The sequence below is a fragment of the Lycorma delicatula genome, chromosome 1 (assembly GCF_047948215.1).
Source record: "Lycorma delicatula isolate Av1 chromosome 1, ASM4794821v1, whole genome shotgun sequence".
Lineage (NCBI taxonomy): Eukaryota > Metazoa > Arthropoda > Insecta > Hemiptera > Fulgoridae > Lycorma > Lycorma delicatula.
In genome coordinates, this window is record NC_134455.1 from 104302803 (window position 1) to 104591160 (window position 288358).

The 288358-nt window shown below is 30.6% G+C and overlaps 1 protein-coding gene and 1 long non-coding RNA gene across 11 annotated transcripts; one reads left to right on the forward strand and one right to left on the reverse strand.

The window, feature by feature from the left end:
* Positions 1-46971: 46971 nt before the first annotated feature.
* On the reverse strand, positions 46972-173229 carry LOC142320636 (neuropeptide CCHamide-2 receptor-like). Of its 9 annotated transcripts, none has more exons than XM_075358706.1 (3): positions 173178-173229; positions 171317-171380; positions 46972-48305 (listed from the first exon to the last, which is right to left on the reverse strand). In XM_075358706.1, the coding sequence occupies exon 3, from the start codon at positions 48299-48301 to the stop codon at positions 47195-47197; it is 1107 nt and encodes a 368-aa protein (XP_075214821.1). In that variant the 5' UTR covers positions 48302-48305; positions 171317-171380; positions 173178-173229; the 3' UTR covers positions 46972-47194. The 9 variants fall into 9 exon arrangements, with proteins under 9 accessions (XP_075214821.1, XP_075214837.1, XP_075214829.1 ...); XM_075358722.1 differs by having other exon boundaries at positions 173182-173213; XM_075358714.1 differs by lacking the exons at positions 171317-171380; positions 173178-173229 and adding exons at positions 120943-121245; positions 136315-136385.
* Positions 173230-219314: 46085 nt separating this feature from the next.
* LOC142318154 (uncharacterized) lies at positions 219315-225522 on the forward strand. Of its 2 annotated transcripts, none has more exons than XR_012754833.1 (3): positions 219315-219480; positions 221572-221741; positions 224916-225522. It is a non-coding gene; the product is annotated as an uncharacterized LOC142318154 (long non-coding RNA). The 2 variants fall into 2 exon arrangements; XR_012754834.1 differs by lacking the exon at positions 224916-225522 and adding an exon at positions 222729-223225.
* The last annotated feature ends 62836 nt before the right edge of the window (positions 225523-288358 follow it).

Consider the following 288358-nt stretch of genomic DNA (forward strand, 5'->3'; position numbering starts at 1 on the left):
AGGCGGGGAGTCCCGTTAGAGTCGCAAGGACACGCCCCTGGACTGTCATGCTTGACGGCAGATCCGATCCAGGGGAGTAAGGGGAATAAGGTTAATATATCATATAAAAATAATATTAAAAAGAAAAATATGATTTATAAATGATGTTCTTTATTAATTCACCAGCGTTAGGCGGTGAGAGGTAAATTAATCATAATATATAAATGCGAAAATTTGAGCCGGTTCTGTCCGTTTTCAACAGCATCATGCGAGAGCCAAATAACCAATTTCTTTCAAATTTTCATGATACATTCACGTTATCTCAGGGAAGGTTTTAAAGCAACCTATCGAGATCCCAGCCCCCGTGAGGGTAAAGTTGTGAATCTTTCCTCATCGATGACGACCTAATACAATTTTTTATTTCGTTTTTCCACTTAAAAAATAATGGAATATGCGTTTTATAACAAATCCGATTTTCAGCTCTCTATCTTGACCCCTCCCCGATTTATAGGTATTCCAGCGAAATGGAAAGGATAATCAAAAAGATATATTCTACACAGGAGTTGCAGCTAGATGGGAAGGGCGATCAAAGCGAGCCCTGACCAATTAGTTTATTTATAAATTTAGAATCTCAATGGAATAAATACATATATAGAAATTAATAATGAAATATATAGAAATTAATGAATACCGATCTCCGTGATGGAGTGGTAGCGTATCGCTACCTTTCATCCGGAGGTCCCGGGTTCGAATCCCAGACAGGAATGATATTTTTCATACGCTACAAAATTACATTTCCATATACCACGGAAATACTTCAAGCTTATAGGGCGAAATTATCAAGCAAAGAAAAAAATTACCATAAAAAAGTGTCATAATATCATAACCAGCGGTAGTAGAATTTAAAACTATCATTTATTTGCTAACGAAATGCATTTTAAAAAGCGTGATGATATTTATAAATAAATCTTTTGTATCATATTTTTTAAATATAAATATATGCAACAGATAACGATGTTACTTTTGTACCGTCATTATTATTCTTAAATAATTTTTTATTTTTTTTTAATAATATTAAAAGTAAAGATTTTTTGAAAGGATTAGTTTGTTAAAAAATTATACGGTTTTAGAGACTGTTGTCAATTATCTTAACTGCATCATTTAAAAACAATATTATATAATACTAACTACTCTTAAAATTATTAAATATAAAAATAGTGTATTGCTAAAATCAAAAACTGGCGGAATTAAGCAAATATGTAATCAAAGTATATTAGTTTATAGTAATAATTAAAATACAACAATTTTTTACTTTATTTTGGTGACATTAATGCCATTTTGTATGATATAAAGAGAAAGTAGTTACATGAGAATTAATGTAGATTTAACTTTGTCATTAATTTTAATGATCAGGTAGAAAGTAAGACCAGAGGACGTTCAATCACAGTTTTATGTTTTTACGCACGTGCTAACAATCGAAATTTTTTTTTGAATCATTGATTTTGCCCCTTAATATTTTGTATCATGGACTTCACAATTAAATAATAATTAGGTGTAGGATAGTTTTCTTTAAACAGTTTACTGTCTTTACTCTTTCAGAGATGAGAATTCTCCCAAATAAATCTCTCATTTCTCCAGATATTACAAAATTTTGCTAAATTAGAGACTATTTCTCTTAAAGTCTAATCGTTTTATAATTTTATTTTACTATATCCGGTGCTGCATTAACCGGCTTGCGCATTGAGTAGTAAAATGTTGTCTTTGGAGTATTGATACAAAAAGCCCCCCTTATAAAATCCCACATTTTCCACTGGTAAGTAATTTTTATTTTTAGTTGACACAGACCTTATTGAGATGCTTGAATTCAATCATTTCCTTTTGTTATATATATATATATATATATATTACATAAAACCAAACAGAAATTTTTTAATTATTAAAAATAAATTCATATTTATAATTATTCTAAGTTTCTATTAATATTAAAAATATTCAATGAATTTAAATTCAAATTACGTATCACTTTACAAAAAAATTAAACAGAAAACTACCACGGTTTCTTGTTGCTCAAAAACAATGCTAGATAATACTCTAGGACTTTCCGCTTCATTATATTTCTGATTTTCTGATTCTAACATATCTATGTAATGCGACATTACACCACCAGACTGTTACCTTCAAACAGCTGAAGTAGTAATACAAACACATAATACATATTTGTATTACTACAAATTAATTCAGAAATTGTCTACGTAAATTATTCATACTTTATTTCATAGTTAAATTTTATACAATTTTTATGTACAATATGAATATGTCTTACAAGATTAGCTGGGCTAATTAAATATTTATACACAGACTATAGAAAATAAATATACATTAATTAGAGGGGACAACAATTCATTTGAATTAATCGCAGCACACTTACAGGTAAATATGCTACAAGCGTATATCTCCCTCTTTATTTAATCTATGAAAATATTCACACTGAATACCACGTATCAACTATACTACATTTAATATTCATATTAAATACAATTATTTATTCTAAATAAATATTTTAAATATATTATAATTATATTTATGAAAATTATTTAAGAAAAAGATTATAATAATAATTGTTAAAATAAAATGTAGTTAGGCGTATAAAAATTACGAGTAATATTTTCCTTAATTTTGCTACTGAAGTAAAAATATAATTTAATCCTTTGTGTTAGGAAAGCTATTGATAAAAAACAATGCTTCATAGATGTTTTCATTTTATAAATATCTAATATTCTACTAGGTTGGAAATCATGTAAATTCCCTTCTGTTATAGGGTTAAACGGAGTCGAATTTATAATTTTATTTATAAAAATTGTTTATTAAAAGTATTTAATAAAACTTTTTAAGAAAAAAAAAATTGAATTATTTGTTTGAAACAAAATATAATTTTTCAAAAACTATAAAAAACGAACTACGATAATATATTTTAACAAGGTTAAATTAGCAATCCTTAACAAAAATATATAAGAATGAACTGCTGAACAGTTTGCAACACTTATTTTACTCAAAATATGAGATATGTACCGTTGGTGGTGTTATCAAACCACAAATTTAATATATTTATATTCTGTTGTTTATTTAAATATTATTTATTGCTATCTTTTTTTTTATAAATTTGAGAATAGATTTATAGAATAAATAGTTAAAAAATAAATTTAAATTGCTTAAAGAGCCTTTTAACTATTTTACACTTCGGTTTATTACCAACAGTTAGTGATAAATGTCAATATTTACTACTGTGTTGCGGTAAAAGTTGTACTTGGAGGTTTCTGTTGGCTTTCTGACTTGATCAGGCACGTTTCAACATGTTTGTTTGTCACATTCATTCTCAATGTATTTTATTTCACAAAGGCACAGTTTCTATCTGTCCGTGTACGGGTGTACGTACCGTCTTTGAGTCATTCTTTTATTAATGCTATGTTTGGTATATATTTGGTTTTTACTTATTGAGTAAGTCACTCAATAAGTAAAAGCTTTAATGGACTTTTAGAAGAATCGGTGGATAATTAAAAGGAGAATAAATTTTATTTAACAAAATAAAAATATAGCTAGTAATTTGTTAGTGAAGTAAAAACGGAAAAAATTGTGACATATATGTAAACGAGCAATGCGCTATAGGTATCTGAAGCGTTTTGATATTCTCAATATTGGTGGTAAAGAAAACTCATAGCACGTAATTATATAACGTAATAATTAATAATTATATAATAATAATAATTAATTAATTAACAATTGAACAATTTGATTAATTAATTATTATTTAGCGTAATCAATTAGCATAATTATATAGCTCATAGCACGTTGTTTCTGTGGGAAGAAGAGATCCTTTAGTACGTTTGTTTTGATGAGCTATTTACTGTAATATAGGAGAATTATATTGCTATTGGTTATGGAAGGAAAACCAGAAAATAATGTGGAACTAAATATCAAATATAAAAACGTAGCCGCTTAATTGATTGCTATTTATTTAAACTTATGTGAGTCATGTCAAAAAAAAAGTTAAAAAAGGGAATTGTGAAATCTACATTACATAACAAAATTAATTCTAGTTGTCAAATCGATTTAATCAACATGCAAACCAATGTAGATAATCGGTCAAAATTTATAACGCTGCACGAGGACCATTTAACTAAAGTGTTTATTTTATTAGTATTTCAACAAAAAATACTTAGGAAGTGGCTGTTATATTATTTGGATATTTTTACTACTTTTGGCGCACCTAATACTCTTCGTTCCGATAAAGAATGAGACTTCTGTACTGAAGTTATAAAAAGTTTATCTAACGTGCGGAAAAATATTAAAACACTGCGCTGAAAACAAAAAAAAAAAAACAATCGCAAGGATCTGTCAAACGTGCCAACTAGAATATTGAAAACATGTTGGCTACTTTTTTCCTGTTTAGCCTCCGGGAATCACCATCAGGTATTACTTCAGAGGATGAATGAGGATGATGTATGACTGTAAGTGAACACTTTAGTATTGTATAGTCTCAGATCGACCATTTCTGAGATATTTGGTCAATTGAAACCCAGCACCAAAAAACACCGGTATCCAAGATCTAGTATTCAAATCCGTATAAAATTACTAGAATTTGAAAAAGGCAGTTACGTTGGCAGCTTGGATGGAAATAAGTCAAACTTCTTGGGGGTCTGAAAGATTGAAATTTATGCAAGAAATTAAAAATAGGTCTAACCATGAGGGAATTAAATATTCATCGTATGAAGCGATGTTTAGAATGCTAGTAAAAATGTGTATTGCGAATCTAGTTATATTACGTATTTTAATGCTCAAATTAAACACCGAAGAATATTTTTAAGAACTGTTAAATACTAAAATACTGTGATAGGAATCTAGAAGATAGCGAAAAAACCTAAATAATGAATGTCGTACGAAGTTCGTTACAACATAGTTCAAGTAGAATGGAAATACAAGTTAAATCTTCAGTAACAGATGAACCTGAAATAGTTTAACAGCCTGAAACGAGTGATGGAACAGTTACAAAAAGCAGGAATGATACAATGAACCACTTTCAAAAGAAAGCCGTTGAACGGCTTCAAAAACAAGTAGTAAAAATGACATCTCTTGTCAAAGTGTCAGTTGTAGGCCGGGCAAATGTGGACTTAAATCAATCATAGCTTCATAGTGAATACTGAAAAAGATTAATTTTATTTACTTGGTATTACAGTTGGCTACCTGCCATCTTCATACATAAAAAACCAGTTCATGCTGTGTACACAGAATTTTATTAGCATTGCAGAAGCAGAAAACGAATAAGATACTCTTCGATAATTCATTAATAAATTACTAGTTTATTTAGTTCGAGGACAAGAATGTCATAACAGTTAACCCTTGCTGCAACAAGTAATTTTTTCAGTTTTTATTTTAAAATAACAAACATTGTTTCAATTAATTATTGGAATAAAAAAACAGTAAAAAATGTTTAAATATTCTTTTTTAACAAAATAGTTAAAATCGTTTTTAATTTTTTTTTGTAAGTAAACTTATTCCATTTTATAAATTTTAATATCTTTTTTATGTAAGAAACATGTTAGTAGTTTTTCCATTAATTCATTTTGCATCATCTCTGAATAAAAATTATCTCAGAAACAAGTACTATTGAAATGCGTTATTTTTTTTGTCATTTCTTCATGCGTTTCTGAAAATGATTATTAAAAAAAAAAAAATATTAACTATAAATTTCTTTAAAATTAAAAATATTACAGTTTTATGGAACGCATTTGTAAATGTTAACCTTTTACAAAATCTGTTGGTAAAAATCCGAAGTAGAAATATTTAAAAAATATGTTTGTATGCTTCATAAAATAGTAAATGTTAGGATATACCAGTTAATTTTAACATTTACCCTACTTCGCACTTTTGCAATACCATACATAAAAAAATTCGTGCTGGAATTCTTACAGCACGGGTTGATAAATTGGTAATTGTCTACATATGTGTACATTTTTATTTACCTTCACTTGTGCATAGCTAAAGTTTTAGTTTCAGTTTTAAAGATTACGAATGTAATCTATGTTAATCTATAATGTAATCAATGCTAAAAGATTACCTGTAATTGATTTTACTAGATAATTGCTCCTGATAATTGATACACATATGATGCATGTCATGCTTCTTTTTAAATGTAATTATTTCACCCATTAATCATATATTGTGCAGAATTTATGAATTTTGATTTGGTAGCCAAATGGTGGATGTAATAATGTAATAAACAATTCATCGTGCTGGCTGAGAAAAATCTCAACATCAAATGCAAGTTCTTGGCTGTATAAAATTTAGTGATGGAGTACATTTCCTACCAATTTGTGATTTTATTTTTCCCTGCGAAGTCAATGTATGTACAACATAAATGTGTGTATAAAGTGTTTAAAATTTTGTAATAAGTGTTTGTGACTGTATTGAAGTGAACGTTTTAATAAAAATACCATGCAGTTGCATTAACCAATGCATCCATTTTGCTATATTTGTGGTGAAGTAACATTAAAACCTCAGAGGAGAAATATAACTTAAATAAAAATGATAAAAAAAGTGATAAAAAAAAAATCATATGATCTTTATCCTGGATATAAAGTAGGTGATCAGGACAAGTCCTTGGCTCCTCATAATTGTTGCAGTTCATTTTTAACACTGTTGAGTAGTTGGTTGTGTAAATCTCATCATATGAGATTTGCAATTACAATGGTTTGAAAGTTTCTAATTCCAGTACTACCAAAAGCATGGGCGTTAGGCTAAGATGAAGCTGTTGATATTGAGGATTGTGTAGATTTATCAGTTTATGAACAAAGGAGAGACGCAGACTTTTTAGAACATACAAATACTGAACTGAACCACACGTAATTAATTAGAATTAAATGATCTCGTTCATATTCAAAATTTATCCAAGAATCAAGCAGAAATTCTCACATCATTACGGAAAGCATTGAATCTTTTACAATAAAATATTGAAATAAGTATTTTCCCTGACAGGCAGTGTGAATTTAAATGGTCCTTCTTCCAATATATGGGATTAATTTACTGTAATGATGTGGAATCTTTACTTGAAGCAATGGGATATATACACCTTCTGATGTATGGCATCTTTTTATAGGCTCCACGAAGTAGTTTGAAAGCAGTCCTTTTTGTTAGAATTCCATCAATCCTTTAGCTCATGCAGCTCACATGAAGAAGTCATATGAAAATATGAAATTTGTGTAGGATATGATTCAGGATGAGAAACATTTGCGGTATATTTGTGGAGACCTGAAAGTGATAGCACTTTTATTTAGTTACAACTTGGATATAAAACACATTTTTGCTTCTTGTGTGAGTGGGAGACCAGAGATAGGAAGAATCATTATGTTAAAACAGAGCGGCCCAAAAGAATAACATTGACTGTAGGAGAGAAGAAAGTTGTGAGTCTAGTACTAGTACAACCTGAAAACGTTTACCTTCCATCATTACACATTAAGCTTCGTTTAATGAAAAATGTTGTTAAAGCAGTGGAAATTATTGGAACTAGATTTCACTTTTTAAAAATCCAGTTCCCTAATATAAATGATGATAAGATGATGGAAGTTATATTTTATTGGACCGCAAATAAGAAAACTAATGAATGATGTGGAAATCTTTTAGAGTGGTTGTAAACAACTTCCTTAGAAATCACAAAGTTACAAAGAACTTATAACCGAACTTCTTAAAGACCATAAAGCACTAGGATGTATTAGATCATTAAAGATCCACTTCTTAAATTTTCGTCACAATTTTTTCTCCACAAATCTTGGAGCTGTGAGTGATAAACATAGAGAACGCTTTCACCATGTCCAAGCTCTCTTCAGATTTCTTTCTTCTTCAGTTCTTGTGTTTCAGTCCTTTTCAAAATCCATAAGAATCATTTTAAGCATTTAGAAAATGCATTATATTATTGTTATTCTACACTCAAAATGTCTTTTCTTACAAGAAAAAATGATAATTAAAAAAAAAAGCTAAGCCTGATAGAAAGAAACCACTTAAATACTTAAATATTTGAAATAAATATCAAAAATATTAAAAGATTCAGCTTTTAACATTCTTGTATCGAAGCAAAAAATAGAATTTTGCTGTCCAGTGTAATTGGATATTTACTGTTATTAGAGGAAACGCGAAACACAACACTGGTTGCCATTTGTATTCATGTGATTTATATTTATCACATTATTTACTTATAGTCAAACGAATGATTAAATAAATAAATTTACTATAAAAAAAGAGTTAACGTATCATAACTTTTGATCAAAGAAAATGTAACCACTAACCTATCAATGTACGTAGAATATTTTGTTAATGTTGAGCAGTTTCTTTTTGACGTGATTTAATCTTGTTAGAATACTCTATTTTGACCGAAATATAAGTTACATTTGCAAATACCAAGACGGTAAGAAATTATCTACTTCATCATCTTGGTGGTCAAAAGGAAGCGTTGCCTTAAAAAGAAATTATTTAAAGTTTACAAGCACAGGGAAAAATGAGGATAAACAGTACATTGTACAACGAGCATATAATGATAGCCATTAATGCACAAGGGCGAAGTAAGTTACTAAACGAGCCTTGGCGAGTGTCGTAAACTTTTTCAATAAAGATTGATGGCCATTATAAAGAGTTGCATACCATTTTTTATTCTACGGCAAAAATTACATATTGGGATTTTTTATTTAGATTAATGATAGAATACATTGCGTATGGAATAGATTTTTTTAAATTAAAAAAAAAAAATACATTTCTGTCGCATTACGTTTTTAGTCATAAGTTCTGTCTTTTCTTTAATATCAATCGTTGTAAAAGACATTTCTTTTTCAGAATCCAACATAAGTGAACGAATAAACAGTGTAATATAGAAACTTAATTACCTTTTGGTGTACTTTCAAATTGATCTTTGCTTGCAACTTACTAAATCGGATTAAAATCAAAGTAAAAAAAGAAAAAAAAAACAGTTGATACATTAAAAAATAGCCGTAGAAAAAAAACATAACGATATAAGATATAAATGAATTTAAATCAGTTAATTTATTTAATATATATTTGCTGCTTATGTCTAACACTCAGGAAAAGTTGGTTTAACTGTATTATATTGCATTAATTTCTACACGCCCAACTAATAAAAACATCAAATTACAAGTAAATATACATAAAATTCCAAGTATAAAGTAACATACACATGATTAAAAAATATTTGAGCATTATCACAATCAATATTTTTAAGTTATGCTATAATATTCTGTGTATTTGTGTAGCTTTAACATTAAAGGAATGCATTTTCCATGATACTGGATTTCATATTATACCATTAAGAAGGATATGTTGCGACGGACATTTGTGGGTATTTATTATTATTATGATTTATTTCATATTTTATTAACAATAAAATATACAAAAGTGTATCCATACTTACGAAATTATTACCATAATTTTTACACATGTATTTGTGTAAATAGTTTAGACAACAATAGGTAGGAGACAGTATTTTTAAAATTATTCTGGTTAAAAATGTTTGTATCAGTTATAAAATATCGTATTACAAATTTATAAAAACTAAAAGTTAATCGTTTTTTTTTTATTATTTTTCTTATTTTTAAACGTATAAAAATATATAAAGCACATAAAATAAACATATAAATGAGGCAAATAATTAGTATAATCTTTTCTGCATAACTTACAAAAGAAAATTTTAATTTATATAGAAAAATTATATTTTCAAGTGTTAAAAATTAATTTAATACAAAACAGCTAACGAGTTGCTTGATAGTAACCTGCCATAATACAAAAATATTACGACCCATTTACATGTTCTCGTAAAAAATAAAGTAATTAGTAAGTATAATTTTACTCAGAAACTTTTAATTCCTTAGAAATAGAAAATTGGTTAAAAAACTCTTGTTTTATTTCTTGAAATAAACTGATGAAATCAAACTCCAAACCTTTACACCTAATATGCAAGAATCATTTTCCTATCGCTACAAACAGTAAGACATTATTTTTAATTATATTTATTTTGACGTTACAGATTGATCCCTACTCTTTATTGAACCTTTATTTTGAGCTCTACATGTCTTTTTAAAGGAAGACAAGATGAAAGAAAGTAAAATGAAACAATTGCCAGACCGTTACTAAAATCGAACCTGAAACCGATTCTTAATATTTTAGGATGAAATTATTTTAAAAATAACTTATATAACATTTTTTATTGCAATCTATTCAAAATTCAAAGAATAAAATGACATAATAATATGAAAGTAATAGCTAAATAAGGTAAATAACGATCAGTACTATCCTCTTAATTGATGAAAATTTAATTGAAATTTTTATTCATCAAAGAAATTAACAGTTCATGACTCATGGCATATTAAAAAATGATCAAGAAAAACAAGAATAAGTGAACAGGAACAAAAAAGAACACATCATCGAAATCGGTCCATCAGATCCAAAATATAAACACGTTTTGGCATCCAGCATTATGTTACTATCAATAAGGTAGAGACCAAAAGAATTTGAGTGATTTTATAGTCGTTGATCATATTCATGCATCTCCTACTTAATTGTACGGACCTTTATATCTTGGGTGTGAACTTATACCATCGAATGCTCAACATTTTTCTTATGAGTTTGTTTTGGTATCTCTCAAAAATGTTTAAAAGGCTTGAAGCTCTCCATAGTTGGAATTCATAAGTCCGAACAGGATTCAGAATCGACTTTAACAGAGTTAGTTTACCTGTCACGGGCGATATAGTTTCTGTCAAAGTAACTAATACATACTTTTAAATTTGATATAAGTTTGCGTTCGCTTGAATAAAATATACTTCCGGAATAGCACCAGAAGATCTAGATAGATTTCAAAGTATTTAACACCATCATATTTTTATTAAATACAAAGTAAGCAGAAAGTCATTTCTAAATAAAATCGCTGAGTTACAAAGGCTGGATCATTATCGACTACTACGATAACGAAGTTAGCGGCAGAAGTAAAAATAGTTGTCATACAGATAGAGGTAAATCAGGTGAGCACACTTAGAGTTGGTTCGACTGCGGTCACCTGTGGAAAATTTGGTCTGAAATTCATTGAAGACTTTTATCATGATACGGGAACAGTGCTTTATTAAACGTGTTTTTCGTAGATTGAGAGGCTTAAAAGTGGCCAGACTGGTATGAAATATAAATTGTAGAAAAAAAAACTTTTAAATAAAAAACTTTTATGTAAAAAATAAAATAAAATAAATTGTAGAACGAATATGGTAGACCTTATTGATGGCCTGACGTAAATTAAGGAACATAGTAAAATAATTATTTTCCTTTTTAAATACAACGTAGATAATATGCACGATAACTAATAATTTGTCAATAATCTGATTCATGACAGAATACCAACAATTTATTTTTGCAAATAAACACGTAAAAAAAATGTAATTTTTTGATTAATAATTAAATTATGTATTATGCAATAATATTCTTAGTCATAGAACCTTTTGTAAGGTAGTAGAAGTGAGTCAATCTTACTGTACACATCCCTTATAAATACATCCCTTTTAAGCACAAGATCGATTTTTGCAATAGCAGTCAATAACCAAAAAATTACACATTTAAAACATTTAAATGTTATTAATATCATTGATCACAATTCAATAACGTTTACGAGCGCTCTTAAAATACCACAAGTAATCAACATGTTAGATAACAATAGCTGCATTGGAACATAAAGTAAAATAATTGATTTTAAAGGCTTTACCAAGAAATATAGTAAATGTTTGACGATTTAATTTAATGGTATATATCTGTATGTATGTGTGAATATCCATATATATATATATATATATATATATATATATATATATATATATATCTGCGTAGGTTAAATAGGAATGTCTATCGTAATGCTTTTGGCCTTATATTTCAGAATTCAAAAACCGATTTTCATCAAATTTGGCTCAAATGTTTCTATAAATGGGGCATTGATCACTTATTAAGTTTTTTCAAAGTGTGATAAGAGGGTGGGGGAAATGGCAAAAATACCAATTTCTATTTTTTCTAGAGGCATTTTAGAGAAAACTTTATTAAAACAAATTTGTTACGTTGAATCCATATAAAAGTAATTATTTTTTCAAAAATTCACCACTTCCTAAAAGTTGTAATAAATTCTTTTTGTTATTTTTTTCTACCTACCATCGGTTAAAATATTTTTTAAACATTTCTTGAAAGTTTATATTACATATGTAATGATATTAAGAAATATCTACAATTCTTTTTAAATTATTCATTTCGTACCTCAACTGCAGAAAATTTTTTTTCTCTGATTTTGGCCTTTGTTGAAGTGGGTGTGAGATTTAGTGAAAAAATTATTAAGAAAATTTTTTAAGCCTTTTTTAGAAAAACTTTTCTTGAAATTTATTCCCCGTCTCTAAAAATATGTATTTTTTTGGTTTTTTGGCTCTACTTTAATTTTTATTAGTAAAACAATTATTATCTTTTTTATATTTTTCTTCATCACCTAAAGTGCTTTTAAAATTAAAATAGCATTCTGTATAAAGGCGTGTGCGAGGCTATTATGCTATACGCGGCGCCTGTTGGGAGATAGGCTAAAATATAAAATTTATCGGGACATTATTAAGGGCTCAACGCCTAATATTGTTAACGGTAACGGTGGTTACCGTACTACTTCACGGGAGGTAGTCTTGGTGATTGTAGGCGTGAAACCGATAGACTTGGTTGCGTCTGAGAAGCAGCAGCGGTATATTCCTAAGAAGTCCGGTGAGTTGACTTCGGATAAAGTTCGAGAAATTGAACAACATGTCAATGCCTTGTGGCAGGCTAGATTGGTTGAGACAGATGGTGGGCGCTATATGCATGATCTCTCTCCAAATGTTTTTAGTTTTTTCTTGGGTACATTCTAATAAATATGTGACGCAATTTCTTTCTGGCCATGGTGCATTTAGGGACAGACTGCAGAAATTTGGCCCGGTAAATTGTGGAATGTGTCTTCACTGTTGACAGTTGGACGACACCTACCATGTCCTTTATGAGTGCTCGAAGTACGAGTTAATTCGTACGGAGACCATCTGTTGGCTTGATCTTACAGGGTTGGCGTTGGATCTCCGTGTAAACTGGAGGAGCCAGGCGAATGGGCAATAGTATACTGAATGGAGAGTTTTATATCGTTACTTAGCAAAGAAAAGGATTGCTGAGGGGATCTAGAACTCTGCTTTAGTTTTTTGTATTCTATTTTTGTTGATGTTTTGTTGTGTTTCTTGTCCTTTGTTTTGATTTTTTTTCAATGTTTTTTTTCCCTTTCCAATGCAGGAGCAACTCTACTTAACCGATCTGCCTGCACAACAGGGGTGCCCGCAATTCATGGCCAACCCAATCCAACCGACATGCTGTCAAGATATGCGACAAAGTCAAATGAGAAAGCAACTCCAAATATTACGTATCCGAATTTTCAGACGAAAATCATTTTTGAAAACGGATGGTCCTAGATCTCTGAAAAAAAGTCTTGCAGTCTTGCTTAAGACTCGGTGAGTTGTGTGAAATTGTTTTGAGTTAATTAAATAGTAGTACACCGATGGGAATATCAGTCGTGGCATTCGCAACGGTGGCATCCTGACTGAGGCGGACTGGAATATGTCAAAAGCCGATATTTCAAAGATGACCTCCGGTAAAGCCCAAAGTGATCGGAACGGATGGGGTGGCGGAGGGTGTCTTCCCCTACGGGAATGTGGTACCGATACCACAGACAGGATATGGCACCGATACTTGGGCACCCAAATATTTTTTTAATTTTAGAAAAATTTAGTTTATTTTTTTTTTGTGAATATTAGCAGTATATTAGCAGAGCCTTTTTTCAATAATGACTTTTTAAGTCATATGATCTTTATTTTATTTTACAATTTCGTAGAATTTTTTACGATTTTATTTTTATACAACTTTGTTTCACTTTTTTTAGTTTACTACTTTTTTTTCCATATCTGTAGTATTTTGGGAGATTTAGCAGTAAAAAAGCTGTGCAAGCTATGTCTTGACCGTCGTAGTCGGGAAAGCCATTGAGTACACAACCAAAGTTTATATAAAAACTGAATATGTGCGTATATATATATATATATATATATATATATATATATATGTGTGTGTGTGTAAACGGAAACAATTATATTTTAGAAACGTAATTTCGTGACAATAAAAAATTATAATATTATTTAAAACCATATTAAAATTTTTTCACCTCCAAAGGAAACAAAATAAAATTTTAACAATGTGAGTTGATTGAATTAAAAAACTGAGAATTTGCATTAGATTTTACTCCTCTTCTTATTCAAAAAAAAAAGAAAAAAGTAATTATATCATTTATTATAATAACTTGAATGTTCATTTCTGAATAAATAGTAACTTCCTATATTACGTTTGTATTTAGTTGAAAACATTCAATTAAAACAAAAGTTTAAATTTAATAATGGGTTGAAAAAAACATCCAACTGTTCAGTACTACAGAGGAAATAATTAAATTTAAAAAAAAAACCGTGTAGGTCATCTGAAGGTAATCTATTTTTATTTTTTTAATAAAAGAAATGTTTATGGAAAAAATTTATAATGGAAGTCTGGAATATGAGTGCATCAACAATATAAATAAATTTAACAATCAAAATGCATATTAGCATTAAAAATTCACCTCAAAAGAACAGTGAATTATATCAATCTATCAAAAAATAATTGAAGAAAATACACAATAGAGAAGGTAGAAATACTATTCGAAAAAAGAATATAAGAAAAATATTTTTTATTACTATACACATTATTTTTTTAAAGAATGTAAGAGAAAATCAAGACTTCTATTTATATAACGCAAGTGCAGTTTTATTGAAAGGAAAAATCTATTATAGTATCTTCAACAATCATTCTGTCTTATGTATGGGAAAAATCAGTAAAAAAAAATCCGCTGTTCTTAAAACGTTTTTTAACCTGTTGAATATTTGACAATTATTCTTAATAAAAGTTAATTGCTATAAAAAAAAAAAAATAGTTTAATTTTATGTAATAAATAAACAATACGCTCTTTTAAAATTTATAATATACTCTTTATTATAATTTATGCATATAACAACTTATAAGTATACTGAAATTTAATCAGAAAATTTGATTTTGTTTGATTAAATTCAAGGTTTAGTTATTTTTGACAACTGATAGTTATACTTTACAATCAGAATAATATTTACTAATTTTATACAATTAACTGATTATTAATTACATTTTTCACGTTTTAAATGTTTTCATTTCTTTTAATTTTTTAGATATTCGAATATTAGGTATTTGTTTGTAATAGAACTGTTTTGTTCTTCTGGTCTATTGATCATTAATTAATAAGTGTTTTTTACGTATTCCATGGAAAGCAACTTTCCCTTTGGCCAGTATTTATGTATGTTTAACTCATTGAATTTTATATTTACAACCAAAAACAACTATTAATGATCAAATGGTTATTAAGGAAAATACTAATATTTTAATTGAGGAAATATTGTTATTTATGAATAATTTTTTGCAGGTACTGGAAGACTTGAAAAGAGCAGACAGATTTCATTACTATTAACCAAAAGATACCAGTCTGTATACATATTCACCCTTTTAAAAAAAATGAACAATGATTTAGCTACTACCAGTAAAACTGTAACGGACATATTATATATTCAGTTAATTAAAGCAGTTACCTGCGCAGTATTCAGTTCTCTTACTCTATTGCAATGTCTGTAGCAGTCAGTAAAAAGTACAATTATTTATCAAAAAAAGTCTACGTATGCATTAGTTGCTAATCGTGGAACGGCCTACCACACGGTTTTTTCCATTGCAACGTGTGCAGGCTATTTTCCTTCAACTACTCTCACATTCCATATCAAGCACACTCTAGTGTCGTTTCAGCCGGTGTTGAAATTGTAATCCTTAAATAATTATAAATATTACAAAAATAAATAAATAAATAAAAGGAAAGAAAAAAGTAAATTCTTAGTTTCCCTTAAGATATTTCAACGTAACCGCCATAAACTATAATTTTTAAGAAGCTTTAATTTTTAATATAGTATTAAATTTATTTTTGATTAAACCTCGCTAGTGAATGATTACTTATTTTTTAATTAGATAGACATGCGGATATCCGTTATTTAAAAAAAAAAACAAAAAAAAAAAACAGTTAGTTATTTTTGCATAAGAAAATTAATGTTTTGTATATATGTCATTATTTATAAATTTGGTAGCTTCTGAGTTCATAATTCCCTAGATATTCAGTTTTTATTTCTGAAGTGTGTGTGTGTGTGTGTGTGTGTGTGTGTGTGTGTGTGTGTGTGTGTGGTGTGTGTGTGTGCGTGTGTATACATAATACATATACATATATTATAAATAATTATATATATAAAAAAACGCTGAAATTTTGTCTGTTTGTTCTCGTATCAAGTGAGAACCAACAAACCGATTGCTTTCAAATTATATATGGTATGAGTATGCAAAATGGAATGATCCCTTAAAATCCAGCCAGTAATAAACGTGAATCTTTTGAATGTAAGGAAAAATTTTTAGAATATGTAAAAGTTTTTCTAAGGAAAAAATAATTAAAAATTTATTAAAGCAAGTTGAGAAGACTAGAACAAAAGAACTATTATTTATGAGGTAGATTGAATATTTTATCTTCAGTAATGTCTTTGTAATCGAATCTTGTTTTCCATCTTATTTCAGACGTGATCGTTTTACGAATAAGGATTATTTTATTAAAATCGATCGTATAAAATATGGCAAGAATTACAGAAGTAGATAAATATACCGAGAATAATAAATAACATTTTATTTCTTATTTACTAATGTTGTTGTTTAATATTCCATTTACAATTTTATTTTCAACAGACGTTCAATTTTTTATTTCTCTTTTAAGTATAAAACTCAATTAAAAGCAAAAATTTATAGTGGAAAACTATATGTGAAATGAAAAAAAAGGATAAGTTAATTGTAATTGGCATAACTCTTAATACTTTTTTTAGAAAAACGGAATAAAAGAAGACTGCTGCGTGAAAAATAGGAAGAAATTGTAGGAAAAAGTAAACTATTACTTCATTAAAAAACCCATCCTACTAAATCTATAATTAACTCTATCTACCCCTATTTAATTCTTTCTTTCGATTATTTTCCCTAAGTTTTCGTTATCGATCAGGAAATATCCTGTCATTTTAAAAGCATGTTTATAAAAAATTATGAATTAAAAATTCTTAAAATTTTTGTAAATATATAATTTCAATGATTATAAATGAATCTGAAGTCTACATCACCAAAATTCTTTCCGGATATTACGATGAACCTATTAATGCATCAGTGTAATGTTAGTTTCAATTTTTATATGTTAGTATTTTAAGGCATTGTAAAAATTATATCAACTGGTAGCCATAACAAGATAGAATGTGTGCAATTGGAATTCTTCGATTGTAATGAATGATAATAGAGTTTGAATTTGAGAAAAAAATATAATAAAGAGGTGTAAAAAATATATGAATTAAAAAAAAAGTGAACTAGGAAAACGAAGAAATTACAAAAGGGAATATTACTTGTTTCAAAGTTAAAGAATGTTAGTCGGGAGTGGCTCAGGCTAGCCGAGTTGTGGAATTAAAAGGAGTAAAATGACTACCATATTGTAGGAAACAAAAAAGATTATTTATATAAAAAATATTAATATTTAAAGCAATTTTTGTTATGTGCACAATCTTTATAAAAAATCTTTATTATAAAAAAATGTTCTAATTGAATTCTTATTAGTTATAGAGGAGTTGTTATTGTTCTAGAGGAGTATCCTCTAGATATAGAGGTTATCCTTATTAGTTATAGATTAAGAGCCTTTTAAAGGATATTTCAATTTTTATAATCGCGGCAGTTAGGGGGTGCTTAACAATTAGCGAGGTAAAAGGACTGAAAATTCTTAGAAATATTTTTTTTTTTCAAGTGGAACACTTTTTAAAAAAATGATTGTTCAAATATTGAAATTCTTGCATATTTAATAGCTTAGGGAAAGTAGTGGCTGTTTAGGAACATGGGGTTTTCATGAGGTGGACCCATTTCAAGAAAGAACAACTTCGAAGAAGGACTTTCAATTTTTTTTAACTGGTAGCTACTAACCTAAAAGTTCTTGGGAGAGCAAGTTGGTCTGAACATTTGGACACAATTATTTTTAAAATTCTACCTGACGATAAAACGCATAATGATAAAGTTAAATTCTGTAAAATGTTTTGTTTACTGAGGGAACTAGGAACCTAATCTTAAACGCTGTACGCATTATAATCTTTCTGATGATAACATACATTTTGAAAAGAAAATGTTATAATGTCGCAATATTTAAATTTTTTCAATGTTGTTCAGGAAAGGAAGTGATGTTCAGAGTAAAAGTAGTTGTATGCTTTTGGATAGTATAATTCAGATTCCTTGGATTGATTGATGTGAGACGTTTGATTTTCTAAGAATCAAGATCTAAATTTTAGCTATGTGTTAGTAATAATCATATTATCATGAAGGGGATATCAAAAAGAACGAAATTAGGGTTGTTGGGTGAAAGAGGTTGATACAATTACTATCTAGCCTACACTACTCGGAAGAGGCAGGATGTAAAGCTGTGTAGAAATTATTATTGGATCAATAGTTTTTGAAGTTACCAAGCGCAAACAAGCAAATTTAGAAATAATCTGCTTGTATATAACAGCTTGCAATCATATAGATATGTATTTTAAACTTAATAAATATTTTGGTTCTATATTTCGAAATTTAATTAATTCGCCCCATAGAGAAAAGTAGTAAATTCTTCTTTCTCTTCTAGAATATCGTAACAATCCTTTTTTATTTCCTTGGTTCATTTTAATAATATTTTCAAAGTTTTTCTTATGAAAATTCAAATAAATTAGATCAAAATTTAAATAATTATAGTATTGTTTATTTGTTAAATCATTGAAATTTCAATATTATTATTCCAGTATTTTCATTACATAAATTCTCTTTTTTAGAACACTATCAGTTTAATTTGAAACGGATACTTATTAAAATTTCTTATTTCCGTCAGAAATCGTCTGCACATCTTTTTTTTTTTTGTATTTGTCCAATGTTTCGATAATAATTACAGCAATTCAACTTATTCTTTTCATTTAAAATTTCATCTCCTTGTTTCCTTTGTTATGAATATCTGTGTATGCGAATTTCTTCGTAAATCAGAGGTTAATACACTATAATTGAGTTTTTGACAATCAACAAGTGTTTTAAAACAATTGAAAGTAATTTTTGTTATTATTTTAATTTTTGCTTATTCAGGAAAATGTTCAGTTTTTAATGGTATACATCTTCACTCATCATTCTAAGTCTCATATTCAGAGTTTACTAACTGATTTATTTACTTGATTCGAATAAGTAAATAATTTATTTTATTTTACAAGACTAAAGTAGAAAAAATCTTGTCATATTTGATCAGCTCTCCTATAAACTTTTATTAATTTACTACGATCCTTGTAATTATGGTTAATAACAATGCAATGTTAAAGTGTTAACTTTTATTAAATAAACTCTCTTTTTAATAAACACCTTTTTAAATAAGTACTTAATTCTTTAATATTCTCTTTGTTGGAAAATATATTCTCTGAATTGAAATTTGTTAGTAGTATAAAAATACGAGTAAGTTATTTGTACCAAATTGATGGTGGGAAAACACGAGTATTTCAATCGTTTGAGGAATTGAAATTGTTTGAGGAATCAAATATTTCTCTAAAAATAAATTGTAGAATTATATTTAAACAGAAATTTCTCTGCACAATGACTATTTAATGACACAATGATTATTTTACGCAGAGAAATGTATACTTCTAATCTCTATACGCATACCAATGATGATTACTTATATCCTAATGCTGAGTTTGTGGTACTATGCACTTTGAACAGTTTCAACTGAGTTATGCTTAGCTAAAGCTGGGCTTAACATGCATAAAGTTTCACAACATGTACGGCTGAATGGATATGTGACTGTTGTCATTGCATATCTACAATACACAAACGTTTGTCGAGAACAGCAGACCAACTGAAATGCTTAAGTTACTTTTACATTCAAATACAAATTCACATTCAAATTCAAGGTACTTAATATTTTAGATGAAATAAGTAAAACATTTAAATGTTTTCTACTACACATAAAAGTAATTAAGTTAAAAAAAAAAACATAATTACTAATAAACAGATTTCCTTAAATGGACCTGGATTTTAATACCGAAGTACATTTATCAGGAAGGTTAATAAATTTGAATCTTAATTATTTGAATTTAAATCTTTCTTTTTTTTGAGAAATCTAATTTTACAATCGGTCGACAAATGGATTGCGACCATTAGTAAAATGTTTGGCTCGGAATAAAGTGTCGGAAAACTATCCAAAATTAGCCCACCTTAAATATTAGAGTAATAATATTCATCAACTCTCATGACACAAACGAAGAAATTATTTAACAAAAACAAAGATAACAGATAAATAATAAAGACACAAAACATTAAGGTCATCCAAGTAAAGTCGAAAATATTAAAATCAGAAAATATAAAATAAAAACAATATTCACAAAACTTTAAAGACACCAAATTCTCAGCAGAGAATCAGACCGCCGACTCAGAGTCAACCACATGCTTCAACCTATTCCAAATTCCAACATAGACTCTTAAAGTTTAAACTAACTATCTTTAAAATAATACACTGTATAATCCCACGAGTCATGCACTCCAATGGTCATCAAAGCCTTCCAAGATCAGCGAGGTCTTATATATGTATTCTCAAACGTCTTACTTCCTCACCATTGTCAAGTACTGAATCTACTTGACAATGGTGGACAGACATGTGAATCATCTGAATGATTCACATGTTTCTCCATCTTTGATGTCTAGTCCCTACTGCTCCTCCGTATATTCTTACGATTACGTGGCATTCCAAGATACCCGTGTATCTCATGTTCCTAGCGAACCATGAAACTCCTGATACAATCCTGAGTACCAGTTTTGAAACAGATGGAGGATCTCAAGGTTAATATTATAAGGTGAGTCTCCCATACTTATTCATCAATACCTCCACATTGGTTTCAGTAAGACGATATACAGTAACAATCTGTTCGTCAACGACAGATTAGACCGTCTACCAAAGAGCCAGTACATTTGTGGAAGTTTAGGATTCAGTTGTCTCCTCTTTTCTTTGAGGTGATCCTTCTAGGTCAATTGATCATCTAGATAAAAACTCTAGGTAGATTACTATGACCGCGTCAGGGATGTTATCCAGTTGAACCGGAGTGCAATAACACCTTTTCATGGTAAATATCACTTTCACCATCCATTTACGCAGCCATTCGTTGATAAAGTTGAGTGCAGCCTGCAGTTTGCCCGAGACAAGGTAGGCCTGACTATGTACCGCTTATACCACTGTGTCGTCTGCTAATGCTGGAACTGTGACCTCTTCTCTACTGGTAAGGTCTGCAGTCTATATCAAATATAGAATCGGACGTAAAACAGAATCATGTACAACTCCTGATAAAATGGTCGATGTAGACAGACAATTCCTGGATATATTTGATTCGAGAAATCACCCATCTAGGTAACTATATAACACAAGATCGACCGGTTGAGGTAGGCTTGACTTCAGTTTGAAAAGGAGAGAGGGTAGCTGACCTTTTTCGAATGCTTGCTAAACGCCTAGGAAGGCTGCCGAACTGTAATGCTTTCTTTCTAGGTTCCCACTGATCACGCTAACAATTCTTCATGCCTGCTCGATGGACGAGTGGCCACCTCTGAATCCAAACGTGATCAAGGTTAATGTTATTCTTCTCTAAGACTGGCCATAATCTTTTGAAGAATAGCCTTTCAAAGACGTTTGAATGGATAGGAAGCAACCTTATATTCCTGTGAAAGACATGTGATACTGTTAGATTTAAACAAATTTTTTTCTTTTTTTTCTTTTTGGTAAGTTAGTAATAATGTAAAAATTATTAGGAAATTTGTATATTTTAATTTTCATGTTTAGCTGAAATTTAGGTGGAAAGATTTCGCATTTGAAAAATACGATTAAACTGAGAGCAGAGACCAATTGAGCAACTAAGCGGAGACCTGAAGTAAATGAAAATAGAAGTAGTAAAAATTGATCCTGCAAATCTAATTATTAGATGAATCAATCTACATACTATAAGTCCTGGCCGAGCAGTATTTATGTAAAAAATATAATTATCACGTTAAAGGAGGTGTATAATGCAAAAGTGATTGTTACGTTGTAAATTTCATTACGAATTAATCATAGAAAGGGAAAATATTATGTAAGAAGAGTAGAATATGTTGTACAACTTTATTGTTCGAAATTTATAAAAGACATCTCGTAAAAAGAAGATAGTAACATTAGTCATCGGAATACAGAGAAAATACTAAAGATTAAGCGGTCCGTCGGAAAAGCCCGGAGTCAAGGAGATTCTGAGAAGAATCGGAATGGAAAGAGGTTTAATAAATGTCATCAAGATAAGGAAAAAGAAGTAATTATGGTCTACCCACGATATTTTTATAAGGGTTTTATGTAAATCCTGAGAGGAAGATCAAAATTTTGGATGATATGTAAGAATATGGGAATTGTAAAACATAGAAAAGCTTAAGATAGATTATTAAGAAGAAACAGCTATAACTGCTGAAGAGGAATATCAAACAATAATTTCTCTTTATCACTCTAAAAATTCCTTACCTTAGTATATAATTAATGGATTCCTAAATTTTGGGGAGGTGCACTTGTAGAATTTCTCATATCGAGACCTAGCTGTACTTATTAAAATGTTGGCAAAATGTTGATCCGTTGATCATTATTTGGATTTTAATTAACAACTTAATATTTCAGGGTAGAGTAAAATATTAGTATTTGCGATATCGGAATGTAATGTATTTAGCTCGATTCCAGGCCTAAATAATCACATTTTAAGGCTAACGGCTTCTTCGTTACTGTTACTTGGCCACCATTATTTTGTTGGGTTTCCTTATTAATATCTTATTTTGTCCAGGCATAAGAAGTACTTATATGTAAACCAACTATTCGAACAAGTTACCCAGCTCATTATTGGCTCTGATAAACAAACCTATAAACAGTAACTGGAAACTATTATCATACTAGAGTCTGTTAATTAAAAATACTGCAAGAGACATGTTGTTATGTAACCTAACAATAAGTTTAGCCTCGTCAACTAATGAAGTGGCATTAGAATTTTTACGCTATTTTATATTTCCACTACTGTTATCATAATTGATTTAAGTGGTATTTTCTGCCTTCCATTCAACTACTTTAAGCATTTTGAGTGCTAAAAGTATTTTGAGAATGAACATATTCCGAAACGCGTCAATTAAAAATGTTAGAGTGACAATGCTAGGAAAGGCAAAAAAATAACCTTCAAATCAATTAACATTAGAAATTTATTAATATTGCATGCAATAAAGTAGTAACTTTACTACTTTATTTTAATTATTTTTTCCCACTTTCTTAGAAAAGATGCCTGAAAAGCTCATTAACAACACGTTAATTTCCTTCATATTTTTATTTAATTTTCAAGAAATTTTTGCTCAATATGGATAAAAATTGTACCTGAAAAAAACATTAGCTCTGTTAGCAATATATATACATAATTTAACCTCATTTTCTCTCGCAAGACTTAATTTTTTATATAAATAATAATATAAAAGCGATTAAATCAATGTAACGACGATGCGGAAAGCAGCAGTACGTAATTGCCATTCAAACACTAAATCATCGTGTTATTGTGAAATGTTTCTTAAAAAAATATAAGATAAATAAAACAAAACTTTCTATTATATTTCATGATTTTGTTATCCATCACGGTCACCGGTAAACAACAGACAATATTATGGTCTTTAAGATTATCCGAATAAAATTTATAATAAAGGCTATGATTTTACTAAAATTTAAACTTTACAATTATACATGGTACTTTTTATTATGTCAATGGTTGAAGGTTAATTGAAAAACTGTGATATAAGTAAAAATACTTTTATAATAATAATAATATAAAAAAACGCAGTGATATCCAGAAAGATTACAATGAAATTGTAAACCGTACGGTAAGAGTCTCGCAGATGTCATTTCTTCCGCTCAAAAATTTAACAAAATGATAATGATAACAAAAAAGTTTAAGAGTACATTTCAGTTTTCAAAATCTGTTATTAATTTAGAATTTTGTTAAAAAAAAGTAAATGTTAAATATATATAATAGACAATAGATATGCAATAATAGATAATAAAAAATGTTTAGGAGTTCCATATAACAAGCTAAAAATAGAAAAATTTGTTACAAAACACTTACCAGCCAGATTTAATTTATTAAATAAACTCATATAATTAGCAGGGGTAGTATAAAGTTATTACCACAATTTTGGTTAAATTTGACAATTATAAATTTGCTGTCACAAATTTATCATATTTTAGCGTTTATTCGTTGTTTAGTCGAGATCTGGGACCACGAAACCAGAGAACGATCGACCGCAAGGCTTATCCCTCTGGTCAGACCGTGTACAGAGTGGCGGCTTGAAGACGTAGAGTACTACGTAACACAGTTTTTAATGGGTCACGGGTACTTCCGCGCTTATCTCTATGCCATAGGGAAACCGCCGTCTCCCGGCTGACTATTGCCTCGATGTACGGGACAACGCCGAGCACATTTTTTTCAAATGTGCTCGGTGGGCAGCAGATCGAGGGACTCTAGAGGCTGATCTCAGAGCACTGAGTCCCCACAACGTGGTTGCGGTGATGCTTCGTAACCTGAGCAGCTGGACCAAGAAGGGGGACCTGGATACTTATGAGCCAGGTGAAAATTAAGTAGCGGCCTTCTTAGGCTAGGATAGGAAGACTCGGCCTAAAGTAATGTGTTAAACGGTTCTGGGTAGGAAGGTCAAAATATTCCTGATAGAAAGGGGGATGGTTTTAGTAGGTAGTCTTCTGATAGTTAGTCTTTTTGATTTAAACAATTAAATCAGTGTAACAATGATTTGTGAAAGCAGCAGCACACGAATTATTTTGATTATTATTATTGTTATACATATATTATAATACGACAAAATAGTGATATTGATGATGACAATAATTATAGTAAGCAGTTTTATAAACACAGAACGGAAATGGTATTGGCATTTTTCACACGCTACAAAAGTCATTTATCATACCTCTTGTAACTCTGTTGCCGTAAGTCTGTTGTTAATATATAAATAAATAAATTATATTATTATTTCATTGATTAAGGTAAAGAAATTTTATTACAATTTGAACACTACAATTTTATCGCTTAATTCAAGTCATTGGTGGCTGAAAACCTTTTATATAAATAGTAAAATAAAAATAAAAAGTTTTTACTTAAGCTCTAATTTTTTCAGAAAAAATATTGAACAAAACTTAAGAAAATATTTATTCACTCATATAATAAAATGTTATTACCATTCTTAAAATTGTAATTAATATAATTTCTCTAAAGTACTCATTTCTGTTGAAATTTTACGGAAACATGATTAAAATTAACTACTTCATAATTAAAATAAAATACTAGATTAAATAATTAAGCGGTTAAGTTTACAAAAAAGATATTTTTCCTTTCAATAATAATACGTATTCAGTTTATGAAGTTATTATTTTTCTTTAATACAATTTTCAACTTCTAGTGTCGCAATACTTATTTTTTAGATTTTCTAGCTAAAATATAATAAATATAAAAGAAAATGTTATACTTCAGAAGTTTTCTTTCTTTTTAAAGATATCTAAAATAAAGACAATATGATTAAATGGCAAAATATTAAACAAGTTATATTTATTTTCCTTATTATAATAAACTAAGAGATAAGTTAATTACGTGTAATTAAGTTATTAGTTTCAAGTATTGATACATTTTAATTTTATTTAATTTCATCTTTTTAATGTATTTATTAATCCGTAACCTTTATTCAGTTACGTAATTTTTAATGGTAAATTCTGACGCTCTCGGCCAAATCTAAAATACATTAGAAAATTATTAGTTCTCCTTAAACATTTTTTAATGTATAGCAATTTATACTTATTTTTTCTGTAATTTTGTTGTACCAATTATTATTTTTATTAACTAATACTAATAAATGAACTAACTATTTATTTTTATAATATAAAATTCGATTCAAGAGAAATATCTATAGGCGGATATCCACTAAACTAGTGGATATTTTGAGAAAAAAAAACAGAAAATGAGAACAAACTAGTTTAACAAACTTAAGGAGATATCAAATTTGAAGATGAAGAGAATAGGAATAATTACAGAGATATGATAAAAAGAATAAAGGAGCATCAGGTTGAACAGAAGACATCAAATCCGAATTAAAAGTAGAGTGAAGAATCAAAGAAAGTACATATATTTAGAATGGAAAAATATTGGGAAGAAAGGGAAAAGAATAACATCATAAAAAGAAATCTTTATTATAAGATTCTGCGTGGTATTATGAGACAAGAGCAAATTCAGAATAAATACGTGAATAACTTTAATAATTAGTATTGCATTCAGATGAAATTAAATTTAAATAAATATATTTATTAATCTTCTCAATTTTAATACATTTATTAAAATTGAAAAAACATCATATTTCAATTTTCTTGCAACAACAAAGGTATCTCAAGAATCCTAAAAAATCTACTTCCTTTTACTGTCAGTATGGTGATTAAAATGGGAAATTAAATGTACCCTACCGTTTTAAATTACCCCTATTATTAAGGGGAGAATCACTGTTTAATTTACCATTCATGCGTTCTGAGGAATATATGTTGTTACTTATTACAGAAATTCTTTTAATTTTTTTGTGATTATATTATTTGGTGTGTTAAAACTAGGAGTGTATTTATTTATTTCAATTGGTTAAATTAGACTAACTCATAAATTTAAGTTTATATCAGACATAAAAATTTTAGACTTTTCAATTTTGGAAATTAACAAAAAAAAAACAATTTGATATACAAAGTATATCAAACTGTTTTGTATATCATACTGCTGATGTACAAAGTGAACAAAAAGTAGGTGAACAGTAAATAATTGCTTTTGAGATTTTGCATATTTACAATGCAATTCAATCTTGAAAAAAAAATTGTTACATTTGCAATTATATTTTCTCGTATATAATAATTCAATACAAAGGCACTGAAACTATCAATGCAGGTGCTCAAACTGCTGTCTGTCATAATTTACGCAGCTTTAAAGGCTACCTACCTTTCACGCTTTGTCAAACATATTTGCACAAGTATATTCGTGTATTAATTTCTTGAAATATATTTCTGATGTGTTTTCGATCATAAACTTTGTCGTTGAGTATTACCCAAAAGAAAAAAATCTATTGGAGTTGTGTTGGCCAATCAATTGGGCTTTTCGACCAAACTGTTTTTCAGAAAATGTTTCATCGAAATACCCACGGACATCTCTGAAATAATGTGGAAGGTCCCCATCTTGTTGGAAATAAAGGTGGGAATTAGGCCGTTGTTGTAACTGTAGAACAATTCGATTCCTTAGAATTTGAGATACTTATCGCCTGTATCTGTACCATAATAAAAGAATTAAAACACTAGAATCTAAAATACCACCCTAAAAAGTGACACTAGGCTGGTTTAGTTGTTCCTGCAATGGTAAATGCAATTTTCTTCATACCAGTAAAGACTATTATGTTTGTCAATATGACCGGATAATTTGAAAGAAGCATCATCGGTCCACATAAATGTTATCTTACTGGATTTTATCTAATGTTATTCTTTAAAAAAATTCTAATTTCGTTTAAAATAATTAAATTCAAATAAATTTTGTTATAAAATTTAATATAATATAATATAACCAGCATAGGTGTAACGAACATAAATGTTATAATATAATCATGACACAAACCCTATTCCACCTTCCGTCTACCTAATTTTGGTTTACTCTGTATCCTTATAGCACCAAATATGTAAGACTTTTTTTAATTGTAAACGTAGGAAGTAAATTGTACACAGACTGGAAGTATTGATTCTTGATATGCTTTGGAAAGTAGGAAATAGTGAAGATTGATTTGAGTATGATCGCCGATGCCTTGCGTTATTCTACTGTTTTACCAATCCCATTCGATAACGTGAATGAAATTATTATAGTCCTATTACTAGATGTGTGTCTGTACTTAAATCGGGTAGAAAATGTTAAAGAAGATAGTTTGGGAGTACTACGGCCAGATTCTCACTCTTGTGACGTTCGCAAGTCATTTTTGCACCCATCGAATTATGTCATGAATTCTATTTGTATAGGTATATCTTTAATTTTTAGCTTTCGCAATATCAATTCTGTGGTGGTTAATCATGCACAATAGTAAAGCATGTAGATGCAAAATAAATGTACTCAACTTAGTCAATGATGGTAATAATATTAAAAATAAATTCATGTTGGCGGTAGACGATATTATAACACCTTGTAATATCTAGTAGTGTTGTAGTCTTTGAGTTAACGGTTTTTATATTGAGATCTAGAAAGAAGTTATAGAGGTTGCTAAGGAGTCGTAATTTATTATTAATTATGGTTATATAAGCAGTCAATTCACGTTATTACCATAGTGTAATTATATACTGAATTATCGATTCGAAAGAAATATTAGATAAGACTATCTTCCCAGTATGTGGTTTCAGTAAGCCAGATTAAATTATTTAGAAATGGTAAATAAAACTGCTTCATTTATTCCTACATCAATTCATACTGAAACGTATTAAAGTAAGCTACTTATCTGTCAGGATTCAACCACACACGCCAAACCGAGGTGATTCTACAAAATGCAGTGGTTTAGTTACATCATAATCTTTTCAAGCATTATTTAAGATCAGTTTGAACGCGATGAAGTAAAGTGGGATACGATGTTATTAACTGTCATGCTGAAGTTCAATGCGTTAAGGAAATCAATTCAGTTTTAAGTCGTTTTTTAATGACGAAAATACGATTTTCAAAGTAGAAACCGAATAAGACTTATTTCTTCTATCTATCTGCAGGAAATGTAAGAATATATTAGCTACAAGAAATCTTGTTTTGAATTAAATAAATTTTTCTTCGCTAGTTGCATAGGAAGTAAAACGAGCAGTTTGTTTTTTATTAAATACTTTTGGTTAATCAGAAATACAATTCCATATATTGTAGATACCATGCTGAATTGATAAAGTAAAAAATTTGATTTTAAGAATATATCGCTTATCCTATGCTTACAAGGAACTCCTCTCTAAAGGCCAGGCAAGTTTAATATTAACAATTATTAATGCTTTCGACAAAATTCGCCAAATCTGTTTAATAACCATGAAGAATTGGTCATGTATGTGCAGAAGTGAAGAAAAATTAAATTCAATCATACATCCCAGCATTATCTTAAATATCTACTTTTCTTTTTGATAATTGTGTAATTGGTGTCTTCTACCATATTTTGATATTATAGATGTATATTTATGTAATATTTGTAATTCCATCTTCCAACTCCATCAGTAATCATGAGTAACTTTTGTAGCGACCATATTACCTGGACTCGCCTTTTTAGGTTATTCAGGAAGATTTTATCAAAAAAATTAAAAATTATGTATATGAGACTCTTGTTCGAGTCTCATATACTGGTCTATGAGTGAGTTTGCCAATATCTAGGTAAATACGACCTTCTTATTTTCCGAACTAACTCTTATAATTCAGATATTCTGAGATAAAAATTGTACAAAAGTCATATAGTCCATTGGTCGGAGAAACCGTAGTTTGACTGAGATTTCTATTTACTTTTAGATAATTACTATGTACACAGAGCCGCTCTCGCATATGATATCTGAAAAAATAGAATTCCATACTATTTTCCGACTTCTGTCTTAAATATGTAATAAAATAGAAAACAAAATTGAGTAGCAGAATACTTCTAAATTTGGTACGTTAATACGATCCTAGTATTAAAGCTTGGTTAAGAAAGGTTTTACGTTCCTGCTAAAGCATTATCACTCTTATAATTTTTGTGCAAACTAAGTGTGTAAATGTAAGGTTGGAGGTGATATTTTCAGATGAAATTATAATGAAAAATGTGAATAGGAATTATGGAAAATACCCGTATGTTTAATAGAATTTATTACAAAAATAACATTTAAAATAAATTTGAAAATCTTACTTTACTACTCTTCATATTAATAAATTTGAAAGTAATTTAATTCAAAGATATAATTTAAAAGAAACTTAAATTGAATCTCTAAAATTACAACAAAAATAAAATGTTTTAATCTACACTAAAAACATTAAAATGCAAACAAAAATTGCATAATATTGTGAAGAAAAAACATATATTGATTCTAAAGGATGCTGATTTTAAATGTAACTAAAACAAAAAATTTTTTAATGACTATTAAATTATTTTGTAACTGCTGTACGTGGCTTAATTAAACCAGTAAAAGGTTTCTTATAATTGATATAGAATTTATGATGATTTATTTGGACTTCTGAGCAAGAAACTCCAGCCATAAAGAATCATATCCGAATTTCTGTTTCTTCGCCTTTCACTAAAAATATTTAAAAACTTTTTTAATTCCTTGTATAAAATGTAAATTGGTATGATGTATTTCCTGTATCATATTATATATAAATAATTATGACATCCATTATGTAGTTTTCATATTGAAATCAATCAGAAATAATTATTGAAAATAATAAAAGAATAAATTTTATTCGTATTATAATATTTTCCATTAAAATAACGACATATACCCACTAAATAATATACTATAATATAATATAGATCAGCTGTTTTCGTGATGGAAGACCTGTTTACTGAGTGCTCTTGTGATAATTGTAATTTTCATTAGATAAAATATAGTGTTGATAAAAATAAATAAAAATATATTTTTTCTTTATTGTTTTTAATTATGAGACTTTCTCAACATCAACTTGTAAAGGTAACCAATATCACCTACTGTTCGACATTGTTTGGATCAATTGCTAACTGTTCCTAGTAAGAACAGGGATAAGACATGAAAATACTAGTACACATATGAAAATGCTAGTTTACGGAATAACAGAAAGTGAGGACTTCTTATGTCTTCAAGTAGAGATACTAGAAAAACCACAGGTCGTAAAGTAATTATGGATGATTCTCGGCGGTATAAGGGACATCTCGGGAATGAGGGTGATGCGGACATCGAAGATTCGCAAACAGATAACCTACCATGGCAGACTTTACCGATACTAGGTACATTAAAGGTGTCTCAAACTGAACTTACTAATGATTTACCATTGTCTAATCAGTATGAACACCTACCGATGGAAGAGAGTAGAAAATTAATGAGAAGAGAAATATTAAGCCCCTGCCAATAGTTCTCTACGGTATCATTGATGTAATAAAATTTTATGAATTAACAGAAACAGTTGTGAGTAAATCCAACTATAGTGTACGAGTAATTAATAACAAATAGTTCTGAATAGTATCAAAGGACATCAATGTTTAAAAAAGTGTTATCATAAGGGTGAGCGAAACCTAATAAAACAAATGTTTTCGAGAACAGATGATAGAGTATTACTGATATTACTTAAAAATATGCATTAATCAATTTCAATCGACGTGATCAAGGAAGATATAAGTCAAGGGCACAAGGTTCGAAGCTTAGTTAATGCTCGCCATGGTAATGATGGAACCGTTACCAACTTTCTTTCTTAAGTAGTATCGCAGAAAAACAACAAGAGGATATTCTGTTTAAAGTACGATGCCAACAGTAGTGTTATCTTTGAAACATCCAGGAGAGAATATTCAGGAACAGCTCAACGTATACGTTACCAAAAATATGGACACTAAAATAACAATTGAATGCGATTATACCGTTGCATTAAATACACTGGATTGAATCCATAGAATAGCATTTTGTTCAGAGAAAGATAGAAGTACCCCGGCTAGTTGTGTGCTATTCCGTTTGGACCATTCCACAAACTCTAAAAGAGTGAAGGGTGTACGAAGGAATCGTAGAAAGAAAGGAAAATCAGAAGATAAATTATCTAGCGAAAATTGCTCTTTATGGAGGGGTGTTGAGTACGTAGGACCTCTTAGATCTAGTACGTAAATCTCTTGATCTAGGTAATCCTAATTTTCCCTCTCTGAGTCGGAAGCAGCTGGAAATTTGAATTTTCATTCCAAAAATCTTCCCTGGTCGTATGTTGAGGTAGTGGAGCATTACAACTACGGTGATTCGTTGATACCGGAGATAAATTTTAGAAGCTGACATTCAACATTACATTTTTGGTACAACAGATAGGGAACCTGATAAGCTTGTTCAAGAGAGTAATTGCTAAAATTTTTTAATGACAATGTATTTGAGATGTGCAACGTGGAATATCAATAGGTTTATGATTCGACGAGAAGAATTGAAGACAGTATCTATACTAAAACTGTTAGAGGTAATCCTTATTCTTGAAACACCTTTTACTGATCGTATTATTTGAATCTTGGAGGATACTCATTGTACACGACTACCCATTCAGATGATAGAACTCATGGAATACGGCTGTTCTGATCAAAAATATATTAAGACATAATCAGCATCCACCATTCAGGACTAACTACATTCAAGCGACCTCAGTTGAGCTACTGGATTGGCTTGGGCCTATCAGGCTGTCGGAATTCTACTCTCCCCTTCTTCATGTGGTCCCGGATGAAGAGTTTTCTGAATTCATCGATACACCAGATTCCCGCTTTATTGCGGAAGGTGACTGGAACACAAAATATTTACTCTGGAGTTCTCTACTTACAATAGCTTGTGAAGAGGCCTTAAAATCTTTATAGAAAAAATACAACTCAACGTATCCTTTGGGTTACAACCACTTATTGGCCATCAGATTCCACAAAAGTACCTGAATTTTTAGAATTTTACATAATCTTGGGAGTTTCTTGCTTTTACACTGATGTAAAGAATAATTAGGATTTTGCCAACCGACCACTTATCACATCTCTTAATCGTTAGTACAATAGTTATAAGAAAGAAGAAATCCCCAGTTTTCCATAATCATAGAACTGATTGGGTGTCTTAACAAAACAGGACAGAAGTAAAGTGCGCAATTGATATCGATGATGCAACCCAACGTCTGATCTCAATACTGTAGGAGAAAGCATGGCGGTCGATATCAGAGGAGAGACATGAGGAAGGCACAGATTACCCTAGAGAAATGAAGGACCTTATTACCATTAAAAGAATGCTTAGGAGAAGATGGTGATACTATAGGAGGCCTGAGGATAGAACGCTTTGAAAAGAGCTGCTCGCAGGTTGAAGAGGCTACTAAAGTCTATCAAAAGTGAGGAGTTTAGGGCTTAAGTTGAAAAAATCTTTCTCCTTTTACTAAAGATGATTATTCGCTTTGAAAAGTCAAACAAAATGTTCAACAACCTCCACTCTCGTTTCCACCTTTAAGAAAATCAAATAGATGGGCTCGTTTTGACAGCCAAAAGACGGAGTTGTTTGCTGCGCATCTCAGTAAGATTTTTTCAGCCACATTTGTTAAGTGAAGCTGATCGATGAATTCTTTATTAATTAAGTGATTAAGAATCGATGAATTCTTTATTAGTCCGGTTCCTCAGTGTCTCCTTATAAGGTCCTTTTTTATCTACATAGATATCGAACGAATTCAGGAAAATGGAGTATTTCAAAAGGCCTCCAGTATTTGACTTAATTACACACAAGATGCTACATGTAACCTATCCTGTATATAATTCAATTTTTAATCCCAAGTATTTCCCGTTGGAATGAAAAGTACAGCAGATAAAGTGGTCTTAAAATCGGGTAAACCTATGAACGATATGCCTTCGTACAACCTATAAGCTTATTGCCTATTCTCCCCAAGTTCTTACGCTCAATGATCTTAGAAAGAATAGATATAATCTTTCTTCGAAGACTATGGCTTATTTTAGTAAGGAATGTGTCATTAACGAAACCAGTTTGACTTCCGAAGTGGTCATTAAACTATTGAACAAACGCATAAAATTATTAATGTTGTCAACAGGTGTATGGAAAGGAAGGAGTACTATTCAGGGACATTTTTGGATGTGCAGCAGAACTTTGAAAAAGTCGGTTGCCGGTCTACTTTACAACATTATACATTTTTGTTAATATTTCCAAAATATATTAAAAATAAAATTTGTTGGGTTATATATCTAATATTACCTTCAAAATAAATAAAAAAATACATTTTTTATAATATATAAGACGGTATGAATAGATTATATTTATGTTATAGTAGATTAGATAAGTATTTATCTAAATTATTAATTTTTTTTAATATATATATATATATATATATATATATATGTATGAGGAATTTCATTACATAACATAATAAAAAAGAATTAAAAGCTGTTTATTCAAAATAACATCAACATTTGCCAACAATCACGTACAGAAAAATTATAAATCTTGCAACGCTGACAAAACCCTTAGTATTCTAAATGCCATAATAACATTAAATGAATCAATCGATCATCTAAGAACAAAATACAATAAACTTATCGATTTTATTATTTGTTTTTTTAGGAGGCCAATTTCATGCAGTTTTTACTCTCGTATTAATAATAATTATATGTATATGTATACAATATTACATTATATTTATGTATACAATTATATGTATATATATACAATATTTAGAATTTAAATATTTAAAATATTTGATGAGTTATTGATTTCTCTTACTATTGTTTATTTAATTAAAAATTTGGCTTTTGTCCAACGTGTAACAAGTTTTGTAATGTGCACTTAACGCATGAATGAATTTTACTGTCGAATTTATATTGTGTGGGGAGCTTACCTAAAAGTTTTCGACAGTTTATAGGAAACTCCTAGTGGTTAATGGCTTTTCAGACTTTGTAAAGACAAAATAACCAAGCCAACTACTACATTTGATGATAGGATGAAATGTACTTACAAGATATTACGGGGACTTGTTATTAGTTTTTTGCTTATTTTAAGTTAACACTGATTAACACAAATTTATTTGTTTATTTATTTTTAATTTTTTTGAGAATGATGCGTGGTATGTAATACATTTTTCCTAAAAATGGATTTTACGTGAGAAATTCAAGAATTTTTCACAAAATTCCTGTGAAATTGACTAACCTGAATAATATAAGAAAAAGTAAATCCGATTGAAAAATTGAATAATGATTTTATAAAATAAATAGGGTTGGTTAACAACATTAAAAATATATATATATCAGAAAGATATAATTTCTTAGAAGCTTAAAATCACTAAATAAATAAAACAACATAGTTGGTTTTTTATAATCCAGATAATATTTTAATAACTTGAAATAGGCTACCTGAACATGCTACGGTATTATTAAAGAATAAATGATAGATTTAGAAAATCAATATTTTTTTCAGAACAATTACTTATTTAAAAAATTATAATTATTAACAAACATTTAAATGCTGTGATATAGGCTTTATTTCTTGCTAATGTTATATAGGTAGCCTAAACGAATCAATCAATAAGTGCCGATTGAAAATGTATGAAGTTTGAAAAATGGCAGCGTGTTTATTAAACTAAAGATTATTGTCAAGTAGCATCGGCTTCAAAAATTCTAAATCCATTGAATAATATAGTAACTTGCTTGATATAATAACAAGCTTATCTATGTAATACCAATTTATTATGATACTTAGTGATAAATCCTTCCAGTACAGCGTTTTTAAATGTGAAGGAATTAAACTAAAACTTTAGTAAAACTTTTCTGAAAAAAATATTAATCGGTGTTGTATCGGTGAGGGGGAAAGGTGTTCTCTCTTCTTTCCATTGTACTTCTGTATCTCTGAAAATGTATCTACGTTTTAAGTAGTTGGCGAGGTAATATTTTAAAGGTGAAACAAGATTTTAGGATTATAATTGTTCTATCATTTAAAGATTTGCTAAGAAATGTAAAGGTTTCTCTTGTTTAAATTTATTTTATTTGTTCTGTTATTTCATACAAGTGGGCTAACCTAAAGTGAAATAATTTTCTTAGGTAATATGTTGTTTTTTTAAAAAAAGGTTAGATAATTTTTACAGCAGCTCATGAAATAAAGAGTTTACAGATTACACATTCAAATATTCCAGTAATACATCTGTGTTGTGGTAATACACGGGGGTACATATAAAAATAAACTAATTGCAAAAATGTTTTATTTATTACAATTTTTGCATTAATAATAACGAATTTTTTGATTTGCAACCGAAGACATTGTATATAAAATTTAATAACAAAAGTTTTTTATCTTTCGATCTTTTCTCTAAAATAAACAATAAATGGTTATCGAGTTATCAACGGAAATAAGAGAAAAATGGATATTTTTGTGATTTTTTTTACTTTTTGATATAATTCTAAGAACACCTTTTTTCAACTGGCGGATAACTAAACAATAATCACTTCTGATAATGATATTCGGGACGTATGAAAGCAAAAATTAGCTATCATATAGAAAAATTCCAAATATGCCAATTTTATAACAGATATCGTCTAGACTATATTAATAATTTTATATATATATATATATAATTTTATATATATATATATATATATATATATATATATATATATATATATATATATATATATATATATATATATATATATATATATATATATATATATATATATATATATATATATATACTGAAAATATATCTCACCTAAATAGCCTGAAATATTTCTTTTATTTAGAGATTAACCTCTGAATTACTTGAATGAAGAAAACATCGAAAGTAAATTGATACAAGTACGAAGAATTTTCATTTATAAAATAAATTGCGTGTTATCAACTTACTTGTATATCTAGGATGAAATTGAATTTTCTAGAAGAAGAAATTCTAGAAATTGTTTCTTGAGTTGTGTACTTCCAAAATATGGAATTAGGAAAGAAAGAAAAGCAAAGCTTTAAGATTTTTCAGAATCCTGTTAGAAAAAAGAAACTGATAAATGAAGATATCTTAAGAATAATAATAAAAACAAAAAAATTATATAAGTTCTATTAAATAGATAAAATTGATTAGTGCGACATAATTAAAACATCCTTGTTAAATTAATTTAATAATAAAGATTTAATTAAACTGTACAGTCATAGACAAGGAAAAACTGGACAGGTTTAAAAACTAATGATTTTCTACATATTTTTACTACATACCCAACGTAGCTGGGTATATAGTAAATATACCCAAAAGTTGAGGTAAGTGCAAAACAGAAAGGAATTACTATCATCAGTATCATGCCAATTACAAACGGATAAACCAACAAATTATAGGATTTTCTAAATTATTACGGGCAATGTATGGAGTTTTATTATGATGTTTAAAAAAAATTTAAACTAAGAAACTTTTAAATAATTTATGAATTCTTCTGAAATTATTGAACACTATAAAAGTAAAATGTTTTAGAAAATTTCGTTAATTCATTGTTTACATTCTAGTTTGTTATCTATAACCTGTAAACGTCTGGATACCGTTGAGCACACCATCTACCAGTACCAGTGGTGGGATGTGGTCAGACAGGATGTCGGGTTAAGCTGGCTTTCTCCAGAAGAAACAGTTTCATACATGTTAACAGGAAGAACGGAACGGGACAAGGTAGTACACCTAGCAACTAGTATCCTGAAAACTAAAGCTAGAGAAGCTAGAAAATGGGATAGAGCCTCATTCAGGACTCAGATCAGTAAGAGGACTGAAGATCACCAGCAAGGAATCAGAGTTCCATACAAAAGACCTGAGGCTCAGGCGAAGAAAGTGACTTGAAGGTGAAGGGGCGAAGTACAGCCCCCTATGGAGCCGTCGTGCGTCTGCACTTGTGCGGATGGGCGATGGTGATGAAGCACGGGGACTCTGGACCCCTGGACCCTAAAAGCAACTCCTGGGCCCGCGCAATGCTTAAACTGCAGAAACGACTTCGGAGGAGGAGAAAAGGTGAGATATGAGTTTTAGTCGATAGGGTGCGGGTACAGATATGCTCTTAATTACATCTAGTCGAACCCTAGGGAGTCCGACACTCCCCTATTTATGGAGGGTGCGTAAATGGGATTTCTCAGACTCTATAACAAAAAAAAACAAAAAACTGTAAACGTCTAGAGAATCTGTTTCCCTAGAAAAAAAAATTAAACTGGCTAGCTAGTTTTTTAATGGTAAGTGAGCAGATTTAAATAATTGTTCTCGGGTTTGATTATTTCATTCATTTTATACTCGTTAAAATAGTACAAAATAATGTTTGGTTATAAAATAAAATAACAATAAACGCATTCCAGAAATTGTTTCAATAAAATCTGTATTTATTGAATCCGTAATGGGATATACTTTCCTAAAAATGTACCTTATTTACCTTACGATTTACAGTGTAAATTCACAGAATAATATATGATATGGCTGTATTATTTCAACGACTATCTTTTGTAACTTAAATGTTTTGATAATAATTTAAAACAGGACGACAATTAATTTGTTGAATTACTTAGTAGCTCGGGACTAAAAACAGATCTTCCTGGATGTCATTCGTTATTTAGATGAGTTATCTTTAATTAATTAATAGATTGAATGAAGTATAATTGTAGTAAATATTATTTTATAATAAACGTGATTTAGTATTATTGAGATAGAATGAAAAATAATATTTTTTTCTGCTAGTTTGATTTTTTCCATTACTGTTACAAGTAAAAAATTTTACAAACACTACACGTACCCTTTTTCCAAACTCAGATCTTAATACAAACTGATAAACCTTTAAATCTTTATATAAGCAAAACACGTATATTACTATAGATTTTTTATCTTTTCCATTGATTGCAACATTTTCTAATACGATAGTGCAAGATCACAGTTATGTTGAAATTCTTGAAAGTATGCATCAACAATCCAATATGAAAACGTCAACGGGTGTTATTTAAATTTTTCCTTTTTCATTTTATCCTAATTCAATTCAGCTGGTTTATATTTTATGAAAGTCTGTTTTATGTGTGATTGTAAACTGCACAGATTTTCAAAAATCTAATACGCAAACCAGTGATTTCAAATTATGTTAACTGCTCTGGCAAGGAATGGTAAAATATTTTTCATTTAGACTGTGCTAACAAAATGTACTTAATTTTATTAGTTTTTAATATTATTATTCCAATATACCATTCTATGTATTGTATATAAAAATATTTATTTATTTGAAAATACATTTTTTTCATCATAAACATAAAAGCAAAATGTTTCGTATTATTAAGACAGAAATTAATTAAAAAAATAATTCCCGCCAACAAATAAAATGGAGTCGACAGTAGAATTTCTAAGTAGAATTTTGCATTGTTTGGAGTCTCAGATTAAATTTTAGTATATAATCAATGAATATTATTAAAATGATATTGCAAATCAAATAATTTCCTTCAGTGCAGTTTAAAAGGTAAATTAGCTATTCCTTAAAGTTTTACCACTAACCAGTGCAATTCATTAAACCCAGTTTTGTTGCATTAATTTAAATTTAATTTCGTTACATTTTACAATACTAATATTTTATAAATAATTACACGTTCTGTAAATTAATGAGTAGCCATGAATTCTACAGTATCTTTTATTCATTTAAAGTGGGAGTGTTATGAATTATGATTTTACAGAATGAGAGGCGCTCGTACGAAAGGAATCTAGAGATGGCAACTGCATAGGTGAACGAATTGCACGGTACAATGTATTTACTACACATTTTATATTATTTTAGAAATAGCTGCTTATTTTCAGAAAATATTCGTTATGTTTGTTTCTTCTATTTACAATTCATGGTCTTTCATAAGAAAAATAAATTTAGATTTCGAACAGAAATTTACAAAACGAAAAAATAAGCTTTTTAGTTAGCTGATAGGTAGTATATATGGATTGAGTGTTTACGTTAACTACACATAATACGAAAATAATAAGTTATAACTTGACTCATATTCTGATTTACTTGAACTGAAGATAAAGTACATCTAATTCTAGCCTTTTTTTAAGAGGGAGGGAGGTAAAAAGTACGTGATACAATAAAGCTTGTTTAAAATTAACTAGAAGTTTGGCAATTTCATTTTATTTTGTGTTTAGTTGCAGCCATATAATTTATGCCAGCCCCATTCCTTGTAGTACATTTTGGTACTTTAAACATAATTGATAGAAAACATAGACCAGGCAACTATTACAACTCTAAACAAATCAAGTTAGACACAAATGAATGTTTACGCCTCCAACAGCTTTAAATAAAATTTCATATTAATACTTGGAAAGCGTATTAAATGAATATTTTATCCTTTTTAAAACTATTGTTTTAATTGAGAAAATATGGTAAAAAGTGTGATAACTAGATTGAAAATTATTTGAGATCCTTATTTATTTTAAAGATTATATTAACTTTAGAAAAGTCAGTTTTTGTATTTTCTAAATAAGACATTGGAAGGGAAAGTTATTCCTTAAATACTATAATTATAATTTATAAATTTTCTTAAAATTTACTACAATATTAGATAAATATATTATCTGATTTTGTACCATATAACTATGAACTAACTTTTCTATTAATATTACATTGTATTCAACTTGATAATTGTTTAACAGTTAATTGAGGAAATATAAATAAAAAATTATATTAAAAATTTTTAAAAACCCACGACGAAAAAACGTTAAAAAAACGTGAAATAATTAAATAACTTTATTTTTATCTTATAACCCTTTGTGACATGTGATGTTTTTAATATTATAAAATTTAAGACTTTGACTGACCGTCGTATGTAAACCGTAGACTGCATACATAAGCTTTAGTTATCATTATAGTCAAGCACGACGGTTAATCAAAATCTTAAATTTTATTGTCTTAAAACAATATCACAATTACAAAGGATTATAAGGTAAAAATACAGTTATTTAATTACTTCCCTTTTTTAATATTTTTTCGTCGCAGGTTTTTTACATTCTTAATTTAAATTTCATTTATTACTTTTTAAAGATTTGTAGGCCTGCACCCAACAGCGGGACGTTTATAGGCTGATTACGATAATGAAAGTTTAGTTTACTTGATTAGCGCAAATTATTTAATAATCCATACAAAAATGTAGCCTTGCTGGAGTTAGAACAACTTGGAAACATTTAAAAGCCGTTTTGAAGAAACAAATCTACTGCAGCGCCTCCAGGCAGCTTATAACCATAAAATTAATTAAATAACCTACTCTGAGGTGAAACTTATGTAATGAAAAAACCGCATAAAAATCGGCTCAGCCGTTTTATAGAAACACATCTACTGCAGCGCCCTCTGGTCGCCTATAACTGTAAAACATGTCTAAGAACCTGCTACGAAGTGATACCTATGTAATGCAATAAACCACATCGAAATCGGTCCAGCAGGTTTTGAGGAAAATGATAACAGAGATGCACACATACACACATTTTTTGTTGTGCGTTACAAAAATGAGTGATAATAATTATCAGCAACGTTGTGCAATTAAGTTTTGTGTTAAAGTCGGTGAGAATACTACTGAAACATTTAAAAATTGAAGAGGGCGTATAGAGATGACACTTTGTCATCAGCCCAAGTTTTAGGTGGTTTAAAGCATTTGCAGATAGCCGGGAGTCAGTTGTGGACGATCCACGATCTGGAAGACCGTTAACGTCAAAAAGGGACGTCAATGTTAAGCGAATAAGAGACTTGATACGGAACGACTGTCGATTAACTGTCAAAATGATTGCAGAACAATTGAATTTTAACCGTAATCAGTCTACCAAATTTTGACAAACGAATTAGATATGAAAAAATGTTTTACAAAATTGGTTCCAAAAAACCTCACTGTTGAACAGATAAACAACACGGTGGAAGTGTGCCGTGATCTTCTAGGGCGAATTGAAATTGATTTAGATTCTCTAAAAATTTTATTACTGGTGATGATTCTTGGATATTAGAGTACGACCCAGAAACAAAACGCCAGCAAGGAGTGGCACACTTCAAACTCAACACGACCCAAAAAAAGTAAAAATCAGCAAATCAAAAACCAAAACCATGCTAAATTGTTTCTTCAATAGTAATGTTATTGTCCATAAGGAGATTTTGCCTGTAGGACAGACTGTAAATCAATATGTTTACCAAGAAATTTTTGAAAAACTGTGGAAAAGAGCTGCCCGCGTGAGACCAGCCATCAAAGATAACTGGATGCTGCATCAAGACAATGCACCTTGTCACACTGCATTCTCAATTAATGAGTTTTTGGAAAAGGAAAACATTCCTGTAGTTTTTTAACCACCTTATTCACCTCACTTGAGTCCCTGCGATCTTTTTCTTTTCCGGACGTTAAAAAACATCTCAAAGAACACCATTTTAGAACAGTAGAAAACATAAAAAAATTGTAATCGACCATCTGAAGGATATTCCGCTTTCTGAGTTCCAACACTGCTATGAAGAGTGGGAAAACCATTTGAAGCGTAGCGTGGCTTCCCAAAAGAACTATTAGAACGTGATAGAATCCGTGGATAGAAAATAAAAAGTTTTTCTGAACCAGTCTCATTACTTTATTTACAGACCTTGTATAATGTCTAATTTTATACAATGCCGGTAAAATAACCTAGATTGAACGATTATAAATTATACTTTTCCTAAAAATTACCGATTATTTTATGCAATACGTAGGTATTATATGCAATGGCTAGGTTTTGGACTATGCCAGTAACATAAATTAATTAAAAAATATTACAATACACTCAAATTGAATAAATGTAGTACATCAATCTGGTTGTTGAATTACAATCATTTTCTAATCACAATTATTTTTATGTTAATACAATTTATTTCCACCTACAATTTTGTTGTTAGGTTCTCAAACCTATTCTGTTATCAAATCATTCTGTTAATATAACTAAATACAGTTGCTTCGCCCAGTGAAAATAGATATGATGCTCCTATGATAACAATTAATTAATAACATTTTTTTAACCTCTGGGACTACCGTTAGGTATTGCTTCCGAGGATGATATGAATGAAAGTTTTCTAGCGTGTGAAAATGCAATGCCTGACTGGGAATCGAACCCGGGACCTCCGGATGAAAATTTTAATAAAAATTTAATTATTAATAACTATACTACTGCGGAGTCAATAGAACATTTATGTTTAACAACGGAAAAAATTCTATAGATATTTCCACTGTTATAGTTTTCATAGTAGAGTGATTGTGTTTGATTAGTAATCTAACGAAAACTTTGTATTAAGTTAAACTTTATGTAGTACTACTTAATTAATTCATGATGTCTATTCTACGCGCTCATAAATCAAAAATGTTAGCGGTTTGTTGTTATATATTTTATTAAGAGAAGCTAATTATTTTATTTAAAATTAATTTTTATGGTATATATTCTAATTACTTCACTTCGTATTTTAAAATGGTACTCTGATGGTCTTCCTTAGTTACTGTTGGGAAATAGCCTTTGGATATTTACCACTCCTGATTAAAATTATTGTAAAGCAAATTACATATTGATATGATTAAAATAACTACTCAGAGGTTTCATTAATGTTAAAGCCAACAGGTTCTATTGTCAATATCATTTTGTTGATGATAATAGTGTTAAAAAATATATTTTCCTGTCTACTGTTTAACTGGAAAGGCAAATGAAACGTACTTAAAAAAAATATTTTTTATTAATTTGAGTTTATATAATTTTTTTTTTTTGAAGGGGTAATAATTGTGTTTTTAAATCATAATATACGTTTATAGCATAGTATACCATTTCAGTATGTAGTGATGTTAAAAAAATACTTTGAAATAAAGTAAACAGAGGTTTACTTTATTTATTTATTTATTATAGAGATAAAAAAAGAATTCATTTTAGTAAATATTTTATTTTAATCGATTTTCAATTTGTGTATAATAAATATATGAAGGAAAACAGAAGAAAATTGAGATCGGTTCCAAAAAGAGAAAATTATCATATAAAATTTCCTACTTTAATTTTTAGAATTTTTAATTAAATTGTTAAGATTCAGGGAGTTAAATTCAATATAAAAATTTTATTATCTTTAAATTGCTGTTCGAATAGTAAAAAATAAAATTGAATACCATTTCGTAATTGAACCCAAAAAAAGATAAAATTGGAATAAGTATAAATTACCTGCTGTTTATTGGTTTGTGTTATGATGGTAAAAGTATCTTTTTATATTATATGATTCAGAGCAACTGTCTTATCTTCTCTTATGAAAATATCAGGACATACAGATGTAATTTTTGGAGCGAATATTTTTAAGTGAGTTAATATGGAGATTTCCTTTTTTTTAAAAAGTCTTCTACTTCTGTAACTAAGCATACTTTACATTTTACTTTTAGGTTGATTTATTTCTTTAACAACTTACAGCTATTTCTAAAATCGTATATCTTTCATATTATATAATACTCATAATAGTATATCTCTTAATTAAAGGAATGGTATTACAGTATGTAACGTAAAATAACATATCTCATCCCATTTTACTACACTACATCGAACCCATGGTACTTGTCTTATTGTACAGGAATCAAACAAAATATTTACTTCATGTTTGCGTAAGTACGAGTATATTCAGGAAGTATTCACTTTTATATTAAAAACAAGGAAAATAAAAAAAAATTAAATAAAGTCTAAATTATGATCTCAAAAAAATTTAACCGTAATTTTAACCTATGATAGAGGTTGCAACTTGTTGCAACGAATACCGAATAACATTATTCTTTAGGTTGATTCATTATGTAGCAGTTAATATTATTTTTATTTACTGTACTTCACCCCTATGTAAAGATTATTTTCGAGAGAAAAACTTATTACTATAATACATTGGATGAGAAATATTGTAAATAATTCTCAATAAATCAGATAAAAATGTTGTGTGGAAATAATTTCTATTACTCCGAACCGAATATTAAACAAATATTAATAATATTAACTTATTACTTAAGAGCGCAACTTATTGCGATTTAAAATTCGTAACTAATTGGTGGATGGCTATCATCTTTACCATTTATATATATTTATCACCAATAACAACGATCGTAAAACAATCTAAAGCTAAAATAATTACATTTCTTTCCTATACTTTATCCTATTATTGGCTCTGTACACATAGACCCATGTACAACGGGAAAATATTAAAGAGAATCTAATTTGCTGTCATTAATATTTTAATCTTACATCGGGTAAACTTTAATTTTTCTTTAATAAACAGAATCCCTTCCACCGTTATATCAACTCAACACGCTTTTACCATTACATATCCCATTCGTTAATAGAGTGATAAAATAGTAGTATATAACACTACTCAAACTTTTAAAGGCATGGGCAACAAATCACGTTATTCTCAACAACAGATTACAATTTGTCAGAGAGTAAATCTTCTCTTATTCTTGAATTGTAAGAGGAAATTTAAGCTGCATTAAAGATTTTTTTAACATCTTAAATTTTCTTTAATGTATGATAAAAACATCTTAAAAACACTAATCTTTTAGAAAATGTACTAAATTTTAACAATTTAACTGTTTTTATTGAGATTCTGGATCATCATTATATAATTATTAAGTATATTCATAATTACCTCTTCAATGGTCTACCCACACTTTTCTTCCCACTTGATTTATAAATAATTACTTGCCTAACCCGTCTATCATTATCCAGTCTAGGTATATGTTGAAGACAATTCTCCTTGTAACCTTATAATGCACAATTCGTTCATTAAGAGAGAATATATCTAATTCTCTTCTATTATCGTTCTTAAATCGCTCCCATAAAGAACAAACTTTTACTGATCTATAAAATCGCATCTCCTCTGCTGCCTTTACTTTTGACTTAGTCCTCACGCGATCATCCTATTTCTCACTTCGATATTATCAAAGAACTGCCATAACTTTATATCACTTCGGCATTGTATCTATTTCCATTTTTTTGCGAATGGATCTTCTTTCTGTCCCACTTATATTTTTATTCAAGCTTACAAGAAATAGTTGTATTGCAAAAAGTAATTGTTGCTTTATTTCATTAATAAATATAGTAGATATAATTCCGCTATCAATGAAATAAAGTAAAAAATTAAATGTATTTATACATAAAAGAATAGTTCAAATATTGTGATCTGTACACAAAGTGTTACACTGAAAATATTTACTTAAAAATTCATACTGGTTGAGGAAGATAAACTGGATGGATCTTTAAGTTGCAGTGGATTTTTCTATTAGATTTTTATAATAATTACTTCATACTGAAATTTTAGTGTTTGTGTCAAGTCATTTATCAGGTTATGTAGAATCATAAAAGTGTTCAAAGCTATTTGGAATCCTGATTTTATCATTTAATCCTGAGTTTTATAGGAAAAGGTTCAAGAGAAATTTTGCCACACCCAATTTTAATTGTTGTGTGGTTTCATTTTTTTTTCTCTTATGCAGCAGCTGTCCATTAGGAATAGAAAAAAATGATTTTATAACAATTTTTCACGTAACTTGTAGAATTTTTCTCTTCTAAGGGCATCTTATAGAGGATAAAAAAGGGTAATGCCATCATAATCAGCTTACGTAGTTTGTTTAAATATTGGTTCACATAATGGTTTTAATACCAATTAAAAACTAACTAATCTGGCACAATGAATTACTCGTTATTATAAACTAAGTTTGAATTACTTCATTACTATATCTTCTGTAGTTAAAAAATAAGTTTCCCTAATAAAATATATTTCTCGTCATGCTTCCGTAGTTGAAAAGCTTGATGGTCTCTTTCTTATAATTCGTTAAAAGTATATTATATTTAAATTTAATATACAGGAAAAAGGACTTTATTCAACTAATACTGTTTGCTAAAAGCTATAATATTCAACCTGGGTTAAAAATAAATACCATTCATAAAACCCTTATCCACAAAAACAACCACATGTATAATAATATTCTGTATTTTATTGTTAAATTTTCATTAGCTTTTGGTCATATAATACATTTTTAAAATCATATTTTTTTATAGGAACTAGTTATTTGCCTCATATTATGATAATAGATAGAAAAATAATTTACATTAAAATACTACAAATCATAAATAATAGGTACAAAATTACCGATTATAAAGCAAATAAATATCTACTCGCTTTCACATTTTACGCATCTAATAAACCGTCAAGTCTTTTCAGCATGACTGATCGTATAGTGACTAGTAATTACGGAATTATGACGTCGACATGTCGAACTATTCATATGAACTAAAGTCATATCGTTTAACTGACTAGATTGTTTAATACAGCAGAATAAATATCTGTTGAAGTGTTTACGAAAAGCTTTACTCACGCAGTACAACGCGATAGGATTAATACATGAATTAATGAAAGTTAAACAAAAACCTACAATGCGAAATGCATTCCAGTATTCGTCAAATTCGTCTCGAGAATGAGGATAAAAATGGAACCACAACATAAATATATGCATGGGAAGAAAACATATTATGAATACGATGACGAAAGCGAGAACAACCTTTGCTACTTTCTTACGAGCTTGAACTTGATTCGATTGACCTTGTTGTTCACCCGGCATATTCCGAGTAGTAAGCACAAGATGGCGTGCCATCAGCACATAAAATCCTCCTATAATACATAGCGGTACGGCATAATAGGCAAGAAACTTAAATAATACTATAGTTTTTGCATAAGATGTTCCAAATTCATCTGGAAAAGGAGTACAATATTCTATAGTTCCGTTATTAGTCAGCGTGGTAGAATGAACTTTAGAAAATATTGCAGCCGGTAACGCCAGAAGTAAAGAAAATACCCAGATCGCAAGAGCTGTGACAATGGTAAGAGGTTTTGTGACGTGTCGGCGAATAGGATTTACAATCGCGCAATAACGTTCTGCGCTTAAAGCAGTAAGTGTGAATACTGAAACTCCAATGGATATATCTTTTGAAGCTTCTTGTAATCTACATATTAATTCACCCCAGGGCCACGATTCTATCGTATAAACCAAAGATGTGAACGGTACACACGTTACGATTACCAACAGATCACCGAGGGCGAGGCTGAGGATGTAAGTATTCGGCACATTTCGCATGGTTCTGTGCCTTGCAAATATCAATACTAGCGTACCATTACCTAATGCACCGACCAGGAATATGAGTGCAAATAAAACAGGAACAATATATGTTTCTGGTCGTTGGGAATACGGTACATATCCATCATCTGTATAATTTTTATATGTTGTGCCATCCTCAAGAGCTCCGTATTCATTATCCATATTCCTGGAACAGAAAATAAACACAATTATTTCTTTAATTTATGAAAAATCCATAAAATGAAAGTATTACGAGGCTCGGCTGATAAAATCTTTTACACTAGCATGATACACGGAGACAAAAGGTACTATCGAGTTGGCCGTAACAGCACATATTAGCTAAAGTCCCTATCTACAAACTTGCGATAATGCGTTGAAATCAGTTTACCCGTTTGTTTTCAGTAACAGTTAAAATGGAGTCGAGTACGGCCAATATGTCAACACGGTTAAAACAGCGCACAGTGATTGAATTTTTAACAGCAGAAAATGTGAATCCTGCAAATATGTCTCATCGTTTAAAAAGCTGTTTACGGTAGTGAAACTGTTGGTAGGCAGGAGTTGAAATTTTGCAAATGTAAGGTTCGTAAAGCAATAATTGAAGCCACACGTCTCAGCGGACGACCAGTTTTTTGCGACTCACGAGAAACATCGAAAGGAGGTGGACGATTTGCTTCAAAGTGACCGGCAAATCACCCAGAAACGCATCGCTATTCAGTTAGGTATATCTAAAGAATAAATAGGCCATATTATCGAACATTTGAGTTATCGTAAAATATGTGCACGATGGGTACTGCGCAAATTCTCTGATGGCTCTCCGCAAGCTGAAGTTTGAGCCTATTCCGCATCCGCCATATTCGCCGGATTTTGACTTCCACTTCTTCCCTCATCTCAAGATGGATATCAAAGATAATTATACTACCGACGATGAAGTGAAAGAAGCTGTGGCCACTTGGATCCGAGAAAACCCGCCATAATGTTTCAGTGACGGAATGCAGAAACTTGACACACGTTGGGAAAAGTGTATCAGTGTAAACGGGGATTATATTGAAAAATAAATACTGCATTTTGTAGCTAAGGTATTGCACATTTATTCATTTTTTATTTCATTCCAATATCTCTTTTCATTCCCATGAGTGCACACATATGAATTTGCACATATGTGCAAAATTTATCAGCTGAGCCTCGCATTAGTGTTATGGAAATAAATAACTAATTTGTTTATAGACGTTAATCATTTGCAAAAGTGTCTACTATTTATAGAAATACACAAAGAAAAGTTCTGTATTTTTTTTTACTTATCTCCAACGTAGAAATTAAGGCAACAGTGTATTGGTGAAAACCAAAAACTACCATATGTATGAGTGGAGATCGTGCTACTAAAGCCTAAATAAAGTCTTTTCACATTCATTTGAACTTTAAAATCTTGCTAAGAATACATAATTTTCTAATAAAATAATACAACTAAAATAATTTATGAATTACAGTCCTATTATATTATTGGAGTAATACATAAAACACTGTTCAACTTAATAAGAGATATATTCTCAATTATATGGAACAAAAAACGAAAGGAAAAATTCAGCATTAAACAACGGAATTGCCAATGGTGTACTAATACGTACCAGAATTATTATTAAAACTGTTGAAAAAAAATTGTATCTGTGGTTAGATGCTATGTATATGTACAGAAATGAATACTTCTGTAACTGTGTTTACTTTTGTAAAATTACCTTAAATATTAATTATCACATAAATAAATCTAATTAAGTTATTTTCCTCTACAGTACCATTTTATGATAAATTCTACTGTTATGAACGTGATATAACGATAATAATTTATATAAGCACAACTGTTAATTACATTTTAATCATCTACATGTTTGTGTTGATAGATGATAGGCTTTACAAATGCGTGGAATAATTTATGGAAAATAACATTAAATATGTTTTCCTTAAATACAAAGAAAACTCTCAAGAGAGTCAGCTACTCTAGGATTAGGAAAACTGAGTGAAATATAAAGCAAAAGGCAGCAGTCAGGAAAATGTTAAAGAGGATTAGGAAAATGAATGGGAGGAAACAAAATAAGCGAAAGAAAATCTAGGTATTATCTAAAAGATGGAAATTATAGAAAACATACAAACGATTTAACGATAAAATTAACGTGATTAAATAAACGCAACAGAGAATAAAAATTAACTCAAGATACTCTTAGTTGTTGCAATGCCACTGTTAGTAAAGAAAAGCAATTTATATTTATAAAAGAAACTTTTCCTCATATTTTTTTAACTAGTAGTTTTCAGTTCTATGCTCATCAGTAATTAATTATCTATATCCAAACTTATGGGATAGAGTATTTTTACCTAATTTTATTTTTACTCTAACTTTACTACCGTTAGTTTAAAAAAAACATCGAAAGCTTAAGAGCTTGTACGTTTTAATAACCCAAAAATTTTATTCTCAGCTCTATTGTAAAACAATCATAGAAATAAAACTTACGGTGATTTTAAGTAAATCATTCTTTTAGCTGTAAATAGGTAAACAAGAGTATTTTAATTAGACGAGTACTAGTCTGGTAATTTAAATACAAATCTGATCTTATATTCACTGACTTGTTTACGATCAAATAATGGTGCTTTCAAGAATCTACAAACAATTCTTAAGATCGTGTTGCTTTACGTATAAATATATATTTTAAATATTCTTTTCTCTTATTATTATCATCTGATTTCAAAGTATGATAAGATCGATAAGTGCAGCTTATCGATCTTGAATAATTTAAAAATAATATTAAATGGTATGCTGGATGACAAATTTTGACTAATTAAATATTAAATGTTATAGACCTAAAAAAACATTCCAAAACCATGAAGTCATCAACGTAAAAATTTAAAACAGTAAAATGAAAAAAAAGAGTTTTTTGAAACCTGAAACTTAGTTTTAGTATTTTCTTAATGGAATAGAAAACTTTAAGGTTTATGACTTTGTGGAAATTGGACACCAGATCTGGAAGTAAAGTGCTGAATAAAAAACCCTCATAAAGTTTTTATGAAGTTTAAAAGAGTTCTTACATGAAGATGTAAATCTTAGATTCCCGTTCTACCCTATAAAATTTTGTATGTATCTAATACTTCGTACGAAAAAAAATCTTGCATTTAAAAATACTCTAAAATAAATACGATCAAAAATATTAAATGGTAAAATTTGTTTTATTACTTAATATCTTCATAATAAGGATTTACAAGGAGAAAGAGTTCTGCAGTCAGTGGATAATATTTTCTACTTATTTTCAGGGATAAATTCAGGAATTATTATCAACTCATTACATATTTCAAATAAAAAATTAAATTATATACATGTAATTTAAAATTATAAACAAACTTTACCATTAAATTTTAAAGAAAATATAATCTAAAATCTTAATAAGAGCGATTTCATAGCGGTTATAACCCTAAGTAAAATAACAATGTGGACGAGTGCGGTAAGCGTACCTTCTCACGATAAACCTTAATAATAATTAAAAACAGAATAATGAATGTATCAAATGGGAAAATTAAAATTATTACAGCAGGGTAACCAGTGTCTTCCATAAACAAAAATGTACAATCATCTGGAAATAAATAAAATTTAGCCAGAATGGTTTCATTCCAAATAGAAAAGTAAAATTGAAGAACACTAAAATAGGACCAACTATATACATATCGTCACCAATGGATAGTAGTCATTAGTAGAAAGATTACATAAATATGGATTTGCATTGGGTAGTTGGAAACTGAAAGAAGAAAGTGTATGACGTGGGTGGAGAACTAAAACGCCATTGATGAAAAAAATATATTTTTTTTCTGGAATAAGAATTTCATACAAGGATCCATACGGTGAAATGGTAAGGAAATATGCAATGGTATTGAGAAACTAGAAAAGAAACGGTAGTACGATATGATGTAGAGAAACGTGAAGTATATTACGTAGGATAAATGGAAAAGGAATGGTAAAATGAGAAAAATTGAGAATAAGGGTGGTAAAATGTTACACGCGAAGAAAGAAGTAAGAGAAAAATAGAAGGAATTCGTGGAAGACCTGATTATGAATGAGAGAAACCTGAACAATTAAACATAGAAAAGGAATGGGAGATAACTGAAGAGAACAAAGAACCATCGATATTAAAATGTGAAGGATAGAAATCAGTTAAATAAATGAAGAATAAAAAATCGACTTATGTGGATAAACCTCCCATAGAATTGTGTAACTACTAAATGCATTATGTATTTCACCGACTTTGTTCATACTTTATATTGAAGATACGATAAAGAATATATTTGAGGAAAGAGAAGAAGGAATAATTTTAGGAGCACGAAAAATAAGATGCTAAGAATTGGTGATGATATGATAATTCTAGCTGATATCAGACGCACTTCAAAGATTATTATTAGCCCTGTAGGAATGAATGAAAGAGTATCAAATGAAGATAAATATAGGAAAAACTAGCACTTGAAACAAACAAAAGAGAGGATTTAGGTAAAGTAAAAGAAGAATAGAAAAAAAAAAATTACAAATATTTAGGGACTGTGATGACAGAGAACTGAAAGAGTGCAATAAAATAAAATGAAAAAATAGTGAAGGCAAAAGAAGTCTTCAGTGTAAAGAGGAAATTATTAATTACTAATTCGTCAAAAAATGCTACGTATGGAGCATCCTCTTATATGGATGTGAAACATGGAAGATGAGGAAGAGGGATAGAATTGAGGCTTTTGAGATGTGCATATACAAAAACATGGGGAAAGTAAGATGGATAGATAAAGTAAAAAATGAGGTGATAATGAATAGGATTAAAAAAGAAACGCAATTTGACGGGAAGTAAAAAAAAGAAGGACAATTTTATGATACGTGGTTAGAAGTGGAATCTTGTTAACTGCTTTGGAAGGCTCAGTGGAAGAAGAAAGAAAGTGAAGATGAAGAAGGATGAAGCTAATAAAAAAGGTAAAAATTGGAAACTACAAGGGAACAAAAGAGAAGGCTTGGAACAGAAACAGATTGAGTCAGCGGTTTCAAAAATATTAAACTTTAATTATTTTTGTAATAGAAAACAATATGGAATTATCAATATAACTACACATCTGTACATCAGTTTTCTTTGTCATATATGTAATAAAAAAATAAACGACAATCAATAATTTATAATTGATTGATTTAATTACAAATAATTTTTATTTCAGTATTTTTTTTTGTTATTGGTATGATTTAAAATAATATATAATTTATAAAACAAAATCAAATTAGATAAATCAAAAATAAGAATAAGTAAATAATATATTAGTAACATAAATATATATTTACTTTCTTTATGAGTAGTTTATTTATTTCAAATACAACTATATAAAACAATTAACACACGGATATTTTAATAAATTAATAATAAATTATTATGAAAAAAACCTTGAGAGATTGTTATAAAACTCGCATAGAATTTTTGTGAAACTGAAATCTAATTTTCAATGATAAAACTGAAAAATATTTTGACGAACAAAAGCGTACTTTTTTATTGATTTAGATAATCATTTTAAACATAAAATAAATTAATACAAAATTTTGTAGATTGGTTGGTTAAATCAGAAAAAAATGATTAAAAAAACGATAAAAAATGAAAAACATAGTTAAAAATAATATGAATCAAATCCCATTATTTCAAGTTTATTGACAACTCCTTATTTAAAAAATACGTTTTTGGATAACCTTTTCTTGTAACATGGCGGTTATTGCTTAAAAGTAACTTTTTAAAATTTATCTATTATGAATGAATTTTATTAACGTTTTTTCAACTGAGAAATACAGTATAATTTTTAAAAACTTTTTTCTTCAAATTTTACTATCAAAACAGGGCTTCCCCGTCGTTCACAGTTTTTTATTAATTTTTTTTTTTTAACTGATGGTAAATTCACCGCAGAAGCTTACAAAGAAGCATATTCTTGGAAATGTGAAAATGGAAATTTGTAACGTATGAAAATTGCCGTGCCTGACTGGGATTCAAACATAGGACCTCTGAATGAAAGGTCGAGGCACGATCATTCCTATTTACCCATTAGAAAAAAAAATCTTATCAAAAAACCTACTTGACTAAAAATGACAGATTATAGAATTTCAAGCTAATTCAAAGACAATTTTAAAAATTCAATCGCAGCTCCGACAACCATTTTCTGGTACTAGATTTTGTAATCTACTCGATGGAAGATGCATAAGAGAAGAATTTCATGTAACAAACTGAAGTGACCCATAAAATTTAGAATATTATAGAAGCAAGATGTGGGCTAATCAATTTTAATTTTAAGCCGTTGGTCAGGAATATAAATGTGCACTATTCCTATGTAATACAGAAGAGCAAGAGGGTATTTTTTATTTTGTTGCTCGATGCCCTGTCCTTGCGTAGGGGAGTTGCTAGCTAGAGTAAATTGAACTGTCACGTGATTTATTTATAGAACTTTTGAACGGAAAAGACTGGAATAAGCTGGTAAACTATTGTAGAGATGCGTGGCATTATAGATGGGAACTAGTTGGGGAATTCAATTTATTAACTGCTTAGAACTTCAACTTAAAATGATTTTAATATTATGTATGGCAGTGGAACAATATTTCTCGTTTTTAGTTTTAATATCAATATTTATGTTTCATATTTCTTTCTATCTGAGTTTCAGTTATTTTAAGTAAAGGAAGACAAACTTAAATTTATTGAAGGTATTATTGTTGAATGAAGTAAAAGTAAATGTAATTCGTAAATTGTCAAACAGAAAATATAATTTCTTTGCAGTTTTTCTAATTTTGTCAAATTTAGTTTATTTTATTGTTTTTAAAATTCAGTTGTGTTATTTATAATATGAGTAAATTTGATCTATTTTGCATTAAAGGAAATCTTTTATTTCTCGAAGATAATTATAGTAAGATAATATTACCAGTAATAATTTTAATGTTATATCTGTGTATCAATAACATTTTATCTCTGTTTATAATTCTATTAATATTACTAAGCAGTGTTTTTCTATCATAGTTAATATTATTTTATGTTACAGTAATATCCCAAATTTTTATCTGACGTTTTTTATATTAACCTGTAAAGTGTGTACTTATTATTTGTTGTGAATTATATAAGAAATTATTTGTTGTAAGTAATGTATTTTATAACGAAATATTGATAAATCAGTAATGTTGTTATTATTAATTTAAAACTAGATAACTTATAAATGATGAAAACTATATAAATTATTATTATTTTTATTATATTCTCTACTTAAAAGATGAATATTATATTTTATATCAGGCAAAAAAAAAAGTATTTAGTATCTGCTTGAATAAAATTTTACCGATTGTACTGAAAGCGAATAATACTTTAAGCAGAAAATGAAATATTGTTATATTCGCTGATTACACAAAAGAGATTATCAGGAATCTAAAATATAATAATGAACAACTAGTTATCGTATCCCAGAAAGAATGAAAAATACCATTTACAAAAAAAAAAAGGCTAATAGAACAAACGACCAGTTTACGTACAGATGAATTGCTCTCAAAGGGTATATGAACAGAACGAGAGAAGAGGGTTTGAGTAAGCGTTTGGTAAGGGGGATAAACTTAAGTATAGGCACGCCTTTCTAAAAACATGACTTAGTATCTACATACCGATACCTTCTTTATCAATATTAATTTTATAGATTGCAAAACACAATTAATTTTCTTTAACAATTAATAGTTGCCTTCAACGATGGTAAATAATTTATAACAATATGCAAATCATTAATAAATCAAAAATATTGCACCGGTAATACGAGGATCCTGATTATAAGGGAACTTTTAAGTTTAGATAATCGGTAATATGAAATAATTATTCGTGGAAATATGAAACAATAAGAAAAACAAATTATTAAAAATATTACTTAACAGTTAAAAAAAGCGCATTGAAATTTTGTAGAACTTGTATTGCTGCTAAAACATCTATAACTTGTCTTAAACCATCTAACCTGTTTGTAATATAATACGAGTATTCAAGGGAAAATTTTTCTCAAGACTTGATCATCCAGTAATATCTTAATATGACACTCGAGTTTTAATTTAATCCATCGGAGAAAAAATATGGATCAAAGAAGGGCATCTGAGTGTTATACTGTGACTTTAAATTGTCTTAATTATAGTTTAATTACATCATCCTGTTATTACAACTTTAATTCCATCCTGCTAAGGATAATTAATAAATATGTAGTTGTATTAACTTCATTTTTAACTCAAACCATAAATATTTTTCAAGGTTTTAAAATTTTATTATATTGTATAAATAATTAAATTTTTATTTTAAACTCTATATTTACATGAAGTAGATTACATCTTTAGAAAATAAATCATAAATATTAAATTATAAGATAAAAACTGATCTTTTACAGTCAATATTAATTATTTAAATGCAAACATATAAAATAAAATTTAAGGTAAATTAATTTATCAAACATGGTACGGCTGATATGTTAAATAAATATTTTATAAATTAATATAATCCACCTTACCAGCACGTTGATATGTACTCTAGATCTTTCGGCTTACTTGGAAGCCATCATCAGGAGTTAAAATTAATGCATTTAAAGTCAAAAGGTAAAATAATTAATTTAACTATAGTTAAAATTTAAAAACAGTAATTAGGTATTATATTATTTAATGTGTCTTTACGATATAATTCTAATTTTATAAGGTAAATACCCTCCTCTATGAATCATGAGACCTTGCCGTTGGTGAGGGGGATTGAATACTCAGTGATACAGAGTAGCTGGACTGAAGGTGCAACCTTATCGGAGAGGTATCTGTTGAGAGCCAGACTAAGGAATGATTCCTGAAAGAGGGCAGCAGCTCTTTCAGTAGTTGTTAGGGGCGTGAGTCAGGACGACTTAAACGGCCATATCAACATCACTCATTTCTCTGAGTACTGCGCAGCTGAAAGCAATGGAAAACTACAGCTGCTTTTTTCCAAGAAAATGTAGCTCTCTGCATTTTCAAATAGCAATGATGGAGGCGCCTTCCTTGGTAAAATATTCCGGAGGTAAACTAGTCCCCCGTTCGGATCTCCGGGTGGGGACTACTAAGGAGGGGGTCACCAGAAAATTAAAAAATAATATTCTACGAGTCGGAGCGTGGAATGTTAGAAGTTTAAAAAAGGTTGGTAGGCTGGAAAATTTAAAAAGAGAAATGGATAGGATAAATGTGGATGTAGTAGGAATTAGTGAGGTTCGGTGGGAAGAGGAAGGCGACTTTTGGTCAGGTGATTTTAGAGTAATAAACTCAGCTTCAAATAATGGGCAGGCAGGAGTAGGTTTCATAATGAACAAGAAGATAGAGAAGAGAGTAGAATATTTCAAAACGCATAGCAATAGAATCATTGTAATAAGGATAAAATCAAAACCTAAACCGACAACGATTGTTAACGTCTATGTGCCTACAAGCGCCCATGATGATGATGAGGTAGAGTGTGTATACGAAGAGATTGATGAAGTAATTAAACACGTAAAAAGATATGAAAATTTAATAATAGTTGGAGATTGGAATGCAAGCATTGGAAAGGGCAAGGAAGGAAATATAGTAGGTGAATACGGGCTGGGCAAAAGGAATGAAAGAGGGGACAGACTTATAGAGTTTTGCACAAAGTATAATTTAGTAATTGCTAACACCCAATTTAAAAATCATAATAGAAGAATATACACTTGGAAAAAGCCAGGCGGTACTGCAAGGTATCAGATAGATTATATCATGGTTAAGCAAAGATTTAGGAATCAACTCGTTGACTGCAAAACTAACCCTGGAGCAGACATTGATAGCGAACATAATTTGGTGATAATGAAATGTAAATTGGGATTTAAAAACCTGAAGAAAAGGTGTCAGATGAATCGGTGGAATTTAGAGAAGCTTGAGGAAGAGGAGGTAAAGAAGATTTTTGAGGAGGACATCGCAAGAGGTCTGAGAAAAAGATAAGGTAGAAAATGTAGACGAAGAATTGGAGAATGTTAAAAAGGAGAAACAATAGGAGAAAAGGAGGGAGAAACAATACTGAGATCTGAATTTAAGAGAGCATTAAAAGATTTGAATAGCAGAAAGGCAGAAAGGCTCCTGGAATAGACGGAATACCTGTAGAATTACTGCGATGTGCAGGTGAGGAAGCGATTGATAGATTATACAAGCTGGTATGCAATATTTATGAAAAAGGGGAAGTTTCGTCAGACTTCAAAAAAAGTATTATAGTCATGATACCAAAGAAAGCAGGGGCAGATAAATGTGAAGAGTAGAGAACAATTAGTTTAACTAGTCATGCATCAAAAATCTTAACTAGAATTCTATACAGAAGAATTGAGAGAAGAGTGGAAGAAGTGCTAGGAGAAGACCAATTTAGTTTCAGGAAAAGTATAGGGACAAGGGAAGCAATTTTAGGCCTCAGATTAATAGTAAAAGGAAGATTAAAGAAAAACAAACCAACATACTTGGCATTTATAGACCTAGAAAAGGCATTCGATAACGTAGACTGGAATAAAATGTTCAGCATTTTAAAAAAATTAGGGTTGAAATACAGAGATAGAAGAACAATTGATAACATGTACAGGAACCAAACAGCAACAGTAATAATCGAAGAACATAAGAAAGAAGCCGTAATAAGAAAGGGAGTCCGACAAGGATGTTCCCTATCCCCGTTACTTTTTAATCTTTACATGGAACTAGCAGTTAATGATGTTAAAGAACAATTTATATTCGGAGTAACAGTACAAGGTGAAAAGATAAAGATGCTACGATTTGCTGATGATATAGTAATTCTAGCCGAGAGTAAAAAGGATTTAGAAGAAACAATGAACAGCATAGATGAAGTCCTACGCAAGAACTATCGCATGAAAGTAAACAAGAAGAAAACAAAAGTAATGAAATGTAGTAGAAATAACAAAGATGGACCACTGAATGTGAAAATAGGAGGAGAAAAGATTATGGAGGTAGAAGAATTTTGTTATTTGGGAAGTAGAATTACCGAAGATGAACGAAGCAGGAGCGATATAAAATGCCGAATAGCACAAGCGAAACGAGCCTTCAGTAAAATATAATTTGTTTACATAAAAAATTAATTTAAATGTCAGGAAAAAATTTTTGAAAGTATATGTTTGGAGTGTCGCGTTATATGGAAGTGAAGCTTGGACAATCGGAGTATCTGAGAAGAAAAGATTAGAAGCTTTTGTGTTATATAAGAAATGTGGTGCTATAGGAGAATGTTAAAAATCAGATGGGTGGATAAAGTGACAAATGAAGAGGTATTGCGGCAAATAGATGAAGAAAGAAGCATTTGGAAAAATATAGTTAAAAGAAGAGACAGACTTATAGGCCACATTCTAAGGCATCCTGGAATAGTCGCTTTAATATTGGAAGGACAGGTAGAAGGAAAAAATTGTGTAGGCAGGCCACGTTTGGAATATGTAAAACAAATTGTTAGGGATGTAGGATGTAGGGGGTATACTGAAATGAAACGACTAGTACTAGATAGGGAATCTTGGAGAGCTGCATCAAACCAGTCAAATGACTGAAGCCAAAAAAAAGGTAAATACATTAAACATTAAAGATGACTACAAAATATTTCACCATCCAAAGATCGATCTTGAAAAATAATTTTAGTATATTCTCTTAAAGTACACGTCAAACTCGGTACAGATAAATATTGTTTTTTTTTGTTTTTTTTTTAAGATTAGTATTATTTAAAAATTTAGCAACACAAATTGCTGTACTTTTTATGTAGAAAAATCTTTTAATTAAAGATTTTCAAGATATCCTATAATCTTTTAGGAATTTATTAAAAATGGCAACGCAATCAATATTATGTAACCCTTTTCTTGTAAGCCGACGTTTTGTGTTGAGTTATACAAAAATTGTTACGTTGTTTGGTTTAGTAACGATATTGATATTTTTTAAGATCGCACAAGTATATAATATTAACACAAACATTAGTTTGAAAATAAAACTGTTTAATTATCGGTGTAAAGTGTTCATAAGTATGGGTGACGAATAAATGATCTGACTGCATTTTTTCAATATCGTGAAAATTAATTTTGGCTTTTTGATGGAGTTCAAGGAGATGGCAATAAAGTATACATAAACATAACAAATAATTAATAATGGGGCCGAGGTTAGCGTTTTTTTCCTTTTTAAGGAGTTTCAAAGCAAAATAATGCGGTTTATTTTGTTACAATCGATATCAAATTGATCATCCAAATGAATTTGTCTTCTAATGAAACACAAAGAAATTTCATTGCATGGTGACATAAATACTATCTTTAAGAGAAATTTTATCCGCACTACCATCATTTTTACCTCTACCTGAGAAGCACAATGCAACTGTTTTAATATATTGAAAGTTATATAACTTTAGTTTATCCATTGAATAATTTTTATTCACTACTTAATTTTTATTCAACTACTTCTTTAAAGTCGGTGAGATATGACGTTAACCAATCATTAGAGTCTCTCTATAAAAAAGTCCACTAAATTTTTCATCAGTGATAAATGGAATTAAATCGAATGGTTTACTGAGATCTCAAAAAATTGAAAATGGAATCTTTTTTTTATCTATGCAGTTTAAAATACGGAATTCCAAAATAATGGGAAATGATTGTGTCAGTAGACATTTTATTCCTAAAACCATGTTGAAAATTTATTAATATACTTTTATGGTTTATATAATTTTCAAGAAATGTTACGAGTAAAATATATTCATAAATTTTCAAATACTTTAGAAAACACGGAAAATAATGAAATCAGCCTATAATTTTTTTTCATTAAATTGTAAATTTTTTTAAGAGGAGGAATTAAAACCGGAAGTTTTAAGAAAGCTGAAAAATACTCCGTTACAGAAATATTCGATAATTAAGTTTTTAAGAAGAATAATAACAACATAAATCTACGATTTAATTAAAAATACTGGCAGGAATTTCAAAAATTCTCACTAAATATTTACTCTTTACTTTTTGAAGTTTAATTTACTGGATATCAATAGAAACAAAAATACCGATTTATCAATAAAACCATTCAAAGTGAACGTCGTTGTTTGAGGTGGATCAATATTGTTGTTTGAAATGCTCCGAATGATATTATTAAATTCCTCTTCTACCTGAATAGAGCGTTGAAAATTGAGTCCTTTTGTATTTTTGGTGAAGTTATCTAGTTTTATTTCCAAAACCGTCTACTAGTTTTAAATTTATTGTTTATTTTAAGTAGATTATAATAAAACAATCTTTTTTTAGCAGTATGAATAACTTCAGCTTAAATTTGTTTGTCACTTTTCAATAAATTCCGAAGTTGTAAGGTAAATAATATTTTTAAATTTCAGTGCGATTTTTTAAATGTAGATTTAAATTCGTTAAAACACTTTTCTATTAGCTCTTATTTTCTATTACTTTCTTTTTAACTGGCAGGGTCCTTACTCAGGTCTGTTATACCAGTCTTGTTACAATATAATATACCTTCTCAAACTCATTTGAACCTTAAAATAACTTTCTATATATCTAAAGAGATTAATTTCCGAATTGATTTTGTGGTACTTTTGCTCCTTTGGATGGTTATTCTATTATGTTTCTATCCCTTAATGTTTTATAAAAATAATTTAACAGTTCCTTAAAAGTTTCTCTGATTTCGATTTATTATTTTTATATTTTTGTTAATATTACGAATTAGGATACGATCACAATGCTAGACTTGGTATTGTCAACTTAACGGCAGTATTTTATATCTCACAAAACAAAATCTGATCTAGTGTAATTACAAATGTTAGTTATGCCGAAATGTTTTAAAATATAGAGATTTGTTTTTATTTTAATAAATACAAACAACTCAATTTTGTAATTCCAACCCAATGTGATTTTGGCATGCAGAAGAATATTAGAATTTTTTTTTTCTTTAATGTGTGAACGTTAGCAAATCACTGATTTCTTGAATTTAAATTTGGAAATTTTGTAATTAGTGATAAGTTTTCAACACAACTCAAGTTATTAATACTACTGTTAATTATAAGTAATTACAACTCTGTTAAAGAAGAGAGATTAATTAACGTTTCTGCTGCTGATATGTTGGTTTTGTGCTCATGCTCTTATATTCGTATCGCTTTTTGAACTGACTTTCCACATTAATGTTATAATTAGAATAGAATCCATTTCCACTTTGATATTTATTGTGATTAAGGGATCGACTTTGCAAATTTGTGTTTTTAAGTAGTTTATCATTGAAAATATAACACCACTGTTTTTCTGGAGTGAAAATTATTGAATCAGCCCAAATAAATAACTAACCTATTCTGAAATAGTTTAATACATTTTAATAAAAAGTTCTCTTTAATCCAATATAAAATTTATAAAGATTTATCAAAATTATCAATTTAGTAAAATGTTTTTAATAACACAAATATTCATTCGGATTTTATATTAGTTTTTCACTGTTGAATTAGTAAATACCAAATTGATTCAAATTTAATATTAATTTATGGAACCTAAAATAATGAATTTTAATTTTAACACAAAAAAGTTATTAATTTCTTTCGTATAAGTTAGCAAGAGAAAAAAAAGAATGTTTTAAGATAAAAGATGTTACACTAATTATATATGTGTGGTAGAATTTAGAGCTAGTGTGGACTGTATTTTTTTTTGATGAGATGATAGATGATGAAATGAAGCAACGCTATGTTCTTGAATCGTTGTATTTAATTTCTTTACACCCTTGACGTTTTAATTGAATTACAGTAGTTACATTAAACTTAAGAATGTATGATAATTTAGTCATAATTGAACTTGAACATTATCAAGAAACTGTGAGTCCCCCTTGGACTGAAGTGAAAACACGACCGCACTGTGCGGGATCCTGACGTAGAATATAACTAACACTAATTGTCCATCCGGATGAAATGAAAAATGCGACCGCACTCGGCAGGATTCTAACGTAGATTACTAGTACGAGCCTCACCTTCCGGTTAGCGCTAGCACTCACTAGATCGCAGCACCGGTCAGCTCGACGTGGAACGGAACAGTATGTAAAGAGTGCCCCATGAAGAAATGGAGAAACCTCCAGAGAACGTTCTACTGGTGATGATAATGAAAAAATTTCATATAACCAGATCTGGAAACGCTTTATTTTCGAGTTATAGTTACTGAAAGATTTCACCCGGATTTCAGTATTAATAAAAAGAAGCCCTTGTGACCCAAATTAAGGAGAAGGTTGGTGATTTCTTACGTAATTTAAGTGGGGAAAGAGGATAAAACAGGTCCTACAATTGTAATTTCAATAATTTTTATAATATTTGACGTAAAACACAAAACTCGGGTCAAAACAAAATCTGACATAAAAAAAAGTTTTTTTTTAGCTTTGTAGTACTACAGATTTTTTCTAAGTTTTATTTACTAATGAAGCCTCTTTTATGAGAAAGGGAGTCTTGAGTTCAAAAAGTAATCATTTATGGAGCAAAAACTGCACATGGTACTATGGAAACTATTATCTAACGCAGATTTCACATTAATGTTTGATGTAGCATTATGTATGACAAAATTCTGGGACCATGGTTTTCATGAAAATCATACACGAGATATATACGTTCATTTCATGAAAAATAGTTTCCCGGCTTTTTTGGAGGATTTACCTTTACATACAAGATTGCAAATGATTTTTGTAAACGATGTTGCAACGAAACGTTTATTTAGTAGCTAGAAATCACTTAAATGCTAATTTCTTAAACTGGGTTGGACGTAGTGGACTAATCGATTGGCAATCCCGATTACTTAATTTAACGCCAATAGATTACATCATTTGGGACCATATGAAAACGATAGTATATAAAAAAAATTTATACTAAAGAAGAGTTACGCATTAAAAATATGAAATACTATTAAATTTATTCGAAACGATCCTGAGATGATACGGAATGCCACCGGAAATATTTTACGTCCGACAGAGTGCTGGGTGTTTCATTTTAACTTCGGGGGTCCCCCATGCCATCATGGGGGACCCTCGAAGTTTGACGAAGGGAGCGAGGCAAAGGGTATGCGCCAGGCATGCCTTGAGCCGGGTAGGTCAGGACCGAGAAGGGCAGCATCCTCGCTGAGGGATTCTTCGGCCCTTCTGAACAGGTGGTCGAATTGCTTCTATGACCCAAGGGAGACCACGATGGGTTAAGTCTTACAGGACAATTTATAGGGGGATAGTCAACTGCCACGGCATCCTGCGGCAACTGATGTAATGCTTAATGGCATTTGCGGTTGCCTGGGGGTTCTTAAAACTATATAAGGAAGTAAAAAGAAAATGGGAGGCCGCTTTTGTTCATTTATATTTCTGTATTTCATTTGTTTTTTTTTAATTTTTAATATCAGGGCTCTTTACACCCTGTAAGTGTTTAAAGTGTTATTATATGTGCTTACCTATATGCTTTGTGTTGTTTTTTAGTGTTTTTAAATAAAATGTAAGGGTCCTTTTCATCCTTACATATGACATACCTGATGGTGATTTGAACCCCCTTTTAAAGAATGTGACGAGGGCTAAAGACCTTAGAAGTCGATGCCCGTATAACACAAAAAAAATTAAAATAAAATAATGGCAGAACATAACGCACAATTTTTGTTTTATAAATTTTGTTTTGTGAAGTTCAACACTCAGGCGGAATTATTCACCCTGCTATATTATAATGCATATATATTTTGATATAATAACCTGTAAATGTTGATGAAATCAAATAAATATTTTACTTATTTTTATATTCCATAAACTATTTATTTCACTATTTTTCTTAAAATATTTCCTTTTCTATATTCGAACTCCCCTTTTCTACACTACTACTGCTTAGGTTCTGTTTTTATTAAATGATTAAAGTTATTTAAAGATTCACGTATTCTCGTCGACGTCAGAACTTGAAGCTTTTAATTAAGGATTTAAAGTTTGTCTTAAATAGATTAGCATATGCATAACTGTTAATGTAAAAAAAAATTAAAGCAATGATTGTAAATCAGTTCAATTTGTATGAACAAGTGTGTTTGATGGTCTGTGATTTTTAATGAAAAGGACGATAAAATTTTGAAAACTTTTTTGAAAAGGACGATGAAAACTTTTTAATTTATTATCATATCCTACATATTTGTGATGAAGTTTATAAATGCTGACGGGCATTTATAAAATTCATCACATAACCTATTAAGGAATCCTTTTTCAATATACGAACCTAAATTTGAATCTTTTCCTAATAAATTTAACATTATTAGTTTTAAAGTCATCTTCTACGAATTCTGTATCGAGTTTGTATCTCGTGTTTTCAATGTAGCAATAAAATTACCATAAAAATGGAAAGTTTTTGTGCGCTAGTTATTATAAATCACTAAGCGTGCATTTAAGCAAAATTTTAGGTTAATTTTATTAAATTCAAACGATAAAAAGTGTTTAGAACATATATTTCTGTATATTTTTATTTGTAGAATGCATTTGTAAACATTTTCGGAATTGTTCTTATTCACATAGATCTAGACTTTGCATTATAAGAGAATTGTTGAAATTCTCTAAGTGTAAGAAAAGATTGCTAAAAAAAATATAATTAGATTATTTGTTTCACGGAAATTTTTATCCTTCTACCTGATTGTATTTCTATCAAGATTTAGTTAGTTAGAGAAAAATATAAATTATTAACAGACCCGGCGATTATAATAATAAGATTAAATATGACACTAGATTACATTTAATCTATTTATAAAATTTACCAGAATTATAATTTATTTTATTATTACAGAACCAGAGTAGATTTCTTTGTAAGTAATCTTACTGCAAAATTTGACGTCTTTATGATAGTAAAAATGATTTAATAATAAAATAATCAAATGTTTCTAAAAATGAGTTAAAAATGTAAAAACAAAATACAAAATTTTATATCAGGATAGAACTAATAATTTTCAGGCAGACACTTCTAAAGTAAATAAATGCTAGTTAAACTTATACAAGAGCAGCAGTTATTTTTAACATAGTTAAACGATGACGAAATGTAAGTTAAATTTTCAGAAATTAAGAGAAAACTGAGAATATGATGTGACATACAATTAGATCAACACATATTGATGTGAAATTTTAATTTCAACAAATTATAGGTACAACTTTGAAGGTACTGCAAAATAGATTGGAATGAAAAGAAAAATTAATAAATCAAAGAAAAGTAAAGTGTTGTTAAGTCTGCAGGTAGAGACGTAGTTAAATATAAAACAGTAATTAGAAAACCATGGATATTGCGAGATATATTAAAAATGATTGGAAATCATCATAGAAACAGTAAAAAAGTAAAAGATGGCGTCATGAAATTATGTAAGCTCTTTAGAAATATGATTAATATAAGTATAGATTGGAAAATTGATTTAGTGAAATAGAGAAAATTTAGGGATCAATAAGAAAGTTTTTACCGGGAAAAACAAAGATTTTAAATTATTATCAGCAATGCAAAAAGGCCACTGTTAGCGAAACTAGAACTAATACTTCTCACTCTTTCTCAATACTTCTCACTCTTTTCTCACCCTCCTCACCTCCTAGGCATCACCTCGCGTCTATGTTCTCATCAAACGAGGATTTAAAGGAACGAAAACTAATCAAGATATAAACAATTAAGATAGTAGAACTAGTTGATATACCTTTAGAATTACCGGATGTTTAGTAGATGCTGCACTGAATTGGCTTCATAACTCTTTGTGTAAAAAGTACAGGAGATTGGAAGAGTCCCTCAGATTAAAAAAAAAAAAAGTGTAATGTTGCAATGCTGAAGAAAATAGGAATAATAAATATGAGAACAGTCGTATTATAAATTTAATATAGTGCATCAAAGTACAAATTTGTATGGTTTAAATCTATACTGAAATTTAAAATTGTAGGTAAACAGTTTGGTTTCAGATAGTATTATCAGAAAAAGAGGCGTCATACTGTTTTCTGAGAGCCAGTATGACTAATCTGAATATTAAGTTTAGTTTGAACTAATAAAAGCCTTAAGAAGTATGTCACTTACATGACATTTGTAAATGGTGAATTCATTTCATAACAAAGGGCAGTAAAATGTGCAAAGTTTTAACGTAAACTGGACGTAAGTATATGAAATTATATTTGTTGATAAAATATCTGAAACGGGCATCAATTGTAATTGAACAAAAAAGACAAGCTATAATTCACTGGTTCAGAAAGCTGTGAAAGAAAAATATAATTTGAGTCTGTTATATTTGAAAAGTAGATAAAAGAACCAATATCGGAGAAAAATAAGAAATGACAATAAATTCTATAAACATAGATAACAAATTAAAAACGTGAATATTCGGTAATGGGATTGTTCTGGTAGATTCTAAAAATGAGTTAGAAAAAATGCTAAGAATGTTTACTATTAGGAATGACATTTTAGAAGGGTATTTAGCAAAAACATTATATACATATCTGAAAGACTTTATTTTCATCCCCAAGAAAATATTTTGTAGGAATAGTTTTATTGTTTCATGCGTAATTGTTTCATTCTGCGTATGACCCGATAAAAATAAACTAACTAAAAAATAAAATAATTGCAAAAATTATGAAAGTCCCTTTAAACAAATATTGCTTAGTTATGGCACTCAACAATTATTATTCATTATCATGGTGAATCAGTGCTGAACTTATAGGTAGGCATTAATGTTATTTCTGACAAAAAAACGAACTGTTGGTTAAAAAAAGAAAAGTTTGTACAAACTTTGGGAAAAAACCAGGTTAAATAATTAATCCGTTCATGTTCATTACTCATTTTCCTATAAAATTTCTAAACTGCTCAATTTTTGAGTTAAAAAATAAGTTTCATTTTAATATTTTTCTCAACATTGTGACTGCAGGCTGCAGGATGTTTGCTTGACACCAGCGAATAACATATAACATTTTAACACAAAATTTAACAGTCTTATGACCCCTTTATTCTGCCTTTTAATATTACATTATTTTCATATGAATAATATTTGATTTTTGAAATTATTCGATGTTAGCAGTTTGCTGGGCAAATGATCTCTTTACAACAAACGGCCAACAGTTTATTCACTTTATCTGTTTTCGTTAACTTAACGTTCGTTAGAGAGAGTGCTCTGTTTGGTGATTCAACGTGTTTGGTATGCTGTATTACTATTGGAAAAAAAAATAGCAGTTTGTTCTGAAATGAAACAACTGTTGGTATTTTTTTTTTTTTTTTGATAAACAACAGTTTAGTCAAACTGTCTGACATTTTCCGACACATTATTACTGAATCGATGCAAGGATATAAAACTTGTAATACGTACCCATTTGATTACTTGTAATAGACCAAGATTATTTATATTTCGGTTATATATTTGATGAATTGGGAATAATGTGTAATAATAAAGTGTACGTTAACTTGTTAAGTACTTATCTCATTCAACCCAATCATTATTTTACTCATTTTATTTCATAAACATAAATCTCGTACAACATTTAAGTTTATTTCATAAGATCTTAAACATTAACTAATTCCACAAATTAACTTCTAACTTCAGGTATAGTTTTATTATTATCATGTATTGTTATGTAGAAAGTTATTATGACAGAAGGCAAATAATTCACCGTATAAAGAACAAATGAAAGGCAGTTCATTTTATAATGAATGGGATTGAGTGTACGGTTAAATTACGTGTAAGAATTGATGCACACTTTGTGTTAATGTAAACATAATTTAGTTGTAACAAATGCTCAGAGCTTAGTAAGGTATCAATAACGTGTTGTTTGATAATTTGATATCTAGTTTTATTGTATTCCATATTTTAGATAATACATTAAATTCCATTCTTAATAGGATTTATTCGTGAATGTTAAATGCATAATGTATTTAACATGAACAACCAATTCTTCAGAAATAATAACTTTTTTATGATATTCTTAGTTAAATGATTAAATACTACATATGTATAATTAAATTTTTAAATGTGATTGAAATTTCATGTTTCATATCAAGGGGTATTTCATAAATACTCTTTGATGTATAACTTGTATTCTTACAATCGACACAATTATTACTGTTACAAAATTTATGGCAACATATTTATATTTTGTACCCTTATTTTATATACGAGTACATATTTTTACAGATTTACAACATGTTATCATAGGCAGAAGATTGTCTTTTGATGATTTATATCTACTCGTATACATTTGCAGTATAATTATTACAACTAACTGATACAATGAAACAGTGAAAATGCGTTCAAGAAAGAGAAAAAATTCATATAACCTAAATGTTACTTTGTATAATTATTCGTTTTAGTGAAATCAGTAACGTAAACTATTTCCTATAAAAAATGAGGTTTTATTTGTTTGAATTATGGTTTGTTAATAATTTATTAATGTAAATCTTTAAATAATAAAATTTTACTAAAGTAAACGTTATACCTTTTAATAACCTTAAGTGGGGTACAATATTTAAAATTGTTTAAAGCCATTTAAGTTGGTGTTTTCAGAGAGAACTCTACATTTAACGTAAGAGCAAATATTTGGTATTCCTCTTATGCACAGTACTATCTGTTTTCTTAGTTCAATTTCTGGGTCATAATAATATAATACAGAAGTGAATTTAAACATTGAGTTTGTATGTTTATATAAATCAAACATAAATATGGTTTGAGATTATATTTAAATCACTTTAAGTAAATTTATAACTACTAACGTTGATTTCGAATAATAATTTTATTATTATGAATTCCATTGGAGTATTACTAATAAGTTTGCAAAATTATATCAGTATAGAAATATTACAACAAGTTATTTCGACATCATTGCACAGACAATTTTAAAATAAATGTAGTTCATAAAATATCTAATTAAGTAATAAATATCAAACCAAGAAAAAAATATAGTTTTAACACATTGCTTCCGTTCGGTACACTGGTGCGCCGATGTATCGCGTAATGATTAGATTTCTGTAATATAAATAAAACTGTTTAAAACAAAACTATACTGACATCAAAAAAGGTAAGACACTACATTTCTATTATCAAAATCTGTTATTATTTTAACTTTTTTTAATAGATATACATTGATAGAAAACAAACAATTTTCAAGCGTTCCATATAAGCAAAAAAATAAAAATAAAATAAAAATAAAAATTTGTTACAAAACTCTTACCGGCCCGATTTCATTTGTTAAACAACGAATAATCATAAGAATTGTATTGTTTCTGTAAATGTGATATGTTTTACATATAAATGAAATCAGGCCGGTAAGAGTTTTGTATCAAATTTTTCTTATTATATGGAACGCTTAAACATTGTTTATTATTTGTTATTGTATATCTATCTTCTATTACATTTATTTAACTTTCTTTTTTTTTTAAAGAAAATTCTAAATTAATAACAGATTTTGTAAACAGAAATGTAGTGTCTTACCTTTTTAGATATCAGCATCGTTTTGTTTTAAACAATTTTATTTGTATTACAGCCATTTTTGTTTTTTGAGCGGAAGAAATGATATCTGATAGAATTTTACCGTACAATTCACAATTTCATTGCAACTGTTTTGGATATCACTTCGTTTTGTTAGATTATTCTTTTATTTTTATTATGAATTACTGATTGTTATGTTATGGATTTGTTATTAAAATTTATTACCTTAGAACAAACAAATTGATATTCACGGCCACTTTGTTGTTGTTGTTGATAGTCATATCATTCATTTCATACCATATTTTTCCTTTTTTAATAAAACAGGTATAATGACCATTACAAATCGAAAATCCGTGATGTAATATTGCACTTATTGCTTTGTAAATGTAACCCTCGATTTTTATCGTTAAATTCAATTTTACCAATCGAATTTATTTCTGTTTTTATTTATTATTATTATTAAAAAAATTGTTTCATCTTAATTATTTTCATTTACATAACAGCACTTGCTATTAAAACAAGCTGTAGTATATTTTATTTAAAATTTTATTATTTCAAGTTCATTTTCATTTTTTGTACGCTACCTAGTTCTTGATAGTACTGCTATCTAGCTGCGCGATTCGTGAAGTCGCCGTAAAAAAATAATAAAATGACATATGCAAGTCCCGCAGATCATAAAATGGAAAAAAATAACGTTGTCTTACAAAATTCGAGGTATTTTTAGAAAGTATTCTTTATTACTAATCTAACTGAACTAAAATATAATTTTTTTACGCTTGTTTTTTTTTTCCCATTTTCATTTCACTATTAGGTTAGGTCATGTTTGGAACTTCCCCGACGGTGAGTCTTATTCTTTAAGACTCTGGGGTTTGGCGTCCCCACGGGCCTAGCCTCTGCAGCTTTTCTTCCCACTACACACTAAGCTACAGAATACGTTTCAATATTAACATATACTACACCAAGAACACTACAGGAATTACAACATATACATTTACTCAACTACACAACAACATCCAACACAATTTTTTCTTTCGTTTACACTCAATGGTGTTGCGACATCTTACGAAACGAAACCGTAACCTAAGGTGGGAACTATCGTGCCGATGGGTGAATGGCTCTACGTAGTGAGTCTCGAACGATGTCCTCTGAGCACCAGAGCAAACCCAGTTGTATTTAGCTTTAGCTACAGTACGCGCGCGCTCTGCTGGAGTGGTCTATTATATCGCCGGTTCTCGTGGGATCAAAATTTTAGTTCCTATAGCAAATTCTATGATGGTTGGTGGTCCATCTGAAAAACCACCAACTTCAGTCTAGTGAAAAGGCCTCGGTCAGCTTCGTCTGACGAGGATAATTTTGCTACAGCGGACGAAGATGGTGTCAGGTGTAAAAATGTTCGCTTTGTTGTTATTAGGAATAATCAGGAAGGTGGCTCCCTTCACCTTTCCTGATTAACAAATGCATCATAGGATGTATTGGTTCTCCGAGGAACATTAGAAAATTACGTGATGGAACAATTCTGGTTGAAACATGTAACGATGAACAGAGTCGCTCCCTGTTAGATCTGACCAATATGGGCGGCATAATCGTAAGTACGACATGCCACAGGACCCTAAATACCAGGAGTAAATTTTTGTCGTGACATTCTGGAAATGCATTTAAATGAAATTACTGAAGAACTTCGTACTCAAGGTGTTGTAGAAGTGAAACGAATAATGAAATGGCAGAACGGAACAGAAGAACCGACACCGTCCCTTATACTGACGTTCAGTCTTCCGGTTCCTCCAGAGAAGTTTAAAATGGGTTACCTCTCTGTTCGGGTACGCCCATTCATACCCAGCCCACGGCGGTGTTTCCAGTGCCAAAGATATGGTCACACTACAACATCTTGCTCGAGGACGGAGATCTGTGCTGGATGTGTTACCGAAGGTCACAATGACACTAACTGCGAGGAAAGTGAAAAATGTGCGAACTACAGTGGTTCACATTCAGCCCGCTCCCGAGATTGCCCAACCTTTAAGGAAGAAAAGTCAATTCTCAAGATCAGTTCTGAGCAGAAACTATCTTTCCCGGCTGCACGCAGGGAATATAGGAAGATAGTTAACTCACGGAACCTTGTAAAACCAGTTGTGTCTTTCGCCACCGCTGCGTCAAAGCAAACTCCTTCGAATGTTCATAATCAACAATTTGGATCCTGTGATGAACTTAAGAAACTCATTCAGATGCTTTCTGATCAAGTTACTTCGCTTACAGCCACTATTTCAGGGCTGACAAAGATGAGTAAAAAGTCCTGCGTCGCAATAACTGAATCCAACAGTGTGGTCCATACAAAGGTTCCTGCTCCTAAAGTACTACCGGTACGGGCAGAGGCTACTACAGCTGGCAGTAAGCCAACTAACAAGATCCCCACAAAGGGAACCCACATAACCACCCCCTCTGGGATGTCAATAGCGACATCCCGTTCTCATAAGTCTCCTCCACCATCACCCCATATACTGGAGGATATTGTTGAAGAATCTCCCGACCCAAAGGCGTCGGAGTTATCTAAGTTAAAGAACACGAAAAAGAAAAAACAGAATCACATACAACTAATTTTTATATGGTTTCCTAAGTATATTAATTATTATTATATTTTATTTATTTATTTACTTTTTATGAACATTATTCAGTAGAATGTTAGAGGTGTACGGTCCCGCATTGAAGATATTGGGGCACGTAATGGGGCACATACACATACATGAACCGATTATCTTGTGTTTCCAGGAAACTCATCTTCTACGACATGACCCAATAGCACTCAGAGGATACTTCTGTGAGAGATACGACTATGTTGTAGACGGTACAGAGAGTGGTGGAGTGGCTATTTTCATGAAGGATGAGGTATCGGCTACAAGGATTCAACTAACAACTCTCGTTCCTGCTGTTGCAGTAAAGATCTCTATCACCTTCAGGTTACATATCTGTAATCTGTATCTCCCACCGAACACTGAGTTCAATGCTTTGGATATCTCGAACCGACTCACACAAATACCATCTTCATCGTTAATAGTAGGAGACTTCAATGCCCACCATGTTTCCTGGGGCTCGACCTTTTGCTCCACACGAGGAAACATAGTACACAGTTTGAGACAAGACCTTTGTTTGCTGAATAATGGATCTCACACATTCATGTCTTTTTCATCTGGTACTATGTCTAACATCGATCTCTGCATATGCTCATCGAAATTACTCTCTCATCTTGGTTAGTCTGTTTGTGATGACTTTCACGGCAGTGACCACAAACCAATTCTTATTAGTTTCGGTGTGGACCACGAGATTAAGAGAAGGCCACGGAGATTGATTGTTGAAAGAGCAGATTGGTATGGATATCATTAAGCCTTCCAATCACAATATGACGACAGTACGAACATCCTTGAGCAATGTTCCTCTTTTACCTCCATGATTCTTGAAACTGCCAGCAGATATATCCCACAAACATCGGGTAATCCTAAACGTTCTTCCGTTCCATGGTGGAATGATGATTGCAAATGTGCTATTAAGAATCGACAGCGGGCACTACGCAAATTCAATAATAGACCTACATCTGAACATCTGAATTTGTACCGCAGAGATAGAGCGGTATGCCATCGGGACTTCTTGAACGCTAAGAGGAATTCATGGACGAAATATGTGAACGCCATCTCACGTACTACTCCCACGTCTACTGCGTGGAAAAAATCCATGCAATTTTCGGATCGCCAACGCGATCTATTCTCGGTCTCATCGATGAAAGAGACCTCCTATCAACATCTTCAGCTGTAGCAAATACTTCAGTAAATTCTTTCCGCTCGGTGTCTCACACTTCATCATATAGTAACGACTTTCAGAGGTACAAAGCACAGATAGAAATATTTCCGTTAGGCATTGGTGATTCGGTTGGTGGATTGAACACTCCATTCCTATTTAAAGAATGGTTGCACGCACATAAGAACTCACGTGACATTTCCCCTGGACCAGACGTTCGCGTTTGTATACTTTCACACCTTCCTAACTCAGCACTACAACATCTTTTGGATATTTACAATGGTTTAAGCTACCGCCCTATTTCTTTAACAAGCGTGTTGTGTAAAATAATGGAGAGAATGGTAAACCGCAAGCTTATGGTACTTGGAGAAACATGGGTTTCTTTCTTCGGAACAGTGTGGTTTCCGGCAAGGACGATCTTCCATTGACCACTTAGTGTCAATGGAAACAGGCATACAAAACACCTTCCTGAACCGCCAACACCTCGTTGCTATCTTCTTCGATATAAAAAAGGCGTACGACACAACCTGGCGACGTGGTATTCTTAAAACCCTCAAGAGATGGGGAATCAAGGGCAATATGCTTGCTTTTATCCGGGGAATCTTAAATCACCGAACGTTTCGTGTTCGTGTAGACGATTCACTTTCAGATTGTGTACAGCCTCCTGTCTCATGCTCTCTATTTGTTGACGATTTTGTTATTTACAATGCGAGCCGTTCAACGCCCACTGCAGAGCGACTACTACAGAACACTATATTTCGCCTTGAGGCTTGGTCCAGAACTACTGGTTTCACATTTTCATCCGACAAAACGAAATGTGTTGTCTTTTTTCGGCTAAGGAACCCTTCTATTCCGCAGGTTTTTCTGAACAGAGAGCTTATTGCTGTCTCTCCTTAGTCAAGTTTCTATATTTTCTTTTTGATAGCATCTTACTTGGATCAAACATATAAAGGAATTGAGGACAAAATGTTCCAAACTTTTAGATATGATGCGAGTCCTTAGTAACACCAATTGGGGAGCCGATCGGTCATGTATGTTACGTTTTTACTATTCCCTTGTTCGTTCCCGTTTAGGTTACGGTTTTGTCGCCTGCTCTTCAGCTCGTCAAACCGTGCTTAAAATGCTGTACGGTGTACATCATGCTTTTCTTCGGCTTGCCACAGGTGCGTTTAGATCAAGATCTATCGCAAGCTTACTTGTAGACTGTCGCAAGCCATCACTTTGGGATAGACGAGACCAGCTTTTGTTATTTTATTTTGCCCTTCTAAAAGGACACCCCAATCACCCGGTTTCTGACCCAGTTCTTAGGATTTCTAATTTAAGGAAGTATGAGGACCGTCCACGCTCTACTTCCCCTAGAACCCAACGTCTGCTTCAGCATATAAATGTTGATCGTTCTTTCCATCATGTCCTTGCTCATATCCTCCGTGGAGAATAAACCTTGTAAATTTTACATTTGACCTAACAACATACGATAAACAATCAACACCACCTACTGTTTCCATTATATTCTCACCAAGACGAACCCAGATGCGGTGATATACACTGATGGGTCGAAACAAGACGGTACCGTTGGTTGTGCTTTTGTTGTCAATGAAAGGACTTAAATGTTTGGCCTACCCGGTATTACGAGTGTGTTCACCACTGAACTACTCGCTATAAATAGGGCTCTAAATATCGTTAACCCTAAATATAGAAACATTCTTATTTGCAGTGACTCGTTTAGTGCTCTCCAGGCGTTAGAAAACTTTTATTCCAAATATCCTGTCGTCATTGAAATTTACGATGCAATCGCTGAGTTAGGTAATCGCAACACAGAAGTAAGTTTTTGCCGAGTCCCTAGCCACGTAGGGATTCTAGGTAACGAAAGAGCAGATTATGCTGCCAAAGAAGCGTGTATTCAACCTCCTTTCACCACCCGAGTTACTACCTTTGATTTTATTAATCGTGTAAAACAATCACTGAGAACAAGGTGTCAAAGTGATTGGACTAATTGGATTTTATTATTGACTACCGTCGATAATAAACTCCGTCGGATTAAAGATTTCGTGTTGCCATGGGGCTCTTCTTGCAGAAATTCTCGTCGTGAGGAAGTGGTCCTCTGCCGGTTACGTATAGGACATACGAGGATCACACACGAATACCTAATGTCAGGAGAAGTCCCACCCTTATTCACACGATGCAACTGCCGCATGACTGTGCACTACATTCTAGCGGACTGCATATGTTATGCGGAGTTGCGTCGTAAGTTTATTCTACCTAGAAACATCCGTGGTATCTTGTACAATAATAACGAAATTTTGGACCGGATGTTTATGTTTTTGCATAGTATCAGGTTAAATAAAAAAATTTAATATTATCATATATATTTTTATGCTAGAAAAGTTGTTGATAATTTTTAACCTTTACTTTTAATTTTGATTTTTATGGTTCTATGTCTTTAATTTTATTATCCGAGAAGGGAGCCTTTTGCACAACCCATCGGAATTAGGTAGTTTTATATAGTTTCTTTATTCGATAATTTTAACTCATATTTTAAAGACTTCGTCTACGATATTAGTTTTGAGTATAATTTTACTTTCTTGACTCTTGTTTTAGCAAATTTTTATTATATGATTAATATTAAATTTACGCCTTATAAATTTTATTATTTTGGAGTTGTTTTACCCTTTTATTAATAAAATTCCTGGCGATGATAACGCCCAGGAAAAACAATGTTTAGAACTGTAAACGTAGTTCGTTGACTTCGTCGCCTCTTATCGACGAAGTTCTAACGAACTCCATGGTAAAAACTTATAACATTTTGAAAATTCTTCCAACGCATGGTTTGCTTTTTTTTTGTAAATAACATTCAGTGTGATTTTAAAATAATGTTGAGATTATTTTAAAGAATATCATCGTAAAAACAAAAAAAAACATGGTTGACAGTTCCGGCACACGATTATACCGCTCTATCAGATATTATTATCGCTTCGGTTCAGCAGCGTACCGATCAATGTACAGTTATCATAGTACTGTTTCAATAGTGGTTCACAGTGGTGGCACCTTCTGGGGCTGAGTAATGCTTGATTGCCGGCCGTGGGAGGGAAGTTGGTGAGGACAGAGGTTAGTCGGTAGGGTGCAGGTAGACATACGAACTTAAATAAGATCTTCCGGAGCCTGTTGCGAGTCCCAAACTCTGCCCGTAAATGGGATTCCTCCGACTCGCAAAAAAAAAGTGTTGATTTTTCTGACCAATTATCAGCACATTATTATAGGCTCAGAAAAATAATTAAGTGGTACAGGAAAGAAGCTTTCGAGCTTTTGTTTGGCACTACAGTTGTAAATGCTTGGACTTTATATGAGAATTATTTTGATGAGAAATGCTTATCACTTCTACAATTTAGAACGATTATAATTTGCAAACCATCAGTCCCTTCTAAAGAAATAATAAGTTATCCTGTGCGCCAGAAAGTCAGAAAAAGAAGAAGAAAGAATTACCTGAGCAAGTACTTCGGTCTTGGGAGGGAGGGTTGAATGGAAGGAAGGAGGATGGAGAAAAAAAGTACTAGCAGTCTGAAAAAAATGAAAAGTTTGTTATAAAAATATTTATGAAAACAAAGATAAGAAGTAAAGATGAGATTTAAAAGCAAAAAGAGTAGCAACTTATTGTTTTCAATGTACTAATCAGCCATTTATGTTTAAATCAAGTTCATGAAAGTATGTAGCCCTAGTTTGAGAACATTTTACTGTGTTCTGAAATTTTCTAAAGACTAAATAACAGTATAAATCCAAGTGTTTAAAGCACTTTACAATTTTTATATGTTTACAACTTTTTTAATATTTATTACTTTTTCTTTTCCATTGTACTATTATTTTAAAAAATTGAAATTTTGTTTAATATCAATAACAAATTTAGTGTAATCATTTGTTATACTTTTATTGTTTTTGCATTTTGAAATTAAATTAGAAGTAAATATAAGTAGTTTGAGCTGTTTGCCTTGTTATTATTATATGTTGTCATAAAAAAGCGCCTTCTGAAAGTTACAACAGTCCAAACGAGCGGCGGTACAGTTTACAGATCTACAGATATTTTCACGTATACTTAGCATACTAATCATTCTAAACTGATTACAACTACAGCGAACCGTATTTGTTTAGCCTTGTCATTCACAGACTAGTGTACAGCGACGTCCTACAACAATCATAGGCAGTGTTACATAGTCGTACCGAACTGTTCTAGTAGTAACCCAATACTTTGGTACAATACGTGAGCTTAAGGATGCCCTTCGCCAAAAGCTGCGTCTAGTCATTGTATTTTACTAGACTGTTGCATTTGATTTTATATATAAATATGTCATGTTATTAATAATCAGATTATGTCATCTGGTTAGATAATAAAACAGACTCCGCTCAACCGTCCCACCAAAGCCAGCCGACATTTCAGTTGACAATGACAGGAGCAAAACTTCAGTTCACTTAGCGTACACCATAGCACTACAACGGCGGCAAAGTGTTATAATATTAATAGATACCGAATTTTAAAACAGAATTCGGCAAGATGAAATAATTATTTATTTTAAAATAATTACAAATATTGTAAATAAAATTGTTACATTTTACTCGTGTTAATATAATTAATACAGTAATTAAAAGAAAATAGCGAAGTATGATAAATAGAACGAAACAAGTATAACATGATAAAATAACACGGTCTAGTTTACTTAAACTGCTCCAGCTACTTTCAAACAATTAAGATTTCTTTTTTTAGATTCAAGCATATGTTGCCAAAATATGTACATTGCTTTTGTTTTATTAAAAATATTTTTATTTAGTATTAATCTAAAAGAACGAAGGATGAAAAAAGTAACTTTATTTTTATTTCAGTACACTTTAAATTTTACTTAGAAAATGTCTAAATTTTATTTGCATGTAACAAGTAGTTAAGTTTCAAATACTCTTTGTTATTAACTGTGGTGTTACCTAAGTGAATTTTTTATTTATGGCCAAAAAAATCAATATAGTTCTTTTTATCTATTCTCAAAATATTACATAGTAGTAACAAAAAACGGTGATAAAATTAAAAAAAAACGACGAAAAAATATTAAATTTGAAATACAATTTTTAATTATTGGCAGTCTGAAGAAGACACCAAATTTAACAACTCACCGAAACACAAATTTGGTAAAAATTTCAACTATTGAATTTAAGCAAAAATTACTATTGTTTAGTATTTAATAAGAATATTAAAAACAATTTTATTATTTAAAAGAGTTTTAGGCCTACAAAAAAATTACCGAATTAATAGTCTACTTGCAAGAAAAACAGTAAACAAGAAAATTTCACCTTGATAAAATTAAGAGTATAAAGGAACTACATAAAACGATCTTTAGAGTAAAGGATAATTTATTATTTTTAACCCTAAATTTTAAAATAATTTTCTTGAAGTTTCGCTTGCCAATCCCTTGAGTATATGAATAAATTCAGACTATTTGTCATTACGGCAACATTAATCCAATTCTGAATAACGATGAAATAATTGAATGAAGGATAAATGACAAAGTAAAATTATTTTCAAGCCTAAGTGACGACAATTTTAAAACAATTTTCTGATCTTATCTAGAAAAAATTTTACTTCTAGGGAAAGTATCTCTACAAAATAAATAAACTAAATAGCAATTAGTGAGAACTATAATTTTAATATTCTGTAAGTGATACCTTTACATTTATTTGTCACAACAATATATATAGCTGTATTATAAACATCATTACCCTCACAGAAAGAAACTCTGATTGGTCTTTTTAAACATGAAGTACAAAAAGAAGTCGACGTAAATAGCAAGATATTAAGAACATATATATCCTTATTTATATGCATTATTATCATATTATGGCTTATTCAGACAGTGTAATACATCTCTTTTTGGCAAGAAAAATTATTATCCGTTTCTATTCATTAGGGTATTGCAACATTTATTATTTACAGGGAGAAAATTTAACATATGCTCGCATTAATGTTTATTTTTTCTGGAAGGTACTTTAAAAATATTACCTTTTATTCTTTTTCATTTTGGTAACTTTTCTTTGGATAAGATTACGATAGTAATTGGATGTGTTTTGAGAGTTTGTGTGTCAGTGTATATGTATATATATTTTCATTTCTTCGGAAAATAATTGTACATACAGTATTTATCAAGTAAAAGAAAATTTTTGTTTTTATTATATCTTTTGTGTTTTAGATTGTTGTAATTTTTTAAATAATACTGCTGCCGGATTTTTTCTGTAAATTACATCTGTAATTCTTGTGCTTAAAATAGTATTTTATGGTATTAAACCTGTGATAATATATATAAAATGTTATATATTTTTTATATAATGTTATAATAATAACATATGTTATGTATATATATATATATATATATATATATATATATATATATATATTTATATAATGTTATAATAATAACATATGTTATGTATATATATATATATATATATATATATTTTATATAATGTTATAATAATAACATATGTTATGTATATATATATATATATTGGTTTTTAATTTAACTGACAATTTGTGACTTTTACTCATTACAATTTGAAAAAAAAAAACTATTGATTTTATGAGATCATAATTTATATATAAGAAAACTTATTGAGGCTATTACAAGGAAAATTTATTACATTCACTCTTGTAATTCACTTAAGATTATACAGCATCAATTAACTTATATAATTTATTTTTATCGTTATTTTTAAAATTTAGTTTGAAAAACCTAATATGTACGCCTTCTTCTCATTATTTTACAGTATTTTTATTTGTTAAACCGTTAAAAAATCTAAAATCATAAATTTAAAATAATTACGTGAAAGCATATTAGCTTCGTATTTCAATTTGAATTCATGAGACCCTACGACAAAATATTGATAGCCCTTCGATTATCCTACTTCCTATAAACTATACCAAATGCATTGATTTCCATAATTAGTGACCAGTCAGTATGGATTACGAGATAGTTATACTAGCCCCTTGTGTCCTGCTGGACAAGTCTTTTGGGAAAAACCTTCTCACTATCATTTCATACCAGACGTTAGCCTTTAAGTGCAGCTTAACATCAATAATTTTCAATAGAAATTATTAGTTCTTTTTTATTTTACGTAAAATATAAAAGCAAATTTATAACTTACCTCAAGTAGACTTTAGTAATTACATTTAACATAAAGTTGTATTTAACGTAAGAGTTGAAAAATGATTTTCAACTCTTAGAATAAAACATTTGGAATTATTACTTTTAACTGGAATTAAAAATTTATAATGAATTGCAAATTAAAATCAACAAATTAAAGGAAAATAAATTACTTTAGTTAATACTTGAACCAAAATTAAGTAGTTAATTCAGTATAAGAAATAAAATGGAGTTAAATTTGAAGACATTACAACTGTAAAATTTAATTAAAGTATTATTATAAATTAATATTTGACTAATTATAAAAATGTACTTATATTTTTAATAACTAAATAAAACTTCTTTTTTTTGGATTTATTTTAATTTTACAAAGAACACAAAAGCAATTAAAAGTAACAGGAAAAATTTAAAGTGATAAAATATAAAATTTATAAAGAAAACATACTGAATCTAACAAAAATTTCAATTAGTTTAACTTTGTCTCTCTGCGAATCTGATAATTAATTGTTCTAATGATGAATTTATCTAAATGTTTGCGTTTAATTTCAATTAAAACATCAATAGATAATAATCTACTTTTATAATATTTGTTCTTGTTTCAAATCTGTTTTTAAAATCTGTCAAAAATAGGTATAGATTTATATAAGTATAAACTTAGAATAAATAAAAACTGGTATTAAAAATATCTTCTAAAAAAATGAGAGTATTATTTTTTAAATTATTCTTTAGATGTCGACGCTAAATTAAAAACTATTTAAAACTTAATCACAGTTAATTTGGTAGAGATTTCAAAAAAGTCAAAATTTAAAGAATTAATATGTAATTTTTTTTATAAACAGTCTTTTAAAATCATTAGATTAAAAAAAATATGTTAATACGTATATGAAAACATGAAGTAATTTTTTCTTTTAATTTTTCAACTATGGTTCCTTAATTTCTTCACGAAAGTACTTGAATTTTAGAACTAAATCATTCCATATATCATTATAGTGTAATCCGGTATAAGAGCATTAGTAGAAAATTCTTCGTAATTATCTATTTAGGCAATATATTTAAAAGAAAAAATCTCTACTTCAGTTACGTTGAATAGTCTATAACAGAGCCACTGTTTTATTTATTTATTGTTTTTTAAAGAAGAACGTCCTCTACAAGGTTGAAAAGAATCATGGTAATGCATTCACTTGGAAAAGTATAGAAGGCCTGGACATGCATAAAAAAAAATCATATGGTATAAAGAAGGATTCCCTTTTTTAAAGTCGGTTAATAAAGAAAAAGGTAAAGGATTAGACAATGAAAATGGAAAAAACCTGTTTCATTAAAATCAAGAAAATCGAAATGTTATATTTGCCCCTATAGGTATTAATTATGTTACAGATTTTTTGAATCGTTTAGGTACATAGATGTATCAGAAGTGGTGAACATGAAGTGGAATTTTTGTAGCGTATGCCATAAAAATGTTCCAGACGTAAAAAGATTTAAGAGGATTCTATTTTCAAATTTAATTATTAAAATTTAAATCAATAAATATTTAATATCAACATTTTCAATATTTTCAATTAATATATATTAAAAATGAAGTATTATTTTAATTGGATTTTCTACAAATTCATAAACGTTGAAATTAAATTGAATAATATTCAACAACTGTATAGAAATCATATAATATTCATAATTATAAAACAATAATGAAATATAAATAAACGAAATGACATAGAAAAACAATTAATAGTATAATCTTAATTTTCACGAACGATAATACTTATCGTTTTTTAATCCGTCGTAATTTTAATAATAAAATAAAATATTAACGATAAACTCTCTTTTTGGATGACTAATTCACCATATAAGCTTGAAACTTGTGTATGGAAACATGAAGTGGAAATTTTGTAGCATATGAAAAATGTCACGCCTGACTGCAGGCTTGGCTGATTGGGGCACGAATCCCAGGACCTCCGGATGAAAGGCAGAGACCACTCTGCCTCAGTGATCGGCTCCGTGGCAGAACTTGGATGTTATATTACAATAATAATACTTATAAATAATTATAAAATTGACTAAACATCAGATTTTATATTAATATAATGGAACACTAGAAAAAAGTAATTGTGATGAAATGATATGTTTTCTGTATAACATATCACATTAAATCTTGATTTTTAGTTGTTTTTAAGCTAATAAACAATAAGTTTTTAGAATATTACCGAATATTAGTCGATTAGCTCCTACTTAGTATTAACATCTTTGAAAAACTATAAAAATATAAATTATTTAAAAAAATATGTATTACAGCCACCAGGTGCAGTTCAAATAAAAGGTAAAAACACTCACCTAACATTAGCGCTTTCGGAATGTATCACGAACATTATGAGTCAAATTTTACAAATTATACAGAATTAAAATATAGTTAAAATTTTAAATGAATTTCATTACTATTTCATTACTTGTGTCACAATAAAAAACTATCATATCTACCATGATAGGATAATGAGTTATATTTATTCAGTTGATACGCCAGGCCTACCAATTTAAGTATTGCATTTACCATATTCAATTTGTTTATTTATAATTTTGTATTTATTTTTATATTTACTAATATTATATGTCTCTAATATATAAATTTCTTTGTTATTGTTATTATTTATTTATAATATTTCTAAATTATTTGGAATATCGCTGATTTTATGTTTATTTTGCATTATATATTCAGTGTCATTTGAAAATTTAATACTTCCTTTTTTGCAATTGATGTACTGCTCTGAAGGTCGTTCATAAAAAGGTTTTATGAACGACCTGGTGGTTTTTCCTGTATGTATATATATATATATATATATAACCGATATTATTGTTATTGATTATAAATATGATTTTTTTTTTAATATATATTTGTATTATTTAAATTAATTTATATTCGTAATATTTCTTATTTAGGTGAATCAGTTATCTTAGATAGTAGTGTTTCGTCAAAATTTTTCTTCACCACTTAATTTTGTTGGTTCTTTGATTTGTTTCACTGTTTCTTCGTTTGATTAGTTAATAATTATGTGATTGATATGAATATTTTTTGGCGTTTTCTTTGCTTTTTATTTGCTAAACGTGATCATTGTTCTTTGGACTCATCTTAGTACGTTCTTATTTATGATTAACATGTGTTTAGTTTTACTGTATAAGATATGTATAAGATATACATACACAGTGCTCTTTGAGGTATTTCAATGGAAACCCCTCTCTGCATGTCATTATGTTTTGATATAAAATTTACTTACGGGTCCGTTCAATTGGAACCGATTGTAAATTAAGCACTGCGGGAAAAGATTGCAATATTATTATTATTAGTACAAAAGTATGCCATACTGTATGTATTTCTAAAAGTGTTTATTTTGTATATCGAAAGCATGTTAGAATTTTTATAAGATGTTTGTATTTGATAATTTGGTCTCAGATAAAATTTTTTATGAATTGGTTACTCATTATTTCAATATTTACGTCAAGGTAATTAATGTTGCGATTTATATCCATTTTATAGGAAATTTAAAATTCTTATTATATAAATTTGGTTAGTTGTTAATTATGTTATATTCTTTATTTATTTTCTTATTATTTATAACTGTATTTGTCATCTATATATCGTACCCGCAGCAAAACTTCATGCGTACGCATAATACCGTATTATACACATTTTTCAAACTGTTAGATTTACCGGATTGCTGAAAGTAACTTACAAATACGCAAATTTATTTTATAATTGACATATTAATATATTAACATAATGACATTCGCAGTTGCAATATAATATTTAATTTTTTTGATGCCGTTTTGCTTATCTTCAAATACATTTAAAACTATGTATTGTATGATTATACATCACGCCTAAAATTTTTATAAAACGCCCCTGTCACCCCTGAAGGGCGAATTCTCTAAACTGGAGCTTACTATAGAACCACTCCTATCGAAGAAGATTTTCAAAGAAAGAATCCGGATACCTCAAATAACAAAAATTTAATGGGAAGCATACAAGCTTAAACAAACACATTTTTGGCCGCAATTTTGGATTAGCTGGTCAGAATTTAGTTTAAATTATATCATTTCTCTTGAATTGATCCCCGTCCCCTCCGCTTAAAAATAAAAAATATAGAAATATACGTTCATTGAGGTAGCCCCTTACAAGGAAAAATGCCGCCGGGAAACTGCATCCATTATCTCAGTTATAAAAAAAATCCCTTTCGACACGACGGAAGGCGGAGATAGATTTCACCGGTGCTAAGTACGAGGATGAAAAAGATTTCCACCTTATGCATGTGAAAAGTTTTCACATGTTTAGCATACGACAACCCCAATTTTCTTACAACCTACCAATATTTTGGTCATCCCATGTCGTAAGGGTTGGTCATATCTAAAATTGTTTCAGGCGAAAGTTTTAGATAATGTTTAGAGAACTAACGACCACTATAAACCGGTTCGATACTGTGCATTATTAAGGGAGATATAATTTTTTTTGTCTTCGAAAACCAATTTTTTCCACACCCTGGGCCAATGGTTGGTGATATCAAAAAAACTTTACTTAGATAAGTTTTATGCCCTTATCCAAAGAATAGTAGGAACTTTAAACAAATTAAATATTTTACTTAATATAAAAGTTATAGCGATATTTTGTTTTTCGAAAAAGCCCCCCCCCCATGCTCCGATTTTGCCCGTTAACGAACTCGACCGAGATTTTGGGTTGTTATATTCTATGTATCAGTTTGAAAGTGATTGGCATAAAATTACGGCAGTTATCATGTCCACAAGAAAGTGAAAAAAAAGATATATATATAAACTAATTAACTGAAGTTAGTTTCCGGTCTGAGGAATGTGAAACGCAAAGATATGTCGAAATTTTCCGGACGTCGAATCATGGTACCCATTACAATAGGTAGCTTCTTATGAAATCTACCTAAAAGTTTGAACGGAGTGTAAGTTATATTTCAGCTAACCGGTATTGACCTCCGTGACGTAATTATTTTTATTACTAAATTATTTTAATTTATTTATTAATTGAAATAATTTTTTTTAATGTTATATAAACTTATTTTATTATAAAATATTTTTCCATTTTTTTTAGAACTGAAATATGATGTTCCTGCTTTAAAATTAATATAAGGCCGTATTGGAAAATTTTGTTTAAGTATATTTGTAAACATTATCATTTTGTAGTAGCTGGTATAAAAGGATAATGTCGTTTATGATATTTTGTACTACTGTTATAAATAAGTGTATATGATATTAATTTACAATATTTTTAGTAATTTTTCAGAATTTATTTACAGGCTCTTCTATTTCCATAAGATTATTTTCCGCAAATTATTTATTCATATTTTAAATATAATTATTTATATATACTCGTATATATAATGTATCCTGTTTATCGAAATATATTATTTTCAAATATTATTTTTATTAATTTAATGTTATTGCGTCTTTATTTTGAATGTAGTTATGGTATATGTATGATTTCTATTATAATATGTGCTATGTTATAAATTACTCGTCTTTTGCATCATAATGTACGCAATTTCGTTTATCATGTTTTTATCTGGTATTTGCATTTCATGTATATTAATTTCTGCATCAATTATTATTCTTTTTATGAAATCATTATCATTAATACGATTATTGCATATTTATTGGAATTGTAATTAATTCTTTTTTATATTTCCTTAAAATAAAATTTAGTTAAATTTACAAATATTTTAATAATTATATTTATTTAAATTTAATATTAAATTCTCAAATTTTACTGAACATCTTTTAAAAAGTTAAACATAAAATTACTGATACATAAACATAAAATCTAGTCGGCAAAGAAAAATAATGTATATTAAATTAATTAATTAAATTTTAACGGTTAGTCCGCATATATTTTTCACTTTTCAAAGTATCTATCAGTTTTGAATTATTAATAATAAAATATAAATAAAAATAATTTTATTTTAACATACCCACATGTCTGTACAAGAAGTGTATTTCAAGTTCAAACATTAAGATACTGTTGTAAATCTTTAACTAAAAGTATTTCTGTTATTTACTAAAACAACTATAGTTAATTATTCTACTATTTTTAAGTTAAATAAATTGCACCTGATAGCTACTGATAAATGTTTAACACAGACTTGATGACAGATTTGCTCTTGCGCCGCCACACCAAGCAGTAATGTAAAAATAACTAACGTTATAGTTATGTATGCCAGAATTCATTTTGAACGAGATATGCAGTACTGTTTCAGTGCCAGTTAAAAAAATAATTAAGCCCTTTTCCTAAATATATTCCTTTCTGTAAAAACAATTTTTACTTACACAAATATAATTTTTTGAACACACAATTTTGAAATTCATACAGTAAAATATAATATGGAAAAACGATTTGTACAAAACTTATTCTTAAAAAAAGTAACTGTATGTATAAAATCCGATGAAGGTAAGAATTATTAATATCGATAAGATTTGGATTAAGAAATAATATTAAATAAAATTAGGAATTTGTAATGGATTAATGAAAAAAAATCATCAGTTTCATATTTCTCTTTAACATATGCATAATAAAATAAATAGTATTCTAATTGATACTTAATTCACCTGTTATAAATTCAATAAATGTATTTTTATTGTGAAGTTATATAAAATGACAAATTTATGCTAATAGACTGAAAGGTGAAATTTGGGAACGATGTTGTTACTGAAGCTGACAACCTTTCGGACGAATTCGGCAAATATTTTTAATCTGTTTACCAGCCTTCTAGTAATATATATGACAATGAAGGAGAAATAGCTGATATTGAAGTTTTTGATATTGATGATATTCCTAATATAACAACCAAAGATTTTACTTCAAGTGTTAACAAATTGAGAGTAGTGTCAGCTGTTGAAGTAGATGGGATTCCCTCGTTTGTTATTAATGGGCTTGCTGACCTGCTGTTTCCGATACTGGGTTGGATTTACAACCAATCTAATATTAAATTTTCAAATTTAATATTGGATATGTTTAATGTTTATTGATGGGTATGTTTTCGGATTATTGGAAAATTGCAATTGTGTCACCGATGCAAAAAAAATGGGACTTACCTGATATAAAAAATTATCAACCGGTATTTATGTTACGTAGTGACCAAGATTTTTGAGGAGATAATATATCAATATTTGTATAATTCTTTTAATACGTATATTAATGAGTGTCAGCATGGCTTTATAAAGAATAAATCTGCAGCCGCAAATCTAGCAGAGTTGATGAATTATACTGCACCGAATTAGAAAATCAAGGGCAGGTGATATTTTGAATTTATGAATATGTTGGACTCTGTACTACCTGTTATACTGGTATAGAAACTTGTGATATATGGCGTTCAGGGGGCGATGCTTGTATGGATTAGGTCATATCTATATCGAAGATCTTTGGGATAAAACTTACTGGTAAAGAGTCTAAGTATTTCCGGCGACATCTGGTGTGCCACAAACTGTTCTGCGCCCTTTATTATTTATTTTGTTTGTTAAACAAAAGACTTGTTGAAGGTTATTGTATCTAGTATTCTAGCGAATTGAAAATTTACTCAAAAACTGACAACTATGGAAGTATGATGGTCTTACGGGATAATATTAACAGAACCCATGAATAGTCGGTAAGAAAGAGATTGCCTTGATCCTTTCCTTCAGAAAACCTCCATGATTTTTGTAACATGAAAAACACTTCCTATCAAGTATGCGTATAAAATCGGAAATTCTTGTATCAGGAGGGTAAAGACAATTGTAAATTTAGGCATAATATTTTATGAGAAATTATTTTTTACAGAGCATGTGGATGCCATATTATCAAAATGTAGGAGGAACATAGGATTAATACAGTGGGTGAGCCGTCATTTTACAAACATTAACAGCCGTCATTTCTTAAGAGAGTAAATCTTAAGCTTATACCGAAATAACGTTGATCGATTTTGGAATATTGTATGGTAATTTGGAACCATAAAAGAGTGTGTAATAACACTAGATTAAGGCGATTCAAAAGAAAGTTTTTTTTCCATCTGCGAGGAAGAGATTACGGCGGGCATAATATTAGTTGCCAGGGACAGTGTACGTGTTAAGCCTTACCGTCACTAAAAACACAGAAGCACATTGTAAGATGTCATATATGTTCATAAGGCCAGTGATGTTAAAAAAAATTTGATATTTCGAACATTGGGAATAGATTGCAGAGGTTAGGTGTAAGGAATCATCGTCTCCTATTCTTGAGTCGGAGAAGGCGTCTTTCGCCGTTGGCTAGAGATATTTTATTGTTCATGGATTAAACAGGGACACTGATCTTTTTGATGTGAGCTTTGATAAGAAGATCAAATATCACCTATATGCAACGGAATTTAATTAAAAATCATTAATATCATAATTGAAATTAATATTATATTAATTTTATTTGTATCACTTGTCTTTAATATGCCATATACCAAGGCTTTGCTGTTCTATTGTATAAGTGAAATATATAAATAAATTATTATTATTATTTTCTCTCTCTCTCTTCGTGCACGCGCGCGTGTGTGTGTGGTCGCATTCTATCTTTGTTCATGAGGTTACTAAAGTATTTAATAATAAATGGAAACAATCAATATAGGTGTTAAATTTTAATTGTATTCCCCAATAATCTTTCAGTTAATCTATTCAATTTCATCTCATTATACAATCACTTTTATTGTCACTAAGAAAATATTATATGCATTAAAAAAAATATATATATATAGCATTTTCTTTTTTTATTATTTTAGGTTCTTTTTTACTTTCTTGTACGAAGTAAAGGAAGTATTGTGATCGCAAAAAATTTTGATTTTCAGATTTCAACGGAAATATCCATTTTGACTATCCCTGAATCCATTTTGACTAGTTTCGCCGTGACGTCTTTATGTATGTAACTCAAAAACGATTAGCCGTAGGATGTTGAAATTTTGAATTTAGGACTGTTGTAATTTCTAGTTTTGCACCTCCTCTTTTGATTTCAATCGACTGGATCAAAAGTGTCCAAACAAGCCCAAAATCCAAATTTTTGGTTTCTGGACTATTTCTTAACAGCAGTAAAATAAGCCCTCATTGAGAGCTTTTCAGTAATGTACCAAAACTGTTACTTATTTTCATTGGTTCCAGAGTTATAGTTAAATAAAACTTTAATTAATGAAATAATTGGATCTTACAAGAGGAAGGCACATCGGTTTAAATCAAACTTCATCTACTTCTTGAACTTTTATTTTTAAATTAAATGTATTGATTAATTAAAAATTATCAGCCTCTGTTTGTAAAACGATTTTTACAGTAAATAATAATTGAATAATAACAATAAAACAAAAAAAGAAAAATATCAGAAGTTATTAATGAAATAAAACTTTATGTACTTTTCACTTAAAGAAAAAAAAAAGTTTATATGTACCTTAATAGGCGTACAAGGAACTTATGTGGTGTCCACAACAGATTTTAATTGTTTCAAAAAGTCGGTTTTATATCCATGGGAAATGGATAAAAATCTAAAAAGATCTCCTGCCAACAACTCCTTATCATTTAATCGTTTTTTATTGTTCTTTCCAAGTTTGATTTTTTATTTTTAGTTTTTAGCCGCTTTTCAAATAGCAGCTTTTTTAGATGACTGCCCAAAAAGGAGTGTAATGTTTTTAAGGTGTATATATATATAAGTTTGTTCCACCATAGCAGATCAATGGCTGAACCGATTTAGATGTATTATCCCGCGTTGGAATCCTTCCGTTACCGGGAGTGTTATAAGATATATATATATTGTTTTCGGCATAGATGAAGTCCTACGCAAGAACTATCGCATGAAAATAAACAAGAACAAAACAAAAGTAATGAAATGTAGTAGAAATAACAAAGATGGACCACTGAATGTGAAAATAGGAGGAGAAAAGATTATGGAGGTAGAAGAATTTTGTTATTTGGGAAGTAGAATTACTAAAGATGGACGAAGCAGGAGCGATATAAAATTCCGAATAGCACAAGCGAAACGAGCCTTCAGTAAGAAATATAATTTGTTTACTTCAAAAATTAATTTAAATGTCAGGAAAAGATTTTTTAAAGTATATGTTTGGAGTGTCGCTCTATATGGAAGTGAAACTTGGACGATCGGAGTATCTGAGAAGAAAAGATTAGAAGCTTTTGAAATGTGGTGCTACAGGAGAATGTTAAAAATCATATGGGTGGATAAAGTGACAAATGAGGAGGTATTGCGGCAAATAGATGAAGAAAGAAGCATTTGGAAAAATATACTTAAAAGAAGAGACAGACTTATAGGCCACATACTAAGGCATCCTGGAATAGTCGCTTTAATTTTGGAAGGACAGGTAGAAGGGAAAAATTGTGTAGGCAGGCCACGTTTGGAATATGTAAAACAAATTGTTAGGGATGTAGGATGTAGAGGGTATACTGAAATGAAACGACTAGCACTAGATAGGGAATCTTGGAGAGCTGCATCAAACCAGTCAAATGACTGAAGACAAAAAAAAAAAATTGTTTTCTTTAATTTCCATACTCTGGGAGAATGTTTTATTGTGAACTACGGTAACATTCGGTTTGATAAATTTACTTTTATCATTAACAGAATAATACTTCAGAAAAAAACTCAGAATCTACTCATTTTTTTCAAGCTTTTACCTATTTACATTCTCAAAATCAAATTAGGCTACCCTAAAAACTCTTCTGGTTATTTTAATTTCATATATTATAAACGTTTCATTTACTAAATTATACATGCAATGACTTCCTAGTATAATTTAATTATAGATTTTCAAAAAATTCAGGTTCTAATTAATTTATACAAACGATTAGCGATAGATCAAAACAAACAAGAAACTCTGAATTGAAGATAGATACAAATATACACTTAAAAATTTAATATTGCAATTATATTTTAACAGTATTTTTAGATTTAATATGCTAAGTCGTATTTTTTTAATTTAAACATTTACAAACAGAATAATGAAGCTTTTGACTTCAGAAATTAAAAAAAAAAAAACTAAAAGCAAATGAAATAAGAACAATGTTGTCATTGACAGAATACATTTAAATGTTAACAAGGAAATGTCTTTGAGAAATTCTATTAAGATACTCATTGTAATTCAGGTGGTGCACGTTTATAGAGTGGTTCGCTTAAGGCAACAATCCCCACCCTGTATATGTTCTTTAACCCCATCTTCTCATTTTATTTGACACTACTGTATTTATTTGATGAATTTAACGCTTTAAATCGGGCTTGCCACATTATCACCCACTCCATTCTATAATATATATTTTTCGTTTTACTCTTGTTTGTCATTAATAAGAACTGCTCTATAAATGCAATGAACACAGAACATGTGTTCTTTAAAACACATGTAAAACTGTTTGCTAATTTTTTAATTTTTAAATTTCATAAATCATTAAAGAAACAGTATAATAATTTTGTTTAAATAGTATCAAATACATTTTATTCAACATTACCCTTCGTTTTAACTGTGCTTATTTTATCTAATCCTTTTGGTTATATTTTTGATTTTCTGTTTACCCTCTGAGAATCACCCACAGATATTACTTCAGAGGATGAATGTGGATGATATGTATGAGTTTAAGTGAAGTGTAGGCTTGTACAGTCTCAGATCGACGGTTCCTGAGATGTATGGTTAGTTGAAACCCAACCTCCAAAGAATACCGGTATCCACGATCTAGTATTCAAATTCGTATAAAAATAACTGCCTTTACTAGGATTTGAACGTTGGAACTCTCGACTTCGAAATCAGCTGATTTGGGAAGACACGTTTATCACTACATCAACCCGGTTGGGTTTTGGTTATATCTAATTGGATATTAGCGCACTCTTACGGGCTTCTTTACAGCAAAAACAAGGTATGACAAGAGATACATAACTATTTCTACGTGGAAATAACATACTATGCAGGTGGTATCATTATTAATCAACTATGAATGTAATCGTAAGTTATTCCGTGTGCTATCTCAATTCATCCTCTTGCTACTCATATCTAGTTTTAAGTACCCCTTCTTTATTTTCTTTCTTTTTCTGTTTAGCTTGCGGGAATTACCGTTCAGGTATTACTTCAGAGGATGAATGAGGATAATTTGTATGAGTGTAAATGAAGTGTAGTCTTGTAAAGTCTCAGTTCGAGTATTCCTGAATTGTGTGGTTAATTGAAACCCAACAACAAAGAACACCGGCATCTACGATCTAGTATTCAAATCCGTATAAAAGTAACTGCCTTTACTAGGACTTGAACGGTGGAACTCTCGACTTCCAAATCGCGTTCACCACTAAACCAACTCGGTGGGCTAGTCTTAAGTATCCCTACCGGTATTAAATGTCACCCTAGTTTTAAGTAAAAATCCATTCAATTAGTCAAAATTTAACAGTTTAGTATTTCTGTTTTAACTGTTTCTAACCCATCTTTCCCTTTTTTTCCTCCTTCACTTCATTTTACCAGTTTTAAAACATGTAATTCGATTTTAGAAACAAAAAACTTTAACTTTTCAAATGCAATAATTTTTTCTTCAATTCAATAAATTTTGTATAGTTTTATTTGATTTTTCCAAACTAAAATTGTTTTAATACGAGCAGATTTAATCATTTTAATCAACAATAGCAGAGATATTCATAAGTAATTCACTGCCACAAAACCTTTTGTTCCCTGCGTTTGTACTTGGTCGATACCCAACCGAATATTATTCAAAAAATTACAAGTGTAATAAAAGTGTATAAAACACTTTTTTGAAAATTGGTAGCACAAATTTAATGCTACGTCATAATTTTTATACCATTTAACAAAATTTCACAAAATAAGTTTTGAAATTTTGAATTCAAATCGTAGGAGATTTCTATCCAAAAAAAAGAAGCCAAATAAATTACACTGTGTGTAATATATTACACGCAGAAGCCTTCCTATAGACACTGGAGTCCAATGGACCAAGTGTGTATAGCAAAATTTAAAATAAATGCAGTTACTTTATTTTAAATGTGAGGGAAATTTTTCAGATTTGTAAATTAGGCTGGCAGACCTTAATACTCAGTCTCAAGGTTGGACTTACCAGTTGTTAACAGCCTTTGTGTTATAATAGTAGCGGGGTCTAATGAACCCGAGCGTGCACTCCATGTAAACATTTTGTGTTACGGCTTTATCTTTTATTCCGTATATTTTTCAGATTATATTGTTGATTTTATGGTAATTTTTTGATATATAAATATGCTTTAGCTGACAGTCAGATATGTGACAGTGAAATCCTTGACTTTTTACGAGAGCAGTATGAAAGAGGTGAAGACTCTTTAATTGGTGATGGTAAGGATTTTTGTGTGGAGAAATCAGAGGAGTCAGATGAACTTGAAGATGATATTTTTGATGAGGAGCAGGAGAATGAAGCCATTATTTCTACCAGCAGCTGAAACCAACCTGACACCAGCAGAAACAGTGTAAGAACCCCTAGTTTTTTAGTTAGAAAAAAAGTTCATGTTTGGATTAAAAATTCAAACCTTTTTATTTTGCAAAGTTATAAGATTAGTAATACTTCAAACAAAAGAAGATAGATTTTGGTTTCATTTTCCATTATGTTGTGTAGTAAGAGAGTAACAATATAAGAAACTTGAATTTATAACTTTCCGTATAAGGTGAAAATAACAAGTATTTTTCTTCTATATTTTTTAATAAATATACATTTTAAAAAAAATAATAAAATGGAATTTTTCTTCCTTAATCAATATGAATTTTTTTGAAACTAATATGTAAACCTGTATAAAAAATGTAAAATAAGTGACACTATTTAAGAAAAATATTTATGAAATATGTGGAATATAATTAAAGTAAAATTCGAATCAATTAATTAACAATGATATATTTTGAAGTTATATATAATTGTAATGAAGAATATAATTTTATAATTTAAAAAAAAAAAATTATAAAACGGGGTCTGGTAGACCCCAGTGTGTAGTCCGTGTGTACAAAAAATAAGTGTGCAGACGGAAGGTTAAATACGCCTGATTTTTTCTAATATATATCTTCTCCTTTCCTTGCCTCATCAGATATTAAAAATTTTCTTTTTTTAATTTCTTATTAATATGCTGCTTAGTGGAAATACATTGTCGTTTTGGAATTTTTTTTAAAGTGATTACCGATCCTTCAGTCATTTGCAATTATTTTTTTAAGTAATAATTTTAATAGGTTTCATCTGCAGTTATGAAGGAAACGGATGGACTGGGATACGAAGTGGACTGGGAGAAGGAAGTACGATTGACTTATTATTTCTGTCGCCCAGTGAAGTAAATATTAATAGTCTCTTACATAATACTTCCTATTTAATATGAGTGGTTTTCATAAGAGAAATGAAATGCACTCACTGGTTGAAAGCAAGGTTATTAATTAGATTATTTTTGTTCACATCTTGTTGAAACTTGTTTTATAGCTATAAATATTGCCTCTAATTCATCATTAAAGATTCGAAAACAGCAAAAACAATTCGAAACGCACGAAAAATATCATTTTAGAAATTTATAAGAAAGCGGTAAATTTCGCTGAAAATGTAAGACAACCATCGTCTCCAGTCAGTATAGACCTAGCCATTCTTCTCGATGGTAGGTGGTATTTACCACAGTAATTCTACGGTTTCAAGGATTTACTGCCTGTAAATTCACATAACAGAATTTCTTTACATTATTTTTCACCATAGCACTAATTCACAGATATAAATTAAATAAACAAGTAGCCATATTTTGAGTAAATTCTTTATTAAACTTTGTATGTATTAGTGTTATTGTGAGAGAGATGTGTGTTGTTTGGTATATAAATTAATACTTACTTTAATAACGCGTATTACATAATTAAGTTCAAACAGCTGGTAACTATGACAGTAAGTAAATAACATTTTTGTTTACATTTATAGAAAGAAATAAACGTCTTGGTATTTCAAATAAACAGGAAATAAAGTCGGGACTGACCATTGCCTGTTACTGAAGCCGGTGATTTAAATTAATGGTTTTAGGAAGAGAAAGAAAGTCAGATTATTTTTCCGATCTTAAATAATCTATTACCTCCTTCACTTAAAGAGGCGAAGTGTGAAACTACGCATACCAAACCACCAGATGCAGAAGTAGTTTGGTGCAAGGAGTCCCAGTATGAGGTGAATGAGACAAAAGCTTCGATCTTGCTTGCCATTAAGACCATTTTCCAATGGGTTTTTCAATGCGGCAAATCAGACCTCTGATATATGGGTGCATACATTACCCCATGTAAATTGCCTGACTAGTCATAATGAACTACAACTATCTTTTACAGCAAATCAGAAAGAGGGAAGGTATAATTCTGGTTTTAGATTGCGTCACGTAAGAACTGGCATAACCAGCAGAGAGAAATAGAGTTGCTAGATCTGTCATATGCAACAGTCAATAACTTTCTAATGCAACTATACTTAGAAAAGACGAATAGCACTGAAGATGTATAAAGGAAAAGCAAAAAGACTCCCTGGGAAGATGAAAATCACGACATTTTGCAAAATTATGGTTTGGCTGAAACTAAAAGCAGACTTATCCAGTGTCTGATGTAGGATGACAGGATTACAGGACATACAGACATATCCAAAAAATTATATTCTTTTTTTCGGGCAACTTTGTACTCTATTTTCTAAACCTTCGATGCATATAGCTACGAAAATCTATTTATTGCCTTTACATTTTATCATACGAAAAGAATAAGGTATCCTATCGTAATAAGCCGCCGGTTTTCAATATGAAAGAGATCACAATTGTAAAGTCAAAGTCCATTAGTTCTTAAGCGTACTGTTTTACATGTTGTAATTTTACAACTTAGTTCATATTAGTTACATGAAATTAGTATTAATAACTTAGTTATTAATTATATGAACTTATTCACATTACTGTATGACGCCATACAGTTTTGAATATTAGTACGTGAGAATAGCAGATGAATGAATAACTAGGGCCCAATATGCCATTTTATTCTACGAAATTTCTGTACTTTTAGTTTTAATGTGAAGTAGTTTTAATAACTGAGTATTTTTGCAATATAATATATGGTCACTGAGTAATTCAATATTAATTAAAAATTCTAAAAGCAGAACTGGGTCTATGTTGTCAGATGGCCCAGTGGTTAGGGTGTTGTGGAAAAATTATTGTACTGGCCAATCAGAAATGTGATTATCCTTCACGACAATACCAAGCCTCACACAGCCGTACTCGGGATATAGTGGAAATAAACGTACTCGGGATAAACTGGACAAAATGTTTTTGGGAAATCTTAGAACATTCCCTTGTACGATCCAGACTTTTTCCCTAAAATCGTTTTGTCTGGGTTATTGAAAAATATACTGGGAAGTCATCGTTTTGACAACGAAGAACTGTTGGTACGCAATTGGTACGTCCGTGAAACGTTGGGTAAAGTGTGTGAAACATCAAGAAGACTACGTAGAAAAACAATAAATATAACGTAAATTTAATTAAATTAACATCTTTTTAACTGTAAGCAATTAACACACAAATATGTTTAATTTTCTTTTTTCTTTTTCATTAAAAGAATTAGGGCAAGACAGCTTGTGTGATTTTTTAACGGTTGCGTCTACTTTAAATGTACAGAAGAAAATAAAATACCTCGGCTACAAGTAGAATAATTTATGCTTTAATAAAACGGAGCACCCTGGATACAAATACGATATTTTAACGGGTGTTTCTCTAGTCCAGCAAGAATAATCCAGTTATTTATTTCTCCGTAAGCTAGACTTCGACCTAGTAAACTTGTATATAGGTTTTTTTTTTAGTTTTATAAATTTAAATGTCACTAACCAGTTTAATACTTTTGTAATATATTTCCGACAATTTTCTTTCATTGTTGCTTCAAAAACAGAAAAACAGTCAGTCATCTATACTTAAATTTTGTATTTTTTTTTATGAATTCCATATAAGTAGAGGTGATTTTCAGTTTTTAAAAACATAATTTTTACTGTCTATGGCGACACTTTATTTCCAAACATAGAATAAGAAAAATTATCGTCAGTTAGATAAACAGCAGTAAAGGTGTAAGAATAGTGGATTAATGGTGTGTTGAAAACTACAAACAGAATTAAAAAAAAAAAATTAAGGAACTATAATAAACCATTAGAGTAACCAGGCAATGTGCCAATCCCCTCAAAAAAATTTAATTCTGCAGTGGCATATTTGAGAAATTATCTTTTTTCAAAATAAGAACACTATTCAAGTTTAGAAATTATTTTTAAAAAAAATTGTTTATCCATTTTAAGTAAGACGGATAAAACCCGTCAACAGTACGATTATATGAAACTGATATTAAAATACATTTACAGAAAACAGATGCTATAGTTTTGATTACGTTATTACATAGAGAATTTTTAGTAAATCACAAACTGGGAGTCGGCTAAAAATATAAAACTAACAATAAATTTAGAATATTTTGATTTTCTTGAAAGTGCAAAATCTATTCTAATCTTTCATCTCTATATGTAAGTTGTTTAACAATTTCTAAATAAAGAGGATAAACATTTTTATTTTGAGTTCTCCAAATTTTAGTACCTGACATATCCATTTGAAGTGAAATTTTTTAAAGTTTACTTGATGAATGAATTACTTAAATAATCTGAACAATAGTTTATTTTTGGCAAATACCATATAATTGTTCAACTTCTTTTAATACAACAAGAGACCGTTGGAAATATCAACGATTGCAAGTGATAAAGACAAAGAAAACATTTTTTTTAAATAGAAAATCTTTTATTTTTAAATATTCGTTCATATTTACATGTTACAGATAAGAAATATCCTTTCTGAAATTCTTAAATTTATGAAATATCTGCTTCATTGAAAAATTAAATCTCTATGTTAAAATTATGCAATATAAAATAATTACTTATGAAAAATTAAAAGGTTTCTGTAGCATAAATGAATTTGTTGTTTTATCAACTGTTATTCTGTTTAAACTAATTTATCTATTGAGTCTGTTTTCTGCTTTATTCTAAGTTTAATAGACTATTACCGGTTTAATAAACTAAATAAAGAAGGTTTTTAAAACCTGAAAAAATAAAAATATTATGTTATTAAGTCAGGATAATTTTTAAAATGATATAAACTGAATAATACAGTAAAAATAAAAATACACGCAAAATATTTGTTTTTTACAATATATTATTAGCCTATATTGAAGGAATGATTTCTTCACTTGTTTTTTTTTTTTTCACTTTTAAAAGGTGAATTTTACAGATTAGGAAAACCTAACCTTTTTCCTATAGTTACTCATATTTCGAAATCATCACAATAAATTCAATGGGAATCTAACAATTATTGTACTTCAAAAGATTTTCTTGTTTTTCATTGTTTTTTTATTGAGGTGTACAGAAAATAAAATATTGTTTAATAATGGACAAAAAGCATTGAGAACAATGCTTTTAATTCAAGCGGAATAACAATTAAAATCACATCATATTTATTGCAGTTTGAGTTCATGGAAATACAGTGGTATTATTTCAATTTACGGATTAAAGTACGAAAAAATCTTTCAGCAGTGATAAATGATTATTAAAAATTCTCTTCAGGTCTATTTTACGAGAAAATCTTTTCTTTTACTTTTCCCGTAGATTGAATCGCTTAGCATGTCCATTCCTACATGGGATGAAATATTAGCATATGGTGGAGGCATCCAATTATTATATGTATATCTTTTTGCCAGGCTAATCTCTTAAAGTGCAATTAGTTACTGTGTATGCGTCCGCACATAAAATAATTTTAAAAAAAACTAGTTTTTAAAAATCATTTTTTAAAAGTGACAAAAAACACAAGTGAAGAAATCATTCAATTAAAATAAGCCAAAAATTTACCATTAAAAATGTAATTATTTTGTCTCCATTTTTTAGCTTATTTAATTTAAAAAACTATCAATAAATTAATTATATTAATAACACACTATTTTTACTTTTTTAAGGTATCTTAGATACCTTCTTTAATAATAATATTAATTACAGTCGGTAACAGGTTTATTATAACTTAGAATAAAGCTGGAAAAATTTTCAATATATAAATTAGGTTAAATAGAATAACAGCTGATAGAAAAATAAATTCATTCATGCAGAGTAACCTATTAATTTTTTTTCTGTTGCATAATTTTAGCATGAAAATTACCAAAATTGAATAACCGGTAAAATTTAGCTTATATTGATAAGAGTTAATTTTCAATACGTGCATTTTAATTCAATTTATTCTGTAATTTGAGATCATCGTTCTTTTTAATCTATTTAATATGAATGATAATGGAAGTAATTAGATACTTAATTTTAGTTCAGTTAGGCCTAATTTTAGGAAGGCCTAATTATTACATTATATTATGATGGATAATTGTATTCTAAGTCGATTTTTTCATCCGGCTAAATTAATATATAAAGATAGAGGAACTAATTATTCATTTGTTAGTTAATTTATTTAAGCAAAAATAAAGAACTATACCAAACGGCTATTGACTGAAATTAGAAACTTAAGAAGACGCTAAAAAAAGTTTTACAAATTTTTATTTAAAATCTTAAACTAATTAATCTTTAAGGAGCTTGAAAATTAGAATTGCGTCGTTTTCAACTGGGTTTAGGTATAACAACAACGGTTGTTTGTACAGTGCAGTTGGAAAATTGCTATGCAGTAGCTTTAGAATTATGTGGTGCATTCTGTTCTTTCGTCTTTAGTTTGGTTGCCTGTGGCTTCGTTGTGCGTTGTTCAGTGATAAACCAATACGTCTGTTGTTGAGTTGTGATTGAAATTACTTCGTTTTGTTTCGTTTATCGGAATCAATAGTTTTAAGAAACGTAATGGTTCTTTTGGCAAAGGAATGCATTTTTCTCGTTGAATATGTCATTCGTGAAATTGATAAGTATACTGATTTAGTGAAGCACAAGTTTGCTGAAAAATTTACCAATACTCCTGTTCCTCAACGCAATGTACTTTGAACTCTTATCTAAAACTTTCGGGCAATAGGCTCTGTTGAAGATGGTGATTGAAGTGGAAGACTACCTAACTAAGCGAACAGAAGCTGCTTGATATTTCGGATGCTATGACCAAAACCAAAAGTCTATAAAAGTCAATGTGTAAGTTATCAGAAGCAAGATATCGGAATTGCTACCGCACATAAAGCTGTAAGAAAATAACTGAAACTTTTCCTCTACAAAGTAATGTGTTTTTAAGAACTAAAACCATCCAAAAGGCTAAATCCAAAAAGATCATCCAAAAGGCTAAATTATCGTCAGTGGTTTAAACGTTTTATTGACCAAAATTCCGTTGGTATCTTCGACATTACACTTTTACAGATGACGTGTGGTTTCATCTGGGAGATTATATTAATTAACAAAATATTTGACTGTGGTCAACAACTAACCCTCTTGAATTACACGAACAACCTTTACACGAAGCAAAAATTGCAGTCCGGTTCGGTGTGAGTAGAACGGGCATTGTGGGTCCAGACTTTTTTGAAAATATTGCTATTATGCTGTTTCAAAAAACTTCATTAATCATTTAAGTGGGAATCAATTTAAGATGGTGCCACAGCTCACACATCTAACAGGTAAGTGACTTTTTTACAAAATGTCTTTGGTGAATGATTCATTTTGAGGGATACGTGGCCTGCACGATCGCAGGATCTGACTCCTCCAGATTAGATTTATGGGTGGCAGCGAATCAACAAGTGCATCGCAACTACCCATGCACGACTGACGAACTAAGTACCGCAGTAACGGCATAAATACGAGACATTCTAGTCCATCAGCTAATTAAAATGTTTGAAAACAATTTGTAACGTATGTATTGTGTTGTATTAATTTTTGAGCAGGTCATTTTCAACACCTTTTATAAACTATTCCAATTATTATAATATTCGTTTCTATAAAGTAATGAAATAAAATTACAAAGGAAATAAAATAATAATTACGAAAGGTTCAGCATTATATTTCCATAATTCCAGTACAAAGAAACGTTCCGAACACACTGTATATTGATTCATTTATTAAAAATAAAAAACATTGATATTAATACTCATTTCGTAGTTTAATATTTCTCTATTTTTATTATTTCTTCATTTTATATTTAATTATTAATTTTTTTCTTACTTACACTATTTACCTTGTGTCTAGTAACGGTAACTATAATAATTGAAATGGTCGTGTAGTTTTAAATTTAAGTTTAATTATTTTATTCTAAAAGCAGTTCAAATTAGCCGGTAACATAAATAAATTTGATTAAAAAATATAACATGCAAGGAGATTTTCTATTAAAATCTCTCAAAGAATCATACATGGATATGTGTACTGAAGTTTTTAAAAAATAATTTAACTAAGATATAAATTTCTAATTAGATAAATAAACGACTTATTCGCCAGATTTTTTTATTAATTTGCGAATTATGGTAATTTACAAACTGTAAACTACATCTTGCTCAAAAAAGAAAATCAAAATTATTTGAAGACCTACCATCAAAAAATAGTTTAATGAACCTTGTTTTCCTTTCTTGTAATATAAAATACTGTTAATGTTAATTAGAGTGTGAGATTTTTTATATACGGATTTATTTCCTCATTTGTATTCCTGAGAAGGAAAAATTGTTACTTGTGTTTAGAAGACTAATTTTTTTATATATTTTGGTAGAGGAGGATAAATGTTTAAAAAAATGTACTGGTAATATTATACATTGATAGCTGGCCTATGAGTATGCTAATTTATCATGAGATATATTCGTCTTATGGGTTGTACGTAAAGTAATATACATTTGTAATATTAATGTTAGTTGAGTGAAATAATTAATGTTCGTTAAGTGTTAGTTATTGTAATCTACCGAATCTGTTTATCACAGATAGATATCATTTATCTCATTGTCTGTTAGAAAACACGGTGAAATGATCACAACATCATGAAACATGATGTACATCATGAAATGATGTACAATTTTTTTTATATTCTAAAGAAATTATTTTACCTATTAAATAACAACAAAAAAACTCAAGTTTTTTAGAATAAGCTTATTTTTTGGGGACTAAATTAGTTAATAAAGTCACAAACTACGCAATATATTGTAGATAGAAAATCAATGGAATGATACAGAAATTTTTCTTACAGTGCATTTTACTCAACATATTCTCTCATAAAACTAGGTTACTATTTCAAATATTACTTATATTTTAATAATAAATTATAATATTTATATTGTTCCACGTTATTTAATTTTTATTATTATTATTTTTAATTCTTCATATTATTCTTTGAAGACTTAGGTTTTGGTTTTGTAAAACATATTGAAAAAAGCTGAAAACAAAGTTTTTATACTTTCCTGCATTGGTTATTTATTATTATAAAGAGGAAAAATAATAGTACATGAATCTAGTTTAAAAAATTTGCAAAATTGATACTTTATAAATTATTTTATGCTCCCCATCCCCAAAGTCACCTTCCAAGAAAGTATTTTGATTTTGTTACTTTTACTATGAAAAAAGCTAAAAAATATGCAACCAATAAAGAAATTACCTATGATTTTTTTTTTTTTTTTTTGAGGAGGATGAATTACGATGAATTTTATTGTAATATTATGATTAAAAGTTTAAATTAACCCATAAAGATTTTAAAAATTAGAAAACCGATATTTTTAAATTTCGATTGCCGCCCCTACCCTCAATATTGCCACTAAAGTAATTATTATTATTTTTTGGACCACTTTCATTACTACTATAATTATTAAGACATTAAGAAATTATGTTTAAAAATATGCAATAAATTAAAAGAAAAATTTTTCAGTGTGTGGAGAAGGGAAAAATATAGGACAAATTTTTTTGCTGTGGTAAGATAAGCATCTACGCATGCACTGAGCTTAATATAAAAAGGGATTGTATTTGCAAAATTTGAAAAAAAATTAACTTCAAAGAAACTATCTACCCCACATCCTGGATATATTGATCCCAAACTTCTACAAACAAATTGCCTCATGTGCACGAGTCTTTGCAACATTTTTTTTCAAAAGCATTTTATGCAATCATAAAAGTTATTAAGCTTCAAACACGCCAAAACACCTGCATATGTACACCTGCATTATCCCATTTTTTTTTGGAGGGGGTTCCGTAGGTCATGAAATGTCGACAAATACAAAAAAATATTTCTTTTAGTTTTGATTACCATACTTCCTTCTTGCAGCCTAGTTCTAGAGCTATGATGCCAGGAGAATAAAAATTACACGTAGCCCTAAAGTAGATGTTTTTTAGATTATTAAAAAATTAATGCCATTGAAATAAATAGTTATCTTTAAAAAAACCCAAAACTCTGAAGTTGGAAGAATGTAATTAAATTTTCGTAAGTTTTACGGTATCAAATGCCAACTACATTTTTTTTTATGTGATTTCTCTGAATGAGTTAGAGTTGGGTTAAGATAAGATAAGATTTCAGCCGTTGCTGTCCTTTTTACGGAAACTCAGAATACCATGAATAAATTGCTCATTTCCTCGTTGTATTCTTTTTTATTTATTTATTTTTTCTGTAGATTATATCATTAAAATATCACAATGTAAAACCCCCATTTTCTATCACAAAATAGAATGAAACTGTATCTAATATTAACGAACTGTAATTTTCAATTGATATTAAGTGACTGAACTATTAAAGTGATATTAATTATTGTACCTAAAATAACATAATTTTTGTTTTTTGAAATTAAGATTATATATTTTATAAACATCATGTATTTAGAAAAGAAAACTGTGAACAAATAAAGGAAAAGTTTTGTTATATGATAATGCCATTGAAAAAAAGCTTTATTTTTAATACTGTATTACACTGGAAAATGTTCACATTATTCAACCGTCACTTTCGCTGATCTCCTTCTTTCAGTTAAGAGTAACAGTTTCACTTTACCCACTTCAACAAAGAATACCCTAGTACCTCTTCATAGTCAATTCAATGGAAATAAAACAAGCAATAGACAATAACAAGTACTAGCAATTTTTAAACTTACTCACTTATAGAGTACTATAATACTTTTAGCTGAATTACATCCATTAGACACAGAAATTCTTGTTAATTATATAAAATGATGTAATTAATATAAACTCAATATGTTTTACTATTTATTACAGTTAATAAATAAATCATATATACCAATAAATAAATTTCTAAGCGTGTTTTTATTGTAAACTGTGCGTAAAATTAAATATCATGTATCTAAAAGAGTTAATAAATTTAAAAAAAAATTAAACAAATTAAAAAATAATACAGACAAACCTCTCTTTTTACTCTTATATATTTAATAGGGATTAAGGTGATGCCTGAATTGGCAAATGAGGAAGCACCAAGTGTATTTCAAGAACTTTTTCATAAAATTTTATAATTGGAAATTTGAAAGAAAATAAATTAATATAGGATGATCCGAAACTTCCCTTCTATGCAGAATTCATATTGATACCTTGTTACATCAACTAGCTAGTCGTAAGTGTAATGAATATACTGTTCTTCGGTTCGACTAACAGCAAAAGTCAAACAGCTTTTTTCCTAGCTTTTTATCCATATCATCTTTCGCGTGGAAGTACATTTCAAATCATGTTTGAGGGCAAAGGAATAAAATAGATTATATAAATAATAAAATATAATGATAGCTGATATATTGTTTTTATATAATTTAGTAAAAATTAGACAATCATTAAAAAAAAAGTTCATATAGTTTTAAGACGATTCGTATCATGAAATGTTTCTTTTTATTAATTCACCACAGAAGCTAACAAAGAAGCTTGAGAATATAAAAATGGAAGTTTTTATATTATAAAAAATGCCATGACTGACCGGGATGAAAACCCGGAACATCTGGATGAAGGGCCAACCACTCCGCCACGGAGATCCGTGGAGAATCACGGATTTTTAAGAGATCCCCATTTTCCTTAGGAGCTGGAAATATGTAAAATGTATGTATATTGTAGTTTTGTAGAATTATATTTAGAAAAACTCAGTTAAAATATTTTTAATAATAATTGTAATAATGAATCAAAAATAGTAGTTTTTGTATTTTTGTCAGCTTCGTTATTAAACAAGGAACGAAGTCGAGAAATTAGGTGGTTTTGCGGTATACTTGTGCAAGTCTTCTTCTAAACAGGAAAGGCAGAAAAAAAGGGATAAAGAGTGTGTATTTTCGTTTTTTCTTTAATTTGCCTGGCAAAATTTAGATGCAAATGCTTATTCTTCAAGTTTAGACTAATTATATATACACATAAATTATATCATTTGAAACAAAATCTTTTATAACAGTAATATAAAAGAACAACACTGACAAATAAAAAATTTGAATAACATCAGATTAAAAAACTAATCAACAAGATAGACTTCAAAGAAGCTCTTAGTAAAAACTATAAAAATGATATTTTCCATATTTAGTTTTCAATCTCGATATCTTGAAATCAAAGTTAAATCATAAACAAATAACTACAAAAACTTGCTAATTTCAAATCGACTGAAAAAACTATAGTTTTAAAGATTTAAAAAAATAAGTTTTTTAGTTTCAAGTTAAATTACAATAAAATTAAAAAAAAATAATATTTAATATTCATTTTCCTAACTCCACCCGTATCTTTCTAAAAAAAAAAAAAACGTAGCCAGAATAAATCCTTTTAAAAATCTCTTACCACTTCTGGAATAAAACTTTACAAACTACAGCCAATCAAGTTATGATTATACAGTCTATCTATAGGATCTATAGTCTATTCTACAGTATCTGTAATGTTATGAAATAAAAAATTACTTATCAAATATTAATGGTCAGTATTAAAGAATTAGAAAAACAAGTGTTTGTGTTCGAGTTGAAAATGTATGAAGACAATTGATTTTAATATAAGGAAAGTTATTATATTAATATTATCATATTAATTAAGGAAAGTTAATGATTAGGAGGAGTGAGTGAACAGGGAGAATCTGGTAATATTCCTAAATTGTCAGTATATCTGGAGCAGATCTAAATTAGGAAAGGTACCAGTGAGACTGTTGTAGGCAGCTTCCTTTGTTCGACATTGGAGATATAATTATTGTGTCCAGTATTCGTTAGCCCAGCATTTGTTGTTAATATAACCCAAAAATAACGGTTAAACTGGTGTGAAGTCATATTATGATGAATTTTTTCATCATCTATTTCGGTTGTTATTTTTAGGATTGAATTTCTTAAGCATTAAAACATGTATTTTTGTAAAATATAATTAAGAATATTTACGAAACTACAGTTAGTTATGTTTGATTAATATTTATAATTTTTAAACATACTATTTGGTACAAATTTATTTGCTACATTTAAGTATTTAAATTAATACTTAGATGAATAAAATAGTAAAAAAAAAAAAATAAAGATCTAACAAGAATGTAATATAATCTTTAAGAAAAACATTTTCAAAAAGCAATATTTTTCAAATATTTACTTCTTTACAGTAATTGTAGATTCCTTTTAAAACTTATGCATTATTATTGTAATGTTGATGATTCAAGTTACGTAATATGGTAATTATAAATACTGAGTGGACCACGAAAAAGTAGCCCGGCAGAATATGGAATGTTGAATTGAACATTAACATCATAATTTCGCGCACAGGATATTGGAATGGAAAATCGGAACAAAGGAAGGGGTCGTACAGTTGTACGTAAGAACTCTACTCACGTGATCGTCTCTCACTCGCCCTTCCATGCTTCAACATTCATTTGTCTGACGGAACTAACGGTCGGTGATGGAGATCTTTTTTCGTGTCTACCTTTGCTAATTGACCATGAAAGAATTCATATACATTTGACCCTCTCACATTATTTTTTTTGTGTTCTTATTTATTGCAATTAATTTTATAGACAAAACCGGAAATTTCCTTGCACCTCTAACCTCTTTTTTATTTATATTATTCCTAATAGCACGGATAATTTCTTTAAATTAATAAATATTTTAAATCATTATCTGTTATATAAAAATTAAAGTATAATCCTGTTGCAAATCAATCATTCTAATTTAATCTTTTCGAAGAAAATCAAAATAAATTTATTATCGTAAATAATCTTTCAGCTAACTGTAGTACAATGATGTTTATGTCTTAAGTTTAACAATAGCTGGGAAATATAACAACTAAAATAAAAATGTTACTTCAACAACTGAGATTTTAAATAATAAATTGTAATAAAATAGGATCAATATCTTTCGTAAGAACAGTGTATTGTATTGTTAGATAAAATCTAAGGTCTACAGTAAAAAATGTAAATGTAAATAATAGATTAACTCAAAGCCAAAGAGGAAAAATTTAGTTGTGCGGCTATAATTTCTTTTTGCTTTAAATTTTCAAAGATCGAGAAACAATGAAATTTAATAATGATGACTGATGGAAAAAGGTAGTCATTCAAAAATAAATGTTTATAAAATTTGTCAAAATTAATTTATTTTTCAATCCTAAAAAATTAACTCAAAAGAAGAAATATAATTTTAATTTGCTTTAAACTGACAAATTTGTACAATTAAAAATATTAAAATATACTTTATAATCAACGATTATTTTTTATTCCTCAAACGCCAAAACCACATCCCAAATGGTGAATCAAACATATTTATTCTACTTATCGTAAAATGATAAACAACGTGATAAAGGAACACTTAGAACAACAGTAATCAATTAAATTTTGAACCAAAATATTTACTCTGAAAGTTACGTTTCGATCGCTAACACGGAATATAGTTGATAATATATGTATTCCTAACAAGTTCGTTTCTCGAGTTAAAATTTATTTTTCTTGCAGTAATTAACTTTTTTTTTTTAAGAGGTGGAGGAACCCCATATTTACGGGCGCCTAAGCAGTGTCGGGCTCGTTAACAGGTTCCGCCAGTTATAACCACGGGCGTATGTATGCCCATGGGGTAGTACCTGCGCACTACCGACTAAACTTACACCCCTGGCTTACCCCTCCTGGGATTGCTTATAAAAACATTTCATCAGAATCGTCCACACACACAGTCATCAGTGTCTCACACCACACAAACAACACTACTGGAAGCAGCACACAGCATGTCAAATACATATACCGACAACAACAACAACAACACACAAGAACGCAGACAATAGGACAAGCTGTTGATTTAATGAATTAATGAATAATAATGAATTAATCCTAGGATTGGTTTGCTGTAGTCTTCCTCTTTTGAACAATTCTCTCTTCCTTTAATCTCTTTGCTTCCATGTCCGTTTTACACCCAACATTCTGTGTGGTTTGTTCAGTATACCCTAGTCTTGGTATACCTCTTGTTGTTTCCTTCAACCGAGTTGTGTGCGAAAAGTTGTTATAATAGTAAAAACACCTTGTTTTACATTAAAAACGCTGGTTAGAGAAATTTTAGAGCAGAAAATTATTTGCTGAAATCATTAAAGACTTATTTTATAACCAATACTTGAATTTTTACCACAATTCGTAGAATATACATAAAAAAAGTATAATGCAGCTGTTAATGAATGCATAAAAATATTAATTCCCTTTTGTCAATGATTTTTTTGTAATTATTAGATCAACTGCTCAAAATGTATTATTTAAAAATATAGAGTATTATTAAAAATAATACTAAATTTACTTGTTTATTTTTGTTGAAAATTAAAAGTAATAATCAGTTATATTACTTATTCACAGATTAAAACAATTTAATAAAAAACGTTTTAATTAAATATACTTTCTTCTAATGATCTGAAATAACCATTCCACCTAATTAAAATGAAATGGGTAAAGATGAGGCAAACCTTAGATGGGAATAAACTGAAATATTCTATGTAACAGTAGGTAGGATGTCTAATTATACAATACAAAAATTCAATTAAAATTATAGTAACTGATAATCGTAAAATATTTCAGAACAAAATTACTCACCGTAATGCAACGAAACGATAATTTTTGGTAAGATGTTTGACTCATTTAGCTCTAATTGAATATAATGCTTGACATGATAACTTCTATGATTAAATTATGAGCCAAATTAAGTTTAAATTCTTTATTTAATTAAATTCTTAATAATAGGATTATCTAACTGCAGAATTACAAGATATTTAAACCAATTATATTATATTAAGATTGATATCAATTATACGGTATTACTTGTATGTACTGCCAAGGCATTTACATTGTCCACTGAATGAGAATTTTCTTAACCTTTATGAAATAATAATCCTAAATTACAGAGAGAGAGAGAGATTTAGAGAGAGTGAGAGAGATATTTTCATGTGAAAATATGTGAAATATATTTTCATACGAAATCAATACGAAAATTCGGAATTATTCTACAATTTTTTTTTTATATTTACTTTATCTTGTATTTTTATTTAGTTATAAAATTTTAAACTAAATATTTGAAGATACATTTTGAAGATTAAAAGAGTACAAACCATTTTTTTATTTTATTACTTTTATTTTTTTTTGAGTAATTTATTTTACAATAAACTGGCAAAATGATTGTTACTGTAAGTACCCGCACTGACCACTATAACCTGTCCTGGCCGGAGTTTACCACGCTGAGCAAGACGCCTAACTCAGGGAGCCTTCACATCTACCTTTTTCCTAAACCAAGGAGTTTCCCATTCGAGATATCGTTGACTACCGCTGCCAAGCATTATCTCTCGCCAGCAAGGAATGATTTCCCATATAACAGGGGTGTGCTGGAAGCACTCCATGGGCCATTTCCTTAAGGTCAGCCCAACCAGCAGGCCCTTCTTGACCCCTTCGTTATTAAGTGCCTGTATGTCCTTACTGGAACCCTCCTTGGCAGGAGTATATGTGGCAGCCTTCACGCAATAATTTGACCCATTGAGACAGCATTGAGATGCCGATACTCTTAAAATATGACTGGTACGACCAGACAACGATTAACATTTTATACAACTCAAATCAACTGAACTATTAACCTCATATACGAGAAGACAAGTTAAAAAATCTCTGCCCTACCTCAATGTGGTGAAAACATAACCCAGTGAAAAGATTTATGGTCGGTTTGTATTATCTACAATAATAGAAAATGGTCAAATATGATTCATTATTATTATATTCCACGTTTAGATTAATTTTTTTTTTTTGTTTAAACTCCGGGTCTATCGTTAGGCATTGCTCCAGAGGATGAGATGAATGATTTATAGGGTGTGATCATGCCATGCCTAACGGGGATTCAAACCAAAAATTAATGTTTAGATTAATTGTAAGTTATATTTCTAACTTTGTCCTTAATTGTAAAATTTTTAGGAACATCTGTTAATAAAATGCCAGAAAAGAAAGAGAAAAGAAGCAAAATTATACGTTTTATACAGAAAAACTTTTCTTACATTGAAAGTAGAATGAATACCAGCATTTTAAATTATTAAAAAAAAACATTAAAAATGTCGTAATTGTTTACTCATGGAAGGTGTCTAGCATATCTAAAAGAATTATATTATTTAAAATTGGTTTTAACGTTAATGTAGTTTTATTTATAAACTGTAGTGACGTTCAAAAATATTTTGAGTAGAACTAACAATTTTTTAATTTATTTCTTAAAATCTCTATTTACCTTTTGAGTTTGCATGAATTGACCTGAATTAAAAGAAAACCTATAGGGATTTAAGTTTTAGGCTGTATCTACGGTTAAAGATTTCTTTATGGAATTTGGATTTGTGTTAGTGAAAACCTTTTTGAAACTTTTTATTTACAACGCATATTATCAAAAGATTCAAAAACATATTAAATTACAAACATTGCTTTTTATGCCTGTTTTTTGTATAACAGAAGAGACGTATATGTATAATAAACTAACCATCCCCGGCTTTCTTTTTATTTCTTCTCTTTTTGAAGTGCCTGAATGCTAAAATCTGTTTTTTACAAAACTGTTGTACGCGTTAGTGTACATGTTTATTCAGGATAAATGACTTTATCTATATATCTAAGGGGATATGTTGGTAGAGGGGTTTAAGATGTCAAAGTTTTGAAGAAATCGGAAGACGGAGTAATGTATCCGGAAGTATTGAACAATTTCATATATTAAGAAAATTGTTTTAGACTTAATAATTTTACTAATAGTATTTTATGATTTCTAAAAAAAACAAAGTTATCATAAAAATACTAGTAAGCAGTATATGTTATATGTAATATGTAATATGTTATATGCAGTTGATAAAAATCTGCTATTTCTAAATTATATCTTCTAACATTTAACAGTTTTCAACCTATCAATCAGATTTTTTTTTTTTAAGAGTTAGGAGATCACTTTAATGAAAAATTTTAGAAAAAAAAAATTGGAACTCGTTATTATCAATTATTTAAATTGAAACATTTTTTTGCAATATGAGGAGTTATATTTTGCATATAAAAATGAGGATAAATTGTTTTTTAATTGTTTAATTTCACTAAGTTTTATGATACCGGTTTTATGGTATAGGTAGGTATCGGTACCAATACCTTAGAATACGTCAAAACAGGATTGAATTTAAATTGAGTATAAAATAAAGAGTACAAATTATATATATATTTTTTAAATTGCTTCGTTTCAGTAAGTTTTATGATATTTTAAGACAGAATGCCTTAAAACAGAATTGAATTTATTTTAATATTTTGTTATTTTTTAATAACATTATATATTCAAAAACATTTAGTAGATATAATTTTTTAATGAATTATTCTTTTGATAAAAATGTTGTAAATAATTTACAACTAACTAACGGTAAAAAGATATAATTATAAACTCATTATCTCTTAATTGACATATTTATATATTACCATGTATTGTATTATATTTAAATAATATGTATTTAACGCATTGAGAAACATTAAAACAGAAAGGTTTTAGCTACGTTTATAGAAAAAGGAACTGTTAGCTAGGTTATTAAACAAAAATATGTTTCAATTTATTTTTTGTAAAATATTTTATTTATATGGTTGATTTTTTTTATAGCTATTTAATAACCTTTTTTTTCTATTTTATAATATTAATATTATGAAATAAAGCTTTTAAAAAATGTTATTTGAAATATAGTCCAGTATACTTTTCATAGAAAAAATACTTCAGATTGTAAAAGTAGATAGTTGAATCACAACGAGCAACATTCTGAACAATCGTAGTACAGATGTTAGCCATCTGTTTATAATTGCCTGAATTTAATTAAAACATAAATCTCTATTAACATTATTTTATTTTATAATTAAACTCGCAATTCTTATGTACCCTCAAGTGTGTTCCTATTTAATAAAGTATTTAAAAACGAAGATATCCATTTTTAAAAACATATTTAGCTTTTTAAATTTTGTGTTATTAATACGAAGAAAAATGTTTAGTTTTGATTAAAAAAAATAATTATTCCATTAAAAATAAATTAATTAACTGCATGAAAGTTTATAGAAATGATTGAAAGTAATATTTTATCTTTACATCAAAATGTACTTTTTTTTTTTACTCGACTGTCCAAAAAGGAGTGAAATGTATATAGGGTGTATGTATGTATTTTAGTTCCACTGTAGAAACTCAACGGCTGAACAGATTTAAATGTATGACCCCGCTTTAGAATCCTTACGTTACCGGGAGTGTCATAGGCTGCATAAATATAATATATACATGTAGTAGTGATTTGTCGATTGAAGCACAAACTTTAATCAATTCAATTAATGCATTGTGCATTGTGTTAGTTGGGTTTGAAAGGAATGATTGAAATAACCCGAAATGAATAATATTACAAAAATATTAGAATTAACTAAATCACTTAATTAAAAGTAATTTTAATAATTTATGTCAACTCGTCATGGAACGCTACACGCCTCAATAATATCTCCAGTCATAAAATGCATTATCAAAGTAAGGAATCGGTTTCAGCTACGTATCGTGCACTTCGCACTATATATGATGTGCATAATCGACCAACAAAAAGCACAATGATCATTTGTTAAAAATTGGAAGCAAATTTTCTCTATGTTATTAGAACACTAACAAAAAATGACAGAAATCAAGAGAATATTGGTGCTGTAAGTGCAATCGTTCATGAAAACTGAAATTTATTGGCTTCACATCTTTTACAAGAATCGGGTTTTTCTTCAACAACATGGTAAAATTTGCGTCAAGATATTGTTCTACATCCAAGTCAGAGTCACTTATTTCAAAAATTAAGACAACGGGACCATTGTTTGCGCAGACGGATTGCAGATTGAACACTAGATCAGTTCAAAGTGATTCAAAATTTCATAAAAAAAAAACAAAAAAAACTGAAACCTTCCCAATTCGGCATTACAATATCTATTGGATATTGTAATATTGTAATGTGTTGTTCTTCCCATCCATGTGGTAAAAGCCATTGTCCTTCCAGTACGTAAACCTGGTAGAGGCAAAGTATGCTTCTCTGACTACTACCTTATCACATTGACAAGCAGTTTGTGCACAGTGATGGAGAAAATGGTGAACCGCAGGTATACATAGTATTTAGAGAAACATGCCTTTATATCCTCAGAAGAGTGCAGTTTCCGCAAGAGTGTGATTTTCCATTGATCATGTGGTATCACTGGAAACAGCTATCCAAAACGCTTTGCTGCTTTACCAGTAACTCGTCCTTATATTCATTGACATCACAAGGCACTACGACACTGCCTCATATTTTAAACACCCTTAAAGAATGGTGGTCAAGAGCAATATGCTTCCATTTATTAGGGGTTTCTTAAATGACCGAACATTCGTGTTGGAGATTTTTCGTCGAGTAGCGTCACCTTAAAGAATGGAGTTGCCTTTTTCTTTATTTTTCATAATTTTGCTACATATCTAACGTCCCGTTCAACAACCACAGCTGAGAGACTACTACAGAATACTATATCTCACCTTGAAGCTTGGTCTTTCTCCCCTGAGAAAAAAATGTGTAGGTTTTTCTAGCATACGAGACCCTTTTATTCCACAAGACTTTTTCAACGGAGAACCAACTGCTATCTCTTCTGACCTTTAAGTTTTTAAGTTTAATTTTTGATAGTCGCCTTAGGTGAGCTAAACGTATAAAACAGTTAAAATCAATGTGTTTAAAAATTTTAGGTATACTACGAGTCCTTTGCAACACTTGGTGTTGCAAAGGACTTGTGGGAAGCCGTTGATTTTGTATGTTGCGTTTTTATTTTCTTTAGTTCGATCCCGTTCGGATTATGGTTGTATCGCCTACTCTTCAGCGCATCATGCCGTGCTTTAGTTGGTGGATGCTATATACCAGGATTTTCTTCTTCTTGTACAGGTGCCTTTAGATCATGCCCTGTCGTAAGATGTTGACTGTGGTGAGCTATCACTTAGTGACAGACTGAACCAGCTGTCAGCAATTTATTCTGCCGGTCTTAAAGGGCAACCAGATAACCCGGTTTTTAAAGCAGTCCTTATAAATCCCATTTGCAAGGTTATGAAGACCATCCAGTCATATAGCGCTAGTGGGTGTTCGTACCCGGCGTTTACTGTATCTTTAATTTTTGACAACCTTCTATTTTTCAACCTATCCGTGTTCATGTCCTCTGTGGAAACTTGACCCCATAAATTTTAATTATGACTTCACCATATGTAATAAAAAAATCCTATCACCTTTCAGCAAATATTTTACCAATTTCACTTCAAGACAATCCTAGAAGCAGTAGTATATACAGATCGATGGAAATAGAATGATACCGTCGGATGGGCATTTCTGGTTAATGACAGAACCTAAATGTTTGGTGTACCTAGTATAAGTGTCTACACTGCTGAACTGTACACCATCAATAAAGATTTGAATATCATTAACACAAAGTACCGTCACATCCTTATTAGTAGCGACTCGTGTAGTGCATTCTATTTTGTTTATCTATTATTTATAACTACTAAATTTATTTATTTGTTTTCGACAAATTTGACTACGTATTCTTACATCCATTTCTATAACGTAATGAAAAACACTAAATATGTAATAGTAACATTCATAAGTATTTTATATGGTAAAACATTTTTTAACGTTAACGATTTCTTTCACACATATTTGCAAAGTAAATAGACCACAAATAAAACATTATTTTATAGATATCTTGACGAAAAACCAACATTCATACATACTTTTCTCAAGATGTTTCTCTCCATTTTTAGAGATCATATCAATTTCGATGATACAATGAATAATTTAAAATAGTCATTAAGTGTTTCTTTAATGTTACTCCAGTGGTAAACATTGAGTGCATCATTTGAAATAGCTGAAATTTCCAGAATTTTCGTAGAATTGTAAAACTTATCGAGAAACTGATTCTCTCCTCAGTTGTTCTAGTTTACTCGTGCTGGTATAAATTTAATTTTGTTTTAGTATCGGAATATAATGTTTCTTTTAAGATATATCTTGTCAAGTTATTTAAAACTAGATCGGTTAGGAACAAACGTAAAAATTTTAAATTATTTCATGTTGCATCTAACGCCTTGAAGAAGTAGCTTTCAAACCAGCAGTAATATAATGTGCTGCAAGTAGCATGTTAGACATTGAAGGAGTTGTAAACGCAACAATTAACTAATTCATTCCAAGTTGCATCATATGACTATGAAGAATTTGACATAAAACATGCAAATTAACTACAGTTTTGGAATTGCGATTGACGCAGTGAATGCTATATTATCCAAATATATATATTAATGTTGAAGAGTGATATAGATTGAACTAAGTTGAAAAGGACAAATACGTAATAGTTTTTGAATAAATTTAAATTCCTAGTTATAACCAAAATAAAAACTGTTAAACTTATTAATAAATTAAAATAAATAAATAGGGACCGATCGCTACACAATCTTAGTAAAAAGAGAACCCCCAATTTTATATATTTATTGTTTTAGATATAGTAGGTCATGTTCCTAATTACTGTATGTATCTTTATAAAAAAATAAAATGTAAAAAGAGGTTACATTTATGAAGTATTAAGAATAAAGAAGAAAACATTATAGCAGAGCAACATGTCAAAATATGTTAAAAATACGGATGCATTTGTAAATATACATTTCTGAAAGGTATATAAACAATTTTTTTTTAATGTGACAAGCTTTATTGTAAGAAAAAGTTATTTTTCGAGGAAGCTTTTTTTTTACAAAGACATTCATATTCATAAATCTGCTTTATATTGACTAAATATAATTATTTATATTATAAGTAAAATTTTCAAATCAGAATTAAATGTTATTGAACAGTCATGAGGAACCTTTTATCCCAAAGACAATCTATTGAAATAAACAGTAAAAAAGATTAATATTATAAAAAGGTAAAAGCATTAAAACACTACCTTAAGGTAAGTAACAATATATATGTATATTATATATATTCGAGAGAATTGCTAACAGAGCGCTTCATTTATTTTAATATACTGCCGACATATGACCAGTCACAGTAAGCTTTTTGTTTTATTTAAAAAAGTTATACTAAAGTAATATTACAGATCAATTTTTATTTACTGTAAATTTTATCTGCTTAACAAAATACTATAATACCGATTACGAAATATATTGAAAATTGATGCGCCTGAATGAATTTTAAATTAAATTTAAAAATGAAAACATAACTTGTATTTTTTTTAACGAAAGCAATTTTCTATTTTTATGAACGCATACGGGATTTTTATACTGAAAAACGCATGGTATGAGATTTGTAAGATCAACAATGGGTGGTAATCTAAATTTATTTTCCAACAATGTATTTATTTTAACGGCCTACTGTGAAGTTACATAACAGGATCAATTGCGTTAGCCCGCTCAGTTTTAAATATCTGGACTCTTTAATGGGACACTACAGATTTACCGTTGTTTAACAAAACAGGTTTAAATTATTTCCGTTAAACTTTCATAAGTAACGGGTGATACAAATGTAAAATATTAATAATTTTTTCCACATTGTATTTAAATAAAATTTTAGACTTTTAAAAAAGAAAATTATTTAAAAACTAAAAAGTGTTAATTCATAAAAAAAATATCAGTACGAAGGAATTATGAACTGAACTGTTAGAACTAAAAATCATGTTACTATCTTCCTTACAAACATAAAAAAAATAGTTAATTTAAATATATACGACCAATTGTACCACAAAAAAATCTTTGAATATCATAATAATACAAACAAAGAGAACCATCAGTATTTTAGCATCAGACGTAAATGGCCGAAAGTAAATTACCTACTTAGAAAAAAAAAATTCATAAAATATTACATTTTTTGTAGTTGAAATAAATTAATAAATAACGTAAAAACTTTATTACGGAAATTATTATAATTTACCTTAAAATTTCAAATTCAAATTAAAATTATTTAAATGAAATTTTATTTAATTTAAATGATTAGATTTTAAACTGTAGTGATCCAATTTCTTCAACGACTGATAAATAAAAAAATAAAATTAGAAACTAGGTATTAAACTATCTTTGAATACTTAAGATCTATTTTAATATAATTAGACCAGCAGCGATGAATTGGCCAATGGCCTACGGCATCGTTTGTACGTTTAGAGAGTAGATAATTAAGGAAGAATTTCGGAGAAAGATGAGAAGAAGTGAGGTCTAAAGTAAGATCAGTGCACCAGGTGTAAAGAAATTGTCAGAAAAAGAGTTTTTTAGTGAGGGTAAATGATGGAACGAGGAAGGAAAAAGAAATAGCCTAAAAGAGGCAGAAAATGTACAAAATTCTTGATATCGCGAATTTGAAAGGACTAATAGATCTGGAAAATAAGAAAAATATCCATTAAATTGACCTGGAAGAACAACTATAATAATTAACGTACTTAAGAAATGATTAAAATTTGAAATATATGAATAAGAAATTTTACTCTGTAAATAGCCAGTAGAGAAATTTCTTATCTAAGTAATAGAAATAGATTATTAGGTAAAGTTAATATCATATTCTAGAGAGAGGTAAGACAGCAAATAAATATATTTAAATCTAATGTAAGATAGCTTGCTTGAATAATCAGTTTAAAGAAAAAAGTTAATTATTTAATAAAAATTATTAATCGAAATTATTTTAAACTTGGTCAATTTATGTATGAAGTCTAACAATTCTCATTATTACCAACAGAAAGACGGTAAGTATGGGAGGAACATAAAACGATACAGTATAGATCCGAAGCATTGGGTAACCCATCAGTCTTCATTGAACAGAAAAGCACATTATTTCGTTCGCTGGGATGGAAATTATGCCGGAATTTAATTCAGCGGATAGGATAAATTTTAATAACAAAATTCCGCATACAGATGTAATGTTACAGTGTTTTCTTTTATTTTGTCAGTAATTTTAGGTTTAAAGGAATATTTAACCACTAATATCTTAACGAAATAAATTTTAGAACGCGTTGCTTCAGTAATAGCTAATTAAGAATGAATAACTTTTTTTTTTTTTAATTGGTACGTAATTTGAATATAACTATGCATCCCTGAATTACAATTTATATATATATATGTTTTTCGAGTGAATAGGATAGTAGAAACAGAATAAACAATTTCAATATAAAAGAATGGCCTAAACGCGATTCACTCATTTCTGAACAGAAAAATGTGATACATGACCCATTGTGTAATCCTAAAAGTGTGTATCTACCTCCGTTACATACAAACTAGGATTTATGAAGAATTTTGTAAGGCCATGGACAGTACTGATAATTTCATGTACTTAAAACAGAAGTTTCCTAAAATGATGATGGAAAAATTAAAGAAGGTATACTTTTGGGGCCACAAATACGATTTCTAATGCATAATGAAAAGTTTAAGGAACTATAAAATCCATTGGAGAAAGCAGCTTGGTAAGCATTCAAAAATTTTACTGAGAATTTTTTTTGGGAAATTAAAAGGCGGAAAATTACCCTGATATTGTCAACAATCTTAAATAATCTTTTAAAAATTTTGGTTATAATATGTCCTTTAATGTACACTTCCTGCACTCGCCATTAATTTCTTTCCGGAAAATCTTGGCACAGTGTGCGATGAGCATGAGTAATTTGTTTATCACGAGATTTCAGCTATGGAAAAGAGGTATCAAGGCAAATGGAATATTAATATGCTTGCCGATTTTTGCTGGACCATCAAGAGGGATGCTCCGCAGGCGAAATATAGTAGAAAATATTCATTTTTTACTTTATAGGTGAGTCAAATGTTTGAATATTGTGTAGTTAAAAATGCAGAAAGTAATAAAATGTTTAAAATTATAAATGCCTGTCTCTAGGAAACCATGCGTGATGTGGAAAACACTGATATCATATTACAATTCAGGAGAAAAAATATTATCAGAATCACATATTTTTCTTCCCGAGACAAAAAAGTAATTCTTTTTTGTTCCCTAGTGCTGGTAAAGTAATAATTACATAATGAAATTAATACTTATTATATGCACATAAACTAAAATGAAAACTATATTTTAAAATAAAACTTTAACAAATACAATTAATTTTAGCTCAGTAATAACTTGTTGAATTTATAATGACGCTCAATATTTTTCTCAAGATTTCAATTAAAAATTGAACTTTCATAAAGAGTAATTGTTGCCAACTGAATGAATAATTCAACTGCCATTTAATGTTTCTTTATATTGAGGATGTGTCCAGATACTTTTTTCATTCTAAAGGCAGCTGGTATCAAAGATTAGTAGCTGGAAGAGGTAATGAGGAGATATTAGCGTTAATATAACTGGACCGGCGTGTCTTGAATTATTTATTTCCCAACCGCATAGAAAGACAAGCGGTAAACCTCTGCAAAACCCGATCTAAATCTGATAATTAAAAACATTTTAAGATTTTATATTGGTATAATTAAATATAACTGATAGCTAATATTAGTTAATTTTCTAAAAATAAGTAAAATCTTTATAAAGAAATACATTTAAAATGTTAAATATGTAATAATCATTTAAATATGTTTAAAAAATTAATAGTTATATATAAGTTATTAAATAAGTAAATAGTTAATAGTTATAAACAGGTATTAAATAAGTTTTAAAACAATTAATTAACCTATTTACAGTATCACATCCTTTAATTTTAAAATTTTAATAATGAAATATAAAATTTTATTGACTTTACAGATTCATTTAATGCAGGGTTTTATTCGTAAATTTAAGGATGTAATACCATTTGAAAGTTAATGAAATTACTGATTTCGGCTTTCAGTTTTTTTCTTAATTATCTGTTTATTTTAAATCGATTCCGAATAAGAAATTATAAGTAAATCATATTACTAAAGCACATGATGAGATGTTTCTTACGAACACCCTCAATGAAACTTACATCTTCAAAAAAGTTATAATAAAGTACATACATACATGGATACATAAAGTTCAAACATATAAATATAATCGCACTGAATAAGACTGCACAGATACAAGAATTCTCAAAGTCTAATGAAAAAAAAAAAAAAAAAAACATTTATATAATTAAACAACAGACAAAGATAAATAAGGTTCCGTGCGAAAAATGATGGCTCTGCAATGGGTTTCACCTACTTATTCTGGAAACGTTGTTTAACCTCAATGTTGTTCTTGCTAGTCATATTCCATAGGTCTGTGCCATACCTCCAAATCGGTTTTAGAATCACCATGTATGTAAAAAGGTTGTTGGATAGTGAAAAGTATGAATTACTGCTTAAAATCGAATAAAGCTAATGAAGCCTTATGTTATACCTTATGTTTAACTGTTTACATTTTTCTCTCACGTGATACTTCCACGTTAAACGATGATCATGTTTAAGCCCAAGTTGCTGGACGTGGTCAGAGTGTGGGATAAAAATGCCCGTAGCGGAACCTGGGGACACTCTCCTCTTCTGATTCATCTTAATTTTCTATTTTGTTTACCATAGCCGATGAAGACTAATAACAACTGGCACTTCTCTGAGGCTAATTGTGTGTTTTTGTCAACAGCCAGTGTTGTTGTATCATCAGGAAACGAGATGTTGTCATGGTCCGAAGCCGAAAGGTCCAAGTGAAAATTGAGTACAGATCTGGTTCTAAGATGGAGCCTGTGGAACCCCTGATGTAATGTCAAAGAATCCAGATAACTCATCGTTGTATCCAATCTGGGAAAAACCCCATCTAAGCAGTTCAGCAAAACCATAATGAAGCATCGAGGAAAGCTACAATACAGCTAATGGAGCAGACCAAGGAGTCAGACTAAGGCTGTCTCAACATTCAAGAAGGGCTCTGAACAGAACCTATTTCCTTCTATGTACTTTGTGATGACATGGACATCCTTGTGCGTTTCTTCTGTGGTTGAACGTCCATTTCTGAATCTAATTTGATTATTTCCAATTTGATCGCCATTCTCTCTTGCATGATTGAAGTCAAATGATATTTGCATATTCGATGTCATCAAAATATTTCATTGTTACCAATTCTATTGGCTTCTCTTCAATCCAGTCTCGATATGTGTCTCAAACCATCCTGTTGTTATGAAGGATAGGTAACTTCGTCTTTCTTATCACCATCAGACTTAAGGTGAGTAGAACAGACAAGTGATTCGATCTTGAGTCATAATTATTTTTAACCAAAGTGTATAGAGACGACATACCTGAAGTGACGGAGAAGTCTAGCAAATCCGTTATTTTAGGTTGTTTTATAAGCCAGTATATAGGCTACAACCATTAAACTACATTAAGATGCTGTTTGAAAATACAACTCCTTAAATTTCATCATATACATACGAGGACTGTAAATGAAGTAATGTGACTGGTTCAGAAAAACTTTTTATTTACAATCCAGTTATACACGGACTCTATCTCCTTCAAAATAGTTCCCTTGGGAAGCTACGCAACGCTTCAAACGGTTTTCCCACACTTCATAGAAATTTTGGAACTCAGAAACCGGAATATCCATCAGATGGTCTGTTACATTTTTAAAATGTTTTCTACGATTCAAAAATGGTGTACTTTGAGATGTTTTTTTAAAGTTGGGAACAGGAAAAAGTCGTAGGGACTCTCAGGGGAATAAGGTGGTTGAGGAAATGCAGGATTGGTTTTCTTTGCCAAAAATTCATTAATTGAGAGTGCAGTGTGATACGGTGCATTGTTACGATGCAGCATCCACCAGTTGTCTTTAATGGCTGGTATCACGCGGGTAACTCTTTTCCGCAGTCTTTCAAGAATTTCTCGGTAAACATATTGATTTACAGTCTGTCCTGTAGACAAAACCTCCAAAATTGTCTGATTCACTCAACACTGTCATCACATTTTAACGGTCTTCCAGAGCGTGAATCTTCTGCAACTGATTCCCGGTCATCTGAAAATGCTTTAAACCACCTAAAAACTTGGGCTCGTGACAGACCGTCTCTCCATACGCCCTTTTCAATTTTTAAAAAGTTTCAGTAGCATTTTCAACGGGTTTAACACAAAACTTGATTGCACAGCGTTGCTCATAATTAGTATCACTCATTTTTGAAAAGCACGACAAAAACTCGTTTCACGAAAAGTTGGTTTACGTCTCACATGGCAACAATAGACTTAAACTATTACCTAATATAAATCAGCTGTTTATATAACCATGTTTACTAGTAACTTTATAGTGTTGTCACTTCGGCTGCCAAATAAAAACTAGTTTCATTACTTTATTTACAGACCTAGTGTATATATAAAGGAAGAACACTGAGAAGTGTGTGTTCTCAAATTAAATTTTTCCCCTATGTATTCTAATACATCACAACCTATGCTCTGAAACGTGGTGTAGAAATTAGTAACACATAAAAATAACAAGACTAAGCTAGTTTATTTAATATTAATTTAAATAATATTAAAAAAGTGAAAAGAGTGAAAGTGTAGATACGGAAATTCATAGAAATAAATTAAGAGTAGCGCCTCTGCCTTTTATCAAAATAGTTTTGAATTCAAATAAAATCAGGTAGTAATGTTACACATTTTAAACATTAACAAAAATATGTCTCCTTCTTATCATACATTGACTCTAACTGAATTATTAGACTCTAATTTTTAAAAAGAATAAATTGATAATTAAGGTAGGCTTAGCCTTTAGGAGTAGAAGAGCAAATGTTTGGATGAGGGTTGGTATGAACTAATGCTTTTTCTACAACAAACATGTAAAATAAAGAAAAAAATGTATGTATATTTATTTAGTGTCTATTAAGAAAAAAACAACGGAAATTAAATAATGAGTTAAGTAAGTATTTAATTTACAGTAATAATCAGATATAATATTGTTCATCAATGGCAATAGTTAATAATAGTAGTGACAGAGTGTTGCTGTGTCAATGTAGATAGCATAAGCAATGTAGATAGCGCAGGCAATTAATTATTCGATACTAACACAAGGTTGAGCGTCGTACTATACTGTACTCTACTATGAATTTAATTTTTAACCTCTGTAACAACTATTTCTGTAGGAGCTAATAAAATTATTAGATACGTTATTATTTAATTTAAACTGCAAGTTTTTTTTCTTACTATTGTGTACGGAATAAATCTATTAAACCAAAAAAAAGATTTGGTTTTTATAGCAAAGCCAAGTTTACGTACATAACTTTTACTCCACTAGTTTTTTCTTAGAAAGAAAAAAAAAATATTTGTACGAGTATGCCGTCAATAAATATTGTTATGAATAGAATATAATGATTACATTCTGCATAGAAGATACGGTTAAAAATAAACAATGTGAACTTAAAAATTCAAGGTTCAGTGTTAAATTTACTAATTGAAAGTAACATTTTAATCGATTTGCTTCTTTATGTAATTATTGCCATGTTATCTGAGTAATTGTATTAAAAGATTTAATAGCTCCAACATTTCTTGTGTTAGCTAAATGGAAAATATTATAGTATAGTTGTTTTACTATTGGGCGATCAATGGTTATAATAATTTTGAAAAGCCTTCTTTGTTATTTAACTTAGTCAACAATTAAAATGAACAGTAATTTAATTTTTTCTCCATTCAAGAAAGAATAATAAGATAATTTCAAAAATTGATTACATTGAAACAAACAATTTAATTTCTATTAATAGCAACGATAAATCTTGGAATGATTTTGTTTCATCGTATACACAATTTTATTTATACTATTTTAAAAAAATGATTCTGAGTTATACTATTTTAGTGTTTTTTTTTTGTTGTTTTTTTTTTTAACGAGTGTAAGCATATTAGACCAGACATATATTTTTATAAATTATCTGAATGTTGACAAAAGAAAATTATCTTCGAAAATAACCTGAATTTTAATAAAATTTGACAACACATCTACTTTAGAAGAATGTTTAATACTTGTTATAGGAATATATAAGATAAAATGTGAACACGTATATATGTGTACATCCCATGTACACGTAAATATTTACATGTAAAATCATATGAACACATACACATTCATGATAGAAATGTTTAACATATATTGCTGTTGTTAATAATCCACTGGTAACAGCTGATCATACTAAGGTTAAATATTAAATTTAGCTTACATTTTCAAAATTTTTCATGAAATTTTATGAAGAAATATTTATTTTCAGAAATGATTCTACTAAAATAAAATAAGTTAAGATATTAGATATTGGTTGAAAGATATATTTGTTAATAGGGTTAATTTGGACTAAATTATTTATCTAGTTATTCCAATACATTCTAAAATAGTTGAATCATAGTAGTGTTATTAAGTATTTTTTATTAAATATTTATAAAATGACAGCAGATTATTTGATGTTACCGGAAATTACAAACTTTTCATAATTTTGATTAGATTAGAATTATTAGCATTAGATTAGACTAAATACTGACCGCGGCTTATTAGCGTAGATTTTTATTTGTACCTAGAATAAGTTTTAAAAATATACATTGAAGTTGATGTTTTAATGGGCATATTGGCAAATTGTTCTGGTTATTTTAGCGAGAGATTTCATTTTGTCAAACTGTGTCTAAGGGTTTGCTTTATTCTGGGAGTGTTAATATATTGCAGATTTCATTCACAAGTTATGTGTAGCGATAGCGGACTATGTGTTCTTCAGCAAGTAGAAAAAAATCTGAGAAATTAATGTTCACTGTTATTTAGATTCTATTTCACCATTTTTAAATTTTAGTTTTACCCGCTCTCATTCAGTGTGCATTCATGTGCGTGCCGGTTCCGGTAATGCGCTTATTCACAAACTTCGTAAGTTTACAAAAACTTCCGTACATGGAACGACAGTTTCGTGTAGTAACTAAATAATGAAATATTTACTAACGTGTATAACTAATTAATTATTTAATAACGTGTATATACTAATAATAAATATTAGTTACTTTCAAAATGAAATTAATTAAATATGAATTAAGTTTTTAGTAGTCTAATATCAATAATCTTCTTATTCTTCCTCTTTCAAGAATTAGTGAACCGCCTGTTCTATTATCAAAGAATATATACTATCCACAACTTTGTATCACAACGTGTTCTTGGTTTCCCAACATCCCTCTGCCCCGCTGGTATATTAGTATATTCCCATATCTTCCTTGATATCCTTCCAAATAATAACACTTTCTACGATAAATATAGAAATTTTATTTAATGATAGATACTTGTAGAGTAGTATCTTATATATTTTGCATGAAAGTACATTAATTTATGTGTGTGTGTGTGTGTTACTTATATATTACACAGTAAACACAAAATTAAATTTACTACAAATTATATTTTATCTTACATTTTAATAGTTTTTGAATTCGTCAGTAGATGACAGCATATAACGTATTGAATATAATTTGTTTTCATAGACGTATGTAAAAAATTATGACATTAAATCGCACTGTATAATTCGACAGGTTACTGGAATCACTACCAAACGGAAAAACATCTAAAAAGTAATAAACTCAAACTGTCATGCCAGAAAAAATAAGTTGAGCGACAAAAAAACAATATTTCGCATCGAATTTGAACGGTAAAATGATAGAGAAAGTGGACCGGGACTCGTCCCGGTCCACTTTCTGTAGGTTATTTTTTAAAATTTTTTTTTATCTGAATTTTTACGGGCATCGACTGCTAAGGTCACTAGCCCTCGTCACATTCTTTAAAAGAAACTACTATCACCATCTGGATCGTCATATGTAAGGGTGTAAAGGGCCCTTACATTTTATTTAAAAGCACAAACTACACAAAACATTTAAGACATAAAAGACAAGGACAATCACAAACACTTACGGGGTGTAAAGGGCCCCGATATTAAAATTTGAGATAAGGTTCTCAAAAGACCATGAAATTAAAATTAAAATTAAACTTATCAATACCATTTCTTTCTTTATATATATATATATATATATAAACTACCGCTTAGAGATTCTTTTATCACAGCTTTAAACTTTCATTTTATAGACTTTTAAGAAGTCCACTGGCGTGTAAAAATGCAACTATATTTTCTTCATTTCCATTATCCAGATCAGCACTAATATTATTTCTAAAACGGAACCTCTTTCTGAGGTCCTCATGTATGGTACACTCTTCTACAAAATGCTTAATTGTCAGTGTTTTATTACAAACACCGCACATTGGTCTCACTTTGTCGGTTAACAAATATAAATTTGTTAATCGCGTATGACCAATTCTAAGTCTGGTCACCGCTACTTGTTCACGGCGAGTCAACTTATAGTCGCTTTTCCATTTATAAGGAGAAAATTTTACTGTGTTTAATTTTGTATTTAATCTCCTCCATTCAGCATTCCACTTGTTTTTTTCTATGTTTGTTAGACGGTTTTTAACATCTGCCACTCTTAGAGGAAATGCATCCAAATCATCGCAGACTGTTGCCTTTCTGGCAGCTTCGTCTGCGATTTCATTACCTGTAATACCAGCATGCCCCGGAGTCCATACAAATACGCATCGCAGTCCTCGTTGTTTTAGAACGTATAAAATGGACAGGATGTTTGCAATTAGGACATCCTTAATGTTCTTGTTCCGAATTGCGACAAGGGCACTTAATGAATCGGATCATATTAGCACTCTCTCTTCGCAATAGTGTTCAGTGTAGCGAAGAGCTTGCTGAATTGCAATGAGTTCTGCCGTGTAGACACTGGCCACATCTGGCAGTTTCGAAAAGTGGGCTTCTCCATTTACATATATCGAGCATTCAATACCTTGTTCGGTTTTAGAACCGTCAGTATAAATCCTAATATGTTCTTCGTAACTACTAACGGTTGCTAAAAATCACTGCTGGTTTCTTTTTTGTTTCTCCTTGATAGAGATTCAAACTTGTATTTACCGCTGGCAAGAGCCATGGAGGTATTTCTCTAGTAGAAATTGCCAATGTATCTGGAATGGCAATTTCATATTTATTTCTTAATTCGTGGTACCTAATTCCGGCTGGTCTGGAATTGGTAGCACGACGTTCGTATAATGCAGTCATGGGATGATTCGTAAACAATTTATTATTTATATGAGCAGGGAAAGCCCATATATTTGCTGCATATCTTAACAAGAGCTTAATGTAGTGGCATTATTCCGGCTTCAGACATCAGACTAGCCGCCGGACTTGTGCGGAAAGCGCCTGTTGCGTATTTTATTCCGCTATTATGAACTACGGCTAACTTTTTTAAATGCGACTTTCTAACGGATGAATATACGATACATCCGTAGTCTAGTTTAGATTGAACCAATGCTTTATACAATCTCAATAATGTCTCTTTGTCTGAGCCCCAATTTAAGTTCGATAAACATTTTATAATGTTTAGGGCTCTTTTGCATCTATCACTCAAGTCCTGTATATGTAATCCCCATGTAAGGGATTTATCCAATACTAATCCTAAATATCTTACATTGTCTTTATATTGTATTGGATTATCATCAATTGTCAACGCAGGACTTTTTTTGAGGAATTCTCTTCCTACAAAAGTGTACACAGAACGTTTTTTCTGGTGAGAATTGGAAACCGTTATTCTTTGCAACTTCATTTAGAGCATTGATCGCTAGTTGCAATTTGTACCTCACCATAGCAGTCTTGTTTCTGGCATACACAATTGCCAGATCATCAACATAGACGCTTTTGCTAATTTCTGCTGGAATGGCTAATATCAATTTATTGATGGCAATGGTAAACAAGGTTCGTTCAACGGCGAACCTTGTGGTATGCCATTTTCCAAATTTCTTACAGATAAATATTCGCTACTGACTCGTACTTGGAAAGTACAGTCATTCATATAGTTGCTGAGCAGTATAGGCAGATTGCCACGAATGCCCCATTCATGTATCTGGAGCATTATACCATGACGCCACGTCATATCGAAAGCCTTCTGAAGATCAAAGAAGACTCCGACACAATGTTTCCTTGTAATAAAGCTGTTATATATAACGTCCTCTAAGCTGATCATTTGATCAGTGGTAGAATGGTATTGCCGAAAACCTGCTTGATAGGGTGATATCAGGTTTTCTTTTTCCAAAACCCAGACGAGTCGATTTTTAATCATTTTTTCCAGTATTTTTCCCATAGCACACGTCAAAGTAATAGGACGATAGCTATTGGGGTCTGTTAGATTTTGATTTTTATTTGGTACTGGAACAACATGAGATTTTTCCTCTGCTGCGGGTACGTTTCATCACGCCATATTGGATTATAAAATTCTAATAATCTACGCTTTGCAGTGGTATTCAGCTGCCTGATTATATTATAGTGGATTTCATCCGGACCAGCAGCTGTGTTACCTGATTTTTCCAACGCTTTCGTGAATTCTTCCATTTTAAAAGGTACATTATATGAATAATTATACTCAGTTCTGAAGTTTAGTAGACCTTTAAGTTGTTCTTTTTTAATACAAAAATCTTCTTCGTAGTTGGCCGTTCTGCTGGCCTTTTCGAAGTGATTGGATAACAGCTCTGCAATTTCATATGGAGTGTCTTTTATTTCATCTTCATCTTGAAGGCTAGTTATGGGAGCAAAATCATTACGCCCACAAATCGCCTTCACTTTCCTCCAAACATCTGATGCAGTAGTAGTTTTGTCAATGGATGACACGTATTGCTGCCAGGTTCGTTTTTTAGAGTCTATCATAAGACGTTTTGCATACGCCCTGTATTTCTTAAAGGCAACAAGATTTTCTATACTAGTACGCTTCTTAAAGGCGTTGTACGCCCTTTTTTTTTATAGCTTCACTTATTTCATCGTTCCACCATGGAACGGGTTTCTTCGTAGGTTTCCCAGATGTTTTGGGAATATATCTCGATGCCGACTCAATTATTGCATTTGTTATGGCGTCGACATCGTCTCCGATAACTCGAGTTGTTTCTGGGAGTATCGTTCTAGCTGTGAAGCTCGTCCAGTCTGCCTTTTCAAATAACCATCTTTTAGGGATGGGATATATTGTTCTTGTAACATCAGTTACAATTTGCACCGGGAAATGATCGCTTCCATGCAGATCGTCTGTAACATGGAAGCTGTACCTCGGTGCTATCGATCCGCTTATAAGTGCAAGATCTATACAGGACATCGATCCATCTCTGGCATTGAAAAAGGTTCCTGATCCGTCGTTTAAAATAATAAGTTCTGAATTCATCAGGAACCCTTCCAGTTCTCTTCCACGGGGATCTACTCGATCCGATCCCCAAAGAGAATTATGCGCGTTAAAGTCACCCACCAGTAAAACAGGTGCGGGAAGCTCGGAAATTAGTCTTGCTATGTCATCCTTATTCCAATCAAAATTCGGCAAGTATATGCTGCAAACAGTGATCTGAAGCGGACGCTTTATTTTAACAGCGACCGCTTGTAGGTTTGTGTTTAGAACAACCGCTTCGGTGGTAGCTCTAGTCGATATTAATATAGCTACTCCACCTCTAACTCTTACATTTGGCGGTTGATCTCGCCGAAATATATCGAATCCTTTTAATTTAAAATGTTCATTTCGGCGGAAATGCGTTTCTTGCAGACATATACAAATCGGGTCTACGTTATGTACCAAGCGTTGGAGGTCATGGATGTTTGAAAAACATCCATTGATGTTCCATTGTACAAACGACTCGCTAATTTTTAATTAAATTATTGTCTGGGTTTGCCTTTCGGCCATCCTTTTTTTCTTTTCTTCTCCATCCTACGAACAGCATCGTGTTCGCGGAGAAGGTCGTCGCCTGTAAGGCTTCCGGTCTCCGTATCGGAGACCACCGAAGCCGCCGACGACGACGGGCATGGATCGGCACCGGTTACAGGCGCCGATTGTGGGGCGGCAACTTGGCCGAACCCAGACACGGGAGTCGCACCGGTCACCGCCTATGGGGGGGGGAGACACTCGTCCCCCCTGTGAAATTTTTTGTGGCCTCTGAAGTTTAGAGGCCACTTCAGTTACAGGAGGCTTGGGAGCCTCCATAACAGTCTCTGTAGGTATTACCTTTTTCTTGTTATCAAGAATCTCACTGAGACGTACTTGGCATTCTGCTTTGGCGTCCGTTTTCTTCAGAACAAGAGCAACTTTCGATGCTTTATCTTCGGGAGGAGGCTGTACTAATATCTTTGGCTTTATAGGATCTTTACTATTGAAAGGTTTCATTTTATTGTCAATAATTCTTTCAATCATATTAGCCAAGGTCGGAGCAAGTTTATTGATGAGTTGACCTTCATCGACATCAACTGGAGCAGGAACAGGAACGGCAGCCGCAGCCTGAGCGTAAGTTGTTGTTGCTCTAGGCTTACGGGCGTTAACTATCTTCTTTGCATCGAAGTAGCTGACCTTTTGCAGGGTTTTTACTTCCTGCACAGCTACTTCATCTTTGTAGACAGGACAATTCCTTGATCTACAAGAATTTGCTCCTTTACAGTTGATACATGTAGGAGGCTCTTTACACGGCCCTCCCTCATGCACCTCTTCACCGCACACGCATATTTGCGGTCTTTCGCATCTAAGAGCGGTGTGGCCAAAGCGTTGGCACTTAAAGCATCTCATTGGCTGTGGGACAAATGCCCGCACATCCAAACGGTGAATCCCTGCTCTTTTCTTTTCCGGCAAAGTAGGCTTTTCGTTGAAAGTGAGGACATGAGAAGCTGAGGGTAAGACCTCACCGTTCCTTCTCATGTTCAATCGACGGCACTCTATTACTCCTTTTGCTGCCAGTTCCTCTACAATTTCTTGCTCCGAACAATTTAAAAGATCCCGACAGACCACAACACCTCTTGAGGTGTTGAGTGTGCTATGGAGATCAACGCGTACAGCCAGATCTCCTATTTTCTTCAGTCCATATACAGTACAAGACTGTATATCATTTACAGTCTCTACACGAAGTCCTGTGAAGGTTTTTCTTATTTCTTTAACAGGGCCTCCAGCACATTTGGTTATCTCCCGAGCGATGAGAAAAGGACTCACCTTCGAAAAATTTCCATCCTCCTTGGTAATGACCAAATATTTAGGTTTCGGTGCATTATTGCTCTTGAAAAAAGCTTTTTGTAAGCTTTTTCTAGCCTCAATCTCAATCCTTTTAGTTTCCGCACTCTTTCGGCCGGTTCTAAATGAGGGTGTTTTCGTGAACCCTCTTCCACGTTTAGTTGTTCAGTTTCCATGAACAAATAATCCCTTATGTAGTAAGGCTAGCCACCGGGGTACACCCCCACTCCAGGGCTACTCACCCTGGAGTACTCCGGGTACTGTTCCGGTACTCCGGTGGAACCGGCATATGTCCTGGCAGAGAGCGGATGCGCAGTCTCTGCACTGACTCCAGGCCCTTACACACCGAGGCTTTCAGGGCTCCCATGCCCCGAACAACATGGGCACCTTAACTACATGCTTGCCATCGCGGGGGGCATGTGGACAACGAAAGGTCTCCGTTACACCTGCAAATAACTTCGACCGTGGCTGCCACATCGCCAGCTCTAAAGGTGGTATCATTCCATTTCCACAATCTGTAAGAATTTCGTATCTGCAGATGGCCGTGAAATCCAGTTCTCTGATTCGGCCTGCAGATGAAAATCGACCGTAAAAATTATATCCGAGAAACAATACTCGGAACCCCGTTAGCCGGCTTGTACGTGAGTACAGCTGTTGGCGCCCTGGACGTGGAACGTAGATGTTGTGTTCCGGACGTGGGGATTATCTACCTCAGGGCAATAATATGATTATTATTCATTATTATTAATGAGATTTAGGAGTTTTCTACAAAACTTTGGTAAGACCTCTTGCCTTCCAAACTGGATTTAAAAAAAATCATAAATCTATTAATAATTTGCTTTTAAATAAAAGTCTAAATACCAATTTTCATTACTCTAACAACTTTGGTTCCTGTCTAATAGAACTTGTAACAAATTTTGCCCCTTTTTACCCATTTATATTGAGGTAAATCAATAAAGAGAAGTGGGTTGTTACGGGAAATTTAATAAAAGAAAAAATTTCCTTTTTTTAAAAGATAAATTAATTCCAGGGTTTTTGGAAGTTTTTATTGAAACAATAAAACTATTTTTAAAAGAATAGTAATTACTGCATTAAAAGAAATTAGTTTTCAAAATTCTTTTATTATAACTCTTTCCTTCTATACTTTAGCATTGATTCCCGATTCAGTTTCAATAACAATTACTGAGGAAAATTTAAGCCAGTTAATTCATAAATTCAAATCCATTTAAAACTAACCTTGATAGAATACATATTGGGCTCTGCAAAACTACACACTCTCAAGTAACAGATTAACAAACAGTTGATCAGCTATAAATAATTACCTAACCAATTTTCGATTGTTTACTTATAGCTTAAAGTAAATAATTTATTGTGATAGAAATGAATATCGATTATCAATTTGTGTTTTATTCTATAAAATTATAACTGAAATAATATTATAGTTATTTTAATTATTTCTTATTGAAGGTTACATTCCAAAATTAAGCTGGTTAATATCAATCGTCCATCTAAAATCTTTTCTTCTTTCTTTGTCGTTAAAAAATACGTTCTGTTATATTTTATCTCCTAAGTAGAGAAATTGTAAAGATTGACTGGATTTATGTTAGATCAACATAATTGTTTTATTTGCTAACATTTTTGTTCAATAAAACAGAACCAGATACTTCAAAGTTAAAAATTGAAAGAGTTTTCTCAAAAGGAAACTGATATCTTGTAATGCTTATACACAAATATTGTTTTATAATGAGACTATTATTAATATTTTTATTTATAATGTTGTAAAAAAAATTTAACTTGTACTAATGGGTTAGCCAGATATTGAGCTATCCAAGATATAAACTTAAGAAATTTTACCTACTGACTATTTAATAAAATCGAATGTAATTCATTTAGGGATGATAAACAAGCATACATCATTCTAAAATTCAAACGTCATATTTCCAACTCTATTTTACGTTTTTATTAGAATAAGTTGGTTTTATCGCTTTTAGTCCTATGAATTTTATTATAAAAGTACACAAGTTTTGACATTTACGATCTTTTTTAAAACATGTATAGAAAATTTATGTTCACATGAAACAATGTGAATAATATGAACTCGTAAAAAAAAGGAAGAAGAATATGTAGTGTAAAAAAGGCTTGCACAATAATATTATTTTTTACGACTATGTAAACTATTTGCAGTACAATGAAATTCAAAAATATTAATTTTGTTTAGTAATTTACTCTTATGTCATTATTCAAATAGTTTTGTATGACAAAAAAGATTACATATATACAAACTTTAAATCCTCATCATAAGAAAGTTCTTTCTCCGTTGCAGACTGGAAAGTCGATACTACCGTTGTAAACAATTGTTCACTTGTGGGCCATGATAAAGTAAATATTGTAGTCGTATTTTCAATACGACGATTTCAAAACGACTACCAGGGTTGGCAACAAAATGATTTTAATCCTCGAAAAGTTAAAAAAAAATAGAAATCATGTAATTAATTTTAATCAGATTTTGTATTCATTTTTATAGAATGTCTCGAAATTGAAGTGAGTTAATTCCCGTAGGTTGCTAAAGAACTTCTTGGTACGAAATGAGAAGTTTTCGATATGAGTAATCCCAGGTTTTATAACGTAGTTGACAACAAGGTTGCCATTAATTTTTAACAAGTAAAATGTTTGTTAGAAGTGTATGACTAATTTTCCAAAATAACTAAAAATACGGTACAGCTGTTGAAACAACTTAGTTATCAAAACATACTATAACACGTAGCAAATCGAACTGGAATGTACCTCATGTATAGATTTCGTAGAAGGCGAAAGCTTTATTCCATCTCTGGGTTTCGAATATAAAATGTTCCATGACCTAAAGCACAAGTAAAACGTTTCTTGAAGATAAATATTTTTGCACATAATGTAAGTAAATCGTATCATAAAAGGCAGTTGTAATAATTATAACAAGTATTATGCATTTTATTAGTTTTCGCTCACCTTAGAACCTGGTGACATGATCAAGACACTACTTCTAAATAAAGTACATTAAATTAAGTAAATAAATTAAAGCTCCAAATACTGTATTAATAGTTTAGAATTTCAAACTGAACTGTAATGGATTTTATAGTGTTGCTTACTACAGAACGATCAGCGTAACAAAAATGTTCTTGGTCATTACAACTGTAATTTTCATTCTAATTATGGTAATTTTGTACTGGGAATGATTTTTTTTTTTTAATAATATTTTCAAGAGAAAAAATTAGCGTTCAATAATAAATTACAGTGACCTGAGATTAATAAAATTGATAAAATAATAATTTGAAAAAAATAACCTGTTCAAAGGGGTTCATTCATTACAGAGAAAAACAATATGTCTAGCAAATTATAAGCAATATTTTTTATGCATTTAGGATGATATAACAATAAGTGCCTGTTTCAATAAACATAGAATTTGTATAGAAGGAACGAAAGAGATTTCTCAACAAATGATGAATTATTTATACAGTAATTTATCAAAGAATGAATTTAAACAATGAATGAAAAAAAAATTCACCTTACTTAACTGTAGGATAAAGTAACACCTGCTGCTTTTTAAATTATGATGCTCACCAGTTACAATCTAAAACAAACACTTTATGTGATATTACTTAGGTTTTAGTTACTGTTAGAGTTGAACCAACGTAATTCTAATGATTAATTGTTATTCATTAATACAACTGATGGATAATTATTAGGTTTTATGCATAAAAATTATGCAAACAATTTATCCCTCTCTGTTTCAATGGTTAACATTTTCGTTCATTAATAACTTACTCGTTTTGCCGGCTCGCTTATTAAATTATTTTTTCCGACGTATGAATCGATTAATTTTATTCATTTTTAGAAGAATCACTAGTTGACAATTTTCCTAAGTTTGACTGCAATACGAAATTGATGTATTATAACATATTTCTCGTAAGACATTTTTCAAATATTTCCATTTCTCTATATAAGAAGCACGATCCACTTACCGGAAAAAAAAAGTTGATAAGATGGAAGTTTTACGTATAAAGTTATTTAAGAGCAATATTTATCTATAAAGTCTTTCATTTTCAGAGCAAAAAATAAAATTGCAGTAAATATAGTATGTGTAATATCAACCAAGTCTTTTATTTTATTTTGAAGCTGATAACATTATGTTTGAAAAATAATATCATTGATATGGCATCCATGACTTTGCTTCGACATAACCAACTCAGTCAACAAACATTTGCGTGCCTGTTTCACACAAATGAGCTTGAATTACACTAATAATGTGTCAAATGTTTGCTTTCCAGTCATTAATACGTAATGGGTTATGCTATAGACTTGTGACTTAACATAATTCAAGAGAAAGAGATCTACAGGAGTCAAATCACACGATCATTATAGCCATCATTATGAAGTTATCAAATCACCAAACGTTTGACCCAATAACTAAATGTTTTCACCAGCTGTGTGGTATGTGACACCATTCTGCAGAAACCGCATCTCACGCAAATAAAAATTTTCCAAGTTTAAATATAAAAATCACAAATCATAGCTCGATAGCGTTCAAAATTTACTGTAACAGCAACTCCTTACTCATTTTCGAAAAAGGAATAGCCTAGTGGAGCCACCAGCCTAATATTCACAAAACAGTGACTTTTTTCAGATGTACTGGCTGCTTTTAAATCATTTGTGGTTAGGAATCACCCGAAATACAGCAATTTCCTTGTTTACAAAGTCATCAAGCCAAAAATAAGTTTTGTTCTGAAAAGTAGATTTTTTTAATAAAAATTTGGATTCACTTCAAGCTGCTCACAACAGTGTTTCTCAACACAACTGTAGACCAATAAAAATTTGAGCTTGTATTGCGGACCACACAAAACGTTGTATACCTAACTGAAGAAAATGCAGGTTTTTTTTAGTAATTCGCGGACTAAATACCTTCTTTTTTAGGTTTAGCCTCCGGAACCACCGTAAGGTATTACTTCAGAGGATGAATGAGAATGATATGTGTGAATATAAATGAGGTGTAATCTTGTACAGTCTCAGATCAACCATTCCTAAGATATGTGGTTAACTGAAATTCAACCACCAAAGAACACCGGTATCCACGATTTAGTATTCAAATCCGTATAAAAGTAACTTTCTTTACTAGGATTTGAACCATAAAACTCTCGACTTCGAAATCAGCTGATTTGAGATGATGAGTTCACCACTAGACCAACCCAGTAATTACCTTTCTTTTTCCTGTTTAGCCTTCGGTAATTACCTTTCAGATAATACTTCAGAGGATGATGTGTATGAGTGTAAATAAAGTGTAGTCTTGTACAGTCTCAGTTCGACCATTCCGGAGAGGTGTGGTTAATTGAAACCCAACCACCAGAACACCGGTATCCACGATCTAGTATTCAAGTCCGTGTACAAATAACTAACTTCACTAGGACTTGAACGCTCGAACTTTCAACTTCCAAATCAGCTGATTTGGAAAGACGCGTTCACCATTAGACCAACCCGGTGGGCTTGGACTAATTACCTAAAAAGTTCTAACAGACTGCACCACTAAAATTTTCCTGTGGACCAATATTCCTCGGACCACCGGTTGAAAAACAGTCCTCTAGAGTATAATCAGCAAACCGTTTGCGCAAACAATGGTCCCTTGACTTTAATTCTTGAATTAAGTGAATCTTATTTGGGTGTAAGCCAAGATTTTGACGCAAAATTCGCTATGTTTTTGTTGAAGAAAGGCCCAATTCTTGTAAACGATGTGAAAACTCATAAATTTTGATTTTCAGGAACACTTGCACTAACGGCAGCAATATTCCTTTGAGTCCTTGCCTTGAATTTCCTTTGTAGATTGATGTTTTAACTTGAGAAATTTCTTTTTAAATCTTTTAAGAAAAAAAGATGAACTGTGCTTTCGTTTGGTCAGTTATGCAAATCATAAATATCGCTACGTGCACGTAGCTAGCCGTACCGATTCCATATTCCATGTTTTCATAATGAATTTTTGATTTGAAAACGTTTATTGATGCATAAAGGGTTCCATGATGATTTGCCACAATCTACAGTAAAAAAATAACTCTTGAAACATTTAAAAAAAAAATCAATCTCTCCATTTTTTTCGATTTTATATTCCTTACACCTCAGTTATTTAATACGGTCTTAAAACGTATTTGGAAATATTTAGAAGTGTTAAATATTTTATAGAAATATGTATAATGGAATATCAAAAGTAATGCCATATCTGAACTATAGCATAATTAAGTGTTTTATTAAGTGAAAATTTAAAATCTTTGTTTTTTCTTTCTTGAATAACCTACAATTGACACCGATAAATCAATCACTTTGACGAAACTTTCATAATTTTACTTAAAGTAACTGTTTAAAGATTTTTATGGAAAGATTAAAGTAGTTGATCAGCACGAAATCTTTGAAATTAATTTATAATCATACAATATATTAACCAATTTCTTTAAAAAAATTCTTTCTTTGTAATTTTTCAAGTTATTTTTTTATTAGTAAGCTTGAAGTTACAGTTGAGGATATAAGTCAAGTATTCTTTGATTTTCAGACCTAGATTTAAAAACTTTCACACTATTTTTAAATTTTTCATAAAACTTTTATGAAATCGAAATTATATATACGATGGATATCAATCACAATTTTATATATTGTCTGTATATATAAATGTAACATTTTTTCATTTTGAATAAAAATGAAACAAAATTAAGTATACTTTAAAATGAATAATTTTTGACGCTTTCATTACGCCGATTGGTAGCGTCTAGGTCTTTCATCCGGTGTCCCGGTTCGAATCACGGTCTGGTAGTTTTTATAGTCTACAAACTACCATTTCCATATTCCCAAGTAAAAGCTTTAGTGCTTCTGTAGTGAATTAATTCATCAAGCTGAGATTAAAAAATATATATATTCATTGGGTAAAATAATAAAATGAAAACTGTTTAAATAATTATATCAATTCTATTTTTAACGTAATTATAAATATTTTATTCCAATTTTATTATTAAATATCTTACATGTTAATATTTTAATCATTTAATATTATTTTATTATAATAGAATTAATTTTTACTCTTAATTTAAATTAAATAAAAAGTTATTTATAAAATTTAATAAATCTAATAATTTTTCGGTATTTAATTATAACTATTTTTTTGTTTTGTCTTAAAAGAGCGGGCATCAACAGTTATGCTCATCAGAACGGTGGAGTTTGATAACATGTTAATTGATGCCATGTCTGACCGAGATTGGAACCCGGGACCTCTGCACGTAATGGTGAGACGATACCTAATCAGCCATGAAAGACTAAATTTTAAGCGTGCAACTATTAAACAAATTTTATAATCATAACACATACTTCTTTGATTTTAGATTTTATATATTGAATTATTTAATTCTGTACAAGCATTAGATATGATAAAATATAAGCAAAATTCTAAGAGGGAAATGCGAATTCACTTCACTAAGGGCATGGGATTTTCACTAGAAACTCTCTATTGATAACTGTACCATTTTAGTTTAGGGAGGAAATAATTTGTTTATTCAGAAGTAGTTGTTTTATTCAAGTTTTTCTGTATAATTTTAGCGAATTAGATATAAGTACGCTCCAAAAATACGTTATTTGATAATTTGGTTATTTATAAAAGATTCAGAAAATTAGATGAAGAAGTATTTTTTTTTTTTACTTTTTATATTACGCTCTGAATGTAAAGTGAAATTGGTTTCTTAAAAATGGGGTAATTTATGATTTTAAAGAATTTCATTTATACGTTCAACACGCTAATTTATGTAGCAGCTGGATATATAGATCCAAATAATTTTTTTTATGCTTTTATATATGTATATATCTGGATTTGATTTTTTATTTGGTAATTTTAAATTCCCATCCAAAGCAAAACTATAACAAATTTTCCGTAGATTGTGTTTCTTTTTTTTTTCATCAAAGGTTTTTTATTTTAATGTAGTAGTTTATGTAAGACGCCAATAAAATCAAAGCTTATGAAATTTTACTTTCGTTTTAATGGTAATCCAAGAATAAAAAGGGACAAAGAGTTATAGTTAAAGTGAAGTTGAAATGAGTTCACTTCTTTTATTGTTAGATATTTCCATTTTTGAAACCAGTTTTTGAAAATATGTTATAAGAATAAGTTTTTTCTTATCAAAAAGAAATCACATATTAACAGATTTATTTAAAAGGGGATGTATTTAAAATAGAAGTATAAGTTCTGTTTTAATAAAAGGAATCCATATCTATATATATAAAAATGTTAAGTTCGTTTGTGTACGGCTTCAAAAACTCAAAATGTTCTGCACGATTGAGCTGAAATTTTAGCACGATATATAACCCGCATCAAAGATTGTTTTCATCTATTTTTAATAAATCTATCTATCTATTTTTAATTTGTACATTGTTAATTTGGAAATGTAAACAAAGGAAAACCAATCAGATCAATGCAAGATGGCCGCTGTCAAACACAACGACCAAATTTCTTTGAATTATATTTAACAGCTAAAACATCTGTATTTTATTTTTAAAAAAACACGATAAAAAAAATTTTAGCACGATATATAACCCGCATCGAAGATTGTTTTCATCTATTTTTAATAAATCTATTTTTAATTTGTACAGTTTTTTAATAAATAAGAGGCTAATAAATTAGATGGAAATGTAAACAAAGTAAAACCAATCAGATCAATGCAAGATGGCCGTTGTCAAACACAACGACTAATCACAAAAAGCCCGTTTGGCCGTTGTCAATGTAAACAAAATCACAAGAAAAGCCACCAAGGATGACTTACAGTAAATAAATTAAAACACTCAACTTTCTTATAGCCCAGGTAGACTTAAGACTATGCAAACAAAAAAAGTCGAAATAACCAAATACACAGAAAATAATATCCCTACATAATGACCAAAAAATCCTTTGTTAGGTTTTTTTTTACATATATATGACCAAACAATCGTTTTTTGGTCATTTACCGTTCTTTGCTATGTAAAAGCAAAGAACAAAATTCACAAATAGTAACACTGAAACACCCCAACTAAGTATTCTTTTTTTGGTTTTTTCTAACCTCCGAAACCACCGTTATGCATTGCTTCAGATGATGATATGAATGATTTATAGCGTATGAAAATGCCATGCCTGACCGGGATTCCAACTCGGAACCACCGGATTAAAGTCCGAGACGTTACCACTCGCGCCACGGAGGCCGGCAAACATATTCGTTATGAGCCGAATAAAAACACGACTTATCAATATGGCGTTGTGTGTCAAACCAATTTTATACGGACTATAATTCTTTTTAATACGCGAAACGCTTTGCAATGATTGAACATTAACTTAAACCTCTTCAAAAATTATTCCTTTTGAACTAAGCCACATTTTGATATCATTGTTTTTCTATAACACGCTGGAATTCTTTTTGTTTAATGATAAGAAGCGTTGTCGAAGACAATAGCCGAATTCTCTTCCTAAGGACATAATGTACCGCTAAACTATTTCTAAATAGTTCAAATTCGTGCAAATTTTTTACAGATTGCGTTTTTAACAAAATCTCACCTTTTTCTCAATTGACCTGCGGGGTTTTGTTTGCTTTGGAGACCATAATTCATTAGTAGATTCATACTCGAGAATCACGTTGTACACTGAAGCAGCACAACTTCTACTTACGTTAGCAGTTTATTAACATCTGAAATCAACGCCGTTTGATTATTCTATAATTTGTTAGCATTACTCTGCTTTTGTAAGCATTTAAAATGATGTGTTTTTTCGCAAGACTTAAGGGCTTTTTTTCGCAGCCCACAAAACTTTATATATAAAAATGTTAAGTTCGTTTGTGTACGCTTCAAAAACTCAAAATATCTTAAAAAACTCAAAATGTTGTGCACTGATTGAGCTCAAATTTTAGCACGAAATTTTAGTTCAAATTTTATATAACCCGCATCAAAGATTGTTTTTATCTATTTTTCGCATCAGTCACATACCCGCGACCGCGAGAAAACAGTTTTTTTAACGGTCAGCTGTGTACCAGTGACCGTGCCATCTGCCGGAAGCAAGAGGAACACCCGCCATACTAGCTAACGACAACCGCAGTCACATGTGAAACAATACCAGTTCTCAATTACATTGTTTATTAACAAAAAAAAAAAAAAACGTATCCACTTGCATCTGATTCAGATTGTCGTGATCGTGTCGCGCCTTTCACCAAGCTCTGAATTTATTAGAAAACGACCAACAGTGGGATATATGTATTAATGACGCGTGCAACACTGCACATTCAAACCAAATTCAAGCATTATTCGCAATTATATTTACAGCTTGCTTCCCTTCATCACCCACTGAGTTATAGGAAAGATATCGATCGCATATGGCTGAGGATATTTTGCATTGAGTACACCTAGAAAATACCAACATGACCATAGAATTTACAGAAGGCATTTACAACGAAGCATTGATAAATATTGAAGATATTTATCAAGTGCTTAGCTATTGCAAATAAAGTTCTTAGTCAATTGGGAATGCCAGCACCCACCCGAGCTGCGATTGCTTCATTTGATGTGGATTTATGCCGTGAACAGAGGTATAACATTGGTGATCTTCAGTCATATGTCTAATCAAAGATTCCCAAATTAACGCGTGAACAGAAAGGCATTTGTGATCGCATAGTGCAAATGATAAATGACGGAGTTGAGGGGACCTTCTTCTTGGATGCACTAGGAGGAACTGGGAATACATTCCTCATTAGATTCATTCTAGCAACGGTTCGATCAAAAATGACAATTATCCTTTTGCGGAATATTAATCAGCCAAAACTCTGCAACGGCACGCGACTTGCAGTTAAGAAATTGATGAATAACGTAATGGAAGCAACGATTTTAACGGGGCCTTTCAAAGGTGAAGATGTCCTCATTCTTCGAATACCCATAATCCCGACCGATACCACATTTTAATTTAAAAAATTGCAATTCCCAATTCGATTGGCATTTGCAATCACAATCAATAAAGCTCAAGGTCAATCATTAGAATTGTGTGGTTTAGATTTAGATGCGGATTGCTTCTCACATGGGCAACTGTATGTTGCGTGTTCCCGAGTCGGCAAACCAGATAGCCTTTATATCGACGCAGACAGTTGAAAAACAGAAAGTATTGTATATCCACAAGTATTGCAAAATTAAACTTCTATGAAACGTATGCTTTGTTTTGTTTCTCATTTCTCATCCATGCAACCACAATGTGCTACAGCGAAGCGTGACGGGTACAGTTAATATATGTATAAATTAAGAATTACAGTTGTGATATACAGTTTATCAAACGTGATATTTTGAAAGAAAAGTTATTTTAAAGATTGAAAATTATTTTACATTAAATTAGTTTAACATATTTCAGTCATGTTTTATAAATATTATTTTATACAAAATAAAATGTACAAAAAAGAAATAATAAAAAGAAATATTATGCTTGATATAGTTATAAATATTCTACGACTTATAAATATTCATTAAACGTGAGATGCGTTAAAAAAAATTTAATTAAAAATATTTTCTCTTATTATTATAAAACCATCTTATTACTATAACCACCTTATTATTATAAAATTAAAAAAATATGGAAAACAATCTTTAAAATCAATTATTAAGCTACTTTATAGTTTTTCAGCATAATTTTATCAGTTTATCAAATCTTATTAGCTTGAAAACATCACCTGAACTTTTTTTTATGGTAGGAAAAATTTTAATTTATATAATAAAAATATACTTCAATATCAAATCATGCGAATGACATTTGAATATTTTGATGATTTTAAATTAATAGAAACATTTGTATTAAGTCATATTATAAATACTTTGTGTACACAAGCTGAAAATTATTATAATCCCATCATGGACACCAATACAGTATGAATAATAAACTATATCGGACATGAATTAATTGGAGGGTACTCAAAATTGTATGCATTATTCAGTTCACTAACAGTCCAATCAGATTTCAATAAATTCTCACATCACGTTTTGAAAATTTAATTAATTTCATCTCATGTTGATATGCAAAAGAAAAATTTTAAATTTCATTTCAAAGCAGTTTAATTTTTAGCAATTTTATGAACAAAACAGTTAATTTTAACACGCCAATGATTTTTATTATGTAAAACATGTTTAAATTACATTTACAGAAATCATATAATTTACTAAGCAGTTGCAAAAAATTATTTTTTATAACTTACGTAATAAAACTTTAATGCAGGTTATTGCTCAGTTACTACTGGAATAACCGATGTGCAAAACTTGCCTCTTGTATTCATAGGCTTATTCATCGAATCACAGAGCTGCCGGATTCATCAATAAAGATACAATATTCAATATATGATAATGTTTATTTTCGAATTATTAACTTATTGTATATATTAGTATTTAAGTGTGAATATTTTAAAACGATTTTGTCTGAATATTCACATAAAATTTTATTATATTTTATGTTATATGTTTAAGTTCACTCTTTAACATTATGTTATTAACTGAATTATGTTCTTGAGAAAGAAACTAACATTCAAGAAGAACTAATTTACTTATCACAATTACTTACAAAGAAGAGGTGACACATGATCTCATGATCGAACATTTTTATTACGTGGAACAACGTAAATTATGTATTATTTAGGTTCGAGTTCATTAACCTTGAAATTTTTTTTAATCTTTCCTCGCCGGTGAGTCTAGTGTTAATTCATTAGCAAAATCAGCTGATTTTCAAATTTAAGAGTTCTAAGATTCGAGTCCTTGTAGAGATAGTAGCTGTGGATACCAGTTTTCTTTACTGGTTTTTATTTTTTTCCCTACATCCCTGGCCCGGACATCCAATTAAGTATACTCGGCCCAGAGACGTGTTTTTTGACTTTAAGGCAGTCTTCCCGCCCACGGGTTTTACACCCGGCACGGCAGGTCAACCGCCCCGGTACTAGATCTTTTCTTGCCTGCCTCTAATTACCGCCGACGAGGGCAAAGCCCGGCTATGCCGTTCCCCACCCCCGCCGCCAGAAACCGGGTCTCGGTCTTTATGCCATTTGCCTCAAACCGGTGTGACCAGCACAAGGAGCGCGCGCACCCCCAAAACCAGCCACACCGGCCGGGGCTAGGTCTTTTAATTTTATCCCCGCGAAATCTCCCCGGAGTCCCCGTCCCCTCACCGAAACCTGCACGCTAGGGCATACAGGTTCTCAGAGACGGGGCTGTCCACCTATCCCTATTTACGATTGAACCTAATGAATCCTTCGTCGCGCCTCCTCTTCCTTAGTGCGAAGAACCGTACCAGCGAAATTGTTGAAAACGTTCCAGTTCTGCTCCCTCCTTAGCGACCACTCTACTATGTTATTCAGGTTATTGACTGCTATGAATTGTCTGTATTGTGCCCATCTCCGGCATTCGAACATCGTATGCTCTGCGTCGTCCACCTCCTGGCAGTAGTCGCAGTTGGGTGTCTCTCTTGCCGAATCATTTTAAATAGTAACCAAAACATCCATGACTCGACATCATCTGTGTTATGTAAAAGTTCACCTCGCCATGTTGGCGATCCAGCCATGCGTCTAAATCACTTATTAACCTTCTGGTCCAGGCCGCAGCTTTAGTCTCTGCCCATACTTCCTTCCACCACTGTCGGGTCATCGCCTCGGTCTCAGCTCTTCTACACCCTTCCGCTCTCGCTTTCCTGCTCTTGATCTGAAGTTCTATCGGCGGGACCGACGCAAGCACACATATAGCTTCATATGACAGAGTACGATACCCTGCTATCACTCCCAACAATGCCGTTCTGTGCATTCTTCGCAGTTTATCCTTGTTTCTTTGTATCCTGATTGCATCAGCCCAAACCGGCGCCGCGTATAACGCCGCAGACACCACCGCCGACGCAATCAGTTTCCGTTTGGAGGCCCCCGGTACTGTGTGTTCCACGAATAATTACCTGATGGCTTTTATGGTGAGCCCTACTTTTTTGCACACATTTTCTATATGCCCACCAAACTTGAGACTTTTATCTATTGTCACCCCTAGGTATTTTGTATCCTTGACCTCAGTTATAACCTCTCCACGGATCACGACCCGAACGCCGCGCAGTCTTCTCCTACCCGTGAAGAGGATACACTTTCTTTTTGCCGGGGACACCTCCATGTTGTTGTTTATTAACCAGTTGTCTATGAGTTGGAGGGAGCGATTTCCTTTATCCTCTGCATCACCTATTTCCCTATCTTCCACCAATAGTGCAATGTCGTCAGCGTAAGTGACTACGCTGACTCCTTCCGGATAAGGCAACCGGAGCACCCGGTCGTAAAAGATGGTCCATAGCAAGGGGCCTAACACAGACCCCTGCGGAACTCCACCGAAGACCGGAAATCTCACCACCCCCTCCAAAGTGCGAACCTCCGTCCATCTATCAGACAGGTAGTAGTCAACCTGGTTTAGCAAGTGGTCACTAACATTCATTTCTCTGAGCGCCGCTACAATGGCCGTCCACGGTACCGAGACAAACGCATTTTTGATATCTAACTGGACCATCAATGGGATCCTTTTGGTCCTCCAAGTACCGCTCCGTACCTCCGCCGCCCAGTTAACCACCCTGTTTATCGCATCCAGTGTCGAACGGCCCTTACGGAATCCACATTGCTCCAAATGTAGACTTCCGCTTAGGTCCAGCTCCTCTTGGATCCTGGTAGCAAGAAGTCTCTCAGCATCCTTACCCATATTATTTATGAGGCTGATAGGACGGTACTCGCAAACGCCTGGGTTTGTATTCGGTTTGGGAAGCAAAACCGTTCTGGCCTCCTTCCAGCATTGAGGGAAAGTGCGGTGTTGCAGCCCATAACTCAAAATGTCCGTCATCTCCCACGGTATTATTCTAGCCAGGCCTTTAATGACCGCTGCCGGAACTCCATCTGGGCCCGGACTCTTCTTGTTATTTAACTTGTTAATTGCGGCAATCACCTCATTCTGTGCAAACCTGCCACGTTCGCACAAGACTGCCTCCCATCTTATCTCCCCCTACCGTGGGAAAAGTACGGACATCTGGCGCGCCGCTTCGTCCTCATTCAGCACAGGCACTCGCCTCCCCAATCGCTTCATTACTATTTGGAAGGCTCGCCCCCACGGGTCAGCATCGAGCTCACCACACAGTTTCCTCCACTTAGATTTCTTGGCGTTCTTAATCAGGTAGTTCAACATTTTCCGAGCCGTCCTATAGGCCTCCATAATTTGTTCAATCTGAGCCTCAGATCTCTGTCTAGCTCTTAATCTTTGGGCCGTTTATTTAGTGGTTGGATTTCAGTTAACCACACGTCTCAGGAATGCTCGACCTAGTCTGTTCAGGACTACATGTTTACCGATCCATTTGCCCTAACATTTTTAGTAGCAGGCCTGGCAAGCTGGTAGCAGCAATTGCATTTGTTATTACATACACACCAAAATCTTCCAGCAAGCGGAAAAACTTATTGAAATATAAATATATATCCAAAACCATTTAAACATCAGATGTGGAAATCGGATGATTTTTGACGTCTTATTACGTATGATTTTTTAACAATATTGTCCTTACCGGTTTACTTTATACCTTACCATTATTATTATAAAATAATTGTTTTCTCTGTTATTAAACATAGTTTAGTGAAGAACTTTGTGTAGTAAATATTTTATTTCTTTCGATGGAGTTAACAATAATTGAAATTTGTAAAACTGAAATGGATATAAATCTAGCTAAAATTTTCAATTATTTTGAACTAATCGACCGTTAACTGATTCAGTATTTTTTATTTTCAGAAAATAAGGACTTAAATAAGATTTCTATAAATTTAATAAAAAAGCAAGAAATAAGTCAGAATTCTATTAAGGCTAGGATAAAATAAAAAAAATAAAAATAAATGGAAACGATTTGATGAATTTTTGCTAAGTAAATAGTTTTCCATAAGTAGACTACAATATTTCAGTCATTTAAACAACCAGTTTAGTTTTTCTACCATGCATTTTGTATTTACAAGCACATACAATGAAAAATATCTTTACTGTGCGCATGTTATAACATTTATGTCAGGATATTTTTTATGCAAAGTTCTGATATAGTAGAATTACTACCAAAAATATTCACTTTACATTAAAATAGTACATAATATAAACGAAATATATCTATATAGCCAATTAACTTATCCATGAGAAAATAGAAAAAATGGATTCATTACATGTTTAACAGCTGATTTTCGAAATCGAAGGTTTGAGGTTAAACTCCTAGTAAAATTTAATTGCTTTTGTATAGATTTGAATACTAGACAGTGGTTACCGGTGTATTTTGGTGGTTGGAGTTCAACTAACCACACGCCTCAGGAATAGTTGGCCTAAGTCTATTCAAGACTACACCTCATTTACTCGTACATGTCACATAGATCATCCTCATCTCATTGGGCTGTAGGGATTGGTAATTGTTCACTAGTTGAACAGATTATAACGAATACAGTAGGAAAAAAAATAAATAAAAGAATAATAGTTGATTTAAAGCTTATTTTTTTCTTAATTAAATAAAATCAGTACTCACAACAGAAAAACAGGCCTGTTTCTAGATATTAATAAAGGAAAAAACTTGATTTTTATGAAGTCGACATCGTAGATCAAAAATTTTATAATGAAAAGAATATACTTTAGAAAGATACATTTTAATATATTTCTTTTAGTATCTGAATTTCAGTCTAGAGTAAGGAAGGGATAAATTTATAAAGGGATATTTAGGTTGTTAAATAATTTTATAATTTAATAATTTATAAATGGAAATTATATAAAGAAGTTCTTAATATAATTTCCATGTCCATCGTTGTAGTTATGCACATTCAATTTATTTCAGAAGGATAAATTAAATAATTTTTTTTGCAAACTAGGAAAATGTTTACAATAAAAACTTTTATATTGGAAAAACCTTTCGTTGTGTTACTTCTTAAGATTAAAATAACTAATTACCACCCTACTAGTAGCTTAATAAGTAAACTTTTAAACTTTATTTTTTTTAAATAACTTTAAATTTTTTTATAGTATGACAACCTACTGAATGTAGAGACTACAAAAAAGAATAATTTTAGTAACAATTCTTTTGTCGTTACTTTTTCATTTCCCTAATCTGTACAAAATGTTTATAAAAGCCTTGACTTTTTCTTTCGTTCAAAAAGCAAAGCTTAATCATAAAAAGTACTTAACTTACAAACTCACAGATAACATTTTACTCTATAAGCAATTAATTCTTCCACATTGAAGAAGACGGGAGGTGAGTTATCTGAAGGAGGTATATTTTATTTTATTTCGAACACACAATTTACAGAATAGAATTTCGTTTTACTACTTTTAAAAACGAAAACAGCCAGCCTCCATGTTGCAAGTGGTAGCGTCTCGGCCTTTCATCCGGAGGTCCCGGATTCGAATTCCAGTCAGGCATGGCATATTCACAACCTACAAAAATTGTCATTCATTTCATCCTCTAAAGTAATACCTAACGGTGGTCCCAGAGGTTAAAAAAAATGTATTAGCAGATAAAATGTACGTCTTATATGCAGAGCTTAATAAACATTATAATGTTGTAGGTGATTCTTTTTTCATTTGATGGACGTTAGACAAAGATAGTATAAGTCTGATCCCGCTACCTATATTTTGTAAATACAGTGCGCTACACTACAGCGCTCTATATTCTTTGCTGCTAATGGAACGAAAGAGCATCACCTTTGAGAAGCAACCTTCTAAGCACTCTGCATCTCTTACGCACTACCAATCAATTACTTTTATCAAGATATTTGACGCAACTTTCTGAAATTTTACCTTGATGCTTGTATTTTCACCATTAGTCTGTTACATTCAATTTAATAATTTCGACTAACATGGAATAAACGTAGTAATATTCAAATGTTTTCAATTTTATATTGTATAAAACATGTGGTATCTAGAGTCTAATATTTTATTGTTAAGTGAATTCAAATTATAGTATTAAACAATTAGCAACATCTTGACAGAAAAAATATACTAGTAGCTTAATAGAATAAATTGCTTTTTTATCGAATTAAAATTTAAAAAAAAATCATTAGTAAACATTTTTATAGAAATGAATATAAAAAAAGATTTAAGAATAAAACACTTTTTGGAGGTGACATAGTTAGAAAGAATAAATGTATTTCCATTTAGACGTGATATCATATTACTTCCTTGTACAAAGTTAATGAAGTATTGCGATTATGAAAAATTTCAGTTTTCAGATTTCAACGGAAATATCCATTTTTAATAGTTTCGGCGTCTGTACGTACGTACGTATGTAAGGATGTATATTGCATAAATCAAAAACATTTAGTCCTAGGATCCTGAAATGTTGGATTTAGGACTGTTGTAACATCTAGTTATGCATCTCCTCTTTTAATTGCAATCGACTGGACCAAAAGGGTCCAAAAAAGCCAAAAATTCAAAACATTTGGACTTTTTCACTTTGGAGCTTTTTCTTAACTGTATTAATAAGTCCTCATTGAGAGCTTTTCAACGATATATCATAAGTGGTTATTTTCATTGGTTCCATTGTTATAGCCAAATAAAATTTTAATTAATGAAATATTTGGATCTTATAAGGAAAAGGCAGATCGGTTCAAATTCGACTTAATCTCCTTTTTTAAACTTTTTTTTATTTAGATATATTGATTTATTAATAATTATTAACCTCTGATTGTAAAAAGATTTTTACAATAAATAATAACTCAATAATAACAATAAAAAAAATATGAAAAACATCAGAAGTTATTAATGAAATAAAATTTTATGTACTTTTCAATTTAAAAAAATGCGTATATGTAATTTTTTAGGCGTACAAGGAAGTCATGTAGTGTCCACACTAGATTTTTCAAATTAGTTTTATTATGAAAATAAATAGCATAATAGAAAAGTCACTATTTCTACTCAGAAATATATTGAAGAGTGATAATATTTACAGAGAAAGAAATGCCATTTTATTCATATTAATATTTAATTTTTTTTTTTTAATTCTCCGTCGTGTCTTTGCTGACCTAATTTGCACTGAAAAAACTGAGATTCCATCTAAATACGGGGCTTTATTTTTTTCTATCAAAACTGCAAATTACCTGACATACCTATGCCTCTTTAATTTCCAGAGATAAAACATCAGATCGAAAAGCAGCAGATTCTTCTAGGACTCGTAGATGATACTAGATTTTATTAGTTACAGAATCAGCCGGTAATAAATCATTCAATAGAATATTTAAAATCTTATCTACATTAGAAACATCACCCGTCGAGAGAGCCGACAAGAAACAGTTTCTGACTCTTATGCCTCAAAACTCTGTACACAACATCCCAAAGATCCTTTTTTTCTTGCTCTCTAACAAAAGAACACCAAGAATCTTTTTTTGATGTCTTGCCCAAATGAAAATATTAAGTACTCTGCCTTTCTTCGGTAGCCATCTACTCAAACCGCTCGCCGTTCAGGATCACTCTCCCACTGAACAGCTCTCCTGAGACGGTTGACGAACATTTCAACAACGTCAACTGCCTAGTCCACCAAGGGGCAATCTTCTATCGACCCGAAATACGGAGAATTGAATTCTCAACGTCATCGATGAAAGCCAGAGAAAATATTTCTGCCAGGTCTTCCAAATTAGTATCATCCAGACTCCCTTCTAAGACATGGATTTTAGTAAGGAGAATGTTAACAAATTTAAGCCAATCAATTGACCTAATTTGTTAATTTAGGCCCTACTCAACAGGAAAACCACATCTATAAATGTCTCAAAACTCCCTAACCAACTCAAAGATAATTAATCGATGATCACTATAACAATCATCGACATCAGACCAAGGGTCAACCCTAATAGGAATAATCCTAAAAACAGTAATATCAATATTCTTTCCAGCAAACAATTTCCTTCAATTTACCATTTCAGCATATGTCGGTGACACTTCAACAAATTCTGTGACTTCTGTGCAATTAGAATTGTGGCAGTACAAGATATACGGTTTACATTTGAATAACACTTTGACTCAGAAAACTACAGGATTTATAAAGGAAAACCCGCTAAACGTAGGCTAAACGTAGGATCCAAACAGTTTGGTACAGGTTTTGTGGTTCACAATTCAGTCACAGATTTTGCTATTGACTTTATCTCATTATTGGAAAGAATCTCATCGCTATCAGTAAAATCAGAGAACAAGGCGTACACACTGATTAATGTGCACGCACCAACAAACGACTATAACAGAAAAAACCCGCAGGTGATGGAAAACTTCTCGGAACTTTGGGAAGAAACCACGAACAAGATTCTCAAACATCACATCAAGTCTCTACTTGGTGACTTTAACTGGCAATTAGGGAAAGAGAAGGAATAAAGGAAAATCACAGGATCATACACTGCCCACAACAGGTCCAATAGGAATGGGGAACGTCTCATAAACTTCTGTTATAACGTCAATCTCAATGTTATGTCAACGCAATACCTGATACACACACATACACTAAAGACGTGGAAATCGCCCAATAAAACGCTCGGAGTATTCCAGATTGACCACATTGTTATTTCCAGGAAAAACGTCAGAGAAGTGCTCAATGTAAAAACAACGAAAGGATTCCTCGACTCTGACCACCACCTACTCCAAATCAAGGTCAAATTTCAGCCCAGTAGAAAATGGACAAGAACAATTCAGATTTTTCGTACTGACTCCGAATAACAGCAACAGAAATCTCAACAAGGAGAAGATAACTGATGAACTCCACACGTGTGGATACCACGAATTGGTCTAAACTCGCTGAGAAATTGAATGAAACCACAAAATTAAGCCAACTTTTGAGAAAGAGAAAACACAGGTGGTGGAACATCTAGTGTGATCAAGCTGTCAAGGATAGGATTAGAGCCTGCAATAATTGCAACAATTTTAAACAACAGGAAAAAGGCAAGAATTTGTAGAGATAAGAAAAACATTCTCCAAAATTATTCGGCAAGAAAAACACTATCATTCATACACTGTCCACACTGGTATACTTGTAACGTACTCTTTAGTCATTGTTACCACATGCTTACTGATATCGATGTTATCACTACTTCACCAAACACGGTGTCACAGAACTACTGACTCTTTAGCTGATCCCTGGCAGTATTCATATCCTTTGGCCGGCAGAAAAAGTACTCGACTTGTCCTTTAATTATTGAGGCGTAAAAATGTTCATTGTTCACGCTTACGTTTTCCTATAAGTTCTTATTTAGGTACGGTAATCCTTCTGATCGAACAACAGCTTTTGAAGGTGCCATTATCTGAATTACAAAAAGCAATTTGTTAAACGAATCCTTATTCTTAATAAAAGAATCCCTTTTAGTTCTTTCCAGATTTTTCTTTTAATTATTATTTTCTTTTTGTTACCCTGATCCGTAATATTGATACTTTTACAATATGTATATATATATATATATATATATATATATACTGCTTAGTTTAATTATGGAACTTTTTATTGGTTTAATTGATATGATTATGTACTTGAACTACAAAAATGTATAGAATATTATTTTATTTGAATGCTAATATAAACTAATTATTATTATCTATTTTTTTATGTATTCATTTATTTTCATTTTTATTAATATTAACACTAAAGGTTAGTTCCTGGACCATGGTTTGTATTAAACATAATTTCTGATATAAATGTAAATACTTGGTATTTAATAGTAGTAGAATAATTATTGCAATTGCAAAATATATTTTTTATCCGTGGCATGCAATGACGAAAATAATATTTTACGTTTTCAATGTAGTCTTGTCTTCTATTTTAATGATAAATTGTAATTTACGGTGTAAAAGCCTAACAAGCTGCTTATATTTCATCAGTTGATCTGGGGTTAAATACCACAATACAGATTTGTTTTTTTTTCAACACTCATTCTGTAAATTTTACAACAAATAAAAATATATTTCTGTATTTTCTACAATTCAATGTTTAATTTTCAATTAAATTAATGTTGAACTTTTTTTGTAATTCTCACTTGACTGTTTTGAAAAAAAAATACCTAATTTTTAACGATTAATTTTTTTCAAAAAACTCGGGTTCAAATTATTACTTTTTATTAATTCTTCTCTTTTTGGTGAATATTTTGTATTCAGCTATATATTAATTTAATTTTCAAGGTATTTTGCTGTGATATACGAAAATAAATGCAGCGGATGGCTAAAATTTAGGAATTTAGACTGATAATTCACCACAGAGTCCTAAATTTATTTTATCTTTTTCATAATATATTATAAAAATATAAATAAATAAAAAATTATCTTCGGATAGATTTGCCTCTTGTCTGAACAGATTGTCTAACCACAACTCTTTTGTAGACAAAATCTTAATGTTTGTTGTCTGGTTAAAATAACAACTTAATATAATTGGCTCCGATTCTCAGTAGTAAGATTGGAAAATATTTATATTTTCTCTTATAGAGCCATCTGTATTTTTATCGATTGACTAATTTAAAAATTATGTATCCTTTCACATTATTGCTAAATTAAACGTCAAGTATTATGTTCCTCTACATTCTTAATTATTATTAGAATGAGTAGAATTAGCTACTTACTATTCAATCATTTTTAATCTTTTTAATTTCTAATGGCCAAGTATTTTTTTTATTAATAGTTATATAAATCTTACTTATTTTTAGAAAATTGACTAATATTAGCTATCAGTTGTATTTAATTACAAAAATATAAAATCTTAAAGTATTGTTTAATTAAGAGATTTAAATCGGGTTTTGCAGAGGTTTACCTCTTGTCTTCCCGTGTGGTTGGGAAGATAAATAATTCAAGACACGCCGGTCCAGTTATATTAACGCTAATGTCTCCTCCTTACCACTCCCAGCAACACTCTTTGACACCAGCTGCTTTTAGAATGTAAAAGGTATCTCAACACATCCGCATTATAAAAAAAAACATTAAATTGCAGTTGAATTATTTATTTAGTTGTCAACAATTACTCTTTATGAGAGTACAATTTTTAGTTCAAATCCTGAGAAAAATATTGTGCGTCATACCAAATTCAACAGGGTTATTGCCAGGCTAGAATTACTCATACCTCTTAAGTTTTATTTTAAAATATAATTTTTATTGATTTTATTATACTAAATTCTGTGTCTGTGCTTATAAGTATTATTTTTATTAGGTAATTATTATTTTAATAACACTGAAGAATAAAAAAGAATATATTTTTGTCTCCGGAAAATGTATTGAACATGGTCTTGCAAAATTCTTCATTAATTCTAGTTTGATATGTAAGGGAGGTAAATACACATTTTTGGGATTAGAGAATGGGTCATGTTACACTTTCTTCTGTTCAAGAATGAGTGATTCGTGTTTAGTCCATTCTTTTCTAATGAAATTGTTTTTTTCTGTCCCTACTAACCCATTCATACAAAATACAACAGTGCTTTGTGTAACCAAGCGGCAGACCAAGAATAAGGGAAATTACTTTCAAATTACCACAAATATTCCATTCATAAACTGCATATTGAAGCTTTTTCAACAAATATTTTAAGTTATCATCTACTTCTTTCATACTAGCACAGGGAGCCACAAGTACTAATGGGAATTTATTGCCATTATGCAGAAGCACAGCTTTTTAACTAACTTTAGAGGAATCGGTGAACAAGCGCCATTCTGTTGGGTTATGTTCATTACAAAGTGTCTCTACAGAAAAGAAATGTCATTAAAAAACACTAAGAATTTTCTTCAGAAAAATAGTCTTTAAATTCAAAATAACGATTACGACAAGTATATATATCGTTTTATTCTTTTGAAGAAGATTCCATTATTTTAACCGGGAAGCAAGCATTTCAGACTGTTTTTTTGGATAACATTAAACTTCGTATGAGGTCGTTAAGATTTTTTTTATTCAGAAAATGAGGCTCACATGAACTGTCTTGTTCAAAGGTAGTATCACTAGAATCCGTTTCTTTGCTTTCTTACTTTCATCAGACTCTGAGCTGTCTTCATCTAATTCCACATGCTCTGGAGGCTTTTTAGAAGTTGACGGGGTGCGCCTACCCATTTTAGCAAATATATGACAAGTTAGCGGTTAGGACACTTAAGCTGATGGTGTATGGGACCACGCCTAGTCGGCTCACGCTGTTAGGTAAGCTCTAGAAGCTATGTTAAGATAGTGGTCGCTAAACTGTTCGAGGCTTAGTTGCCGTTTGTGGCACAAACATTCGGTCTTATGCTTTAGGGCGACCGAATGGCGTGGTGGCGGGAGAAATGCCAAGCAAACCAAATGTTCTGGAGGCTTTGGTATGAGAAATTCTTGTGTTCCCGCCAAATAATAGGAATAGCAAGTGGCATGTGGCGTGTGCCATTTTTCCATGCAGTGAGAAGACTAAAACACGGTAAACAACAGATATGTGGAGCCCAGGCCCTTGTTTGGTTCCCGACTATACTCCCAAAAGAATGATAACACTTTTTTATTAATTGAGTTAGGTGTCGCCTTTGGATCTTGAGCGTCACTTCCCTTCATACATAACAAAAATTGTTAGTATCATTTAAATTTTCGTAATTTAATTATTCTGAAAAACAAAATAATTTGTACTGTAAAAATAACAAATATTCAATAAAATTAAAGCGATGAATAATGAATGCCATAGTTCAAAATCATAAAAACCTCTTGGTTTGGATAGTTACAGTTGTATAAATGAAAAATATGAAAGCCAGTTAGACAACAATGAAGATTTTTGACATCTTGTGGTACAAGGAGTATTAAGAATAAACTGGCAGGCAAGTAAAATTTAAAATGACCTTCGTCAATGGTTAAAGGGTGCTCGAGAAAAGAAATTGCTGGATTAACTTTTACAAAAGACTAATATAATAAGATTTCTAAAAGTAAATTGATATGCTAATAAAACAAAGTTGAAAGGGTGAAAATGATAAGAAAGATAAAGATTAGATTACAAAACAAACAATAAAGAAAGAGGCCGTTCTTTATGTTGGGATGAAAAGATTGACAAAGAACAATTAATTAAGAACAACTAGATATAGTCAAGAACAATTTAAGATAACCAGCCCTTGATCATCGGCAAATCGTAGTTTATAATAAAAATAATCTTATCTCATTAGCAGATCATATTGCAAAATAAAATAATAATCATTAATCACTAAACATTTATTAATGTAAAATAAGATAGAAATGATATATTTTATAGTCACCACCAGAAATTTGGTATATTTTAAACATTTTAAAATACGAAATTAAATCATGAATCCAAAGCCGAAAAACAAAAATTTAGAAAATTATAGAAAAAGAAGAAGAAAATTAAGATTGATTTATACCAGTGATTCCGAAACTATGCGCCGCGGGGAGCCGTGGCCTCTTCACAGTGGCGGGGCGAAATATTGTGAAAGCTTCATGATTAATTAAACTAAGACGTTTATAATGATTAATTTAATGATACTAAAGTAAAAAAATAATGAAGATACACGAGTTTTATTTATTTTTATCTCTTACTTAAGAGTAGTTATACTTTTAGTTAGCGTAGGGCGCCATGGAAAAATTTTAATTGAAAGAGGGCTCCGCGACTCAGAAAAGTTTGGGAAGCACTGATAATGCAGTACTACTGTAATACAGTAACTAGTGATGGGAACTACTAAAGAGTAGTCCCCATCATTCAGTAACTTATACTAAATGCATATATTTTTTGTTAAATGCGTGTATTGCTGTGAGATGTGTAAAATAATGTGGAAGATGTTCGTACGATTGTGTTAAATAATTTAACACATTTAAATTTAATTAAACAATTGTGTTATAATATTTAAATAATAATAATAAACAATTATGAATCTAACTAGTTTTGGTACCAAATTGGAAACATGTAATTGAAACGGATATAAGTAAATTAGTTTCATGGTTCAAATGTCAAAATATCTAAGAACATGTGTGTATATATATATATATATATATATATATATATATATATATATATATATATACATAAAACAACAGGTCATGAGTAATTCATAATCAACGCCTAGGAAAACATACTGAAGATAAATTAATAAAAATTTGTATACACGTTCTAATGGTCTTATGGTCTAATTGCACATACAAAGAAAGGATATTTTTAAATTCCGAGTTAAAATCGAGTGACAATGAAATTTACTATTTTGTTAATTTCTCGGTAACACATGAAGATATCAACTTGATTTTTGGTGTGTGAAATGTTCATGTGAATATGTATAAAACCAACTTCTAGATTTTTCAAAATTCGACTTTGAAACGCGTGAAGTAAAGTAAAAAACTTGAACAACGATTACAAATTTTTCCCATTTCCGACTCTACTAAACGAGATGTTCAGTAGATTTGGGCTTGCAAATATTCTACATGTAAATATTTAAAAAGCAGTTTCAGGTTTTCTTAAATTTTGATTTTTTAAGGAGTTCGATGCTGTACAGTGTGGCAGCTCAACGAACACAGCCACTAACATTGTTATACTGTATGTGTGACGCTTCTGGCTGCAACTACCTCCAGTTACTTAACTAAAAAAATAATGAGAAACGAAGTACCAAGGACAGGAAACCACATATAATTAATATTTTTAAGGTGGAGAACGACTTTTCATTTTGAAATCCGTATTTTACAGATCACTCAAAGTTTCGGGTTCTGTACTGAAACACTACTGCTCAGAAGAATTTAGAATATGTATTTATAATGATATTTTTTATAAATTGAACAGGTTTTAATTCCTATTCATCATTATTATTCTCACAAGCCTTAATTCAATGAGCACAGGTGAGTTCAGGAAGTTGAGTCCTCTGGCTAGAGGAAAGGGTAAGCTTAGTTCACCCTATTCTGCTAAGTATCCCCTGCCCACGACGGGAAACGCAAGTAACCATATAACGTGGGTTAAGCCGTGACGGTGATGCTAGTAAATCTATAAACGTAAAGAATTATTACTTAATATTTTCAGTTTAAAAAATCTCTTAATATAAACAAAGCATGAAAAGTATTGTAATAATCTTAATCATGCTTCGTTTGTTCGGAAAAAAGTTCCAATAAGTTATTCAATTCATCCCCGAATTGTACATTCCTCTTCTGTACGAAAAGTTTAGTTTTTATTGGTTCAAGTTTAATGCTAAACTTACGTTCTGTATTCTATCGGTAAATACTACCGTCTACTAAAAGTATAGTAAATTTATAATAGATGGTACTTTATTCATTCCATAAAGAAGATTGCATTTCTTTATTAATAACATTAAGCGAGCTGTGTATACAAACTTTTGAAATATAGATAGTATTCTTTATAAAAATGTTTCCGCAAAGAGACATTTTTATCTATTTGTTATTTAAAAACTTCGAAACCAATTTAAATTACTTTTTCACTTTTAGAAAACTATTTTTTGGCAAGATTGAAAGACTAAACGACTTCTAAAAATATATTTAAAAAACAAACAATACCATAATTATTTTCCAAGACTAAACCAAGACTACCACTACGTAGGCTAAGGACACAAATATTTAATAAAAGAAAATTCATAAAGGTACTCATAAGCAAAGGAAAATGTTCAGTACAGCGGAATATAAGATGAAATAAATAAAAATACAAGGTTTTAAAGCCTATCATAAAAATAAAAGAAGAATAGAAGAAGAGAATAGAAGAAGGGGAAAAAACCTTATCACTCAAAACCTCTATCACTTAAACCATACAACTACAACAATAGTTTAGTAGTTCAAATGTCAACTCTTAAATATCTAAAAGTCATTTGTAGTAGTAAATAAAATTGAGCTTCCATCTTATTTAAGGAAGAGGAAAAAATGCAAGTTGTCTTAAATTAAAATTCTGTCATCGTCGAACAGCTTTCAAAGACTTGTACAAATTGTCTATTTCAGTCACGTCGTCATTTATGCACCACCAGTTCTGTGTGCTACTCTGAGTTTTGCTGCAAATTTTCATAAGTTACATAATCAATGAGATTGTAACGAACCGTTAAAAAAGGTATACGAACCATTATGACCAATTACATGACGAATAAAAATTTTATCATCACCGTAAGTCATAATAAATTGTTTTAATCTGATGTGACCCAAACGCAATGAGCACAGGAGGTCTTCTTCAAGGCAAGTGACCTTTTCTGATTCCTTATATATTCTATATAATGTTTCGTGATTTATTTTGAATAACAGAAAGCCACCTTATTTACCGCCGCATTTCTCTAGCACGACATTTTACATTATATATTATATTTAATAAATTATTTTTTTTTAATATGAAAATCAAATGTAATAAACGCGTTATAAATATAAACACAGTTTTCTTAGAAATAAACTGAAATAAAAAAGACTTGCAGAAAACGATTGAAAAGTTGAAGAAAGATGATTGGAAACAGGTGAAAAACTCACAAATATTTTGGTGATTAAAAACGGAGAGATGAGAAAAAGGTACAAGAAAAAGTGTGAAAACAGTTAACGCTAACAAAAACAACAAGGAAGCCTGTTATTCACATGCGGTATTTTCTGTTTCATTTTCTTTCATTGTCTCTCATTATTAATCGTTGTAGGTTGCAATTTAATGAAAAACAAAAAATATTCTCCCGCTTCTTAATGGAAGAATTAAAGAAACGAGTAATAATAATAATTCCAACGCCTATAACAAAATGAGTAATTAGTGGAAGGTGATACATCATATCACTGTGACTTGAAAACATTTCTGCATGATGTAACCAAATTAAATATATATTACAGATATTTTACTTCAAAGGAGCTGCTGAACACAAAAGGAAATTTAAAAAAAATTAGTTGCTTTCATTAAAAATTAATAATTAATATGCATATTCCTGTTTCATTAAAAAAATTAATAATTAATTTGCATATTCCTGTTAATTAGTGTTTAACATAATCAGTATTCAGGCTAAAGTTTATAAATTATTTTATTAAAATATTATTGATAAAGCACATATTTCAATACCATCTAAATATTACAGTTAATGAAGCAACCAAAGTAATTAAAAAATTAATTTGAACATATTTATTTCAAAACAATTAGAATAAAAAAAATAGAAATTAATGAAACTTAGTTAGTCTTTCTGATTTTTGGTCAAATTGTGAACCGACTACAAAGTTTTTCAAATATTTTCAGGAATTTTTTAAATAATTTTGACGAATTATAATTTTATAACTTGAACGTTAACGTAATACTCAATATTCATATAAGAAATAAACGTAATACGCTTTGGTCATATTATTTCTAAACGATTATCAATCTCGGATTACAATGAGTTTCTGGTTTAGTTAATTATTAAATGACATATTTTTTCATTATTTATAATTTTACACATAATTCATTTCATTCATCCTATAATTACTACACTAACCCCTGAATTATTACTGTACCAGAAACACTTTTTCCATTACAGTGTTTTATAATTATGCGTAAAAATTCAGTTCAACTTAAAAAATAAAATAATTTTAGATGACAGTTATTTAAAATAGTATTAATCACTATTTTAAGTTAATTGTTATGTTTTTAAAGATTAAAAAATTACCAAGTATAATAATAATTATTCTAACTGAGCAACTACGTTAATTATGAATGTAAATAATATTTCTGTAATTATAATCTATCGTAAATGTATTATTTTAAAATAAATATTCATTAACGATATGTTGATAAAATTCATAGCTTCTTTCTCTGATTCCCCACCAACATATATTTACATTATTACAACCACTATCAACACAGACACACACACACACACACACACACACACACACACACACACACACACACACACTCACGATGTGAGCAAAAAGTAATGTTTTATTCACTAATATTTTTCACTGTAGTTAGCTCCTTCATACGCGGTAAAATAGGTACATAGTTTCTATCCCATTCTTCCTCGGGGTGTATGTTGGTGTAAATTTTAAATTCAATGTATACATTAAAAATATTTGTAATCGATAAGAATATTACAATTCTAATTATATTACGACATCCATTATCGGATGGCACAATAATCGATCAATTATTCCTGAATATGGATATTCCTGGATTTGGACGTTGTTGAGTAGCATAAATTTATTTACGAATAATGATAAAAAGGTTTGTGTAAATAACCAGATTTTCAAATTTTACTCCTTTAAAATATTTATGGTTTAAGTGGTTCGATAATCAACTTTTATAAAAACAGGGGAAATCTTACTTTTCTTATTTGTAGTTGTTTCTTGGGCCTTGTCTGCAATTGATTGTTAATATTAATTCAGTAAACTTCATAGTGGAAATATAATATTATTTCTTATATACCTTTTATATGGCTATTGAATCAATTAGCATCCGGTTGTGTATGCTGTAGTAAGAGTAGTAGAAACTTTTTCTTTTTCCTGTTTAGCCTCCGGTAACTACCGTTTAGATAATACTTCAGAGGATGAATGAGGATGATATGTATGAGTGTAAATGAAGTGTAGTCTTGTACAATCTCAGTTCGACCATTTCTGAGATGTGTGGTTAATTGAAACCCAACCACCAAAGAACACCGGTATCCACGATCTAGTATTCAAGTCCGTGTAAAAATAATTGACTTTACTAGGACTTGAACGCTGGAATTCTCGACTTCCAAATCGGCTGATTCGGGAAGACGCGTTCACCACTAGACCAACCCGGTGGCTTGAGTAGAAACTAGCTTTCTATCAGTGCACGTTACGTTTTATCAATTCTACATAAATGGCTGAATCTATTAGTTTTGGTAAGGATCAAATCTGAATTTACTGATAAATTAAAACATCATGCAAAAATTTTATAGATATGAACTAAAACAGTCATTTTACATAGGAATAAATATTATATATATATATATATATATATATATATATATATATATATATATATATATTTACGAGTAGAGTAACGATAGAAATGGTTGAAATGAAATAATTATAGAGTATAAGTAGAAAAATTACTAATTAAAACTTTAATTATTTATTCAAATGTTATCAGTAAATTTTTAACTCATTAACCGTGTAATTATAAATCTGCTGACAATAAAGAATAATAAATACAATTGTATCAAATAAATAAATTTAATAATGTTATACATTTTTTATCAATAAAATGAACACATTTACGCTTTATATTCAACAAAAATTGTAGTTACATATGTAATTTATACCCATTTTTTGTAGTATTATAGAAGATTGAAAACCTTTTTTATTTATGTAAGAAAAATACTATGTGTAAAACAACAGAAAAAAATTTTTTTTTATTATAACTACACAGCAACTTTACAATCTCTTCAGCGAGATAATTGAACAAAAAGTAAATAACATGTACTTGAACTAACATTAAGTTGCCACAGACGCAGCAGCTTGGAACTTAATGAGATAGAAGAGCACTCCGTACGGCCAGACCATAAAGTCACCTAATTGAAACGATAAGGCGAACCAAGAATAGTATTCAACAATCTTGAAAAATCACTGATCATTTTATTTAATAAATTGATCGCCAAATAATTTGGTGCCAATCCAAACGATTTTGATACCGTAGGCTCACCAGAGAGATCGCCTGCCGAACGGTTAACAACTTAAGATCATTATATATAAGGCTACAAAGGGACTGCAACGATCATCAAGAACGCTCCCCACCCTACAGAGGCGTACTGGATCGTGGGCGAGGACTGACAGAGAAAAGGCCGATCTGTTTGCTTCACACCTAGAGGTATCGTTCCGACCCCAAGATGCTGAGGGCCCCGGTGATGTGGGTGTTGGCATCGGACTTCCTTGAGAGCCCGATGCCAATCAGCTTCCCGATTAAACCGATCTCTGCAAGGGAGATACTGAAATTAGTCAACCAAGGAAGACGATTAAGGAAGGCCTCAGGCTTTGACTTAGTGACGTACAAAATGTTTGTGCGTCACCCCTTAAACGCTACCCCTTAAACATGCTACCCCTCAAGTACAGCAGGAATTCGTTTAACGCTGTTCTGCGGACGTCTTACTTCCCAGCGGAATGGAAGGTGTCGCAGGTGGTGATGATTTTGAAGCCCGGGAAGCCTGCACAGGAAGTTTCTTCTTACAGACCGATTAGCCTGTTACCGGTCTTATCTAAATTGTTAGAGAAGCTACTACTGCAAAAGCTTAGGCCAGTGTTGGAGAGTAAAGGGATAATTCTGGACCATCAGTTTGGGTTCAGGTGTGGTCTTTCCACAATCGAACAATCCCATAGAGTCATCACAGTCATCAGTGGGTGTCTGGAGGAGCAGAAATTCTGCTCGGCGGCGTTCTTGGACGTGCAACAGGCCTTTGATAAGGTATGGACTTGCTGTACAAGTTAAAGTTACAACTTCCTCAACCCTACTTCCTAGTCTTGCGGAATTATATTGAGGGGCGTTTTTCTCAGATGAAATGTAATGACGAATTTTCAAGGTTATTTGAGATTGGATCGGGTGTCCCACAGGGCTCTGTACTGGGCCCTGTATTGTATTCCATATTCGCTACGGACATTCCGGTCCTAGATGATTGCATCGTCGCCACGTTCGCTGATGACACTGCTATATTGGCCGTTAATTACCACTTCGATAGTGTTTTGATTCCGCAAACGGAGACTGTGCGGTATCTGGGACTTCACCTGGATCGGTGTTTGACCTAGAAGTGTCACGTGAGGATGAAGAGAAAACAGCTAAACGCAAGGTACAGGGAACTTTATTGGCTGTTACGGAGGAACTCAGGCCTCACGTTATCAAACAAGATCTTAATTTACAAGACTATCCTGCCCCCAATCTGGACGTACGGTGTGGAATTATGGGGAACGGCTAGTAATGTGGAAATTAAACAACGATTTCAGAACAAAGTAACGAAGGTAATTGCCGAAGCTCCGTGGTTCACGCAGAATGGTGAGATTCAGGATTATCTGGAGCTCCCATCGGTTCGTGAGATTGCAGAACAGCGCAGTGTCAAGTACCTGCAGAGGCTTGAGATCATGTAAACCATTTTGCAATTAATCTACTCGATAACAGCAGAGACGTCCGACGGTTGAAACGAACCCATGTACTCGATTTAGGGTCTGCGTAAAGTTTGGGAACTAACACCGTCAAGTTTAGTGGTGTATCTAATTTCTTGTTACTTCTCTTTCTTTTTCTTTCTTATTTGTTATTAATGTTTGTTTTGTGGACTATATGTTGCTTAAATTGTAGGTTTGTGATTTATGACTGAGCTTGAAATTTCATATTTGACTTTAAGTTTGCTTGCATCTGTTTATTGTGTTTTATTTATTTTGGAGGTTCCTTAAGGAACTTCTTATCACATGCTTTTGTCAGGAAATTTACCTACGACTCCACAGGAGAGCCGATTGTAATTATAATTGTTAATGAGCAAAATTTATATATAAGGCTATTACTTAAGGATATGTTGAGCATTTTTCGCAGTGTTCTGGTTTAGTGGCGTTCAAGTATGTCAATACTGGAATTGCACTCTGCACCCACAATTCATGCCCGTAAGTCCAAACAGGCTTCAAAACGGATTTATAAATCAATAATTTGCTTTCTGCTGAAAGCCGAGATCTATGTCGTATCAGCCAGTACATGTGTTTAAAATTGAGATCCAACTCTTTCCGCTTAGAAGTGATATGTTTCGCCCAAGAAAATTGTTGATCAAGATGAAAACCCAAATATTTACAGTCTTGAGATCTCGGAATCGGAACATTGAAGTGTTCTTTAAGAAGGATAAAGGTAACGTGCTTTGATTTTCTTTCGTTTATTTTAATTTTCCTACACGTAAGCCACGATTCGAGGAGAGTGATATAATCTTGAATAAATCGAGACCCAGTGATCGGATTTTCGTGGACAGCATGAATTGAAATATCGAAAAAACTTTGCAACTGTGGAACCTGCCGTAATTGGCAAGTCAGCCGTAAACAGAACATACAAGATGGGTCCGAGAACGCTTCCTTGAGGTACCCTTGATTGTACAAGGAACAAATCCGTCAAAACTTTTTCTATGGCTAACTTGAAAGCACCTGCATTCTAGGTAAGATTTTAGTACCACATAGAAAACATGCAGTAAAACTTTTATCAGTTTGTAGAGCATGCGGTAAAACTTTTATCAGTTTGTAGAGCATGCGGTAAAACTTTTATCAGTTTACAGACCAACCATACATGCTAAACCTTGTCAAAAGCCTGACTGACGTCGAGGAAAACCGCTGAAAAGTACTTTCTCGTTTAAAGCATGATTTATAACGTTAAAATTCTTGTTAATAGTATAATTGATAATTTTTTATTAAATTAAAAAAAAGTATATTCCTCTATATGTAAATCACTAAGTTTATGAGTCGATTAATTTATTGGGCTCTTAACAGTAGCCCAGTAGTTTACAATAGTTTACTCAATTAAAAACCTAGTAACAGTCAGTTTTATAATTAATATCGTCTACGTAATCTACCTTTATTTCTTGAAATCTGCATTTATAATAGATTATCTAACAAGATTTAATAGTTAAACTACACCAATTATTCATTTCTGAAATTATGAAATCGTGTACATGCTGATATAGTCGGGAAGCAATTTTTCATTTCTTATAATTCTATATTACATTAAAAAATACGTTAATAAATTATTTTTTCTTTTTAAATTAACTAATTTGCTTTCTTTAAATATTTGCAACAGCAGCTATCCACGGCTTCTCACGCGGATTTGACGTGCTCGTTGACTGCTCTGGGTGCTACTTAAAGTTCAGACTGCGAGGTTTTTGTAGCCTAACACTAAGTTATTGAGATCGACAATGAAGTGGAAAACAGGTTGAGAAGGAGATAACAGATAAAATGATAACTCTCTCTCACAAAAGGGTAAAGAAGAAAACAGTTATACACAAATTTTCCGATTTGCTTTTTAATAATCTCAGAACTAAGAATGTTAAGAGCCAGACAAGTTACACATTGTTCCAAATTTTATGGGGATTTAAAAAACTATCTCCACTTTAAAAAATTCTTCACTCTTTTTGTCATACTTTTAAAAACCATCACAGCTGTCCATTAAAATTTTGCTTTATAGGGTGGAAAAGGTGTCTAGGGGTACTTTTTCAAAATTAAAAGTAAATAGTTATTTTCTTCCCCTTTGGAACTGTTAGTGTGCAAAATTTCATCACGAGTAGAATAAAGCTATAGATTTGTACAGTAGATGAACACACACACACACACACATTCTTCTTTAAATATATATATATATATATATATATATATATATACATATACATATATAAAAAGATTAAATATGATCAAATGAAATAGTCGTATACCATGGATTTTATGAGTATTTTATAATCGTTCAATTATGTAGGCTATAATATTATTTATAATAGTAAATATGTAAGCACATTTTATATACAAAAATAATAATTAAATAGTTTTAAGAGAAATATATTGAAGTACAAGGAATATAAGAAAGAAATAATTTACTTTTTATTTTAATAATTGTTTTGATATATAGCTGATTGGATAAAGTTACACAATGATAAAAACTCAAAATTCCTCAACACAGACATTTAGCGAAATATAGATGAAAAATCATTAACATGAATGAATAGGTCTGTACTAAATATAAACCGCAGCACTAACAGCCAAATAAAAGATCATTACTTGAAAAAAAAAGATAAAAATCAAAATTTTGTATTAGGAAAACATCCTTTTTTTAATTACTACGTTAATACTCTTCTGAAAAAAGAAATTTATGACCTGACCTAGATTTAATCACATAAATTAATACGTGGTTATGAAATTCAAACAAATGTTTTATGGGTTGGCATATGATACAGGAACGATATTTAAAAGTATTATGTAACTGATTTGTTATAAGTACGTTTATAAAAGAATCTATATTTGAGAAAGAATTTTTTGGCGGTTAAGTATGCCCTCCAAACGCCTTTTAATATTTTTCACAATTAACAATAATTAAAATTTATAAAACTGTGGTAAGGCTTGTTTTTACATAAAATCCTCGTTGTATGAAATATGTGAATTTATTGCCGGAAATGAAATATTCTGTAGAGATGGAGAAAAGCTGAGCTGGTTAGAGAATATAAAGGAAGACGTGTAAGAAGAAACAGGAATTAGAAAAATTTTATGGTGAACTCGGCAAACTCGTTCAAATCATAATGTGAGATTCCAGTAAGCCGATCATCTACATATAACAGAGGAAAATCAAGTAGTAACGAGAAGTAATAGATCTGTGGAAAGTCTTTGGAGAAAAATGAGTTTGATGGTTAAATAGGAAGGTTTCCGCTTCCTTTAAGTTGGGATCTCAGGAAAGAACATTGTTGAAGTAGCCACTTTTGTAACTCCAAAAGTTTATGTTAAATTAATATTAGTTAGTAGTTATTTATAAATAATATAATAATAATTATGTAATAATAATAATAACTGTATTTTTTTCAGCACTTATCAGTGCACTAGCTAAATTGTCTTTCTTTCAGTGACTCACAACAGCATTTTAAAGTCTTGATGAAAAAATTAAGAATCAATCAATCTATCTCCATCTTTCTCTTTTGGCATCATTTTACGTATTTATTTACTTGTTAGACGTCTGAAGTACTTTTAAAGGTACTAGCTATAACGCAAAGAATCAATCAATCTGCTCTTCTCTATTGAGTGCGAGCGCGCAAACACACACATACAGAAGAAATCGTCTCTTTCTTTCGTTAGAATTCTAGCTTAATCTTCAATACCCCATATTTAAATAATAATAAATATAATGCTAAATAATATATAAAGTATTAATCAAAGAATTCAAATTAATAAATGAATAGCAGATTTAGTCGTATCGATTTTCTTGTTTGAGATATAAAAAATGGTGATGGTTAGACGTAGATGTGTTCTGCTCTTTTGTCTTTTCTTTCTCCAATTTTTTTTTAAATTTCAAAAAATCTTGCTTACACTAAAATTATATGTAGAAACATATAATTGTATTATTGGTAAACAAGTCAAAGAGGTTATTATTTTATAAACAGAATTTTTAAGTGTTTAATTCAACTACTAAATATTAGAAAAAAGTAAAATTGAAGTATAATAAAATTTAACGTAAGAAACTGGGTATCATAGCTGAACCCGCCGGGTTGGTCTAGTGGTGAAAGCGTCTTCCAACATCAGCTGATTTGGAAGTCGAGAGTTCCAGATTTCAAGTCCTACTAAAGTCAGTTATTTTTACACGGATTTGAAAACTAGATCGTGGATACCGGTATTCTTTGGTGGTTGTGTTTTCAATTAACCACACATCTCAAGAATGGTCGAACTGAGACCGTACTCTAGACTACACTTCATTTAGACTCATACATATCATCCTCATTCATCCTCTGAAGTATTAACTAAAAGGTAATTACCGGAGGCTAAACAGGAGAAGAAAGAAAAGAGTATCATAGCTATGCCGGAAAATAAATTAAGAAAATCAGTCAAAAAATGGAGTATGTGTTTTTTGCGTTTCTCGAGTTTTCATAAATTAGTAAGCTCAAAAAGAAAAATGGGAGTAATGTATTATGTTCCTATGTACTATGTGTGTTTCCTCTTAGAAGCTTAATAGAATTTGATTGTATAAATTGATAGTCGTAAAATTTGATACATCACTCGTTTAATTGGAGTAATTGTTTAGTAAAACATGGGAGTCAGTTTTCTTAAAATTTTTCGTGCATAACTCCATTCTGAATTAGGCTCAGTACATGCTTATATATCATTTTAAAAAACATTGAACCCAAATTCCACTCTTTCCCAAAAACAAAAAACCTATTTATTTATTGAATATTTTTTTAGCAGAATTTTTTTAAAGCTTTCTACCTGTTGTAGTAGTAGTATTCAAAAGTGCAAAATAATGTGAACTTTTAATGTAAACTACATAATTACTTTATGTTCTTAAAGTACGTAGTAGTAATGACTGAAAAGAATTGCTTTGGGGCCAATATTGGTGGTGGGGTCGCAAATCAAAATAAATTTAAAATTATAGATGTTTTAAAGTTTTTTTTTTTGGTTTATTTTGATGAATCATTATTTTTCTACTATATAAGAATAAATAACTAGTGCCAGGAAAGTATTAAACTTTGTTGCCAGCTTTTATCAAAAATTCTTTTATTTCTATAAGCATAAAATTATCAAATTAATTTTTGTACTTTTATTCCCCAGATAGGCAATACAATTTACCAATGGAATTTATTCGTTAAATTTTAACAGATAATGTAATTTATATTTTACCACCATGCCTTGACTTCAATTATCACGTGTGAAAAGCTTTAGAAAACGAAACTTACAAAAATGGTGTAGATCACCATTAATAACATTATTTTCCGATATTAAAATGCCATTTAAAAAAACATGTTTGTCCAAAACATAATAAAAATAAAAAAATATTTTCGCAGATTATTTTATTATTGTTATAAATAATTACGTGTGTTTACTTCGTTTTATTTAGTTCATCTATTAAAAATATACTTACAAAGAAAAAAAATTGATTTTAATATATGAAAATTTTTTACTATATTATAAATAAAAATGTTTTAAACATAACTACCTGAATTAATTCAACGAAGGTATCACAGTATTAAACTCATAGTGCGTAAGCAACAATTCTCGATCTGAAAACAAAAGAAGAATAGTTTATAGAAAGGAAAACATTTTTTAGGTCCTGCATTTACTTAAATAGTAAAAAATCTGACAAAAGAGTTACCTATACTTTCCAGGCATTAGTTGTTTAATTCTAATATACTGGAAAAATATTGATACATGATAAAAGATAAAAAAATCGATATTTTTTTTCTACTCCCCCACCACTAAAATTGCCTCCCAAGAAACGTTTTTGATTTGTTTTAGTTTACTACATTGCTGGAAGAATCTAAACCAAAACCACCGATGAAAATTTACCTATGATTTATTTTGGAAGGGGGTGAATTATGATAAAAAAAGTTTTAAAAGTTTATAAATTTCTATATTTTTAAAGTTTAACCAGTTTACCCACCCCAATATAGCTCCCCAATTTTCTTTCTACACTTGCACTACTACAATTCTTAGGAAGACTTAAAAACAATTCGGTAAAAAAATGTGCAACAAATAAAAGGAGAGCTTTTTCCAATTTTGGGGAAGGGAAGAAATTTGGAGCAATTTATTTTTAATGGTAAGATACGCATTTACGTATGTACTGCTTAATGTAAAGTGACGTTATGTTTGCAAAATTTTGAGAAATTCACCCCAAAGAAACTATCTACCCTACCTCTTAGAGATATTGAACCCAAACCTTTACCATCAAATTGCCCCACAAACCCGAGTATCTGTGCCAAATTAATTAGTTAATTCAGTCAAAAGTTAGTTAGTTTCAAACAGCCAACACATGTATAGACGTACGTGTAAATATTACGTTCTAATTTGTTTTTATTTTTTGGTGTGTCTGACTCATGAAACGTCGACGAATGCAAAAGAAAACATACCCCACGTTTGATAATTATGCTTTCCTTCTTGCAGCATAGCTCTAAAGCTCTGACAGGAAAGTAAAAGTATTCCTTATATGTAAATTCAATTATTAAAGAAGTATTATACGAATTAATTTATACACATATTGCTGAATAAAACCTTTGTGTCGATGTTATATACTCATGATATATGAGTATAATATATTTGTATAAAATATTGTGTAGTTTCACTTTTTTCTGAAATCACATGGGATTGCAAAATAAATGTTCGTTGTTTTCCTTAAAGAGAAGTGAAAAGAATATCTTTTGACGTTTTTTTGATGAAGTTTGCTTTGTTGAAAAAACAGCTTCCTATTCTTTACTTTTTTTGTTGTTAGATTGTAAATATCAAACAAATGACGTGATGTGAATATTTTACTTCTAATTAAACACCGAGATTGAATAGCAATCATATCATGAATTTTAATGAACGTTAATTAAAATATAAAATATATAATTGAACTAAATAAATTGTACAAATATGGTATTTCATAATCCAGCTTAAAATATATATATAAATATTGTTTCAGTAAAAGTAACTGTTCTTTTATTTCGATGATAATCACTAAACTTGCGTTAACCATATAAATAAATTTTTACCATAAAATATAATTAATATACTATTGTTTTATATATATATATATATATATATATATATATATATATGTTAATGTGTTTGTAAAATTAAAAAATATAACTTTTTTCATGAATATGAATATCATCCGTTTACTTTTAGAATGTATTAAAATCAATATTCAGAACAAAAAAAACTCATTCAAATTTTAAAAATCAAATATTTTAACAATAGCTTATGCTTCATTCAAGTATTCAAATTATAATTTGTTAAATTAATTAAATATAATTTTAATATTTGTAAAAGGTTTTACTCTTTTTCCTGCAACTAGATTTCATAAAATAATTTTAAATTACCTACTATAATTAGAAAATTATAATAACGACGAAAACAAAAAATCCACTGATTTATAACCACGGAAAGGAAACCACTAACGCTGTATTAAGATGATCTATAGTAGCTGCATCCGTATCGGCCGCAAACCAAAGTTAACGATACAAGTCAGTCACGTGGTGAAAATACGAGATTTTCTGCTTGGTTGATAGCGACTGCGCCGTACCTGGTGCACATTTTCCGTACATATAAACTATTCATAAGAGTACAATCTTCTAGAATACTATTTTATTATCAAGTTATATCAATTTCTTATATGTAATAGTTTTTATATTGACTGTATATTTTTTTTAATTAAAAATAAAGTTACGTAGAAACTGTCTTGGAAAGTAAGATAAATTATATTAAAGATTCTGTTGAGATGGGACATTTTATCTAGAATTGACGCTTAAACTAGACTAAAAAAAATCTAATGTGGACACCACATGACTTCCTTGTACACCTATTAAATGACATATACACATTTTTTATTGCAATACATTTAAACTTATTTCATTTGAAAGTGAGATATGATCTTCCTTTCTTTAATAAAGTGGATAGTTACACAATTGCATTGTGGTGGACACCACATTTTTTTGTGGTGTCAGTATCAACATTTTATATTTTTTTTTATATATTGATTATGTTACACATCGCTCAAGTAGTTATGTGGTGTAAATGAGAATGTGTCGGATCCGTAATCATGGACACATCGGTTCGAATCCGACTTCATACACATACACTTTTAAATGAAATATATTGATTTATTAATAATTGACCTCTGTAAACACGTTTGAATTAAAATTAAAAGTACATAAAATTTTATTTCACTAATAACTTCTGATTTTTTTCTTTCTTTTTTTTTATTGTTATTATTATTTATTATTTATTGTAAACCATTTTTACAATCAGATGTTAAAAATTATTAATAAATCAATATATTTAAATTAAAAAAAAGAAGATATATGTGTATGAAGTCGGAATCGAACCGATTTGCCTTCCCCTTGTAAGATCCTAATATTTCATTAATTACAATTTTATTTGGCTATACCTCTGGACCCGATAAAAATAAGTACCACTTACGATATATCATTCGAAAACTCTCAATGAGAGTTTATGACTGCAATTAAGAAAAAGTCAAAAATCCAAATTTTCGGGATTTCGGGCTTTTATGGACACTTTTGATACAGTCGATTACAATCAAAGAGAAGGTGCACAACTAGATGTTACAACAGTCCTAAATCCAAAATTTCAGCATTCTACAACTAATCGTTTTTTACTTCTGTATCTATGTACGTATGTATCTCGCATACGTATACGTACGGGCGTTTGCAAGTCACACCAAAACTAGTCGAAATGGATTCAGGGATGGTCAAAATGTATATTTCCGATGAAATCTGAAAACCGAAATTTTGGTGATAACAATACTTCCTTTGCTTCGTACAAAGAAGTAATAACTACTTAAAGTTTTGGTCTTTATGAAAGACAACAGATTTCCAGAATTCTATCGTCAGTAGCCGTTCATTATATGGTTATGTGAATATTTACTAGAATTTTTAACCTTCACAATAAAGGTTCATTATAAAGAAAACTACGAAATGATAGATTAGGACTAAAAGAAGGAAGGATTGTAAATACGAATCGTTGCTCTAAAAAAGTGCTATTTAAGAGCTTGCTATAGGGCTAAACGATACGATAATCCAGACAAGTTAAAGCGTTTTTTTATTTTAAAGAGAGAAAATATTATTTTTATGAAAAAAAAATTCTTCCTTTATAAGGGGTATTATTAAGTACTGCCAATGCGGTTCTTCATAATATCCCTAATTATTTCCATCTCTTAGAAACCGGAGAGTTTATTCGCATGAATATACGTTGAAACTTGATACTATCATTTATGATAACAAGCTTAAAATGAGTGAGAATAGCGTATCAAAATTTACTTCATTAGATATAATAAAGTGCAATAGCTTTTGATTTAAATATTGTCCCGTGTTAGCTTAAAGTTTGATCTCAATGTAAATTTACCATTAGATAACTTAGCAAGTTGGAGAGGCGAGACGGAAAGATTGTTGGGAAGAATGAGATATAAGTACAGAAGAGATGTGATATTGAAAGCGGGAGTTTCATTGTATCGTACTCATTATAAATTTCTGAATTTGTAATAATTTAAATTTAGAGAAAATAGCTATTTTACGCAGGCAAATAAATTCTCTTCAATGAAGTAGATCATGAAAGCAAGGTGTGAGCTAATCGAATTTAATTATAAGCCGTGGATCAAACATATAAATGTGTACTGTTCCTTTCGTAATACAGAACAGCAGGGTATTTTTGATTTTGTTGCTCGGGATCCTGTCCACGAAGACTGGAGGATTTGTTGGCTAGGTTCAACGGAGCTGTCAGGCTGGAATAAGCTTTCCCACCCTTTTGCAGAGATGTGTGGCATTATAGGTGGAAACAACTCGTAGTTCTAAAGTTCAGTTATTAAATGTTTAAAACGTCAACTGAGTATACTTGTTACGTTATGTATGGTAGAGTAGCCTTTTGAATTCACCTTTTTCACAATTTCATCTTTTCAATTTCAATATCGATATCGATGTTTAAATTATTTTCTAGATTAATTTCGGTTGTTTTAAGTTAAGGCAGATGAAAAATAAAAGTAAATGTATTCTCTTAACTTTTATGTTCACAGTTCCAAATTAAAATTATTGTATAAGGGAAATATTAACATTTGTTAAATAAATTAACCTTTACAACAGATGATGGTTTTTTGAAATTTATTCTAATTCTTTTTTCTGATGTATTTATCTAATAAAAAAAAAATACAATAAAATTGTAAACCGTACGGTAAGAGGCCCGCAGATATCATTTTTCCGCTAAAAAATAAAAGACTTTGTAAAGTAAATAAAACTGTTTTTAACAAAATGATACTGATATCAAAAAAAGGTAAGACATTACATTTCTATTATCAAAATTTGTTATTAATTTAGAATCTTTTTTTTAAATGCATTATAATATATATGTAATAGACAATAGATAAAAAATAATAGATAATAAACAATTTTTACGCGTTCCATATAATAACAAAAAAATATAAAAATTTGTTACAAAACTCTTACAAATCCGATTTCGTTTTTTAACATATTAAATTGAGGCATACTCGCGAATACAAGACCAATAAGTCAGAAAATTTAGCCGGAAATCCGGCAAAGACTTCTTTCAAAACTCCAATAAAAACAAACACCATGAACAGCCTACAACGGGGTTAGATGACTTTGACAAGTATGTGGGAAGGCAGATTATAAGAAATTTCCCGAAACTGTAAACAACTGCAGACGGTTATTCAGGAAGAGACGAGTTTGATAAAGTAAAGAAATAACTGGAATTTAGGTAGAGTAAAACCGAATATACCAGGAAGGTACTCACTAAGCGACATGGTATGAGGTTTAAACGTATTCAGTATCTGGCATCCGTAAAAATATTTAGAACAGAAAATGGGCCGATAGTGTACCTCAAAGAGTTATATATATTATCTTCTCATACGCCAAATAAGCCTGGTGTAACGATATAGGAAACTCATTCAGGCTGAAAATTCCTAATTCAAAAAGCAACAGACGTTTGATAGTGTACGCCATAGGAGAAATGGGTTTTATTTCAAAACATATTAGTAGAGGAGAAATGCCGGTTCTGGGACAAGCGTCATCACTGACGTCACCCCCCCCTCCCATCGTCATCGATGACGTCACCATGACATCATCACCATCATCATCATCATCATTATCATCATCATCATCATCAGGGAATCCCCCTGTGAGGTCATCACCGGAATCCCCCTCTGACGTCATCACTCCTCCACCGTCATCCCCCCTACACCATCATCAGCCCCTCAACCATCATCTTTGCGTTGTAGGTTGCATCTCTGCTCCTTGTACTATCATCTACTGCTACTACTACTACTAAAGTATACAGTAGTGTGTGTTGTGTTATTCTTCTGTTTAATTTTCCTAGTGACCATTTTTTATTAAATTATTTAAGGTAAGTTAAACGTTACTTTAATTTATTAAATGTTAATAATTATGCTTAATTCCAGTAAATAAATAACGCGCCGGGTTGGTCTAGTGGTTAACGCGTCTTCCCAAATCAGCTGATTTGGAAAGTCGAGAGTTACAGCGTTCAAGTTCTAGTAAAGCCAGTTATTTTTACATGGATTTGAATACTAGATCGTGAATACCGGTGTTCTTTGGTGGTTGGGTTTCAATTAACAACACATCACAGAAATGGTCGAACTGAGAATGTACAAGACTACACACCTCATTTACACTCATACATACATACATTATTTTTATCTTTTTGTTAATATTATATAAATAATTATTCATTTTAAAATAATATAATAATAATAATAATAATAATATTGTTTAAGTCTGGTTTAATTTATTAGCGAACAAAATTTTAATGTGATTTTTTTTTTTTTTAGTTATAACCAATGCCGCAAACCAAGAAGGATATACTTGCAGAATATGATGAGAGATTGACAGCATTTAAAAATAAATTAATGGAGTTGGAATTCGAATTGGAAATCTATACAATTAATAAGCGTATCAAGAGAATCGAATTGGAAAATGTTTGTTCCGATTGCAGTACTAAGTCGTAGATTCTACCTTCTTTCGAAATCTGATTTGAAGAAATTACATTTTCGTCAATTCGAAGAAAAATGTTTGTGTCGAATGCGGGTTTGTTTTCGATTTAAAATTTATTTTTCTTTACGGCTGTTTAATTCATTGCGAATGTAAACCTGAATGTGAAACAGCAAAAGAGATTTATGACTGTTATATGTTTTTTTTAAAAATAGTAATGTATTTGATATATTATTACGTAATACATTCGAGGATTGGGCGAGAAAACGCTCCAGTATTGATGATATGTTAGAAACGGGATTTTATTTTACCGGCGTGTACAGCATCTATGTAGCATGCGCAGAATGTGGAGTTGAAATATTCGAGTGGATGGATGAAGATGTACCGTTTGAGGAGCATAAAAAAGCATCACCGAACTGCGTGTTGACCAAGGTCAAGTACAAGGTGAGGAATTTTTCATCATATTCATGCGCGCGCATAGTTGTAGCCGTAGTATATAAGCCGTTCTCTAATGTTAAACGTTATTTGTTCTAGGAAAGAGTTACTGATCGTAGTCACATAAAGAAACAATGAGTTTCACAGCTTCAACTTCATCTTTGTCTGATACTGACTCTGATTCAGTGTATCAAGACGCAGCGAAAACAGTTGAGTCTACCGACGAAGAAACTGCTCTCGAATCCGAGTACGATATCACTAGCGATTCGTGGATTATTGGTTTTGTACCAAGAGGCCAGATAAAATCATTGCAACATTTGTTATCTATTTTTAAAAAATTTTCCGTTATCGATAATTGAGATTATAAAAAAGGAAAATACTTCGGTAATAAAACAGAAGTTCTAAAACTGAATCTGCCAGTTTTTATTGAATATGAAGATTTACGTAATAGATTATCAGTGTGGAATTTTTATCTTGTATATTACTTGTAACTTCATATTTTTTGTTCAAACATAAATAAATAAATAAAAAACTATGATTTAATTGTTTGTTTTAATTAACCTTATTTATCCTTTATTTTCTTCATTTAGCATATATAAACTATGGTTAGAATTCTAAAAAATAATTTGATGCCGAACCATGAGCATGAAAGCAGGTATTGCGAAAGAGCTTCACAAGCAAGCTCGCAGAAATTTTTTGACAAGGCCTGTCGAACTTAATGGTGTAGAAGATTTGTACCAAGCTGATTTAGTCGAAATGATTGATTACTCTAAAGTTAACAGCGGATATAAATATATTCTGACACTTATAAATTGTTTTTCGAAATATGCTTTTGCTTTTTTTTGAAGAGGAAAAAAGCTGATGATGTTGTAAAGGCGCTTGAGCCGATATTTAAAAAATAAAAAATTAAACATTTTCAAACCGATGACGGCAGGGAATGGTTCAATTCTAAATTGAAATCAGTACTACAAAAATTTAATATTAATCATTATTCGACATATTCCGATAAAAAAGCATCAATAGTTGAGCGGTTCAATGGAACCCTCAAATCTAACATGTGGCCCAAATTTACCGAGCAGGGAAATTACCGTTGGACGCAAATATTAGATGAATTGGTTAATAATTATAATAATAGGGTGCACATTTCTACAGGTTTTAAACCTAAAGATGTTTCTTATAAAAACAAACGCAAAGTGTTGATAAATTTAACAAAAACTTCAAAAAAGCGTCGTCGAAGTACTGTTGCAAGTAAATTTGATGTAGGTGATCAGGTAAGGATAAGTAAGTATAAAAAGACATTTGCGAAAGGATATCTTCCGAATTGGACGAATGAAGTGTTTACAATTTTCAAGGTAAAACAAACACAGCCTATGACGTACGTTCTTAAAGAAGGGAAAGGAGAAGTGCTAAAAGGAAGCTTTTATAAGGAAGAACTTAGTAAAACCAGGTACGGTGACGTTTATTAAAAAAGCGCGCAGGCTAGCGTGCAGGCCAGCGTACAGGCTTTCTAAAAGCCTGAAAAAGCGTGAAAAAGCCTGAAAAAAGCGAGCAAGTTAGCGTGAAGGCTAGCGTACAGGCTTTCTGAAAGCCTGAAAAAGCATGCAGGCTCTATCGTGAAAGCTTTCTAGACCGTATTTAAACCGCAGCGAATCAATGAATGGATCATACAAAAGACGAATGGCTACCTTGGAGGATCGCGAGCAGATGTCTGCAGAGATAGCGGAGATCCGGAAGAGTATTAAAAGGAAACATAACGACTTGGTAAAAGGAAGATTCGAGTCCGATCAGAGGCTACAGAGGGAATTTAAACCCCTTACCGATCCCTTGATTAAGCTTGCTGATAAAATTAGTTCGGAAGAAGGCGAAGTAAATACAATAAAAAAGAACTAAATCCAGAGACGAGACCGACGCTTCCGGTATCGGCTGAAGAGCGGAAGGCAAAAGAAGAAGAGGAATATCGCAATTTTGAAAAGAGACTTGATATGGGCTCGATGTATGACATATTGACCGAAGAAGATAGAATGAAGCTTGCTAAGCGTTCCGCAATAGACGAAGGTCTAACCAGAAAAAGTAAACGGCCGGTTAGCGAGTTACACCAGAAAATGGATACTTCTAGCGTGTTACCTTTCGTGTTGGCTCAACCGTCTGATATGACTGATGACGAGATGAAAGGAGTAAGAAAACGACACGTAGCAAAAAGATTAATCCCTTACATGGTTCGACGATGTGCTGAAAAAGTGGCTGAGAAAGAGGCTGAAAAACAAACCGAGCTGCAATTACAACATGAACTAGAGGAGTCTTTTGAAACCTATCCCACGATTGAACAGCTGTTGCATACGCCTGACGGGAAGATGAAGGCAAGTATAGACCAGATTAGGCGTAAGGACCAGCATTCGAGAAGGTTTAGCGCAGGAGTATATGTTGGATGCAGTAAGAGACGTAGAAAATAACATGGATAACGTGAACGGCGTACACTTTGATGGAAACGATCTGAAAAATGGTGATGCAAAAGTAGACTTTGACAAGGATAGTAATATTCTTATTAGAGAGGATGCATATCCTGCGACTCGAGGATTGTTTGAGTTGATTTTTAAGAGAAAACCGCAGTTGTACACAGAAGAGGACTTGGAAGAGTACAAGAATAATTTAGTCGCAAACAAATGCAAGAAACAACTCCGCTTTGGAACGAGTAAAGACCAATCCCGGTTTCAAATATGTCGAGATAATAAGCAAACTATTTCCGCCAGGAGTAAATAAAAAACGAGGGGAAGGACTGTTAATTCTTAACAAAATCACTTTATACGAAGACCGAAAGATCAATTACGTTTATTTCGATGACCCCAACGAAACATGTGAGAGGTTGAAACTGCTGATAGCATCTAAAAAAGCAGTAAATACAGCTAACATTAATGAAATAGTATCGATAATTGAGGAATTGAAAGAACGTGGACTAATAGAAGGAAGTGGTCACGCCGTAGCCGATTTATTCGAAAACATGCTAATCAACAGGTTAGGTCAGTCTGAATTCTGCGCTAGAATTCCGTTTGGGATTACCGACGAAGGCTATATCAACGCCCGCGAAAAACGAATTTGCAATTTAGCATGTGCTGAAAATCCAGATGATGCTGCTAATATGGATGATTGTTTGATATAAAAACAGATGATTCAACCGAAGAATTTTAGTCGTGTATAAAATGAGCAACCCGAATAAGAAAATAGCTAGTAATAAAACAGGACGCGGCTTGCTAAGTTCTATTACAAGTCTATCAGGTAAAACACTCGACATCGCAAATGGTGTTGCAGGAACTGTACTGAATCGTGCAGTAGACCTGCTTCCTTTCGAAGCTCACATACCAGGATACCAGTATTGCGGTCCTGGAACTAAACTAGAAAAACGATTGAAAAGAGGAGATCCTGGGATTAACGCGCTCGATAAAGCTTGTAAAGCACACGATATCGCATATAGTACATACAGCGATTCTCGCCGGAGAGCGCAGGCAGATAAAGAATTAGCAGAAAGAGCCTGGCAAAGGGTGTCGGCTCCAGATTCTAGCATCGCTGAGAAAGCCGCCGCATTGGCAGTGACAAACGCTATGAAACTAAAAAGCAAATTCGGCGGTAAACTGAGGAAACCTTCTTCAGGCAAAGGTACGCGGAGAAAAACCATAAGAAAAAAAGGGAAAGGTGTTTACCTCGAACCTTACAGTTCAAAAAAGGATGCGGCTTAAGAAAACGGCAACCCGCACGCCGCAAGCGCAGTCGTCAGCAACGTTGAAAAAGAAATCAATAGAAATGTTACGCAAGCTTTCCATTCAATCTTTAACGGCTATGGAGCTGATACGATTTACGCGCAAAGCGAAAATACCGCAATTCAGAGGGGTTTTCATGCGTGATACCCTACCGGATATAACAAAAAAAACCGAATCAGGAATAGTAAATCTAGACAGCGTCCTAAATCCGGGCACGCATTGGGTTTCTTACAAAAAACGAGGCGTGAACGTGGATTATTTCGACAGTTATGGAAATTTACGTCTGCCTAAAGAGTTAGTCAATTATTTCAAATCTGGCGGAGAGAAAGTCGATATTAAGTATAATTTAGACCGCAGACAAGATTTTGATTCAGTTGTTAGCGGACATCTGTGTTTGAGGTTTTTAATATGTTCTGCCTAAATGGAAAATCATCCGTTCTGTCTGCAGATTTTTTTCCACCGATAGAACTCGGCGACGCCGCTTGGGAAATAGGTCTCGTCGATTTTATGTCTTACAACAACATTCCTAACGTGAAAAAAGGGAAAAATAACAGATTTTATTATGGCGATGGTAAAGTTATAACATTAACTCCGAGAATGTACAAAATCGAAGATATGAAGTTGAAACTGAAACATGGGATGAGCGATTGCGAAGAAATCGAATCGATCGCAACGGATGATGGTAAACGAAAGCTGCGAAATCGAAGTAAAAATATTAAACCAAAATCTACATTAAAGATTATGGTCGAACCTACGTCCATGCGTTCGCAGTTCTTGTGTTCTGAAACGGTAGATTTTATGAAACCCTATTCTATCCGTACTCTTTTAGGATTTGATGAGGTGGTCCTACCGGCAAATACGTGGCATTTTTCTCAAAAACCGCTAAGTATTTCGTCTTTAAACGCTATACGCATAACCTGCAACATCGTTCGGGGTTCGTACGTAGTCGGTGAAGAAGGTCATATAATTCACGAATTCTTTCCGAAAGTCGGACGAGGATATAAGATAATCGAAGTGCCGACTAGTGTCTTTTATCTACCAGTCAACACCAAGTCTATACAAAATATAACTGTACGCGTCTGTGACCAAAATTCGGAACTGATAAATTTCGCCGAAGAAGAAGTGACCGTAAGATTGCATTTGAGACAAAGAAACGATGGGTCTGATTTTCATCAATGATATAGAATATAAATCCTCCGGTACGGTGACATTATCAGACAGTCAACCTAAGAAACTTAAACGGTTAACACGAAAGAACGTGCGTTTTCTGGAATCTTTAGGTTTCAAGGTAACAATAATGATGAATGAGCAGATAATAAATGTAGACTCTGCGAATGCGGTGTTCGATGAAAGTATTACGGGCAAAGAATACCATACACATTATCTGTATACAGCTACCACTTTTAATAATAGTGATGAAATTAGAATTTCTATTCAACAACAGGACATATATTCATTGCCATGCGAAGTTACCTGTATATCACAGGAAAGTATGGCGATGCTAATAGTGCAGCTGACCCGACCCTAAAATTATGTAATAATTTCGGCGCTTTTCTTTTTGATGAAATACGGTACGAGATAGCTGGACAAGAAGTTGATAGAGTAAGAAATGTAGACGTGACTACGACGATGAAAAATGCCCTCTCTCTGAGAATGATGGAAAAAACGATATTTTTTTCTGCAGGTTGGTCATCATCTGGCACGGATGACATACAAAAAGCCGGTGGCGGGTATATCAACGGCGAATCTGGTATGTTTAGCGTATTGCTTCCGTTGATAATGCTTTTAGGGTTTTTCGAGGATTATAACAGAATACTGCTGAACGTGAAACAACAACTTATCCTGCTTGGGCGTCCACTGACAATAATGCGGTTGTTATTCCGCCAGGAAAAACATTCACTTTTAGTATCACGAAAATAGTATGGAAAATACCGTATGTTAACATATCGGTTGAAAGGCGGTTGTCACTACTTAAACTCGTCGATAGACGAACCTATATCCATGGCTTTTCGAAAGTGGATTCTGTATGAATACCCCTCTTTACCTACCAGTAAAGATGTCATTTGGACGGTGAAAACAACCGCGCAAGCGGATAAACCTCGTTATGTAATCGTAGGATTTCAAACTTTGCGAAGAGGAGATGCGACTAAAAGCGCCTCTAATTTCGATTCGGTTTCAATTAACAATATCCGTTTATATTTGAACTCGATATACTATCCGTACGAAAACATTCTAGGAAATTCGCCCTTAATGTATGAAATGTTTAAAAGTTTTTATTGAACTCACTATAACAAGAAATCCGAAGGGGCGCATATTTTACCCTTTAAATACGTATCAATCCCGTTATTATTTATAGACTGTTCAAAACAGAGCGATTCTTTGAAAAATGGCTCTGTAGATATAAAAAGACAGATTCAAACTAATAGCCCTATTGCAGCCAATACTACAGCTTAATGCTTAATGATAAGCGATTGTATGATGCAATATTTGCCTTTAACAGGTACAGTCAGAGGCGTTTTTTAACCAGTACAGTTTGGTGTCTATAAACGTTAATATGTGTTCCTTCGTAGCAGACTTCAGTTGTTTTCGCATATCTGATACGGTCACGTACGTTAAAGAATTGGCTATTATTTCTCTGGACGAGCAAAAAATCGAGCATCATTTGTTTAAACCACCTTTCCATTACTATGAATTATCGTCGCAAACTGTTAAATCTAAAGTACAGAATTTGCAAAACGAAATAGGTCAGAGTTTGAATTCGGGATTCATTTTGTATTCGAGATTACCATTCATCCTTAAAAGTTTAGTACCTTATTTTACAATATATGTTAAAGGCAAAGACAAGAAAACATTGCTATCCAAAATTCTAAATCATTATCGGTACAAGGTAGAAGATCTTGATGGATATGATTGTCCACCGATCAACATCTTCAACTGTAAAACGGATAAAATTTGCCCCTTTGGCGAAAATCACGACTGCGTTATGAAAAAAGCTATATGGCTTTATATGTGGTGTAACGAGCACGTAACATTCTACAATACGCTGAAAGAGTTAGGAAATGCTATGAAAAAAGCACAGGAGTGCTAGTTAAACAGTCCCGGACGGGAGGTTCTCCGCTACCTCCCTTAGCAATTCATCATCAATCATTACGGTCTATATGTTCCTGCAAAGTTGCACGCAGATCTACCAGTCTACTTACAACAAGATACAGAAATCAAGATTCAAGAACCGTTTCCAGAAGACTGCAAGGACTGGAGGGGAAATTAAACATTTAGCTTTTCTTTACTATATGTATATTAAACTTAACGCCGATCTAATTGTAGTATGAAATTGTTTTTTGTATGAAAAAATTTATGAACGTATGTTTATATGTAAACCGTAACCTCATTCCTTCTGTATTCAATATTAAAGTTAATAAATATTTTCGAAAAAATAAAAAAGTAGTTTTTCATTTCTAGATTTAATTCCTCTTCCTTATCATTAAGAAATATAGTCCTGAGTAAATATATATATATATAAATGGTCCGTTTGTGTTGAAATGATCAGTCTACAAACGTAAACGTTAAAATGATGATCTTACTGTTAGTAAGCTTCTACGTGGCGACAGCCGCCACCGCAGCAGACATATTCGATTCCAATAAATTTTTATTAGAGTATGGGTTTCTGAAGGGAGATAATATGAGCCTGCACGATGCAAAAGCGATAGAAGATGCCGTTAAGTTATTTCAAGAACATTTTCAAGTTCGTGTTGATGGGAAGTTAAACAACGAGACAGAAGCCTTTATGCGTGCGCCCAGGTGCGGTGTAGCAGATCTGTCGGAATATGCTCCCTCCAGAAATGTATGGAAAAAACAAGTTTTAAAATGGCATTATCAGTTGGCGACGGCTAAAAAGATGAAAGTGGCGAAAATGGCGTTTGCAGAATGGTCGAAATACACTCCGTTGAAGTTTACTCAAACGTACTATGAGTACGATATCCTTATTTCGGACAAGATCGGCATCCACACCTGCGCCAAAAACGAAAAAATTCGATGTTCAAGTAGACTCGATGGACCGGGAGGTATCTTGGCTCATGCATTTTTTCCCAACGCTGCTAACACGCCCATAGAGATCCACATAGACTATGAGGAGGACTGGAGTTATGAACTCGAAGGTAAAGCCGAGAATGGTAAAACAAGTCTACTCAATACGTTGATGCATGAGATCGGACACGCCTTGGGTATTCGACACTCTTATAATAAGAATGCGCTTATGTACTCATACCTGAACGGACGCGCGAACTTAAGCGAAGACGACATATTAGCCGTGCAATCCCTTTACGGTAGCAGTGAAACAACTACGTCGACCGTCAGACCTGCTCAAGCAACGCCATTTACTCCTTTAGCTAACCCTTCTGTCACTGACGTTTGCGCAATTAAAGAAGCGAATGATGATAATATTCAGTATCTGCTGGTCAACGGCAAACTCTACGTCACCTATAAAAATCAATTGTGGATAATAGATATCTCTGAAGACGGTAAACATGAAACTAAAAGTTACTACAGACCTCTGATCATCAACGAACGATTGAAATTTCTTTCGAGCACATTCGAAAGGGTGGACGCAATGTACCAGCGACCGAATGGAGATATGGTGATTATTGCAGACCGTCAGTTGTACATGTTCAACCTCCATACACAGCAACTGAACGAGGGATATCCGAAGAATGTGTGTTCTTACTTTAACTTCTCTCAACCTTGTAAGATCAACGGGATCGTGAATACGTATACAGGAAAAACGTATCTCATCTACAACGAAGACTACGTGTTAGAGATAGACGAATGTTCTTTTAATACAGTTAGAACGGATCTTCTTTCTAATCTGTTCCCCGGAATACCGGCAGACATAGATGGAGTGGTACGTTTCAACAACGGTTTACTTTATTTTTTCAAGAACTGAAACTACTACGAATATAATGAATTCTTCAAAAAACGATTAAATTCGGAAAGAAAGATCACGAATTTTTCGGACTATTGTGATACAATAATTTAATTTTAAAACAGTTCATCGAATTCATTAGTAAATACCGCGTATATCCTAAAAATAAAATCTAAATTATTAAGTTTCTATTATTATACTGTATTTTTATTATTTTGAAAATGAATATTACTCAATTACCTATGTGTTTTTTATTTATTCACCTTCAACTTTTTTATACAAACAACTGATAATCCTCATTCGATGTTAAATTTTGAGAAAAGAAAATAAAACAAATCGTTTTAACACAAACTGCTTTCAATATTTACATTGTAATTTCATACCGGAGCAGGTATGCAACCCACTACACATGAGTTTTTCAGGCTTTTTTTAAGTTTTTCTCAGACTTTTTTCGACTAATCTCTGGTTTTCAACAAAAAAAGTTTTGACACCAATCAATGAATGTCAAAACGAAATATGTTTCGGTCATATGCACAAACAAACATTTGACAATGTTAGTACAAGGAGCAGAGATGCAACCTACAACGCTGGAATTTTTCAGGCTTTTTTCAGGCTTTTTCAAGTTTTTCTCAGGCTTTTTTCATGATTTTTTGGCTAATCTCCGGTTTTTCATGTCAGTAAGCGAGCACGTATACCGTACGCAGATTTTCCAGCCCCAGCAAGCGAGCACATGTACCGAGCGTGCTTTTTTCCCGCCATTTTTACCCACTAATTTGTTTTAGTTGAATAAGGTTAGGTTTTTGTGATGCTAGAGGGGTGAGGGCGATGACGCTAGCGGGTTGATGATGGTGTAGGGGCGATGCCGGTGGAGGGGTGATGACGTCAGAAGGGGATTCCCTGATGATGATGTCATGGCGCCACGCTCTCTGGTGACCTTGATTTTGTGCCAGAACCGCCAAGTAACTTTACAGGGAATTCCGGTGATGACGTTACAGGGGGATTCCCTGATGATGATGTCATGGCGCCACGCTTTCTGGTGACCTTGATTTTGTGCCAGAACTCCCAAGTAACTTCACCAACAAAAACAATGATGACGATGATTGTGATGATGATTTCAGCAAGCGCCGATGATTCCGTCACAGGGGGATTCCCTGATGATGACGTCATGGCGCCACGCTGTCTGGTGACCTTGATTTTGTGCCAGAACCATCAAGTAGTAGCAGTAGGATTTGGTGTCGGCTTTTACATAAAACCGTTAGCCTTATCATTAAGAGAGAGAGCGATAGAGATAACTTCACAAAAAAAAACAATGATGATGATGATGTCAGCAAGCGAGCTTTTTACCCGCTATTTTTTGAATCACGTGATTTTTTTTTCCTCAAATTTTTTCCCTTGCGAAATTTTTTTTTTTGGATCACGTGATCACCGCATGATAGTCACATTTTTTTTTGGGGGGGGGGTGACGTCATCGATGATGGCGTCAGGGGGTGTGACGTTAGTGGGGGTGTGACGTCAGTGATGGCGATTGTCCCAGAACCGGCATTTCTCATCTACTCATATTACTAACTTGGCAAGCAAGTTTAAAAAGGGGTGATTACAGAGATCAAATTAAAGCAGAAATTTACTTAAAAAGGACAGAAGATATGTTAATTTCAAACTTTACCTATAACTCTGTGGTAATTTCTGACAACGCACTCTATCACAATGCTGTTTTAGAAAAATCACTACTTTCCAGTTCAGGAAAAGAAGATTTGATAACGTAGTTGCAGAATAATTCTATTCTTCATTCTTTCTCGATGCTGAATCCACAGTTGTACAAATTGGTAAAATCAAACGAGGAAAAGTTTACCGTCTATATTTGATGAATTTTCACAAAAAAGGCATGATGTTCTCAGACTACCTCCATACCACCCTGATTTAAATCCCATGAAGATGGTTTGTTAAGAAGTTAAAGGATACGTAAAAGCCATAACGTATCATTTGATATCAAAGTTCTCCAAAAGCTATGTGAAAATAAAGTGGCCGATATGAATGAAAAAACTGGAAGGTATATTGTAATTAAGTTAAGGAAATAGAAGCTGAATATGTACGCAACAAGAATGCAATATTGACAGTACTATGGAATCATTTATATTTCTTTGTGAGAAGACAGTGAAAGTGGCAGTAATAATTACAATGCTGATTCTTATGACAGTAATCTCGAAAGTTCTAATATTTCTTGCTATGTGGATGGCGTTTACTCTCTTTAATTAAAATAGTTTTATGTCTTTCTAACTTTTAAAAATAATTAGTATCTTCTGTAATTTCCGATTCCATTACTTAGTGTGTTTAATCGTTATCTTATATTAACTTTTGAATATTTTTTTGAAATTAAATGGAACTCCAGCACTCAATGAACGTAATATATTGATTATCATGTTATATCGTTTCGTGTATAGGCTTAATATTGTGTAATTCCCAGCTTTACATAAGCATTTCTGTAATTCTTGTCACGTTAACCATTTCAAAAAATGAATAACTTTTTTTCCCAGAAAAATTTAATTCACAAATTTGGCAAATATAATTGGTTGGTATAAAGAAATCTGAATAATATTCAAAGTATTAGCTATGCAATGAGATGATTAAAATTTAATTGGTGTTCTGCGATCCGATACTAACGTAACAATATATCTTACCAAGGCCCATTTGCTGTTAGGTAATGAAGCTAATGTTATGCTAAAATGTTATGCTAAAAGTAGATCGATTCCAAGTGTGCAGCTGTCGCGGATTGGTACTAAGCATCAAGATTGGTCGCGCCACCTGTACTTTGATAGGGGTTCGTGCTTCCGTAAACTCGGTTAGCTAGTTCAGAGGGCAACGTTGTAGGACATTCAAAATGTCCGGATGAGGCAAAAGGCAAAAGCTGAGTCTATAAATCACTGATGTAAATGTCTACCGACGCATTTATATCAGTGGCATCGCTACAAGACCTGGCTTATTACTATGAGATGTAAAAAGTTAGAGGGCGAAAGACGATTCCCGTTAAAACCAATCATGACTACGAACGGGGGTATGGTATGGCGATTGGAAGCGTCACAAGGCGGATGAATTCCCCTAAGGGATTGGGATGTTGGTCTGTGTATATGAAGTCATAGTTCTTTATTCTTCCTTAACTTCCAACACTCATCAGTTTTCCGTGGTCACTGTATCTTTCTTAGTATTTCACTTTCAGCCAACTCAAATTTATTAATATCTCCAAGTTTTAGTTACACACTCTAGAATACAGCACTGCAGACCTAACTACTGTGGCAAAATTTATATTAACTTTCGCCTCAAATCTTGAAGTTGATTTGTCTATCTACCTATATATATATATATATATATATATATATATATCTGTATATAAAGGATGGATTTAAAAAATCCAGCCATAATTCGTCATAAAATGCTTAGATAAAAACAAAAGTAGAGAAAACTAAAATTTATAAATTAATGCAAGTTAAAAATTTATTTTAAAACCGAAATAGACCCAAATATTACACAAACAGATTGAAAGTAGAAATATTCTATTCCTACATCCAGCTTTCTCGTCTCGTAAATTTTTCATTCACTTCTTGTAATTTTTCTAATGAGCATACTGATTTCATTAAACAAGTATTTTTTATGAACTTTTTAACAGAAAAATAGTCACCGGGAAGTAAATCTAAATGTAAAAAAAATGTAGAACTTTTTTTTTTATGCTGATAAATTCTTCAATAACAAATATATTTTCCGGGAAAACTAACAGCTACGTCATAGTGGTAAAAAGCACCTTTTGCCTTTCCGAAAGATTTTTTTCAATTCAATATAACGCAATTTAAACTACAATTTTCTTTAAAGAATAGTAAGCATTAGAAAAGAAATGAAAACTATAAATATTAGTAAGAATATATAAAAAAAAATCGATTAAAAGTAATTTATACAAGATAACTTCCTAATAGGTAAACTCCCAATTTTTGTATTTGATTAGGACCATACTGTTACTCATAATTTTTATTTATGGACTAAAATTATATAATGAATATTAAATTCTAAAAAAAAAAAACTGAAAAATTAAATGTAATTTATGTAGTCTTTCACGATTTAAAAAAATAAAATACTACAAAACATATTATTTTAAAAAATGTATCAATCTCTGTCAATGATTTTTATGTATTTTTTTCTCTATAACCACAAAAACTTCAGAAAATATTTTGAGAGACATTTTCTTTCCATTAGAATATCTTTGTTAAAGTATTCCAATTAGGATAAACAGTATCCTAGTTGTAGTGTAGAAAATCTTTAGTTCTTAAAACGTCTAATTAATTAACTCGCATAAAAAAAGGAATTCAGTAATTAAATCAGGGAAAAGAGACCGAGATACGATTAATAACAACAGTAATTTAATAAGTAATACTTCTCTAGTGATATCTAAATTTCATATAGCCTAATCTGTTTCAATGAAATTGTTGAGGTTCATATTAACTTTGACGGAAATAACTGATTACAATATGGATTACCCTTCTATGAGAAATATCTGTCGGTTAGAAATAAACGAACAGTAAAATTTATAACAATAATATTGGAGAATTAAGCTTCATGTATATTCGGTGGATAACTTACGTTTGAACGATGTTGCATTTCGAATATGTGAGTAATGATTTATAAGTTAATTAACGTGAAGCTCAGAATAGTTCTATAGTTTATCATGGTAAATGTGGGTTGTGGTATTAACAATGACTCACTATTCATTGTGAGCAGTTTGGTTTGTGTTCGGTACAATGCTGTTCAAATCACTTCATCCGACACCTGAGAATTAATTGGTAATTATATTCTACAATATTGTCTTCCATTTAACTTGTAATTAAAAATAATTTTAAAAAATAGTTACTGATAATTATCCGTAATTTTCAACATTTTTTACATTTCATTTGGTCAGCAGAAATTATTCTCTTTATTTATTCGTTAAAATTTTAAAAGGAAATTTTTTTCAGTTCAAAGAAAACGTTTACTGCAAACAAATTTTATGTTTTAGTTTATAAACTGTTTATTTGTGGACTAAAACAGTCCATACCTTCCGATAAGTAAATAAGAAATTATTAATATATGATATATTATTTCCGCAACTTTAAAATTTTTGCTCGATTAATGAATTATTTTGAGATCCTCAGTTGACATGAAGCTGTATAACACTCAAAATTTTAGCGTTAACAGAATTATTCGTTTTTTGTATTGCGAAAATGTCAGGAACTTCGCGATATAAATACCTACAGAATAAAATACATACTTCAAATAAACTTATGTAACAAAAAATTATTGCCAGGAAATTATTTTAGATCAGTGAGAGTAAACATTCTAGTAGAGGAAGTCATACACAAGACGATATACTTTATTCTATATTTTTCATTATTAAACTGGGCGTCCTGTCTAATAGTCTAGAGGAGCATGTCATAATTGCCGTAAAATATAAAAAAATTAACAGAATTACTATTAATATTTTTTGCTTAATGAAGAAACTGAAAATTTCCTTTGCTTGATGAATGTTTATTATTTGATCAATTTCTTGATTAACTTGATATTTCTACTTATTCCATATAGATTTTTTGGTTCGAAACCAGTATGCAACTACATTCTTTATTCGTGTGTTAAGAAATACATATGTAGTAAAGCTTTTGTTATGATTTTGAATCACCATATATTTTTAATAACATTCCCATAATAGAATGGTGGTGAAGAGATATTTTACAAGAGAAATTAGTCCAAGTCACAAATTACCTACCTCTAATTAAATTAAAATGTTAAATTAATTTTTTACTGAAAAACGTTAATAATATTTTACTAAAAAGAACAATCTAGATATCTACTTTTTGCGAAATTTTAAATGTGCAAAAAGGAGGCAAATTCATATATTCTTTAATAAATATGAAAATTTTATATCTTGAAAATGTGAATAATTTGAGTTACAACTTCAAAAAAACTTTCGTTAGTAAAACTAAAAATCTAGCTGGCTTTAAACTCACATATCCCACTAATAATAATATCTTCAATTTCTCAGCGATAATAAACTGAAATAAAATACAAAGCGCCAAATATTTTTGGGGTTGACCTTTAGTCAGTGTTCGACCACATAAAGAGGTATTCTCTATTTATAAAGGTGTTTGAGAATCTGGTGTCTTCAAGATTATTTAGAGTTTAAAAAAAATATTATATTGGTTTCAGTGTACCTGTGTGCATTAAAAAAGATTGTCCGAAAATTTTGAAAAGAGCATAAGTTTTGAGTAATATTTTAATTAACATGCTGTTTTCATCATTTATTAATGATTTCCAGCAATATTTATGAAGTTAATGTATAATAAAAAATGTTATAAAAGAACTGCTGGACTGTACCGATGACACTGTTCTCTTTGCGTCTGAAAGAACTACGCTACTTAAAATGAATAATTGTCTGCAAGGCTCTTGTAAGTTGTGTAATTTACAGCTGAACCTAAATAAGTTTAAGATGATAGTTTTTCGAAACATTGGTAGAGTCGGGAGGAATAAAGGATGGAGATGTGGAAGTGAGTAATATGACTTTACATTACATGGCCGACTTACGTCGGCCAAGTCATGATTACTAAAATAAGATTTAATATCAAAATTCCCAAATTCGGATAAAAACATTTTTAACTTTAGAGCTTCTGTGGAAAAGTTGGAAAAATATGTTTATAAAAGGGTAATCACTAAGAAAAAATAATTAATTTAAAAGAGAATTGTTTGAAAGTATTGAAAAAAGTAGCAGTAACGTTTAATTAATGACAAAACTTCTTCCATTTTAAGTCCGGAATGTAACAGAGGTACCAAAGGAACTTTAATTTTATTGGTGCTTTATGTGGCGAAGAAAAATACAAAAAGGACTTTTTTAATAATAGTAGTTAAAACTCCCCAAAAAAAGTAACTTTTTTAGACCCAAAAAACAAAAAATTTTTAGAGATGTAGAAATAAATCTTAAGAAAAACGTTTCTATAAATATTCATATATGGCTTAAGCTTAATAAATTTTCTTAAGGTAAATTTTCTCTAAATTTAACACTCCTTTAGTAGAGGCTAAAATAAAAAAAAGTAAATTTTCCAACAACGTTTTCTATATGTTAGTTCTGTGGAGTGAAAAAAATCGTAGACTTATCTTGACAGCTCTATATACGAATTATAACCTATCAAAATAATTTTGAAAAATATTTAAACCGAAGATAAATAGAAGAAGAGAAAAAAATTATATTTCAAGTTTCAGAGGTGGAGAAAGATTAAAAAAAACAAAAAAAAACAGTATTTATTCATGTCTTATCGGCAACAAATTTGCTTTAATTAAGCTTTCTCTAAAATTTCGTGAAGAAAGTCGAAACTGGTTTTTTCGTCATAACTCCCGCTACTAAAAGAATTAAAAAAAAAAATAATAATATGGTTAATCGCCAACATACACAAATATTTGATTAGAAGAAATTTTGTTTTGTCAATCCTGAGATATAAGTCCGAAAACAGTGCCGACTCACGTACGTTTACGTACGCACGTATATATTGTTTCTTTTTGTCTTACTGAACCAGAGGGATCCTAAAACTAAAATATTTAAGAAAATACCAAAACACTATTGATGACACGATCACCATACTTTCCCATTTATTGTTGCTCTTCTAGCTATCCTCACCGCGGAAAAAATTGTCATTATCTTGGAGTCATTTAACGGAATTAATTTTTCTAAAGAGAAATACTTTATGGAAAAAATATCGAAGGCCAATGTCAACTTAAATTTTTCAGAGGTACTGTCTTCAATCCGAATATTCCTTTTTATACCAAACTCTAACACAGTTTCAAAAGCAATAATCTGTTACGTTTCAGAAGTCTGGAGTTATCATAATGTTAAGACATTAAAAGCGGTCAGGTGAGTTTCTTGAAAAAGGATTATTAGTTATTGTAAGAAGGCCAAAATGTGTTTTGTACTTCGAGACCGGTCTAATACCAGTTTACTTTTACTCAATACTGATATTTTTTTACATTCGAAAATCCTGCTTTGATCACATACGTACTGACAGAGCGTATCCGTAAAATAATGTGACATACATTGATAATTGGCCGATTTATACCATTACTATAATTTGTTAGGAATTATCTTCCTATATGAAATAAAATGTTGAGTTTATTGAAAAATAATATATCTTTATACATTGTCAATTATTTATAATGTAATATTTAATAAAATTTAACAAGCAGTACAACAGAACTCAGCTGTAGTCAGATATAGTAAAACAGGATAAAGGAATTAGTAATTAAGACTAACAAATATTTTAGTTATTTATTGTATTTTGATAAATTAAGGATAACTACACGAGAGTTACTCTTTATCTTGAGTTGACACTTGATTTTTATACGAATAATGCTTTCTATAATAATAGGTGTACTATGTCAAATTGTGGGTTTTCTATAACAGTGGTATAATAATAATATAGGAGTTTTATAAAATAATAAGTGAATCAACAAAAATTTATACTTGAAAAAGAGTTAAGTTTTCCTTTTTATAAACAGTGGAAATTAGGAATTGGAATAGCAAAAAGAAACAAACTAAACTAATTATTTATTATTTTTCTTACATTTTCCCCATCAATGAGGTTTAAATACCGTAAGCTTTACATACAGTAAAATCCACATTATGCCACTATGTAAACAGTCAACGTCTTTTTCGTTTGTTACTGATAACTGGAAAACCTGCTGAACCAATCATTTCGAAATTTTAACAATCATTTTCCTATGACTTCCGGAAATCATAAATAAAAAAACATACAAATAAATAACTTAGAAATTCTTTTACTAAATTTATTGTCATTGTCTATGAAGATGAATATTATTTATATAAATTGTAATTGTCTATAAAATATCACTTTGTATTCTTATCGTAATTTACGCAAAAACAAATTAGTTTTGTAGTGAAATTAAAAGAATTACGACTATTTACATATTTAACAAAGTTTTGATGATTAAAGGAATGTTGAATTTCGATATCAAGATTGACTTCTTCAGAAAGTTATTATGTTCAATAAATTGAATGTCATTGTCTAATCTGACTGCAACCGCGAAAACTCATCCTCAAGCGAGTAACACATTCTAACAAGGGAGTAACAATCTAAGAGTAGATTTTTATATCCTTAAGAGCACCCACCAGGTTAAGCCGTATACTTAATCGGTATAGATTCGCCTTTCAGTAAGTTAATATTTTTATAATGCCTAGGTCATAGTGCGAGGTCACAGATGATAGAAAGAAGAACTTCTAGGGCTACTGGAATCCATGATCTTAGACAACCAACGTCAGACCGTTCTCAAAGACGTGAAGAGGAAAAAAACTTGAAGAGAGACTAGATGCGCTCGTCTCAAAATAGAGTTAAAGCTTCTAAAGATACTTAGATCTAAAATCAACTTTTGATTATCACCCTCAAACTGACCATTTACATTTGAAAGATAATGAAAGATTTTTTTTGAAAGAAGATTTTTTGAAGATTTTTTTTGTAAGATTGATTATATTATATGTAACCACTGCAATGCTAAAAAATAGAATAATGAAACTACTGTACTTTGCTCTGCTGGGAACAAAATAATTCTTGAATAACTTCAATATCATTCTGATTTCATTAAAAGTTTGACTTTGTCATCCTTTACCTAAATATTATGTATTATTAGATAAGTTGCTAAAAACGATAACACTTAAAACAAAAAAACACAAAATTACTAAAAAACTATTTACAATTTTCGCAGTTCAATACGCATATAGCATATGAAAAGCCGAGACGGGGGATGGTAGTTATTTATATATTTGAACCTTATGGGTAAACCTTCTCTTCAATTCTACAAAAAATATAACGGCTAATAAACCAGACAGAGATTAGTTTCAGCAGAAACAACAGAAGACTTACAGGAGTCAAAACTCATCCTTCAAAACCATTGGTCATTGACACTGACAAGCTAAAATAATCCTACTGAATAAATTAAGATAAATAACACAAAGTCAGATATAACATATTATTAGGATATAAAACTGCTATGAACAGGAAACAATACTCTTTTCTATTTAAGTCAGAATAACAGCTTAAATAAATGATGGAATTTTTGGAAGTCGATGTAAAAGGTCTTACAATAATTAATTGTTTAATTAAGAAATTTAGGTAAAAACAGTGGTCGAAGAAAACTCAAAAATAGATTTGACATAAGATATTGTGAGAAATCAACCTCTTGAAGAAATACTAACTATATCTAAATAACACATAAAATACTGAAAATTTCAAGAGAAGAATATTGAGGAATGAAAAGGAAATTCTAGACGTGTTAATAGACCATCAATGGTAAAGTAAATTAACCAATTTAAAGGGACTCATTAGTTTGGTTTGTCAAACTCTAGGATAAAAATTTTTTAATTTGAATTTGTTTTAAATAAATAAATTACTACTGAAAGAAGGGGGTATAGGGGGAGATATTGAAAGAAGAAAATAAGCAGGAAGAGGTAATAGCGGTAGAGGAGCTGGGAATAAAAATGAACGTGTGGCTAAACAATGATAAATTATGAAATTAGTTGTAATATTAGTGTTAAATAGTAGAGCGAGTATGGACTGTATTTGTTTGAAATGATGGTTGAGATGATGAAATGAACTAAAACATATTCTTCTTGAATCGTTATATTTTAATTTGTCACATTAGACCGATGAATAAATGACACATTAGTCAATATTATTACAATTTAACATTATCAATAAACACTATAAGCCACATTAGACTTTAGACTACAAAATAAAACTATTCTGCACTAGAATTAAATATTACATTAAACAAATCATGACCGCTCCAAGCGGGATCCGACTCTCGAATCGTCATATTAGACTAACTCGCCGGCTAGCGCTAGTAGATACTGGAGTGCAGCACCAAACGGCTCAACATGAAACTGAACAGGTAGTAAATACATTAAATTTACCTATTAAAAAAAAAAAACATATGATGGACATGGGACCTGAAAGTAGTACTTTAGGGAAGAAAACCAGAAGAAATTATTGAATAAAATAGTACTAGTAGAATCTATGTTACGTGGAAATGTCAGAAATTAGTATGAACTAGTAAAAACGAGCTGATATGTGTCTGTTTTTACATCAAAAAATACCCAGGAAAACATAAAAGTAGTTAGCGAATGAAGAAAGTCCTAGGAAATTTCAAAATTAATTAAATAACTAGCAATAATCTTCAGGTAATCCTGGCGAGAGGATAATTTTGTTTCAAAAGTAAAGAATAAAGAAAATATCAAATTTAGTTACATATATATTTAGTTACATTAATAGAAATCACTTGAAATAGAAATTCAAAATTCACGAATCGCCTTATCATAACAAAACGAAATGGAGAAATTAAACATATTGTTACAAGAAATTTAAATAAATTACCAGAAACAGGTTTCGACTGAATCGATCAAAATTGAAAAAAATATTAATGACGTTTAACGGAGTAAAGGAAAACAATTCTAGAATTATTCTTTAAACTTTTATAATTTACTGCAGAAAGGATATTCATTCTTTTTTAGTTGCTTTAGTTTTTAGTACACTACACCTAATTTTGGTTTAATTAACCTCAATATATGGATTTTTAAATAAGGGATTGTGAAAGGAAAGTTATTGTTGAAGTTTAAGTAAATTATTTCCCAAATTGAAAGATGATAATGTAATTAAAACTCGAACAGTTTCAAATCCAGGCTAATGAAATGATATATTTAAAATTAATTGTAAATCAGGGTGAAATGACTAATGCTACAAAAATTTAAAGCTATTCGAGTATTTCTAGTGACTAGAAGTCTGATATGATTAAAGATTTTTTTACCATTAATAAATTTTGGCTGAAACATTAATTTTGATTGAAATATTCAAGATTTGAACAACTTTTACGTAACAATAATAAATTCGTTTGAGGTAAAAAAAGATGAATTTATTCAATCAAATTAAGAAATTTTGTTTAGTGTATGTGTTGAAACACACTAACTTCAATTAAATCATTTAAATAACTTGTAACGCCAGCATTATATATATTAGAATTGAATTATACCAAGTAACTGATAACAATGAACATGACATTATTATTTTTGCTAGTATGAGATTAATGAAAGTAAAACCTTCCTGTACAAAAGACCAAAACGTAAAACAATTTTTTAGTGATAGTTTTTGGGTGTAATAAAGTTACACCCAAAAGTTAGAAATGGTTTATTGGGTAAAGAATGAATAATTATATGTGATTCTAAAGCATTCTTTTTTTATGTAGAATTTTACATAAAGACAGAGATAAATTTCAAGATATTTTCTGCTCTAAATCACTACAACTTAAGATGAGAGTACGTGCTTACAAATAAATATATAGCAATAGCTGCTTTATCTAGGGCTAAGTGTGATGAATATAATTTAAGCAAGTGACAAAAAAATTTTAAAAATACTATAGGTAAAAAAATGATCCCGATTATTACACAGATAATATCATGATCTATTTTAAAGAAAACATGAACATATTATATCACAGAAATTCAGAATGCCTGAAAGTTTAGCTAGGGAAATATTTAAATAATTTTTGACATAAAAAATCGATATTAGATTTTTTACAAATATTTCTGGCCCATTGCCAAAGTGAGAGAGTTTTATCTTAAGTATTTATAGTGAAATATTGATTCGGCAATCTTCTTAAGTTACATCCTAACAAAAGAGGAAATTCAGTCATATTAGATGGGTAAGAGAGTAATTTAGTGAATTAAGGAATTTTTCTTTCTTAGATATTTCTTATCATAATTTCTGATAATAGATTTTGCAAGTAGTTTTAAAAATTTTTAATGAAAAATAAGATGTCTTAATTTAAAATTAACATTCAGTAAATTTATACGTTTTATCCATAAGCAATTAGAGTGGAAGGCTTCTTAATCAAGTAGTTGCACGTTTCTTTGATTCCAATGAATAAAATAAATAAATCTTTTAAAAAACTGTATGTATTCAGTTGTATATATATATGTATGTGTGTTTATACACACAGAGTGGTACTGGTTCTGAGGTTTAGAAGTGACAACACGCGCCTAACCTCAGCTCTATTCTTGCGTTAAGTTTTCTACTTGTTTCGTTACTTATTTCGTTCTCATTTTTGTTTTTTGCGTTCCTTTGTTAATTTTGTCGTGTTTAGTTTTGTTTGTTTTCTTGTTTCGTTGCGTTTAATGTTAAATTTAACTTTTTTCCTACGGTCTACGGTTGTCAGGGTAACCTAGGCTGGACTTTGATTTTGTTTTTTTTGTCAATAAATATATTTTTGCCCTTAACTAAGATTATTAACATTACAAGGAGGCTTTGCAGACTTACTTTTGTGCATTTGAGAGGATTTGTATCAATTTCAGTCGAATAAATAACTTATTTCCTAGTTTGTTTATAACAGCTGATTGTTTATTTTTTTGAACTTGTCAACTCTTTGCTAGTGAAATAAAACTGACTGATGTTGAGAACTATAAGACCGAAGAGGATCCTCATCCCGTCTTTATTAGTGTGGGGCTGGACAGGAGTGAATTAACCCACAATTTTCCGACAGTAGCCGGTGAGACTGGGGAACAGATACGGGGCATTTGTTTACCTCAGATGGAGGGCCAGGTTCGGGTTCTGCCGCAGTGGTTCGTGCTGAAGTTACTAGGATGGTGGATCCGAGGCAGGTAGACTACGGTCGCAAAACCTCCAGGGAAACAATCAGAGGGTTGAACCGTCGGCTGCTGTCTGGCACTGCGCACTCACACGGCTGTCAGACGACCGTATGTAAGGTAGATATGTAAGAGACTGAGGTGGGAACGACCCCAAAACCAAAACTTAAGCGACCGCAGCCTAGATTGCCGCAAAAGACAGGGTCGAAGAAGAGGTGCCGTGAAGGCACTGTAAGTCCTTGTACTTCGAAAGGAGGAGAATCAACAGAAGATTTGCAGCTGGCAGTGATGTCGACAACGCGGTGAAATTGCAGGATTCGTGGCGATGGTTCTTCAGGAGAAGGGTCAGAGGGGCTCCTGGATGAGTGACAGCCTTCTGCAGAGCTGCTGTTCGCACGTGCTTGCATGAGCGGGCGGTAGCAATGAGACACATGGACTCTCGCATCCCCGAGCAAAAGAGAACCGAATCCCGGCGTGGATGCCCTACTCAGGGTGTCCCCGTTAGAGGCATTGGCATAAAGACCGAGACCCGGTTACCGGAGTGGGGACCCAGGGACGACATAGCCCGGCCTGGTGGATCCTACTCTGGAGGTTTGAGGCGAGTGAAAAGTGAGATTCGACCCGCGGGCCGAGACGTGGAGGCCCGTTAGAGTAAAGAACACTGTGTAATACTTAATTGCAGGATTCGGCCCGGGGAGAAGGAAAAATAAATAAATAAATATATGTATATATATACAGTGATATGGAAGGAAATAGAAATAATTTGGGAACTGATTCTTGAACTTGAAATAAGGAAAACCGTTCATACAGACATATGTTCGAAAATGCTTTGTTTCGAGTTACGGGTAGAAAAGTATAATAAAGTATATACTAAACAGTAATATTTGGATGAATCTATGAAAAGGCACTAGTCCTCAGGTACAAGAACGTGTTCTAAATACAACATAAGCTCATCAATATTTATGCAATAAACCAAATTATTTTCATCAATAAAGTACAGAGAATGTTCTTTTTGTCCGCTTTCCAAAGCCTGAAATTTTGTATTTTTTTGAAGTAAATTCCAACCTTTCAGTTTTGACTCTAATAGTTCAGCTTGATTTTTTGATAAATTTAAATCCCTAATCTAGTTTTTAATTCACCTTGTGATATAAGATGTGGCTTATTGGAAGATAATTCAAAATCAAAATCAAAATCATTGTTGTCTTCTTCAGAACTGCCTGATTCTTCATCACTGCTTTCGAAACATATATTCACAGGTAGCTCAGGAACTGGAATAATTTTTCTGTGAGGTACAGGCCTGATTGCAGGTTGCAATGAAGGATATTTTACACTATGTTATTTTTTTAGAAATTCCAGACACACTTGTTAAACAAAAGTAACCGATTGTTACTTGATCCTTTGGTTTATGCCAAACCATAGATACACCAAATGGCAAAGCCTTCCCTGTACCTTTCTGCTACCCTCTTCAACATATAGAAAAATTAGTGCATACTATATGAGAAGCCTACGTCTTATCCTGATCGCTAATTTTACACTGAAATTACAAATGATATACTTTTTTAATTAAAGCTGTAATGGTTTTTTCTATTTGATTTTACGTTAAACCTACCACATACATAACAAAAGGCATCCACATCATTTACACAATTTCGAGGTATTATGACACTGCACTGTTAACAAACTTAAGACAGCAATAAGACTGAACAAAATGAATTCATATCGAAATCCAGTGCTCAATACAAACAACACGGCTGTTTTTTCAGCTACATTTTTGACCGGCACAGATATGATTAATCTTGTCCATGAAGGCTCACTCTTCTGTATTAGATATGATGTCTTAATATGAGACTATGATATGATTTAATTCTTTGTCTATTATTGTTTATTTATAGCTTACTAAACATGTTAACAAAGCTAAACAATAAAAAATGAGCTAATAAAATACAATATATGAGCTTAAAATGCTAACTATATGATGAAAAATGAAAAAAATCCTTTAATTAAAATTTAAAGATTTTTCAAAAATTATGGGTGATAGAAAGATTCTGAGTTCATATTCGTTTTCAGCATCAAAAACAGATTAAAATCATGTATAGCATGTTAGGTTTATCAGTGTAATATAAAACCACTTTATTAACTTTTATTTTAAAAAAAAGATATAATAAAAATTAGAATAAATAAATTTATCTTCTTACAACCTGATCGGATCCTTTTATGCTTATTAAACCTAATGCAACAAAATTGATAAAAAACGAAAATATACTTCTAGTAGTTCCATAAAAAAAGAAAATTGATACTATAATTTGAAATTTAACATGATCGAACCTAAAAAGTTCTGATAATTGACTAGTGTTTATATCCAATCCATGACATCATTGATGTGGTTCTACTGACTTGACGAAAAATTAGGAAACTGGGGATTTAAAAGAAGTTAATTTGAAACTATTGTTTTTGAAAAAAAAATTGAGTTTTTTAAATGGGAATAAAAGAAGCAATTAAATAAGAAAACTTATAGAAACATTTCTATTTTGGATGATGTAATATGTTGACGGAGAACAAAGAAAAAAAAAAATATAAGAAAAAGTAATCCGAACGTTAAATTGGATCATTAGATTCAAGAGTTAAGCATGCAATGTTATAAAAGAAGCAAACAAATATTTAACATAATTTTTACTGAATATATTCATTAAATAATATTTTTCACTGATGGTTAGAATGTTATTAAAATGAAATGAAAGTGAAGTAAAAATTATACAAAAATTTTATAAAAAATAATAAAGGAAGAAAAGTTACCAAAATAAAACTAATCGAAGAAAGCAATTTTTCTGAATAAAAACATATTAAGTAATAATAGTAGTATTTATAAGTCAGTTATAAACAATATTTATCACTGTACAACAAAGTACAATCCGAAAAATAAGAAAATTAAAGAGAATAGTTTAGTTAAATTTCATGAGGACTAAACAAATTTGGTTTTAAAAATTAAACATAGGTAAATAAAAAATTTGTGATAGGATTGCAAAATAAAGCGATAATTAAGAATGCACCCCTGTTAAAAAATCTTTCTGAATTATGTACAAACAAAAAGATGCTTTTAAGAAATATAGTTTTGTCACTTAAGGTGATTGAAACTTTTAAAAAATGGGCATCACTATAAAAGGTAAAATTTGAAGTTGTAATATTCAGAACGAGAATAAATTTGATCTTGAATATTCGAAAAAAAAATTGTAAATTGTTGTGTTTTATTGTGTTATAAGGAAATCGTAAAAATATGAGGATTAAATAATAATAAAATAAAAAATTGGAACATTTGTGGGCGAATAAATGAAAAAAATGTTTTACACTTTCGTGTTACAAATAAAAAAGTACATAAACAGAATTTTTTAAACGTTTGAAAAAATCTTGCCAGGTTAGATACAAAAAAACAGGTCAACAATACCAGATTGGCAGATACAAAATTTGAAAGATATGAAATTGATTTAAAATAAATCTTTTGTAACGACATATTGAACCAAATTGTTTAATAAAACGTAAAATCTTGCTTCAAATGTTTTCAGTCGTCTCTACAACTAATATTAGCCAATGGTGCTCCTGTTTCTTAAAATTCGACAACAGAGATATTCTGTTTATTTATTGTAAAAAAATTGTATTTTTTTTTTTTTTTGTTTTTAGCTATGAAATGGCTAGCGAATGTATCAACAGTTGCTAGTTAGACTGCTGTAGAAGTTCTTTTATGTATTCATTGTAGACCTTGTTGCAAAACACAGTTAGTTTGAAGGGGAAGTGATTGACGTAGGAGAAGGAAGAAAGTATAAAGGAGGTGAAAAGGCGTGGGAAGTACATACATTGATTTGAACTGCTACTTACCAAATCAAATTATAATGTTTCAAATCTTAAAAACTCAACTTCAATGATGATCAAATATTTAAATCACAATCATCGCTAGCGCCACTTACGTTAATAATGTAATTTTCAATAGTATTATCAATTAAAGGCTTCCGAGAAAAATAAGATATTTCTACTTTCTCGACATGATCCCATCTTGATTTCCATTCGGCATTCCTAATTAATTTTCTCGTTCTTCAAATAATGCAATAGCATCATATAATTTAAAATTCAATTTTTTTTCGTGACGTACACTTTTAAAACCGCCCGAAAATTTTCAATCGGATTTCATACCGGAGAATAAGGAGGCAATCTCAAAACATTGTGAACTTTCTCGGCTAAAACTGAATCTACTTTAAATAAGTAACATGCGGCTTATGCAATTAAAATAAAACTGTACAGTTCTGGTTTCAACATTTTACTCGTAAATGAAATAAGCCAGTCGATTTTGTCTGCTTTATATGTGTTCGAATTCGGAGCGTCGTTCAGATGCACATTATGGTACGAAGTGTTATCTTTGGCGATAACCGAGTTAGAGAGAAGATTAGGAATTAATTGTTGTTTCCCCCATCGCTCGTAATTAAGAGAATATTTATGGCATGATAATTTCCTGTTTTGGTGCAACATTTAAATATAAGAAGCGTTCTTGACAAAACAATTTTCGGAACTGGCATGAACAATGCAAGCACGGTTGCCGTAAAAATTGGAGCAGCAAGGTCGCGGTCAGAGCTGTGCTATACAATATTTGTTTGGTACTACTGGCATGTACATAGGACTCGTCCGAGTAAATTATAGGTCTGTTTTTGTTACCGTATATTTTTAATAGCTCTTAAGTAACGGTCTTCATTTCCCGATTTTCTTATTATTCCACAAACATTTTTTTATTGTCTGAAATTTTTTCCATTTGAACTTAATGTCTTTCATAATGCGCCATAAAGACTAAAGACTTATTTGAAGAGATTTTTTCTTTTACGACCGGTTGTAGCGATCGAAGAGTAGCACATCCACTTTTATCAATTGCTTCAAAGTTATACCTTTATCACAGTTATTATCGGACGTTTTAGGTTTTTAGTGTGATGGATTTTTACAGGTGTGATGGATTTTTACAGGTGCTAAAGCCTTTGTTGGGATTAGATTTTACTTATTTAAAAAGTTCTTGAATACTGCTGAGTGAAATTTCGTAGCTTGGGCATTACTTGTTTAAGAAGGATCGTACCACCTTGTGCCTCCTTTGTTATAAAGTAAAAACCTATAAAAACGACTTCCTTCTTTTTCTCTTTCGCCTCAGGAACCACCGTAAGGTATTACTTGAGAGGATGATATATAAGAATATAAATGAAGTGTAGTCTTGTACAGTCTCAGGTCAACCATCCCTAAGTGAAACCTAACCACCAAAGAACATCGGTATCTACGATTTTATATTCAAATCCGTATAACAGTAACTGACTTTACTAGAATTTGAACCTTAGAACTCTCGACTTCGAAATCAGCTGATTTGCGATGAAGATTTTACCACTAGACCAACCCGGTGGGTTGACTACTTATAGTTACCGTAACGTAAGGTGATCATTTTTATTATTATTATTAATTTATTTTTACTAATTTAGTATTATTATTTACTGTTAATAATTTTTATTACATTAGTGGAAGAAATAAAAACAGAAAAAAAATTATCAGCTTACATTAGGTGCGCAAGCGTTCTGCCGGGTAAATTGTCTGCAATAACTTTATCGTTTGTCAAAGGATCTTTACAAATAAGGTGTCATTTTGTTCAAAATAAAATGCTTAATATATCTTTAAAAGTAAATTTTTTTTTTTTTTTTTGTTGTTTGTGGGCGAAAAACGCTTGGGCGTTATCATCGCCCGGTAGTTATTATTTAAAGAGTAATATAACTCCAAAATAATAAGCTATACAAGGTGTAAAAGTAATATTAATCATATAATAAAAATTTACTAAAACAAGTCAAGAAGGCAAAATAAAACCCAAAACTAATATCACAGACAAAGTGGATAAAATATTAAAGATAAAATAATACAATAAAGAAAGTATAAAAACTTACCTAACTCTGATGGGTTGTGCAAAAATCCCCACCTCGGATAGCAAAATCAAACACATAGAACTAAAAAATCAAATCGAAAATAAAGGTTAAAATTATTAAAAAATTCTCCTTACAGAAAAACATATATAAGTATATTAAATCCTTTGCAGTAACCCAGTACTATGCAAAAAGAGAAACATTCGCTCCAAAACCCTGCCGTCATTGCCCAAGACATCACGAATGCTGCTGGGTATATTAAACTACGACGCAACGCCGCATAACATACGCAGTCCACGAGAATGTGGTGCACAGTCATGCGGCAGTTGCATCGTGTGCACGGGGTGGGTCTCCTCCTGACATTAGATATGCCCCAACCGTAACCGGCAGAGGACCACTTCCTCACGACGAGAGTTCCTGCAAGAGGAGCCCCACGGCAATACTGAGTTTTTAATTCGTCGAAGTTTACTATCAACGGCAGCCGTCCAGCCTCTTTGCCACCTTGCTCGCAGTGATTGTTTTATATGATTAATAAAATCAAAGGTAGTAACTCGGGTGGTGAAAGGAGGCTGAATACACGCATCTTTCGCAGCAGAATCTGCCCTCTCATTACCAAGAATCCCAACGGTTCCCTAAAAATATTAAGTAAACATTTCAATCAATTGTTCATCTACTTCAGCAGAAAAGTAGTACTACCATCTCTCAGTACCTCAGTAGGTAGAACTACTGTGTACCTGTGTTTTAATCTCTTCTTAACTGAGGGATAATAATATTTATTGAATTATAGCACTATTATAGTAAATCAATGATAACAAATTAATGCAGTCAGTCTTTAATTTGATTGCTTCTTCATGTGACTGAAGAAGAGTTTCAGAGATCTGAATTTAAAAGAGTATTAAACGATTTGAATGGAAGAAAGGAATGTAGAATTACTGCGCAGTGCAGGTGAAGAAGCGATTGACATAAAACAAACTGGTGTGTAACATTTACGAAAACGGGGAACTTCCGTCAGACTTCAAAAAGAGTATTATAGTCATGATACCAAAGAAAGCAGGAGCAAATAAATGTGAAGAATACAGAACAATTAGCTTAACTATCATGCATCAAAAATCTTTACTAGAATTCTGTACAGAAGAATTGAGAGGAGAGTAGAAGAAGTGTTTGGAGAAGTCCAATTTGGTTTGGAAAATTATAGGGACAAGGGAAGCAATTTTAGGGCTCAGATTAATAGTAGGAGGAAGATTAATAATAAACAAACATAATTAGCATTTATAGAACTAGAAAAGGCATTCGATATCGTAGACTAGAATAAAATGTTTAGCATTTAAAAAAAATTAGGGTTCAAATACAGAGATAGAAGAACGATTGCTAACATTTACAGGAACTGAACAGCAACAGTAATAATTGAAGAACATAAGAAAGAAGCCGTAATAAGAAAGTGAGTCCGACAAGGATGTTCCCTATCCTCCTTACTTTTTAATATTTTTATAGAATTAGCAGTAAATAATGTTAAAGAACAATTTAGATCCGGAGTAACAGTACAAGTTTAAAAGATAAAGATGCTACGATTTGCTGATGATATAGTACTGCTATCGGAGAATAAAAAGGATTTAGAAGAAACAATGAACGGCATAGATCAAGGTCCTACGCAAGAACTGTCGCATGAAAATAAACAAAAAGAAAACAAAAGTAATGTAACGTAGTAGAAATAACAAAGATGGACCACTGAACGTGAAAATAGGAGGAGAAAAGATTATGGAGGTAGAAGAATTTTGTTATTTGGGAAGTAGAATTACTAAAGATGGACGAAGCAGGAGTGATATAAAATTCCGAATTGCACAAGCGAAACGAGCCTTCAGTAAAAAATATAATTTGTTTACATCAAAAATTAATTTAAATGTCAGGAAAAGATATTTGAAAGTATATTTTTGGAGTGTCGCTTTATATGGAAGTGAAACTTGGACAATCGGAGTATCTGAGAAGAAAAGATTAGAAGCTTTTGAAATGTGGTGCTATAGGAGAATGTTAAAAATCAGATGGTTGGATAAAGTAAAAAATGAAGAGGTACTGCGACAAATAGATGAAGAAAGAAGCATTTGGAAAAATATAGTTAAAATAAGAGACAGACTTATAGGCCACATACTAAGGCATCCTAGAATAGTCGCTTTAATACTGGAAGGACAGGTAGAAGGAAATAATTGCGCAGGCAGGCAACGTTTATATGTAAGGAATATGTAAAACAAATTTTTAGCGATGTAATATGTAGGAGTTATACCGAAATGAAATGACTAGCACTAAATAGGACATCTTGGAGAGCTGTATCAAACCAGTCAAATGACGGAAGACAAAAGGAAAATCTATCATTTACATAATATTTATAAAACTTTTATGTCTAATATTAACTACAAACCTTAATTTTATAGCATTATCAAACGTATACTTCAAAAACGGAGCTCGACTGATAAATTTTGCACACATATGGGTAGCACGGGAATGAAAAGAGATATTGAAATGAAATAAAAAGTGAATAAAAGTACAAAATCTTAGCTACGGAATGCAATATTTATTTTTCTATTTAATCCTCGTTTACACAGATACACTTTTCCTAACATCTGACAAGTTTTGCATTCCGTCTCTAAAACATTCTGGCGGTCTTTCTCGGATCCAAGTGACTACGGTTTCCTTCACCTCATCGTTGGTGGTATAATGATTATCTTTGAGATCCCTCTTGAGATGAGGGAAGAAGTGGAAGTCGCGCGTAGCCAAATCCGGCGAGTATGGCGGATGCGGTATACGCTCAAACTTCAGCTTGGGGAGAGCCATTAGAGAGTTTGCTCGGTACCCATCGAGCACAGATTTTACGGTATTCCAATTGCTCAATAACATGGCCTACTCAATCTTTAGATATGCCTAACTGAATAGCGATGCGTTTTTGTGTGATTAGCTGATCACTTTGAAGCAAATCGTCCACCTCCTTTTGATGTTTCTCATCAGTCACAGAAACTGTTCGTCCTCTTCAAGGTGCGTCCTCAATCGTCGCTTTACCAGCTTCACATTCGCCAAATTTAAACGCTCACTTATTCACAGTACACCTGTCAACAATTTCACTTCTTCGGCTTTAAACGATGAAAAGTATTCGTAGAATTCATATTTTCTGCTGTTAAAAATTCAATCACTGCGTTCTATTTAACCGTGCAGACATATTGATCGTGCACGACTCCATTTTAACTGCTACTGAAAAAACAAACTGGTAAACGGATTTCAACGCATTACCGTAGGTTTGTAGAAGGGGATTTTAGCTATCATGTGCTGCTACACCCAACTCGATAGTACCTTTTGTCTCCGTGTAACACGCTAGCGTGCAAAATTTATCAGCCGACCATCGTATATTTCAAATAGATTCATATTTATTTTTGCCTGTATAAAGAGGCAAAAATTAATATGAATGTAACAAACGCTATATATAATTAACTAATACACATACTTATGAGCACTGTTTGTACAAACTGAAATTTAGATATTTTAAATTCAAACTGATGTGCTTTTAGTGTACTCAAATAATTAATTTTTCATGAAATAATTAACAATATTAATTTTTCGTGATATGAAAAATGACCTATAATTAACCTAGCACGAAAAATAAGCACATATTTTCGTTAAACCCAGTACTTTCTGCTATTTGTATTTCAAATCAGGTAACAAAAATAAACAACAGGATTTGAGTTTGATTTTTTCTCGAATTTATCTGAGATCAGAACCTATAATCCGAACAAAAATACAACTATGTTGTGTAAAATGAAAGGAGAACATATAATATTGTTTCTTTATTTTTATGTACATATATATATGTAACAGAAAATAAACTTCTTTTGTCGAAAAAAAAGCGTGGAAAAGTACTAAACCGTCTTTTTTTCTTTGATTACTTGATGTTGAATGTATATGGGTCACTGAAGTTGGACCTGTAGCAAATAAGAAAGAAAAAGGTGTCAAGACAATCTTCTTCTTTCTTTTGTAAATACAAGTAAAATATTGTACAAATTACATTACTGTTTCTATTTAGTTAGATATTTTTTCAATGTTAGCACATTCAGGATTAATGTGTTATTACTGATACTTAATAAAAAAAAGCTTATAAAGAAGAATTAGGTTTTGTTCTGATGATAATACTTATAAAATAATTAGTAATATTTAAGTAGTAAATAGTTTCATAAACGATATTTTATAATTTTTTTCTTCTAAATAGCTTTTAGATTACAAAAAAACAATTGATAGAATAAGAATATTTATTTTTGTGTTTTTACTTCATATGTAACTTTCACGAAAATAGTTTGCCGAGAAATATATAGTAGCCAATATTAAACTTTTTATATTTCATTAAATATTAGAGAATAAATCTTTTTAAAATATTCTCTTTTTATGTATACATAAAAAAATAAATCATTTGGTTATTTATTTTGCAAAAAGAAATACTCGTATTGATAAAACTCAGGACGTAAAAGTAAGATCAAAAGTATATACTTAGAATGAACTATACTGGAAAATATTTATTGAAAAATTACGTAAAGTGAAAACGTTTGAAAAAATTGTCGAGTTCAACTTTTTGTAAATGGTTATTAAATGACATTCTCTTCGATATTAGGTTAATAGTATGTGTAACTAATAATATACTTAAATTACAAACAACAGAGAATAAATCTTTTTAAAATATTCTCTTTTTATGTATAAATTAATCTCTCTTATATAAATCGATTGTTATAGAAAGGTAATGATTTCTAGCAAATCTAATTAAGTCTACAGTTATAGAGGAGTTAACTACTCACTCAACGAAGGAGAGGATATTTCATTCTTCAGAAAATTATAGAGTAGGATCCTTTCCCCACATAAAATACATAGACTAACGGAAAATAAATTTTACTTTACTTTTAATAATAAAATACGGTAGAATAGCTATCAAAAAAAGGTTCATACATAACACTTAATTTTACCTGTTACGAATCCATTCTATCAATTGAATTCTATTCTGTAAAAAAGTTGATAGTTCGGAACCGCTAAATTTTACAGTAAAATTAAAATTTCACTTATTTTTATATGTTCAGGCTAATGGTGACTTTTAATCATAAATGTTCTATAAGTGGTACTTGAAGTTGGTAGCAGAAATAAATATCCATTTCTGTAATTAAGCTTACAGTTTACAATCGGTATTTTAAAACAGTAAATCTATTATAAAACAATTTATGGTTTTCCTGACTTGTTCATTAAATCTGTTGAAGACAGTTTTTTTTTTTTGAAAATGGAGTTTTGATTTACATCATATATGTAAATATTCTGAAGTAATATAATCTTACTTGCCTTAGCTATGCTAGGGAAAATGAATGAATAACATCCACAATAAATGATTCCTTTGAAAGGCTACAACGGTTACGAAAATTCATAAAAGGTAGAATAAAATTGTAAGACTAAATTTGGTGAAGTACTCTTTTAAAAATCTAACAGGAAGCAAAATAATCTTTGACAACAGCATGGATAAAGAACGTCTAAGTAATTCCAGTGTTGCCATGGAAATTTTACAGAAAAAGGCACCATTTCATGTTATTATGTAGTCTTGAAACACATGAATCAGCTTTAATATTAATATTTTTTATGTATGTATTGTCAGATATTGTTAAAAAGTTGAATTGTGATAGAGTTAAATTAAATATTGTGATTTGTTTAACATTAAATTTAATATTCACGTATTTAATTTTTAATTTTGGATTTAACGGTGATTATAGAGATTGAATGATAATTTAAAAGCTTTATTTTATATTAAAGTACAATGGTATTTATCTAACAAATCAGTAAATCCAGTAATCAACGCAATCGTCTGTACCTGTGTTAAAAAATTAATTCTTTTAAAATAATCTATTATGAAATAAATTAATAACCTATTTTAAATTTTAATTAACTACAGATACGTTGATTCTTAATTCAGGTGTTGAACTTTTAATTTTATTTCACCAAACTATTTGAAAAGAATATTTTTTTTTAAATTTATAATTCGTAATGTTCAAGCATTCATGTTTTTCAAAAGTTAATTAATCATAGGAAAAACTATTAGTGAAATACGTTGTGTAATAAAAGTCTTGACAGAAAGTAACTTATTACAGCAACAGCCAATATTAAAACCAATAAAGTCAGAAATAGATAGTTTGCTATAAAACTGTCACCGTGAATACACTGTAGAATGAGTAATCAAAGCAAACATACCCAAGAAGAGTATAGTTTTGAAAATATAAGGAACACTTACATCATTCTGCTTAAGTTTCTTATTCTCTTCTACTGAATAAAAAAGCAAATATATCAATCTCTAGCATTATACCAATGTATTAAACCAGTACGTATTACTACGACGTATAGATACGAGTACATCGGTAAAATATACGTAAGTGATATGAAATGCATTCACCCATCTATTACTGCTTCCACATGTTTTCCAATATTGCTATCAGCTAATGTACAAAGAATAAGCAGCTATAAAGAGGTGCGTTAGACAACAGTTATGTGATACGAGTAGCTGAAAGGTTTACTCTGATATTCACAGCCACCCCTATTCTTCCGTTCATTTAATATCAACTACTATAAAAAAATTCTTCGTTGCAATAGGCAATAAATGTTTAGTCAATCAAGACTTAGTATAATACTTAGTATATTAGTGGTGATGTAGTTAGTATATTAGTATATTTAATGATGTGTCTGAACTTTAAATTCATTTTAGCAACCAATGTGAATACCTAATAAATAAATCGAATTAATTTTAATTACGTCTTAAGAAAATGACCGACTGTTGTTTGTTGGAAGAGTTGGATTTAATACACAGGTGTAATCCTCTCTTTATTTTATTTGTTATTTTAAAATTTCTAAACATGCTAAAACATAAACAGTAGGCACGAGATGAATTTTTATTAAAAAAAAATAAATAAAATTCACTTTTTTAAGCTGAAACATTGTTATTATTCTTCACGTTACCGTAATCGGTGTTCTACTCCATTCCAGGTCTTAAAATGATAGCTTTATACACATTCTATATTCCGTCTGTATCATCATTTACAAGGGTTTACTTTGAAAATTTGTATTATCCCCTATTTATTGTCTTCCAGATCCTCTATACCTTCTTTTTTAATTTTAATTTATCTTTAAAATAATATGACAATAAATAATATTTTTTTAATCTGAGCTTAATTCACTCTTATTATTTCTTATACACTGTCAATATTAGAAATTTTTTCCTGTTCTATCCAATACTCTTTCCTTCTCTAATTAACCCACTTGATTATTTTACCGCCACCACCAGATCAATACCTCAATTGTACCCAGATCCTTTTCATCTATTCAGAATATTACGTACATATAGCCTATGCATTTTCATAAATATGAAATATCATTATTATTAAAAAAATAATCTATTATGAACAATTATCAATTAAATCATATTATTATAATTATTTTTACAATTTATAGAACTATATGTTCCATTTCTAGAGTTACTGTAATTTTTACAATTAATTCCAATATAACAATGATCAGTAAATGAATCAACATAAATATTTATTGCAATGATATCGATTTACTTAAAGAATAACGTGTTTTATTTTTTGTAATAAATACTATCATTATGTTAACTTATTTTGGAGTTATTTTACCCTTTTATTAATAAAATTCCGGGCGATGATAACGCCCAGGCGTTTTTCGCCTGGGCGAAACAAAAATAAAAATATAATAACTTACAGCAACAGAAGGTAAAATTTATTTCAAAGTTAGAAAGATTGATGTATATTATATTAGAATACTAGGGTTTGATTAAGTTTTAGCACATTCCACCAGATATATATACACGAGTATATATGTAATTCTTTTTTTTTGGCCGAAAGGAATCTCAGTTACTTAACTGCTATTACCAATTACAATTATTCCAGTAGTAGTTCTAAAACTGTGATACAGTATTGAATTGAATATATCATATATCATATTTTAGTTTTAAAAGTAGACATGGCTAAAATAGTCGTTTCCGGTGTGGGTGTGGGTGGGGGTGAAATTACATCATGTATGTAAATATTATGAAATAATATAATCTTTCTTGCCTTAGCTATGTGCTAGGGAAAATGAATGAATAACATCGACAATAAATGATTCCTTTGAAAGGCTGATACGATTACGGAAACTAATAAAAGGTAGAATAAAAAGGTAAGACTAAATTTGGTGAAGTACTCTTAAAAAACAATCAAACAGGAAGAAAAATAATCTTCATGAGCAGCATGGGTACAGGATCAATTTCCTATTTAATTTTCCATGTTTACAAATGTATTTTGTTTTTTAATTATAAATTTAGCTGTTTTTCACCAATTATAAAAAAAGCAATTCGGATTCTAGTTTCTATATTTTTATGATTATTTCTTATTATGAATAAGGTGTGACAAAGAAAATAAGTAATTTAACTACATTTTCATTGTACAAACTTATTTCTAGTTTTAAAATATATTATTAAAACTTTTTAAATGTATCTTAATGTAATTTTGTTTTATAATTTAGGAGAAAATGTTACCGACCCAAGCTGTGTTTTTTTAGTTTCTTGTTATTTCTAATATTAAATAATTATCTAACACTCTTCCTTACTCATCTCTGACATTACTTTTAATCTAAATTACATCTTTCGCAAAAGCAATTTTTGCAAAAAGAAACAAATATATTTTATAGAAAAATCTAGTGATTTCTATGATTTTGTTACACTTTCACATAAAACTACTCATTCGAACGAGCTGACCATAGTTATTACAACTGAAAAAAAAAAAAAAAAATAGGAATATTGGCGGTACGAAATTTTTCACCGTTTTAATATAATGGCCGTTTTAATGTCTTGCGAAAACAATCGGATTATTCCTTGGATACATTTAACTTTACCATGGCCAAACAGTCGGTCAAATAGAATTCAGGAAACACGAGCAATATTTAAAATTAAATTTTGTACAAAAAAGGTTTTTTGCTTCTCAGGTATCACTATTGGTTATTCAGAACAGTAGTTTTAAAACTGCGGCGATATACGGCGAACAATTCTTTGGATTTGCCTTTTACTTTTAAGCGCCTCTAGTTTGCACTTAAACTTGTTTTTTCGATTACAATAAATAAGTCAAGGGCAAATGCTATAAGTGGCTTGCTCCAGAGTCTCCAGTCGGGAAAATCTGCATATACACAGTCCAGAATTGTAAATACATGAAATAAAAATTTATGCAAGTATATTCTTTAGATTAAGTTTTCACAAACGGTTTTACAAAAAACACAGAATACAATAAAAAATTAAAACAATAAAGCAAAATTAAACAAAAAAAAAACACTACAAAACGAAGTACGGTCACTTGCTTGTGATCTTTGTGGGTAACGCAAAGAAGCGTGCAGAATTGATTTTACCCGTACGACATACGGATAACCAATTATAACTATTATTTTTAAGATGGAGGCTCCATACTGATTCTGAAACCCGAATACTTCAGAAAGTTTCGAGTGCTGTGCTGATCAAATTGTTGTTCTGAAGAAATTACAATAACTGATATTTTTTATAAACTGAGCAGGATTTAATTGTTATTATTAGTATTATCCTTGCAACCATGAGGATAATAAACATAATGAAGGTAGAGAAGGCGGATGTACATGGGTAGACGAGAAGAGATTCCTGATTTACTAGTGTTATATTGAAATTATAACTTTTAGAAAAATAAATTAAATTAACAATAAAAATGAACAAATTAAATTACACGGGTTTAGTTCAAATATTGAGAAAAATTCGACCAAGAAAATATCTGCTATTGTATTGCATCAAACATTTTCTTATGTGTACATAAAAATTTCTGTTGAATTTAGTTCAAGACGCTGAAAAAAAAACAAAAAAAAAACAATACGAGTACAAAAGTGTTTTATGATTAAATTCCTGTTATAGTCTAAAATTACCTTCCATTTCACTCCCTCTCTCCTCTCTCTCATTCTATCTCTACCCACCGGAACAACAGTAAGGTATTATTCAGAGGATGATATGTATGAATGTAAATGAAGTGTAGTCTTTTACAGTTTCAGTTTGACCATTCTTGAGATGTGTGGTTAATCGAAACCCAACCACCAAAGAACACCAATATCCACGATCTGCATTCAATTTCGTATAAAATTAACTGCCTTTACTAGGATTTGAACCTTAGAGCTCTCAACTTAGAGATAAACTGATTAATAACTAGTTGATTTGCGATGACGAGTTTACCACTACACCAATTTTGGTTCTAAAATTACCTTTACGACTTCTCTCGTGTATTCATAAACATCATCATGTGATGTTCTGCCTGTTAGCAGGTCCCTGATACAACTGTTTTCTCCATATGTTTTTGTTCCATGCTTTTCTTTTCGTTTCATCATAACCTTCACTACCCATTATGTGATTTATTAAGTTCATCCTCTTCCTTCCTCATTTTTTTTCACCTTCAGCGGAGTCTTCAAGAATTGTATTTATTATTATGAGGTCTTTTACCTTAATTGTATGCCCGATCCAGTTTCCTATCCTCCTTCTGATAGTCGTCAATATTGTCTTTTTTGTCATCATTTATTCTTGCTTATACTTTTACGATACTTACTCTATCTATTCATTTTATCGTCTCCACCCTCTTCCAGAAACACATCTTAAAAGCTTCTATTTTTTCTTTTCCCTTTTTTCCCAGAGGCTGTGTTTCATTACCGTACAAAAGCATACTCCAAAGTTAGCATTTTACCAATCTCTTCCTTAGGTTCAGATTCATGTTTCTGCAGATTAGGTTTCTCTTTACAGAAAAGGCTATCTTTGCTATTGAAATTCTCAGTACAAATAAAAAAAAAAGAATAAACACAAATTTATTTGAAATAAAAAAAACAAACCATTGACTAATAATTTTAATCAATAAAATAGTTTTGGAAAGTAAAGCCAAATGAAAAAACTACTATTTCAGAAACTCCAAACATAATATTAAGTATTATGAAATTCAATTGATAACAAAGAAATTACTGATTGGATAGGATGATCAATTTTCAAGAAAAATATATAAATTTATTAATGAAAATTTAAATATTCTACAATTAATTATCATTAGAGAGTTCCCTGTCCCGTGAACACTTTATCTGCTAATAATTGATTGCTAATATTTGAAGATAAGTTCGAGCTTATGTTTCATATTATAAAGAATCAGGATACATGAATATATAAATATTCATGAAAACAAACAGTTGTTAAAAGTTAGGTAATAATGATACGAAACATAATATAAACTTTCACAATATATGATTACTAGAAATTTAAATAATATAAATACTGAAGCTGTGTTATAAAAAATTCTCAATTTATATTCCATTAAAAATAACTGTATAAACAGTAACAAAGGATAAAAGTAATGTTAACATAAAATTATGTGCATACTTAAAAACATTTTAAAAGTGTAAAATATGCATATATGTAAAATATAGGTCCATACAGTTTGCTACTTCTTACAACTTTAGAGAGTAATGGAGGAAAGGACTTCATTGTAGCGTCTAACATAAGAATAAATTTACATTTTATTTCTATGCCCCTCAAGAATTGCCGAAACGATTTCACTTTCCTAAAAATTTGCGGTTCTTTTTTACATATAACATCATTTATATGTTTTTTCTCACAAATACATTCAAAAGGTACACATCACAAAGTTGTTTTTATCGTGTTTTTGTTTTTGTTGTTTTTCTTGTTTATTGGTAGTAAAAATTGTAACAAAAATTTATCGGTAATAAAATTTCAATGTGTTGAAAAACACGTCAAGTTATTTCCTAACTACTATCGATTTGAAAATTTCTTATCTGATATCTCAGAAAAAAATTTATTACAAATATTTCCATATTGTTTTTTTTTTTTTGGCAACTTTAATGAGTTATGATTAATTTCAAACAGTAAAAAATATTTTTTTTTTAAAGCATTATTTTAAGACAGAAAAAACACATTGTTCATTTCCACCACAAAAATGTTTAATTAGTCTATTATTATTTTTTAGCCTTATAGATTAGACATCAGTCAATCTTCATAAAAAAAAGTTTTTTTGTAGATTAGAAAAACGTTCTTAACTTTGTACCGATTAACTTACCAATGTATAACTCCTTGTTATTTTAATATACTTCAGAAAAAAAAAGAGAATTTATTTTTAATTAAAGTTTAAGACGTAAATTACTTGAAGAGATAACTAAAGTAAATTTTTGAAAATAAAACATATATTTTCACTAACACTTGGTAAGTTAAAGAATATGCCAGACTGCTTTTTTATGTTGCTATAAAGACTACCTCAAACACTTGATTTAATTTTCATGCCGGCTAAATATAAAAATTAAGATATAAAACTGAGGATTAAATTTTTTCTACTTTTATGAATTCATTAAAATATCGAAGCAAGAGTTTCTGTTAATTAATTTCTTTTTCATTCTGAAAGTTGAATTAAAAAAATAAATTATTTTTTATGTGTTTTATAAGTCTTTGAAAATTAAAATATAATTCTAAAGTTCATATCTTAGTTTAAAATAATGGCAGTGAACATTAAGTAATGAATATACAGAATGTATCACGAAGTTCTTCCGGGACATTCATAAATTATTCTACTAATGAAAATAATGGAAAAAGTACATATAAACATAGTCCTAAAATGCTTCGTTTACGAGTAACGTCTAGAGAAAGATTTCTCTCTGATTTCAGCTACTCTTGAATAGAAAACAAAAATACATTCTCGTGAGGAATCAATTGTCCGCTTTGTGAATGCAGCTCATCAACTTTAGGACAGCCCTGAAGAACTAAAAAGAGCAACAAAAACAGTACAGAAGCGTGCCAAGAAATATTTTGAAAATAGGAAGCTCATTTTTGAACATTTATTATGAACTGGTACGTATGCCTAGTATAAACAGTACAGTTTGGTCTAGTGTACTGTTTCTAAATAAAATTAATTTTTTCTAACTTTTCTTTGTTTTGTTCTACTTATCTCCATTTTCTTCAGAATTTAATTTTATAAAAGTTTGTTTTAAAGTTTTATGTGTTATTACCCATTTAAAATAGTTATTGTTCGTCAAACATAAAAAGCAGGAGTTTTTACCCCAATTTATTGGTTTTCACCCCAGATTTGATAAAATATATTGCAGATAAGATTCTGAAACCTATCTCAATCGATTTTTCAGTTCAAAAACCATTATAAATCACTAATTTTGCCTCTTTATTCACATCCTACAAATTTCAGTACGGAGCTCATTTCACCGGGGTAGTTGAAATCCGAGCGAAATCTTTCACTAGCCGTAACTCGCCAACGACGCATATTAGAACATATGTTTATTTGAACTTTTTTCAATATTTTCACGTGTAGAATAGGGGTTATGAAAGTCCCGGAATAACTGCGAGATACACTCTGAATAAGAAATAAGAAATATTAATTTTAATTAAATTTTTGTAATAATAATAATTTTCACTTAAACTAAACATATATTTCTTTATTTAAAATAATTAATTATTGTCTTCAAAAAAATAAAAAATAAAAAATTACACAACTATTTTTAACAATTTAATGAATTCCCTTTTACTAATAAAGAGCAATAAATATTCAGTGCAGAGACTGAGCCTTTAGAAGTAAATCAATAAAGGTTTAAACGATCTTATTAAAGGGCCCTCACGTTTTAGATCTAAACCTACATGGGCTGCAACGGATTACATAATTTACTTACATTATAATAAATTTATAAGTCACCAATGATTTTCTTTTTCATTAGTTTTACAATAATAATCATATTTATTTGAGCTATGGAAACATTTTATTGTCACGTAATAAATTTATAAGCATAATTTAAAAGTTTTTCTTTTGCACATAATCAACAATTATTTGTTTTCATTTATTTATTATGTAATTTTACTTATGATATATTATGGGTTTAATAATTAAAATAATTTTTTTTTTACATATGTGATTGTAATTATTATAAAATTACTGTTTATAGGATCAGCTGCAATTGTTAAATATTAATAATAAGAAAATTAATAAAACAAACAAAATAAAAGCTATTAAAGAAACAGAGCCATTCAAGACTATATGTAGTCCATAATAGAATCGAATACAACATAATACTACAAATGTCACTGATACTTTTGTCAAATTTCACAATTCAATTATCTATTTTCATTTCTGTTGAATTTCATTCATTAATCAAGTTTGAAATTCAGAATGCTGCATTAAAAATATAATGCCGAAGGCGCCTAAATTTTGTTACCTTTATGTAACAGAAAGTTAACGGATATTTTAGTGTACGTAATAATATCGTAGAAATATATTTTCTGTGATTTTCTTCTTTTTTTTTTTTTTTTGAGACATTTAGTTTATGATGTAATCAGTATTTGGGTATAATATTATCACTTTTCAAATTCAGCTCATACAAAGTAATTAAAATAATGTTTCCTGTTATATAGTTTAGATATAATTCACGTTACGGAATCGACAAAATTGAGGAATCAAGGTTTTTCCCTGTTTTTGACATCCCCTACATACAGAGTGTATCATAAAGTATTCCTGTAACGTTCATAATCTATTTTACTCGTAAATATAGTGAAAAAAGATATGAACAATACAAAAATATGTCCTAAACTGCTTCGTTTGCGAGTGAAAGATTTCGCTTGGATTTCAGCTACCCCAGTAAAAAGTGGTCGTACTGAAATGTGTAGGACGTTATTTATGCGGCAGAATTAGTGATTTGTTATAGATTTTGAACGAAAAAATCGAATTAGATAGGTTCACATCCGTATTTGCAGTAGTTTTTGAGAAATCTGGACTGAAAACCAATACCTTCGGATAAAACTCCCTTTTTTTATGTTTGACGTACAATAACTTTGTTAGAATGATTATAAACATGTAAAACTTTAAACAAAACCGGTAGAGAATTTGATTCTGAGTAAATTGAATAATGTTTTATGAATGAGTTTTATGAATAATGTTCACAGAAACTACGTAAATAGAATGTAAAAAGTTTATTAAAAACAAAACATCAAAATGCGGTACAAAACAAAACAAGATGATAATTAAATATTTTAGAAAAACAAATCAAAATAATAAAAAATACATAAATAAAAAATCAAATAAAACAACAAACCAGTAAAACATGTCTTTACAGGTAATGATATTAATTTTATCTAAATTTGTTTGAAATAATTTATTTAATAAGTTGGTACTACTGACGGCTGATTACGAACATTATGTTTTTGAGTTTGTATTGAGTTTGAATAAGAATAAAAATTTTAATTTTTATGGAATGGAATAGTGTCTGTATGCCATTAAATAATAATGCCTTAAAAGTTTTCCAATGAAGGCTACGCAGAGATTATTTTTGTTTATGGGTTACGTTATGGAATCTCAAGAGGCGTTTACGGAGAATATCATAAAAGATTTCCCAATATAAAACCACTAAATTTACCTCTTTATTTGTGTTCCAATAATTACAGGCTGGCTTATATTATATATTCCTAAATCTTCAATGTTACTGTCCATGTAAGAACCAAATTTCGTGAACAATGTCCCTTTAATATTTCACCTTTTTTTACTTAATTCCATCCTTTTCATACGTTACCTTTATTCATATTTCTTAGAATTCGCTTCTTCTATCATCCTTTTCGCCATCATCCTGTTTAACACCCGACATCTTCCATCTCGTGTAGATTACCATCTTGCTAAAATATTTCCTTCTATCATTATTTCAGGATTTTCATACGTTTGTCGAAATTAATTACATATACTTTTCCATAAGTCTTCAACAATCCCTTTCATTATGAATAAGAATCCTTAATACTTCCTTTCCATTAACATACGTCCTTACCATTTAATATAACATACGAGAACATTAAATTATTTATACAGTAAAGGATACAATGGCAAATATTTCTTGTAATAAATATAAACTTAAATTTTAATATAGTTATCTTTCAGATTAGCCAGTTTTTGATACTCAAAGTCATTATAATGAATATGTTTTCCTTTCATTAAAACTTAAAATCTTGGATACCAGTTAAAAAAAGTCAATAGCCTATACAATTTATTTTTTAATTCAACTTTTTCTACCAAATAATAAACAATGTCATTAATATGTTTTTACTTAACTTTTCAGATAATGTTATTTCTTAACATTAAGAAATATTTTTAAGATAAATACAAATATTGAAAAAATAACAAGGAGCTCATGTTTGAAATGGAAGATTTTTTTATCTCATATCTCAATATATTTTTATTCTGTTTTTTAACCAAAAAAAGAAGTTAAAATTTACAAAGTTATACTTCAATAATTAGTAGTTAATTCTTGTCAATTTAAACAATTCTTCATAAATATATCTTCATCTAAAAAAGCAATAAAATCATTTAAAATTTTACAACAATCTCCAATTTGTAGAAGCATGACTTCTCCTCAATGCTAACTAAACAGAACAATATAATTTGTTTGATATGAATCACGGTTAATATTTTCATACAAAGCAGTTTGGGCCCATTGTTTCTCCTAGCGTACATTCAGTATTGGGGATGTTTTTTTCTAGAAAAGGTTCTAAATTTAATTTAGTGTCTTTTGAGTTTTAGATAAAAATATTATCTCTATAAGTAAAAAATTATAAAAAAAATAAATGATATTAAGTGAGGTTATAAATTAGTTATTGTGAAAATAAAAAGCATAATAATTTGGAGGATTGAATACATAAGAAATGGAAAAATGTAACAGATTTTTATATTTTTTAATAATCACAAAGTAATTTATAATAATTAGGTGAAAATAAACTCAATTTAAAAAGATGTTACATATACACATTAACACTGTCAATAAAATATATATTTATCTTGTTGAAGTTCTAGTGTTCATTCCATTAATTTTTAAGTTATAAATTAACACACGTGTTTACGAATAGGTTCTATTACCCATCAGATTGGAAATTTCTTTACAATTAGAAATTAATATATCAATAAGTTATATTACTGTTTCAACTACCATCGTAGAGTAATGGACAAAAATATTACCTCTAATTAAAAAAAATATAAATAAAATAAATGACATTAAGTAAGGTTATAAATTTAAACGGTTAATATTAAATATTAAATCCTCTCAACAGTAAATAACCAAAGTAAAATAAATATAAAGGATTATCAACGACCAAACGAATCAGTGCGGACGAATTGTAAATTAAACAAGGAAAACCAAAAAAAATATCATTGGATGATAAACAGTTGAATTACCTTGGAAATGTCATTGAAAACGAAGACAAACATAAAAATAGAAATTTAAGACGGAATGAAGGAAAATTTAGACATGAAGCCGTCTTAATTAATTGGAATATTAAAGGAGATACATTCGATTGCTCTTGACTACTGTAAAAAAATATTCCAAACTTTATTCCAGTTCCTTTTTAACATAAATTACATTTTTTTCAATCGTTGATAATAAGAAATATTAAATTTTGTTTTTTCTTATAATCATTGATGTCAGTATTATTTGATATATGTATTTAATTTTGTTAATATTTTTTAATTTCCAGTTAATTTTGAAACAAAATTAAAAATCAAATTAAATTTTTGTAGTCACTTAAAATTTGTATAAAAACGTAGTAGAAGTCTAAAATACGTTATACAGAGATACGTTTAATGAGGATAGTTAAAATCTGTTTGATTTTTTATTAGTATTATTTAAAAAATGTATAATACTAGCGTATGTTAATAGTAGAGAATTAATATCAGCGAAAAATATTTCTTCTGTAAAAGAAATTTTTTAAATTTAATTTTAAAGAAATTGGTCGAAAGAGCTTTCAAATGGTTCAGTAATTTATTAAAAATGGTAAAGGAAAGTTAATAAGATTCTAATCACGAAGGCTTTAATTGAGTAACACGAAAATAGTTTTGTTTTCTGATTATGCAGAGGTTGATACTGTTATTAAAAAAAAATAAATAAATAAAAAATTACTTTTTTTAGCAAATATTGCATATTCATAAATATAAAAGACATGGATAAATTGATATTTATAATTTACTCATATCATTCATATATATGCAAGTTAAACTTATCTGATAACCTATTTTTATAACTTGAAAATTCATTGTGCCTTTTGACGAAACCTCGAAAATTATATACATTTCACAAAAAAATTATACGTAAATGTAATAAGTATTTAATAACTATGACAAGATTTATAACAATTCATAAAGATTAGTATTATGGTTTTATGTTACAGCTTTTTATGTTTTTCAGTGATGTAAAATTGAAATAGGATAAAAAATGATTAAAAATATATGATTTTAATTTTATCTTTATTTTTTGTAGAAAAATTTTACTAGCAGAATGAAATTTACAAAAAAAAACTGGTGAATACAATGGAACAAGATTTGGTTCTAATTCTACTGCCGTATTAAGAAGCGGTTTTTTAAATTTATGCTGATCCTTAGAAATATAACACGAAGAGTATATGTCAGATTGTACATGGTACAATACGCCAATACATGCCAAAATAAAAGTGAAAAAATTACTTTCGTAGAGGATAGCCAAGAAAGCATATTAAATAAATTATATTAAGTAACCGTTAACATGTCAGTATCGCGTTAACTAAAAATATCAAATAGTATTTAACAGTTGGTTTTGCTTGTTATTATGTTCCTTCATGTTTATCGCACTCGAAGCATCAACTATGATTCGTCTGTTGACATTAAATAGTTCGTTAACGCGATGGGGTTTAAAATAATTTTAAAAACTGCTCTCCATATTTGGAATATAAATATGACAAAATTAATAAACATTCTTTTTAATTCTTATCTTCAGACACAGAATGTATACGTGCCGTAATGAATCTTGAAGCTTGGACTATGACGGCCAGTACGGTGCCTGTTATCCAAACTGGAGACATTTAGTTTAGTTTTCACGCACGAAAGCAGATTGATGATGTATAACTTGTTATTTTATGTTACTGGAGGTATTATGAAATATTTTTAAATATTTTCCAATTCTGCTCATTTTACTTTACATACGATTAAGTATTCTGCCATAAAAAAAATGCTATGGTATAATTATAAAAGTTATAAAAATGTAGGAACATTCTCAAAAGTATTATATAGTAATTACGTCAACACACAAACGCTCATTAATTAACATTATAATTGACTCAAATATATAAACATCATTTATAATGAAACGTATCGTGATTTTATTTATCGTAAAAGTAAACGCGGCCAAGCCAAATATTAAAACCCAGTAAATGAGTTACTCTTCTTAGAATCATATCAAGAAATAATATTGCTATATTGTTTGATTTCTGCTCATAGTTTCAATTATAGCCAGGCCAATGTAAAAATAATTACCCATAGCCTAAATTGAAATCTCGAGTATAATCCAATTTACTAGTTGTTCTGTATTTGTTGATCCTGTAAGAGCATTTGCGCAAATTTCCTTTCTTTTTATTCGAGCTTCGACTGAAAGAAAAGTTGTCACGTTTTATAATCGGTTGCATATTTTTAGTGTTTTATAATTATGAGTGAACTTTAGACTACCTTAAAAAAAACAAAAACTAAAACTGCAGTTCCGGGTAATAAAAAATGATATGTTGAGTAATGAAACAAAAAGATGACCATTTCTGAAGTCGAAAAAGGAAGATAAACACCGTATTCCCATTAAGAAATGTAATAAATAACAGCAGCTGCGGGTGGAATGTCGTGATCCCAAGTTCAAATAGTGAGAAAAGAGAAAAAGCGGTTGTTAGAAAAATTAGCTGAAAATCGTGTAGAAACTTCTTTCTCTATTTCAATAAAATACAAACCCAGTGAAAAGCCCGAAACGGGAATAGATGACTTTGACAAATGTGTAGAGAGACAGACTATAAACGAGTTTCACGAAATTCATAAACAACAGCCAACGGTGTAAAAGAAAATGTTATCGCTTAAAGATCCCATTGGCTATTCAGGAAACGTGGCGTGTTTGTGAAAAATAATAAAATTATTGTGCTTTTGGTGGAGAAAGACCGAAAATAACAAGGTCTCGCTGAGCAGCATGACGTAAGATTTATGCTTATTTAGTATCTGACTGCCGTAAAATATTTAAAACAAAAAATTGGCCGATAATGTATCTCGACGAGTCATACATATTATCTTCTAATACTATAAATAAATCGCGGTGTAATGACTCAGGTAACGAACAGAAAGTTCCTCCTTCAAAAGGCCGCCGACTTATTTTAGTGTTTGCCAGAGGAGAAATGACTTATATAACAAACTTGTCTTACTAACTTCGCAAGAAAGTTTAAAAAGATCACGATTACAGCGGTAAAATGAAAGAGGAAGATTACTTAAAATGGACAGAAGAAATATTATTTCCAACCTTTATCAATAATTCTGCGATAATTTCTGACAACGCACCCTATCACAATGCCGTTTTTGAAAAATCAAAAATTTCCAATTCAAGAGAAGAATATATGATAAAATTATTGCAGCAGTATTCTGTTTCTCATTCTTCCTCGATGCTGAAACCACAGTTGTAAGAATTGGTAAAAATAAACGGGGGCAAGTTTACTATCTACGTGTTTGATAAACTTTTATAAAATAAAAGTTTGATAAAAAGATACATGATGTTCTTCTACCTCCTTTTACTTGCCCGGATTTAAATCCTATCGAGATCATAAAATATTAGGTAAAAATGAAAAGGCCGACATGAATGAAAAAAATTAATAGTTGTACTGTGATAAAGTTAAAGGAACAAGCGGATATATAAGCCAAAAACACATTATTGATATCTCATACGCCCGTTCATATCTACACGGAATTATGTATCATGCCGTGTTCTAGCAGAATAAAACAAGATCATTTTTATTTCTAACGCGTTCAGTTAAACGCACAAAATTAATGACAGACGACGGAAAGCCAAACCTAGATTGAAAAATGTCGTTCAATTGATTATTAATAATAGCTAGATATGGACTTGTATGAACAAGCGCAGTATGGACGTGTTCACGTGTACTAACATGAATGTTCGGTTACATCGTTTGTACAGTGAAATTTTAATCATGGAAAAGTTTCTTAAGAACTTCAATTTTTAAAGTACAATGTAGGAAAGAAAAATAATTAAAATGTGGTAGTTTTGGTTATACCAATTAGTGATTTGAACATGTTTAAGCCAAAATAAACTTCAAAAATCTTATAACATGTATTCATACACTTCATAGGAATAAGAATAAAATTTATATGTCTTCTAAAGATGTTGAGGAGTCTGATATCTTGTAACTTGAGGTGTTAAAATAACGGAGGTTCATTTAATTCATTAATAGTTTCTCAATCCAAAACATCACGTGGTGCGCTATCACTCAGCATTTTTATTGATTGCAATTCGAAAAATAGTACGTACAGTTGTGGTATTTGATGTTTACAGTAGATAATATTCAGTTCCTTTCCTTATTTCATATACTCAGTCTTGTTTGAGACTAACATTAGATGGGTTTTGTTTTTAGTTTTGTTGTTTTTTAGCGATAGTAGTAGATCGATGGAAATGTCACATGTGGCATTCTCATCGGTAGTATCCTGACTGAGGCAAGAATAAGGCTGAGAGATGTTTTTTAGATGACCTTCTGTAAAGCGCATAAGGGCTAGGTACGGAGGGGTGGCGTAGTGACCGCAATTGTCACATGATTGGTGCCTTCCCCTACCGGGTCAGGATGTGCAAGAGTACTGGTTCAACCTCTTTCGCTCTAAAAATTAACGTGATAAAGTATTAGATAACCATCTTTTTAGACTCCATGACCACCGTTAGGTAATGCTTCAGAAAATGAGAAGAAATTTTAATTTTGTAGCGTGTAAAAATGCCATGACTGATGGTATTCAAACTCCAGAGCTACCATTCGCACCACGGAAGATGGCACTTTCTGGATTATATTAACTATTTGAATTAAAGGTACTGATATTAAAGGTACCTTTAGAGCTGTAGTGTAAGTCGCAAAGCAATAATAGTTTTTTAACGACATTATTAATTTAATAAATACAAATATAACGGTATAATTTCTCCTAGGCAGAACTTTATAGATCAGTTTTATCACCTTCTTTCCCGCTTAGTTAAATTAATAATTTATGATAACAGCATATAAAATAATGAAATCAGTAAAACATAATCCGTAAATGCATTATTTTATTTTTAAATTATATTAATTAACTTTATAATAAAAAAGATGGTTTGATTTTAAGAATTTTCTAACTGATTTCTTTTATTTTACCTATTTATGTTTGATTAAGGCCCGTTGTTTTGTTTTAAAAAACGAAGCAAAATGTGAGCCCTAAAACGAATTTTATTGGTATATAGGGCCAATCAGATGCAAAATGAAAGAAGTAAGTAAACCTATCTTTAATTTAATAACTTTTATTTATTATCAGTAGAATTTTATTATTAATTGAAGAAAAAAAAAACAGAAGAGCTTAAATGGTAATATCATTAAATATATGTGGACTATTAATACCAAAAAGGTTTTATTTATGGTACATTTCAGGAGTTACATATGGTATTAACTGTTTAATATTCTACCGTGGAATTCTATTTTGCACGTGACCAGTTAACAGCTTTTGATAATTAAAAGCGATTAAGATAACTACACACAGAAACAAAAGGCAGTATGGGAGTAATGTAATCAGTAATCTTCCGCACGAAATAATTGTATGTCCCTTAATTAATTGTTGCAGCAGTTAATTTGTCTTCTGTTGAAGTACTATACTTTTTGTTTCTCCTTACCTCAGACCCTTTATTTCTTAAAAAAAAGTATAATTTACGAAATTAAAAAAAAATAATAATTTTATACTAATCTTTACAATTTTATCTATTGGAATTTTGCATTGAAAAAAAAACTACAATATATATTTCCTGATGTTTACCAACAAAGACCACGGTAAGTAAAATATTCATCAAACCAAAGACGTAGTCAATATACAGAGTGTCCCATATAAAACGCCACCCAACCTTATATTGGTAGGTATTGAAATAATAAAAAGGCATGTGTAAATGTAAATGTAATTTTTGTTATTACCATCCATTACCTTACACTTAGAGTAAATGTTGGAAGTGGCCGCCGTCTTCTTGAATACAAGTTTCAATTCTTTTTACAGCGTTTCTTGAAACTTTTTTCAAAGTTTGTGGCTGGATATTTAATGCAGCTTGTTCAATATTGACTTTCAATTGTTCAAGTGTTCGTGGTTTGTTGCTGTAGGCTTTTTCTTTGAGGTAAGCCCATAGAAAAAAATCCGCCGCAGTCAAATCTGGAGATCTTGATGGCCACAAGCCTCGACCGAAAACACGATTAACAAAGAATTGCTCAACGAAATCAGAAGTTGGACCTGCGTAGTGCGATGTCGCACCGTCATGTTGTAGCCAGCAGTGTCTGTCTTCCTCTTCCAAGAGTGCAATGAACTGAAATAAAATATCCTGATATCGTTCTGCATTAATGGTGTACTCGAAAAAAATAGGACCGATTATTTTCTTCCGCAATATCGTGCACCGCACGCCCAACTTCTGCGGGTGTAATTGTTTTTCGTGATAAACTAGGGGATTTTCAGCACTCCAAATTCTATTGTTTTGGCTGTTTACGTAGCCATCCAAATGAAACCGTGCTTCATCTGTGAAAAATAACGAATCCATAACATTAATTCCCTCACACAGAAATCGACGGAACCGTTGACAATATATTGTAGCCGTTTTTCGTTGTCGGGCTCATGAAGTTGATGAACCGTTTGAATGCGATAAGGTCGTAATTGTAATTGTTTGGTCGCCCGATGAACAGTTGATTTAGACAAATTAATTTCAGCAGACAAACGTCTGATCGATTTATTTGGCGAGGCGAGTAATCGGTCTTTGATTTCAGTGACTGTATCTGTATTCAACACTGACGCAGATCTTTTGTGTTCCTTGTTATTAACAGAACCAGTCTCTCTAAATTTTGCAACTAACCTTAATACTGATGTTTTGTTAGGAGCTGGTTTATCTGGGTACTTATGGCGAAACAAATCTTGCACTGCAATCACTGATTTCGTACTGAAGTACGACTCAACAATGAAAACACGTTCATCTAGCGAAAACACCATCTTGTCTCTAGCAATACACTGAACGTTATGATTGTATTGTTGTTACTGTCGGTAGTGTTCTACTGTGTCGCCACGATGTTCAGATGTTGGACGAGTCCATTTCAGTAACGAGTATGGGAGTTAGCTGGACTTTTGAAATTTCATGGATGAGTGATTGATGGGTTGCGTTTTATATGGGACACTCTGTATATATAAAATCACTTACACATTACCTTGCTATTCTTTTCTTAATTATTTTTTATTTTATTTCTAAATAAATAGATTAATCGTATGTTGTTTTACAATTTATTTTGGTGTATGAACAAGTAAAATCTGATTGAACAATTTATGCTATACTTTCATAATGATAATAAAATCTGTAAAATTTGACGAATTAGATCTTCAGTTAATAGCCATCTCAATATTAAGTTATAGATAACACGATAATCCTAATTAATACAAGATGTATTAATTTCTTCTTTCGATTAGATCATTTTAGATTTCGTTGCGTTTCCTTTCATCTTTGCATCTTATTTTGATCATATCCAGTACTATTTTATTCTTTCTAACGTTGCTTATTTTTTTCTCTTCTGTAAATTTTCAGGATCTGTTGTTTACATTTTCCTTTTCATCTAGTTTGAAATCCTGAATTACGTATCAATTTATTAAGTTAAAAGAAACAATACTGTTAGCAATAATATTTTTTGACGTGAGGAGATTTTCTAATTTCTGTTAAGGGAAAAATTCTTAATTACGAATTATTTACGATAATGCGATACGCTACTTTTTACTTTTCTTTAAATATCAAACCTGTTTGTTGATACCATCACAACACCTTTATTGTACCGTTGGTGTACCAACGCCTGATGTAGGAAATGAACATCAGTATACGTAAACTGGACGATGTTATGAGTAAGAAGAAAAGAATGACAAAAAAAAATTGATATGTAAAAAGTCATCAAATTGTAACAAGAAATTTTACACATACTGAAGAAAAGTCTATCGCCATGTATTTTTCTGTACATACCCATTTGACAATTTATTTCATTTTAACATATATCTGATATCTTAAGTGACATTATTTTTAATTTGATATTAATTGTAGATGGTCAACTCTTACTTTGATAGCTATGGTTACTTACTGTGTTGCATCTGAAGACGAAGAGCCAATGCTACTAGGTTTAATTATGGAGTTCACTACTACAGTGGAACATTTAATAATTCAAAATATTTTTGATCTTATAAATTTTCTTTAAATAGTATTAAAATAAGAGGAAATAAAATGAGAAAAAAATATTATATTAAACACATATCTTTAACAGAAAATAATGCACAAAAAGGCGAAAGATTTATGCGTAATGAAAAGAGACCAGAGTATGAGAAATAAAAAATAAAAAAGAGTATGAAAGAAAGAGTATAAAAGAAATAAAAGAGTATAAAGAAAATTAGAAAAGAAAAGAGTATATAGAAAAGAGCATAAAGAAATAAAAAATAAAAAAGGGTATGGAGAAATAAAAAAGAAACCAGCAGTGATCATCCAGCAGGAATTTTTGGCAACCGTCAGTAATTACGAAGGACATATTAGAATTTATACTGACGGTTCTAAAACCGAACATGGTGTTGGATGCTCGATATATGTAAATGAAGAAGCCCACTTTTGGAGACTGCCAGATGTGGCCAGTGTCTACACGGCAGAACTCACTGCAATTCAGCAAGCTCTTCGCTACACTGAACACTATTTCGAAGAGAGAGTGCTAATATGTTCCGATTCATTAAGTGCACTCGTTGCAATTCGGAACAAGAACATTAAGGATGTCCTAATTGCAAACATCCTGTCCATTTTATACGTACTAAAACAACGAGGACAGCGATGCGTATTTGTATGGACTCCGGGGCATGCTGGTATTACAGGTAATGAAATCGCAGACGAAGCTGCCAGAAAGGCAACAGTCTGCGATGATTTGGATGCATTTCCTGTAAGAGTGGCAGATGTTAAAAACAGTCGAACAAACATAGTAAGAAACAAGTGGAACGCTGAATGGAGGAGTTTAAATACAAAATTAAACTCAGTTAAAACTTCTCCTTATAAATGGAAAAGCGACTTTAAGTTGACTCGCCGTGAACAAGTAGCGGTGACCAGACTTGGAATCGGTCACACGCGATTAACAAATTTATATTTGTTAACCGGCAAAGTGAGACCAATGTGCGGTGTTTGTAATAAAACACTGACAATCAAGCATCTAATAGAAGAGTGTACGATATATGAGGACCTCAGAAAGAGGCTCCGTCTTACAAATAATATTAGTGCTGATCTGGATAATGGAAGAAAATATAGTTGCATTTTTACATGCCAGTGGACTTCTTAAAAGTCTATAAAATGGAAGTTTAAAGCTGTGGTAAAAGATACTCTAAGCGGTAGTTTTATAAATACATATAATGGAGTCTCGAAGCGTGGCACGTATAGTGACGGGAGGTAGCCCTCTTGCCTAGGCCATTTTGGCTCACCTGCATTCAAGAGCAGTGAGTCCGGGTGTGTCCGATGATGGCATGGTGGACCCTCAAGGGTGGATTGAGGGCGCGAGGCTATGGGTGTACGCCGTGCATGCCTATGGCCTGATATAAGAAGGATTCAACTGCCACGGCACCCTGGCACGACTGATATACTGCTCAACGGCGGTTCTGGTCGCCCCGAGGGTGCTTAAACAAACTATAAATGAGACTTCGTAGAAGAAAGAAAGAAAGAAAGATATGGTATTGATAAGATTAATTTTAATTTTAATTTCATGGACTTTTGAGAACCTATCTCAAATTTTAATATTGGGGCCCTTTGCACCCCGTAAGTGTTTGTGATTGTCCTTGTCTTTCATGTTTTAATGTTTATTGTGAAGTTTGTGTTTTTAAATAAAATGTAAGGGCCCTTTACACCCTTACATATGACGATCCTGATGGAGATAATAATTTCTTTTAAAGAATGTGACGAGGGCTAATGACCTTAGCAGTCGATGCCCGTAAAAATTCAGTTAAAAAAAAAAAAAAAAAAAAAAATAATGCACAATAAATTATACTTTATTTTATTTATTTATTTTCACTGATACAGTTTCCCTACAGTAAATATAATAGGAAATAAATTTAACAAAGTACGTTAAAAAATTAACTACTTTAAAAAAAAAAACTTTTTTTAGATTAAAGCAGAGGTCTCTAAACTACGGCCCGCCGGCCAACACCAGCTTGCGAGCATCGCCAATCCGGCCTGTCATGGTTTACTTAGAATACATAGTAAAATTTACAGTGTAAGTAAATCATACAAAACAATAATCAGATGTTTTTACTTAACGACCAATTAAGAAACACAATAACTGATGTATACAATGAAATTGAACATTTTAACCGTAATTAATGATATGAGATTTATCCTAAAATCTCACAAATGACATATGTAGGTAATTTACATAATGAAATTAAACATTATAATTATGATTAATGAGATTTATGTAGCTGTAACTTTCCACTGACAACTGTTTGCAGTTGTCGATCAAGTTTACTAGCGGAAATTATCAGCAGAGACTACAAATGGTCATCAGTAAATTTGGATCAGTAAATATTTTTTGTATATTTCATTTTGAAAAATGTTTTTCACGCAGATATGTAGTGCCGAAAGTAGAAAAAATGCCACAACCAAATTTATGCAACTGATCAAACTGTGTAAGCGAAAGACTTATAAAATTCCAGTAATGATAACTATCTATATATTTTTTTAAATATATCGCTTAACTGCAAATCAATCATTTCAACTTGAAGGTCTGGGGAAAGGATTTCTACATCGATGTTAAAATGATTTTGAGAAATCTTGATAGCGTTTGCAATTGCATCAAATTCTGAACAAAAGAGACCCAAAATTTGTTTTTAAAGCATCCAAAGCTTCAACTGCGAAATTTATTGCGGAAATGGAGGTCTCAGTTTACTGACTGAATGTTTGGCATGTATTGAGATGCCAATGTTTGTTCAATTGAGATTGAAACAAAACAACTTTTTGTCGAAAATACTTAATATGATTGTATAAATCAGGCAGAAGCTGGTTTTCTTCATCTAATTTTAAATTATGTTCAGTTAAATCTGTACAAAATGATAACGTCTATAACCAAACATTGTTTTGTAACTCAGCCAGTGGACGATTCCTTTCATTTAAGAAAATGAAGCTCTGAGCTCAAAAAATCGCGTTAGAACTTTTCCGCAGCTAAGCCAGGGTACTGAGTAGTATGGAAAGTCATTTTCTCCAGTCTCTTCAATTAACTCGCGGAATTGACGATGATTGAACGCATGTGATCTGATATAATTCACAGCTGACATGATTGGCTTTAAAACTTCTGACATATCCAAGCATTTTCCGCACAAAGACTGTTGATGAATAATGCAATGTACGGTTAGTGGTTTGGACCACCGTCGTTTTCTAAGGTCTTTGATACGAGAGCAACAACACCTTTATTTTTCCGCCACATGTTTTTGCCAACAGCACTAGTGATAAACTACAAGTTTTTCCATTGAAGATTGTCTTCTGAACAGCATTTTCAACTCGTTTAAAAATGTCTACTCCAGTGATATTGACGTAAATGCTATGAACATCAAGAAGCTCTTCATACACTTCATCATTTTTATCTAGCCCTCGAATAAAAAGTAAATCCTGAGCAGTATCTGAAACATCTGTTGACTCATCCAGGGTCAGAGACAACCACCATAGTGTCGATTTTTGTCAGGCAATTGAATTAATATATTTTCTGCAACATAATCTACATTTCCAGTAGCAGTTTTTGCTGACAAACTGATGTGTTAGAATAAATTAGCTTTTTCTGGACATATTTCTTCTACTGTTGCTATCTTGCATGATAGCAACAGTAGAAGCCTTTCTTAATTCGCCGTCAGTAAATTCTTTCCCGTGTTTTTCTATCAAATGAGCCTCGTGAAAAGTAGCATGAGTTAATGCTTCTTATTCAGCATTTATTTAAAAAAAAACTGCTGATATTTCAACCCGCTTTTCAAAGATTCATATTTTTCTAATCGTACGGTTCAAATCAAAATAATGCCAATTAATAACATTAAGAGCACGGGTTCTTAATAAACAAAATGCACTGGATTTATATTTAATGCACTTTTAATTAAATTAAACACTCACAATTAAACACTTTGTATTTTCACTAAGAAACTATAATCACAAAACTCACTAGTCGTACTATATTTCGCTTTTTAGATCGCTGTACGACTGTAGCTTTGCCATGTCCTGCACTTACCTTCTCTTCTCCGCAAGATGTCACTAATATACATTTAGCATGGTCGAAAATAGTCGTAACACTACGTAACGCACAGCACGCGAATCAGCTATCTCCACCGCAATGAAATGTCGTTTACACTTGCCCGTAGATACAAACCGAAATTGCTAACGGAGCGGAGTCCACCCCCGCGCCCTGCGCCTTTCAGTATTGATTAATTGTCTTATATTGTAGGAAAATAATGAAACATGAAAAATATTTCAGAAATTTAAAAATTCGATGATAATTAATAATCGATAATTAATAATAATAATTTTTAAAAAATCGAATTTTGGTGAAGGGGAAAATTTCAGCCAATTTTATTTTTGAAATAGTAAGATAAGCATGTATGCATGCTTAATAGCTGAGCTTAAGTGGAGCTACGTTTGCAATGCTTTGTGAAAATTGAACCCAAATATACTATCTACTCCACCCGTTGAAGATATTAACCCTAAAATTTTACCAACAAATTGTCCCATATACAAGACTCTGCCTGTCAAACTCCATCAAAATTAGTTTATCCAGTCAATAGTTATTATACATCAAACACACGAACACTCCCTTATTTTTTTTGTGGTCCCTAGGTCATGAAACTTCGAGAAATGCAAAAACCTGTCTCATAGCCGATTTTTGACTGATTACCGTACTTTCCTTATTGCACTATAAATCTAGAGTTAAGGTACAAGGAAAGTACAAGAAATATATTTTCAATAAATAATAAAACATTCCTTATAACAACACTTCAATTAAAGCATATTGTTTCTGAAACTGAATGTGTATAAAAAATAATTAATCTTTTGCAATTTCAATAAGACTGATTGCTTCACGAAATTTAATTTTTTAAAATGATGCTTCTTTGGCATAATAACAACATCTATAAACTTTTTTTCAATATTCCAAAATTACAGGATAAAAAATCTGATTTGGACACCACGTGACTTCCTTGTACGCTTATTAAATTACGTATACACATTTTTGCTGTACTTCATTTGAAAGTGAAATACGATTCTCCAATTCTTTAATAAAATGGACAGTTACGCAATTGCTAAAATATTAGATATTAACAACAAATATTTATATAATTATTAATTCAAAAATCTTAGCTGAAATATTGGGATATAGAAAAAGCCCCTTTATTACTATTTAAAGAAATGCATGTCTTATATCTATCTAATACTACGTTTTCTTAAGTTATTAGTATGTAACCATCAACAAAATGAAAACAAAAACAAATAATCAGACGTTTCACCAAATCTGATGTGGACACCAAATGACTTACTTGTACGCCTATTACATTACATACACATATATGTTTTTTTTTTTTTATGAAAAGAATAAACAAATTTATTTCCTTAATAAATTCTGATATTTTTAATTTTTTTTTTTTTTGTTATTGAATTATTATGTATGTAAAACGTTTTTACAGTTAGAGGTTAATAATTAATATATTAATAAATCAAAGTAATTAAATTAAAAAAAAAAAGATAGAAAAGGAGATAAAATCTGATTCGAACAGATGTGCCTTCCCCTAATAAGATCCAAATACTTCATTAATTAAAATTCTACTTGGCTATAACTCTGGAACCAAGGAAAATAAGTACTACTTATGATATATCGTTGAAAATCTCACAATGAGGGCTTCTGCAGTAAAGAAAAAGTCCTAAATCAAATTTCTTGGAGATTTTGGGCTGTTTTGGTTCAGTTGATTGCAATCAAACGGAAAGCTGCACAACTAAATTTTACAACAGTCCTAAATCCAAAATTTTATGATCCCACGGCTAATAGTTTTTGAGTTATGCGAGATACGAACGTACAGGTATACATACATGTACGGCGTACAGTTGTTACGTCGAAATTAGTCAAAATGGATATTTCCGTTAAATCTGAAAACCGAAATCTTTCGCTAACAATATTTTCTTTACTTCGTACAAGGAAGTAAAAACACATATTTACCGATTGTAAAAAAAAAACAAATAATCTTTCAACGACAATTTTAAAAATTCATTATTATTACTCTTAAACTAATTTAATCATTACACTTCTTGAAATAATGATTACCTTTTTTAAACAAGATTATAAGATTTCTATTTCTCCTCCGAAACCATCAACCTGGATATTTTTTCAGTTTTAATTCTTCTACTGAAGGTTTTGCTGCATTTGAAATGAAGAAGATACGGAAATTAATCAACGGCTTTCTTTTATTCTTCTGAAATTTACTTCTAATTTAGTTACAACAGTTCAAGTTTTTCAGAAACTAGTTAAGCTATGTTGTTGTTTTTTTACAACTCTACCTAATTGTTACATGCAGAATGTATTTAATTGTGTCAAAGATATTTTTCTAAACGAGAAAAACATTTCACATGAGCCTAAATTGAACGTTACTAAGTTAGTGTTTGGTTCAGCCTGTACTTTTCAAAATTTAACAACGGAAATAATACAGGCGTCCAACTTAAAAGAGGACCCCATCACTTAGTTTAGTATAAAAATAATAGTTTATTGACAAAAATTTAAGTAGTAATTTACATAAGATGTTGAAAATGATGTCTATTCACTTCTATTCACCTATTAATACGTTTCACTACGTTTCTGCTACTCTTTTTAGCTGTACCTTGTATATTTCTTGGATGGTATTGGACATTTTTGGCTGAATGATTCCTGCAAGGTGAATGAATTGCTCCTATAAACAATACCTTTTATTTAACCCCGGAGAAAGAAGTCTAGACTAGTCAGGTCAAGTCATCTTGGTGACCACAATCCTTTATAATTGATTCTTCTACCGAAAAAATCCTGTATCATATCAATAGCAGAGCGACCTGTATGGTAAGTGACGCTATCCTGTTTCAATCATCAGTCACACTCATGCTCTTGCAGTAAAGCTATGAACTGTTGGATATTTTCTTGGTAAACGGTAGCATTCATAGTTATTTACAAAAAAAAACAATCGTCCTATTATTATTCGTTGCCTTGAAACTGCACACCGAACGCCTATTTTTTTTAGGTGTACGGGAGATTCAATAATGTGCGAGTTTTTAGTTTCCCAGGTCCGGTAGTTCTGACTGTTAACACAATCATCAATATGAAACTGCGTTTCACCTCTAAAGAAACACTTGATCTAAAATACTAATTTTGCCTCTAATGAAGTTCTTGAACAGTTGACAGTAGAGAACCCTTTTAGCATAATCAGTTGATTACGCGGGTTAGCTGCGTAAGTTGATTATGCAGGTTGATTATGCTCGTGCAGCAACGTTAGGTGCCCATGCAGGTTTTCCATGAACTAACGCTCATGGTAAACTTGCATTCGATACGGATAACCTTTTAGCATTTTTTTTTTGCTGCAGTGTGGGCTGAACCTAGTGAAATATTTTTTCCCGTCATAGTCTTCGTTATGATTTATAAGGAGATATCGTAACTGTCGCTTTAATGTCCTGTACAACCTGCGTCATTAAAAATATTCTGAGTCGGACACGTTTCTGACTTAACACGGAACCTGTTTCACAAAGTTTTTCTGAATAACACTTTTCATCGGTGCTTCCTTTATAAATTTCTCCATGAACTTTCGCCAGCACACGACATGAGATTTCGTCTCTAAATAAGTTTCCATCACAAATACACATCCTAACATTTAAACGAATTATAACAAACAAGAAAACATGATTATGCAATCTTGTTTAAAAGTCATTGCTCGAAACAGAAATTTTCTTTCTGTTTAGCTTCCGAAAGCACCATTAGGTATTATTTAGTGGATGAATGAGAATGATACGTATGAGTGTAAATGAAGTGTAGTCTTGTACAATCTCAGGTCAACCATTCCTATGATATGTGGTTAACTGAAATCCAACCACCAAAGAACACCGGTATCCTCGATCTAGTAATAAATCCGTATAAAAGTAACTGAATTTACTAGGATTTGAACATTAGAACTGTCGAGTTCGAAATCAGTTGATTTGCGAAGACGGGTTCACCACTAGACCAACCCGCTGGGTTTCTCGACACAGACTGGCAAACTCAAACATACAGGCAATAAACAGTATTACCCACTCCAGCGTTGGCGAAAGCCGCATTGTCGGACCGTGTGGGAGTTCCTATATGCGGTTGCTTTGTTCAACCGGCATCCGTAGATCGCTTAAGGGGAAGACTCTTACCGCATTTCCGTGGAAAGCTAACCCTGAATATGGCTGACCACGAGCCAATTATTATGGCTTCAAGCGCTATAAAGTGGTGGACAGGTACTTGCTGGCATTCAGCGACCTAAGCGTGACAGCGAATTGCTGCCTAGACGAAATACATTTTATTATTAATGTCATATATATATTTTAGTAGGGTGTGCCTGCCCATTTTAGCAAATATATGACAAAAGAGCGGTTGGGACACGTAAGCCGATGGTGTATGGCACCACGCTTAGTCCGTTCACGCTGTTGTGAGCTTTAGGAGCTATGTTAGGATACTGGTCGCTAAACTGTTCGAGGATGCCGGCCTCCGTGATCCGAGTGGTACCGTCTCGGCCTTTCATCCAGAAGTCCCGAGTTCGAATCAGGAATGGCATTTTCACACACGCTACAAATCATTCATCTCATCCTCTTAATGTGCCTAACGGTGGATCCGGAGGTTAAAAAAAACTATTCAAGGCTCAGTTGCCTTTTGTGGCATAGCTATTCGATCTTTTGTTTTAGGGTGACGGGAAAAATGCCAAGCACCAACTACAGCTACAGTCATCGTAACTAATACTTTCCACATTATTTTACCCATATCACACCAATATATGTATTTAAAAAAAAATAATATTGATTTATTATAAACGTCTGAGTAATGAACTTCCTGCAAATTGTTTGGTTAATTTATTAATTTAATTTTTCTCATTTTAAATTTCAGAGACCATGATTAACAATATTGTTAATAAAAAAAAATTCCTGTGTTATTAAAATTATGTTTTGGTTATTTTTACATAAGATTAATACTTCTGCAAATACAGCGATTATAATTCATTACTATGATGCTTCCAATGATTTCTCATTCAGTGCTTTCAACAACAGATGGCTACAATCTTCAAATTCTTGTTCTATTTCCTCAAAACATTGTCTTGTTATCACGTATAAATTTTGTTTGTTTAAATTCTGTATCCACCCAACATAGGCAGAATGCATTCAGAACAACAATTTATAACAAATAGATGCGAATTTTTGCTTTATACTAATGTTACTCAAATTTTAAGCAACCATTAAACTTGCAATAATATCTTAGTAAGCTATGATGCACAATGACATTAGACCACCTGATAAGTGTAAGCTATGTTTAAAAATATGCAAATGTCAGTGAGAGATTTTGGAAAGAGCTAATTGTTAATATCAAACGATGAAGGTTTTTCGTAGGAATATTATTATTTGTATTAAAACCATTATTCCTGCAATGTTTCTGCAAATTTTGGTTGCGAAAGTATTAATCGGGTGAGTTTAATTTTTAGTAACTATGGATAAAACTTCATTTTTAATAATAGGCAAAGAAATATTTTTAGAAATCTCAAGTGTCTTTCCACACATTCTACAAAATTGTTCAGTCTTATTACGCTAACAAAATGTGATTGGTGAAAAACATGTAATATAATATGCAGAGAGTTATAAAAAAATTACTAATAAAATAAATGAAAGTAAATTATTTTCTTTTTATTGGTTTATATGAACATTTACTATTGAGATTGAACTTAATAATAGTGAATAATTATTGTTAAATAAAATTAAAATTAAAAAAAATATTCTGCAGACATATATAAATATATATATATAAAACTCGCAAACAAAACATTATATAGACCTACTTATTAATACAATAGTTAGAAAGTATATATATAAGTAAGTAAGTAGAAAGTATATATATATATATATTGACATTTTCAGGATGAAGGCGGTTCTCGTTGAGAATTCCTTTGTGGATGAAGGGAGTTCTCTTTGTTAAAGACTGAAATGTTATAAGACCAACATGCGAAGTGTAAAGTCAACATGTAGTTTTGCTTTATGTAAAGCTGCTGAATCGCTTAAAGTAATTGCTCGTCAACTATTAAGCTGTTGACGAGCAATTACACGATTTGTGTATGATTCTGACATGCATATTTGTTATTTGTGCATTACAAGTGTTTAGATAATTTTTATTTACATCTGCACGTAGTAAATCTTTTCTTTATATATATATATATATATATACACACGCACACATGTATATAATAAATAACCATGTCTTTCAAGAACTTATATATGGCTATATTCTAGGACATCCATTTTTATTAATGTACCTCCTATTTTTTCTAGGTAGTTAGATACCACCATTAATCTTAATTTCCTTTCGATAATATATCAACTAGGCATGTGAAATAGGAAAATTTATGTTGATCTTACTTGATTAAAAAATGTTTAATAAAGACGTAAGCTTAAAAACAACCCTTAAATCTCACTTTACTAGCCTAAGGCAAATTAAAATTTATACAGAATGTTTGTAAACACCGGAGATTTCGAAAAAAATATTTCTTCTCCTCTTATTAAGGATTTTTTTTTAATCATTTTTATCTCAAAAACTAAATATTTTTTTAAATTTAACACTAAAATCTAACTATATATTTTTTATTTATTTTATCAACTTATTTTTTTTAAATTTCTATTTGACACATTGAGGTTATTCTCATATATTACCAATTTCTAAGTTGAAATCGATAAATTCAATCTTATGCTAGGGCTTTACATTTGTATCCTTGAATTTATTTATTTTAGAGTAAAATTGAGCGAGTACAACAGTAAATATTCTTGAAACAGTAACTAGTTTCTTCTTTTATAAACAATAAGAGACTTTTTTTAATATAGTTTTATTCAGCTAGATTAAAAAAAAAGAACCACAGTCTGAGTGAGGCTTTATCTTCAAATCATTACCACATACATATTTTAAGAGAAAGGTAGTGCATGCTGTTGACTATAAGAGATACTTTACCTCATCTTACAACAAACAACGCTTTACTGTAGTGTTTACGAAGACGTCGTATATGATTTTCCATTGCAATAGCTCATCAATGTTTAATTCTATTCAGAATATAGTGAGTTTTAACTGCAAAATATCTTAGTTTAATTTCTTCCTTCTATTAGTTGCATTAAACAGAGCTATTTAAAATTTTTTTTTAAATCAAAGATATTCAATAATTAACCGGGTAACACTAAATTCGATAAAATGGTTAGTCGCATCATGAAAAGTTTAGCTTAATGTTATTCATACCTAAGACGGTATTATCAACTACAAAATGAATTTGTTTATCTCGTATGCAATTTGACAAGTTAATAATATAAAGAAAAAAACCCAAAACCAGCGTGAAAACTGCACACAAAAAGTCCTCCATTCAGAATGAAACAAGATAAAATTTTTATCAAATACTCTTTAATATCTCCTCCAAAGATAAGATTTAAATAATTAATTAGTACACTGTCCATAACAGCATAATTCATTAAAAAATGTTCATGCCCACTGCAACCATTGTATTTAGTTTTTAAATTAACTTGAGTAGTATAACTAAGTAAATATTTCCCTGGAAACCTTTCCTCCAAGATTTATCAGCCTTTAAATATCCTGCTTTTAGTGTTCAGAACTTCGTTAATATGATTTTTAGGACCTCTATGACTTTCCTTAGGAATTGTTAGCATTAATATTAGTATAACCGGAGATACAGTTGTGCGACCCAAATGGTATAGGACACCATATTACATAACAACGTTTTTACTGGAGAGCAGATTAAAATGTTAAAATTCACTATTTCTTAATTTTTGAATAAGTGTGTATCCTTCTTAAGCTTTTTTACTGGAAAAAGAAGTTGGGAAACTTAATTAGCTAATAATAAAATTTATAATTTAATGGATTTTACAGTTTTTTATTAAAAACTGAGTTTATTGTTTTTTTTATCTTTAAAGGAGTTTTGAATATTTTACCCAACACCAACCACAATAATGAAAGAAAAATGACATTTTATGAAAATGTATATTATTCAATAAAAATAAAATATATATAAATATTATGGGTAAAATACTAATAAAATATTAATTTACGTCGTAAAGTAGATAATGATGAGCTATATAAAGAAATTATAATTTAATAATAATTATAATAAAAAACAGTATTTGAAGATATCAAAATACTGTACTAATCTAATGTTTATCTATAAATTCGTACTTGCAATGAAATTTAAAATCAAAAAATGTTTTATTTACACAAAAAAAAAAAACCGAAAGTGTAAGTGAATTAAAAATGTAACCGCAAAAAATTATATACAGAAACTGAAAAATTAGTCTTATATTGAATAAATAGCTATCGGGCTGGTCTAATGGCTGACTCGTTACAAATTAATTGTTTAACAGGTGATTTTAAAATTCAAAGGTTCTGAGGTTAAAATCCTAGTAAAATTTTGTTGCTTTTATACGAATTTGAATATTAGATAGTGGATACCGCTATTCTTTGGTAGTTGGGAGTTCTATTTACCATACGTCTCACGGATGTCGGCCTGAGTATTTACAAAATTACACTTCATTTACATATCAAACATACACCTTCATTTCTTTGGGCCAGAAGAAGGTTGCTTATTGTTCACTAGTTGAACAGATTAATTTGATACAATATAAATATTATTACAAAAAAAAAATAGTTTAAGTATTAGAAATAAAATTTCGTTTTGAAATAAAATCATAATTCTGTAATAAATTTATGTAAAATATTTTATATTATTCTTGTAGAAAATATTATTAATTCATAATTTTAAGAAATTACTATCTTGACATTATCACACCAAAGATAAAAAAATAACAAAAACATTACCCATTTTGATTTAAAAAATGATGAGAACCACTGGAAATTATATTATTTTTTTAACTACAAGAAAAAATTTAAAAAAAAGATAATAAATAATTTTATACAAGTTCATCATTTGATTCTTTACGATATTTTCCACATGATTTTGATTCAGAATATTCTGGTAAAAATTATGAAAATCGGCGGGTAAAAACTGAAAGCGATGCATACAACTGTATTTCAGAATTTAAATCCTTTTTGGATTGTCCGTAATATTATCAAGTGAATCTGGAAATATTATTTCCAGATTTAAGTTCTTTTTAAATTAATTTCTATGAAATCTAAAACTGAATCGTGTTCATATTTCACAAATAATTTTCCAATATTCAGTTGTTCTAATTAAGATGAACAAATTTTTACAGCATTCTTCTTAATAGATACCCCTGACTTTGTCTATCCATCTTGTGTATTCCTCTCTGTTCTGAGCACTATGAAAAAGACCGTCTCCACCTTAGAAACTGGTCTAGTCCTTAATATTTTCCAACCGGGAGGTTCGTCTTCTTCTAGCTCCTCTACGCCCCTCCATCTATCCCTGAAGAACCAGTTTCATAAGTTGATACTGGCTCCTCCTTAAAACATGACCCAAAACAAAAACTCAAAAACATGTGGTTAATTCACGTCACCTGTGGACAGTTAATAAAATATTAAAGAACTACATCACAGCAGTCAAATTTTTGTTTTTCCCAAAACAATTATCAAGCAATAAAGTTATTTCATCAACTGTCGAGTTGGAAATGTTGTCAGCCCGCTTTGAAGCTATTTGATTCCCTTCCCGTCGACCTTTATTTTTATTCCATGTGGTACAATATACTCGTATGAGCTTCACTGGAACTATCATACATTGTGTAATTAAGTGTTCTTAACATTATTTTTTAAAGACTTAAGATATTTGTTAATAGCTGAGTAGCGAGATATTTCTACATGACAGCAAACATGACTGTATATCTGGCTGTTTTTTGCAACATATGTATCAATAATTTCATTATACATCTTTGTTCTGCATTTGAAATTTGTGAATCATTACTTTCTAGAATAAATATAATTTGAACTGGATAAACTCTCCCTTCAATTTTGCTGCATAGGAATTGCGTACACCACACGTTACTGTATTTGGTTGGCTGTTTAAATAATAATTTGAATTTTACATTAAAAATATCAATATAAAACTACTTCTTTGCCACAATTCTTTTAATTATTTTATTTCCATCCCAAAACTTTTTTTGTTTTATAAAAAACATCAAATAACTCTGCTTGTCTTTACCCGCAAGTAATTACTTAGATATTTTGGAAACAAATTTATATACTATATCACATTCTGAATTACCGCGTCTGGAACATTGTGTGTTATGTCTGGTGTGTGTCATCCTCTTTGATTTACTTTAGCTAATCCACCTGGGCCTTGTTTTTAATTTAATTAATAAAACAGTATTAAATATGTGTTAAATGTGTTCAAAAACATAACTTTACAAACCCTTAATTTGACTTCATTAGTTTTAAATGAAGTCTTCCTTTAAAACCATTCCATTCTTGTAAAGAATGGAATTTTCCTTTGTTTTTGAACCATCCTTCACCCTACTTTCTTTCTTTAATTTTATTTTGATACATGACAGTACCAATTGTCTCTTTATACCTTTTATTGGAAAACCAGTATGAATAAATAATTTTTTTTCCTTCCGTTACGTGAAAATGTTTCATAACATTTTATTCTACTCAAGGATGAAGATTTCATATTTTTTGCTGGAACATCTTTAGCCTGTTTACTTATATAACTTTTACCAGCTAAGTGTTTTGTTTTTCATATGTTATAAACCCGTTTTTCAGAATTTCTCTATTGTTTTTGTTTTTGCTTGTTGCTTGATTTCAATTTTCGGTTCTTACGTATTAGCCCATCGACCAATAAATTGAAAACTTTTCGATTATTCTTAATAACACCCGATATAACCATTATATTACCGTTTTTATATCCATTTATATTTATTTATTTTATAAATATAATTCAAACTTAATCTACGTTCTCTTCGCTCGCTAACCTTGATAAATTAACAAAGTAATGTATTAAGTATTTAAATAATAAATTCAGTAACTATTGCTATTTTATATTTAAATAACCAAAACATTATTGTTAATTAGTCGAGGTTAGCGAGCGAAGGTGAAGTTTGGTTAATTTAAATTTATAATTTTAAGCAATAATGCTGATACTTTTAATATGTAAAATATTTTAATGTTCCCGAACTTTGAAATATTTTCAATGTTAGGATATAATTATGGTTATGGTCGACGGGCAAATACTTAAGATCCAAATTTCCTTTAATACCTTTCCTTGAGGTTTTTGTGCATAGTTTTCTAACTGTAAAAATCAAGAGTTATTAATAATATTAATTAAAAATTCGTAAAAGTAAAACATTCTACTTTTAAATAAAAGTTAAAGTAAAACAAAAATTAGTTAATCTAACAGTGCAAGAAAACCGCTTTGAGAATACTCAATGGATAACAACATGCATGTTCTATTCAATATTAAAAATTCTGGCGGGTCTAAATCTTGTGCCCAATTCTGTAGTAGCTTAAAAAATTGTCCAATTTATTTATCTACGAGTATTTTAACTTGTCGTAATTTGTGTTTAAATGCGGGTCTGTTCAAAACTGACGTCAAACAGTAACTAATTTTAGAACAGTAAAACTCCAAATCCAAACCATAATTATATTAGTCAGAAGCACACGACTTTTATGTGCACATGGTGTGCAAAACTATTATTTTTGTTTAGAAGTAAAAAAAAATTAAATGAATGTAATGTTGCCTATTCCTGTAAATGTGGATGTATGTGATCGAATAATATCCGCCTTGATTTAGTACCTGGGTTAGGGTAATTATTTTATGTAATTACCAGTAGTTTAATTAGTAAATAGATATAAATAATTATCACTTTGTAGTTATATATGAAAGTGTAATATTTGAATGAATATATGTAATATTATATTAATTGTATGATAATTTATAATATAGATTCTAACGATTCCAAAAATGATGCAGTGTTGAATAATATGAGTAATTTATTATATGTTCATGTTTACCGTATGTGTGCTAAATTTGGAATGAACAATATTAGAATTAAATACATTGTTATACTGTTTGTATAAAATATCAGCTGCTAACAGGCCAACTGAATTGTAACAACATATATACTTTACATGAATAAGAAGAAGGTAGTTAATTTATAAAACCACTGCAGTTAATTTCTATGACTATTTTCTACAAATAATGAGGAGAAAATGATACAGAAGTCTGAACACTGGCTATCTGTTCACATTAAAAATTAAAGATACTGCTGTATATAACCAAAAAGATCAGAAAATGTACTATAAGATGGATTCATAAAGTAATTTTTGATAAAAGTGTATATGGTTGTCTTTACCTCTGGTCACGGCGTTAAATAAATTTATTATTACGAACAATACGAATATAAATTTAAAAAAAAATAAATAGTATTGTTACCAGTGAAATTTTACTTGAATATTCAGTTATAATTTGTATCGTAAATAAAAGTCTGAAAACAAAAGTGAATGTGTATTCATTAATTATCACTGCCAAAATTTAATTTTGCTTCTAGAAAAACAATATCAGTCGTATGTTTTTTAATTAGCTTCGGGTAAATAAATGTGTATTAAGCACCCTGTACCGTAGGCTATTCGTGTTTTATCAGATTGATAGTATTTATGTTTGCGCTAATAAACTGTCATGCTAAACGGAATGAAATTTTCGTTTATGTTCAGAAACAAATTTAAATTTGTTTTGTTTTTTTTTAAATCAACGATAAAACAAATCTATATATTTTTATTCAGTGCATCGGTATTGAATTTTTATTTTAGGACTGAATTTAAATGTAAAATATCTGTTGTTTTTATAAGTATTTTTGCATTGAAAATACTTTAAAAACTCATATTTGAAACCGGTATTAAAATAGATTATACACTTTAATCAGAAATATATTTTCAGTAAATCGGATTGATTTTTTCTCCCTAACAATATGTGATACACAAACTAATGCAAAATGAATTTTTTTGAAGGAAAAGAAGAGAATTTGTATTGGTAGTCTGTGTTACATTAAAAGTCCAGCACAAGTAAAAGGACGATTACTTTTGTGACCATGGAAAAGGCTTTTTTTAACAATTTCTTTTAGGAATTATAAAAAAAAAAAATTGTTACTAAATCTCACTTCATATTTCTTTCTTGATTATTGAATGTAGTTTTGGTAAAAATAAACACAAGGTGTGTTAAGTATATTTATATAAACAAATTAAATTGAATTGATTAGGTACTAAGGATACTAAGGAAACTGTAAAGTACTATACTGAAGTACTGTTTCTTTACTTAAGTAAGCTTCACAAAAATATCACATAATATAATTTTTTTATTTATTTAATAAACAAATAAAAAATTTTCCTTAAACCAACCCAACGTTTGTGATCGTATTTGGGATTATTCCAGGAAAAAAAATTAAAGTGATCTAAATTTTTTTTTTTAACAGTGTAATAACTGAATCACAAAACAGTAAAATCCCTAGAACAATATACCACCTTTTGTATTCCTTAAATTTCTTATTAGAATGATAATTAAGTTAGAATTTAATAGGATTATATAAAATTAAATTCTCAAAATATCTCAAAGGAAATTATACAAGTAAGGGTAACTAAAAACGTGTAAACTGATTACAGTTTGTACTTTATATACGAGAATCTGTAATTTTTTGTTCCTTTCGAAAGGAATTTAAAGCAGAAAAAGAAATAAAACCGATTCGTTTCTTCATGACCGATCTACAAAGGGTTCGACAATTGGGAAAAGAAGAAAACGATTTCTCTTTGATTTCAACAATTTTGAAGAATTGTCTTCCAATGGAGACACGTTATTCGATACTACTTTATCGACGTACACTATAGATCAAATAATTCTATTAAATTAACTTTAATGTATAATTATTATTACATTACTGTAAAATGTCAATTTATTTTGGTCAGAGCGATTAACAAAATACGTTAAATCATCTGTGTATAATTTATGTTATGCAATGAGCAGTACATTCAAAATTTATGTACGAAGTAGATATTGATTATTATGATTTTCTAATCGAATTGATGAAAAGTGTAACTGACCTATTTATGTAAAAAACTGATTTTTACAGGGTATAATCTATTTAAATTTAAACTGCGAAATCTGAATAGATTGCTTATTCAAAGATAACTAATTTAAAAAATCTATATATATATATATAAAGAGAGAGAGATAGAAAGAGGGTGTGTGTGTGAGAGAGAGATACAAAGTATAGCGAATTTCGAGTTATACCTTCCTGTCTTCCCAAAACTCTTCTTGCTAGCGTAATCCCAAAATTGAAACCGCTGATTCAATAAAGATTTAGTCATTATCTTCATGTTACTAGGGGCTGTTACCTGTTGTGCAATTGATTAAAACTGTAAATTCTATAAATAAACTGAATTGGTTACATAAAACATATATTGAATTAAAAGTGTAAGTTCTATAAGATTATTATTGGAAAATGTACTTTAATATAATTATTTAAAGATTAGACTCGTCATTTTTCACAAATTACGTGTTGTTAATAGTTTTCGTAAATGTGAGGATTCAATATCTGTATCCAAATCCGCATCAGAAAAAGGAACAGTGAATTTCGTATACCAGGCGACTAATAACTTGGCTTGGAGGCTGGGAATACTTGTTGAACAAGGGTATTAATCATGTTCAGTGATCTATGGTAGCATATGTGTAGCAGGAGGGTAGGTTGCGGCTTTCCAAGGTAACAGCTGATTCTTAGTTGACAAGGTATGTTGCTACGTGAAAGAGAAGGTAATCGGACTTAGAGTGATTAAAACCAGTATAGTTATGAAAGTGATGCAACCAGGATCCAGGAATCGGGTGGCATATGGTATGACAGCTCTGAGGACTAGGGGCCTTGTGTAGTTGTTGCTCTTCTGCCGTATGATCACTCGCACAGAGAGTATCTGTGCAATCTGTTCTAATATAATATTTTTGTTGTGTTTTTGTACGTTTAATTCTTTTTGTTACAAATTTGTTGAATATAAAATTTCTTAAAAATGGTTTCAGTCGATAATTGTCTTATTCAAATAAAAAATAATTAAAATTTTATATCTACCTTAACAGTAAAAAATACGTGTTTTCTCGAGAACTTACGGTTTATTTCAAACTATCATAAGGAGATAAAAATAATATAATAGGTCAAAAATTAAAATAATTTCACAGTCATGATTGTTTGAATGTCAAAATTATACTCAAAGCTCAGCAAGCCAAGTAGTTTACTTTTGACATTCAAACAGTTATGAATGTGTAGTTATTTTAATTTTTGGTCTTATATTATTTTTATCTCCTTATGATGGTTTGAAATAGACCGAAAGATCTCGAGAAAACACATATTTTTTGCTGGTAAGGTGGATATAAAATTTTTAATTATTTTTTATTCTATTGTTGAATATTACTTGACGAATATTATTATGTTGCTAAGACTTGCTATTTATTTGCTCCTCGTGAGTTTGAAATTGGGTCTTTGCTTTATGCTTTTATTTGTGTCTATTTGCAAAGAGTGAGTACTGAGTGTGCTCTTTTATTTGCATATCAATACTACACATTTTGTAGTGTTGTGTTCTGCAATGTAATAGTCATTTGGAATGGATGTTCTGATTACTCTGTAGATACGAGTAAAACTTAAAAAGTATAATTCAAGGCTGATTAATATTGTGAATGAATTGTTCCGGTCAGTTTATTAGTTTTCTGTGTGTATTTTAAGTATGAGAGATTCTTAGTTACTTTTTATGATGTTGAGATGAAACATTTTGTTAGGTTATTCTATCTCTAACTTGTTTATGGTGTTTTAAATTCATACGTATTTTACATTATTTTATAATGATTTGGTAAAATAAAATATTGTATTAGCATATATTATATTAATTTCGTTATCTGTGACGTTGTTTTGTGCCCTGTTTCTTGGTTTCTGGTTATGTATATTTGTTTAAAAAAAAAAAAAAGTCTCATTACTTATTGAATTTACTAGACTATCCTGCAACCGATCTGGACGTACAGTGTGGAGTTGTGAGGAACAGCTAGTACTAGAAACGTAGAAATTATACAATACAACGCTACAAAAACACAGTAATGAGGGCAATTGCTGAAGCACCATTGTTCACGCGGAATGACGAAATTTACGGTTATCTAGAGCTTCCGTCAGTTTTGGAGGTTGCAGGGCAGCGCAGTTTTAAATACCAGCAGAGACTAGAAAATCACGTCAACCACTTTGCAATTAATCTAGTCGATAGTAGCAGGGACGTCCGATGGTTGAAATGCCTCCATGCACTCGACTTAGGAACTACTGCATGACAGTCTGAAATTTTACGACGTCAAATCTAGTAGTTTTGTGTTTATTTTTATTCTTTATTATTAATGTTTTATTTCTGTTGAATATGAGGTGTTGAGAGAAATATTTTAAAGATTTAAGGCTGGACTTGAAATTCCATATGGTACATTAAGATTACTTGTAAATATTTTTTTGAATTACTTATTTTGGGAGTTCCTTAGGAAACCCCTTATCACGTGCTTTTTGTCAAGAGACTTACTCTTCTTGGGGAGCCGATTGTAATTATACTAGTTCTTACCAAAAACAAATTAATAAAATTATTATTAAAAATAACAATTTTACATTAAAAAAAATTTCTTTTAAGGGAGTTTGAAACGAATATTGGGATATTGATATACAAATGTTAGTTAACGTTTTCTCTTTAATTTAAAATAAATTTTATTTATAAAAACTTTTTGTATAAATTATTTTCTAATATCTTGTCAGACATTCCTCTGTAGAACTATTCATTATGATACTGACAGTTGATTACAGTTTAATAAAGCTAAAGCCAGTGAGTAAACTACATGTATGAGAGCACTTCAAAGACCTGACGTAAAATTAGTGTCACCAAGTCACTACTACCGAATCCCTTTGTGAATTCATTAAAATTAGGGATTTATAATGCAGTTGTCTGTTTTAGTTTAGGAAGTGTTACTAGAGGTTTATTAGGATTATATACATAAAATGATGTTTCCTTTGTTATGAATAAGCTAGACAAAACTCTTTTAGTTAAAGTTGAAAATCAGATTCCCTGTGGAAGACTAGTTTTACCAAGAATGGATGAAAATATTTATTAAAAAATTTTACCACATCTTTCTTTCATAAAATTAATTCCACTGATGTGAGACTTTTTTGAAAATCTATTTTAAATCGAAACGAAATATTTAAAAAAACATTTCACTCTTCAAAAATACTCAGATTATTTAAATTAATATTGTAACTTAGCTAAAATGAATTTATCAAGTAACTTCACAATACTGCCCTAGTATTTGTAATATAATTGCCATTAATTTTATAACTACGAAAAACAAATTGTATAGGAAAATAAAATCTAGTTTTTGTTCTTACTCTAGTTTTGCAAGCATAGAGATTTTGAAGAATATTTATTCATGAAAATTAGGATTACATATTTTTAAAGTATTATTACATAAATCTGAACAACCAAAAGTTTTTCCTTTATTATGCTGCTTAATATGTTTTTCGTAAAAGGATATAACCAAGCAATACCGATATGCCAATGTTTTTCGTACTCTTAAAAAAAATATTATATTCGAAGATATTTTGACGGATGGACTGATGCACTTCACAGATGATGTGAATTAAAAGCAGTTTTTGAATAATAAGATCTCCTGAGAAATAACATTTATTTTTCTATTACTATTAGTGCATTAGTTTTGAATATTTTTCAGTGTAATATTAAAAAAAATTACAGGTTTACAGGTCATTAAGAAATTAAAAGTATTTAAAAAAAGAGAATGAGCCCATAACATTTTAATTTAATTTTCTCTTTAGAATAATGAATTATACGTAGTAGATTTAACAATGTTAAAATTATAAATTAGTGGTTGAATTAAAAATTAACAAAGAAAGCTCAATTTCACGCACATAGGCTACTGGAAAAATGGGAATGACAAAGATCAATGTGGTAGAGAAATAGGAAGCTGCTGTTACAGGAAATCTTTTTCGATTAATAAACCTTCCTGTGTTTTATGATAAATACGGTTCATAAATTAGCTACACTATTAAAAATTAAATTATTAGTCATTTATTTCCAAGAAATAAATATTAACCATATTATTTGTTACAATTATCGAATAAACTTTCCATTTCCTTAGGAGTTTAAAAAAAATACATTTCTAGAGTTATATATTTTTAATATAACAATAAATTTTATTTTATAATTAAAATGACAGAAAACTAGTACTAAAACCGGTCAGAGTATACACCAAATTGTATAATAAATTATAATATAATCTTGTTATTAATATTTTTTTTTTTAGTGAAATTTATTTATATAATAATTTTAAAAATTAATTTTTATTTACTTTTTTATTACTTACTAACGCAACCTTAATTAACTTTTTGACAAAATACTAACTAGGTACTAAGGATATAAGTATAATTTTCTTTGTATTTTTTTGTGTTGTACTATGTAAATAACTTATATTCGATTTATGTTAATAAGAGAACGTGCTGATAAGACTTATGTCTTAGCGGGACTCTACTCGTACATTGTATAATTATAGGAAAATATATAATTAATGAATGAAATAAATAAATTATTAATATTAATAATTTATTATTATTATTATTATTACGAGGTGGTTAGAGACTGTTTTAGAATACTTTGAATTTTTTAAGTATTGTTATGAGTTATACAGAGTGATTTTTTAGTTCTGTTACCCAATTGTTAATGTCTGGTAATTTTTTTCTAAGAAAAGGAAATTTTGTTTTGTGACACGAAGTTGGTAGCGCTACTCAACCGGTATAGATAGGGCACTGTGAGTTGATTCTCCTTGAGTTGTGTAAACTTTTGTGCTGTTTCCGGTCGCATTACGAACAGAATGTCTTTTACCATAGAACGAGCTTTCATTCTTGAACAATATTTTGCTACAAAATCGTACGCGAGTGTAAAAGAATCATTTCGAATTAAATTTGTTGGTATTCCTCCGCCAGAAAAAATGGTAATTTCTAGGCTAGCCAACCGATTTCAAGAGATAGGGAGTATTTGCAACAGAAAACGTAGTGGTCGACCAACTCGCTTGACAGATGACGTTTTAGAGAATGTGAAAACAAGATTGTTCGATTCTCCACGGAAAAGTTTAGGAAAACTTTCTACGCAAGTTGGTTTGTGATATTCGAGTGTTCAGATAGCTGCTAAAAAATTGAAATTGTATCCGTATCGCGTACAATTAGACCAAGAGCTTCAGCCTCCAGATTTAAACAAGCGATTGCATTATTGCTGTTGGTTTAGGTCTCTCGTAAATGATAACGGAATCGAATTTTTAAACACAGTGTACTTTAGTGATGAAGCTTGGATCCATCTCGATAGTTATGTGAACAGTGAAAACTGTAGGATTTGGGCGGTTGAAAATCTTAACGCTCTAAAAGACAAATTTTTGCATCCTAAAAAATTGGTGTGTGGTGTGCGATATCTCGTCATCGTATAGACGGACCCATATTCTTCGAACTGACAGTAAATGGTGAAGTATACAAGAATATTGTGCGCCAATTTGTGTCCCTCCTGGAACCTCAAGAACGGTATTGCTGGTTTCAGCAAGAAGGCGCAACATGCCACACGTCTCGAGAAACCACTGATTTTCTGCAAGAGTTCTTTGATGATCGAATAATAAGCAAGGGTTTATGGTCTCCAGGGTCCCCAGACCTCACATCTCCTGACTACTTTTTGTGGGGCTATATTAAGTCCGAGGCCTTTAAAAACAATCCTCACACTATTGATGAACTTAAAGTCAATATTACAGACTTTATATTACAGACTTTAGTATCCCGAATATTTCCAATGCAACTCTTAAAAAGGTTTCTGCTAATATGCTGAAAAGAGTCCGTGCGTGTATAACCGCAAGGGGTGGGCATTTTGAGCATATTCTTTAACAATTATGTAAGTAATAGCTTTCTATTAAATCTCTTTTGTAAGTAACAAATACATTTTTTTATTCCATATAAATTTTCCTTTCTTAAATTACATTTAAAATTGGGTAACAGGACTAAAAAATCACTCTGTATTATTGTCCTAGATTATTTTGATCACAAATTAGAAGAAACTGACCGTAACTTTTCATTAAATTTATCGTGCAGTTTATAGAAAAACCGGTCCCTATTTACTAAAAAAAAAACTGCGCTTTAGTGTTCTATAATAAATTCAAACAAAACTGTATATCATTTAAATTTAGCAACCATTGTACAAATTACTTGGGTTGAAAGAGGAATAAACATTTTTTTTTTATATGTTTATTCAACCTACACATTTGGTTTATTAGCAATATTTAATATATAGAATATATATATTAATATATATGCTATATTAGAAATACTTAAAGTTATCCAACTAATTTTTAAGAAATGAAAACCAAATTTGTAAGATTTTACTTTATGCTTTTTACACTTTTGAGTCCGTAGTCCGCTAATAGTACCTACCGTCGTCAGCAACACATAATATTTTTTTCGAGTGAACCTGTATCTCCACCACCTCCTCAAAATAACTTTTTTTTCCTAGTTAAAACTTACAAGTAGAGTAAAATAATCCAGCAATTGCGACTCCTCCGAAGTAGGGGTCGCATTGCTCCCTCCTTATAGTTAGTGCCCCATTGTGGCGTATTCCTGCTAGCCCACGAAGCGTTAGCACCGAAAGGACTTCAGTAGACGGTCTGAAGGGGAATTACGTCGGGAGGACAGCCTTCATAAGCCTAGCCTTCCGCGGTCGGCCCATAAAATGGGTTCGATAACGCTGGTTCAACAACGGATAGGAATGCAACTAAATCCGTCTTAAAATCACTAAATAATAAACAAAACTTGAAAAATTAGACCAGTTATTTAAAAATAACCCTTTTAAAAACACGCCCGATTAGAATCATCCAGCAGCAAGGGACTCTGTCCAGGTTCTGCGATAAGTAGGGAGAAATAAACTCCCGCCAACTTTGCATTCCATTCCATTCCATCTCGGAGTATAATATTATAATTTGTAATGTACCAAGGTGAATCCGTTATAATTCATAAAACTTTGAATTGAAAACATTGTAATATACATTTATGTTGGTTTTTCCCAATGTTTACTATTAATGGATACAATCGATATAAGGATAACTTTGAAAATTATTAATTTATTTTTGAGAGATAATTTTGAGTTTCTATTTAGAATTCAATAAATTTGATGAATTTTTATATTCAGCGTTTCCTTTCTGTCGAGACGTGAGTTTTCCATGTGATTCTTTTGTCAAGGTAATCCCAAAGTAATTATCCAAATATTTTACTAAAACTAATTTTCGTTGCTCTATGTTACTGAGTGAAAATTTGAGCAGATATTGTTGCGAAGAGAGATTATAACGTGAAGTTTTGCTTTTATTAGCGTTTGTTAATAAACTACTGAATTCATGGCTGGAAATTTTGTTTTTTTAATTTCATTAGTAATTGTATACTCGACTTTCGATAAAGGAAATTTTCGTGTTTGTTTGATACATTAAACAAACATTCAATTAATTGTTATTCTCTTTGATATATATAAATGAATTTTCTGAAAGGAGTAGTATTTGTTCGAAATTCCTAATATTCATAATATAACTGCAAAGTTTTGGGTAAACAATATAAATCAAAATTTGCCCTGATATAAATTTAAAATCATCTTATCGAAATACCATTTAATAAAACGTTCAAAGGATATTTTAGGTTCAATGTCTATATTTGATAAACTGAAATTAGTTTCATCATTTCAAAGAGAAAGTTTTTTTGTTTATTTGGGTTACGTTAATTAAGAAGTGATCTTAATAAAACTTAGGTTGGCAGGTCTCTGAAAATTTGTATGGAGACTAAATCTCTAATTCTATTTTTGAGCTTAATACTCTTTTTATTAAAAGGATAATCAAAATAATACTTTTTAATATTTTACTTCTTTTTATTTATAAGATGTTTGAATAAAAAACTCTTTTAGAAAAATAATATACAATTTAGAATAAATTCAATATTAAGTAGCAGTTTGTTTTTAAATATGTTACTTATAAGCTGAAAATACTAATAATTTTGTGTTAAATGATATGAAGGGCAGAATATTAGCTTACAGCTACATAACTTTCTTCAAACTCAAGATCAATTATTATGACTAATATTCTAATAATTACATTAACGGGTGAAAAATTCATATTAATGATATGCCATAATATAAATGGCAATATTTTCCAACAAACACAACCGATATCACTGTTCACATTCTGCAAGTATGAATGCTTGTTTATTATTGTTATGTTGTAATTGTTGGACAATAAAAAAAAATACATATTTAACTGTAATATTTACTTTTACTACTAATTGTAATGTTGAATTACAATGCAATACAACATTCTGACAATGCAATACAATATTCTGACATTGCAGTCAGAATATTATTTTCCCACTTCACTAAATAATATATGTGATGAAAAATATCTGTTAACTTTTTAATTATCTTTTATAAAAGATTACACAAATTTCTTTAAAATAAATTAAGACAATTTAAAATTAAAATGCACGGTAAATTTTGTTATAACAATAGAATAGGCAATTAATAGGCGATTGAAAAATTATTAAAGTAAATTTATATCAAACGTTTTAGAAATAATTGCGACAACTTGACACTGGAAATTATTTAGGATGTTTAAAATTTCTTGCTGTTGCATCAACAGCTGGGTCACTAATCTTTGCAATCTAAATATTTTATTTACGTACTAATAAGGATTAGTAGAAAGGAATTGAACCGATAAACATTTCAACACCAGCCAGAACTTTCAGACGCTGTCTCCATCAAACCAAACAAATATAAAGGGAACTGTACCTTGAAAAATATGTGATTTAATATTTTATGTAGGGTAAGACATAAATAAATATCTAACTATTAAAAAGTAATGATGTATTTTGAAAAAAGTTATAACAATAGACAGAACTCTTTCTGTCTCAGGACAGATCTCACTCAACCTCACTAATATATCTTTTGCGACATCAGATTAAAACTGCAGATTTAGTCTTGACTTTCATTCTTAGGAAAGTTTCCAATATCTTCTTTTTAGACCTGTAAATTCCATTCTTAGGAATTAAAAAAAAATCTTGATGTATATATATATATATATATACAGTCAATTCCGATTTTAAAACATATAAAGAGTTAAAATTTAAAGTTCTTTCATCGTTCTATGATATATTTTAATCCTTCATTCAATTTCTTCTCGAATGCGTGCTTGTTTTAAATATGATAATGTTATATTGTACTTTATTGTGGATGTTATAGGACGACTGTTCATTATGCGATATTATTTTGCTATCCAAACTACGTTGTTCAATAAAAAGAAAGTGTTACTAAAACTACAACCAATTGTCCTTTATTAAATATATATATATCTGAAATAGTAAAATGCAGAATTTATTAATATTTTTTTAATGTCTATACATTTTTTCTCGTTAGCTTCTGTAGTTTTAATAAGTGTTAGTTAAAACATTATGTAGTACACACATTACTATATGAATAATCTGTTTACGTACAGTATAAAACGTAGTGAAAATTGGTTATGTTTTTTATACGTATATAGAAATACTTGATATTACTTTAACCAGAATCGGAATAGTGTAGTTTTCTGTATTTTATTTTATTGTTTACAGTTATACCTTACCATAATAGTGATTCAATAAAAATTGAAATTTGACAAGAATTATAAAGTTTGAAGTATTTTATATTTTTGCAGGAGTAATTATTAAATATTCCACACAAATACTTATTATGATAAAGAAGAAGCAAATATATTCTGGGACATAGCCATACAAAAATTATTGAAAAAACAAGATCTTGGAAAGTTAACTTAAAACGCCATTATCAAAAGCAAATTAAAAGTTACAGGCAAAAATCATAGCTATAACTCAAAAATCTAAAATAGAAAATATAAGTCAGGGTAAGCAGCTGAGTATAATTTCTCGGAACATCGAGGCGCACAAGAGGATTATACATGTTGTTCGGCTGCATGGTCTCATAGGTCACAGATTCGCAAAGAAAGATCAACGAGCTTTTCGTGTTGTCATCAAAAACCTGCACCACTTGATTCCGCTTGGAATGATAAAGATGAAAACCAAGGCCATGGGCATCGGGTGAAGGACTTGATAAATTCACGCCACAGGATAACTAAGGAACCCACATCGACTTTCTTTGTGAACCTAGAGCCACAGAAGAACAATAAGACCAACTTTAAATTGGAGTACTTTGCCAATTGCAGAGTGTCATTCGAGAACGCCACGGAAGCCTTCAGGTGTCGTGCATTGCATGAGGTCAGTGCACGACACCTGAAGGCTGCACTATGGGCACACTAAGAACAATTGTATGAGGCCTTTTCGCTCCCCGAAAAGGCCTCACAATCCTCTGCGTGAAATGTGGAGTGAGCCATGGGACAGCTGATTGTACTAGGTAGTCCAGGAGCACTTTAATTCCGAGCTTCTGCACTGACCAGCTTAAGGCAACCACGTTTGAAATTACACACTGTTTGAGACCTATTAGGCTGTCCGCGGTGAACTGCCCTCCGCGCCATATTGCAACTGATAATTTGTTTTCTGATTACGTTGCGACTCTAGATTCAAGATTTATTGCCGGAGGAGACTGGAACGTGAAGGATTAATTGTTGGGTTCCCGGTTAACAACCAACAGGGGTAGAATGCCGAGGTGTGTCTAGAATCTGCGTCTGGACGTAGTAACGGGGCTCTAGCAGACATACTGGCCTACAAGCCTGACAAAGATCCCGGAGTTGCTTGACTTTGTCACATCGAGGATATCATCTGCATACACTCTGGTGGAAAACAATTATGATTCATTGTTGGACCACTCGCCCGTTCTACTTACATTGTGCACGACGGTGCTGAGGAGGAATGGAAGGTCTATTCTTCATACGAGACGAAAGAATTGGATTTCTTACTAGGACTGGATCAAGGAGAAACTGACTGACCCGTTCCCACTCGACACCTCTTGGAATATTGATTACGCGATGTACATTTTGACGTCAGTCATACAGAAGGGAGCATGGCGGTCTACACCTGAGGATTTCCACTCAGCCAGAGAATATATCTATATTTTCCTATATTTAAAATATAGGTATATTCTCTGGCTGAGTGGAAATCTTCAGAAGTAGTGACAGAACTAATTGTCTCAGAGTGGAGTCTTCGGCGAAATTGCCAGAGTCTCAGAAGGCCAGAAGACAGGACTCTTCTTAATAGGAGGGCGTGGAGGCCAAGGTTGTTGTTGAGGACTATCAGGGACGAGATATTGAAGAAGTAGATAGGAAATGTTTCTCACCTGTATGGGGACAGATGATACTCCTCATGGGAGACTAGGAGGAGGGACCGCAGCAATTTCCAGGAACTCTCCGCTCTACAGAGGCGTACTGAATCGTGGGCGAGGACTGTCAAGAAGAAGGCCAATCTGTTTTCTTCGCATCTAAAGATAACATTCCGACCCCACGATGAAGAGAGCCCCGGTGATGTTGATGTTAACGACTTCCTTGAGATCCCGATGCCAATCATCTTTCCGATTAAACTGATCTGTGCAAGGAAAATACTGAAACTAGGCAATCAAAGAAGGCGACTAAGGTAGGCCGCAAGGTTTGCCTTAGTAACGCACAAAATGTTTGTCATGCTACACCTTAAAGGCATCGAGTACATTAGGAATCTGTTTAACGCTGTTCTGCGGACGTCTTATTTCCCAGTGGAATGAAAGGTGTCGCAGGTAGTGATGATCTTGAAACCAGGGAAGCGTACACAGGATGAGTCTTATTACAAACCAATTAGCTTGTTGCTGGTCTTAAATAAATGGTTTGAGAAGCTACTACTGTTCAGGCTTCGGCCAGTGTTGGAGAATAGAGCGATAATTCCAGACCCCCAGTTTGAGTTCAAGTGTGGCCATTCCACAATCGTACAATCCCATTGCCTCATCAGTGGGCGTCTGAAGGAAATAAATTCTGCTCGGCGACATTCTTAGACATCCAACAGGCCTTTGATAAGGTATGGATATCTGGCTTGATCTACAATTTAAAGCTACAACTTCCTCAAACCTACATTCTAGTCTTACGGAATTATCTTGATGGGCGTTTCGATCAGATGAAATGTAATGAAGAGTTTTCCAGATTCTTTGAGATTGGGTCGGATGTCCCTCAGCGCTCTGTGCTGGGCCCTGTGTTGCGTTCCATATTCGCTGCGAAGATTCCGGCTCTGCATGATTGCATCGTCGCCTTGTTCACCTTGTGGGATAGTACTACTCTGGCCGTTAACGACTACAAATGGCGCTATACCGTGTCTGCGCGTACGAGAAGAAGTTGAGGATTAAGGTTAATCAAAATAAGTTGAGGCACATGCGGAGGGGTGACTGTACCGGTGGGTACTTCGATGGTGTCTTGATCCCTCAAACGGAGACTGTGCGATATCTGAAACTTCACCTGGATAGGCGTTTGACCTGGAAGTGTTACGTGAGATAAATATGAAACAGCTGAAGGCAAGGTACAGGGAACTTCGCTGGCTAATTCGGAGGAACTCAGACGTCCCGTTATCCAACAAGGTCTTAATTTATAAGGCTATCCTGCACCCAATCTGGACGCACAGTGTTGAGCTGTGGGAATATCTAGTATTAGTAATGTGGAAACTACACAACGCTTCCAGAACACAGTAGTGAGGGTGACTGCTGTAGCACCATGGTTCACGAGGAATGATGAGATTCATGATTATCTGGAGCTCCCGTCGTTTCGTAAGATTGCACGGAAGCGCAGTGTGAAATACCTGCAGAGGCTTGAGAACCATATAAACCACATTGCAATTAATCTCTCGATAACAGCAGGGATGTCTGACGGTTGAGACAAGTCCTTGTAGTCGACTTAGGATCTGCGTAACAGTTTGAAATCTAACACCATCAACTTTAGTGATGTCGTATCTAATTTTGTGTTACTACTCTTTCTTATTATTCTTGTTTTTTTCTTTTCATTCTTGGTAATTAATGTTTTTTCTTGTGAACTATATGATGCTGAAATTAATGTTTTGTGACTTATGACTAAGCTTGAAATTTCATATTTGACTTTAAGTTTACTTGAAATTATTTATTGTGTATTACTTATTTTGGATGTTCCTTAAGCCCTTATCACGTGCTTTTCTCAGGAAACTTACTTATGGCTCTGCAGCAGAGCCGATTATAATTATAATTGTTATTAGCAAAAAAATCTCTTCTTTTTATAAAGTAAATGATACAGAAGAGCAACAAATATTAGATTTAAGAAAAGAAAGGAAATTAGATGCAAGGTATATTCAGAACAAGCTAAAGCGTTTACAATAGCGATTCACTGAATAGTTTAACAACAAGTTTAATTGCTGCTTTCGGTTCCTGAATAACATTTAGTTCTTTATACAGTGCCAGTCTATCCTGCTGCCACAAAGAATTATGCGCCTTTAAATGCGGCGTTCAAATACTGTTCCGTAGTACAGTATTAGGTCATTTTAATACATTATTTTATATATTTGTGTGTGTATATATATATATATATATATATATATATGTGTGTGTGTGTGTGTGTGTGAGTGTGCGTGCGCATGTGTGATTTGGAATGTATAATACTACTTAAACTTAATTACTTTTTTTTATTTCTATTAACTTGACTATCTGTGAGATAAATGTCCACTAATGATTAGCGGAGTAAAATTATTTGTACTTTGGAAAAAACTTTGACATCTTTGTAACAAGTAAATATCTCACGTTAAAAATTTCGCTGGTGGGGGAAACGTTTTGTATTAAAAGATATCCAAATGCAGTATTCGTGAAAGGTAAAATCTAAGACATTAAATCTTTTTCGTAATATCTGACGTCACTGTATCGATTAGTTTAACCAATAATCAAATGGTTTGATACGTTTTCGACCAGCGAAAGTTTAATTTTTTTCCTTCTATCTACTAAGACGTTTTGTGTGCATGTCTGATGTTTTTCGGTGTTGCGGGATATAAGTAATATTAAAAATTTGGAATATTTAGCTGACTTAAAATATTTAAAGAAGACACACTCACACACATTCACATATATACTGTAGTTTTTCAAATTTAGGACAGATCGAATTTAAGACGCACTCTAGATTTAGTACATAATTTCAGGAAAAAATAAAAATATCCAATAGAAATATTAAAATACTGTGTAATTTATTTATTATAAATTACGGTAAGGTATATAAGTATGTTTTATATAATCAGTATTTTTCATTAAGTTAAGCCTCTTGAAAAAACGATTAAAAAAGCCTAATTCAAAAGTGAATATAAAACGTTAAATATTAGCTATTTACAACAATTTATTGAATAATCCAAATACAGTAAAACACCTAACTCGAAACTACTGAACACTATATTTTGTATTATAGTACCTCAAATGTAATGTAGTTAGTTTTAAGAGCACGGTATTTTATGTCTCGTTAGCTTTCTATGATGTTGTCGAGTCGATGTCAGTTTCATATGCGTCATAAGCGTCACTGTGATTCCAAAGTGTATCGTCTTCAGAGCCATCCAATGCATTCGTCGTCTAGAAGAACATCAAAAATTACTTTCCAACTATTTCTAACATGAAATCATTCCAAGCTTTCGAAATTCGTTCTACAATCGTGGCTGCTGATGCTTGTCTAATTTTTCCGCTTCGTGTAAGAGGATGATTTTTTTTGTAATTGACTTGTCATACCCTACAAGGAATTACAACTAAATGATATTTTCCATTTATCAGTTTTGTTTTAATATTTTCAGATAAATGACTACGAAAAGCATTCAACACTAACACACTATTTCGTTTCAGAAGTCCACCCGGTCTACGTTCCCGTACACATCCTAACCAATCTTGCACTAGATCGCTCGTCACTCAAGCGTTCTGTTGAGCTCGAATAATTTCACTATCACAGAATTTTTCTTTTGGCACAATTTCCTGATCAGAATTACATACGTCGATAATGTATTTCCAACAGAAGTAGCACTCAACATAATAGTTATTCTTACTTCTAGTATCCAGTTGTTTTTGCCACATTACTTGTTTTTGTTCATTCTCACTTACCGTGTAATTTTGTGGCATATAAAGAACAAATCATCTTCATCAATTTGATCAAAACAATTACCAATTTACTAAGACAGTATTACTTTTTTAATCGTGCGGATTAAAAAGTAATTTTCACCGTTTATTATTTTTTTTATTGTGCAGAATTCCTGGAAATAGGCCAAAACAACAGCATCGATTTCCGCATATTTTCTGTGTCTTGGTCCAGAAAAATAGTTCTTCTTTCGTTTATACGCATATAATTTCTGTTTCATACTGTGCCACCGACGCACATTCGCTACGTTTAGATTTACTATTAACTGCGGGCATGATTTCCGATCTGTTCAGCGCATAAAATAACCTTGTACTTAAAGTCTGAATTGTTTGTGAAACACTTTTCTATGACGATGAAATGGCAAGGAAAACACAACAAATACGTAGAAGGGAGCGGTTACGAAAACAAATAGACCGATTTAAGAATTCAGTAGTACACCGTACGCCTCTTCAACATCGAATGAAGGTTAGACAGAAAACGTGAAAGATTGTTTGTCATCATGCATAGAGCACATGCACAAATTCCAGAACGATGACTTATCACTAAATAATGACGTCAACAGCGATAAAGCTGTTGAGGTGAAAAGCTCAATGAGATGAGTCGTCTTTCTAGAAATTTGTGTACGTTCTATACACGATGACAAATGTTCTTTCACATTCCTGTCTATTCTCCATTCGATGTTGAACAGGCATACGGATTCAAAAACTTCAGCATTACACCTAATAATGTTCGTGTAAGTCAAATGCCATTAGACAACCAATTGGAGCGGCACCTCCAATTTAAGATGCACCTCAAATTTTGACCCATTAATCTGCAAAAAAAGGTACTCAGGGTTTATTTGGTTGAGGATGAAACAACACTTTAATCTTTATACTATCAAGGCTGTAATAATAATTATGTTTTTACCCAAAATCCAACTGGTCCAGTTTTTTTTGTAGTGCTGTAGAGGAGAAGGAAGCTAATATTGTTAAATAAAAAGATAGGAAATGTGGCATTAATTAAAAAAAAAAAAAATTAATTAAGTGATCTGCCCGGAACTATATAAATCGAACCATTAAAATCATCATTATCAAAGTATTAAAAAATTTTTTATCGTAATTTTTTATTAAGGAATACAAGTTTTATTATTTCAATTAAATTTTTTTATCTCTTTCTCTGCTTTACGGAAAAATAATAATAATGATATATATATATATATATATATATATATATATATATATATGTGAGAATTTTATAGAATCGTATTTTCAAAAATTTTTTTCTCTTTTTTTTAGAATATTTAAAAAAAAATATTTTTATTTAACATAAAATATTTATTTGCAAACATAACCAAAAATTAAAAATTTTAAAACAAAATCTCTCTACATATTCTATTATATTGTTCAATGATATCATTGTCAAATCCATTTGATTATTAATTTGATAAAAACTGAAAAATAAGGCAAGAAATATAATGCAACATTTCTACACATCCTATGAATTCTTTTTTTATCTTTCTGAATAATTTCACAAAATATTTGTTTCTAGAAAATCTTTATACAAGATTTTTAATTGCGAAATAATTTAAATTTTTAAGTGTAACTTAAGGTTTATAGGCATAAATTATTTTAGAGTTAAGAATAAAAGGATGTAAAGTAAAATTTTGTGGGTAAACATTACTAACTTGATAGGAATGATAATGATTTTATCTGCTCTATTTAATATGTCAATAATAGAGATTTTTAACACCTGCAGATCACGGAAAAAAGTAAAAATAAACAACAATTAGTTTACACTAATACACAAAACTAAATAAATCTAAATAAAGCACAAACATTGTATTTCTTTTAGTACATATAACATTCAGTAAAACAATACTATAGATTTGTGAGTCTTACATTGAAATAAAAACCAAATAGAGATCTTAGGTAAGAATTTATTATGGTGAATGATCTGACAATAAAGGAGGAAATTAAAAAAAAAAATGAAAACAGAAAAATTGAACTTAAAGATACGTAATTTGATTTTGTAAGTAGGAAATAACAGTTTGAAAAACGTTGTTCAAGAGACAAATGAAACCAGGCTTGTGTTAATATTGAGTTAAAGTGTAAATACACAAGTATTGATTTCATGCTTATAAAGAAAGAAAGAAAAGTAGTAGAAGGAACACACTTTCAACATTTATAGTAGCAAGGTGCATTATTTCAACCTGTTCGCTTGTAACATAAATCAGATATTTTACAATAAGGATAATAATGCAGTACGAATTATAAAATTTTTTTTTTATAAAAAAAAATTTTAAGTGAGAATTGATATAATTTGAAGATTACAAGATTGGGAAGTAAAGTCAAAGAAAGTTGTGTAAATCAATGCCAATAATGTAAGTAATAAGAGAAAATCTGGGCAGTTGGAATCTTTAGTTGTTACAGGTAATAAGAAACCCCTTTTACTAATAATCTTAGTTTTAGTAATTCAATTCTTCTTTTTACAAATGCTAGACACATATTTATAAAAACATTTTAAGGACACTCATGATCACGTAAAATTACTTAATATAGAAAACGTGAAATGTAAATACATATGATGCGTCTATCCTGGAATGTGAACATTTGTGCATGTGCATATGCATTTGTGCAATTGGCTTCTGTTCGACCCCTATTTAATTCTGTTTTTATAACTTTGTTACTAAGACAGAGTTGTGATAATGGAGAATCTTTATTCTAGCTCTCAGTTTTTCGTCAACATTTTAAATACGAGCAACAGAATTGAATTAAACATAGCTTACAAGTTTATGGTTTTATAACATTTGTAAATCTGATGAAGGGCAGAAGAATTAATTATTTTTAAACAACTTAAATATTTTTATTGTATTAAAATTGTTAATGGCAATTTTAAACAACTTAAAACGAGTATCACGGAGGGCAAATAGAAGGGATGACAGAACTCCGTACCTTTGGAACTCATAAACAAGGCAGGATCTGAAATATGAGGTTTCCAAGTCAAAACGGCAGAAGAGAGCGGAATTCTACAATATGCTCGAGGCAATTTCAAACACCCCCGGCTCGGAAGTTGAGCTTGGGATGGTTGTGTTTGTAGACCTCACTTCATGCACTCATTTTCAACTTCATCATCATCTGGGAATGAGGCAATAAACATCATATTCTCGCGCCTGGGGGAAGTCGGGTTTCAGCTTTCACCTGAGAAGACTCAAGTGATCGTAGTCGCGGGTACAGTAAGGTGATCCTGAGATTTCATTCGGAGTTGGAATCAAGTTAGTCCACCCTTCCCCTGCAGTAAATTACCTCGGGATAAGGTTAAATAAAAATGACAAATTATAGAGACATATAATCAAAATTTACAATCTCATTAAATTTTTTTCAATCATGATACAACGACTGAAAGCTTTCTTGAAACCGATATGGACGAACGAGATTGAATTCTGGAGAACGACCAGTAACAGCAACTTGGAGGTCATTCAACGGAGGTCTTGAAACCGTTTGGTCCAATCGACTGGACCAAAAGTGTCCAACAAATTTGGATTTTGGACTTTTTAACTGGAATTTTTTTAACTTTTCCTAATTGAGAGCTTTTCAACGATATATCATAAGTGGTACTTATTTTTATTGGTTCCAGAGTTATAGCCAAATAAAATTTTAATTAATGAAATATTTGGATCTTATAAGGGGAAGGCACGTCGGTTCAAATCAGAGACTTCATCTCTTTTTTTTTAATAATTTAAATATATTGATTTATTAATAATTATCAACCTCTAATTGTAAAATTCTTACGGTAAATTACAACTGAATAATAACATTAAAAAAAATATTAGAAGTTATTAATGAAATAAAATTTTATGTACTTTTCATTTTAAAATTCTGTAAACACGGTATGTAATTAAACTGACGTACAAGGAAGTCATGTAGTATTCACATCAGTTTTTTTTTTAATAATATTAGATATTGGATCAAGGTCAAATTTACAATCTAATGTTATTATTAAAATCTATCTTAAATTTAATTCATATTACTTCTAGAAAAACAAATATTAGTACTTTGAACCTTCAAAATGAAAGCAACTACATAATTAATAAAATACATACATGAATTCTCATTCTCATAAATTCTCATTTTAGTTTTTTATTGTATTCATTTATTTCACATGTTATTTTTAATTATAATTATATAAAAAATGTTGCTTGCAAAAAATTACAGAATAAGTAATTTAACTACAAAAAGGCCGCATATTATGTAAATTTATACTTTTTGAGTATACTTTATATGAATTATTTTGGTCACTCGAATTTGAGTGATCTAATTCTTCTTTTTTTCCGTAGGGGACGAAAAAGCACTACCAGCCGCCTCCAGGCCCGCTCTGACGGCAAGTGCGGGGCTTTCACCCGCTAAAAAACCACCTCCTCTAGACAGACCTAATCCACATGGTATGTACACAGCCCCTGAGCAATCACCCGGACGCTCTTGTCACTGAATTAGAATGAGCGATGTCCCCAGGTGATCATCAACGAACGACGACTCCGAGGAGCCCCGCCGCCCACCACCTAAGGCTGATCGATCATGGCCGTCTTGCATCGGTCTCTTCCCCTCAGGTCAACTGCAGTCTTCCAGTCTGCCTGCCCCTTTACTCTGCTGCCTTATTTCTAGATATGGCTGACACCGCCGTCGTCACTCTGGTCCAAGCACCTCTACCACCCAACATCACACTTATTACATTATCCACGTTTACTGCGCTGTGGCTCATCTTGGCAGCCCTCAAGTCTCTCCACCTTGTACATGAAAACTATACGTGTTCTGCCGTATCCTGTTCCCCACAATCATAGCAGCATCTCGTGGTACTCCTACTCATACGGTACAGGTAATCTTTAAAGCACCCGTGCCTGATAGAAACTGGGTGAGCTCGTAATTGGTATCACCGTGCTTCCACTCTACCCAGGTCTTGACGTCACTGATGAGCCGGTGTGTCCACCGTTCAGTCTCTACTGCATTCCACCTGTCGTTCCAAGCTCTGAACATCTCATCGACAGCCACTTCCTCCCCGAAAAACCTCTCCCCTTCCACCTCTCACTCCCCGAAACAATAGAATGTTTCATCCTGGCCTGTAGATCAATCGGTAGCACACCAACTATGATTGACGCCTCTTCTGTACCTACGGTGCGGTACCCTGCGATAACCCGCAGATTGAGCCGTCGTTGTTAGCTCAACAACCTCCTTCTGTTGCATGCCCTATCAAGAGCACCAACCCAAACAGACGCCCCATAGAGCACTACTGAAGAGTATACACTGGACAGTAGCCTCCTCTTTGCTCTCCTGGGGCCACCCATATTGCTCATCAACCTTGTCAGGGCTTGGACATCCCGCTCACCCTTCTGACAGCTACTTCAACATTTATGAAGAAAGAGTGATTTAATTTAGATATATTAAATAATCATTTAAACTTGAAAATGATGCTTGCAAAAGATTTAAAAAATTGGGGTGTCCTAACTGTCAATTTGAAGAATCAGATGCTTTGGGAATTTCCGGAATTTTAAATATATTAAATAATCATTAGCGAGAAAATGTTTGCAAAAATTGAAATTTTGCCTGTAAAATACTACTAGTTGGGTTAGGTTTGTTGCAAGTTTGTTAGGTTAAAGTAGATTTGGATTGAAGATAAAATTTAGGGGTGAACCCTTTATTTATATCTACTGGCTACTGAGATTTAAATATAATTATAAAACGGTTTTATCTTTTCTAATTTAACTAGCTAGTACAGAGTTTCGTATTCCAGAAAACCTATTGTTACACCCATTTTTATTACCTGTTGTTTATTTCTTGATAATTACGACATGTAATTCTAAGGTTCTTATTTTAAAAACATTACATTTTCTCCATTCTCTTATTAACAAAATAAAAAATCGACATAAACAATATGATATATGCAGAAGTCATAAATATCCAGAAAAAGAATAACTTAAATATAATTTCCGTAAAATTCATATGTTATGTCTGTTTAACTTTCTGAAATTTGTAATACCATCCTAAAATTTAAGTTTACTTTTTATCACTTTTAGATGGGCCCTATTTTATTACAAGGGATCAATGAAACATCACTGTTAAAAAAGAATTTTTCAAAAATATAAATATTTTACAAAAAATATCTGAAACTTTTATATTTTATAAAATTATAATATTGTCCACCGGGCTTATCCAGCGGTTAACTAGCGTCGCAAATCATTGTTTAACAGCTGATTTTTTAAATCGAAAGTTCTGAATAAAAGCAACTAGCTTTTACAAGGATTTGAATACTAGAGAGTGGACAACGGTGTACTTTGGTATTTGGGGTTCAATTAATCGTACGCCTCACGTATAGTCGTCCTGAGTCTGTACAAGATTTCATTTACAACTCACCCACTCATACATACAACCCTCATCTCATTGGTTTGTGGGAGTTGCTTTGGTTTACTAGTTGAACAGATTGCTACGTAAACATAAGGAAAGAAAATATTCTGTTTTCAAAAAAATAAATCTGTTTCATATCAAATAATAAACACACATATATATATATATAAAAAAATATATCTTCAGTAGATTCTTTATACATTTAATTTATTTTTACAGGAAGTAAATTTTTCTTATTCTATGAATTTCTTTATTTGGTGATGGGCCTATTTGGATGATTTCTTTTACATACACAAATCTATATATTAAGAAAGCTTAAAAATGGTTCCTAAATCATAAATTAAAAAAAAAACTGGAAGATTTTTTTTACATAATAAAATTAATTTTTAAACTAGATTATAATGAAAATATATTTTGCTATAAATACGCACTTTATTATTTGAAATAATTTTTCAATCTAAAACATAGATTTTTATTTTAAACGTTCCTAAAATTATTTACACCCTCCAATAATATATTTACGAAAAAAGTAAATTGTTTTTTTTTTTTTTTACATAAAGATGCCGTAAATATCTCTTATAAAGATAAATTATTTATTTGAAGAAAATGAAAGTAGAGTATATTTATATACGTATATGTAATTTCAATAACATTTTGACATGGTTACTGTCATGCGGGATATTAAGTATAATTTTAAGCGCCTGCACCCACCCAAATACACACACACACACACACACTCTTACACACACACACACACACACACACACACACACACACACACACACACACACACACACACACACACACACACACACACACACACACACACACACACACATTCTGTATATTGTAACATTATCAAATTTAATTTTATATTTACTCCTTAAGACGTTTTACGAACGATAAAGTTCATACCCAAGTAGGGAATTTCATTTAATAAAATATTTCCCTTTCAGCTGTAGATTTTTTAAGAGATTTATGCATAATCCCATATCCTTTGATGCAAAAACGGGGAACATATATATATAACTTTTAAAATTTAAGTAAAACGTTTATTTTGCAGAAATTTATTTATTCTTTCAAAATTCACGAATTTTAATTAGTTTATTTTTGTTAGTTAAATTTTCATATTAAAAGGATATATTGATTTTCTTATAAGAAAAATTATACTTTGTTCGTTTAACGTGATACGTAAACAGCGCGGTTTCAATTTAACGCGGTTTACAAATTGTAGAATGATTCGCTTAACGCAATTATAGTTGCCAGATAACGCTGTGTTCAAATTATTTTTTATCTATGAATTTATATTAGGATATTATTTTTAATATATTTTAACGGATAGCAAAGCTTCCAGAAGGAAGAAAGAGAGAAAAGATAAAGAACAACAAAGGTATTATTTTTGAAATAAGACTTATAGTAAAGCTAGAAATCGCGAAAAATGGAAATTATTATTATTCATCAATAAAAGGAACTGGTACTGGTATTGCAGGTCAGCAGGTATAAATACTGCCGGGGACCAGCGGAGGAAAGTTAGTATTTTTTCAAATTCGAGTTCGGTGAAGAGTGTGATAAAAGGATAACAATAAGTGTTTGGTAACAAACAAGCGAAGAGTGCGTCAGGAGCATTCCATTTTGGACAGTGGTTGAAGGCAAGAAGTTGTTGGGGAGGATTGAAAGTGACAGTATTCTATTCATTCATAAAATATAGTACTTCTATAATAGTAAAAGTAAATAAGACTTTCAGAAAGTAAATTGTACGAACTTTAGACTGCTGTATTAGTTTCTATCAGTCATTTTAATGTGATCAGTAAATTGGACTCTATTTTCGTATTTATTAACTGTAGTTTAATAAATCTTTTACTTTTTATTTAAATTACTATTTTGTATATTATATATACTTATTATTATTTATTATATTATAATTAGTATTATTACAAACTTATTATTACGCTCGTTATTATTACTACTATTATTATTTTTATTATTTATTTTCTTTAGGGTAATAAATTGTATTTATACGAAATTTTTACGTTTGATAATCTCTAAATATCCTTGTCGAACCGCGAAAATGTCACAATATTAATTCCTCGTCGTATCATTTTTTTTTTTGTATTTCATTCCTTTACTTTTATTCATTTCAAAGGAGAATATTTCTACACGTACATACAGTACAGAAATACATCTGTAGATTTACGATTAAATCATAACATTCATCATTTTTCTCATTTCTAGTTTCAAATAGAATAATATTATCATTATCGAATCTAAGCATTTATTTTTTTCTGAACTATTTTTCCAACTTAAAATTTCGCTTTACTACCTTCATTGTTTTTTCCGTGTTCAAAGTAGAAACTATAGGATTGGTACATCCACAGCTTGTCTTTAATCTTTTTCTTTCTAACTGTCGCAACCTAATTTTTGTGAAGATTATAAATTACGTTTATTTCTATGTATAAAATATTAAAATTATTTTTTTATGTAATCAAATATTTTAAGTTTTTTCATACAAAAAACAAAATCAAAAATCCCGGAATTTAGTATATTGGAAGTACGTAACAGTTAGTATATTTGAAGCAGTGCATTCATTAAAAAATAGAAATTCTCAAAATAGGAGAGAATAACCTATTCTCTCCTTTTTTGCTCAGAGAACGCAGTAGTCAAAAATGTATAATTTCTGTAATTTTTTTAAAACTGAATAAGTATTTTACAGCTCTATCACATTCATAAGGAATTGTAAGATGTAAAACAAAAACTTAGTACTTTATTATCTTACATTTTGTGAATGTAGTAACGCACCTCCAGCTTTTTACATTTATACTTATCGAAACAGTCAATTGTTGGTAAACGAGACGAATTTTAAAAAAGACTTATGAAAATCAAAATTCATACCCGATTTCACAGAATGGAACTGACAATAATCTAATCACGGACCATTTTCGCTCTCTTTATTTCTATTTTTATTCAAATTCAGAAACAATGGTTTAAAAAATGTTTAATTTTTAATGTAACAGTTTATTTTTTCCGTTGTATACATTTTTATATACGATTAATAAAAAATTAATTTGATTAAAGTTATTAATTATGATTTTTGCTATCATATTACAACATAAATTTAGGATTTGTAATTTTGTTATCAGCTATATAATAAGTAATTTACTTAACATGTACTAAACAATTATAATGAATAATTGTTTAGTACCGAATTTATGTAACATAGCATTTATTTATAACTGACTTTGTTTGGGAATATTGGCTATGTAGAAATGTTTAATGGAATTGAGTGTGTGTTCAACGTATTTTATAATAATTGTATTAATAATGTTTAATAACCTCATTGTTTTGTCACTGTTTGTATAATAAGAAATTTATTAACAATAATTAATTTATATTGATTTAAACTTTTGTTTATAAACATAAATAACAAAATAGTATTTGTACGAATTTTAACATCAGTATCACAACTTAGGTAATATATATAAAAACTAAATTATATTTCAGTAAATTTTAGTAAATAAATTCATATTTTTCCAAAAATTTATGATTCCTAATACTTTACTATCGTTTACTGATATCATACAGGAAATCTTGTAGCGGATAGCGTACAATTATTGATTATTTTAATTGTTGTGTTACCCGATGTATTCCTTACAATCAACTGTCACTTATTGTTAAGAGAAACAGACAGATATTATACATAAGAAGACGGTTCGTATAATGAAATAAAACTTGTAGATGTAATCTAAGATACTTGCCTAGAAACAGAGAGTTTATTTTTTAAATATGTCACATAAAAAGTAATTTGAGAAACAGCTGCCGGTCTACAAGACGATTCTAGGGATTTATTAATTAGAAAACAGAAAGAATTTTAAATTTCCGAAGAAGAATTAAATCTTGTAAAAAAGGTGGAAACCTGATTTAATTAGTAGTAAATTTGAAAAACTGATACATTTATCATAGTGAATCTGCAAATGGAATAAATTCGTATGTTACTTTCAAAATTTTAATAATTAATTAGATTTTGTAATTAAATTTTAATGTTAAATTCAGGAACAGTTACTTACTGATTATTACAATACAGAATATTTTTGACTTAACATTGGACCATTAATTTTCAAATGGTTTATTCCAGGTTCTAAAAAAGCAGGTATAAAATAAAAGAAATCCCGAAAATCACTAAAGCCATATATCGTACAAAAATTTCCGATTTTAGTTATTATTTACCAATACATTATTCTAACTTACAATTTATTGATTATGTGGAACTCGGAATTTATTATATTTATCTGTAAAGAATAACGAACGAAATTTTTCTTAAAGAAAAATTTGATGAAATTCAAAAGAAAATTTTAACGGTTATCTTTTAAGTAGAAAATGCAGTTAGTTGTATTGAATATTCTTTTGAAAGAAAAATGTTGCTAGCATTGTAATAATAACTAATAGCAGTGGATAAACTAATATTTGTAATTCATTTTTTTGAAAATATTTCTAAGCTCGTACGTTTTATGAAAAAACTCTGTGGTAAAATTTAATACCATGACGTATTTATATGATATTTAATAAATATTTTTATATATGTATATAAGTAGCTTTTCAAATATATATATATATATATATATATATATATATATATATATATATATACATATATATATATATATATATATATATATATATATATATATATGTATGACATTTAAATGAGTTGTAATCTTGAACAGAATCAAAGAGACCATTCATGAACTGTGTGGTTAACACAACACCAAGCACCAAAATACACGATATCCACTTTCTAGTATTCAAATTCGTATAAAAGTAACTAACTTTTACTAGGATTTGAATCTCACAAGTTTCAAATTTAAAAATCTGCTGTTAAAAAAGTCATTTGCGATTATGAGTTTACCAGTGGACCAGCTCTTTTTTTACCTTTTTGTTAAGTTGAGTACAAATATCAGTGAATTCATGTAAAGAATAAATCCTAATTATTTCGATAATTATGTTCGTTCGGATGACTGATGTTCGTAAATATTATATTTCTCATCAGAACAAGCAAGAAATCTACATTGCCCGAGAAAAACCTTATGCTTTGTAGTAAGAGCAGCGGTAAACGGTATACTTTGTGTTAAATCTAATTTTTAGTATTTTATATTATTACGTGGTCGTTACATTTCTTTTTGCTTTCCATAGAAAATATCAAAACAATTAATTAAATGTTTTTTTTTTTGTTTTTTGTTTAAATATAATTTCAACTAATTGTATAAGGTGTTTTAATTTTTATGCTACACATTTTCTTATTTAGCTTATTAAAATTAACGTAGCAGCATCTTTAATTTTGAAAATGTATCAATCTTTGTGGTAGAGTTTGTACGTGAAAAACAGCTGTTAACTGGAAAATATTACTGGGTTTCTACATAACAGCTAGAAAACCGATAATCGATTTTTTCTCAGATAATACTTGGTCAGTAACCAACCGAGAGTTATCGGAGAAAAAATAAAACATATTTACAGAGGATTGTCTGTGTATTTTACTAGCGTAAATCCTACTCGGTTAAAAAGTAATAAAAAATATTTACTTCTTTTCTGGTTGTCTATTGGAAAATGATTTCGATAATGAGAGGAAGGAAATTGTATGTATAATGACAAAGTAATGTGAAATACAGTAATATTGACCTCGGATTTCTACCGTAATGATGAAGAGACTTATTGAACACATAACTAATGGGCATATATAAAATATTATGAATATGCAGTAGAGCAGATTTATGAAAAACTGTTGCAAAGGTAATAATTGCTGAGAGATAACATTTTTTCACACGTACAAACCATTAAACTAAAAATACCTATTCTACTTACATATTAATAACGTTGATTCAGTTTGAAACTAAAAACGCTCAACATATTGTGAAATTAAATATGTATGATGATCTATCCCACTTTTTTATGTTTTTCATAATTGTACATAATTGTTTTATTATTTTACTTTTGTTAGAAAAATCTAAGATTTTGGGAGAAATTTTAATAATACAGTATTTTTTAAATGCCAATCCACAACTTAAAAAATAATAATTGGTAGTAAAAATTATAGGCATTTAAAACATACGTTCTCTCATAGCTAACCCTTATCCGTCCAAGATAACCAAGAACAAGTTTTTCATTATACATTAAAAATAAAGCAGGGCTACAATAACCTAAGAGATATAAATTGAATTTACGTGGTGTACAACATTTAAGAAATTTGAACGGTGTGCGAGTTCATTCATATCGTCTGATATCAAGCCACTTATTTAGCACGAATTTTTTAATGTAGAATTTAGCATCTCGTCATCTGTGTCCAGGTTTTCATGCTTAATTAACTCTGGCTAAGAAAATAATTACATTTTTTAAGATATGTAATTTACAGGTTATGTTAGAAATTATTTGTGGCTGAAAAGTATATTATATTATTACTTTTTCTTCCATCGTAATATTAGAAAGAATTCATGAATAAACGCCTCTACCATTAACAGATCAGTTAAAAATCTATGTTATATTATTCATGTAATGTAAAAAATATGTATACGTAGAAAAACTTTAATGCATAAAGATAAATTTATTTTAAGTTAATTTAAAAAAAAAGTAAAATATTTTAGTTAAAAGGTGCTGGTTTAATTTCAGGTCTCTTCATAAAGTTCCTCCCTTTTTAGCAGAACAAAAATCTAAATTTAATCAAATTTGTAATTTTGACTCGCCTTGGTACAAACCATCTTCTTGGAATTAGAACATTTCTATCTACTATCATTTTTAAATTATCTATGTATATGAAACAAAATATAATAAACATATGGCGTCTATGTAGCGCAGAAATGTTTTCAGATCTATAATTCTGGTTCCTAATATTCGTACTATATATTTTAATATCCAACCAGTAATTATTCAATAAGTTTTAGAATAAAAATTTTCTTATTTACATTATGCTAAGAAAAGAGTGAAGGAAGTTTCTTAACCCCGGTAAATCATCGTGTCTAATCAATATATCATAGAAAATTAGATGTTTAATTACATTTTCATGGTTTCTCTCTTACTACCGTCTTAATACATTTGGAATAATTATAATAAATTTGAAGGCTGCGAAATATGCGTAGATTTAATGTTATATAAAAAATACGTCAAAGAAAATTCGTAGTATCAATATTTTATTATTATATAAAAAATTATCCAACACATATTATTGATTACTCATTTTAAATGATGACCAGATCTCAATATTGTACAAGCATGATTATTACTTTCATAGCATCAGAACTCTATAGCTAGGTTATAAGAAGGAAAGTATGGTAATCAGTCAAAAAATGGGGTAAGAGCATTTTGCATTTCTCGACGTTTAATGACCCAGACACCCCAAAAAACCAAAATGTGGGGTTAATATTCATACGTACATATGTAGATGTGTTAAAGTGTTGTTAGAAACTTAATAAGATTTGATTGCATAAACCGATTTTTATGAAATTTGTCACAAAGACTCGTATTTATGGAGCCAATTTTTTTGTAAAAGGTTGAGTCAGTATCTCTACAGGCTTGAACAGAAAGTTTCTTTGGTGTCCATTTTCTAAAAATTTTGCAAATAAAATCCCATTTTATATTAAGCTCAGTAAATGTGTACATGCTTAACTTACCATTTAAAAGAAATTTTGCCCTTAAATTTTCTCCCCCTTCTCCAAAAATCGAAAAAGCTATCTTTTTATTGGATATATTTAACCGAACTTTTTAAAGGTTTCCTAAGCATAGTAATAGTGGAAGTAAAAGTAAAAGTAAAAAAATAAAAAAAACGAAGGCAGTATTCAGTGTAGGGTATCGGATAAAAGTAAAAAACATGGATTATTTTACATCATTTTCATATATCATTATTTTCCCATTATGTAAGAATAAATAACCAACAACATGTAAGTATAACAACTTTTTTCAGCTTTTTTATGATAGTAATAAATTCACACTAGCTGTCTATAAAACAGTATAATTTTAATAAATTTCAGTATATAATACAGACAGTCAAACGAGAATTATAACTTTAGTTAAAAAAAAATCTTATCCATTTTTGAACCAGGGTTTCTAAGATCGTAATTACTGACGTTTTCATAAGCCAATATCGCCGATGATATTAACAAGTCAACTAACTTCTGAGATGAACTATTAAAAACGTTCAAAAAATAAGGTCAGTGCTTAGCAGAAAGTTATAAACCATGTGATGTAAGGAATATTAAATTTAGTACATAAAAAAACTGTTATAGGTCATCAAAAGCTGATATATTAATTAATATATATAATAAAAATAAGAAATAATGACAAGATAACTGTAATATTGCTCTATTAATAATTATTAGAAGTGAAAATTGTAATTAAAATAACTCCCTTCTGAATCATTAGTTTTTCCCCCAGTTTTTTATTTATTTTTTTTTTTTACTCTTTCAAAAATTATTCAACAATAAAATGTATTGGTAACAATCCTTACAAATAACAGTGATTTCAAAAAATCCTTTAATATCAAGAAATATACAATTGTTTTAACTACAAAGTTACAGAAATTACTATTATAGACAAAAGTTCATTAAAATCACCTAGTTTTCCCATTATAATAAATGCTATATTATTATTTTTTTCCTTAAGAAATAATAATAAAAATAAAATTCGTTTCATTTAATCAGGCTAGTATGCATCCTGAAACATTTTACGATAAAAAAGAAACTATAGATAACAAATTTTAACCTGCGTAAATCAGATTTAAATTCCAAACCCTTTGACTGCATATCCAGTTCTCAGCTAATAATGAAAACTGAGGTTACATTATAATAAAATAAAGCATAAAAATAAAATTTAAAAAAATACGACTAAGGATTACATTTACTTCTACAAAAATAAAAATAAGTGATTAAAAAATGTTTTTATTTTAATAAGTAAAGGATAAATGTCGGTCGCCTAATCAAATATGAATATTGTTTGTTAAAAATTTATTATCGATAAATAAATTAAAAAATGAGGGAAAATGAATACTAGTACATGTGTAGCTTGCAAAGTTAGCGACAAAAGGTTTTACGTGAGTGGAAGTGTAGAGTAAGTATACTTCAGTATTGATGTAGCCTACCAGAAATGTAAGTTTAATTTTTTATATTATTGGAAAATAAAAATTTGTTGTTACATGTTTTAATATTTTACTTCTTTCAATAATTTAGAGCAGTGGAGAATATATTTTTTATTTACGCAAAATTTAATATGTATTTATGAAGGATCAACTGCATCACTTATTGACATCTGACATTTTGAACGTGAATTTCCATATCATTTTTGGTGTTACAAAAATATACGTTAGAATATTAAACTGCTTATCTCTTATACAAAGCTGAAAGTTTGTCTGTTCTTGTACAACGTAAGAACCGGCCGACCGATTACTTTCAAATTTTCAGGATATCTTCTGCTCTTGCGGGTGAAGGATATCTTGCTCTTGCAGGATATCTCTTGCGGGTGAAGCTGTGAATTAAAGATATTCATTAAAGAAAAAAAAAAGGTTAATCCTTTTACTTCATTATTATATTTCTGTCACCATGGCAACAGAAATAAGTTATGAAATTTTCTTCGTCAAATGGGTGTGTACTTTAGTTACCGCAGCTACTACAATTCTCGCTTATAAAATTTAGTTTCTTTTTCAGGTTGCGGTCCCGAGTAGCCACTAGTCTGCTACGGGGATCGCCTGAGCAGATATTGGCTGATCTGGGCCCGGAAGTTTAGGAGGTGAAGTCCGTTGGCTAGATGGTTGGTCAAGCAAGCCCCGTCCAGCTGTTACGTATATTATATATTTCCCTTAATGTTAATTTAAAACGATTTTCTTTGTTCTAAATCGTTCTGAATTATAGATTAATTCAGAATTAACTTATATTATTAATTGTTGATTTTTGGTATAAAATGAAAACAATGGTATATGTACAGAAGTTAATGTTACCTATTAAAAATGAAAATTACATGGCTACAACTATTATTCTATGTCTACAAACTTATTATTTGACTAAGTACCTAATTAGAGATATGAATGTATAAAATAAATATCATGTGAATGATTTTAAAAAAAGGGGAAATACGGATTAAAATCAAAGGAAATAAGGGTTTTCCTTTGATTACTTACTTCTGTTTCATTAGATGTTGAAAGTAAATATCTAAATTGATCGTTTCATTCCATGGAGCAACTCACAATACATCTTTGCAATTCCACCGAATTGAGAGCAACATCTTTTTTTGATTTCGAATTGGTTTGTGCTGGTTCTACGTGCTTGAATCATAATCATTTTCTAATGTCATGTTTTAGACGATTTATTTATCATTACCAGTGACGATTCGTTTCAAAAATTGTTTGAGATGCTTATCACGTTAAGGGAATCCCTTCTAATTCATGCGAAAGCCAAATATCGAGATTTTTAACGACTTCAAAACATTTGATTTAACTTCAATTGTGTGTGATACATTTCATCTCTCTGTTATCTCTTTAACAGTTATACAACGATCCGATTCAATTATAATTTTGATTTTGCCTTCATCTATTTTAGTAGTCGACCAGGAAGTTCGTTGCTAATAATGAATAACTTTAATCTTATGTATAAATGAGTAAGGATTTGAAGTTTATTTGAGATAACATAAACATGACTTATTAAAATTTTGAATGAAGCATTCCGATAGATTTAACTCAGTGGTTTGTTTTGAATCTACGTAGTAAGCGGGACATTTATTAAGAATTTCTGACCGTAAACTAAGAATAATTTATTGTAAATAAAAATAATTTTTTATAATTAAATTTTTCCCTTGAATTATTTTTCAAAATAATCCCCGTTAACAATCAAACATTTCCTGATCGGGAAACGAGAACGGATATTGCCTGGCTGAGGAATTCTGCCTCCTTTTCCTTCGATCTGTCAGTGGCATTATTTAAATGACTTCAGATCCTTACTGTATAAAAAATATTCCAATACTTCCCGTTGAAACGTTTGCAACTGGTTTACAGCTTTTTTGAGTCAAGATTAGCTCTGTTATCTCGGAGTGATACACCATCTTAGTGAGATCAGTTTTTTATAGGAAGTAATAAATATTTTAAGATTTCTTCGTAACTTTCTCTAGTTGACGGTTTCTTATTGTGATAGATAATCAATAACACAAATAATACCTTTTTGGTCCCAAAAAATCGTTGCCGTGACTTTCATTGATGGTAAATGTTTGAATTTATTTGGAAGATATGAGTGGCGCTATTTAAGAAACTGTTATTCAGTTCCATTGTGTAGTTAGACACAGATGTAAATCTTTCCTTACATTTTTGAATTCAAAAATTAAAATCTTTCTGATGCTAACGATAAAAAATTCTCGAGTGCAACCTTTTTATTCTGTTTGTGTCCTGGTGTCAACATTCTTGGGAATTAATTCCAATACATATCCGTTATATTCGTTTAATAGAGATATGTTCACTGAAAATTTACTGTACACCGAATTAAAAACATTAAGGAAGACATAAATTGTAAATCTCCTTATTTGTTGAATGCGTCCATCAACTGAGTTTGGTATGTTTTCGTTGAGTAGTTTGGCTCTTTATACTCATCAATTTTAGTTAATAAATGAAAATAAGTTTACCTTAATAATTTTACTTGTATATCTTTATGTAGTTTGTAGCGGTAATTGCATTTAGATGAAATTCAGATCATTAATACGTGTAAAGAGCGAAATCTTATAGTTCATCGTGCGTAACACAGTTTTCTATTTGCTTGTGTATGTTGATTTTACTTTAAAAATATATTAAATTTTAAATTAAAAAGATTATTAATAGTCCTTTTATATTATTATGTTATATGTTATATGTTATATGATCTCTTATTATATGTTATATGATATATCTTATATATGTTATATGTTATATGATATCTTATATGTTATATGATCCTTGGTGGTGGTGTTAATGGTAATGGTTATGATGATGATTATAATAATAATAATAATAGTAATGGCAAAAATTGTACACATAGAACTCTGCAATAGATACAAGTTCTGCAATAGAAAAAGTAACTTACTTAATAGACTTGCCATCCCATCAAGTAACAACATCAACACTAGACACAATGAGAAGCTGCAGAAATATACACATCTTGCTTTTGAAATGTGGAATCAAAAAGAAGTTTATATAATTCCAATAATTATATCTGCGGAGGAAATAATACTATCTATTTTGCACAACAATCTTGAAAAACTGAAGATCCAGTGGAAGAGCCACGCGCTAATGCAAAGGAGCGTGATAACTGACACCTGCCATGTTGCCCGGAAGGCACTTAGTCAACAATAGCAAGCCTAATCTCGTTGGTATAAATTACGCCGAGTTTAAGGAATGCCACCGGCCAAAATAAAAGCTGTGAAAGTGTAGGATTATAATAATAATAATTATTATAAGGATTTTTAATAAGCCAATTATATTTTGGCTCCTCATAAAACACATAAAAACTGTAAAATCTATTTACAATGATGGCTAAATCGTACAAGAAAGACCAGTCTTACCATTTGGTAAGATAGTCATTTTCATGTGATAACATTAGTATGTAGTAAGCAGTGATGAACGAAATGCTTTTGTTTTATAACACAATTACCTTAAGATGTGCGTTGATTATAGATACAATTATTGTAGCGTAAACACTAGACGAAAGGTTATCAAATTTAGTAGTTTCAGATAGAGTGGGTACAACAGCAGTGCGTACGCTCATTTCCCGGTACCTTTGCTTTGCAGTATTGAGTAACGGCGTAACGACGTGTGATGAAGCTAAATCAGAGACTGATTATGATTAAAAAGTTTGATTGCACTCCACAATTTTCCAGTTAAATTTTATTACTCTTGGTGGTATTTTTTTCTTCCTTAAATACCGTAATAATTTGTTGTATTAGCAAAAGAAATATTGATTATAATAGAATGTTTAATAACAATATTTTTTTAAAGAAATTTTGTCTTCAAAAAATGTAATAACGCTTTCATTTACTGAAAAACTCATTTTTAGTAACTGGTCTCTGTTAGAATATTTATTAACTTGTATCATTAATGTCCTTTGAAAACTCAATAGATACAACAGGTAGGTTTCGTTTCTTTATAAGAAACATTACTAGTAATAACATTTGCCCCGGACAAAATCCTACCCCACGACCGTGCAGTTACACCTACGCACACGTCCAGGGCAGGCAGCGATATGGGACTACAGTACTTTCACTTCTGTTGGTCAACGGAACAATGGAATTACCCCTGTGGAGAACGGTAGCCCCACCTATGGTACGAGATTGGCGTTCCATAGATGTCCGAGCTGTAAGTATTGCACTTCTAGGCTCTGCTGCTGCTGTTAGTGCGATCGGGAGGCAAGACCGTGATCTGTTTTTGCCTGCGTTGGGCAAAGGACGGACGGAGAGTATTCATCTCTCCTACCGATAGTTGAGACCTGGTTGAGTGTGAGCTAACGTAAATTTAATCTTTGAAGTTTCGAGGCGTTCAACGTGAGTCAGTAACTTTGGCGTTTCGCAGGAATTTTCCCACAGTATCAGAGCTCGTCTTGCTACATGTGAGCCCTTAGTTGTCGAAATAACGGATCAGCCAATATCTCTCTCCCGGCCCGGGTTAAATTTGTGGAAGGTGGCTGACTGGGGGAACCCAGGCAGGATCAATGACCCGAGCCATGCGCAACTACCCCACTATCTAGGACCGTGACTGACGAAATATGAAAATTAAGGAAATTTCTAATTTTTCTACACATTCTGTGGCATAGTTTCTATAAAATAATCCTCGTCTTGGTGAGCTTTTGTCTTCGCAAGTGAAGCAAAGGAATACTGTAAAAACGGGTATACTTAGTTTCAACCAAAGGGCAGGGGATCGATTTAAAAATATCTAGTAATCAAGGGAAAAGAAAGGGTTTCCTCAAGGACTAGCGCTTTGTAGCTCGAGGCGTTACGAAGGCTGCAGTATAGATACAAGACAAGAAGATTAATAATGGATTGCTAGTAGAAACATTTAACGATTCAAAATCTTTACGGCTACTAAAAGCCTAGAAGATGGCACTCATGGAAATTGAGGTTTCACCATCTGGAATGCTAAAATCCTCCCAAGGAGTATTCCTGTAGGGAATTGCCGTACTGCTCAGAGGATAGTTGAAGAAATTCGTAAAAAAAGTTGTAGCATGTTAAAGATTGAACACACGAGGCAACGGAGTTGTTACACCATTCGCCTCTTTTATTGACCTTCAGCAAACCGAAGTGTGCAGGGCAAATAAAGGGTGGATTCCATAGATTGGATGTCCATCCGTTTATCCGGACTCCATTGTGGAGTTGTGGATATCAGACATTTGAACACATAGCGGCACGATTTACGAAGAAACTGATGTTTGTGTACGGGGCGAGCCGTTTCATCCCGATGATCGTTGAAGGGATCCACCTGTCTGTGTCAACTATCATGGGTATTACCCTGGAGATCTCGGAATACGCTCTTTTTATAAGAAAGATATAGCTGTTCAAGAGGTTAAGACTATACAAAAATTCAGTTGCTTTGAAGCAAGGAAAATTGTTCTCAGAAAAACGCCAAGGATTGCGTCTTATATACAGCTTCCCGCAGCTTCTCAGTTTTCTATAAACCAGAAAATGTAGTCTCTAAACTAGCATCAGCCCTGTCTATTATAGTCGAACGTATCATTAATTAAAAGTTGAGTCATCCATCCAAAGAAAGTAACCCAAACCCGATGGAGAAGAAAACATTGGTCTCCAAACAAAAAATTGTCACACAATCTTGGAATGAAATTTCGACCGTCAGAAGGTAAAGGAAAGTGAAGTTGAAGAGCAGAAAAGTCTGAACATAAATCGAAAATTAAAGGTACGATAAAGAAAAACCGCATTCAGAGATCAAGCTAAGAAGTCAACGTGATAATGAGAGTAAATAAAAAGAGAGAAATGGACAAGCATCATTCGATCCCCAAAATCTTCGAAACCTCTAAAAGAGGGGACGAGCTCTTTAGCCGCCCCAAATATTCTAGCAGGAAGTTCATCAAGCTTAGACGCTTGATGCAGCTCACCGCACCATCTATGTCGGTAAAATCTGATGCCAGTAGAAAGACATCCTCCGCGATTTACGGCGAAGGATCGGAAGATTCCATCTCCGAAGCCTCAGACATCCTGAAATAGAGATGGAGCCCATCAAGAGGATGGTGAAAATAAGAAAAAAGATAGCCTGAGGGAAAATCTAGGCGATACGTGGTATACAGTAGCTTTTTATTAATTTTCTGACTAGTTTTCATTAAGGATGATTTTTTTAAGAATGGTGGGATTACTATACCCATTTTTGGCAGGTGTGACAACATTTCTTTAGAAATAGATATATGCTTTTAGGTGGCGACGGCCCAGTACTCATCCACTTGTGTTTCTTCCTTGGGTCTTTAATATCCTATGATAAGTCTTATTCTTTATGATCAATCTGAAAAGACTAATAATATGACTAGGTAACTAGTTATTTTATCAGGGACAGAAAGAACCTTCTGTATTCTCTTTTTTCTGTTTTGGAAAAGGCATTAACTGATGACCACATCAGTTAATGCCCGCGACGCCCTCCCCCCACAAAAAAAAACAGTTTACCTCGCAATGGAAAATACTAGCATCATTCACCAATACATCAGACTAGATAAATTTAATCATTAAAAATTAAAAGTCATAACTACTTCATGCACCACGGTGATGAAAAAACGACTGGAAAATTTCTGTATTATTTTTCAGTAACAGGCCCGGCTTTGTTGGTAACAGTTTTTGTAGGAGTAATTTTATTATGTTTAACTCTTAGTAGTTCATATTTTACTAAAGGTTTTACAGAAAACCTATATTTGTATTACTACCTCACTGCTTTACTGCGATCCATGTTACAGAATTAACATCTCTGTTTCAGGATATTCCCCTGGATTAAAACTAAACTAATTTAATTTTCGAGAGTTATTAAAATCTGACGTTGTGAATTGGTAAAATATATGAAGGCTTCATAAATCCCCGAATTAATCAGATTTTCTTGTTACTTAATTCAGTTACGACTTTAAAATATGTTATTATAAAAGGATGTCATCAGTATTGGCAATAAACCTAATACATATTAAAATATTATTTAAAACTTTCGTGCAAAAGGAAAATTAAATATAACCATTAGATGTTGGAGGCTTACAGAATGAAGGAGTTGAACTGAAATAAGTCACACAAAAAAAAAAATAAAAAATAAAGTATATACACGTATTCATCTTATCATATTTTTAAGTAGTTTTAAACATCCGTATTCAAATCTTTAAAACCGCATAATAAACACACACAAGTACACTTCCTTTTTTCTCAGAACAAATCTTATCACAAAATTACTTTTCAAGCCAGTTGTGGTAAAACCTGCTGTTACAAAACGAAATGAATTACTTTTATAATTTATTCGAACACAATAAAACATTCTGAGCACAGCCCAGAGTATTTTATTGTGTCTTTGTGTGCATTTACATACATGCTTTAGTATTTACATACAATGCATACCACTCTACATACACAGATTAATTTTTTATTTTCTTTGACATTCGTAAAATTTTACCGAAAACAATTTTCATACGAATATAAACTGATTTTAAGCAATTTTATAAAAAAAAACTTAATGTTTAATGCGCTATAAAAAATATAACAGTTATGGATAGGTATTGTTGTAATATCATGAACTATATGGTATAATTATTCCAAAGATCTATATTTAAATAAAATTATTTTTTCACATAAATTTAGCATCACTATAATACAATAATACATAGTGTAACAATTTAACAGTAGGATGTTTACTTCTGTGACCCTTTGTAATAAAAAAAAATTATCTTTTGAAATGGCTGATGGTTTTATATAAAACAGCATGAATTTC

Bases quoted from the DNA above. Each gene is read 5' to 3' on its own strand.
- LOC142320636 (XM_075358660.1), bottom strand. From the start codon at position 83,858: ATGTTCGTGATACATTCCGAAAGCGCTAATGTTAG. The intron at 48,306-83,823 runs GTGAGTGTTTTT...TTTCTGTTCCAG, and splicing joins TCCGAAAGCGCTAATGTTAG to GAATATGGATAATGAATACG.